Source organism: Cuculus canorus, chromosome 2 (genome assembly GCF_017976375.1).
Source record: "Cuculus canorus isolate bCucCan1 chromosome 2, bCucCan1.pri, whole genome shotgun sequence".
Lineage (NCBI taxonomy): Eukaryota > Metazoa > Chordata > Aves > Cuculiformes > Cuculidae > Cuculus > Cuculus canorus.
The window spans coordinates 142,728,129-142,958,740 of record NC_071402.1 but is presented as its reverse complement, the minus strand read 5'-3'; the positions used below and the strand labels follow the sequence as shown (position 1 = coordinate 142,958,740).

The window sequence follows — 230,612 nt, the reverse complement described above, 5'->3', positions numbered from 1 at the left end:
CACACATACACGGTGTACTAAGCCAAATATTTGTTTGTTTGTTTGTTTGTTTGTTTATGGGAAAACATTGCTTTGGGATTTGAAGACTTTTAATGATAAAGAATCCAGTTTTGTACACAGCTAGCTTCAGATTTTCTAGGGGTTTGGGGTTTTTTTGCTTAGGTTTTCTGAATGAAATCCTGACACTATTTATAGGTCTGGGTGCTTTACCATTGACTTTAGTGGACCCAGGAGCTTTTCCTAATTTTTCACTCATAGTAGCTTTCAAAAATATTTTCTTTAACCACCATCTCTTTTCCCTCAGGGCACTTTGATGTTCCAAGAGTAGCTGGTACATTTTAGTCCAACCTATACTATACTTACATATGTTTATTTTTGCAGGGCCCATGGAGTTTTGATGGGTGGTAACCTGCCAGTGATTTATTTTATACCAAATATTTAACACATAAGCATACACAAACCCAAAGCTTTTATAAGGCTGCAAAATAAAACTTTTATGATTTAGGAAATGCCAGAATTAAGACTGCTCTTGTAAAATAATTTCTGTCACATTCTTTGCATACAGTATGGAGCTTTTTATATGGCCTCTATGCCTTTTTCTATAGACTGCAGTCAGAGATGAAACTCTACCTGAGTATGTGTTGGTCCAAACACTTTAAAACTGGCGTAAGTATAAAAACCTCAAACCAGATCTTATAGTGGGAAAATGTGAGACAGTTTTACTAGTATGTGATAATTTCTGCTACTCCTGTTATGAAAGAGAGACAACAAGTTAGATTTGAGATTGTCATCTAGCTGTTAGAAACAATATATGGAAGGATATTCAGCAGTTAATACGGAACAGGTAGGTAACTCTTGCACTAGATGACATTTATTTTAAAACATTATGTATGTCCAGCAGAGGACCCTGCTCCACTCTTCGTAGTAGCCCAAATGTACTGTAGTGTGATATACCTTAAGCACACCTTCTTCTCTTAGTAGAGGACATTCTGTATGAAGGCTTGTTAACTCTAGAGCTGCTCAAAAGAAATCTTTCCTCCTCACTTGCATGCTGTTCACATTACTATGAAATAAGGACCTTGTGGAACAAGACAGACTCTTTGTTAAGGTGCTTTGTTCAGGAGAATTTCTGGGCAGCCTGGTAATCTGTATTTGACTATAAGTCTTCAAACCAAAATATAAAAATCTCTGCCCAAGAGATCCTCTGCTGCACTTTTACTGCTCACATGTGGCATTGTTGAAGGAGTGCAATGAATGATTAGGAGAACAAAAGGTGGCCCCAAGGCTGTTACTTTAGGAGGCTGAGACTGGTGGTACTGAACTAATGCTGATCAGCTAGTGTAGCCAAGACTGAGATGCTTTTATCATTGTGTCATCCAGCTATGAATGCATCTCTTTGGAAGCACCATTCTGCTGGAATGTTTTCTGTCAAAAGTTGCTGGTTCATTGAGAGTGAAACATTTCATGAAAGCTTATCTCAGCAAGCCTAATAATGAAATGCAGATAACTTCTGATAGTTCTCTGCTAGGCGAGTCAGCTGCCAGTTTTCCATGCAGTCAGATCTATCTACTCCTGTATTGCAGCCTTTCCTTTGTCTCAGGGATCCAGGGAATTCAAGGACCTCCTGGGATTCAGGGCTCCACTGCTCTAGAATAAATTGTTGCTTTTTTAAATGCTGTGTGTCTTTGTTCCCCAAATGAAGTTGTTACTGGAATTTCCTAGAAAATGTTTTAACAGTTTTCATTCTAAATCGGGACAAATTAAGATTTCAAAGTGGTGAGATTTCTCAGAAAATATAAATTCTGAGCTGTGACCAATTCTAGCAATGAGCAACTTCTAAATATTTGTAGTATGCTCCTGCTATAAAATCCTAGAATGGGCAGAGTCCGAGAGCCTGAAGGCTTATCTACAGGGCAGATACAGCTCACTGGAGAAAGCAGTTGCAAGGCAGGCAGTGTCTGCAGAGCTGTGTGCAGTCCTGTGAGCCAATGCAGAGCAAATTAGCACAGTGATATGACACAGCTCGCTGCTGTGCAGAGAAACCACATTGCCTTCTGGAAACAGTGAAATGGTATCAGTAACCTTTCTAGCTGTGGTGTGTACATTCTCCTGCTCATCTGTAGTACAATTAAGAACTACATTGTGAAAAGGACCTAGTTTTCTCTCGGTGTATTTCCTGTCTTTGTACTATTTTAGTGATAGAAGTACAGCTTCCAAAGACTAAACTTGTACTACCTGCCTAATTTGATGTGCTTTCCTAATCAATTTATAAAATAAAATTATTTTAGGTGATTCTTTAAAATTGTTCAGATAATCAGATCGTTCCCAAACTTAGAAAAGTGCACTCCTCCTTTGTAGCTACATTGAAAATTGTTGCTGTTGCTCCCGTGCAGGTGGGGGTTGGCAATATGGGTCATAAGAGATCTATTGCATTGATCATCTCTTAGTACCCATATGCCAAGGTAACGACTTCTTCTTCCGTGCAACATAGCAACAATAAAGTATATACTTTGAATTAAATCGTTTCCCTTTTTTACTATTTGCATTCAACCCAAGTATTTCTTTGGGACTGATGTTTTGTCATTATTCAGATGGGTTTCTACATCTTCTCCCTTTGGACAGCAGTGAGTTCACATTTCTTTCCCAACAGCAGCTATTAATAGATGGTAAACGGTTACCTCTAAAGGGATGACAATCTAGACATCTATGGGAGGTTTGCTGTCTTATAAGATTCAATATCACTTCTTTATTGATGACATAGAGGAGAGAAGTACCGCTTCAGTGATAAGGCTCTCTCCTCTGTTTCTCTAGTTGTTCACGTCTCTAAAGTATAGCTACAGGAAAATTAGTCATCGTTGCATGCTATTTTGCATGACAAAAAAAATCATTCAAGGAGAGAAGAAATAGATTTGAGGTCTATCTACTCTTTGTATCAGCAACTGTGGATGATGGCTCCTTTAGGAGAAATTTGTCGATCCCTAAGCATGTATGCTTAATCAGTTCATCTGTATTTGATTAGGAATATTTTTACGATGTACAGAAAAAATTGCTTGACAGTCAGTCAAGAAATAAAGACTGAACTTTAGTAGACATTTAAAAGAATTTCTAATCAGGAAACTCAGCAGTTCTGAAAATAGTGAAAACACCTTGGAATTTAATTTTGATAATGTTTTGAAAACAGTGAAGGATACAAGGTGTTTAGCAAAATTAGGGTGTTTCAAATGCTGGCTGAGGGTGAGTTTGATATATTATAGCAGGATTTATTTTATTTTATTTTGCTTTATTTCTTGGTGAATGATCATGCAAAAATCCCAATAGCTTCAATGATCAACCTCAAAACTATTCCCTGGTTCACAATTATTTTTTTATTTAACTATCACTCTTCTTTGGAAAACATTTACTAAAAATGACAGCAATGCGCAGAATAAAATGCCTGAAAAATAAAAACTATTTATTTTGTTCTGATTTGGGTTTTGATTAAAGAAAAATGCATATCTTGAAATGTATGCACTGTAAGCAGTCCTGCTGGATGTAATAGAAATTCAGACTGCTAAGTTAAGCATGTCTGTAAAGCCTGTAGGATTAAATAATTTTAGTACATTGCTGCTGTAAAAGATTGGGAAAGGCAGGGAAACAAAATGGGATTTAGAAGGCACCTGGCATGGAATTTGTCCAAAACGGCTGCACAGTTAAACGGCTGCACGGTTAAACTAGAGATTTAAGAAAAATTAGTTACATAGAGCAATCCCGTTTATGTACAACTGCTTTGGATGGGGTTTGTTATCTCTCTTGCAAAATGCCGTCCAACTTCAGCCATTCTAAATATAGATTGTCTGGGCTTCTGCAAAATACTGGCTCATGCAGAGAACACACAAATAAGAACATTTTACAGCATCCAGCTGCCTCAACTGGTTAGAAACAAGGAAAGAAGCAGAAAAGATGTGCTTGCTCAGGTTTTGACAAAATAAATGGACTTCAAGGAAGCGGTGTCTCCTCTCGGTTTCCCGAGGAAGGAGACCTGGTCCGTCCCTGGAGGAGACCCCCCATCAGGGCGCCGTGCCGGGGTCTAGGCTTCGCTGTACGGCCTCGAGAGACCCCAATCCACCGTCCCCGGGGACCGGAATCGGAGAGGAAAGGGCGAGGGGTGCGGGGCAACCGACTCGCACGCTGGCGGCGGGGCCGGGGCGGGCGGGCAGGCGCGGGGTCCTGCTGCCCTCTGCTGGCTGCCGCCTCCCCTCAGCCCCTCGACGGGCTCCGGCAAGCCTTGAGGAGGGAAAGGGTCCCCTCGGCCCCGGGCAGATGGATGTCGAGGCGGCCCAAGCCCACGCCCGCCGCACGCCACGCGCTAGAGCTGCCGCGTCCACCTGGCGCTAAGGCAGCCGATTTGTGGTTCTCTCCGGATTTGCGTGCCGGTTCGGAGCAGCAGGGCAGTTCTGAAGCAATTATCCCAGTCTCCTTTGCATATTGCATTCAGTTTTGGTGCTTGCAGAGAGTGTTCCTTTTGGAGGAACCTAACACGTGCTCTTTTCTGGACAACCACCAAACTGATTTGAGATCATAGAATCATAGGATGGTTTGGGTTGGAAGGGACCGTAAAGATCATCCAGTTCCAACCCCCCTACCATGGGCAAGGACATCTCCCACTAGATCAGGCTGCCCAAGGCCCTGTCCAACCTGGCCTTGAACACCTCCAGGGATGGGGCAGCCAGAGCTTCCCTGGGCAGCCTGTGCCAGTGCCTCACCACTCTCATAGTGAAGAAATTCTTCGTAATGTCTTGTCTAAATCTGCCCCTCTCCAGTTTGTACCCATTGCCTCTAGTCCTATCATTACAAGGCTCTGTAAACAGTCCCTCCCCAGCTTTCTTGTAGCCCCCTTGAAGTACTGGAAGGTCGCTATAAGGTCTCCTTGGAGCCTTCTCTTCTTCAGGCTGAAAAACCCCAGCTCTCTCAACCTGTCCTCGTATAGGAGGTGCTCCAGCCCCCTGATCATCTTTGTAGACCTCCTCTGGACCCATTCCAACAGCTCCAGATCTTTCTTATGTTGAGGATTCCAGAACTAGACACAATACTCCAGGTGAGGTGTCACAAGAGAGGAATAGGGGGGCAGAATCACCTCCCTCAACCTGCTGGCCACGCTCCTTTTTATCTAGCCCAGGATACGGTTGGCCTTCTGGGCTGCGAGCGCACATTGCCATATATAGGGGTCCAGACCAATTCTGTATGAATTTTAATCGTTGCAAAGTCTGAATTACCCTCACCAAACTGCGCATAGTGTAAATGTAGGGAACTCCTTACCTATTTGTATGATCTGAGCCTCTCCTGCTGTGCTAGTGAGCATAGCCAATATGAAAAATGCCATGAACAGGGAAAAAAAAAATGCCTTGCACCAAACCATCTTGCAAACAGGTGAAGTATGGACTTTCCCTGCTTATGCAGAGCCTGTGCAGTGGAGGAAAGAAAGAGTGGGACAGGTACTGCTTTGTGTGTATTGACATTCAAGTCACTGACTTCAGTTTGGATATTTGACAGGTTTGCTGGGTGGTTGTGGCACCTATGCACCAGAAGACAGTACCTACAAATAGTGTCATATAGCTTACATGCTACTTGCTAGACATCAGCAGGACATCTTCCCCCACCCCCTTAGCTGATGCATAGTTTTTCAATCATATAGGATAGCACAGATAGCATACACGTTTCTGCTGCTTGTCAAATGGATGGCAGCATTTCACACTGTTGCATTCTGCAGAATAGGCACCTCCACAGTCAAAATGCATGAATCAGTGCTCTCATTTGCACTATCACTGATGTGATGTTTTCCTATCCAAAGGCTTTTTTTCTTTTCTGCAAAAATATTGTTATTAAGATTCAGGTTTGAAGTTAAATTTTGTTGTTTTCCCCAGCAGTATACAAACACTTTGATTTCAGTAGAGTTGTTCTTGATTTGTGCTGTGACTGAGAACATCACTTGCCTCATATCATTCCATGAATTGTTAGCCTGCAGGTGTAGCTATTCTGGGAATCATTCCCAACTCTGTAGCTTTTCTATTTCATTTCTGAAAATGATCCAAAGATGAATTGGCATCTTAGGTAGCTTTGTACGCACTGACAAGGGTCTCCAAAATAGTACAGCTGTGGTAGCAATGTAGTGGCTGCAAAACCTGTCAAGGAAGCTGAGAAAAATACAGAGGCATTAATTCAAGAGAAAATCTTAACTCATGCAGAGCTCCACTCTACCACAGATGGGCTGTGGATACCCTGGAGAGACAGATTCTGGAGTTTTATCTCCATTTATTGACTTTGGAGTCCTGCCTCAGTTGAAGGTCAGGGCAGAGTCTGGGAACTGTTGAGCATTTCAAGTAGGACTCGGGTCTGACAGGGCTTCTAGGTTTCCCTGACCTGCTCAGGAGACCTGCAACCTTGCAGGTCACCAGCCCTGCAGAATTTGTCAGGGGGAACCAGCCCTCTGCATCTGGAGCCACTGCTACTGCTGACAAGCTAATAATAATAATAATAATAATAATAATAATAATAATAATTAGTTCTGACAAGCTAATATTTTCAAAAGAAATAATGCTTAGTCAAAAAATGGAGGGAAAGACAACGTGCTGTTTCTCCTCTTTCCTGAGTGATAGCAAAGGGACAGTGTGAGAGCATTGCAAAGATACTGTGCAAGGGGGTTTACATGTGTGTGAGCCCATGAATGGAAGGCAGCTGAAGGTAATGAATCAACAAATAGTATTTTATGTAATTGTTCTCCTGTCCATAGCTATTTTATTGGTGCTCACCAGCTTCCCAAAGACCACTGCTGGAGTGGACACATACTTGGTCTCCCTTTCCGCTAGGAGCATGTGGAAGAGATTAGATAAGCGAGGTGGCTCCTGCTGCGGGGAGTTATTCACGCTTCGGAGCACTTGAAAGGTATGCTGCTTCTCACACGTCGGTGTGAGCCGGACCAGGAAGGGGCTGGGAAAGCCGCTTTATCAAAAAGCAGCGCACATCGCCACAGCAGCACGTGAAGTCAACACCAAGCTGCGGCTACAGGTAGCCTCAGAGAAACCGGCAGCTGCCGATCGTGGTTATCTTTGAATCTCCCGACTATCAAAGTGAGAACGAAGAATTCCAAACTAACTTTTTCCAGTCGCGTGACATTTTTTTTGTATTGGAAACAGCATCGCGCATCGTGTACTTCATTCCTGTTGTTTTGGGGGTCTTTTTGGTTTGGTTTTTTTTTCAGGCGAAATAAACCCACTCGGGATGAAAGTCGACCTTTCAAGATCTGCGCGTATCCCTGCCGGGCGCTTCGGGATAACACAGCGCCGCAACGGGAGCCGTGGGGCAGCCGGGAGGGGCTGGAGGAGCGAAGGAGTTAAAGGGAGGCGCTTGGGAAATCTGATGCTAACGAAGCCCCAGGAATGTTGCACGTTTCCATTCCCCTCCAGCTTTCGGAGGTGGTCGGTCCCCGCTGCGGGCAGCCGCTCCGAGGAGCCCCGCCCCGAGGCCGCACTTGCTCCGGCAACTGCCCCGCACCTTCCCGCAGGTCACGCCGGGAGACGCCGGGGAGGGGCGGGAGAGCGGCGCGTGGGCGGCATGGAGAAGCTTTTCCTGCGTTTGGGATGCTCTGGCGGGACCCGCAAAACTGAGGGAGAGAAGGATGGGGACGCGGGCAGCTGTAAAGTTCTTTCTGCATTTGGGCTGCAGACCCGACGGGGGGCGGGCTGGGGGCGCGGGCGGCTCCGCGGGCGGCGGGCTCCGGGCGGCTCCCGTGACCCGCCGCCGCCTCTCTTCTCTTGCAGATGCCGGGCAGAGGGCCGTGGCGGGCGCGCTGCTGGCTCGGGCTGTGCCTGTGGCTGCTGGGCTCGCCCTGCGCCGCCGGCGATGCGCCCCCGCCGCCCTGCCGCGCCGCCCGCTGCGCCGCCCGAGCCGCCCCGCAGCCCTGCCCCGGCGGGGGCTGCGCCGCCAACGGCACCCGACGCGACTGCCAGGGCCTGGAGTGCCGCCTGCCGCCCCGCCTGCGCCCACGACCCCGCGGCCAGGGCTGCCCCGCCGAGGGCTGCCCCGAGCCCGCCCCGCCGCGCGCCGCCGACAGAGCCGCGCGCTTCGCGGGGGACGACGTCGCCTTCGCCGGCCCCGAGCTGGGCGGCGGCGCCCCGGGGGTGCAGCTCGCCTGCGACGTCAAGCCAGGTGCGGGGGGTCCCGGGTGCGGGAGGGTCGCCCCGGGGGCGCAGCTCGCCCGCGACGTCAAGCCAGGTGCGGCGGGTCCGGGGGTGCGGGGCTGCAGGTCGCGGTCCCGGCGCGCTGGGGCTCCTGGCGGGGCGTGCTGAGCTCCAGCGCCTCGGGGAAGCCCGGCCGCGAGGGCGGCTGTGCGGGTGCATCGCGCCTCCGCCTGCTGGGAGAACGGGAGCAAATCTGGCCCTGGTCTGGCTGAGGCGTGGAGGAATTGCTGCCCCGCTCCCCTTTCTCCTGCCCTTCTGATCCCCTCCACACACATTGAGACCCACAGCAGATGAAACTGGGCAAAACGTGCTTTAGTGCTCTTTTTAAACAAGTGTAAGGCCTCTAACTGTCTTTTTCTCTACAGTCTGCTATATATGGGGGGTTTAATTTATGGAAACGTCACACTGGGCTTCAGTGTGTACATTGCACACCCAGGATGAACAAACTGGTGCCATTGGTAAGAAACTTGCTGCTGACAAATTGTTGTGCTGTAACAGTCAGCGCAAACAAAAAAATTGCAGAGCTTCTTTCACTGCACATCATTCAGAGCACTTGTCTGTCAGCTGAGAAGAGCACAACTCTGGTCAATTCGATACCCCTGTAGGAAGCCAGGTGTACTCAGAGGTCACCAGAAGGTGTGATGTAGCTGCCTGGGATTTGTGGATTTATGCACATGAAAAACACCAGCAGCCCCTTAATGACCACAAAGCAGTTTGGGTTCTGGTTTAATGCCTTATCTCAAAAATATGAAATGTATCTGGAGGGGTGATATATCTTGTTCCCTACTGATGCTAAAAACTAATGGAAAGCATGAAGAAGGTAATTCAAACATTGTCACACCTGTGTGGCTAATCTGAGGGCACTGGCTGCTTCAAACACCAGAGCGCATGCCAGGCCTTGTTACCAATATCTGCTTTGTTAAGTGACATCTCCTCCAAAGCAGATGCCAGCACTTAGTGGCATTCCAGTCTCAGGGCTGAGATTTAATACCCCCTGTGCCTAGTGCAATGACATTGTCTACCTGTATCTTGCCTGATGCTGGAACCAGATAGCAGTGTGCTTTGTGTGCTCTGTGTGCTTCATAATCAAAGGTGGATAGAAAACAGCCTAAGTCGGCACGGTTAGCTTCTGTTTTCTCTGCTTCTGTGCATACTTTTTGTACTATGATCATAGCTGCCATGCCTCTTTTTTGCAAAAGGACCTAGGATATTTGCATTTCTTTGTCCTTACCAAAATCCATCTCTGTGTAATAGAAGCCCTCGGAAATAATAAGGGCATTCTGCACAGACAGAAAAGACTCATACTCCTTGGATGGTGCTGAAAGCAGACATGCTGTATCTCCATGAAAGTCTTATGAAGAGCATTCAGCTTGGCATGACCTCTTTCTCCAAACATCCTCTTATTCTTTGGCCATCTTTAGAGGATCTGGATCAGTCTGTGCTGCCCAGTCTCCAGTACCATCAACACTTCCAGCTAGCATGGTGAGTTATGTGCACCCCTCATCTCATAGGCCTTAGGGTTAAGTCCTCTGTTCCCTCTGACATGGGTCAGAGTTAAAAAAAAAGGGGGAAATTAAAGCTAAAGGGTCAAGAGTGAAGATGCTGGGGGTTTTGAAGACGAGACAGAGTTCACTGTACTTTTCCAATTTTATGCTTTTGCAGGCCTGGTGTTGGGTGAAGTCTTGGAGGAACAGAAGCGTAGTTAAAGGTTTCCTGTAAAAATATCTTTGAACACATCAAGAATGGATTATACCTTCTGGCCAGTGGCAGTTGGGGATTTATGCATTTGTCTCCTTGCGGCAGAGAGAAGCACCCTATGTGTTGGAGGGAAACCAGTGTACAGCACTACCCACTAAACCACATAATCTCATGGAAGGCACTGTCAGCATGGAAGCACACAGTGAGAAAACCTGTGATAACATATGAGCTTGTGTATGTTAGACAGAGTTTTCAGATGAGGACAACTGTACCCTTGAAAGTTCTTACCTCACACTGTTTTTGCCTCGTGGTCAGCGAGTAACACTGGCTGGCACCAGCTCACACCCAGGCCTGCTGCAGCAATTGTGGCAGTTGGCGTGCATGAGACCTTATATAGACATACTTCTATCCAAACTGGAGAAAGGGCATGTATTCGTGTTTTGCATATCCCAAAGACTAGACCTGGGCCTAGTCTAGCAGCTTTCTCTCCTAGGAGTGGAAGAATAGCATACTGGATTAATCAACATCTAGCAGAAATTCCATGTGCTTGGCGTCAGGAACAAAACGGTAAACCATGTTGACAGTCTGTGGTTTCCTTCAAGTCAGTGTACAGGCAAGCATCTGATATTTTGCTCTGCTTGCAACCTCTAACATTCTCTGCATTTGTCTGAGACCTCCGTTTGGACATAGGTCAGTGGGTTTCTTGCATTGGTGCAGAGGATACATTGTTCAGTCTTGAGTCCTCATTTGTGGTTGGACTGGTGAGTCTTGCAAATGAGCATGGTTCTGCATAGCAATAACAACATGGCTTGTCTGCTAGGACAAACAAATCAACAAAATGTGGTAATCAGACATCCAAGTAGTGGAAGTGCACTTATGGTTGCCTGAGGAGAGCTACTCAAACGCAATGCAGTGAACGTGACAGCGCAAATCCAGGTAAGGATCATGAAGAACATACTACAGTTGTAGTCTTCTGAAGAGCCCTGCTAGGGCTAGACTGAGAGCTCACTTGAGAGCTGTGCCCACTCTCTGAGATAACGACTGTGTCTAGTGGAGATGGTGGCTTTTCTGCCATGAAATTTTAATCTCATTAAGCAGGTGTGGCAGGAGCCTGCTTACAGATGTACAGTACTAATGTAGCTTCATGAAGAAGAACCAGATTTAAGGGAAACTGCCTGTGGTGGTCAGTGGCATGTGGAGACCAGTAAGAGTCCCTCTGAATGAAATCTAGGGACTTCTTGAGTGCCGCAGTGAACATGCTGTGGACAGGTTTGGCAGAGCTCTAGGAGTTTAGGGTTAGTCAGAGTGCACAGACTAATAGAGCGGCTGCTGTATGTTTCTGGTCTTCTTTGTGGTGTTTTGTGATGTGACGCTGTTCCACGTACTCAATTTGTGACTTAAGTGAGCAGGAGGCAAAGAAAACACCACAGTACTTTTTTTTTTCCTGTGCACATTACATATTTTTCATGAGTGCAGGATGATGTCTGTGCATTTTATGGACAACGCAGGTATCTGCCTGCACCTCGGGCAATCATACTTTTATTTTAGCTTCCAGGAACTTGTCACACAGTTTGAAAGAACACAAGTTTATGACATCATATGCCACCTCTACATCCTCACGCATCATCCTAATTCTTCCTCAGTTAATCACCCAAAAAAGAGAAGGTTTCTCTGGCTACTGTGTGCAGAGAATTCATCTTGGGGATTTCTAGTGGTTTTAAATCAAAGGTAAAGGTACGGTTAGTTCTGAATGGAAGAAAGAAACAGAAGACTGTCCAGCCTTCAGTTTCATGTCTAAGGCGCTGTAGCTGAAAACAGAGGAAACTATCTATACAAGAAGAACAGGTCAGTGACTGTTCCTGTCTTCCTCTTGTTTTTGGGGAAACATTTCTGTCTGGTTACCATTCAGCACGTCATTCTAAGGTTAGCCATGTGGGTTGTTTCTTTGCTATTGCCCTGTCTTCCAACAGCAGGGGACCTGGAATACACTGTCTTGGTGACCCTAAGGCTGTTTTCCTGCCTGTATTAATTCACCATCTACAGGTGGAGATGTGGTGGCCCAAGCCGGCCTATGACTACCAGCTCTGTGACAGTGTACGAGTAGATTTGCAGTGTTTCTTCAGTTACTAAGAGGCAGCTGCACTCCAGTTTACTTGGCAGAGAAGCCTGTGTTTTGGTAAGCAGAATAATTTTCTCTGACCTATTGTGTAGCCCCATTCATGTGAGGTGCAATCTGCTTGGATACCTGTAAAAGACCACATGTGATATCAGCTGTCCAAGTTACTGGCCAGTACCAGGGGCTCTCACTGATTCCCAGCACTGTGTCTGTGACTGCAGGCTCATCTGCATGAGGCAGGTAACTATTACTCTCCACCAGCTACTCGCTAGAACCAGCACAGCCCTTCTGTGAGGATGACACAAATATCATCATTTTTTCAGCTAGTATCACCAGCACCACAGCTACTGTCTGGAAAGCTCCTGCCAGCTGCAGCTGAACCACTGCTTCTGTTGGCCAGGTGGAGATGCTGGAGTGCAGACTTGTACTCCTTTTCAAATCAGATGAGCGCATTCCTCTGTGAGATTGTGACTGCTATTTCTCTGCAGCGTGTGTGCACCTTACTTCAGATGGAAGACTGGCATCCCAAAAGAAGGAGTGCACAGGACATGGTTTTGTTGTCTTATCATTTTGTATTCCTCTGTGTTTCTCTCCTCACTCGTTAATTGGCATTAAATTCCTCATTTTCCTATCAGATCCATCTTTCTGTTGTTTTCTTTTGGGCAGACTTCCCTGAACCTGCAAACACCTACATTTGGAAAATGACATGCAGCTGCCATATCTCATACCTACCAGACTTGGTGATCAATGTTGTAGGTTCTCATGCTGTTGGTATTTGCGCACTGAGCAGTGACTGCAGCCCACTGCTCTCATCTCCTATTGTTACCAGGAATGACTGGCACAATCAGATGGCCCTGTGCTCTCTGGTCCAAATCAAGATCTCATTTTCCCTTCTGCACAGTGGGGTGACTGCCTGCTTTTGGCCTTTACCCCTTCTGCAGTGACAGATTGTTCCTGAGGGCTACCTTCTCCATGCAGAATGCCCTAAGGGTGACGTGTCCTTTCCAGGCATACTAGGGAAGTGTAGCAGCTGTTTGTATGTGACGTGGTGTTTTCACCATGGATTGATCCTGAAAATGTGGAGACCTTGCCATGACTGTGTGTGTTGTGTGATGGACACATCTGTTTTGCTGCTGGGTATACCTGTTTGATACTTGTCTGGGCAATGTTGAAAGGTGCTTAAGTGGATCATTGGAGTCTACTAATGTGTAAACATCACTTGCAGTGGATCGCTCTTAATTTTAGACATCTGTGATAGTCATCCCCATTTGACATGTTCACTGGGCCTTACCTTTGTACAGCTAATGAATAAAAACAAGGCCACGTTTAGGGCACTCTGCATCTGAGCTTTTATAGAGTTCTCCTTCAGTTCTTTTGGCAAATAAGATACCCCTGCTGCTTAATTGAATGTAGTTTATTTTCAATAGAGTCTTCTCTTTCATGCCAGAGCTCTATTATTGTGAACTGCCAGTAGCACTGACTGTACTGCAGTGAAGGGCCTCTTGTGCTGTTATCTATAAGTTTAGTCATAGTATTACAAAAAGGATAGAAATGAGGGAAAAAAACAGCCACAAAGGATTTTTTTAGGCCTCATATTCTCACCAGCTGAGCTTTAGACAACCGGAAGAAGCAAAGCTAAATTGACTGACTGGAATGTACCTGTTGTTACAAAGTTCTGTAAAGCTGTTCAGGGCACAGATAATAGAAAGCTGGTCTGTCATATGGGAAAGCTTTACTGCAGTCAGTACTTAAAATTATAGCTGTCATTACTGCCAGCAAGTCCGACAGTTGCTCGTTGAAGACAGTGCTCCTTAAGTATTTGCTTGAAAAGAAGCTCTACTTCATGTGTGTTACTGAATTGGGGCTTTAGTTAGCCTTTCTTTGCTCTCATGGTTTTGCTCATGTGTGTGTGAAAAGCCCAGATTCCCAGGATGGGAAGACCTCAGTAACCCTGTCTTAGAAGGGTCTGTATTCTTCCTGTCTATCAATTTGTGATGTCTGGAATAATTCAAAATGTTACTGTTATTGGACCCTGAATCTCAGCCACTGAGAACTGGAGGACAAGTGGTTTTGGAAAAAGTGATTTGGTAGTATATCCTTGACCATAGGATTCAATCCTTCTTGCAGTTCCCCAGAGACAGTTGTCTAGGCTGACTTTTAAGTGATGCAGTTGGACTTTTCTTCACCTCTGTGAAGGTTATTTGTTTTTCCCTTTGTCGTTGAGAAAGAGGACCAAAAGGCCTAGAAAAGAGGAGTTTAATGCTGTTACTTTCATTACTATTTGTACTTTAGAAACCTGGATTTTTTAACATTTCAAGCTTAAAGTCAAGATCATCTCTTTCTGAAGTTATTGATAAAGCCAGATGCATACGCAGCTCATTCAGCAGTAAATACAATGGCTCTTACTACTATGTAGCAGTTTCCTAGGTGAATGCATTTAGATTTTAGTTGTTCTGGTGTTATAAGAATATTGTGCTCATTACTTACTACATTTATATTATTTTTATAGATAACTGACTTGCAGTACTAGTATGGAACCCTATTCTCACATGTGATCTCAGTGTGTAAGAAATCATACTAATGCAGGACAAGAGGATGAAGTTTCTCTCATGAAAGTTACAGGGTGTTCTACCAAAAAACAATTAAGTAGCAGTTGTCAACATGGTAGGCAAAGCCTCAATATGCCAGATTTCATCAGGTATTTTTCTAGGGACATGTGCTTTATTTAGCTCGGTAAGGGTTGCCCTTTTCATCACAGACATCAAATCCATCAGATTTGAATACATAACTCTTGCTTGTATATGGCATGGTCCTTTTGCACTGTGTTGTCACTTGTACAGCCAAAACTCTTGGCAAAGATGTGCTCTTCTGTCTCTGTTCTTAGTTGTAAACCAAGTTGTAAGTTTGTGAAAAGGAATTTGTTAATGTCTTTCCAGGCTCAGGCACAAGTGAAGCCAAGTAGGTTGATGAAAAATCTTGATAGGCAATCACAGTGTGCTTGTAACTGTCTTGCTGCCCCCCGTCTGACAAGTATATGGACTGATTTCAGTAAAATTTGACAACAGGCAGAGTTAGTAAAAGTAGACAAGGTTGTATAAACTTTGTAAGAGGTGATAAAAGAGAGAAGAGTGGAATATAAGCATTTGAAAATTTGCCTCTATCTGTTAATCGTTTCAGCTGGTAGGACAAAAGCGTCTTGGTTGTTGCTCTGCATTCTGGAGATAGGTAGTGAAGGTAGTGCTATGGATTTGGCCAGTCAAACGGAACACAAAAATCCACAGAAAATATGATGACATTGGTTCTGCTCTTCACAGAACTACTTGTTCTTGTTAGAAGGAAGTTTGGGGATGTAATTTACCAGGTATTTCAAAATCTGGAATTTCTAACTTGAATGGGGAGTGTGGCCTTTCCTGGATCTTGGTCTTTACTTTCTCTGCAAACTACCTTAATAATTAAGTAAATGCTAAAAAGTGAAAATTAACGTGTACCTTATGCCATGAATAAAAGTAATTGAAGAGCAAAACATTTTAGGAACTGTAAACAGGAACTGGCCACAGTCTTTTTGTTGTTTCATCCTTGATGTTCTGCAATTAAAAGAAGAAATTTCAGTGCTGCATAAGAACAGGAGAGTGACTGTTATGGATTCTGGATTCTCTATCAGGTGGTCTCCAGCAGTGGAGATGGTGGAAAGTGTGGTGTGATATTTGCCTAGATTTTTTTCACAGCTTTGTTGCTCCAATTTCCTGAACCCAATTGGTGTCTGTGTATTTTTTAGTCCCAAGCTGATTTTATTTGATATATTGTGCCAGCAGCTTTCTGGATCTGGTTGAGTATTGAAACGGCTGCCTTTATTTAATGTCCTCTAATTCTTGTATTGGAAGAAAGAATGAAGAGTTTTTCCATATCTACTTGCTTTAGGGTGCCTGTGGTATAGCACAGTGTTTGGTTTCTTTTTAAATTCCAGTCCTGAAAACCTACCTAGGTTATCATATTGTAGTAGTATCGTATGTTAGATTTTCCTTTCTGTCCTTTTGTGAACTTTTTGACTTCTTCTGTGCTCTTTTTTGAAATGGGGAACCAGGACAGCATACTGTATTAAAGATGTTCTATTGATTAATATGTCATAATGATACATTCTCTTCTGTTATGTATTCCTCTCCTAGTTAGTCCTAGCATTTTATTTGCCTTTGTGACCTCTGTAGGGCACTGAACTGGTAATTACATTGCTCTGTAGTCTAGTGTCTATATTTAGATATATTACCTCAAAATCGTTTCCAAGTGGTAATAATAGCCTACAAGTATAACATTTAATATAAAAAACTTAATTTTTTTTTGAGTGGGTGCCTCATTTCACCTTCATCTGCTTTGAGATTCTTTTTGCCATTTTTTTGCTGCTACTCAGTGTCATAGTCTCCTCTTGCAGTTCCTTGCAATTGACCCTTACTTTTACTACGCTTAACAGTTTAATATTCTCTGCAAGTGTTATCGCCTCATTTTATCACCTCTACAGTGAAAACCAATCATTTACTCTTTACTGTATTTGAACATATATGAAGGAATGATTAATCTGTTATGAGACCTATGGTCTCATGAAATAGCTACAAAGATAGTAAAGGAACTGGCTTTATAAACTTGACTTGAATTTAGTGAGATTTTTCATTAACTTATTAAAATTTGAATGCCTTTGAAGGGATAATACTACAAGCTGGAAAATTGCTTTTAATGGACTATAATTGATTATTTGTGTTTTAGGAGAAAATGAAGTTCCATCTGAAGATGCCCTAATACTACAGCTGCACCTTGCAAAAGGGCATGAGAAATTTACTGAAATGCTAAAAAGCCAACAGCAGATCATTGTTGATTTGCAGCAAAAACTGGCAGAACAGCAGCACATATTGATTAGCCAGCAACAGGAGATTATTGAACAGCAAAGAAAGATGTATGAGCAAATGGATCTGATCAAAGTCCAGTATGGCATGCTTTTTGATACAGTGAAACAAATGTCATTTCAGAGTTTGCAAGAAGATATTCAAAATTATTTTGAAAGTCATCTTCAAGGACTTCAGAACCAGGTCAGAAATCATCTCCAGAAGTCATACTCTGTGCATAAAGTAGACGTGCATGCAAAAGTCATTAATACTGGGGAGTCTTTGCAGGACTGTGGCCTTTGTGAAAGTGATGAATTTTGCAATTTCCAGAAGACACCTTCACAATGTGAAAAATGCACATTGTGTCCTGCTGGTTTCTTTCAAATGACTGAGTGTTCAACGAACTCTGATCGGATTTGCCAGGTAATACATATTCTGTACATTTCAGTTATTGCTTATAAAGTACAGTGTTGGACATACTGGGATAACGTTCTGGAACTAACTGCTTGGAGAGCTAGAGAGATTCAGTTTGAAGCATGTGCTTAACCAAATGGATCTAAGGTACTTCAAAGTCTGCCTGCAGGGTTTTTTTCTGTGTTTTCTCTTTAGCTTTTATCTACTCTAGACGAGGCACTAGTTTGTGTCTGTTGGGTGTGATGCTTTCCTAAACCTGACAGCTGGCAGGACTTCTATTCTTTTTGTGAAAAGGAAAAGACATCCTAAAACATGTATACATAGGCATGCTAAATTTGTTTATTTAATCCCAGTCTACTCTACAGAAACTTCTAGACATCTCTGAAAAGCAGAGGAAAGCTTTACTAAGCAAAACTAGAGGTCAGATATTTATTTATATGTTTGGAAACAGAAGTTGTCAGTTAAAAGTGAAAACTACATCCAGCTTAAACATAATATACAAACGTATAAAAATAAAGGACATGGATGATTTTATTCCCAAATACATCACAGTATATGTTTTATTATACTATACAAAACCAGCATATAAGCGAAATAAGACGATTCTTTGGTCACTTTCTCTCATTTAGGAGTCTTAAGATATATGGGAAACTTGATATTTAAAGCAGTGTCTTGTTTGCCAAATGTTGCCCCTAGTTCTCGGCTTAACAAGAGCCTGAATGGCCCAAGGTACTGAGAAGAGAACCAGAAAGTGTATGGTTCACTCTCTGCTGGTCTCAATTTTCTCTAATGCTAGCATTAAAATACAAGTGTAGCCTGTTCTTCCCCCTGTGCCTGCTGTAGGGTTAAAGGAAGGTTTGTTGACAGAAATACTACTTTATCATTTACTTTTCTTGTGTGTTTTTCAATTAGCACCTTCTTTCCAAACTAAATGTCTTTTAAGAGCCTTTCCTAGCACTGTCTCTACTCTTCAGTGTCATTAAGACCAATGGAGTGATGCATTGGTCTTGTGGTTGTGGTGCTGTCTTACAGATCATGCATCGTAGCAAGAGTCAGTTGTACAGTCGATCCATTTATCTCGTCATCTGCACACTACTAGCTTTCTGTGGCCATCACACAGTCTTTTTTGATATCTTGTTTAAACAGGTGACAAGTCCAAAACAAGTTGTCATGCTCCAACGTGCTTATGTGTTCAGCCCCCTCTCCATCTCCACATATGCCTTTTACTGGCAGATGGGTGTCAAAAAGCCTGTTTCACATTTAAGTTATTGTGTTAAAATATTTCAATATGATTCTTGTGCTTTACAGGACAGAGATGAGTGCACTGAATCTCCAAGCATTTGTGGTGAGAAGATAAAATGCCTGAATACTCCAGGTAAGGTATATTCCCTGATAATTGAAGAGCAAAGATCATTAGATCTTTAGGAACAGGCCAAAGAGGTAGATAAGGACTCAGGCATGTATGTGTGAGGAATGGCATGCTCAGCTTGCTGGAATCAAGGGGGTTGAAAAACACTCAGCTCTAAGTTGATAGCAGCTCTTGTGGACAATAGGCTGTTTAGGACATAATATCTACTAGGAGCATGGTCTCTTTTACCTTATTTTTTGTGGGACTTTATGTGCTTTTGTTTTAATTTTCACATATGACCTGACTTTATTCTTGTTTATACTGGTGCATATGAGGTCAAAATAAAAAATATTATTCCTAATAGAGAAAAATATTTGTAATTTTCCTTCTGCTAGGCTGGGGTAGATACTTGATTTGATCTAATGGAGGTTCTTATAAGACCTCTCTCCATCAATCTTATTCCCCTTTAGCAACAGTATTGTCAAATACTGAGGAATGATCAACAGCTTCTGTCATTTGTAGGGGCTTGGAGGAATTTTTCAAACATTTAAGAGCAGATTTGACTGGAGTTCTGCACTACAGACTTTGCCTTCATTACTTCTCATGACAGTCAGACACAAAAGAGGAAAATTAACAGGCATACTGAGCAAATTAAATCCAGATACTAGATTTCTTTCTACCTGTTTACTTTTTGATCAGCCAAAAACTCTTGAAAGGACTCTATGATGAAATAGAGCATTTCAGCAATTGGGACCTCTACCTGAAGGGTCCCAGTCAAATAACCGAGGCAAGGCTTTATTAGGTTTTGTGGTTTTCCTCCTTTAGACTTACTTTTAAAAAGACGGTGGCCTGTCTGAGGGGCCAGGGCTGTTTTCAGTTGATCATGAATGATTTTGCACTATTTCTGTTCTGCTACTGGTGGAGAAAAACGTGGGAGGGATCTGATCCTTGAAAAGGGCTGGAAGAGGACATGGGCTTAATTGTAGTGTTCTTACTTCCTCTGGGCAGTAACTGTGGTGGGTTGGATGGTGTAACTGTTGCTTAAGTAAATGAAACATAAATAGGCAGGGATACCAGGGTAAATATATGAAGCCTGTATAAATTAATACAGTGTCTGGTGTTCCCTGCTGAATCATGTAATATCAGAAGTGAATTTTAGCCAATATTCTGACCTCCCTTATGGGGCAGATGCATGTGTACTGCTCCGTCTTGCAGTTTCCGGGGTGTGTGATGTGCTTTTCTGCCTGCATCAGCAGTCTGCATAACCAGCTCCACCGTGGCGTTAGCAGTGGAGAATAATGGCTTGGGATCTTTGTCAAGTGCTCATAATTCCATTCTCAGAGCAAATCCCAGCCCAGATACAGCAACTTTCCAGCTAAGGATTAAATCAAATGTGTAACACAGTATTTAGATAGTAAAGGATATTTAAGAAGAACTATAAAAAAGGTGATTATTGAATTTTGACTACGGTAGTAGATAAAGCAGAAGCGAGTGCACTAGTGATTAAGCTTTGAGGCACAAACTGCAAGTGGTTATTCTTCAGGGTGACTCAAATCTTGTGTGTTGATTTAGATCCTGAAGACTTCCTGCATGAAGGTTTTGTGCGTTGGTTGCTGCAGCTGTAGGCATTGGCAGGTGGCAGTGCTGTTGGAAGATTGCCATAGGAAATTACAGGCTGTTTTTAAAACCTGCTCTTTGGGTGTGCATTCTGTGATTGACTGAGGTCATGGTGTACCATTGAACAGCACCTCAAGATATTCTCTTTACTGTTTGCAGCAGTGTTTTGTTTTAACTTTAGACTATCACAGTTGCTGCTGTGTCCTTTCTTAGGGCAGTGCTTTCCCATCTTTTGAATGTGTGGACTTCTTCATAGTCATTTTAAGCCTGCTGTTTTTCCTACTTGCCTCTTGGAGGTTCTTTAAAAACTGTACACAGAATGCCCAGGGTCCATGTCCCTTGTGTTGAAAAGTGCTGTTTTAGCAATCACAGCTACAGCAGTACTACCCTATAACACAGCTGGGCAGACAGCACGTATTTATCCTTACATAGGGGAATTCTCCATTAGCTTAAAATGTCTTCGCTGCACGGTGCGCCAGTTAAGTCACCATGCCTTTCTCCTAGAGGAAGGGAGAGAGGGTGCCCTTCCAGCAAAATACTTGTATCTGATCCATTACAGGGTTTGGTTAGAATTGCCTTTATGCAACCCTAGCTTCCGCCTTTCCCCCTCTAAACCACTGGATTTGAAACGGACAAGGTATGTTACTGCTAGTATTTCCTCTGTTTGCTATCAACAGCACAAAGTGTTCTAACATCATAATTGTGTTCTGATTTCTTTCTTACGATTAGATGTGTTATTGAAGACACTTGATATGTTGAGCTATAAAGTTCTTAGATTTCGTGTTTTAAAGGTATGACCATAAAAATTGTCTGTTTTCTGTGAACAGGTGGTTTCCGGTGCCTTGGAATTGCTGAGAAAGATGCAGCTTTGGGACTGTGTGGACAGGAGTATTTCTTTAATAAGGAAATGCAGGAATGCCAGGCATGTTTAAAATGTGAGGATGGAATGATGGACATTCCTTGTTCCGCTGTCAGTGATACAGTTTGTTCAGCAACCAGTGAAAACAAGCTCTCGGAGTCTTGGGCTGCAAACATCGTTCTACCCTCTGTGAAGTCTGGCATCTTGCAGGTTTACTCTGGCTTGAACTTGAAGATAAAGGGAAAGCTTCCCTGTGAAATCTTGTCTGTTGAAGATAACAGTCTGGTATTCAGGCAACATGGTCTGTTGTGGACTGACCTAAATTTTGCAGTAAAGCATAACTGCAGGAATTTTTTGCAGCTTTCCTTAAGGCTAAATGGCAGTGAGGAAGGCTATGAACTGAGTGGTGTTCGCATTGAACAGCCAGAAGGAAAGTATTTCCAGAGCACTAGTTTAAGCAGCGCTGCTGAAGTGGAGCCCAGCCAAACTCTTTCTGTGTATCTGAGGAGCCCAAATCAATTCTGCAATCAAAGCAAAGACTTAAATATTTATGATCTTAATACCCCGCTCAGTTTGTTTTGGTTGTCCCATGACACTGGTGCTGTGGCACTCAGTGCACAGATGTCAACGGCAATGCATTACCAAACCAACTATCGACCTACCTTTAAAATAATATCTGTTTCTGACCCTTACATGCTAAGTTTATCTCTTGATGGCAGAGCTATAAAGTTCACCGAAAGTGGTGTTGTCAAATTTGTGTTCCACCAAGCGTTGTATTCCATGGGTCATACATGTGTTCGGGAGGGCTTCTCCTTAATTTCTTATATCAGCAGGAATGGTACCAACAGAGAATTAATGAATGTATTTAAATCTGGGGTAAATTACAGAGACACCTCAATATCTGCTTCTGGAGCCACAAAAGTTGGTGCTGGAGATCTGATGAGCTTTGAGATACTTTCTCCTGCACAGTGTAATGTTCGGTATTTTGGAGATAGTTCTGGAATTAGTATGTTTAGCCTCATCTGGATGCCTTCAGCAGTTTCTAGTGCCATCTCAGCCACAGTTTCTGTTACAGGTCTGCCTACTGGAGCTGTGAGAAACAAATTACTAGATTTCACCCAGGTCTCATCCAATGAGAAGCAAATACAGCTGGTTTCTTCTGGACTGCTTGCTAAGAAGTATTTCATTTTTACTGAAAAGGGAGTTGCCAGCCTTGCATTTAATTTAAAGCTAATCCACTCGTGCAATGTGCTCAAAATGACTCTCAATCAGTTGACCATGGATCAGATGCAACCCACAGCAATTGCTCAGCAGATTGGAGGTCAGATGCCAGAGGGAAGCATATGGACCAGTGTGTCCCTCTGTGCATCTTTTGAAGTACATAATGGGACACTGATATCAGTTTCTCTTGACTGTGTGCGTGGAAGGATCAATCAGATCACTCATGAACACGGAACCAGTATATCTATTTTATGGATTTCATCTTAATTTCTGTATAGTAAAGGCTGAGGTTTAAATCGCATTTGGATTCTACTCTGACTCTGTACATATTTGACACTTTTGGCTGTGTCAACATGAGCAGATTGTCCCTCTAAAATGCTCTCGATTTTAGGAATATTTAAATATAAGCTTAATTGAATGATCAGTATTTAAAGAAAAGAGAGTTTTCAGTGTTCCAAATGTTCTTTTAATGTCTTCAGGCACAAGAACTTTGAATTCAGGTCAAACTCTCTTGTTTTTGGTAAAGCAGTCTCTTAAAATGAGTTATTTCTAGACCACAAGAAATGGCAGGTGAGGGTAAATACATACCTTTTAGTATGGCAACTGAAAGCAGCGCAGACAAATAATGGAAACCTGCTTTCAGCTTCTTCACTGCAGCAGACTAGTAGTGAGACTAAGTGCACTTTGAGGCTAATTTGTCTACATCTTATAAAGTGCTTTTCTTTCTGTAAATGAAGAGAACGTGCCTCAAATTAGAGGTCATTCTATGGTGACACTGGAATATGCATGCTTAATATTATAGAAATGGATATGGGTCAAAAATGGAACATAGCTTTTACAAAATATAATAATTGCAAAATATAATAATTGCTCTCAACAAAAACATTAGAACTAATTACTGTTGTAATTTCATTTGGAAATAATATGCATTTAAGTAATTTGGGAAGGTTCTTTCCTGATTTTAGGTTTTGCCACTGAAAAATTGCAGGATGATGAAAGACTTCTCTTCTAAAAAATAAGAGTGTATAGCAGAAGAGAAACAAATATTAAAGAATGTCTTGAAAATAAAACTATTGGAAATTAAGCAAATTTTTATTCAGTTTCTTATAAATGACAAAATATTTCTCTGACCAAAAAGGAACACCATTCACAAACATGCTTATTTTGCTGAGCAGATATTTAATTTTAAAAGTTTTTTTCTTTTTGTTAGATCACAGTTAATTCTAAGAAGGAATGATGTATTCAGTGATGCAGATTTTGTCTTCTTCCAACTCTTCCGTCAAATTATTCTTTCTTATGCTAATCTATGTTGAGTGTTTTCTCTCATTTTCTCCTTTCTCCTTCACCAATGCTGCTTTTTGCTCTCCTTTCTCATTTCTTTTGTTAGGACTACATGGCATGCTCTGTCACATAGCTCAACTCTTTCCAGCCTTCTTTCACCATCCCTACTAAAGAACAGATGTATGTATGTCACATCTGTCCCAGAAGAGGGACATTAATAAGGCACTCACAGGCTGCCTTACATCAATCTTACTGAAGGAAGGAATATTGTGCACGATATAATTTTATTGTATCTAAAATATATGCACTTTCCTGCACTCTTCAACTGGTTTAGAGTTTGTCACACTGCTTTTGCTGTTATAGTCTCCTCCTATAAATTTCTGTGGAAGCATGAACCCAAATGCAAGACTTGTATCTGGTGATTTTATTTTCACTTGCCATTTTAGAACTCTGTCCTTACACTTCCAATTGTCTTTCCCTCATCCTTTTTTCTTCAGGTTTATACTCAAAGATGTGCAGACTTCCGACAAATTGCTCCCATGCTTCAAACAGAGCAGTCCATCAAAAGATTCCTTGTGTTGAAGCCAGTATGAGTCTGCAGACCAGAGTAAGCCTAGTCCTGGTGTCCCTGAAGTCTGTGACAGAGGTCTTGGTGCCTTCATGTAGGCAGGCACATTCATTCTGTCAAGGACACAAGGAAGGACAAGAGTAAAGCCAATATTAAAACAATATTTGCAAATACTGTTATTGTTACAGCGTATATTTTGTAGTGGTAGAGGAAGACTTCTGGAATGAGAGGATGTGTATCTATTATATCCAGAAGAGCTGTATTACCTAGAACCAGAGCAGTATTTCTGGGTACTTCACTCTGGAAGTCTGTTGAGACTGAATAAATGCCACAAGAGTTAAACTTTTCTGACGTGTCCATGTGTTTAATAGGCAAAGTAGTGAAATGAATAGGAATCTAGGTGATATCAAGGCTGTCATATCTTCTTGAACAAACTCCTCTCTACGAAGAGGTCATTTTGCAGGGAGGGGTCGATGAGCAGGTAGCTCACATGAGTGCATGTGACAAAATAGAAGCTCTGCAGAGAGCAGATTTGTGTAGTTCTTCTTCAGGGGAAGACAAAGTCACTTTCTCACAGATAAACCACCTTGTTTTTCCTTGCTAATTTGTGCTATGCAGTGTGTTAAAGACTGCCACCCCCTTCCCCCAGTATAATGGCATCTTAAGAGGCATTTTAGATTTAAACCTCTGTAGTGGAGAGCAGAATCCAATATTGGACATAATCTACTACATCTTTAGCATAGTGCAGATGTTACTTAGTAATAAGCATTGGCAGATGTTACTTGAATATAATAAGTATTTGCCTATATACAGCATATAGCAAATCTAATGGCTTGATTTGGATGGGTATGCTTTATTTGAATGAGACTGTGATATCAGTGGAATTCCTTGATTACGGAAGAGACTGATGCTCAAACCCTATATTACACATATGGTGGTGATTCTTGCATTTAAATGCACCAGTATTAAAGGATGCAGAAACTACCAGGGAGGTACAAATAAACATTACTACAGCGAAGAGAGATTTCACACCATGAATTCTTCAGCATAGTTAGTGTTGTCTGAGGATTCTAGGGGGAATGCCCATAATTGCCCTTAAATTCAGAGTAGATTTTCAGATGCACAGGGGCAGAAGTGCAGGATCTTGCACTGATCTGGTGTCAGTAATGCATATGATACTCATTTGCTAATGCAATCTGTGATAAGGTACTCACATGATGGGCGAAAAAATCTTATTAAATGCGTAGTATTAATTGTAACTTGCAGCAAGCTTAGCGTTACTCCAAGCAAGAAAAGGGTGATAAATTGAGCCTCTGTTGCATCTCTCCCTTTAAAAAAAAAACCAAAACAAAAAAACCCCCCTCCTGACTCCATAGTTTAGACCACTCACTGACTTTGGTTATAGTAACAGGAGTTTGGAGTGTCTTGATCAGTGTGGACTTGTGATACCCTTAATTGATGGCACAGTACATAGCCTTTGCATTTATGAAAATGATATATACTGTCTCATACCATGCAGCACTAAGTGGTGTGCCATGATCCTAAAAAGTTCAAGAGGAACTGGATGATATTTAATGAATGCTAATTTTATGGCACTTATCCCATTTGTTGTAATAAACTGCATGTTTTATTAACAGGTATATCTTCTTAATTGTATTTACAGCTTTTGAACTTTTTAATTATTTTTTCACACAGCTTTTTTTTCATTAGTAGCAAGATATAATACTATGAAGTACAGAATAATTTTAGGTTTTTTCCTTCTGCATCTTTGGTACTACATTCATTAAAATAACTGGAGACAGTCTCTCCATTCCTGCCTGCCAAAGAGCATTTCCAATAGAGGCATTCATAAAGTAATAGAGTAAGAACGAGGCTGGCAGAATCTAGCTGTATAGAAAGAATTGAAGTTAATACATCCAGGAAGGCAGGTGGTTATTTTATTTATGTCATGCAGATAATGGGCAACATTAGGTTGTTATAGAAAACATGACCATTACAGGAGGAAAATAATTTAGGTTGTATAGTGGTGCTAAATGTAAGAGGAAAAAGGATTTGCCTTACAAAGACCTGCATAATTTTGTTTTGTGAAACATTTTGAAAATTCAAAGATTTTACCCTAATATATTTTATTACCTATAAAATTTTTTTATGCTTTATATGAAGTCAAAACTGGGAAGAGTATGTTAAGTCTATTTTAATATTATGGGTGCTTCCTCTGTTATGCGGTCTCTGCAGATTGCAGTACATTGTGAAATCTATACTAGTTTCAAGTGGTGCTTTTTAATGGAATTTCCTACTTTGAAATATTACGTTGTTTTAAAAGTACTTTCGAGAGAATTGCCTCTTTTCATATTGTATTGTGATAATTGTGTTTTAAGATAACTTTACTGAAATAAATAAAACAGTAAGGCTTCATTGGTGTTTTACGTTCTTTTTTGAGGAAGGCTAATTGCAGTTATTGTGATCTTTACCAGTGGCTATTCTGGGGCTAAGATTTCACAGATGTTATCTGAATTATTTACCTATATTTGCGGAAGTGGCATTAAACAATAGTACAATAGAAACAGTAGAATAGAAATAGTTCACATCTCTAGAGATTATCTGGTCTACCTGTTTTCTGTTGCCGCTGTCATTACCATGGAACTGAGAAGAAGAAAATTGCATTTGACACTACTAATAAATACTTGTGTCAGAAAAGCAGTACAGTTTATCTTGGTCATTGGCATGGTCACCATAGTAATGTTGAGCTGAAAAATGAGAATACTTTTTTTTTTAAAGAACAAATGCATACTGCCTTGGTGTTTCATAAGCTTTCGGTTGTATGTGGAAGCTTTGACACTGGTGGTGGTGATTATCCTGGTCAGACCTTTGCAGTAGCCCAGCTAGGCTTTTGTTTAGAGTCTGTGCAAGTTAAACTTGTGTTCTCAGTAGAGACTTTTAACAATTGTGTCAAATTGTATTCTTTTTGGAGATGTTACTCTTTGTTAGAGCTGAATAAAAGAGGGGTGCTACCAAAGGACCTCAATTTAGGAACGATTTTGAAACAGATTCCTCAAAAAAAGTTGAGACTAGCAGGTATTTCTTTCAGTCTTTTCCACTAAAAGCGAAAAAGAGAAATTTTACATCATATACTTTTCACCAACTGGATTTGTGCTCATTTGAAGGTCTTGAAGAAATAATTACTGTAAGAAGGGGATTACAGACATCATTAACATAGCCTAAATTGGCCAAGGATGAAATTCAGAGGAAGAAGTATTTGTGAAATACTGGTGAAAAGAGAACCATCCTCCACCAGTCTGGATCCAAAACTGCCCCTTTTGGCCTTCAGCAGCTGATATGGTTTATGCCCTTTCAATAACAGCCCAAACCACCTTGGTTCTTGACCATTAGGTAAAATGGCTGTCTCAGATTCACGTATATGTCTCTCTTCAGGAGTCTGATCTTCACTTCTACAACACACACGTGTCTAGAAACACACTGCACAGCCAGTCATGGTGTCCTATCCTCTGCTTGGAGGTGTTTGCCTTAAAATAAGGCTCAGAAGATATTAAATGTGGTCGTGGCAGTGTCTGTGCTGCTTGAGAAAACAGGTAGTAAGCAGACCTCAAAACAGCTATGTTGCCAATTTGCTGAACTTCGGCACCTCTATATCTATACATGCGTACGTGTCTCACATGGCTCTTGATGCCTGAAAGCCAAATGACTTGTACTGGGGCATCCAAGAAGCTCTTGTTTGCATTAAATAATAGAATCATTACTGCTAAAACAGTTTCTTGGCCATTTGCAGTTTATATCGCTTTCTTCAGTCTTTCTTTGGGAGCTCTGCAGGCATGTTGGGGCCTGCATGATTGCATCTTTTATTTATAGGTTCTTCAGAAGAGAAGCTAACAGCACTCCAGACAGTCTAGTGCAATCCTCTTAAATGGCATCTCTTGAAAGTAGCCTTAAACGACTGGATGTCATTTCCTTGCTAGAAGGGTGTTAATGGCTGGCTTTAGCAGAAGCTTGAAGTAAAAGCCTGCCATGTTAAAATACATCTATAACCCTGGGTTAAACAGCATTTTCTCTAAAAGAAGAAGTGTGGGAAAAGGATTTTCAGAAGTTTCTATATCTTACAAAAACAATTTCTCTGACTTTGCCCTTTGCCTTTTTTTCCACTGGAAGGTTAGAGGGGAAAAAAAAGAAAATAAGAAAGGTAAAGGTGAGGGGAATGGAGAAAAGTGGGAGATGGAAAAAGCAATCTCCAGTGTTTAGGTAGTTTAATGTATGAGAATTTAAACTAGTTTTCTTCAGAACTTTCTGAAATAAAATCTTGCTTTCTCAACCAGTTGTAATTGAAAATTTGTTCAACTTTTACTTCATTTCTGCCTGTTTTCATTAAAGCACTTCCCATCCACCAGCTACTGTAAACTTCAGTGATGTTAGAGTATTCTAAATATGCTTAAGTAATTTGCTGAGCTGGAACATTAAGTTGGGTAATTGGGTTAATGAAGTGCTGACTTTTATTAGGAAACCTGTGGATATACTTGTGGGTTTTGGCATGCAAATCTTTGTTTTAATCATTACCTCTTAACTATGTTTCTATCGGGAACTGCGTCTCATTAGACAGATGAGCCTCCTCTGAGCTCCATGTTATCATCCCTTGAATGCCAATGGTACCTAACGTTGCTCATTTAAATCTCCTTTGGGTATTTTTCTATTATACTGCAGTCAATAATGTAGACATGTACTAAGTGTCTTCAGGACCTGTGCACATGTGGGATGTTGACAGAGTGTTCTTGTCAGAGTTATTTCTTCCTGACTTGTTTAATTGTTTTAAATCATAAGTTGAAACCGATTTAGAAATCTATATGATAGATAGGGGCTTTCAGAGCAAATATGACCTGGAGAGTGATTTGACAGGTAATCACATCTGAATTGCATGATTTCAGCCTTCTCTTGCAGAGTGTAAAAAAACTTCTGAAATATTCTTAGATTAAATGCAAGTATCTTGACTAAAGAGCTGGAGGTACTTTGCATCAAACTCAAATAAAAGCCTCATACTCTACTCAGAAGTTGAAAAAAGTAAAAAGATTTAGTGTATACTGTAAAGGATGCTGTTTGTTGAAGGAGAAGTACATTTGTTGGTTTTATTAGGAGAGGAGAATGAAAACGTGTGCTTTATGCCAAGAAGATAAGACAAGTTGCTTAAGATGCCTTAATGCCTGAAAGTGCATAGTACTTCACTTTTTCTCGAACATATACCTAGATTTGTTTAAGCCTTTACTTCAAACTACTGCCATATGTATGATTTAATACCGGCTTGATTCCTGCTAAAATCTCTTTGAAGATATTTTTCTACCTGTTTGCCAGATAAATACAGTATTTTTCAAAACCATCTGATCTGTCCATGGAAAATAGTGCCCAATACTGCATGTCTCACCAAAGATGTGAGCCCTGTGATTCTGGCTGAGGAGGCAGTAGTTGTTATCCTTGGCTGCTTAAGCCTCCTGAAGCTCTCATTCTGAGGTGGTCAAGACTTCCTCCACCTTTTGGCATTGCTAAAGGTGTGCAGTGACAGCTGTCTTGCCTGGGAAGCTGCGAATATTTGTTTCGGATTAGCCATGAATGTTTTTATTCACTCTGATTTCAGCCATTCTGCCTTCCATCCTTCTTTTGTGGTTAGCCATGAGGCTGAAAATCCACTGCTCTCACATCTCCAACCCTGACATGCACCTTTACTTCTCCTTTCTCATGTTTCTGTGAGTGATTGTAGTTTGAATCATTTTGTTGGCTGTAGGTTTCCTTCTCGTAATTACTTGTGAAGCAGCACATACACTTAAGCACCACATACCTCTGAGAGTCTTAGATATGTGCATAACGAGACATCATAGAATCACAAAATGGTTTGGGTTGGAAAGGACCTTAGAGTCCATCTGGTTCCACCCCCACTACCATGGACATGGACTGTTTCCACTGGACCAGGTTGCTCAAAGCCTGATCCAACCTGGTCTTGAATACCTCCAGGACTGGAACAGCCATGACTTCTCTGGAAAACCTGTGCCAGTGCCTCATCGTCCTCAGAGTAAAAAATTTCTTCCTAATATCTAATCCAAGTCTCACTTCTTTCAGCTTAAAAAAAACACTACCCCTTGTCCTATCCCTGAACTCCCTGATAAGAGCCCCTTCCCAGCTTTCCTGTAGATGTAGCTTTCCTGTAGAAGTTTTGTCCTGTTTGGACCTGCCAATACCTTTGGGACACCAGGGTATTGGCATTCTGCAGGAATGGTGGGAGTCATAATAGAGCATTTGTGAAGAGCACAAGGTAGTTAAAGCATGCAACTCCCTCCTCTGATCAAGATTGGGTTTTGATACTCTGTTTTAACTGTTCTCAGGTGTTCCTTTCCTTGGTTAGAAAATAAGGTAAAACCGCTTATAATGCTGAGAACAAAAATATTTTTTTTCTCTGCTCAGCTTTGTTCCCTGTTGCTTGTGTATCTCAAGTTATGCCAGCCAACAGCCTTCTTTCCTTTTGTACAGTGTCACTGTGCTCCATGCTGCAAGTTTTGACTTACTTTTCTCCTTACTATGCCTTTGAATCTCTGTTTTTTTACTGTTCTGTAAGGTGTTTTTCCAAGAGATGCTAATGCCTCGGGCACAGCAACCAGTGTAGTGTGCTAAACTATGCAAGTATCCAGTCTGAAGTCTGTTTTAGGGCTGGGGGTAATCTTGGGGGTATGGTCCTCAATCGATAAATAAAAACTGGTTCTGGCATGACTCAATGAAGACAATTCATTCTCTGTGTGCTGCAGCTGTCCACATCTGTAGTATGTGCTACATGCCATAGTTCATCAAAGGAAACCAGTAGATACACGAGTGGGACCTTGCAAGAAATAACCACCCCACTCTGAAATGTCCCCATTCAAAAGCAGACATGACACCAACCGTTTCCCTGGCAGAGCGACTCCAGCCCATGCACAGGAACATTTCCTCGGGTTGCATGTCCTTGCAGCCAGCAAGATGGAGGGGAAAGCCAAGCCAGGCATTGCCGGTAGCACCTGCAGCACATGGCCACTCACTGCAGTTCCCCTTGTCTAGGGAAAGCTATGGATATAGGGGTTGCAGCTGCCTATTGAGAATCAGGGACAGGAAAGAAGTTTTTTGATTTCAGGGCTGTTAAGTACTGAGTGCTTTTGCTTTGCCTCAGAGGTGTTTCATGCCCACCGAGGCTACCAGTATCCGATTTGACTCCCAGAGAGGATTTTTATCATTCTAGTGAGAAGCTCCGAGCAGGGGAAGGTCTTATTTATCACTGCCTCAGCTTAGCTCTCGTAAAAGTGGCAATAATAGTCCACTGATAAGGGCAGTAAAAAGGCAGATCTCCAACTCTGGGAAAGGTTTTGACAAATGGCTGCTCACTTAGATTGGAGGTGTTACTGGCTTGGAGACAGATGGGCTCATCAGATGAATGTAGGTGATGCTACAGGTAAATGATAGACAAATTACTGTAGGCATAGTTGTGGTAGTTACAACAATATCTTCACCTACTGTTGACATATTTTGCCTTCATAGTTAACTCATTTTTCTTTTAAAAAGACCTTTAATGAACAGAGAGAGAGAGATGAGTGAGTCATTTGGGCACAAAGAAAAAGGGTGTCTCTTGATTTTCGTGCCATACATTAAATAGCTGTGTTTGTGACAAGTCTTTGCCTCAGACTGTTTTGTTGTAAGTTAAATTGATTTCTGATTTGCAATCAGTTCACGATAGATTTTCTTTTTAGTCCTCGCTCTTACAAATGTTTGTCTTTTCTGTTCCCTTGAGCATATCACAACATGAATCAGCTGATAGTCACTGTAAAAATTTGTTATATTTTTCTGTACAGAATTAGATGAGTGATAATTGAATGTTAAATCTGCATATGCACTCATTTTCAAATGGAAAGGAGTAGAGAGTCTGTAGTTTGCCTTGCATAATGTTTTGAGCAATACATATTTTGCTGTATTTATCCTCTCATATTTATAATGATCAATTGATTGTTAAAATAAATGCTATGTTTCAGGTAGCTTTTGTCTTTGGTTTGAGTCTACTTCTAAATGTGAATATCCATACTGACTTGCCTTCAGTACCTTGAGGTCAAGACTGAATCTAACATAAGAAAATACTGCAAATATGGAAACTATAAGAATGAAACCAGAAGAGGTCACAGTCACTCTGTTCCCTCGATTTCTGTGACGTTCACCTAAACCCTTAACCTCATTTGATACAATATGTATTGATCTGCTTTATTAGAAAGAACAAGTGTGTGTTGAGGGGGAAGAAATCTGGGAATTTCTACATCACAGGCCTTGAAAATATTTTGGCACTTAAACTTTCATGGCAGAATTATTTAGGAGTGTTTCTAAAGGCAAATTGGATGGAATCCTTGTAATCTTGATCCTTATTTACTTTTATTTATCTTTTTCTTTGCAGCTTGTTCATGTTTTAAATTTGAGAAAAATCTGAGAAAAATATTTCTTATGGGCAGATGAAGAAGTTCCTTAAATGAAAATAGATCAAGTTTTTCAAGGATGCTTTTAGAACACAAGTATTTTCCCTTTTTGAGGACTATTGAAGTCAAGTCTGTATTAACAATGGCAAAAGCGTTGTATTCAACCATCGAAGTGAATTAATGCTCAGTTACATATTTGCCCAGACGAGACAGTCTAAAAGGGAACCAAACTTTTGACAAATGAATGAAAGACTCACAGAATATGACATGCCTGTCCTCCTTTCCATAGCTCATGTTGTGCGATTGAGCCACAGCTTAGAAAACTCCCGTATTTTAAAGAAAGGATGTTGCCAGCTTTTGAAACATGTTTTCAGAATGGGCTTTGACACACACAGATCATAACAGTGTCTCTGAATCCATTGTAAATCCTGAAATCACTACGGACTCCTCTATTCAGCATAGACCATTGTATAGCTTTTTCTGGTGCTCTTGCTACTTATCTTCAGATTTCTTAAAGGGATTGAAAGCCTTTCACCATGGTCTATGTTTTCAGTGTATTGCCTGTCACCCATAGCTTACTCTAAGAGCTCTGCATTGTTTCTTCTTCACTAGGGATCTAGAAACGCATGTTTTAGCATAGCAACTTCTGCTATAAAAATAATAGAGAAAAAAGGGTTGTTATAATAAGAACAAAATTACTGGGCTTATGATACATTAGAAAAGCCAATGAAAATGAAGGGTAAGGAAAACATAAGCTGTGCATTGGGTAGCACATCAGATGGTCCATTTGCCTGTAACTGGGCCATTCCTTCATCTTCCTTCAACAGAGAAGACCTCCCACCTTCACTTCTCTTCCAAGCTGACAGAGAGCTGTGCTGGTTTAAAGGCAGAAGTGAATGGAGCATGACTAAAAGTTGTGTTTTGATGGGTCATGTCTGCTCATTTCCTTATCTCTACATTTCCATTGAATTCTTAATGAAGTTCCCAGTACATCAAGGACAAGAGATTTTGTCTATATCTTTACTTGATTCTGTAGTATGAAGCCTCAAACGACATCTATGGTTCTCAGGGAAAAAATGCCACATACCCTTGGAAATTAACCTGGCACCATTCCCTGGCAATCATCCGGTGGCCAGTACTAGGAGCAGGAGATTTGTTATCTTTATGCTCTTCCCTAGCCTGTATTTTGACCTGTATCAAAGTCAGGACATTGGCTGGATGACAGGCACAACTGCTGTGTTCTTGTTCAGATTTCAGGGATCTGACCACAGAGCACTGGTGTGACTGGGCAGGTGGCTCAATCTATTTGCTTTCAATTCCTTCAAAATGAGATAAAGTGCCATTGTACTACAGGGGTGTTGGGAGGGTAAAATTGATTATTAATGCCTGTGAGGTATTCAGATGCAGTGGTAATGAGGCAATAAGGATGTCTGGAGTATGTGCTTCACTGCACATCTGAAGCAAAACACGTCTGTTTCCTTGACAACCCCTTTGCATTTGTACCATTGTAACTGCTCTCTACCGTAATGTGGAAATAGCAAGCATCATTAGTGAAGCTTGCTCACATTTTGCTCCATTCTAATTCTGCTATTGAAAAATGGTTTGTTGCATCGGCAGTATGGTTCTCTGTATGGTGCCAGCATACATCTCCTTCCTTCCTCTTCTCCTTCCTCTCCCTCCACAGGGCTGCAGTCCCCACCTTTTCCTCTACCATCAGGATTTTCATCAGGCTCACCTCTTCATGAGGTCAATTCGTTTCAGTTGATTGGTAGCAAACTAACCTTGTGCAAAGATGGAATAAAGGAGTTATTTTCTTCTGAGCTGCCTTTCAGAGAGGTCAGACTAGCATTTGATGCTGTGGGGGGAACAAGGGCAAAGCAAGAGCGAAGAGAGGCAGGAGAGATGGGAGCCATGGAGGCGCAGCTCAGACTAACTCTCTTCCTATAGAAGAAGCCTCAGGGCCAACCCACCAAAGGTGGGAAGAGACAGCACTTCTTTAAGCAGTGCACAAATGTGGTAATATGGGAACATATCATGTCTATGTCCGTTTCCATGCATTGCCCTTGAGGAAATTAAAACAACATGAACTTCATGAACAAAAATGAATGCTGCCATCTGTTACTGTCAGCAGACGTACACGATAACCTTGTGTTCCCTCCTTGAGAGACCTGTGTGTATTTCACTTATGTTACCCATAAATATCTTCCTTTTAGCAATGTAGAAATATGCAATACTACCTAACAGCTGTATCTTGATACATGTCATGGTTGTATGAATACTTTTATATAAAACAAACAGTAAAGAGATCCGTAGTTTTGAGCTGCATGTGGTCCTTGTTTCTAGATAAGTGAAAGTTTATAGCCTATGAAAGCCCAATGACTGCTCATGTGAAAAAGCGCACACCACAGCATGGAAACTAGGCAGCCTCATCCTCCTAGTGCAACCAGTGCCTCTGTTGTCCTTTGAACTTCCATGTGTTAAGATGATTCATGGCTGCCAAAGATCCAAATCTTACACATGGAAAGAGCATGTTTAAACAGTTGTCACCAACTTCAAATTAAAAACTTAAGGTTTCAAGAAGTCATTTTCTCACTCTAGTCTGATTACCATGTAGTTATAAGGGGAATTTAGGCAACAAAGTGGTGGAAAGGCACCTGAGTTCAGATTTTGAAACTTTGCTTGTTACCATGACCCATGTCTCTGCAGCTCAATTCTCTGGGGGGTGGTTGCATTCACCAGTACTTCATTTGCTTGTTTGTCTGTTTATGAACAGGTTTGCAGCGCTGTGCATTTGCACTGGGTGATGTCACAGGGAAAAGTGCTGAACAGGAGTGCTAAGGTGTTCAAAACTGAACAAGAAAATCAATTGATGATTAAGAAACATTTTATGATTAAAAGAAAAGAGGAAGCACAGAATGCAGGCTACAAAGTCTGTCCTGTATATCTATCCATTCATCCAGTGTTTATGTGACCATGGTATTACCACAATCATATCTAGTGCCAATGAGTCATATTTCCATTTTATAAAAGCTGGAATGTGAATAGCTGCAATGAAAAAAGATCTTTGCTTATTTTTTGTAAAAACTGAAGGCAGATCAAGGAGACTTTCTCTGAGATCTAAGAAGATTATCCTAACAGTTCTTCCTTATAGTGGATGTTCTGCCTCTTCCAAGTTTACGCATCTCCTTTTGTGCAACAGAGGGTGGTCCCTACTGAAATCTGTTTCTTGGAGGAGTATTTGTTGCAAATGAAGACATAAGGAATTACTCTACAGTATCCTGAAAGACCATTTTCCATTTTAAAGTTAAGTGTATGTATTTAATGTAAACATAAATCAGTTCCAAATTTACATGCCATCAATACCTTACAAAATGTAATTTCCCTTGACTCTAATGAGATCTTCCCTAAGTGTGTTTTACGTAAGTTAATTTATTAAGTGACTTTGTTTTTACATAAACATACACAAAACCACATAGCAGCTACACTCAAAGTAGAGGGAAAGCCAATGCGGATTTAGCTCGTTTGGGCAGATGTGGGTTGAAATTGCTGTTAGGTATAGGACTCCACTGAAACCAAATCTAAAACGTTTTAAGTATGTTGTTGCAAAAAATCATGTTGCTACTATTTCAAAACTCCTTATGTGTGTTTGTGAGAAAGCACTGACATAGATGAGCGAGGACAGGGCTCAGAATTGCTCACCAAACTGAAAATAGTAACTTTCTACAGTTTTCATGTGGGAACTAAAATTCCTGGAAGAGATAGAAATTCTCCCTATTTCTCACTGACTGTTTCATGCAAATCCTCAGTCTCCAGGCATACTGACTTTTTTTAGTGACTTTCAATTTCTCTGAAAATTATGGAGACACTTGAGCATTTTCATGCCCAGCAGGTATTTTAAGTTGCTGAGCATGGGCACAGCAGCAGAGCTGCTCTGCAGGAAGAGCACAGAGAACAACGGAATGTTCTGTGCATTTGACGTAGGTATTAAGAAAACATTGGCTATGTGACAAAGAGATCTTACGGTATACATGCTTACTTTAATGAAGGACAGGGTAAGAGAACACACGTATATATATATCTACAGACAAAAATATACTTCAGAAATATGGTAGCCATATGGGGACACACAGCAATTCCCTGTACTTGGAACCTCAGTAAAAATAACTTCAGGATTCAGTAGACACTTCTGCAAGGGATTAGTGAAGCAAATATGGACTTGCCTCTAACAAGAAACAGAACTCTAAATTCCACACAAATCTATTAGACCACTATATTTGGGTCATGGTAAAACTGTGAGAAGCAGAGAAGCCACCCCTTTGCATTGCGGTTTGCTATAGCTGTGCACCATGTTTCACACTCTCTGGACTTCTAGATTGCCTCTGATCAATAAGATGTCCAGGATTCTCCACCTTGCAGTGCCTCATGGGACTGCATTTCTGTAGGGAATCAAATCAAGCCTGTCTGCAGTGGGAAAACCTGGATTAGGAAACTCCTTCCTTTCTTCATACCGGCAATGAGCAAGTGTTTCAGTGCTTGCTGGAGTTTACTGCCTCTAAGTTTTGAAGTTATGTCTGGTTTTGAGTTCATGCTGCAAACTGGGTTGTTGAAATGTTTAAAGCAGTCATCAGAGACTCCAGAGCAGACACTTTTGAAGTCAGCTTTGCCATCACATCCAGCACTGCTTAACTGCACAATAAACATTGTAGGTGAGTGTAAGTCTGTGAAAGAAACATGGAAATCCATGAAAGAATAAGCACTGATGAAGAATGCTGCCTACCTGTGCCTTCTGGCTACTAGCCACAGCTGCAGCGAGGAAATGGAGCAGCAAACAGACCTCAGTTTTGTTATTGACAGCACATCTGATCACACCATATTATTGCCAGCTACAGACTTGTTAACAATCTGCAGTAGTTTTGCAATTTCATCTTGACTTGCAGAACTGTTGGAGGGATGGTGCTATGTGATTATCCTCAGGATGCTGGTTTTTTTGGCTATTCTGAATAATATGTTTCTATTTTATTAAAAAGTATTATTTCAATTTATTTAAAATCAAGAAGAATCAGCAACCTTAAAAAGCCCTTACATCTAAAAAGGTGTTTCATTTCATTCTAGCTCATCCCCATCCTTCTGCTGATAGACTTTGGCAAGTGTTTGGAGAAGAGGGTGTTAAAAACTATTGCAAAATCCCCCTTGAATGGAGATCAATGATCCGTATTTCAGAAAATGGCCTTCTTGCAAATCCAGCAGTGATCTTTAATACATCGACTGGTATTTGTGACCTATGATTTCAGAATCTTCTAAATAATAATATGGAATAGCAGTATTCCTTTTGGCGGACCTCAAATGCTTCTCTAGGATTAAGGAATGCAGTCATAGCTTCCAGATCTCTGATTTTGTAAGCAACTCTGCCAGCCTCCTGGAAGCATACACGGAAAGCAGCTCTGGGTCACTCTCACTTGAGTCCCTGACTCTACAAGAAGGTATGGAGGAGCATTGGAGTAAAAAATGTCTATCATTCTTCCAGGCATGAATCACTTAGTACAAATAAAGGGGGGTGATACTGTACAATCTCCATGTATGGACATTTTGCTGAACTAGAACTGATACTACAAACATGGGGACTCAGTGTTGTTCAGCAGCAGTCCACAACACTCAGCATCTCAGAGGACTCTTGGCAAACTTTAATTCAGAGGAACTATACAGTCTATGATAGCTCGGTATTAGAAGGTTGCAAAGGTGACATATCTCATACTTCCGTTGTGCTTCACAGTATTTTCCCCCTTTCATGCCTGCTGTGCTTGATAGTTAATGTTTATAATTACTTTTAGTAGGTGAAATCATGTAGTGATAACACAAGTTCTTTGCTGTTCCAGGGGCTACAATACTTTTCCTGTCTCAAAGAGATTTCAGTGGGCACAGTGAAGGCAAGGTATGAGCTGTTTAGTTCGCTCTCCATGACTGTGCCCAATTACAATGTTGGGTTACCAGAGGTGCATGAGAATGGAAATTTAATCACGTACCAGGAGGTATTGCCTTCAGGCTGTATTTTCCTGAAGTTTCTATGCTTTTTAAGTGGCTGTCAAGGTTTATAATACATCAATTTGAAAAATATTACTCCTTTAAGTCTATCCTTAGGGAGGATTCATCCGTTCCAGCAGGCTGAGAGAGTTTAACATCATCAGTTTCTCTATTCCTGGATCACCACGTGTGTGTAATTGCCTGGAATCCCAGGCTTTCCCATATGCTTTCACTGAAGGACACTGCTTTTCTGCCTCAAAAAGATTAGAAACAGACCTTGTACATTTTTGGGCTGTGACCATCAGGCATCAGAAAGAGGGGACACTAAAAATTTATTTGAAACAAATTAAATATAACAGGAGTTTCTTGGGCAGAGTTGCAGTGTCTGTGTGTATTTAACACATAAGTAATGCTTTATGCTTCATCAGAGCCAAAAGCCAAAAATAGTATGGCACTGTTTGAAAGTGTCTCTGAGGAGGGACCCAAAGAACTTGTTGGGGGGCTAAATCTTCATTTTCTGGTTTAAGGATAAAGACTGATCTTTCCCGGGGACAAGTCTAAAAATATACAGTCATGAAGAATTTCTTTTAGGGTGCTCGTTCAATTCTATCTGTTATACTCCAAGGGGAGACATGGGTAAGAAAATTTGAGAAGGCTTTCAATACATTTATATATTCCGTATAGTGCAAGCTGTATGTGCAAGTGTGTAAAAATGTATAACATATGGGAGGGACATATATTTACATTAAAATAACATATGAATGAAAAGACTTAATTTTTATAAGCATGTGTTAATTATTTATAGGAAATGTGCACAGTCATACTAGCCACTCTGAGCTAGAAAAAAGATTTATCCTCTCACCCCAGGATAAATACACTTCTTTTAAAATGAGGTCCACCTCTTACTCAAAACCCCTAATTTTTCTCAGGTGCAAAAAAAAAAGGAAATCTCCAACAATAATCACATGAAAAAAAATCTTGAGGTGTTGTGTACTTGAGGTATGAGATTAAACCCATTGAAGCAGAGTAGAGAATGAAATGTCATTGCCCCATCTCAAACCATACCTGCCTGAATAAAGGGCAGAGCAGCGTCTCCATGGGTTTGTGTTGAACTTCATCTGAGTTTTGTACACAAGGGAAATCTGCACGAGGAGACTATGGGGTGAGATTGTCAGAAATCCATTTTTTAGTCCCAGAAGGACTATATTGAGCTAAACACTCACCTGATTAGCTACACCGATATGTAGATCTTTCAAGGCATGGCTGGAATGACACCCAGTAGGATCCTACGGGCCAGACATAGCAAGGACATGTGTACCTCAAAATTTCCTATGTTTCAAGGTGGGGCTGCAGGTTTTGTGAGGATTTATTGGTCTTTAGAACATTGTTTCATCTAATTATGTTTGTCCTGTGTTTCAGTCTGAAATAAGCTTCAAGCCTGCAGTGCTGAATTTACGACAGAAGTATTTCTGTTAACCCATCTGCAAATAAGGGATCATGCTGGTGTTTTGAGATACATGGATTTCAAATGCCAGTTATTATTATGGCCATTAGGTGTACAAATATCACTACTACTACAAAAAAAAAAGCACTGCTTAGTGTTCATATCATGTAATAAATATTTGGGTATGAGAGTTTTTGTTTTATAAAGGGGAAGAGTAATATGTCTGTGCCGTGGTGAACCAGGATGTTTTCTTGAAGGAAATCACTGGTCAAGCGGCTGTTGTTGGCAGCCTTGAGACTACCTTGTGGACACGTAGAGCCCCTGGAGGATCACTTGAATAAAGGCATCTTAATACACCTTCTGATGAGAAAGCAGAGATTTTTATATTGCTCTTTATCACAACTTTTTCCTACCCTCCATACTTTTCATGGGTGAGCATTTCTTGGTGTCCCTCTGACTCCATCTGGCTATTGAAGAAGGATTGGAATGCAAGCAGGAATGCCTTCCTTACATGCACAAACAGCAACTTACAAGAGGAAAAAGTCTCAGCCCAAAATATGATTTCCATAATGATGTAATTAAGAAGGAACAATCACCTTGGAGTTTTGTACAGTTTTGGATTATTCTTTTACTGAAGCGACTACTTCCTCTGTTTTCCAAAACAAAACACATCAGTTTTTCCTCACCTAATTCTTCCTGTTTGTAGAAATGTATGATTACCAGTGGCAGAGCCTGAGTGTGTTCACACCTTCCTTTGAAAAGCTGCTTGAGCTTTCTGCAGCAGTAGCAGGTAAGATGAGGGTCAGTAACCAGAAATTGGGGTCAGTTTTCCAGGTATCACATTACATATCTCAGTCACTAGCTCTTTCTGGAATGTTTCATCTAAACCCACTAAATTTAGCTGCCTTTTAAAGCAAGGTTGCTCAGTTTCTCCAGATTCAAACATCATCCTGTGGCTTTTTTACACAAAGACCCAAATAAGATTTGCTTGCAGAAATTTCTTAGCATATGAGTGGGCTTAATTTGCTGGGAGGTGATTTGAATATTGACAGAAAGCTGAAACAACGCTGGAGTAGTGCTCCAGTCCTGCACCTTCTTGATTTAAAGGAGAGGGACTTGAGCCTGAAAAAAGCAACAGTATCGCAGCACTTATAACTACTGTGGGAATCTGGCATACAAGTCGCAATAAAAGTGTGCAATTCCAAAAGCAGCATTCCCTGCTGTTGAAGGGGAGGGAGCAACATGTTTAGTAATTGGATTATGAATAGAGCAATAGCAATGAAATACTTGTTTGCAGTGTGTGAAGCCACAGGGCAAAACAGAGCTTTCCATGCTGTGCTGTAATGCTTGACTTTCCCCCTAGGGAAATCTGGAGCCCTGGCCCCCGGTCCCTTTGGGGAAGCGCAGAAGGCTCTATAGGGAACCACTTCATAAGGACCTGCTACAACCAGCCAGGAGTGAAGGACACAGGCAAAGACAGGGACAAAATATCTGTCTGATGTGACTCAGAGAAGGCCTGTGTAGCCAGCTCCTGTTTATTTGCATGCTAGTCCTCAAACTAGTAGGTATTTTTCACAAAAGTTATATGGTGGCCAAGCTTTGAAATATAGTCATTTGGGGCCATTAGAGTGGTGAGACATGGTTCCTTGCCATTGCTGTCCAAATGATTTGTGCTTTTCATTACAGCAATATGATAATAAAATCAGAGTCCGGAGAAGGAAAATGATAGACAAAAGCAGACACTTGCCAGTAGTGCGGTATAACAAAGTTCCTTGCACTGTCTGGAAATGTAAGCCTTATACATCAGTAGAAAGCTATTTAGTTCATTCTTATTAAATTTATTGGTAGGATGACTTTATATAGGTTTGACACAGTGATTTGTTAAAGCTGGCCACTGTATTTTTCTAAGTATTTTTCAAACACTGAAATGGCCTGTAGAGCAGTAAACCTGGCTATAGTGGTCAACTTTAGTAGTTAGAGGGAGAAAATGTCCAGAAGATGCTGAGGTGTGCAAAGTAATTCCTTTGTCTGTTTTTAATCACACCTTTCTGGAAAGACACTGAAAATTTGAGAGTTGCTACAAGGGAATTCAAGCTGCAGCACTTTTCTCTGTATGTGTTAGGACCTATACTAAGGAAAAAAGAAACAAAAGTAAAAAGTATTGCATAATTAAATGGCCTGGGTAGAGTGAAGAGACTTGACTTTGTTTTGAAGTAGAGTAGTAAAAAATCAAAATTAGAAAAGGATGATTTTTTTTCTAGTGGAAAAATGCTAATGTCCAGTTCTCAGCAATTTGTCACATTCATTTGTAGGAAAGATATAGGAGTAAGAACCATAGTAGGGGTAATACTGCAAGAAGCATCAGATAGCACTTGGGAGAGCTATTTAGTTCAATGAGGTATCTTTGGAGGTAGAAACAGAAGATAAGCTCCTTGGGTAAACATTTGCAAAGCGATAATGTGTTAACGAGGACTCAAGAGTCTGCCAGAGGCAGAATGCCCATGGTTTTAGATTGTATTTAGTGGAAAAACATCTTAGTATGGCTTCAGTGTGAGTAGGAGGGTGGAGGTGTCTGCCTTTTTTTGCTAAATCTCCCATGGGACGGTAGCAGTTTCTTCCCCTCCCAGGAGAGGACAGCGCTCCAAATCTTTGGCACAGAGGATAAAACAAGACCATGCCTTGCAGCAATATGCAATCCTGTGGTGCTCCAGCTGCTAGCAGGATTATGCTCCGGGAAGCAGCGAGATAGTCCTCACTCTAGCCCTTGACTCTCCCTACATACTGCTTTTCTTGCCTACCAGTCCATGTCTGTGCCAGACCCTGGGGGACTGAGCCTGCAATGCATCTCTCAGTAGGGTTTGACTTTAACAAAAATTGTCCAGCTGGTATTTATATCTCTGCATCTGTCACTCTGGTATTTCAGCTGGCATGGGATTTTTCAGACTGATTTCAGTAGCTTTGAAACTGTTGGCATTTGTTTCAACAGGAAAGCCTGTACTTGTGAGGGAAACTAACTCTTCTGACTAGTGTCCTGAACAGGGCAACAGTGCTGACAACCGTGCTGCCAAGAGAGGAAACCTCCACCTGGGCATGGACCACAGCAAAATCTTCTAGTTCTCCCAGAGATACTGCAGCACTACTCAGAAGAACCTCCAGGATACTCAGAAGTACCTCCAGGATACTCAGAAGCAATAAGGGAGCTGAGTTAATGCTGGACAATTTCTTGCTGAATATTAAAGTGTTCTGCTTAATTTATGTTAAGTACACTGCCATTTTAGGGCTTGGCGAAGGAAAGCTGGGAAAAGCATCAGCAGCGTTGTGCTGCAAGGTGGGGTATGTTACTGATTTCATTTAAACAGCTGTTTGCACCTTAAAGAAAACAGAATTATCTGCTTCCTATTTGAGGAAGAATACTAAAGACTATGTAGTACCAGGGAGAAAATGAGAACAGGTGAGTGTTCCTAACACATGAAGCATTAGAGAGTAAATTGCTATATAGAGAGAGCTTGCACATTTTCTGTAGGGGTTAATTACATGCACAGAATATCTGTTCTTATTAGACAACTGTGTTTAGTAAGTGTCCATCTGAATACATTAATGGCCACATATTACCTAAGTGTTGAGTTTTGCAAGCAGATTTTTCTTCTGACTCTTTATCCAAATAAGAAAGATGGAAAAAACTATATACAGGAGACATTCCTTGTAAAATAGGAATGATTCTGAGAATAAATATTTCTCATACACCGTTTCTGAATGGTTTATGAAGCAGATTAAACAACCTGAAATCTATTACAAAAAAAACCTCCACCAACTTATGTCTGAGAAAGTAATTTCCCATACCAGAATCAGACTAACACAATAGTTTCCATTTACAACTACATATGCAGCCAAATCTTTCTAATTTTCTTAAAATTCTGCAAGCTAATTCATGAGTACTTCAGAACTATCTTAATCTTCACTGGCTTTACAGAAGACTGCAGTGAGGTTAAAATCACCGTTTAAAAACTGAACCACATTTTTTTTTTTGAATTTTAGAACTGAGAGTTTGTTAAAAATACAGTTGGTTGAGTTTGGTAGTTCTTTTTTTTCATTGCACCTCTGTGTAGTAACATCTCTTACTTATTAAACATTATGACTAAATGCAGCTGTCTTTCTTTTTTTAAACTACACTTCTCACAGTAGTAGCTAGACTGAGAACACGTAAGACCCTTACCCCTTTCATTACACAAAAAAGTCCTTATTCTTCCTTAAATGAGTCTTAGAAAATGTACCAATTTATTTGTAGTCTTGGTAGCTTATAGAGAAGAAGAAACCTGTAGCTTACTTTTAAGTATTTTCCAAATTATTTATATAAAAATATAGAAAAAGTAGCAGATTAATCTCTAGCCATGAAATGCAGCTGACTGAATGGAGTTTGTGTAAATGCTAACAATCATTTGTGCCTGTTGAACAACAGAGCATACATGTGTAGTCCACTTTTTTGTGTTCAGAAAGGCACAAGTTAACACGACATAGGCTAATGCATACTTCAAGGTTTTCATCATCCTAGTTAATCTTGTCTTGATCCCTGTTTTTCTGCTTAAAAGGTCCCAGGCACATTCCACCTAAAGCTCTTCTAATAGAAAACATCAGCTTGGGATAGTGAATGAAAGACAATGTCTCATGGACCGTGGCAGGGTTACTTTGTTTTCATTTTTTTAGCAAATACTTGATTTCCACATATATTTTGTATATATATCTGAGACTCTGAGCAAAGCCAAAACCTATTCATGATGCATTTTCGAAACACTTCTGTTAATCTTGCATTATGGAATTTTTCAGAAAATAAATCGCGCTGCAGAATTAACAGAGAATGCAATCGCTGCCACAGGGGCCTATAGGACACCTCAAAAAACACAGGCAGGATGGTGCACTCTTACTTTCAATGTTCCAGTTTCTATTTATTGATACAGAAATGCAGCGCTGTTGTATACTGTATTTGTTGAGTTTACCAAATAGTTTTTAAAAACATTATAAAGTCACTGAATACATTTCTGCTCATATTCAGATGAAACACAAACTCCTCGCTTAATTTTTGGCAAAGAATTGTTTTTCCATGCCACAATCCACTCAAAGTAAGGGGCAACAACACACTGTGGTGTCTAGGAGTTGGACAAACTTACACAATTTAAGTTTTTCTTTCTCTTTGACTTTCTTGATGAGTAAATCAGCACACATCTTTTTGAAGAGTGACTGGCACCCCTTTCTTACCCTTAGTCTTGGAGGATGGGCCCCCAGCCTGTACTAGCCTGTCCATCACTCTGCCTGGAAGCAGCGCATTGGAAGCAGCTGATTTTACAACGTCAGGTCCTTTCCCACCACTGTGCATGCCCAGGATGACTTTACAGATTAGCTCTAAAACCACCAAATTGTCAATCTGTGTCGCGCTTGTTCTCTTAAGAAATGCAGGATCTGGACAGACTATCACCGTACCTGCTGTCAAAATGGAGCCGCTCTGTCACTGCAGCTTGTCAGCACCCAAAGAAGCACCATCAAACACACCCCAGGCCTGGTGAGAGCAAGAGGCAAAGATGCCCAGTGGATGCTTGGGACCTCTGGAGTCAGCAACGCTTTCATCCCTGACTTCAGAATGGTCAACATTTCATCCACCAACTGAATGAGACAGGTTATAGGAACCAGAGTTAGCTCCGATGCAGCTCTAACACCTGCAACTTTTTTTTTGCTAACATCATCTCCTGACATACACTCTTTTAATTTGGAGGAAAGCATTACTCCGACAGCCAGCTCTGTGGTGTGCCCAGGCGCTCGGCCCATGCTGCAGCTCAACCTTGCTTTGCTGTACTCGGTACTTGCAGCAGAAGGCTCAGCTGGAGGTGGTAAGATTGCAAGCAGACATCATCTCCTCGTGCCAGAGCAGTGCCCTCACATTTGCTTGCCTTGACTTTAAAAGAAACCTCAGAGCCTTAATTTGTATGGAAGCAAGACTGAGAAATAAAAGTATCAGGAAGTTATTTGCTCTTTGATAATACCCACCAAAATGAACTCTCCTACTATGCTTCAGTCATTCCTTCTCAGTGGGCAATTAATGCCTGAAAAATGAAAGCTTGACTTCACGCCCTGCCATGATCCCTCTGACTCATTCCTCCTCAAAACAGCCTGGGTATCTTAAGCTACCTTATGTAATATGTCCTCTACAGAAAAGTGAATGTTCCTAGGCATAAAGTTAACTACAAAGTACAACTAAGGATTCTTTTATTCACAGCTTAGTAGATTTAATTCTACTTTGATATTCATCTCTGATGTGTGTCTCATTGATAAAAACATTATCTTTATAGACACATGGCAGTAAAATTGGATGAAGATAAAGTATGGCAAATGTATAAATATGAGAGGAAAATATATAAACATGAGAGGAAAAAGGAATAAAAGAAATGGAGTACTGAGGAAAGACAGATTCATGCATTAGAAACACAAGATGATAAGATGAGAGGAACACTTTTATCTAATGATTTATAAAATCTCGTTATTAAGATGCTTAGATGAAAATATATGGCTTGGAAAAAAAATAGGAATCACTGTATTAGTATAAAAAATGCTGGTTAATTGTGTCAGCAGCTTTCTCCAGCTACCCAGTGATGAAGGGCAAAGTATATCTCAACTGCTAACAAAGCGTTATTAGTCTCTTTACTAATTAAACAATTTAATTGCACAGCCCTAGTCTCTTTTTAAAAATAATGACATCCAAGGTGAGAATGAAACGAAACATTTCAGGTTGTTAAATTAGCAGCTGGGGGCAAAATTATAAGGTCTCCCAAACACAACTGAGGTACAGAGAAATTACAGGAAAGACTAACAAAGAAATCCATCTTCTTAATGATGGCAGTCACTTTCACATTTAGTGGCCTCCCTGCATGGGTACCAGTGTGTCCGGTAAACTCTTCCGCTACTCTAGGTAAGTGGAGCTCCGCATTATTGATGTCCAACATTTACAGCAGCTTTCTGTCCCTTCCTCTGTCAAATTCAGGGTTCTAGTAAGTAGTTAAACCTGCCACTCACTGAAGGTCTGATTTGTGTATGAACAACTTTAACAAGCCAGCAGTACCTGTGCGAGCATCTGCCATCCTCTGTCACCCTGTATCGTGCCAGTGGTTGTGGCTGCGCTGTACATTTCAGCTTTTTCCCCCCATCTCTGTCCGATGAGAAGCTTTGACGTGAATCAATGGCATTTGGTTAGTTTTCTCTCATTTCCTGTCCACTCTAAGGAGCCGGGACCAGTTCCCAGTGGTCTGAGAGGAGGGAAGGCCGTGTCATCACATGATTCTTCGTGGGTTCATAAAATCCACCATTTTATGTGGGGTGGCTGCCAGGCTGCTTCTGCCTGCTAAACACTGATGCATCTTCAGCATAATTGTGACAAGAAGTGAGAAAGATATTTCTGACTTAATGAGACTGAAATGAGTGAGTTTGCACATGCGGTAACTCTGCTTTGGTGGAAGATTTTACTGAAGCCCCATATTTCCATGTGGAGGGTGTGCACGAGGAAAAGGCACATCCGTCACAGAGTAGTCTGGAATCATGTCTCATCACCTTGCAACAGTTATGTTTAAACTGCTTTTCCCCACACCTTTGCCTTGCTCTCACTACTCTGGCATAGGAAGAATGATACAGAAAGAGAGAGAGAGATGACACACTTTTCTTGCACAACTGTGGTTTCATCAGGAGACAGTGTGAGGTCGCCTCACTCTTCAGCTACCTCATGGCCCACTGTCATGGATTCTTTCCCAAGAGCTTGGATAGTGTGTGAGGTGAAGGAAAAACTCCTTGAGAAAAGAAATGAGGTCCAGGGCCAGAAAAAGGCCAGAGGGGCTCCAAATGCAACTTGGATCAAACCAACTTTGATCATCTAGTTATGTTGGACAGAAGCATAGTTATAATGCAAACATGTTTGAGGAAAATAATTTCTGCATTTTTAAACCAAAGACATGGGATTAATTTTGAAATATTTTTTTTGTTGGAAAATTTACCCAACTCAAAATAAACCCAAAACACAAAACCCCAAAGAAAACTCGACATTAGTTCCAACAATAGAAACCGGTTAAACAGAATTTAAACTCAGGGAACACAGACACATACTTTTGTTTCTGCAATAAAAATTCATTTCAGGTCAACTTAAATGTTTTAAAAAATCCTTTCCTTACAATTGAACTGAAAATTTCATTACTCTTTTTCCGAGTCTCTTAATTTTTGATTTCTTGATTTTCCCTCTTCATATTTTAAGGTAAACAAAAACCTTCTCAGTTGGACTGCCAGAGTATAGTAGCTGTTAATCAGTTTCTGGTGCCTATTTGAATACCTACATGCATACAAACTGGACATTTACCTCTAAAATTTTGTGCAGGTCAGGAACTAATTTTTTACGTTGTAGACCGTTGTCATGGTTTGGCAAAACCTTGCTTGTCTAGAAAGCAGACAAATTCTCACTGCCAGCTACTGCCTGCCAAGGACAACGAGGACCTGGCGGGGTGACTTGAAGATGGACACTCAGCTGCTTCCCCCGACTCCAGCTGACCCTAAAGGCATTCTGCTGCTCAAGAAACCCTGGGCTGTGAGATGAAGAGCAAGGGCACAAGTGCTGCTCTGGGGAAGGCTCCGTGAGAAATGGCTGTGTCCAAAATGCTGTTTTGCAGCAGCAGTGACAGTCTCGGTTTCTATTTGGCATTTGCCTGTCAAGCCCTGCCTCGCCTCTGAGTTCAATCGATTTGTTAGGTGCCATAGATGGCATTGAAACAGATGGACATTAGTTCAGGCAGCCAAGACATCCTGTAAATTATGTGGCTCATAAACTCGGTCTAAGTCTATTTGCAGTCAGTGGGAATTTTGCCACAGACTTTGGCAGGGGCTGGATCATACTCAGCTCGAGTGGGTGTAGAGGAGCAGGATTTACAGCTACCTTCTTTCAACACATATCTGTCAGTAACTAAGGCTACAGAGTATTTTATCACCTATTCACCACTGCACTGGATTAATTTTCAAGGCAAGTCGGAGTGAGAGAGAGCATCCAAGATCACCGGACTGGAAAGATGAATTCAAGAGGATTCACCATCAGCTGGATCTGGCTTCTGTGTTTCATCAGGCACTAGACCAGGACTGTCCTGTGATATGCAGCATCAGCTCCTGTCTGCCTTCCACAGTCCCAAGGGAAACCATAGCCTCTGTCCAACCGCTTTGCTCCTGCACCCATTCCTCCCTTCTCCCTCCTCCCTCCTCGTGCCCTAAAGGCACAGCCCAGTGTATGTGGGCTGTCAGCTCCATGTCCTGTTTTATGTATTTAAAATCTAGCAATGTCTATATAAAGGAAAAATTAATGTGCCAACATGAGAGAGAGAATACATAGGCAAAACAAGCTGATAAATTTGAAGCGAACATGAGATTGAATTTGCTTCCTTCAGTCCTGATTTTAAGGGATTAGGACAAGCGTCCAAGCTGCTCCTCCAGAGCAGAGCTGGTAGGAGCAAGTCCAAACTCACCCCTTTCTCTCTCTCTTCCTGTTTTTTCTGCATTACCATCAAAATCCAGTCACAAGTGTAATCGGTATTTCTTGTTCAGATTTCTCTCACAGAACTTAGGTTTGAGAATAATTTTTAGGAATTTTCATCTGGTTTGAAACATTTATTGACATAAGAGGAGACAATTAACTATGGTTGACATAGGATATCAGCTGCCTGGGGGCAGTGACCTTTGAGGTCACTGTCTTTGCCAAAGGACTCTCATCAATACCGTTCCTTACATTTGCTATCACACTGATTGCCTGAGATCTCTATAGCTGTCTTGCTACATTGGATTTCCTAGAAATTAACTTCATCTTAATCCACAGCAATGAAACAGTCCTTAAAAGTGTCATTGAAAGAAGTTACAGACAGTCACAAATTAAACCAGGGCTGCTGCCTTGGGTCTCAGAAAAATACAGCAGGAAGGACTCCAGGAGGGTCCCTGGTCCATCCCTCTGCTCAAAGCAGGTTTATCTGTTCACTACTTAACATTCACTCATCCCCTTCCAAAGACCTCCAACACTCCATGGTCTCCCTAGTTAAGATGTTCTGAGGGTTTATGACCTTTACCACTGGAAAGCTATTTATCATATTGAATTGAATGTTTTCTGCTGAACTTCTAACACATCATTTGTTTTCTGAGCCTTCATGACCACTGAGAAAACAAAAGTCCTTTCCTCTCTATAGTAAACTTCCATATATTAGAAGGCTTTAGTCATAATTTTTGACCTGTTTTTTAGGCAGACAGTTCAACTTTCAGTATTTCCTTGCAGATCGTATGCAGATTGCTAATAATAATCATTGCTGTCATCTTAAGGACTTCCTGGAAATGTGGTGCCTAAAACGCAGTATTATGTCCCTGTTCAGGCTGTACTAGTCATCACTGGTGACAGTGCAAGCCATTTTGCCACTCATATTCCAGAATGACTACATCCTTTTTCTCTCTGATAGAACATTGCTGACTAATAATTGAGCTCCTTTTTTTTTGAAAGGCTGCTGCATAACCCACCTTCCCAGTCTATGACTGTGATTAGTCCTACTTGAAGTGACACCCTTTACTTGCCTTTACTGAGCTTTAACCTATATTTTAGACTATTTTTCCAGTTTGTCAAGATGGATTTGAATTTATCTGTCCCCCATCACCTGTTCTTCACAGACTTCTGCCCCTCCTTGCACTGTACCATCTAGGTACTTGATAAATATCTTCTGTATTTCACTGTCCAAGCTATTAGTGAGAAGCTGAACAAAATCAAGCCTGGGACAGGCCCTGCAGAGCCACTCTCTGTGTGACCTACAGAAAACTCTCTGAGCACATTTATTAACCAGTTTTGTACCAAGTGCATCTTAGCTTCATCCAAACCATATATCAGCAGAAGGGATGAAGAGCATATAAGCACCAATGAGCTCTTTATTGCAGTGTGCTGTTTTGGATTCAGGTTTCATTAACTAAAATTGGGGTTTAGATGTGAGAGGTCATGTTGGTTTTGAAGGTCTCAATCACCAAACCACAGAATGGGAGGGGGAGATCTCCCCCTCCGTGAGTGTTTCTTGATCTTCAGCCTATTTTGTCAGTTGTTTGTAGCTCTTCCTCTGGCAATCCTTAATGGTAATCCACTTGGAGGTAGTTCGCATTCAATGACTATGTAGTAACACAGCAAAGAATGATGGACAGCAACATCCATGGTCCTGGGCACTGAAACTAGGGATGGGTGGCCAGAAAAAAGGATTCACCCTTATCTAAATTATAAATATTATTATTAACTATAATATAAAGTCCTGAGGCATAATTATTAATTTTTCAGCACTTCTTGAAAGGTGTGTTGTTGTGGCACTTGAGAACGTGGTCTAGTGGTGGAGTTGGCAGTGTTAGATTTATGGTTGGTCCTGATCTTAAATGTCTTTTTCAACCAAAATGATTCTGTGATTCTAGTTCTGAGCTGTGAGAGGGTTCTGTCACAGCCTGCAGAATTCTATCTTTATTTACGACAGTAGAATATTTTTTTGAGTACCAGAGAGAGTAGGAGTATTTTTGGAATTACAACATCCCCTGCGATGCAGAAGTCAAACTTGGTGCGGTCTGCATCTCTGCTGTCTGCTTGGATCAGACTCTGTGGTGACCTATCCTGTCAAATGCACCCTGTTTCCCATAGAAGAGGATTAGTTGGTTCACTCCAAAAACAAGCCTGGGAGCAAGCGAGGCTGCCTAGAATGTGGGCAAAGAAACAGACTTTCTATGTGGGAAATATGAAGGCTAGTGATCAATAGCTACAATTTATTTGAGATTCCTACCAGAGTTACTGCAAGAAAATTGCTTTCAGGAACTGTAATATATCAGTAATTTCAGCTGCATTGCAATTGAGGCATCTACACTCAGATCCAATCACTGGAAGGTTTTTTGAGTTTGATTATTTTTATCTCTTTTTTTTCATAATGACTGTAGCTGAACTAGCTGAAGAAAAGGGGAAAAGTGATTGCAAACTGTCATCTGTAGAAGACAAAGTCTATCCCAGTGGTAAATAAAAGGCAGTCTATTTTAGAAGCAATGGCAAAGTAGCGAGATGATGTGTGCGTACCTCTTGGGTTGCCAGTGTCATATCAACAATACGTGCTTTGCTTGTAGATTTTCCTGCAGCGCCAGCTCATAAAAACATGACACAGTGAATTAAGAGAAATGGCAAAGGCAGAAATGAATCAACGCAAATTGAACTATATTATGCACAAACGAGGCACTAAGTAAAGTGCGTGCACCAACTGACATTTTTGATCACTACTGTTAATCATATGTGTTTTGTATTTCCCTTTAATGTAATCATTTCTTTCAACTGCTGACATCTACTGAAATTTTAGTAAATGTGAGGTACAAATAGACAAACCTCTGTTTGATTAAGCATGGAAAACATCTCTTTGTATTGAAGGTAAAAGGACAGAGTGAGATATGGAGGCACTCATGCTATTTCGTAACCCTGCCATTTATCATTTGCCTACTGGATACTAATTCCTAAGGCAGCTTATTGGATGTGTACACTGCAAACAGAAAAGGATTGTATTTTTATCCAAAGTTATTACAGACAATAGCCCAATGATAATCTTGCAGTCTAAAAATTTCTGTTGAAGTGTCTATTGAGAACTGCCACGAATCTCACTGAGTAGTAAGAGTTTACCTAAGGCACTGCATTTTATTAATATCATCCTTGCCAACTCTCATTAGTATCACGATTAATACAGTTTAATTCTCAGCCTCCCAGATTTCATATAGACAGGCTTGTCTGCAGCAGCTGCCCAAACTGTTGGTGCAAAAGCCACAGCTATAGACTAAAGGATGGGGAAATAAATGTGTTGCAGCTGATCCATAACTCATCTAGATCAGTTTTGCTCTCAGGTGGGAACTCAGTTTCCACTGCAGGAAGAAGGTGCACTATCCCACCTCCCTGAGGAAGGACAGCTTTATTGTCCAGGTGTCCGGGAATCGTCTTCACAGGCACTATGCAGAGGTGTTGCTCTGGTTTCTCTGAGCTTTCTGCATCCAGGAGGATTTATCACACATGCAGGTTGAAGTCACGCATCTGGCAACTGGTGAAAGAAAACAGAGAGGCTTTGAATTCTCTGTGTCCAAAAGTAATGTTCATTGAAAGATCAACCCAATCATAGAATTGCCTGAAAGCTTCATATTTTATTTCCAGATTCTCTTTTGATCAGAAGAAAAGGTTGGTGAATGAGAAAAATCATCGTGTGAGACAAAGAACTGAGACAAGCTCTGTGTACCAGGTCTTTTCCATGTTTTCAGATCTCAATCTGACAGCGTTATGGCTTTTACTGCTAAAAGGCTTGGGCTTCAGCTTGTTGCCAATGTAATACAAACAGAAGAGGTTCATTTGAATGGGGAAATTAGCTGGATTAGCTTTAGCAGCTCAAGCTGTTTGGCAGGGACTGTTGTGGAGTCACGATCTACAGTGGGTATTGCCTCTCGCACCTGGGTAGCTCTGCCAGGCAGTCCCAGCGCGTGTGCAGTCCTCAACCACAGTGCCTCATCTCTCTTTATAGACTGTCTTTAAAAAGCTGCAGTCTACAGCTCTCTATTTTAACACAAGCCATTTCCTTTTAGTTTCTCAGAGCAGCAAATGCTTGCTTACATCAAGTCCCAAACACCTGTTCTTTCTTCCAGAACCACTTTCATTACCAGGACAGAGGAGGATGGCTAGGAAAACAGAATTTCACTATGCAGGCAGAGCAGAAGTGTGAGAAAATGGAGATTTACTGATTTACTGATAGGATCACATGAAATAATAAACAAATCTAGGGCAGTGGAGCAAGTTATGTGCATGTCAGTTTAATGCTTGTTGTGCAGAGTGTATCTTTCAACTGCTGTATAATTAAAACCTTATATGATTGTAGGACCCAGTGCAGGTCAGGTGCCAGTAGCACTCTAGACTCTGTTACATGTAATGCAAAATGAAGTGTTCTAGAAAGAAAGGTTGCCTAGCTGTGTGGTTTTCAAGTTCATTTGAGTTGTGAGCCTCTAAAATCTTCCTGTGGAAGGTGAGGACGCCTTTAGAAATTTCAAATGCTGCAGAGCGTGAACTTGTTCTTCCTGGGTATTTGTCATAGACCTCTGGGGAATTATCCATAGGGACTTGTGGGTCACAGGCTGAGAGTGAGTAGTCTAGAGGGCTGGGATTAAACAGCCCGGGTTTGCAGTATGGAAGTTAGGTATCTGAATGCCTTTGGAACACTTGATGCCAGGCATCAACTGGAGTGAGACCATGCACAGTGGCAGGTGTTGCAGAGTAGTGGCAGCACTGGAGGTTTACACTGCTACTTGGCTTGTGACTTTTCTGTGTCCTAAGGAAAGAGCCCTTGCTGTGTTTGTGCAATGTGAATTTATAGGACAGATTTTTTTTCTTCTTTCTTTGTAATGCAAGAATTTCAGAAGCAACATACATAGGTTTGTATTCTAATACAAAAAGAGAAATGTATCCTTTTCCTCTGACTCTAATCTCAGATCCAATTTTTTCTCCGAAGTACGGTGTAAAATCCATACACCTGCATCCTACAGTGCTGTAATGAACAGTGCCATGACCTGTAGCCATTCTGTCTTCTCAGTGAAGAGCAAAGTCAGGTCTGTAATTCTGCTGGCTGCAGCACTTGCCTTTCCCTTAATGTCTGAACTAATCCCTTTAGTTAGGCTGGTCAGATAGAAAGCTGTTAGTTCAGACATTATAAGTCTAAGACATTAGCACATTAAAGACAGTATTCTGTGGCTTTTTATGGTGCTTGCTTTCTACCTAAAACGATTTTCTACTTGGCAGTTAGCCTGGTTAAGCCAGATAAAAGATATACATTTCATTGAGGTCTGTCTTGCTTTGTTCCTTCCTTAACCATGCTGAAACATATGTTTAATACAACTAACTTGATATTTAAACTTGCCTCCCTTGGAGCCAGGGGGCTATAGGGTAGATGATGGCTTCTCTCTGTGTCCCTCCTGGAGGACATTTGCAGAAGCCCATGCAGCATTTATGAGCAACCAAAATTGTTGAGACCAAATCACCTCATCAGCCATGTCTTTGTGTGGTCCATCATGTTGTCAGGCCAGCTGGGCTAAGAAATTCTCCTGCCTCTTTTCTTCCCCTCAGCCACTCCCATGCTCGGATCAACATGGCCCTGGGACTGAGGATTTGCAAAAAGCTGCAGGAGAGCCCACCTATACTGTTGTTTCTGCATCACTCCCCCCTCCCCCCCAAGCTATTAACTGCAGAGTATCAAGGCAAGTATCATGTCAAGAAATCACTTTTACATGCTGTTTTGGTGTTCTTTTTAGCTATGGTCTTCAGAATCATGCACCAGTGTTTGTGCCCTGCTCCTTCCCAAACAATAACAATCAAAAAATCCCAACAGGGTTTATGAGACGTGGCTTTCTTTGGTGCAGACACAGTTCTCTGCAGTTCTGCTGACACTGGATGGTGCCTGTAACAGCTGTTTTGACAGCTGAATTTGTTTTCTAGTTCCTCATAGCATATAGGCATCATCAGTAAAACATTCTGCAGTATTTTATGGACACAATACAGTTGTGCACTCCGTCCATTCCCAGTATGGCATCCATTTGGGCAAGAATGGCTATCTTCAACAGTGGGAAGACTGTTTTTCTGGATGAAATCATGTACTCCACAGTAAAATCTCAGAGGATACCACATACCAGTAAGTCAAAGCTGCACAAGACCATGTACAGGAACCATTAGGTTTGCTCATTCAGCCAATCTCTGCTTCACAGAACCTGGTTTATCTAAGCTTTACTAAACCATACTTTATTAAACACAGCTGTAAGACACTAAGTAAAAAACAATCAAGAGCACTAAACACGGTCAGTGGACTGTGGTTGTGAGTCAATTGGGATGGCTCCAGGCAGATTTTGAGGCCTCCCTGTGAGGCTCTTCCTTGGTGCTCTGCCTCCTTTTGCAGCAGACCAGCTCCAGGATGGAATCACCCATTGATACTGTGCTTCTTGTGGAGTTAGCTTGTACCAGAAATACCCCATGAAAATGGAATGTACAGCTACTTCTTGGACTGAGGACCCCAGTCTTGTTGTGGGGGGGTTTAATTGAATTTGTAGGCTGAATCTCAAGGGAACCTAAGCCTCTTTAGGAACACAAAAAAGGTCCCATCAAGTTATGAAGATGGTTAAGATGCTCACATAGATACATGTTGTGGGAAAGGGGCAAGAGAGAAGAGAGGTATGAAAACATGGGGCAGGGGATGATTTGGAGAGGCAGAGCCAGCACAGTGGGGAGGTAGAAGAGGCAGTACCCTGTCAGGGAAACAGCTCTTGGGATCTTTATGGGTCTCTACTGCAGCACAGGAACCTGCCATCCACAGATATGAGATTGTGATGCCAGCACGCTGCTGCTACAAATTAGGTCATCTCCTCTTCTAGATCCACAACTGTCTCTGTGCAGGGTGGTCTTTTGGGGGTTTCATGATAAGGAGCAGGAAACCAGAACTTTTGTTCTCCTTCGAGACCACTAAAAGAACTATCAGCCACTTCAGCTGCCCTGTGAATTCCCTCTTGCTCTGGCAACTGGTGAAAGGAAACAGAGTAGCACTGAATTCCCAGTGTCCGGAAGTCAAGTTCACTGAAAGAGTAATCAGAGAATTGCCTGAAAGCTTATCTTACTTCCACAGTTTCTCCTGATTAGAAGTAAGGCAATTTTATTTTGCCTTGAGCACAGCCAGGACTCAACGCTCACTTAGGAAAATCCATTCCAGGCCCTCATCTCTCAGGGAGACTCCATGCAGCTCTGGGTGCAACAGTTTTATAGAAAAGTCCAAGCTTCATGCCCTCCCACTGGGGTAGTACTCAAAACCACTAAACCAGTTCTTCCTCTCCCAGCACTAAAGGAAGAGCTCCATTGTGGTAAGGATATCTTATAACCACATCCCCCTCTCTGCATTTTCCTTAGAGCACCTGCCTGGGCTCTGAGCAGGTACTCGGTGCAGGCATTCATCTCAAGTTCTGCTGCAGACTTAAAGAAATTATACAGAAAAATCCCATTTCAGGCATAAGCTTTCTGATTGCTGCTGCTTTCACAGCATTGTTTGTTTTCTTTCTCTGCTGCTGGCATCAAGCCAGGCAGTACTTCAGAGGGTGGAAGGAAAATAAGAGCAGACAGGTGGTAGATTGTGGAGGAATGAGGCCCTTGGCCAGAGGAGACATGAGGATTAAAAATCTTAATTTTTGTATGGGTTGTTTTATCTTTTTTTACTTCACGGCCTTTTTAAATTGTTGCCATCATATAGTCTGTGCCTTGGAAGGTGCCCTGACTGCTTTCACTGCTCTGCTGCAGCCTTATTAGAGTCTATGGTTAATTTGGTGATAAGCACTCATGGAATAAAACAGACAAAACAAAACATAAAAAACCGTCGAGCCTGTTGGAGGAGAATAAAGCAGCTAAATCCATCTTGTAAAGATAAGGTAAAGGAATACCAGGTGGCAGGTTTACACTTGTATGCTGGTGCTGAGTATCACCTCAAATAGTGTCTGGTGATGGAATTTGGTTTTTTTATGTTACAATAATTAACACAATGCAACTTGTTGCGAAAAAAAAATCCAGCAGGAGACACATAAAGTTACAATTAAACATTCTCTTTATTGGGACCTTGCTCTGAAATGGCACAAGTGATAAATGCTCAGAGTGCCCATCGGTGCTGCTAATGAAAAGACCCAGATTCACGTTTTACACTTTTATTTGGATTTAGATCAACACCACAGATAAGATACTTTGGTCAAACACAAGAACAGGTTGCTATGCCACTCTTTCCTGGCTGCAATAAGTACAATAATGTGGAAAAAAATGCTGGTTCTCCTGGAACACTGGATGTAAATCTTGTATCGGCACATACAGCTAATAAATACATTGTTTGCACTCAGCACTTTAAAACGGAATTGCACATGCAAGATGTAACCAGGCTACTGATCACCTTCAGCATTGTCCCTGTACTATTTTTACTTTTTCAGCTCTTTGCTTGTGTTTTCCCAGCAAGAAAAAAAGAAGATAATTTGCTGCTCTACTCAGTATTTCAGTGATACGTCTGCTGCTTTTGACACACGTAGCAAAGATCACATTGAAGCCCTTCCTGACAGAATTGGTATCTGCACTGCAGCTGGACTTGCCACACGATATGCATCGCAGGTAGCAATGGAAATCCACCAAAGTGAGGTGAGAGGTCTGCCCAAAAGCTGACGAGAAGAGTTAATACCAAGCAAAGATACAGTAGAGGGACTGGCGTGAATGCAGTTCTTACACTATCAAGAGTCAGTACCACTACCACACAAATAATGACAGCTCAATAATATATTGTACAAGCTTACACAGCAACACATGTTGATTTGCAACATTGTACAGTTTAAATCTAAAGTGCACAGCCTCAATCTGAGGTGACAAAACAGTACTATCAATATAATAAAGGCAACACAATTACAGACACAATTTATTTCCTCTTACTTCATGTCCTCATGATATCACATTGAATCAATACCCCATGTACCTATTTTAGATTAATTTAAAACCACATTGCACTTTTTTACTCTTCAAGTATTTTAGAGACAGCAAAACAATATTGCTTTACAAAGAAAAGTTGGCCTTTCAGGCAAAGTTAAAAACAAAACTTTAGTAGGGTTATAAGTAGACAGGCCTGAGCTGCAGAACTCTTACCAACACTTCCAGATGCTGAGGGGAAAGAGGCTAAAATTCAGTTTCCATGCCAGAGTCACCTCTGATGTTAAGGAATGATGCAGCACACAAATTCTGCAAGAGCAGTGCCCGTGGTTTCTAAAAAGGCTCTGAGGCTTCACGAGGGCTGTTTTAGGCAGATTTAGTCTGCAATTTCGAAAGCTGTTGCAGATAAGGATGGAGTCCAGCACTGGGAGAAACCTTTGACAAAGCAGCTTGTTACTTAGACCCCATCCCTGCATTCAGATACAGTCACATTTACGTTAGGCCTTGTCTTGCAGACCTGTCATCAGTCTTTACCCTCTTAATGTAGCTGTGAGGTTTCATGCTTTTTCTTTAGTAAGAATTTCAGTCACTTTTAATTTTCGGTGTAGTTTTGGACTGCTTATAGCAGAAATGTTTTTGATTTAAGCCTTTATTCAGACATGTGACTTTTTTTGATAGACTTTTTACCACAGAACACAGAAACCATTCAAATACAACCTTACTTCAGTCTTGGTTAGCACTGTATAGTGTCCATCTGCTCAGTTAGGCCAAGTGGGAAACATAATTAGGAGTAACAGCATCCTATTGTTGCACTGTAATTGATCTTATTAAGTGGTTTTAAGAGCTGCAGTACTCTTGAGGTTTTTCAGTTATCATCCCTGGAGATCTACAATCCATATGACATGGAGAAATGAGGTATTGGTACCTCTTAAGAATGTAGTATGTGGGCTCATATTTTAAAATAAGCAGTAGTAAATATTCGAGGCACCTCCATCAAAAGAAAAAGAATCTTAGCTAATTTTCAGCTTCTGTCCTTGCAGTTTTATAACCCATATAAAATAAAAATATATAGTTTACAAAATAGGATTTCTTTATATATATATTTTCCCTTTTCTAAAACTATACCTATTTAAATACATTTCAAATGCTATAGGTAAATTAGATATTCTGTTCTAATACTACGAAAAAGGCAAAACACTTTCACTTTTAAGCATATAGCTTGTATACTCTGCTTTTCACCACCCCCTCCCAATTCCCCCAATTTGATTTTGACATCATTTTGGGCAAATCTGGCATCATTCAGTCTGACTGCCTTTAATTTAAAGTAGTTGCTGTGTTAAAGCTGGGGATAAAATTTTAGGCATTTTCTGTTCTTCCTTATTTATTTTAATGAAGCCTTTTGTGCAGCTTATTATTAAGGAGGTATTCTAAAACTCAGGAAAGGACTTTAAAGGAGCCATTTTTCTTGATTTTAAACTGTACTCTACTCCAACGCCACAATATAGAAATAGATTTACTTTGGAACAAACTACAAATACATTCGCACAGTTCGTGACAACTTAATTGCCTACTTAGAGGTCCAGGAACAGACTTCACACCTGATTTATTATAAATCTTGTCCAAGGCGCTCTATTTCATCAATCAGGAAATCAATGTCTTGGTGAGTTGCTGCAGGGTTTGAGATGACCATCCGGAAGAAGTTCACTTTGTCTCCTAGGGGCTGGTAGCTCACCATGGTTGTTCCGTACTCCATCATCCTAGCTTTTATCACTGGTGCCACCTGAAATGTAACAAAAAGCAGGGAATGACAATGATGATTATTATAATAATTATTTTCATTATTAGCATCATCATTATTGCTATTATAACAAAACACAGAGTATATTTTCTTTTTTTAAAAAAAGAGGCAGAGCTACAAGAAGCAGTTAAAATGAAATCACATCCAATATTGGTAAAAAAGTTAACTTCCATTAAGGAATAAATGGCTCATTGAAAAGACACTGCATTTATTCAGTTTCGTTGTCATGCTCTTAAAATCACTTGGGAATCTTCCCCTCCTTCTTTCTCAATATTGCTGACAGCCACACAGTAGCTATCTTTTGTAGTGCTCAGAACATCTTGTAACAATTATTTTCCAGCTTCTTTTTGTATATTGGAGTGCTATGCCAAGCTGTACTTGCTGAATTTAGCAACTGCAGTCTATGTAACTTTGGTAAATATATACAAGAGTTCATATGAATACCCTAGAGACCAGTCAAACCAGGGAATTCCAAACCTGGAGACCAGAGTAAGGGGGTGCCATCCTCACCGCAGTAGAATGATCACAGAGGTGTCATTTGCCAGAATATTGTGAGGTGACCTTGCCCTGTGCCATTCTGATGAATGCCTGCCTGCAAGAATTTCATTGTTCACTACATGATGTCCTGGAGGATACTGCTTACCTTCATAAGGCGGCTCATTCTTTCTTCGTTGTCTTCCATACTCCTCAAGCTAGGAGGTATATACCAGAAGCAGACGTTTGTGTGCTGAGGCTGAATACAGAATAATAATGGCTTACAATATAAGAACTGCTCATAGTATCTCAGTTGCAATTAAGTTCATGCCTTTCCCACCTCTCATGCATCATATTGTGACAGCAGTCAACGGTTTTCATTATTTTAGACAATTTATTCCCAAGGTGCCAAATGCAGAAACATAATTCAGCTGTGCAAAGGTATTTATCCCCTACCGAGAGGCATTTCGACTTTGTAGGTGCTGTTCCCTCCAGAGGCTGAAGGGACTGTGTGGCTAAAGTAAGAGACTACTACAGATAATTTAGAGGCGAGGATCATGCCATTTACTTTCACTACATGATAGAACAATATATATACTGGTTCTGTAAACAGGTGTCACAGGTGGTACATAAGACAGTATGTGATTTTCTTACATTTAGTGATATTTATTACTTCTTAGCTTGATCCAGCTAGCTGCTGTATTAATAAGCATGCATCATAGTGTCTTAGCTAGTTTAACTTATATGGAAGCACCAAGTAGAAAGGCATAAAGTAAGATCCAGTTAATATTTAGTGTATTTTTGCAATCTCCCAACAGCTCAACGTTCCTCTTTCCTGGATGCAAAATGTATGAGTTACAGCAACTCCTACTGCTTCTGATTCCTTTACTCATCATCAGATCAAATAGACCAAATTCAGCGATGATGTGTGAGGTGCAGGAAATAAATCACGCGGTGGCATGCAGGTATGAGTCTGTGATCTCCATTCGAAGAAATACAGTGACATTTATCCTTGTGCTGTAGAGAGCTTAGGCACACACTAAGTGCTCACTAGGCAGGGAGGAATATTCTGAGAGGAAACCTTCCAGGGCACGTACAGAGAGCAAAACCCAGGACAAGTAGGAGGAAAAAAGCCACGTGATCTTTTTTTTCTCTTTCACACCAGTCAACTGCCTGTCCCTGGCCATTACAGCTGGAGAGGGTTGCCCACAAAGAGCCAGTCAAACACGGGAAAGTCTGGTGCTGTTCAGAGGTACAGCCACACAACCCAGGCTGTGCTACCTTTCCCTGGGCACTGTGCTCCAGCTGAGCACCTGGCACCCAGGGGTCCCATCTCAGCTGGACTCATTTGATGGAAACAACATACCTTGAGATATTTGCACCCACACAGTGGTGCCACCTCTGCAACAAGAGCCGGGTGGGCTCCTGCGCAACACCAGCCCCTGCCCTGCTGTACTGCACCTCATTGCAGCAGAGGCTGCAGTGCCAAAGGCCTCACTGGGTTACCTCAGCATCCCCTGTCTGTCTGCCTTGAGGAAGCCGATAAAAGTGCTTTGCACAACTGCCTTTTCACAGTTGTGTGGGGCACTGTAATCCCTCACATGTAACAGACTCTGAAATTAGGAAACTGCAATTTGTTTTTATTACTTAAAAGCTGTTTCTGATTGCGTTTATGATGTGTTAGCCTGAGATGCCAGTATTTCGTTTTAGTGGAGTGGAACTGTGCAAACTGAAATATTATGCAGAGCTACCCCATCTCCTTTGTCCCTGAATCCCACGAGGAAGAGAGATATTGGCACAACAGGTTTTGCTACAATGGATGCTGCTCCCTGTCATATTCTGTTTGGTAGCATCCCAAACTTGACTTAGGCAAGTACTGTTGACCAACTGGGAAAAAGATGTTGCAATACATACCTTTCCATCAAACACCATTTCATACCCTTCTCTGTTCTTTATTTTATTGTATAGGTATTCTGCAAGTTCCAAGCACTTATCAATTTGTGCTTCAAACCCTGTGGTTCCCTTTAGAGACAGAGGAAGAAAAAAGTTAGGTAACTATCTGTTCTGTGAACCAAAACAGTGGAAGGGCCATGCATCACTCGCCAAAGCAACAGCACAAGTCATGTCTCAGAAGTTTCTGTAGGACACAATAAGGAATGTGATTCTACAAGACAAAGGACACTTCAGTAAGCAGTGCTCGTTTGTCTCTAGCTCTTGCCACTAACGCCCTTATAGCCACCTCTGCAAAATAAATGCTGGTTATTACCTTGGTTCTCAGCAAAATATTGCTAGCAGCTACCCTGAAGGGTGCCCTCGTTGTCCAATTTTGCAGAGACTGAACACAGTTTTGGACAGCCTGGGCTGGCATAGAGGAAGGTGTCTAGAAGGTTCCAGACATGAGGAGTCTCCAGTTATTTTCAGAATAGGGGTTTTTAACCTTAATAGAGGTGATTTGCTGAAGGTTTTTCCAAGAATAATTTTTCTATTTTTTTTTTTTAAACACAGAATGGGCAGATGTGCTTTTAGAACCCAGCCTGATGCCTTTGAAAATACATGTTTTGTTTAGATACTGCCCTGCATCTGTAGTGTTTTTTTTTCTCTTCTTTTATAATTGACACCATATCAACTCAGAAGCTGTGTTTTTAAGAACTGCAGCAAATCTCGCTTTTTCTTCTCTGGCAGAAGTCATAATCCTCTCTCTGTGACATCATAATTGCTCCTGCAATCACCAGCTGTGATGCCACGAACAAAGGATCCAGCTTTATGAGGCAGGAGGGTGAATAAACAGCTGGAATAGCTAAACTGTTTAAGAAACGCACATCCTATTTTGTAACATTAATATTACAAGTGGAGTGTGAGAAGAGAAAAAGCAGCACAAGGCATACTGAAAAAAATTGGGTTTAGAAGAAGAAATGTCTCTGACTAATGGATGCATGTTCCTGTTAAATCTGTTCTGGCAGTGCAGAACTGACTTAAAAGCTGCTGTCATTCTTCTGTGTACAGAGATTTCAAAACAGGGTAGAACTAGCACAACCCTGGGAGAAAGGCTTCGAGTTAAAGAGACGTGGCTAAAATTGCCTGCAACTCTGGAGACTCCACTTAGCTCAACAGCTATTGCGACCACAGAAACTTGTATCTTCCTTCACAGACTCCCACACCTCTAGCTACAGTTGATGTCTGTCTCAAAATTGTTTTCAGAGTTTTAATGAAGCACACAAGGATCTTTAAGGCTTTTTGGAAAACAAAACACTGATGTTATCTCCTCTGAATACACCTGAGGCAACTTGACATAACAGATTGTATAAATATATGGAAGAACTTATTTAGCAACATTGTACAAATGCAGATGAATTAATCATTAGAGTTGGTGTTTTCAGATTACCAAGAAAACAGATTTTTAGGAGTTTTCCTCTACTCCTTCAAAAGATTACTTCATATCTACTGCAAGCAATGAAACTACATATTCCAGTCTTGATTTGACATGTTTAATTTCTCAATGTAATTAAAACATCTTTTTGTTTCCGGAAATCTTTGTAACTACATTCTTAGGTATATGAGTTAGGCTATCAGATTGCTACAGTTACACAAAACAAATGCTATGCAAACCCTTGGAGTTCAAGTTTCAAATCATGTGTGCTGCTTTGAAGCTGAATTGTTAAAAGTATAAAAAAAAAAGAAAATCATAATAATGTTCTTTCTTTCATCTTATATATGGGAAATTCAGGTCAGATAGTCTCTAAAATGATGATTACAGAAAAAAAACCCCTGTATCTGGTGTGTGTTATTTTAATGCAAATAAATATAGTGCAGGCTGTCCTACCTTTGCCCTCCACATCAGCCACAGCTTGAAGACATCAACATGCCGTCCACATTGTAAAGCCTTGTCTCCTGTGTCATAAGACAGGTCGTAGTGCTTGTCTTGTTGAAAGAGGTAGGAAGCATGCATTTGATTGCAACTTTGCATCAATCCCTTACAGAAACAAAGACACAAAGAAGTGATGTTGGCACAGATGTGACTACTGTTTTGAGGGTTGCTTTGGGTGAAAAATTACTAATGTCCTAATTCAGTGGAATACATGTCCAAATGCAAAAGGAAGATCAAAGGAAGGACAAGACCAGATTTACTTCTTCAGTGGACTGTTTTTCATATTCTGCTCAGTGCCCAGGACACTCTGATACCTGAACCAGCAATGTGTAGCCCACCCCCAGAGCCAAGGCATTTTTTAAAGAAAGGGGGACATTGTGCTTCTTAGCATCACTTAGCATAAGTTCATTTTTGGATCTTGTTTTTTATTCCTTGTTCTGGTTTTTTTTCCCCTACGTTACTTGGAAGGCTTTTTTTCTGCTTGAGTCAGACCAAGCAAATTTGATGACTAATGTAAGTAAGATCACACCACTTTTCTAATCGCTTTGGCCTATAAAATTCTGATTTTCATTGTTTTCTTTCTTTGTAGGCACAGTTCTCTCCTGCAAAGCTCTCAGCTGCAGGTTGGAGGCTTAAGTGGTACAGAAAGCTTTGAACAGGCAGAAGAGCATATGGTCTTAAACAGCTAGCTAGGGATATTTCTGAGTTGCGAGATAACCATTTTGAGAGGCAGCTTTGTGGAGGACCAGAAGCCAACAAGGTGAAGAAAACTGGCTTTCTTTTTAGCTTTCTAACAGAAACGCAGAGTCACATTCTGACTCTAGTTACGTCCTCAACCAAGTTTAAGGTTAATCTTAGGGCTGTTGCCTAAAACTGCAATTTCCAGTCCAAGAAGAATCAAAACTTGGCTGTTTATCATCAAGTCTAATCTTTATCTATAACTCAAAACTGAGATAGTAAAATGAGAGGATAAAAAATTGGCTTGCTCTTAATCTGAGCCATATGTTCTCACTAGAGGTCAAGGATGGTACTGACTCCAACCAGGGAGGATTTGTCTCACAGAACTGACCCAAAGGGCAAATAAAAGCCAGCTTCTCTTCTCCTAAGTGCAATCACTTTGTATGCAATCTGTTGTACAGCTGTTAGCAAAACAGCAATCAACTTTATGATAGCTGGTCTAGTAAGTGGCGGTTGTACAGCAGCTGTCCCAGTAACTGATCCTAGTACTAAATGAAATGTCTTTTTATTGCAAGTGACTTTCCTTTTTATTTTCATCTGCCCTGAAGTGGATATATGGATCAGAGCTGGGATGAAATCTCCATCATAAAAGTCTAGAAACTGCAATGATATCTAGACTCTGGACAAAATGTCATGCTGCATGTATACCATACCACTCATCCTAAGAGGACATTGCATTAACTGGATCTATCGCTTCTGCTAGACAACTGCTTTAATTCCTTTTGCAGTCACAGTCTGTGCATGTAATCAGAGGTCAACTTCTCAGTTTCTTTTACACATTATCACATTAGCGAATATTAGCTATGGCAGTTTATGAAGAAAAATCCCAGGATTTTCAGAAGCAGAATTTCAGAAGTGAGGACACTGGGACATACCTCTTCTCTTACTAGCAGGGCTGAACACTGCAGCGGGACGCCCATCATCTTGTGAGGGTTCCAGGTCACTGAATTGGCCCTGGGATAGCAAACCACATGAAACTCAGACATAGTGCTACAGTGCTATGGAGACACTTAGTAGTAATAATAATGAAGATGTAGTAATGTGCACATTTTTCTTTTTCTGAGCAAGCAAAGCTAAAAACAATCATGACAGATATTAGGAAAGCGATACCTTCATAATGGACCTAATCCACTCTACTTGGGTTCTGGATGACAATTCTGGCAACTTACCACAGAACAATTCTCTACCCACTAAACTTAATCACTGTTCAATTTTCTAGGGAGTCATCTACACTTCATAAACATAGGGCAAACTTCCCAAAACACGCACCTGACTGATGAACTTCCTAAAGTCACACAGCTGATTAAAGATGCAGATAGGAAGCTGGAAAACTAGCATATTCCCTCCCATCGAGTCCAAGTTCAGTAAGGTTTTAATAAGTAGCTCACATAGAAATTTTGGGAATTCCTCTAAATGCTTCTGGGGACCTCCAAATCTCTAAGAAACGTAGAAAACGTGGCCCAAAGTAATTTTTCTCATTGCTCTGTTGATGATAAATTTGATAGCTCCTTAAATTCTAGCTTAGCTTTGATAACTTATTCAACTGAAGGACTGGGTCCAAAATTACCATAGTAACAAACACAGAACTAATCCACCTGTCCACAAAAGAATCTGATCCTGCCTCCATTCCAGACATGCGCACTGCCAAAATGATATCGGCACAGATCTTGTGAACAAACAGGGTCCTGTCACAACACAGCTTAGAGAAGAGACATTTGAGACTGTGAAGCGGACTGAATGGAAGATGGTCCAGTTATTATTTTAATTTTGTGTTATGCTTGACTGGCTATTTGTTAATTACTATCATTACATATGCTGATTAGCTGATAGATGTATACATTTGTGTCTTATTTGGCAGGCCGTCAAGGATGCATAGTGCACAGGACTTCACGTAGTGCAGCGATTTGAGTTTTGATGGTATACATCAATCAACTAGGGTATGCAAAAAAGGACCCAGAACACACTTGTAGGTAACATTTATGGGAATAGAGCTGAGCATGTTGGAATCTGGCAATATTTTCCTTTCTAGGACTAGAGACAGCACTACGGGTTTATTCATTTCCTTATCAATTGCTGCCAAATTGCTTTTACTCCTTCAAAGCAAGCAACTCCAAAAATTTACATGGACACTGGGCACCACTTCTGTGCTTTCTTCTTTGCTATTTAAATGGAACTATGCAAGTGTCTGATGCAAAATCTGTAGGGAACAGTCTTCCACAGGCAACATCTGGCCACTTGGCTTGGCTTTTTGAGTATTTGGCAGCTTCTAATCAGCTCAGAGTCAGTCATCTGATTGCAACACTGAAGCTAATGATTCTGAACATGCATTCAGGTCTACGAATTTCCTTTGATATCATATATTTAAGTTTTTATCTGTGCCTATGCAGAATCAGGCAAAAATTCTATAAAGACTTCCAGGCAATAGTAGTGGTATGGATTTTCTCAAGCAAAAGGCTTATTTCCTGACCACAGCCAGATGTTAATTATCTACCCAAACCGATTAATTTAGTCTAAGATCATTTATTTCCCCAATTGCATCCCAATTGCATACAGCAAAAATTAATTATGGAAAATAAAAATTCACCATTTTTCCTTTATTATCAGTCATTCTGGGCTTCCTTCATCAGTATGCGCTTGAAGAAATCGCTGACTGAGATAAGCAGCGAAGGAAAAAAGCTACATGGATCCACACTTTTTTTTTAAGACATCACACATTTACTTCAATAATGAAGCATCAAGCACCCATGGAATTTTTTGGCTGTGGGTCACAGCCAGAAAAAAAAAAAACAAGAGAAGTTTTCCTTTAGAGTTTTCAAACGGATTACAGTAGATACTCGGGACTGGCAGAATTTGAACCTCACCCATCATTAAAAACAGACTGAGGTGCATCCACTGACCAGCTACAGACCTGGGAATGATGCCCAGACCCTTTATGGGAGCACTCATTCAGCTGCCAGCATGCTTTTCTCACGTAGCTGTCAACTCTCTGCTCAAGCCTCTGGGAGAGGGACACCAGACTGAAACTACCGACGGTGGCCAGACTGATCTGCTCCACACACCAGGCAATGTGCTTACTCCAGGGTGCCTTGCAGCAGTTTGAAATCTGCTGTGTGTGGATGGTCTTGCACCTCCTCCTGCCACTGACAGGAGAATTTTTGCTGGATTATCTGCTACCAGAAAGATGAGAGTACTCAGAGCACACAGTGCTCCACTTAATGCTCCCTTCTTGTCCCTTTCTCTTCTACAAAACATAACAGCTCCTGTTCTATCCAGACCTGTAATGACTGGGTTGCACTCTAGTATCTAACGTGAAAACAGAAATGTTCATGCAATTCTACCAAGTCTCCTCTAAGGGTACACAATTGAAATCTGGACAAACTGCAATGAGTCGCTGTGTCCATCAAGCAGAGGAACCGCATTGGAAATGACAATTTTTATTAATTCACTGCCAAACATATGGAGATGTTGCTTATCAAAGCACTAGATAAAATCCACTGGAGATCTGGTTCTAAAGCGTATTATTTGGAAAATTCTCCAGTATAGATTCAATCTAAACTTCTCATTCCAGCAGAATTTGGACAGCAATTTGGGAGACAAACTCATTTTTTTATACTCTGTCCTCATAGGCAACTGGGTGGATTTTTACAACTTGCTGGATATTTGGATGTATATCCTTTTAAATGCACAATATTTAACTTCAGAGTGCTGGAGGCAGTCTTTAACCAAATTGAATTCATAGAACCATTGGCTGCTTTCCAAATTTTGCATGTGAGACTTAGGAGAAAGGAACCGAATCATCAAGGCATCCTCCTGATCTTCAGGAACAGGATGGGGAAGTTGTTTGTAATTTTAATTGGCAAGGAACAGCAATTCAATTTAGAGATAAAAAAGGTGAATTGGAGTAATAATTTACTACCCAACAGCATGAGCTTCAGAAAATACACACATGTGAAAGTGACTCCATCTAGCCCAGTATACTGTCTCTAGCAAGTGGCCTAAATACGTCTGGGAAGAATACAAAGCAAGGCAAGCATACACGACCTTCCTCCAAATATTTTCTAAGCCTCTAATCATTTGTAGCTCATAGAAGTCCCAAATGGTTTTCGTCTTCCATTGAACACAGGCAAATCTTAACATACTATGGCAAGAAGTTCCACAGCTTAACTGAAAGTTTCTGAATAAGCAGCTGTTTGAAAGTTTAAGTTCAGTCTTTCCAGACTCTGAACTGGATTAGCATCACTCATATTTATTTGTGTGTATATGCAATGTTCGTGATCTCAGGACTGCTACTATGCCTATCCAGGCACAGATTTAGTAAGAAGATGTCATTCACACAGCCCAGAGGGGGACATTCTCTCCAGAAGTGACAAAGCAGTGGTCAGTAACTGCCAGGTCACTTGTCCAAACTGCAGATGCATCTACCTTTTATAATTAGGCTTCAGCATGCAAGACTTCCAAGATTCATTTCTTAGGTGAATGCAACTGCTAATTCATGTTTGGCCCTGAATCAGTGGATGCTGCAGAAACCGCTCTGGGGCTGCACATGTGTGCTGGAAGGAATGAAAATGCAAACAAGAAATGTCTGCTGTTTATACTACAAAACCAAGTGCTACACTAGTGTAGCACTGAGCAAAGACACTTAGCAATGCTACTTCAACTGGAAGGACACTTTGCATAATTTCTCCATGCAGTATCTTGGAGATAACAAATATTTTTATTTATAAACATTGCTATGGTAATCATAAGTGTGTTAAAACATATTTAATAAATGTGCTTAATTAATATTAACAACTCATACCTTTCAACACCATTTAATTTCCATTTGTGTTTTCTTGACATCAGGAGCCCGCCACCCCATGCTCCCTGCAAGGCAAAACAAATTTTCTTAATGAGAAAAGAACTCTGTGTTTCTCTGTGATGACATCTGTGTATTCACACCAGTTTGTGTCTCTTTCTTTCTATTTCCTGATGTGGCACGTTCTGAAATGACCAGGCAAATGTAGCCTGAGACACTAGCTGTAGTAACTATTTTCTTCGACAAGCTTGAAAGCACTGGTTTATAGCCTGTAATCCAAATGTCAATCCCTACTGTCTGCTGACCCATCCCTGCCAACTCCCCTGACACACTGGGCTGCCCCACGCTGTAATTAATTACTTTGCAGAGCTGCTCCTGGGTAAATTGCCTTTTGTCTTTTAGTAACTAAGTAACAATAACAAACCAGACCAGGATCTCAGCTCCTCTGGTGAGCTTTCATCATATTTCAGATCACTACTTCCTGCCCCTACTCATCTACTTTTGCTGACAGAGATCTGGGACAAGCAGGTGTTTCATTTGACTGAAAAGTATTTTAAGGTAAGTACAAACCCTTCCTCTGAATTAGTGATTTTGGCTGACACAGTAATCCAAAAGCAAGATACCCAGCCCTGTGGAAATAAAACTACCAAGCCTTCTTGGAGAAAGGATTTGCAAAAATGACACAAAAGCCATTCTAGGGCTAAAAGATGATCCTTCAGAAAGATTGATTGGCAAGAGCCCAGACAAAGTTAAGTAGTCAATCTGATACATTTCTCTAGCATTTTTATTAACCTGTTCAGCAATTTGCAGTACTTTATTCCAGAAAAAAAATAGCTTTTTTCTTATGTATTTATTTTGCTGCTGATGCAGAAGCTCAGCTAGTGCTCAGGATGGTTCTTACGTATTCCTTGCACACCAGCATTCTGAGATAAAACTGAAAGCCAAAAGCACTCAAACTAGGCCACCATAAGTGTCCCAGCTTCTAAAAGAACCACATAATCACAGCTTCTAAAACGTCCCCCTGACTGGAGTCTTTTAGAGGAGTGGCGTGTCAGCGCTTGGATGTTAGACTTAATTACATGAAGCAAATACAACAGGTTTTGTACAAGATGACACTGTCCAATTAGAGGTAATTAATGTTAATATGCCTTGTAATCCAGCTTTGCATCTAAGACGATACTCACATCCACGTGCATCCAAATTTTGTATTTCTTGCAGATGTCTGCAATAGCTATGAGAGGATCAAACGCCCCATACACTGTTGTCCCAGCTGTGGCACTCACCAGAAAAGGAACAAATCCCTGCAAGAAAGCACAGAGAAAGTATTCGGCAAGGTCAGAGTGCTGCAGCATCCTCAGACTTCATCAGCCACGACTCCTCTTGTGCTGCTTCCACAGTAAACTAACAAGTGTCTCCTAGATGACAGCCCTGCCACATCACACTGGTTTTCATAGCTTTAGATGCTGATGATGTTATAGCTTCTACCTTAAGGTGGCAGCAAACTTCCAAACCAGCATCCTCCATTTATTAGGATGGATGAGAAAGGTAAGGACTCGGAACAATCCTACCCCATGACACCTGCCTGAAAGAAGGTGGTCTGCTCCACACGATGTTGGGTAAAACAAACCTCACCCGGGTTCCACGGCGCATGAAATATCCGTGGTGGTCTGTGCCCTGGGCTATATCACAGTTATTGCAGGGAGTGTCTGAACGTGTGCTGCCCCAGTCCTGTCAGTGGGTGCCCCTTCTCTGGGGATGTCCCCTGGGGACAATGTGTAAGAGGAGGTGTGGGGCTCACCTCCATCCTGTCCGTTCAGAGCAGGGCAACTGTAACCTCCACGGAGGCCAGAGACCACCTCTTGGATTCCCCTTGCTAAATGCTGTGACTTGCATAGGAGCATTCACTGTCTGTCACGTCATAATTTATATCAGTGTTTAAAATTAATTTGTAGTTCTGTTGATTTAATAAGCAGTACAACACACAGCAACAAAGGTAAAGAGTGGCTACGTGTTTTGCAGAGCTTGGGCATAAGCGATCAAAAATGTCTAAACTTCCCTCTGCAAGGTGAAATCCATGGTCAGTAGGTTTGGGTGGTACTCCACTGCCATGCTGCCTTTCATTTTCACCAACTATATTGCTTTTCTGCAACAACGTAAGCTTTTCATGAAGATTTGTGTTATTAATGACCTTTGAATGCTGTGTTTCTAATGATTATTTACACATATATTGTTGAAGGCATGGGGCTAAGCTGATTTTATGCTTTAATCTGTTGTTTTAACTGTAATGAACATGTACAAAAGTAGTGCATTTTTAGACACGTGTGGATTTTTGTTTCTCTTTTGTTGTTTTGATGACTAGGAGGAACACTTTCAACATGTTAAAATATATACAAATTACCCAAATGATTACTCTGTTTTTGCCACTATTCAGTGAGAAACTGCATCATAGGCTGGTAATATCAAAAAGGAGGATGTTATGCAGAGGAGTAGATCAAAAAAGCCAAATAGCTCAAGGAGATTATAAAGTAACTCTAAACATATCTTCTCAGCAACTCTTGTCTCAGTAATTGCCAGTCTACATTTCTGAGAAATAAATCAGAAGTTAATGGGCAAGCCTCTGTTGTTTTATCACGGAAAGCAGAACTAGCTGTATCATTCTTGGGTTTTTTCTTTTTTTGAAGCAGCAAAGCTAGTAAACTTACTTTTTGTTTGGCTTCAAGAATTCTTCTTTCAAGGTCTGATGGGATCATTTTCCCTCTGGAGCAAAAGAAAGTTATATTAGAAATTTGATCTTGAAATCAGCTCTTGCTATTACTTCCTCACTTAATAGGAAACCCAAATAGGGAACAAAATGACTTTTTTTCTCCAAGCCTTACACAGCACCAAAGAGCACAGAAAGACTCTGAACATTAATCTGAGTTTTTACCCTAATTATTTTGTCAATCAATTTGCATCAATGTGGTGATGGTAACTGACGGAAGTTATCTCATGGCCACCCTCATTAAAGACTGATGCTGCTGCATGGAGCCTCCTGGTCCTTTTTGACATTACAGCTTGGGAATATCTTCCAGGGTCCCAGGGACAGGCTCAGCCCAGAGTCCCAAGAAGCTCGCTGGGTGCCAAATCCCAGGGTTCCCTTTCAGCAGGCACAAAAACTTCTGGTTGAGCTGCATGTCCCTGAACAGTGCGACTCAGCTCTGATGTAAGCAGACATTTCCATGTCTCCATCCAAGGGATGAAACCATTTCAGGGTGACTACTCCTCACTTTGGTGCTTTACTTGTTTGCATTTGCTTGAAACAGGGTAAGAGAAGCAGCTACCAGTCTGGATTATTTAAATTTATGAAATCCTGTAAATGCAATAAACGCAAGGCAGAACAGTACTGATACTGAGTAGTGAAGTTAAGTTTCTTCTTTACTTTACACAAGCAAAACTATCTGAGAAGAGAGTATGCATAACAGCAATAAAAACATAACAACTCCCCACATTACCGGAACAAATTCTTCACTGGATTTCAGTGTTGTCCATTTAGATTTTTATGTGTGTATGTTTTCCAGTTTTACGTAGAGATGAATGCATTTTTTTCTATCACTAAAACACCATTTCCTGTTGCTATTAAAAGAAACCACAACCCTTTACTGAAGCACAAACCAGAAGTTTTAGGAAAACAAATAAAACCATGAGCTAAGACCCTAAAGTGCTTTCATGACACTTGGATGGGTGTAAATTTAAAAAATACTTATTTCTCATAAGAAAATACTGCTAGTCTTTATAAGTTTTCATTCTTAGACAGTTCACAATAAGTCAGTAATTATTTCAGTAGAAATATGTTTTCACTGCTTTGTTCTCACAATAATTAGCCCCTAATTTTTCTAAAAATTAGCCCTGATTTTTCTCATATAAGAATAATTGGTCTAAAAATTAGCCCTGATTTTTCTAATAGAAGTTCGAAGTTTAAAGACTATGCAAGTGATTGTGCATTCTCCCAGTTACATGAACTGTTCAGGGAAAAGCAGTAGTTGTCTTATATTCTAAAACTGTTTCCGGCATCATCAGATCTAAAAAAAGTATGCCAAAGGAAGACAATGTTCCTCCTCCTAATATAGTTTAGGTATTGACCTAAGTTATTGAACCCGTGAATACATACACACACACAGAGTTAGGCAGAATCCTTCATTACCATGTTTTTTTAGCATGACAGTGATTACCCAGCCTCTGGTCATGCTGAATATGACAAGTTTTACCAAACAGCAAGCAGCAGGCTAGCTTTGGGAGAGGAGGAAGAGATTCAGCAAGAAAAAGACACCAAGGATAGAATAAGCGTTAGTGTCAAAGTCTTTTCAGATTACCCATATCTGTACACAACCTTCACTTGCTACCGCACAGTACACAGTACTAGTTTGACCCCAACCTGCAGGTCATATGCTACTGCTACTAAGATGTCTGCATGGTAGTAAAAGAGGCAACAGAAATATATGGTTGTCCAGTCCGGGGTATGAGCAAGAACATGATTTTCTGCATGTTCTCCTGATTTGAAATTCACCACGCTTACATAGTTCCATGCTAGAGCAAATCAAGGAACACTTGGTGGGTGTGGGTCAGGGTGGGGAACAGCCACCAAAAAGTGTCCTTCATCATGCTGGAAACATCAAAAAGATCTTGTGGTGCTCCTTCACCCTCCCACAGGTCCACATCTTCACAGAGGATCCTCTCCACTGCACAAACCCACATCCTGTGCAGAGAGCCTGCTTTGTCCTTGTGGCATGTGTTGGGATTTGGTAGGCACACAGTAATCCTCCTGTATACTTCAGGGTGGGCAGGGCAAGCATTGTGGTCCTCACAGAAAACCATCACACTGAATTTGCACGAGAAGAAAAGACAACATGAATTCATTGATCCACGACTGTGTTCAGTGAATAGAAACAATTGGAGGTTTATTTTGATGTGTTGGTTGTGTTGCTGTTGTCATTAATTCCTCTTCAAGGTGTGCTCAGTCTTTTGTTAACAAGCTGTAAGTCAATATGCAGGCACTGTGATTAGCACTGTAAATTGCTTAGTTGATGCTCTTCTTTTAGTGTAGAAGCAGAGTATTTTGATAGCAGTGAAAACTCCTATTTATGCTAGAGCAATAAATAAGTCCGTATCTTATAACAATGATAATTGGGACACATGGTAAGCTATTGAAAAGCTTCTCAGCAGAATTGATAAGGACTATTCTATTAATTTTTGTCCCACAGAAAGCACATTTTCCCTAAAACTGAAAATCTTCATCAGACCATGTTGATTTTGTTACTATTCCTTTGCTTTCTCAAATGAGATTTCACAGAGAAGCAAAATCCTTAGTTGGATGAGTTAAACAATAAGATACCATCTACCGCTGGGTTTGTTACTGCTGATGGGACCTGTAGGTGCTTGCTGTGCTACTCCCCTCCATGGGCCATGCCTCTCCTTGGCCTACGCTGCCCACTATGCTGCCATGACCCTTGTTTCCACATCTCATCACAGGGGTGTTCCCATCAAGGGCACTGGGGAAATGTAGTCCAGCTGAGAAGGATGGTGAGAGCGTGAAGTAATAGAATTACATCAGCAAATGCACTCCAATATTTTACTGCTTTAAAAGGCCCGTTTCAGTTCATTTTAATGGATCAAAATGTGAGTGTCTAAATGCTCAGTTTTGAACAAACCAAGCTGCTTCTTCATTTCATAGCATAATGTGTAAAGAATGTGTAAAGAATGATTGTTAGTTGGACTTTTTGTTTCACTTCAGGATGAAAAAAAAGAAATATCAGAAATCCCTCAGGAAGAGAACTTTTGAAGTTTTTTATGAGCTTCAAAATCTGACTCATAATGAAGCTACTGGCAATGCCAGTTCCTCAAGCAGGACAAATCACTGTAAGATTGCTAAAGATAATAGCGCTATGAAGAATCATACCAACTGTTAACTGCATCCTATGTGCTCTCTCTAAGCGGAGCATCTCAAGATTTTCTACCTACTGATAAAAAAGAGCTGTATTTGGTGTCTTTACTTACCTTTCATCACATCTAATCAGAATCACACTATCTGTACCAATACCCAAGGCCGCAGCTCCTTTCTTCACAGAAAAGTGACTCTGAGGAAATATATTTATTGTGATTTATTATTATTTTTATTATTATTAATTTTTTGCATCCAATTTAGCATAAAACACTACACTCTTGCAAACCATTTGGCAAATAGTCCCACATAAGCAGCAATTCCATTCATGAACTTTTTGGAAACCAATCATTGTAATTTGAGGCTTCATACCCAGTCAGTACAGTCAATTAGAGAAACAGCAATCACTCTAATCTGAATTTATCTCCGTAATATTAAACACACAACTATGGCTGATGATGGACCCAAATTCTATCCTTGATGCATACCTGCAGATTCTATTGTTTGTACAGATTCAGCTATAAACTTGATTCACTGTAACAAAAAAATTCTCCCCCTGAGAATTCATTTAGTTCATAGCATCCAGACTGATGTGCACCTGCAACATAACTTCTGGCCAAATAATATAGTGAGAGAAATTTAGATAGGAAGCCTAATTCTGATCTCATGCCAGTGGAAGCTAGTAATAACTTCCATTAATAAACAGAGCTTTAAACAGGTTTAAATCCAAACTAGTCTGTTAGTAGGACTATTAGTTAAGCTGGATGTACAGAATAAAAAGTGTAAAGTGCATATTGGAGTGCAAGTTAGCTTAATTTTCTCTGGCTCATATGACTTAACAACTGAGCCAGTGCTGGTTTATAATTCTAATTTAAACCCTAGTGATTATGATAATGAAATAGCATAGTACAGTTTTATACCAAATTATAACACCAAAAATCTGATGATGATTAACGCAAACGTAATTTTAACAATATTGTCCAACGTAATTTTAACATCAGGTAGTTAAACTTTAAAACAATGGAAATTCTTTGCATATACTATGGTACCACTACCAGGTTGTAACACGATAAAAGAGATCAAGGAGATAGATGAAAACTAACAGTGTTTTTTAAGTGTCTGAGAAGTTAAAGAAGGAAGACATACAATCTGCGTGAGCAGAGAAGCAGACCACAAAGCAGCACCAGTTATCACCATTGGTTTGTCAAGTGAGTATTTGACTTCAACTGTAATGAGAGTATTAGAGAGTTATAAGGGAAGAGATCGACACGATGGTTACACATCTACTTCACTGAAAGGCCATGAAGTCAATGGGATTTCACTTAATGCTTAAGGGCCTCATTCATAATGAATACTTTAAGAAAGAAAAATCAACTTTATGAAACAGAGAGGAAGAAGAGTGGAACTGCAACCCGTACTTTCAATTTAGTAAGTAAAAAAATCCTCCTGCATTTTAGAAATCACTCATGGGGTAATTATTAACAGGCCTGACTATTGTGGTTAAGGCTGCTTAAGAGTCTCCACCCCAAACTCCTTCTTTCATATGTCTGTATCCCATTGTTTTGGCTGAAGTGCATCAAGTTTTCATGATGCCCATTTTTTTCTGTGTTCAGACATTTTGAAGAAGTTCAGATTATTCTTGAGCCCATGATTCACTGATGATACATGGACAATTTGAAAATACTCTTCAAGAGAAAGATATTTTTCATAGTATGTTAATTTTTTAATGCAGAGGGTTGGTTTAGCTTTCCCCCATGGACATGGCTGCAGTATATTAACAAGATATACTGAACAGACCACCTTGTCTAGACCCAAAATCAGTTTTTAAGGCTCTAGCAAAATAAACCATCCCAGCCCCTGAATGTAGGACTGGCTGATGGTTGAATGAAATGCATACCCATGTGATTAGATGAGCAACAATGGATTTGTGCCTGTGCTTCAGTGTTTTGCTGAATTAAAACAGATTCATTTTAGCTAGCCTAATCAGGCTTAAGACATCATGCAGGTCCCCTCTACACCCTGCGGAAGAGACAAGCATCATCTCCAGGGAAGGACTAATCCATAGAATCACAGAATCATAGAAAGGCTTTGATTGGAAGGGATCTTTAAAGGTCATCTAGTCCAACCCCCGTGCAGTGAGCAGGGACATCTTCAACTTTATCAGGCTGCTCACAGCCCTGTTCAATCTGACCTTGAATGTTTCCAGGCATTAGCCATCCATCACTACTCTGGGCAACCTGTTCCTCATTGTAAAAAAGTTTCTTCCTTTATCTAGTCTAAATGTACCCTCTTTTTGTTTAAAACCACTAACCCCATGTCCTGCTGCAACAAGCCCTGCTAAAAGGTCTGTCCTCACCTTTCTTGTTAGCCCCTTTTAAGTACTGGAAGGCTGCTATAAGGTGTCCAAGCCTTCTCTTCTCCACACTTAACAAGCCCTGCTCTCTCAGCCTTTCCTCACAGGAGAGGTGTTCCATCTCTCTGATCATGTTTGTCGCCTTCCTCTGGGTCCTATCCAGCAGGTCCATGCCTGTCCTGTGCTCAGGGCTCCAGGTGGGGTCTAATCAGAATAGAGTTGAGGGGCAGAATCACCTCCCTCGACCTGCTGCTGTTTTGGAATAGTTGCCGAATGACATCAGGTGAGGAGATTCCCACCCCTTCCCTGTGACATCTGCTGTCTGTGAGAATGGAAAGTGTATAGCACCTGCAGGTAACAGTAGTCTAGAAATTGGTAGACAGTTGATTTTAACACACTGTGATTGTCTAGCTGCTTAAAACCACTAGTTAGTGATATGCTTAGATTAGCTAAGGGGTTTGCCCTGCTGTGTTTCTAGCTGGAGCCCCAAAAGGCTAGTGACACAATTTACACATCGAACTTCATGGGCCTGCTCAGCATCACACCGATATTTTCCATGGCATATTTCAGGAAACTGAGTTTTTGAACAAACACATTTCCATGAGCTTCACCAGCTTCACTAAAATCAGTGGACTTTTCCCACATACAAATGCACTGTAGGTTAAGGCTTGGACTGGGACCCATCCACAAACCTCTATATGTGGAAGATAATGAAGTCTCTTTGCAGACCTGGGTGTCTCCCTGAGCCCCATAGTGAGAGCTCAGGAGGAGGAGAGGCCACGAGGAGGCTACTGGCATCAGGAGGCTTATAAAAAAAATTCCCAAGTTTAGGAAGATATTTTTGGACTTTGCAAAAATTGAAACAGAGACAGAATATTGCCAACATCGTGTCAGTTCACTGATATGCTATGTGAAGACAGAATTGAATTTACATATTTAAAAAAAGATATCTTTTTTCTTCATGTGTTACACAGACTAATGTGCACATACTGGGTAGTATAATATATAAATACAGGCAGAGGTATAAAAAGAAGAGTCACAGATCTATTTCACTGGGTTCTGAGTCAAATTATTCCATACCAGTTAAAATACTTTTACTACCGTAATTTGTTTTTCTACTAGAAAACAGAACGATTCAAAAACCCTTAAACAACAAGATATGGATTTGAATGGTTCACTATGATGAAGACAATTAAGACCAGGTGCTCAAAGACATCCACTGGAATACGGCCAAGCTGAGCCACCTCATTGATAAGTCTCACGGCACTGCTAAAACAACATTGGGGAAAAAAATGCATGTAGTGCTGATAGCTTGGCTGCCTGAAGGCTTGTTACAGACTGAAGGGAATTCAGCATTCAGGAACCAAAAAAGCTTTAGGGATAAATTGGGAAGAAATACAGAAGTCTGTGCACAGAAGGGCAAATGCAATTGCAATTTCTAAACAAACTCAGATTATGAAATTGCTCAATCTGTGTATATAGTCACAGCTATATGACTACCGTTACATTTTTATGTCTCAGGGCAACATCACGGGAATTACTCCAGCTGCCTGAGAAGCTCCAAGAGCCAGGATGAAAATGAGAATGGAAAAAAATATAGTTTTAAGAGAAAAGAAAACTTCTCTAATGATGATGAATACTACACTTGGTTTTAATATTCTTGGGATGGTGCTGAAAAATTGGTTGCCTGTGTAATATAAAGGTAAACACAGAGAACTATAAAGGTCAAAGAGAAGGAAAGGCTTGCTGCACTGCAAAAGGGTGCATGGAAGACTACAAATACATCCCCAATAGAGAGGAATCTCTACTTGCCTCCGAAAGGAAATGTGGTTAAAATTAAACGGTGAAAGAGAAGATATAGAGTATTAGTCAATATTAGTGACAAAAGCATATTATTAGTCAGAGGGGAAAAAAAAAAAAAAGATGATCTTGAGGCAGCAGCATCTTCCTGTTATCTAAAATTTCAAATACTGTTACAAATAAGTCTGTTTGCCTGCTAGCCATTTTTTCTTAGTTAGCTTTATAAAGTAAGAAAAACCTTGTAAATTTATTACAGGTGCAGTAATAAATAGGGCTTTTGGAAAAAGGAAGAATTAGAATAATTAAAAATATGATGCTGAAAAGTATGGTATTGTTATCTTAAATGAACAGTGCTTCAATACATAGATGCTTCCATTTTTATAGCTTGCTGAATTAATTGCTTGTAATCGTTGAAGCTGTCAGGAAGAACCATTCTAATGCCGTGAGGCCCAGAGGCCACGGCTGTTTTTTCAGACTGCAGATTTTCCCTGCCCACATCAATCCAGAGCGGCACAAGCTTTGCAGAGGGAGCTTATCAGCAGTGAGCTGCCAAATGCTGAACTAGTTGAGCCATCCAGCAGCCGAAACCTCTCTGAGATCCACAGGTTTGGTCGCTGTCATCCCAGTGCTCTGCAGACCTGGACCTGCAGCCTCACACCTTCAGCCACACACCAGCAAAGGTGGTTCATATGCTTTCTTCTCTACCTCCCCTGGGCTTTAAACAATATGGGAACCCTAAATGTGTAGGTTAAGCCACTTCTCTTAATCATGTGAAATGCGTATCTGGTCTAGGATTGCAATCTGGGTTCCCTTGATAGTGGGGAAGAAAAGGTACCTTCAGAAGGGCACCTCAACCTCGAGGCTTTGCACCCATTTTAGACCAGGATGAGCTGCCTTCTGTAGGTGTCGCTCTCTTTTTATTAGCTGTAACAAGTGCATAGACTAACTCAGATTGCATGTTTACACTTCAGGTGATTAAAGTTAAGTGATCTGAATCCTATCATTAACATCTCACTGTAAACTATGGCTTCTCCTTCAATTATCTACAAAAGGAGTATACTGTGTCCCACCGTGTTTTTAAATACACCGTAATGCCATATATGTTTGCTACTGTTTCCTTTAGCTACTGCTATTCAGTTTTAAAAGTTATTTGTTAATGTCAGAGGACAAATGAGTGTATTCATGTTTCTGCACAACATGCTAATATTTCCATCTTTCACATTTTTTAAATATGTAACTTCCTACCCCTTTTCTAATCCAGCAAGACTCACAACTTGGTTTTTTTTTCCAATTTTACAGCATTATCTGTGGATAAGAAATGTTGCACTGAGTTCAGGAGGAACCTGTGGCAACATAAAAGTCATAAGACATGATAAAGGATTAAACCCAAATGATTAATGTCTCCTTTGGGACAGGCTGCCTTAGAGCACTGCTGGAAAAAAGTTTTGCTTTAATTTGAATGGAGCTAGTTGAATTAAATTGCTCTTCAAATAAGACCAACTTTTCCAGTTACTAGTTTTTGCGTCTAGTAGTGCAAAGAAAGAATGTGTGAATCTGTGATTTTTAGTTTCCTTAGCCGAAAACGAAAACACTCTCTACTCACTCTGTATGCTCAGAAGTGTAATTTACGACTTCATAATTTAGGCCACCAAATGGAAAGCGTGATCTCCAGGCTCTTCAAATCTTTCCCTGGAAGTCTCACCACACTGGTCACTCCTTGGACAGCTTCTTGCAGATGCCAGTCCTGGAAACTGCCTCCTAAGCAGCCTGGCTAGAAAGCAATCCTATGGGCCACGAGGTGGTGGGACTGGAGATCAGCTTTTCATTCTGCACAGAAACCAAACTAAAATCTTCCACAGGCTGTGTGAAAGGGAAGTCTGTCAAGCTGTCTGCTTTGAGTCAGAAGTAACTTTTTTATTTCCTTATGTATCAGAGCCAAGAACTGCTGTTTTAGACTTCAGAAACTGTTCAGACAAAAACTTTCCCAAAGCCACTCCTCCCACAACTAACGGTGTAGTTTCCTGTATTCCCCTGTGAGTAACGGGGCTACTGCAAGAGGGGAAATCAAGAGTGCAAGAAGCTGAAGAAGTGATTTATTGCAAACTGCCTCCTCTGATCTAACTGATGTGTGAATGCTGTGCATGCTATGGCTGTGAGAGTGCTCCCCTACCACCACAGAAAAGCCACCTCTCACAGATGCTCCCAGTGCTCCTCCAGAGAACAAGGCTCCTCTGAGTATATCTGGCTGTTTATAGAGCTGGCACCTTATAACTGAGCTGCCAACAGATCCTCCCTTCACAGTCAGTGGCTGCCCAAACCATACTTCCAACAAAGCCTCGGGCAGTTTCACCTCAAGAGCAGTGCAGATGCGGGGATGCCAGAGGCAGAGACACCCTCTCTGTCCTCCGCTGGCTCTCTAACTGTGTGAACTGCCAGTTCTTACTCTCTGGTTTCTCTTCTGAAACTAAGACAGGAGTTATGTTGCTATATCCCTAGTGGGCATCTGACAAGGTGTTTGTCCTTGCAGTGGCTGCTAGAGGGGGTGGGAAATGAGGAAAGCTGATCTGGGTTACATGAGTACAGTCTTGCTGGGTTGGAGAACAGCAGAGGTGAAGAAATCTCTGTTTTTCCAACTATGCCCAGCTTTTTTTCATTCCCTGGACTGTGGATTAAGTCTGTATAGCCCCCAAATAAACACCAAGCCCATGTAAAATCTGCAAATCTCTTCAGCTATTTTTATACTATGAAATAAAATGGCCAAAGACTGTTTTGAAACCTCGACCCAACTTGTTCTCTACTGCTGAACTTCTCCTCTCTGCACTCCTTTCCTCCTCAGAGTACGACTGTACTTCTCACCTGCTAGAGGTGATCCCTGCTCCACGCTATTCCCAGCTACTGCTGGATGCTGTGAAAGAGAGTGCTAGCCAAGTCAAAATTACAACAGGCACTGGGTTAAAATTCAATACGACCTGCCTTATAGATAAATGGATCATTGAATATACTCTGAGGGGGCAGCTTTCTCTTTCAGACGCTTTCTCCACGCTGAAGAAGGCATGTGCTCAGCTGAACACTCACAGCAGCCTAAACCTGATGCACTGGGACACAGGAGGAGGCCTTCACTTCAGATTTTTCATTGTGTTTGAAACAATAAACTAAAGTAAGTTTTTGTAACTGGCATCCATCACTTTCACGCTCAGAGGCAAGGTCTCCTGCATCACACGCAGTCCAGAACAGCTGCCCCGAAGGACATCACTCTGCTCCTGCACTAGTGCGGGTGAAAGAACCACTGATGATACACCAGGGAACACAGTGGATTGAATTGAGTCCTGAGCAAGCACATCTCAGTGAAATTATACCTGGGCCAAGAGAAACCTGAGCAGTTATAGTGTACTTCACCATCACTGGTGAAACATAAACAAATAAAAGCAGAGTGAGAGATAAGTCACAGTTCTACTGAACAGCTCAGGGAAGATCTGCTTTCTGGGAACACACACGGTTGGAACAGACACAGGACCTATTTTAGGCATCTAATGTAGGAGGCATCTAATGTGTATGTCAGGAGGATGCTCTCTGTGTTAAGTTCAAAGCACAAAAGTAGGTGAAACCCTCCCAAAGGTTATTTAGAACACCTAAATTAAGGAATATTTAGGTTTCTAATTTGAATGCTCCAAGTTTGCCTCCAGAGGTGCCTCCCTTCACTGACTGCGCAGAGCGTGAGGCTCCTAATTGAGGAACATGAAGCACTCCTAAATTAGGTGGGGAATTACTTAGGAAATGTGAATCACTCCTCCTTTCCCCTCTCCCTCATTGGCAACTGAACCTATCATGGCATCAGACCGAGTCCAGATTCTGATTGCAATAATATTGGTGGCAATTGTGGAGTAACTTTATTCATTTACAGTAATGGAAGCTTTAGATAAGTAGAAATGAAAATAGCCTGGTCTGTGATGCTGAAATCCTTGTCTAAGAATTGCTGATATTGGAATCTTTGACTGAAAACTTTGAGACAAAAACCTCCAAGTTATAAACACATACAATAACTTTAAGCTTTATTTACTATCACGCCACTCAGTGCAGAGTATGAGCAAATGACAGTATCCTATTAATGGACTGCTCCACAGCTGCTATCTTACCAGAACATCCAACTGTTGCAGAGAGAAACCAGAATCAGACTAGGGAGGCTAAAAGTAAGTATAAGATCAGCATTATCTACCAAATGAGACAGATGACATTCTTGTACCTTAGTGTCTATTCAGGTTCTACATGACGTCTTCAATCTGAAAAGGGATTGTACTTCTATGCCTCTGCAATTCTTGCAACAGCTTCTGCTCTTTTGAGGGTATAACCCTGCTCCCACATCCTTTGGGCAATTAAGCATTAACGGGTCCTACCTTCACACAGTGTAGCATCATTCCTTAACCACCATAGAAGATGTGCTATTACATGCTTTTAAAAAAACTTGACTGAGGAAGAGACAAAACTGCAGTTCAAGGTATTTTTAAAATGTAATGGATTTCAGATTTTGTTCTATGGTTTTTGCTAGTATATTTGATTTTGGAACGTTTCGTTTGCTAAGGGAACCGCTTCTTCCCTGGCATGAAAACACAATTATTAAGGCTCACTTCATTATTTTACGACTGATAGTACAATTTGGTTCATTGTTTAACATTCCATTGCTATGAATACAATGAAATTCTCTAATGATTAATAGGATCTTTTATTTTAAATAATCATGTTTAACCTTATTTGTAAGATGTATTAGGTCTCTAACTTACACATGAATAATACATTTCTAGATGTACAGCCAACTTTGGAGAGTTGCTACTCATTTGTTGACTATCCTTCTCTCTGACTGATTTGGGGACAATTATTTTGCAAAGCAGAGACCACAGTCGTGTATCGCATCTCATCCTATTGCCATGAATGGCATCCTCAGAGGGATTTCCTCAAAGCCAAGTCTGATCAGTTTTTAGGACAATTTACTCTCCACACATAAACATGCTCTCTTACAAGTCAAAAAAAGTAGCCAGGAAGATGTTGTCACCTAATGTGGCATCTTGCTGAGCCCCAGCCATGAAAGAGTAATTTCTGACCAAGCCCAAATAGCTGAAGAGAAATTTAGAAGGGGACCACGAAACATGAAGAGAGTTCACAGTCCCCCCTGGCTATAACCCTTTCTCTTCCTCTTCTTCCTGCACGGGCATTCTTCTTTATAATATGCAAGGAGGTTTAAATGACCATAAACCCCAAACAACCCCACAATACAGACAGAAACTTCTGCACAGTTGTTCAAAGAGCAGAACACTGCATTTCTCCCATGACGACCACTCTGATTTCTCCCATGCCCACCTCCCCTCCCCTCTTGCACTGCCAGATCCTGCCAGTGCCTACGACAAACCCTGGTGTGCTGAAGCATTTACTCACAGACAGAAAACCCACAGCAAAGTCCAGTTCCCCACGGTACTGCTGCTCTGCTGTACCCACACAGAGGTGTCTTCACCTATGTTATCACCCTCATTTAATTCTGCTCATTAAATAACAGCAGAAGTCATTTCAGCTAGAAACATTTTGATTCACGGTGATTTTCTGTACTCTTCAGAGTAACCTGAACAAAAGACACTCCTGGCAGGAAGTGCAGAAGCCAGATGCTAAGCTCCCACTATTTGATGCAGTCCTTACCATTAACATCAACAATTATATACACACAAGCGAGCGCAAAAAAAAATAGCAGTGGCATCGAGATTGTGCTCTCCCTTACTTTCAGCCCAAGAAAAAAAGCTGTTTTACAGCACAGCTCATCTTTGTATGTATCAAAAAGCCAGTCTCTCCCCATTTTTTTATTCCCAGTGAAGAAATAACACAAATGAAGACAGCTACAAATTCCCATTCACATATTTTCTTCATCATACAATCATACAAGCAAAAGTAACAGATAGGAAAAAACAGAAACACATACATGTTCTGATGTGAAGGCAACCAGTCTGGGAATAGCTGCCATTCCTTTTTCTTTAACTTCTGGGAACATCTTGAAACGTGCAATCAACATAGCATACATGTTAGATATGGCACCACCTGGAGTCCACAGTAATATACTGTTACTTTTTCTATGCATTGTAATATTATTGCAGAACAAATGACAAGTCTTGCTACATTTTTTTCTTACAGTTTTTCTAACTATCATGTTAATGTTTCTGCCTAAGGGCAGACTCTTCTTCCTGATACTCCTCATGGTTCGGTTGCATAATAACAGGATCTACTACACCTAACAATTTATGCCAGAAGTACTGCTGAAAAAAAATATGGGGGTTGCCTTTCATCCTCACTTTTGTTACAATTTCTCCTTTAGTCCCCCATATTATCTTTCCATCTACCATCAACACATAATCCCCTCTCTGTTTCACCTTCCAAGCCAAAGCCACCACAAGGCAACTTCCTAAGTGGCTTCTGACTCCAACCTAAACTGTGCTCTCCCCTCCCAGATTAGGGTGGTGTTTCATACTCTGGCCCTGAGGAAACCCACATAGCATTTCTCAATAATCTCCTGAATAACTGGTGTGAGGGCAGGGAAGAGAAAGGAAAAATGATCATACTAACAAATCTTTTCACTTGTCCTCTAATGGTAGCAAGGGGAAATACCCTTAAAACCACTGACTCATTGACTTCAAATACCCATTTCAAGATGGACATTTTATCCACTTCAAGATGAGTACAAAACAACAGTTCTGCAGTACGCTATTCCAATATTTCAATTATCAATGCATAAATTAAAAACAAGCACTTTATTTTTCCCTGCTGAGATTTTTACCAAATGGGCCTCTCCATCTACAGTTGAACATTTGGTTATACATTAATGCTGCATGAGCACTGTGGGACTATAATGCAGAACCTGAGGCAGAGTCTGAGTACTTTTACATATGTATGCACATAAACACACACAGACACGTATGCATAAATTCCATCACTTTTATCCTGTATATATATTCTCTCTATATATACAGATTGAGTATATGCTGATTTTTTTATGCATACATATTTATATAAAGCAAAGGTGTATGTTGATCCTGGTTTTAGGCTTTTAAACAAACAGATCAGAGTGCAGCTGAGGTAGAGTTCAGCTAATCCAACTTTGATCCACCTGCAAATGAAGAGCACAAGACATGCACTTCCAGGAGACGGTTCAGCTCATTCTATGGTAGCTGCTTTTGGTTGGTGGGATGACTTACTCTGCAAGCACATCCACCCCTTTCCTTTGTATATATGGGAGCTCCTGTGACTACCCCAGGGTAGATACCCAATACTTGGACAGCCAAAGTGAGACAAAATAAAATATATCCTTTAAGCAGATCAAGGTAGCTCTGCTGAAAGCAGCAACATTACATCATGTTACACCAGCACAGTATACGTGCTGGTAAATTTAACATAGTTCTGACTTTTGTAAGACTTGTATTTATGCCACAGGGGATATATATACTGTTCCACAGCACACAGAAACTGTGCCCTTAATTTATACTCAGTGTCCTAGCTTTGCTTTTGCAGTGAGACTGCCTCTGCTCTGGGCTTTCCCTGACACTACTGGTCCTCCTGTGAATCCAAGGGAAAAAACCACAGAGGGATAGCATCACCGGCATGGGACTCAGTGAAGATCAGGCTTTTTCTTTCACTTTCAGCTATCTTGAGAAGTATGACCATATTTCTACACCTCTTGTCACATATGACAAAACAAGAAATGGAGAGATTAAGAAGAAATGAGTGGGTACCTTTCCCTAAAAAATGCAGATGTCATGTATTGGCTGCTGTTGATGATTTAGGTGACTGAAATAAGATGGTCAAGTTGAAGAAATTTGGCTCATCTTGTCCAAAGTCATAGGCTCAGTGTCAATCAAGACTGAAACATTAAGTTTCTTCAATATCAGGCTTTCCTATTAGTATTTATTACCAGCCACTTAACCTTAATCTTATTAATAAGTCTGCATTCTGCCTTTAATTTTGCAGCTGTGTTTACATCCACAGTTAACTGCAGGTAACTAAACACACCTACAGAATTTGGAGAATCTAATCAGGCCTCTATGCTTTGCATATATTGATACTGTATATGTAATTCCAGCAAACGCAGAAAGAAAATTTTTTTTTCACAAGAGTAAGGTCTTCAGCTGAAACCATGATGGTTTGAAATGAGAAGACAGCATAAAGACTATTTTGATTACTGCCTAAAAGAGCAGAACCCTCACAGTGGGCATTGCTGCCTTAAGAGACTGAATTAGAAAGATGCAGTCTGCAGAAAACAGAAATTGCAGAGACAGAAAGGATGAGAGAGCACTGCAAATGGCCAGCACAGGTACATGTGTGTCAAAGAGCCCTTCCCCATGCACGTTTCAGCTGCAGCAGGTGACACATAACACAGCAGCAACACCCATGCCAGCCAGGAACCTCTCACTGACATGGGAGAGAGGGTAATTCCTCCTGAGACATTCATCTTTCCTGACTCACATCACCTCAACCATAGTGTGCCAGTTTCAGGCAGATCTGGTACACTCACTGAGCCTTTCGCCCTCAGCTGCTGCCTGCACCCAGGCTCTGCCCACCAGATCTGGCTGAGCAGCATTGCTATTGCTCTTCTCTCCCCTTTCAGGCCCCGGGTTATTGCAGCTCAAGCTTTCAAGGTGAGGAATCAATGCCCACGTTGTACTGAGTCAGGCCAGTAATCAACCACTGCCCAGTTTGCAAATCATTTGCTTGGGTCCTGAGCTTGTGACACACGTTTAGAAGCTGCTCTGTGTGACGGAGGTCATGACCTCTAAGCACTGAAGTAAAAGCTGTCGGTACTTTTGCTCAGTGGTTTTAAATAAGAACACAACAAGAAGTAATGTAAATTCTTCTCATCTTTTTCTCCACCTGTGTGGAAAGGCCCAGGACAAGACTCCTGCACCACCTCCTCCATGTGCTTCGAGATGTGAGAAGCTGAAGACGAGCCTTGCCTCATCTGCACAGCATGAACAGCATGAACTTCACCATTCATGCACTCAGAGAGCTCACCACCCTCGGCTGTTATCACTGAGGGGTTTCCTTTGCTCAACAGTTCAAAATCTCTTTCCCTCTCCAGTAGGGAGAACTTTCTTTCCAGGAGGGCTTCCTCCCACCAGCTATCAGTCTGTTCTCTTTTGACAGGCCAAAATGCTATGCTCAAAGTAAACTCTTGATCTTTTTGCTGTTTGGTGAAATTGATATGCGACAGTTTCTAGCAGTGAAATTCCAGAGGTGACAGTAAGACAGGAGGTGACACAAAATATAAACCAAAAAACTAAGTGGAATGATAAAAAAAAGAAGTCTCAACAATGTAGTGTTTGTCAGAGTCAATGATTTCTCTACAGTTAACCACACTCATTTTTTGCCTTATTGACTTGCCCTGAAGGAACCAGGTTTCTGAGCCTTTAAGCACTCAGATTAAGCAGACACCCAAGCACCCCCAGTGAGCTCAACAGGCCAGCTTGCACAAGGAAAGCTAACTGCGTATTGTAATGTTGGCAGGATCATACTGGCTCCCCTGAAATTACTTAAAGCGATGCTACATCTTTCCCTTTTTGCTCTAATTTCCCCTGCAGTGATGGAGAGCATTGCTGTGTTTCTTCCCTACATTATTAATACAACAATCTTTGTATTTCATGTAATCCATAAAAAGTGAAGGCAAAGCAAAACTACAAGGCAAATGTCTCCTCTGATTACGTTTCCCATGTGCCATTACAGCCGCTCATAATACAGCGCAATTTATGCAAACAGACCCTCATAATTACATCCCTAAAATTCATAAACATGCAACACTTTATCTCAAAGAGGTCACTGGTGGTTATAAGCAAGCGTCCTCTTGAACATGCACATTTAATTATGTTTACTCTTTAACTACAGGTGATGTCATATAGCATAGTCTGAAAAATAAAGAAAGCATGAAATATCATGTACCAGGTGAAAATATCCCATCGCCACAGCCCCCTGGCCAGCCAATCATCTCTCTCATTTTCCTTAGTGTGACATATTCCAAAAGTACAAACACTGGAGCAATTTCATAGGTGAACCTGAAATGTAGTAATGTCCATATTTAATGCTTTCATCTACAACACTAACACATCTTTTTCCAATATTACAATACATTATAGCCACAATATATTCTATCTTGCACTGGGTAGAGTTCTGTTTTACAAAACTTTTGATAGTCTTCCCTCTGATTTGATGTAAAATGTCTGGAAAGAGAAATACTGAGAGCACTTGGTACTATTTCCACCCATTTTAGTGAAACAAATTTCACCCACCTCTTCTAGGCACAAAGCTTTGCCCTGTATTCAAGAGCTGCTTTTTCCCTTGCAAAAACCTATATGCATGTCTAGAGCACACGTTAGCTGTCCCATCCTAGGTGAGAAGAAAGTGCACAAGCTAAGCAAGTGCACAAAAATGCTTCCCAGTCCCGAAGTAAAAAAAAAACAAACCACACTTGAAATTCTGTGTCTCTTTCAGAAAACAATGGCTCTAACTGCTCTGAGTATGGATTGTACATAACCCCTCTAAATGAATGCAACCGTTCACTTAGCACACCTTTCATTTTACACATTTACGCATGCAAAACGCTAAAATATTTTTCTGTATATTTTTTGGAGGGGTAACAAAACCAACACCATATTAGTATAATGAAATCTTATAAAACACAGTCTACAGGACAAATGTTGAAAGCCTTCATGTAAAAAGCTGTAGCAACCATTTAAAAATCAGACAATTTTTTTCCCAACAACCTTAATAGAGAAGGATTTCTTTTCAGCTACAACAGCTAATATTTGAGACTATAACTGTAAAATCCTATTAAATACTAGAAAAACCCCTGCTACTTACATATTAGTATTTGCTGCTGACGTCAGCCAGTCTGCTGCCAATCCAACCATGTCCAATCCAGTTGAAAGTTGATTAAAATATCTAGGGTGCCCTGCATAAGATGGAAAATGTTATCAATAGGCTGATGACTCTCAATGAAACTATTCAGCACTGAACTGTATATTTACCTCTCTATTCCTATAGAGAAGGAAGTGCTTTCAAGGTATGAAACAATGCAAACAGCAATAAATACACGCCTTGGAAAAGGCAGGATTTCTCTTCTTTCTCATTTCAAATTCAGTAAAATCAGAGTAATTACACTGAACGCAGAATAATGAATTCCAACATTGCCTATTATTCTCTCAATACGCCTCGAAAACCAGCACATTGCTACTTTACAAAAATAGCTGTTTGCTCCCGTTAGTGTGTCACATGTTGTTACTGGATGTGTTTTTGCCTGGCTAGGTTTGAAAGGCAGGCACAAGACACCATCTGAAGAGCTCGCCGGTACACAGAACATCAGTGATGAATGGCTAATGATTATAATAGACAGGGTGAAATGAGAAAATGGAACATTTTGGTGACTGCTCTGCACATGACTCAAAAGCTCATGATTGTATGAAGATGGCAGGGAAGGTGGCGGTCCTTGTCATTTCTTCCCCGTCACAGTGCCATTACAAATAGCCTGGTGGCTCGCAATTGTGATTTTAAACAAACCTCATGAAAACCAGCACTGCTGTCCTAGCAGAACAATGCACAAGAATATACTCTGTGAGCTCAGAGTCCATTTACCTGGATAAACTAATTGGCTCATAATTTTTTCTAAAATCCTGTCAGACATTTTTCTCAAAAACGTGCCTGGAGCCATTAAACCCAAGAACCATTAAAACTCATTTTTTACTAGTTGTTCCCCGCAAGCCCCTGTTAATTGGCATAATTACTGATACAAATTACAGACGGTCTACAATTACTTAAACGCCGTCGACTCAAAGGACAGCAGTCTCTGCTTGGAAAACACCTGTCCTGACCTGCAGATGACGTGCTGTTATTGCCATCATAGGAAACAAAAGATAAAGCAAGATGATGGAAGAAATGCAGACCCAGCACCACAAGAAAGCTTATCTTCTGTCTCCAGAGGTCTCTTATCAGGCACGGACACACTGCTGGCAGAATAACATAGGGAACTGCTCCCTAGCTCCCACCTTGCACACACAAAGGCACAGTAATCAGGCTGTGCAGGCAGACCAAATCAGGGGACAAGGAGCTGGGGGACACACACACGCAAAATCCAGCTCCCTGCACCCTAACCTGAGACAAGCCCCATGCTACTGCCATCCAGCCTGATCGCGTTTATGATCTCCTCATGAGATAGGAACTGCCACTTTCCCCTGGTCTGCACACTGCCCAAGACAGGTGGCCAAAGCCCCTCAGCCATTGAGAGACTGAGATCCAGCAGGATGAGCAGGATCCGGCCCCATCCCTGCACACACCAAAGCAGGGTAGGTGGGCCTGGAGCATGCATCCTACCACCACTGCTAAAGCCACGGCGATCCCACGCCAGAAGCTCTGCCTTCAGAGGACTGCACCTCCTCTGACAGTGGGTTTTACAGAGAGATTTCAGTATTTATGGTTTGGGTTCAATCGCACAGCCAGGCTCTGAGTGGGTTCCCAAATTCAGCTGGGAAGCAACAGAAAATCAGAAGCAGAAAGCATTTGGTAAATCTGGGCCATAGGAAGGCTTGAAAAAGCCAGATAAATTCCCACTTTGGAAATAAATCCACACTGAAAAGCTGGGGAACAGCAGAATACGTATTTGCAGCTGCAGTGTCTTGGCGGCTCTCCGTCAGCCCCATACCCAGCCCCAGGCAACAGCCCTGTTGTCACTGCTTGTTTCTTCAAGGAAACCTCACAGCACGCCTCTTGCTTTGCGAATCGCTGCAAGACGGGGCTGGCTGCATGCAGGGGTCATGGCAGCTGTAGAGCCGAGAAGCGAGGCGAGAAAACAATGTTGTGCTTCTACGGGGATCTTAATACAGAGGGAAAGCAGGGGCAGTTGCAGCTGGCAGAGCATCAGCGCCCACACCTCTAAAACAGCCCCCTCCACTCAGTGCCCTTCTCTACTGCAATGGGGCTTCAACATGCAACTGTGATGGTGGCAAATGTCATGCCCCATTCTGATCTCAGCCTCAGCCGCAAGGGTTTATCTATCCATGCGACACCCTAATACGTAAGTGAGCTCTCCCTCAGCTAGATGGCCAAGAAAACTGTGGCTTTGCTTTAAAATACAGGTGCCACCAGCCATGTAAGAAGAGTTTGCAAAAGATGCTCAAAAATCACTACCCAGGGAGCGTCTGTCTGAAACACACATCCTCTGTCATGGTTGTCACCGAACAAAGAGGTGACTGGAGTGACAGGGTGCAAGGAAAGGGGAAATATGAAAACAGATTACGGCTTTCTGGTTGGTTTAGCAATATACAACATGTTTATGCACATTCTGGAGTGATTCAGGAGATGATGGGCAAGAGCCAGAGCTGAGGCACTAGGACAGTCAGGGACAGGCTTTCCCCATGGAGGACATGCCTTCACCCCACACCTCCTCACAAACATACTCCTGCTTGCACTTGATTTCAGACACAGATATGCCCTAGCATTAACACGCAGCCTTCGCAGCCTCAACAGGGAAGCGAAGACAAGGGCCAGGCAAAGCCGGACAGCACAGATGAAGGTACACTCAGGGGCACCATGTTTGGCCTTTCTCACAGCATGTATAGCCTGCTATCTTCACCAGGACCTGTGAGGAACAAGGCTGGACCAGTGCCACCTCCTCGCACCCTTCCTGGGGTTTGCAAGCCATTTTTTTCCCACGTCACTTCTCTGCTCACATCTCAATTTTCCCTGCGAGAATTTCACATCTATCTTTCCTTACATTTGCAAATGCTGCCTTTTATATTCTCTGAGATGAAATTCTCACTGGGGTGGATGCTTGGAGCTGGTAAGAGGGCAGAAAGCAAAGTGCGGCTCTGCCCGGCACCCCAGAGAGCTGCAGCACATGGGCAACAGCTGGGAGCATCCCACACCCACCCCTCAGCCATAAAATCAGACATTCGGCTCCTCGAATCTCAACTGGAAATCAGTGCTGGGACTCGGGGATCCAGCTGTGAGGCTAATCTAAGCAATACAATTTATTTTCCAGTCTGCCTCTCTGGCCCCTGCAGTCAAACTCAGCCCAGCCCCCCACTCTCCCAGCCGAGGAAGGTCCGTGTCTGAAGGGCTCCTGCAGCAGGAGCAGAGGCAGACCCCTCCCCACCAGAAACCTCGCCCCATTGTCCTTTCTCTCGGGGTAATTCAAGTGTTTTGCTCTGAAACACATGCCAAAGGGCTCCGGGGGTAAATCCCACATGTTTCGTGAGCCCTTCAGGCTGGGGAGGCCTCCTGGGATGCTGAGGAGCGGTGGCAGCCGAGCGAGGCACCTCCGCAACCCCCAGTCCCCTGGACGAACCCCACCATGCCGCTACATCTCACACAACCCCCAGCACCAGTCCTCGGACTATTAAAACATGACTTTCATGGAAACAAATAAGAAATGCCAAGACGGGAAAGCTTGACATATTTATGGAGATAAAGACAAACGGCAACATTGTTTTATAAGGTCATTTTTAGATACACAAAATGAAATACGTCTATTATGTGAAACAAGCTATAAGAAAAAAAAATTAACAATTAAGAAGCCCTATTTTTTAATTTCCTAGATTGGTAGATCCTGTGTTTCATAGCATTCAGTGAAAATGCGTTCCCTATGCCCTACCCAGGCACATCACATGCATCACTGGACTCATCGACTTTTCTCCCGTGGACATCGTTTATCTAAGTATTTATTCCAATATTTAACAGGCGTTTTGACAGCACTCGACTCGCGCGCTAAAACCATTCAGCCGGCCATTTCCACCTCGGAACGAGGATTACGCAGATCCCCCACAAGCTTTACTGCGATCACTCTGTTTTGCTCCCAAAAGGTGACAAACCCCGTTTTCCTTCCACCTCCAGCCACAAACCAGCCTTTGTCTTCTTCAGTAATTGCCACGCATTTATTTTTAAGCAATTTCTCGGCAATTTAAATTCCCACTAAGAGCTCCCCGCACTCCACATTATTTCTCCAGCCCAGCCGTAATTGCAGCTCCGCTTTTTGTCCGCCGCCGTTTATTTAAGGTACCTCCCCTCCTCCTCCTTCCCCCCCCTTCCTCCCCACCCCGGCAACTCGTCCCTGCCCTGCTTGTGACAAACAACAACAAAAGGCTATCAAAACAATTCGGGCTTTGTTTTCACTGCCTAAAGTCGGGAAAAACCCTCAACGCTCCCATGGGCAGTTCTGTTAAATTCTCCTATTTTTACGCCCTGCAGGTGAGCGCAGAGGCACGGCAAACACCAGCTCAGAGGCCCGCGTACAGGAGGTTTATTGCGATTTCGGCTGTTAACCGGGCTGGTGCCTCTGCCCCTCTGCAGGGCCGCCCTCCTGCTGCCTCCCAGCCCGAGCCCGGCGCGCCCCGCTCCGCAGGGAGCGACCCCCGGGCCGCCGCCTGGGAACGGCTGGAAACGAGGGCAGGAAAGTCGCAAGGTGCGGAAAAGGCTGCTTAGCGGCACACTCGGCAACTCCGACCCCGAGAAGCGTTACTTTTACATCGAAAAGGGCGTGCGACGCTGCACTGCCAGCCGCGGAGACGGGGCTGCTGGAGTATTTTATCATTTAGAAAAACGGCTTCTGTCTTGGCTAGAAATTGCTTGGAACTGACAAAGCACAGCCACTGCTCCAAGCTTTAACGTTTCAAGATAAAATGAAATGACACCTTTAATCAATGGATGAGACCATACAGGGTAGAAAATGAGCATTTCTATTACCTGTTTTAATTGCATACTTCAGAGTTGTTCTGCAGTTCAATAAAATTTCTTCCAAGGTCTGTGGCTGCTCTGCCAGTTCCCAGTTATATTCCTGGAGCAACTCATTTGGGTAATGGAAATCAATAACTTTCGTAGACCTATCAAAACTTTTCACCACATACTGAAGTAAAATGTCCACAACGTCTTGTAGGAAAGACATGGTTGTTATTTCTCCGTTGCATGCCGGCAGAAGATCTAGGAATGGAGAAATTAGAAGTTAACTTCGTTTTATGACCCTATACACAGATTTTGGACAAAGGCTTCTCCCACTTACATTCAGAAAATCTTTTCATTGTGTTCAATAAGAATAGATTTTGTTTTCATTTAATAAGCATAATGGTAAGACTGTATTTTACGGAATGTTCTGAGAGCTACAGTGACGTTTTAATTTCCCACCTAAACCAGCAAATTTTGCCCATGGTGTATTTCAGATCAATGTTTAAGACAATGAAGGGGAGCAGGGAAACAAGAAAAAATAAACGAATCTCATGAACAAGAAAGACTGGGAACCAAACGCTACAAGAAGCACCCTAAAACTCCCATTCGCCTTGGAACTAAATACCTCCATTGTGACTATCAACTGCAAGTAACTTGTTGATGATTTTATGCCTTTTTCCGCGGCGGTGCTGCGCGGTGTCTCAGCGCACGCACTGACCCCTTTTGTTTAAATCGGAGCGCGATGGCTCGGGCAGAGCCGAGCCGCAGCGGACCCCCCCTAACTCGGGGTAACCCGGGATAGTTCAGACGGGGAGCAGCGGGGCTCTGCGCCCCTCGCCCCACTCCAACGGAAGCGTTTCTGGGCAGCGCCTTTCTCGGGGGGCTCTTCAGTTGCGGAGCCGCTACCTCCAAGGTCAGAAAAGATGAAGTGCGTAAATACCTTGAATTAAAAGAAACCAGTAAGAGAACGCTCTTTCTCCCTCCTCCCCTCAAACCTCAACTACATCGCAGGGACTTCAACGAGAAGGTCGCTGCTGTCAGTATTCCTCGGGAAGAGCAACCTGCAGGCTCCAGCGCGTCGGCGTTTTATTGCTTTTTTTTTTTTTTTCCTCTCCGCGGTCTCGATTTTCGTTCGGGGTTGGGGTTGGACCCTTCTGAGCAGAGGGCAGGAGGTGGGGGTGGGAGTCCCGCGGAGCCCCCGCACCGCAGCGCCCATTCCCACCGAACCCCCGGTTTTTGCTGTTTTTAGGGATGCGGCGCGGTCTGGGAGCGCCGTTACCTGTTGAGTGCAGAAAGGCGTAATTCACCTCCGCTTTCTGGCATCCGCAAGGCTTTTTGTCGCAGGTGCAGGCCGGCCGCGGCTCCGCTGCCCCCGGGGCTGCCCTGGCGCCGGGGTCCACGGGCTTCTCGGCATCTCCGTAGAGCAGGGCTTGACAGGGACACACGGTCTCAGCACCGCGGCATCAGCCCCCGTCCCACCGCCCCCCGCCCCGCGGCAGCGCCCGCGGCCGCCTCTGCCCTTACCGCACAGTTTGTTTCCGATCCCTCCCGTGAACTTCTGGGCAACCTGGCACCAGGCTCTGGCTGTAAGAGAAAACGGAGCTGAGGGTCCGTGGGGACGGGCCAGGGCCGGGAGCGCCTCGTCCGACCCCCGGCAGCGCTTCCCGGGAGCCGCCGTCGGTCCCGCCAAGGGGGCTCCGGCGCCCCGGCAGCGCCGCCGCGGCTCCGCGCCCCTTCCCTACCTGTGCCGGGGCTCTCGGCGGCCGCCGAGCCCTCCTCGGCCCCGAAGGGCCAGAAGCCGGAGCCGGGGCTTGCCATGGCGGGGCGGGCGAGGAGCGGCGAGCTGCAGCCCGGGCGGCCGGAGCGAGTGTGCGTGAGTGTGAGTGTGCGGGTGTGCAAGTGCGCGCGGCTGCGCCAGGCGGCGGCAGGCGAGGGGGCGGGGGCGCCCCGGGCACGCGTGGGTGGGAGCCGCTGCCGTGGGCGCCCCCGGGGCGCGTGTCCTGCGCTGTGCACCGAAGAGGCGGCGGGGGGGCAGGTCTCGGGGAAGACACGAGCAGTAGGGGCGGCGGGCGCTGGGGGGTGAAGACGAGCGAGGTGCCCCGCGCCTCCTCCACTCCACGGACGGCAGCCGAGAGCCGAGAGGACGGAAAGGATTTTTTTCCGAGCCTCGGTGCAGCCGTGCCCGGCGGGGGTGGGGGGGGGGTGGGGGTGGGGGCTGGGACACCGGTCCCTGGATCTAGGGGAAAGCGCCCCCAGCCCAGCGGAACGCGAAGAGCCGAGAAACTCCCCGCCGAGGCGCGGGGAAGGGACGGCCCTGCCGAGCCCCCGGTGCCCCCCGGCCCCGCACAGCTCGCGGCCACCGGCGGGGGCCCCGTCGGGCCGGGCCGTACGGAGACAGCGCCGGTGCCGGGGCGGCGCCTGCTGCTCCCGCCGCCCCCGGGCTCGGCAGAGGGGTCCCGGGGGGCGCCCCCGGGATGCTCCCCGCAACCCCCGGGTCGGAGAGCCCGCGGAGCCGCGCTGCCAGCCCCGGGGAAGTCAGCAGGTCCCGGAGGCGAAACTGGGACAGGAGGAAAACAACCGCTCCATTTCCCCTCCCAACGTGGATTTAGAATGCAATCTAAACTCCCCCTTGCACCCAGCGGGTTCCCCGTAGGAACACGGAGTCTTATCGAAGTACCCGACGTGTCCGCCTCTCCTGCAGCCCAGGTGGGATTGCAAGCTCTAAAAGGGAGGAGGGAGGCAGGCGAGACCCCGCCGGGCCGGGGTCTGTCCCTGGTTGCCCAGTCGGGGGGCTCCGAGGCCACCTCGCCCCGCTCCGTCCATTCACCCGCCCGGTCACCGGCACTGCCGTCCCCCACCCCGACATCTCAGAGTAACAGCTTGATGTATTTCAACGCCGCTCTGGTGGGAAGTAAAAGGCAACCAGCCCAGGTATAGCTGAAATGCCACATCTCTACCAGTTTCCCGATCACGCCGGCTTTCAGGAAACGCGGGCGGTAGTCCCGGCTCGCCCCGCTCGCTGGCGCCCAGCGCACCGGCTCCCCGCACCGGTTCCGTTAGCTCAGGCACCGGCAGCCGTATCGCTGCCTTGCGCGGGTTTTATTTACTTAACCATTTTAATACTACACGAGAAAGCAACTTCAAAACAGATTGCAAAATTTAAACAATTCATAGCAAATTTTGCATTGCAGCAAATTTTAATCCGTCGCACAGCCTTGTGAGTAGTTACAGATCAGGGAGCAGTGGTTACCTGTCTCTGGGGAAAGGGCCAAGTGTGCGGGAGAGGGGGGAACAGGCAGAAACCCAAGTCCTGTGGCTCATTGCTGCCACCAATCGTAGTATTTCGGGCAGGGAGCAGGATCAGGCCTTCATACTGGCATCAGGAAATCTGCCTTCTCTTGCTTTGCAGCTGGGAACATGCAATTATGAATCCTGAAAGGAAGCGCAATTATCTGTGTGGTTTCCGTGAAATAACATCTTTTCAATAAAAAATAGGAGGAAAAATTGAACACGGTAGCTATTGCTTTTATTTCCACTTAATTTCTAGTGGAACTGATTAAGAGTGATCATTACATTTAGTCATCAATCAGCCAGAGAGCCTATTTCTATTACTTTCTTGGCACCCCAGAAATTAAGATTCCTAAAAACCTAATGCAAAGGAGAACAAAGCAAACACGATTTACAAGTTCATCACTTAGTCACAAAGCTCAGAGGCAGAGGAGAGGGTTGGATACACTTCCCATGAACGTATATCTCCAACACAAAGCTTATACACGCAATACTGACCCTTAAAACTAGCTTTACAGTAAAGTCAGTCATGAAATACACTGTCATAGCATGCTATCCAATTAATCTTTTCTTTTTTTTTTTGTTAGAGGGACACTTGCCACAAATAGTTCATCCCAAAATTTAGGCATTGTAAACCCAAAATGAGCAGAAATTCCCCAATGGTGTTCTTGTAATTTTTTTTTCCTGTACAACAATTAATTAGAAATAATAACTAAGGTTTTCTGAAGGTGCCTGTCGGAATCTGAAAGCTTAACTAGGGAACTATAAACTAAATGATCTATTTTAATTGGATGAGTGATAAAAGCAAAATAGCAAAAACTATGCATTGAGGAAAGTGAACTAGATTTAAGCTGCTTAATGTCTAATAATTTTAAGATGTAGCAGTGGTATCCAAAAAAACCCTGATTTTTATATTAAGTTTTTTAAAGTATATGGTATGTGACTGACAGTGTCCCTTTGCAACGGTGTTGGGCTGTAAACCACAGTAATTCATAGTCATATGAACACACTCGTTGTAAACTTGAAACATTGGAGATTTTAAAAACCAAAAAGGAAGCACATGGTATAAAATGATAAAAAAGATTATGCTAATAAAAGCCAAATGGCAGCAGGAACAGCAGCAGCAGCTAAAACTGCTGGATAAGGCGCCTTCGCTGTGAGGTCTTCCGCAGCAGTCGTCTGTAGTCATAGGGATTATCTTCGGTTTTACTCTCTTCCAGGGGGCTTTCTACAAGCCTCGACCTAGGGATTAAGCAGAACTGTTTTAGAAATTAAAGGAAAAACATTTACTTTGGCAAACACTCCTAACTGACTGCTTAACCTACACCCTCGAGGGAAAAAATAAAAGGAGAAAGAAAAAAAGTCAACTGACTTTGCTGGGCCTCTTCCTGTGCTACATAAAGCAGGCACCTCCGAACAAACACATATACTAAAAGCAGATGAACACTGAAGAACAACATGTTCTTCTACAAAGCGGACATAATAAGAGGACATATAAATGTTGAGAACAGGGGGTGCTTTGCAGTAGCATTTGCCTGATGGCTATTGAACCAGATTTTCTGTTGGCCTAAATTTGTTTGCTCTGTTTTTAACCCGCCTGCGGAGCTCACTCTAAGTGTCCGTCTAATTTTGGTTTTTTTCTGATGGCAAGATACATTTTAGAAGTGACCTCTGACAGGCTGGAATGGTGACCTGGCACCAGGTGTTACCATGGAGCAAAACTGAAAATAAAACTCAATCCCCCCCCCCTATTTAAATAGTATATTACTCTGAAATAATTACAGACATTTGTCTGGACTCAGGGTGTACCCCACCAGGGGTCCAACACCTGCGTTGAAGGTGAACTGCCATGTAAAAAGTACTCAGTGCTTCATTCAGTAGATTGAAATGACTGTGCAGTCTTTAGATCCAGGTGACCCCACAATTAAGTGCAAAGATGTTTATTAATTGCATTCATCTGCCCTCAGAGATAATAGCATAAATTTATAAGTTACATGGATATTTTTTCACTGTGGCAAACTAGGATGCAACCAAAGCAGCACACACCAAAACGTGAGAAATTCCTTTTAGTAAGCTCAGTGGCAAAATTCTTATTCATCTAAACCAGACCTCAGGGTGACAGATTTGGTGTAATTTACTACCTTAGAGATGCAACATTTTCCAAGGGATGTAAACTATATGGTAATTCCCCGAGACTATAATTTTCAATTTCAAGCCTTCACAACACCTTTCTAAAACTATTTTAGATCCCACCTGAAAAATGCCCCAAAATAAAATACGTAAGGATCACAAAACGATTTCTCTGTTAGAATGGATACATTTTGAAATTCAGTGATCATCCTAGACATAATGTTTCCATTAAGCCTTTGACCTAGCTATTTTCCAAATTTTCTTACATAGATAAAGACACAAGAAAATACAAATACACAAAGAAACTTAAATATTTAAGTATTTACACCTGCAATGTGTGTGGGTGCATTGGCAAGAGTGAGAGTATCAGTTTCCTTAGCCCAGCAGAGGTCACCCTCCATGAAGTCTATGTGGGAACCCCCTTCAGGGTTTTTCTCCTGGCTATCCACCTTGGTGGAGTCCACCACAGGCTATAAACACACATGGTGACACAGGACAGCAGAAAAAGGAGGCAGTCACGCTCGTGCCTCATCTGCAGAAAGCAGGCTGAAAGTTCTGTACGCATCCATCCTACTTAAAGACAAACTGAGTCAGAAATACAATTTTAGGTTCTGCTTTAGTGCAATTTGATTTTAGATCAGAGATTTACAGCAGATGTCTGTCCATCTCATCTGGCACTTGGGAAACCAAAAACTAGCAGGCAGGCTGAACACCCATCATGCTAACATTTGTCCCTGCTGCATAAAGATGGGAAATTCTCAGCTATACGTTTTACAAGTTAATTTGGCAAGATTTCAGGAATAAAAAATTAGATTTATGTCTAATTTGAAAACATATCCTTCTTCTTATGAATCTTTTGAATATCTCAACAAGGATATACAACATTTCTTTTCATATTATTATTTTGTATGAATTACCGCTCAGTAGCTCTTAAAATTGAAGTCCTGCGCTCAGCTGGGTGTCTCTTCTTTCTGGTGGTAGAACTGCTGTCCTTTGTGGAGGAATCAGTAGATGAAATTTCTTGGTAGTAGAAATCTAAATCTAGCACTTTGCTCAGACTGTCAATAAATAAGTACAATTAGTTAACAAAATACCATAATTAAGTGGTGCTTATGAGCTGAGGATCAAAGGAAAAATATATATAAGCACAAGATGTCAGTCTGAAATGTGACTTCTGTACAGTGCGGATGTTGAGAATTTTGAAATGCCTTTACAGGTTCATAAAACAGACATATATGAAATTGTTCAGGTTTGCCATTATACTCAATGGAGAGATATTTTTATGGTATAATGCATCTGACCTATTTTAGATATGTCTTTAAAGAAAAGATGAATAATTTTCTGAAAAGTGAGGTTTTTTTTTTTTTCTCCTGAGTAAAAGAAGAGAGTTTAAAGCAACTAGTCCAAGATACTGGTGTCAATAATGCAATTATCTGTTATTTTGTTAAATGAATGGTATCCAGGGTATCATATGTACAGAAAAAAACATCCCAACATCCAGTTTGGAATGTCTAGGGAAAAAATAATATCCTAAAGCAACCTGGAAAAAAAAACCCTTTCAGAATTGAAATCTCACATTCGTAGAAACCAGAAATAACTCTTTGATTTCAGTTGCTATGTTCTACTAACAGAGTCAGCACGTGAAAGAAGATGCAGCCATGGAACTGGTTAACTAGATGTAAGATGAGTGAAACCCAACTGAGGCCAAATGAGAGAAAACTCTAGATTTGGATTTTTTTTTTTTTTCTGGCTAAACAGGAGATAACAATAGGTGTGGTTTTTTTTTCATCTAAATGACATCAGAAGAAGAGCTGTAACAGACCAAGCACAGAGGAGATGGGCTTTAAGTGAATCCTTTAAACAGTGGCATAATCAAGTGCAATTTAAATTGCGTGTGAATGAAGCTAGATGCTGTGAGCACGTATTTTGTGCATATAATGTCATGTAACTTCCTCTAAAATAGATGTTTTAGATGCACAGTTTGTATTCTGCAACCTCAGCCAAGGAGAGTGCTGAACGTCCATCCATACTACATCTACGACCAGGCTACCATAGCACGCATGTCATAGTGCCATAGCAATGTCACTCAGGAGCCGCAAAAAAGCTTAAATATAGAAACACAGTTAAAATAAAGCTATGATGTATATTAGGAGCTGTGAATCAGGTCTACAGCACACCTAAGGATCTAAGACACAGGAGGGCAGAATTTATCTATTGTTTCCTTTACTTCCGCAGAGATCCATCAAAATAGGTTAGTTACACCATGAAGAAAAGACTGCTGGTTGAAATATCAGTAGCTGCTCTTCTTCACCTGTTAGTAATAATTTTTGTTTTAATTTTTCTATGATCTATTTCCAAACAATCATATATTTTAGGAGAGAATTTTAGCAGTCTTTGTATTTTTTCTAACAAAAAGTAGTTGTTCATTGGCTTTGACTGGAATTTTAAGCACCTTCAATTATTTTCTGTGTCAGAACTATCTTTGATGTGGACCTTATCTTAACTTATTATTGCGCTCGTGTTGCCATGGTAAAGGGCCATGCCATAGTAAAACTGAATGACTGAATTCTATAATGGATTTTTGTCATTGAAAACTGCATATTTTAACTTTGTATATGGTGCCCTCCATGTGAATCTCCAAATTACCATGGTTTTGTAACACTTTATTCTTCTGGTTGAAGTACAGCTAGGAACTATTTCTAGAGTAATAAAATGACAATAGTGAGATAATGAAAATAATTACCTTTCTTTTCTTGGTTTCCGTTTTTCGTCTTGTATTGATTTCTAAGAAAATACAGAATAATTTAAAAAATACTAAAAGGAAAGCTTATGCAAAGATACAATTCACCAATACATTACGTAGGAGAGTGTTGTATATTTTTCACAAAAGAAAATACAGAGAATCTAATTTGCTGGGCAACTGTTCCCATAAAATATCTTTTCAGAATTTTTGAAACCAAGAATGGGATTAACATTGTTACTCCCAAATTTCAGTTGCCGCACTGTGAAAAAAACTAAAGCAATCACAATCAGGACAAAAAAAAAAAAAAAAAAAAAAAAAAGAGATGTAAAACTTTCAGATATCTATAGTTGTTTTAATGAAGTTGACAACACTGTCACTGAGGCATATTTGTGATGCTATGAGAATTTCCATGAATACAGGCATGACAGTGGGAGCAGGCATAATCCTCTTCCCATTACTGTCAATGCAGTCTTGCTGCAGGTTTTAGTAGAACAAAGCAGACATTTAAAAAGCAGTATACTAGATGGCAAAAGCACCTTTAGGATACAAAACATGCAGAAATGCAGAGGGGAGATATTTATAGTGAATGTGAATAATTTCTTATCTCCAACAGATTTCTGTCCCTACAGCCAAAACAATGCTAATCTGCAGCATCTAAAGCATCACACTTCAAAAGCACTACTTTAAAGTGCTTAAATTTTGGTCTTCATTGTGTTTCTTGCAAACAAGTGAAGAATTACTAGAATTAATGAATGGTACCACTGCACAGTCATTGAGAACCAAAAATCCTGATGGACAGACACTTCTTGTGCAGGTAAATGCACAAGACAATTTCAACATGATAGGCTGATCTAAAGAAATAAACCCCCAAATAAACTTTTAGTGCCTTCTATGAATGTAGGGCTATTTATGATTCTATTATTTATATTTGTTTACCACTTTAGCTCATTTGATATGCAAGAAGATAAGTGAGAATGGAAGGTGTCTATATAGTATGTGTAACATGCTGTGAGAAAAATATGTTTTTGCAGAAGACAGAGGAAATATTTAAAAACATGCACTCATATTGCGTGCCTTCATTTTCAGGAGATATAAGCTTAATAATCATCTACTAATACCTGCAAGTCACAGAGATTTTTAATAAGGTAGAAAATTCATGATAGCTGGAAAAGCTGGCTATCCTCAAGTTAGAGCTCAATGACTTGCCCCAGGTCTAAGAATTCAAGAACTAGCAGGTCTCCTTTCTAAGCTTTGGTGTATAGATATTTATACAGAACCTTTCCCTCACCAGTGTTAGGAAGAAGGGCTGCTTTTTCATGGCCTCTTGAAAAATACAATTAATTGAAGGTAATATTGACTAATTGAAAAACTGCTGATAAAGATTTGTTTTAAAATTCCCCAACATTACTGCAGGTTTTGTTTGCACTGATGTGATGGCTGTTTTCTGATACAGAGCTGGATTAGCTTTCAGAAAATACTATATTCCTGACCGTCTAGTCTCGGCTTTCTAAATACGCATTTACTTCAGAATTACACTTCACCTCAGAAATTTCCTGATACAGAATTCAGTGTCATGCCTTTCATGTCAGTCCTTCACCAATTCCCACCAATTTTGCTTTCAGAAAACAAATCTTATTCTTACATGCCAATTTATTTTTAAGAATGTAATTTCTTTTCAGCATATCACTGTTCCAAGGCTGAGCTATTTCAAAGCCCCCCTAATAAAACATAGCTGTATTTGTCTTTTTTGGTATGCCAGACACAACTCTCCCTTAAGGCCCCGGTGACACCTTCTGCTGAAAGGAGAAGCAATTGCTACGCTTAGTTTATTAGCTGGGCTCTCACTGGCTGTTGAAATAGGTCACTGAGATACAGGCACCTCGAGCAAATGAGTTTAATTGCTTTTTTTTTTTTTTTTGTTGGAACTGCTTTCTTAGCTTCTTTTACATTTTTTTCTCTTTCTGCTACTTTCTTGCCTGTTTTCCTATATTTAAGGGCGCCAAAGTCAAGAGTGGAAAGCAGCCTTTGGCATCTGAACTTGGACCAAAGCCTATATATAGAGACACTCAAATCTGTTAGTCTCCTGAGCTGTTGGTAGTTGCCAATTCCTTCATAATCACAATCTGACACATTTGTAAAGGAAGTAACAGTGTGCATACTAATACAGTTTATTTTAATATTTGCTCTTTCTGCAAGATCAAGCACTAATTTATACACTCAAAATAGCTCTCCAAATGAACATATTTCTCTCTCGTGACTGACAAAGAAACTACAGAGACCAGGCACTTAATTTAGGTATTGAAAGTGCAAATGCTGCTATGAATGTACTGAATGTACGTGTGTTTAGGTACCAAACTAAAAATTAGCCTGACCTACGTACCCAATCAGGGTAACTCTGAACCTTAATAATTTCAAATCTAGTTTGAAATATGAAGTTTGTGGCCTGCCTCCTTTCAGCAGGGCACATCTTTTATATTTTATTAGAAAGGAATACAGGGAATCAGGCAATTAGAAAGAACGTTTAGTGGGAATTATCTGGCAGACTTAACCCAGAAAAGCTTGCTAAACTCACATGTATTAGAGTGTAGTAGCTGGAGTCTTCTGGATTATTTAAGGTCTTAGGCTTCCGTGGCCTCCTTGGGGGTCTCTGCATTGGCCGAGAGTCCTCAACTTTGGCTGCAACTGTGAAAAATCAAAAGATAGCAATATTTATTTCTTCATAGAAAAGGAAGTTTTAACAAAATCAGGAGAGAATTTCACCAAAAGGAGCAAAAAAAAATCCATGTAGCCACCCTCACTGCTTGTAGTAACTCAAGAAAGCAACTGTTTGGGACACTTCTATGACTGGACTGGAAAGGGGAATGGTTTTATTCATTTGAGTCCTGACACATGCCACGTATTGAGCGTCAGGCTGGAACAGCCCAGCACTCTGCCTGGCATAGGCTTCTCTTTCTGAAAAGGGCTGATGCTCCACATTCAGAAAAAGACTCTGAAGGGTAATAGCCATGGAAGGCTACAGGCACCTGTAGACATGATGAAGAAGGAGGGTGTTGCAGGGCAGCAGAACACCTATGATGGTGGAGATGGGTCATAGGGACACATATAGAGAGCAATGAATGAAGCCACAGCATAAGGTCTAGGCACAGTGAACTGTATGTCCAGGTATATTCCATTATCCAGTGAGGATTTAAATTGCCCTTGTCCCATCACAGAAGTATCCAGAGGACAGCCCATGAGAAAAAGCATCTCCTTACTTATTAGTGAATATAGTGTGAGGGTGGAATGAGAATCTACTTCCAATGAATTACTGAAATGTGTTCTGCTGATCTAGTCATCTTTCACACAAACTGAGTTCAACTCTATAAGCCCCATGTGCTAACTACATTTGATTGAGACTTAGGAGGAAGAATGTATTTTGTCTCTAATGACCATCAGAAACCCTTTAACATGATAAAAACATACATCAGACACCTTTTTAATCAAGAAGGTGGTGCAATCATTTAAAATGAGAAATGATCACTAATACATCCATGTTGACTCCTGCAAAATCAGCTGTGTAAGTTTTTTGTTATATGTGATAAATAAAGGCTTGTAAAGGTCATGGATAAGAGGGCAGAATGAATAATGTTGATTTAAATTGTAGTTGGATAATGATTATGTTTATTGTTTTAGTTTCTTATCTGAAATGCAGACTGGTTCTCATGTAATGAATGAGCAAATATCTTTTAACATTTTGCACTTCAGAGAACAATGGTGTTTTTCTAAGTCATGGTACAGATAATTCATGTTAAACAATGAAATTTAGATGAAATAAATCCATTTCACTAACCTGTGTTAAATACAAATAATATTCTTTAATTTGAATAGGTACAGCAGGCCTGACTGTGCTCTTACATGGACTGTTGTTGCCCTGCTGCATTTCAAATGGGCCACCTGGAGTTATCTGACTTTCCATTTGTGAAAGAGTAGAGGCATATCTTCCCTATCTTATTTTCAAGCACAACAGGAGCCTAAACTGGAAAAAATAACTTTAAAAAACCTTAAAATTCAGTGTAGTTGAATAGAAACACCTAACCCCTCATCTGTAGGGGATATTAAAAATTTGTGTCAAAGATCATGACCGCACGAAAATCTGGGAAAGGAAAATGAAGTCACATTTGAGGCTTTAGGAAAATCTCAAGGAAAATACCTAAATATTTTTTTATTGTCCCCTAAGAATTCATCACTATGCATGCTGTTATATTATTTAATTAATCACTGTCAAACACATAAAGCATTATCGTATTCTAGATTACAATTATTGCAACTGAAATTTCTTATATACTACCTGCATATGTGTTCTGCAAAGAAGACTCCTCTTGCATTCAAAAAACATTACTGTGATAATGATAAGGTACAAAATAGCTTTTCGTCTTAGCTCCTGCATTGTACCCTTGCATGAACTATGCAAAAGAACTGAGGGACAGAAATACCATGCTGGGGTAGGCAGCTGTCTAAGCTTGGATCTCCATTGTTCCTTTTTAAAATTACACACAGGGCTAAAAATGCAATTCTGATCTTTGTCTCCAAATTACACAGTAAGTAAAAAATAGCTGGATGTTTTTTTAGCTTTCTTTGTTTCATCAGAATGTGAACCTGTGATTTCCTTCTGCACCTTAGATTTGTGTGTTCATTGCTACTGAAACAAAGCTGATATGGTAGTTGCTTGTATTGGATAACTCACTGCACAAAGTAAAATTTGCCTTTTCATTAGTTTCTCATAATTCCAGAAATCATTTACTTACTAGAGTTAAAGGTAGAAGGCAAATTAGATACCAAAGGCACATAAATGGTGAGTTTGATGTGCTTGATTTCCAGATGGCCTATGCCTTTCTGCAGTACACAATGAAGCAGAAAGGAGGAGTAAAATAATTCACTTATTAATAGGCCAAGTACGTTGCTTCTAGAGTCCATTACAAAGAAAATGGTTTTATTGAAGCTCAGTCTCTCCATAGTAAAGTGTCTTATACCCTATTTTCCCTTAAGACTTCAGGTATCTCTATCAAGATCTGGCTATGCGCTTTTTATGTAAAAGGAAAACATGCTTTCTATCTAACAAACATTTAAATAGATATGTTGCAACATTGATATGAAACCCATTCACAACATTAGCTGTCAAAGCACTTTGAAAATGTCAGGTTGGAACTATTATCCCTATCCAATAACAGGGTAAATGAGATGCACAAAGCAAGACACACCGGGACTTACTTAAGGTTATGTGCCAGTCAGTCATGCTCACAGCTAAGCAGCTGGACTGGAGGACTGTGCTCTGACTTGTGGCTTTGCAGCCAGCCCACGCCCTACAGCTACATCTGCCTGCACAGGTGCCGTCAGTGTTGTGACTATTCCTGTGCCTTAGAAGCAATGCGTGAGAGAAACTGGAAACAAAGACATTTGATGGCACACAAACATTCCTTTTTAAAGGTTTTACCAAAAGGAAGATGAGTTGAATAAGTTAAAAAGGAGAAGGATTTTCCTTGAACTGCTTAAGTGCATGCAGTCAGTACTCAATTAGTAAAAAGAAAGAGGCTTTGCTTTTGTGACATGGATGTTTTGCTTTTGGACCTTAACAGCGAATGTCAGCCACGCTGCAGCCTATGCCTAGGATGTTGTACCTCTCTTCTGCCCGAACCTGAAGCATACGTTTGATCAAGTGATGATGGAAAGTTTAATAAATATTAAGGTCATTTTCCATGAGAATGAATGAATTACAGAGTTAAGAGTCAGCAAAGGTGTGCGAACAGTGTGGCTGCCAGGTAACAGTAAAGAAAGTTTAGAAAATCTGTGGAAAATTCCTTATTCCTGTTAGTACCTTGTCTAGCTTGTTTAACACTATCTGAAAGGTTTCTACTTAAGTTGCACACATATTCTTCAGCTTTACGGTGTTCACTTACAGGGTATTACTACTTAGTCCTCACTGAAAGCTCCAAATATATTGAAAAAATAAGAAAAGGGACAATGAAATTTTGGATGAGCTCATTTAACGTATGTGGACCCTGAACACCACCACAAACTACAGAAACTGGATAGCTGTATGTGCTTGAAATATTAAAGTATGAGCAAGAAATCCTTGAATAAAGATAAGCCAGTATCAACAGCCCTTTAGGTTGAACTGTGTCTGCACATCGTGACATACAATGATAAGGTTGGAAGACAACAATCTTGAGGAATCAACATCCATGGATGCTAATGTAAATCAACATACGACTTTCAATAGATCTTATACTCAAGATTGGAGAAGTAGTGTGTTTCAAGCTGTGATAAGCATCTAAGTGATGAAAGGTCTTTATTTATTAGGCCACCCAGAGAAAAAGATAAACATGTCTTCAGGTCATTTAAGTGAAATGTTACATATTTGATTCAGTGCTGTTCCACATCTTAGTGGGACAGAAAGTATAAAGGCAGGCTCAGAATACAGCAGGAAGAAAAACAAGAGTAAGAGCAGTAATTGTACGGGGTTTTAGAGGGGCTTGGAAGTAATCAGAAAAATGCACATAGACAAGAACTACTCTTTAATATTCTGGTTAGTAATTTTTAGGCATTGTTCATTCATAGGACATCTCCCACAGTCAGATTTAGAAATTACAGTTGATGGGTGCCAATGCTGAGCAGTCTGGAGAAAACAGAGGGATTATTCTGGCATAGACCTATAACTAGGAACTGCAAGAGACTGAGAACTTTCCGACTGCATTCAGCAAGAGTTGAGAGTGTTCGATTTTTTGTGCCTAAGTTCTGCTAGCCCCACTAAGGGAAGTGTTTTCATTCTCTGGCTGACACCAATACTCGCATTTTGGAGAGTCTTGTGACCTGGGATTATTGCTATTTAGGAGAGGTTGTTTAAGGAAAATGGCTGCATTCCTCTTCTGTGACCTCCCAACTCTTATGCTCTGCATGGATCTGACAAGATCCCAGCACAGATCTTCTGTGTCCCAGCTACATGGTGTCCAAAGGGCCACTCCAGTAGCAGAGAACAACCAAAGAGAAGTACTTGACTACCTGCTTTCCTCTGGCCCCATGCCTCTGTGCTCCCTGACTGGCCACTCACTTACAAAGAAGAAAGACCACTCAGTGAATACTGGTCTCCCCAGTCCATGCGACATGGGCTCCCTTTTCCTTGCAAAAGCTGCTCACAAAACCCATTCAAATAGTGCTGCGGCAGTCTGCAGCAGGAGGAATCCTGGATGAAAACCCCATCTCGGTGTTTGTGTAGATGAAAAAATCCTCAGCTGAACTGGAGTTCCTTGTACCACGTGAATTTCATTCTAAATATAGAAAATTATGTTCCTGAGATTTTGTACTTGAACTGTCATTTAGTACTTATAAGGATGGGCACCATTATTCATCTGGAGAAAAAAGAAAAAAAAATTGCTCCCATAATGATCAAATTCCCCTTACTTCAGGCTTTGACCTCAAAAAACTTGACAGTGGCTATTTGTCCACCTATTCTGACACCACCACAGCCCAAGGCTCATTAACAGTCCAAAGGTCCAGTCCTGGGATGCAGCCATTATGTTTAGCTGAATACATTTAGCAAGCAAATATAACCTGCTCAGAAATTCATGCCACAGGGAATACTGTTTATTCCTGGAACATTGTGCAGTTTGCTTTATGCATTTTTATAATTACAAATAAATTAATTTAAGAACAACTTAGCTTGTGGATTTAAGGTTCATTTAACCTTTTTGCCCTTATGTTCTTTAAGCTGCAGGCTTTGCATTTTTATTAAAATAAACGGTTTTGAAAATTTCAACATTTATCACAGTTTGCCATCCAGCTGCCTCACAGTTCCTCCTCTTTTGTAGGTAGCAATGCAATAAAATATTTTATCAGAGGAGCCAGTAAATTCTCAAATTGAACAATAGCCACTACCCACAGATGAAGGTGGATAAGTATTACTATCTTGCATAGAGCTGTGCAATACAATTCACATGATATAGCTGTAAAATGATATATAAAACTAGTGAAGCTGAGGAAGAAGTGTAAATAAATGTAAATGAACAGAGTAATTACAAACAGGTAAATACTACATGACTTAAAGAACAGCTAAAGCTCAGCAATCATTACTTTCATAAGGGTAGGACAGCAAAGGTAGCCCTAGAGGGAAACCTGCAGTAAAAGCATATGCTGTAAATGTGTGTGCATAAATTGTACTGTAACACATAGTGTAGGGAAGAATACAGGAAGGTTCCTCCCTGTTTAATAGACAATGGATCACTCACCATGTCTACCTGCTTCACTTTAGCATGACAGTCTGCAGTGCATTACCTCAAGTCTTTGTTTTATGTACTTATATGTAGTCCTGTCTTGCAGACAGTATAACCCAAATGAGCTGAACACAGGCCTCTTTTTACTTAACTATTCTCTACATCTAGTTAGATCATGTTTGCTATGATAAATATTTACTTAAGAAGACGCAGCTTTGTGATTGAGCTCTGTGTGCTTAGGCTCCAACCAGCTCAGCTCACAGGCAAGCTGGGGAACTACTGCATCATTTTCTCTTCCTTCAGTACCCTGTGCACTGGTCGTAGCTAGAAAAGAAAGTTTTCCTGTCATGTGAATTACATTTGAATGTAGAAAAATAAAGTTCGCATTCTACATCAAGAAAGGTCTTTCAGTCGACTGCTTAGCAGTTATAAATATGGTTGTGTGGATGTGAGGAATCAGGGCTTGTGTCCCTGCTGCCATCACTCCATATCCTAAGTGAGCAGTTCAGCCTGGTACCCACTGTCAAACTGTGTTACAGAGAGTGAAGCTTCACATAATGGCCAAGAAGGCTGGAAGAATGCAGTGTTTGATTAGAGTGCAGTCGACCTTCCTTCTTGCTTTTTGAAAGTTCAATGTGTAGCCAAAGTTACCTTCGTTAATTTATCACAAGTAGCTACACAAGTTGTGTGAGGCACTTGGGTCAATAACAAAACACAGCAAACCCAAACTATGGCTGCCCAACCCAGCTACGAAAGAAGGGCCAAGGAGCCTGAACCAGCTCGAAGCGTAATATTGTCTGTTGTGTCAAGGAAAGGTTGGCTACAGAAAGACTGCAAACATGAGTTCCAGTGAGAACTGAATGAGGACTGGTTTTGGGGTGGTTTAATTCACTGGCATAGGGCATTCAAGTGAGTGACTAGCTAGACAGCAGTAAATAGGCTGGAAAGGCTAGTTTGGTTTGAGACAGAAAGGGTCAACTCATGCTTTGCAGCATTTAAGAGCTGGTAGGACTACTTTAGGTGGCCTGTGCTTTAGTGGCACATTTCTCTGTAGTCAGTTCAGGCATAGCTTCTTAGTCAAATAGCACCCATTGTTCCATTTAAAATGCATTCACTTTTGAAAAAGTAACTTCTGAGCTCCGTACTCACCTTGCCTGCACGCCAACTTACATCAATTCAATCAAAACCAAAGCATGTGTCCACTATATTTATTTTTAAAAACCCACAAATTTTTGCAAAAATTCTGCATAAGCCATCTTGAAATGAGCATGCTTTGACTACAAAGTATTTTTAATGTATATGAAAATGAGCATTTAGGACTCCCTTTTTGATGCTTCCTACTATTTGAAAGTTATGATTGCTATTGCTGATGTTTTTTTGCAAACATCCATTGCAAAATAGCAAACATCCATTTTTTGCATCCATAAAAGGAAAGAAGGGGGATTTGTAAGTCATCAGAATTTCTGTAAAGATTTTGCCTGAGGCATAAAAGAGCTAAGTACTGTCATGTCACATATACAGACATTTGTTGGGAGAAAACAAAGAAAATAAATCCTTCTTTTGTTAAGACCACACAACATTATCATGTAAAAAAAATCTTATTTTCATCTGCTTACTAAAATGAGGCCAAAGACTCAGTCTCCTATGCAACTGAATAACAGTTTCAGTGTTGTCTTAAAAAGCATTTTGACATGGTTCAAATGTATGACATTTTTCATGTTTTTGTTCAAAAGGATACAACAGAGCACTTTCACACACTTTACCATTGGAAAAACATTGTATTATGACATGACAGAGGTTTAAAGCATTGGGATATTTTCAGAGATAAAGGGAAGTGGCTGACTGGTCGCCACTTTAAGCAGGGTTGCACACACAGATGACAAACTCTGGTGTCCTTTTGTCTCCTGTAGAGCTACTTAAATTTACAGCAATGTGAACTGTATACTTTACTCTCTTTTTTCACATGGCATGAACATACTGATATATTTTCACTTGTTTCATTTGTGTAAGTTCTTTAACTTATAAAATAGGTGTTTGTGTATTCCCTTTCCCTTTATCTACCTCTCTTCTCTGGCTTCTGCAGAAAAATACGTAAGAACCAAGAATTATTTCCCACAGCATAAATTTTTAATTCCTCGTGTTTACCTTGTAAAAAATCAGTTCTTACTAAAGAACTCAGTACAAACCCACTACTGACAACGACAAGCATTGCTCTGTCTTTAATGAAAGATTATGGCACCTAGTTTTCCATCTGACATCTGTCTTCTCTTGCAGTCTTCGGTACTGGGAACTGGTTGAACTACATAGATTATCTACTAGCAGACAGCTTACACTTAGAGGTTTAGATTTTGTAAAAGCATTAATTTTTGCACTCTGCTCACTTGAAAGGACTACAAAATAGGGGTGAAGTACTCTTAGGATCTCTGCAGCATAGGTGTGGGAACAGAAGGATGTCTCAGCATACATGACAAGTGAATCAACAATGTTATAGAGAAAATAGTACAGTTAGCTCTGGGCAGTCCTGGATCTGATCAAATCTGTGCAGGGATGAGCAGAGATCTTCCACAAAGGCAGTGCAGTGGCATGGATTGGCACAACCCACCCTGTAGAAATGGAGACCTACCCAGTCATCTGCCACATTTGCCCTCATCTTCCACCTCAGCTATGGCCCAAGAGACAGACTGAGGAAATCCCCTCTTCTGTCTATTCCTATTGAAGAGTCCTGAGCAGCTCAGTTGTCTCTTTGTGGATCTCTCCATAGGGCACAGGTCTCAATGATCTGCATGCTCTGAATCTCATGTCTTCCACTTTATTTTCCCAGCACTCCCTCCTGCTGGCACCTAACCTGCTCCAAGCACGCTTGCATTTTGGGAACCCCTACTGTCTATATTTACTGGAATATAAATACCTTTGGAGCATATTTTCACACCTAATGTCCTCTTAAGTATATGAGTTAAAGTATATGAGATGCCAATTATTAATAAAACTTGTAATTTTAGGACATGACCACCAACATGGGTAGGATTTATGTTTTGATAGCCATGGTAGATAGCTAAAACCTTACTCAGCATAAATGTAACAAACTTTGGTAAATGGTTTGACATAGTACCTAAAAAAATATTTTGTCTTTAAAACACAGTCCCATATAGCACAGACATCAACAGCACAGACAGTTTAGCAACGTATGAGTATAAAAGAGACAATGTGGAATTTTTACCAAATAGAATTATTTTCTAGAGATACTATGTGTGTATCTCACAATGATTCCTTCACCAGTCTTAAGCAGCACTGAGACAAAATACTAGAAAAACAGCAAATATGTAAATCCCAACCAAGCTGGATATTTCATTGGAACCTATGTTCCAGATGTACTAATATAGGGTTCAGTATAAAAATGAACAGTCTGAATTACATGAGAAGTCAGAGTTAACTCATCTACTAGTTCCCTGGCCTTTGAAAATGTGACTAGGAGTGGCTTCTTGACAGTCCTGCGTGAAAATGAAAATTCTGCCAACAGTAAGGTCAACGTTACCTGACTGACAAACATGAGAAGAAAGTCGACCATTAGCTTGTTTATCTTTGGACAGCATCACAGGTCTCAGCTGGTGTGACAAGATCATTTCATTCAATTTTTGCTGCAATGCTAAGTAGTCCTCAGATAATTTTGATATCTGAAAAATATAATATAAAATTCTACTTGTATAAATAAGCACCTATGTTCCAATGTAATGAAAGGTAAAATAGTGGATTAGAGAAAGAACTTAAAAAGTATTGCTCCACCTACTGTGCTTTAGTCCTCTACTACACTTACGTCCCTATCCCCCTTAAAAAAAGAAAGAAGAAAAAAAAAAGAGAAAAAAGACACATAGGAAACTCCATGATGCAGCCCAGTCCTGCAGCAACTTCATGTCGCTTCACAAATGTAAGCAGAAGGTTGCCTTGCTGGTGCAGAATAGCTTCTATAGCTGTAGGCATACTTCTCTGCACATGTGAGTCTGACGTTGACACAACAACTTTTAGTTTTATTAACAGAGATATTTCCCAAGTTTACTGAATTAAGGGCCTTGCCTGTTTTTCAAACAAAAGCAACGCTTCTGCATTTAACCTAAACCAGGTTAAAACTATCATAATACTTTTCCAGTGCTCTAAATTTGTATTTCTCTTCTTTCTTAAAAGGTATTTTGTCTTGCAGCCCAAAATATGAATATTTATGGAACTCTCATTACAAACATCTCAGTCTCAATTTAGAGAGTAACTCCCTGGTACCACTGAGGCCAGTAAAATAACTTTGCTATTCTGACACTGTTCAGAGTATCACGCTCAACATACGTAGCATATAAGCTTCTTACCTGCCGTGAAAAGGCTGCCAAATCACAAGCATCTTTCTCTGACTCCCCCTTCGGTGTCTTCGGGTCTTCAGCCTCCGCACTGGTGCCTTCCCTATCTTTTGTTGTTTGGGGATCATTATTTTGAATGTGTACTGATTCTGCGGACACCTTTATAGCTTTCTCTTGACTTTTGCAAGGCAGTTTCCCTTCTTTTCTGAGTTGCCCTCTCCTTCTGTAAACCCGGTAATTGCTCTGAATAACCACTGCTGCCTTCTCTTTGTCTTCTGAACTTCGTTTTTCTGCCTCAACTCGCTTCCATGAGCCTTTTAGTGACTCTCTTCTTCTAATTCCTTTACATCCTGTAGGCATCACCGCTTCGTGTTTCAGGTGATTTCTTTCCACACCCTTGTCCGTCCTGGGCTGGACCACAGCAGATTCTCGATTTTGCCCATCTGCACTGAGCATGTCTTGATTATCTTGCTCTTGTTGGAGATCAGGTTCAGCTGTGATTTTGACAGATTTTCTGGACAGCTTTTCCAAAGGGGTCTGTTCTTCACCTTTACCAACACATTCTGTTGCAGGGTTCTGCTCCACAGAAGCTCCCTCTCCTTCAGCAGATGCTTTCTGTTGCTCCTGTACATTCCCAGTGTCACTGTACCTACAGCACTCGCTGTCAGTCACAGCATTGGCTTCATCTTGAATCTCCTCATTTGCTACTTCTTCCAGTGTATCATTTTGAGCTGGCTGTAGTTGCGCTTCAAGGAATTCCACAGCAGATAATTCTTCCTCTGCTATTTTTCTGTCCTGTTCCTTTATTTTTTTACGGACTCTGTAGCCTCTGTAATGGCTCTGAACAATGACGGCTGCTTCTTCTTCTGTTTTAGGACAGGCACTCTTCACACCAGCTGCACTTTCATCATTATCTTGAAGTTCTTCATCCTTCTCCTTTTCATTAACAGATGCTGCATTTTCAGTATGTTTCTTTCTAAGTGATTCCCTGAATGTAATAGAGTTTTGGGCAAAAATTATAGCTGAAGGAGATGAAGGATAGTGACTACTTTAAAACTACCTTTGGTGGCGTTTCTGTACAAAAAGGCAATCTGATACATTGCTACATGGGAAAGATTTAGTGCATATAGCTGGAATTAAAGATGGCAAACCAATCTCTCTCTTTATGATGATTATTATTTCTTGAAGTGAAAAGGGACATCTCTGTCAAATTTTTCACAGAAAATCGCTAGGGGGACAATCTACACTTCACGAAAGCTGATAAAACAATAAGGAATTTATTTAAATGTTAAAAAAAAGGCAGAAACTTTTAGCACCTCAAATATGTTTAAATACACAAAATCCTAACTATATCCGTGAAAGAAACTGCCTCAAGTGACACTAGGAATAAAAAAGAATGATCCTGGACATAGGTCCAGGTCAAATTTAAAAGACCAAGTCCCCAAACTGTCCCTGTTACCATCAATAAAACCTCAGATGAAATCTGACAACCTGTTTCTTCCCTCGAAAGACTCTGGGCTTCCTCACAGCTGTTTTTCACCTATCTGGATTGATCTCCACCTACTTAAATGCTATCACCAAAAAAACCAACGGTGATGAGGAAAGTGCTAGGAGCTCCATTCCAGAGACTTGACTACAACCACATTGCAGAGATATTCAGAATGTGATTGACCTCACCTAACTTTTAGCTGTTCGATCTGAGCAAGCCATCTGGGTTCCTGCTCTCATCACCCATGCTTATCTCAAGCAGTGACTTAAGAGAAGAACAGTTCCTTGCAGATGCCTATTTCTTGAGCAATTTTTATGTTGAGCTGGTTCCAAAATGAGACTAATCTACAGATTACATTAACATTACAGGTAAACACAATATTGTTGATCAATATCTTTCTTCTCTGGGCTTAAAAATATAAGAAAATTTTCTACTGAGGTTAAAAACCTCCACATAAATGCACATTACCTCTGCATACATATCTAGAATAATCCTAATTTGCTCTACTTTTAGCTTATTTTGCTGTTCTTCATCAGTACAGTTACTGAAATGGGACATATTTGAGTGACATGAGACAGGAAATAACACTACCTCCTCCTCCTGAAGATCCTCCTCTCCTTATATCCCCTGTAGTGAGACTGAATTGTTATTGCTGCTTTGTTTCTCGTGTCAGCTAGTTCTTTTCTCTTCTTCCTGAGTAAGTATCCTCTGGCAACTGATACAAAGCGTAATACAAAACAACCTTAGGCAACAAGCAATGGGTGTCCCACACATTTCAGAGTCAAATGATAACAGCATTAAACAAAATCAATAAGGAAATACAGACTGGGGTGGCTATGATGATTATGTTTCATCCGAAATTATTCTGTCACACAAATTCTGAGATTTCAGAAAGCTGTATCCATTCTACATATAGACAAGCTCTTTCTTCATATTTTACTGGACTAAAGAAAATACAGGAAGATGCAGAACAAAGCAGAAGCATAGTGCTATAAGAAGAGCCTCTAGAACACAGTGTGCTTAGTTTCGTATACCTGCTTGGCCTGATTCAGGCAATTGATTTGATTCAGTCTTTCATTTCCCTTGGAAACCCTTGATTATCAGGCTATAGAGATTACCAGGCTCTCTTCTGGCACAGGCTTGGAATTAGCTGAACATCCACTAGATCAGAGGGAAACTGAAAATTTTATAGCTCAGCAGCTACAGAAGACTTAGCTCAAGCTCTTTTTGCAAAGACTTATTATTCAAAATGAAAAAGCTAAGCATGAAAGATGTGTTAAGCTCCACAGTAACCAGGTGCACTGGAGCAAGGGTACTCGCTACTTATGATTTGTGGGGGGCACCAGTTCAGGTTTCTGCTCTGAACCAGGATGAATAAGGACTCAAATATGGTTCTCTCCTGAGACTTGTAGGTGCTGACTAGTCACTAGGGGCTTCATGCTGGCACATAGTGATTCAAGTGTCATCTTGAAGTGCTCTAGGATGGCCAAGGCATCTACAGGGAACTGGCAGGAAGTACAAGACAAGACAGGACTTTTTGGAGAAAAAATACAGCTGGAGGCCAGACAAGGTAACCTAGATCATCTCGAATGATACTAGACACCAATATGGGGGCAGATAAGCTGAGCATTTGGAGGCTTTGAATAAAATGAATCGAACTCTAGGCTCTGCTGACTATAAGATGAGTTTAGACACTTAGGTCACTTTCAGACATCTACACTGAAGTGTCTTAACCAGAAACTGAATCACACTCAGAATGTTTCTTCAAAAATTCCCCAAAATGCAAATAATTTCCTAATGAGAACTGGCACAGACTCCACAGTGCTGTGATTTGGACAAGTCTGCAGTTCCAGCAATTCTGTACAATTCCGCTAATCCCTGGCAAAATAAAAAGAATGTTTTGTCAAAATATTTCTGTGAATTGTAATTCCAAATGCCATGCAAAGACTATGGAAATAAAAGATTCAGGTGATTTATATACCCTGAGAAGATGGCAGATATGGGAGCTCTTACTCCAACTCTGCTGTGAGCGTTCTGCATCACAGGAAATGGTCAAGCACATTTAGGAATTGGAAGGGAGCATAAGCAGTCTATTCTATCACATTCATATAATGGTGCTATGTTTCATTTGCTCTAGCATTCCCTACTCACAACTTAGACCAACTTGGGCTCAACTAGATGCAGTGGTTCAGTGTAAGAAGCACTGCATAAAAGGGACATAAATTACATCTTGATAATTGGATATAGGGTAAAGGAACCCAAATATTTATTGGAAGTGGCATAACTGTTTTTTATACTGCAGTCTGACAGGGTCTTAGAAAAGTGCAAATTGTAAAGCACTTGGAATAATTCTAGAGTTTCTTGGACTTCTGAGACAATCCTTATTCCATTTTCATACAAAAGCATCTCATTGGGAGTTACTTCGAAACAAACCAAGCTGCGTTGCCAATGGACATGCCAATATAAGCTAAGTCTGTCCTTTATAGCCTTATTCTAGTTCACCTTTGAAATTTCCTGAGAATGTTGAGAATGTTGTTGTAGGACAGAGCTGTCTAAGCTTTGTTTTCAAACTGGAAGAGGAGTTTTGTATTGCTTTAGAGATAATTGGGGGTTACAAAAACTGCGAAAGCTAAGTAGAAAAGGACTTCCATTTTGTTCTGGTTTCTCATGCACAGAAAAATGTTGAAATGAAACTGCACATAGGACAGAGAAAATGAAGAAGAGATTGGGAAGTTCAACAAACAGACCAAAGTGGTAAATTCATACTTTTGCTTTTACTAAATATCCTAATAAGTTATAACTTTCAGTGGTGTAATTATTTTAGGTACATCACTAGATTTTATTTTGGTTTTAGATTGTTTTCTACACTGATAAAGTTCTACCAACTGCAGTGAAATGCTCTTTAGTACATGCTAATGTTGATTCAGTGCAATTAACAGATGCATCTGACAATGATTAAAACTGTGTCAGCACTGGTGTTAGTATATACTCGCGAAGGCATATCTGAGGTAGTTTGAATCCAGATAGCCTGGGTAATGGCAGCACTAACTTTTATTTGGAGTTGCCACCATTGTAATTACTGAAAGGGCTGTGCAGGTTTGTGCCAGCTGTTTTCAGACCTGTGCCTCTCTAGTTTTACTGCTGCTGATTTCAGAGCTGCCTTGACTACACCTGGCTCAGGGACATCTGTGCAAGGAGAGGAGAGATAGAGATATAAGGAGGAAAAAAGGATGTCACATAACATACATCTGGGCCTAAGGTGATAGCTGCTGCAGAAGAGAAGGAATATTTTGCTAGGTTGGATTGAGTGATGGCAAAAAATAACCAAAAACTACAGGCTGTATTTTTCTCAAACATAACTATTGTTGATACGTAGAAAATCCTATTCCTAACAGAATAGAACAGCACGCGCGTGCACACACACACACACACGTTATAGGCAGGCAGTGTCACCTGGGCTTCAACAATACCAGCTGTAATATTTAAACATATCAGACTAGGAGTGAAAAGCCTTGCTATGGCATTTAACTCACCCATGTCACAGCTATGGAAAGTGCCTCTAAGACACTTTGAGGTACAGGTAACAGACCTGTTTCAACCACTATATATAAATATATAATAGATAAATTATAACTCAGAATATGTAAATGAGCATAGTCAGTCAGTGTAGCCAGGTAGTTGCACAGAATTTGGATAAACATATTGTGTATGGATAGCACATTAAAAGCCACAAAAGCAAAAAATTCTTACTTGCTTGAAGTCTAGTAATATATTCTTCCACTTTTTTATTGCGTTTTGCAGTTGCGTATTCTTTACGAGCAACAAAACCTCTGTAAGCTGAAAAGAGTTGTTAAAAATTAAATAATCCATTTGGTACACAAAAGTCTGTAAAAATATAAAAAGTCTAGAAGGAATTACAGACCTCCATTAAAATATTCATAAATATTTTACAGGCTTTATCTTTCAAAAAAAACCAGCAAATAAGCACAAGCAGTAAATCTACCCAACAACTATGGTTTCTGGTGAGTAAAGTTATTATGAATGCAATGAATAAAAAATACAAGAGAATCAGAATGTAAAATAAGACATTTGAAATGTATTAATAATTTCAGTTAATGTCTCCATTAACAGTGTAATTTGCCTTATTATCTAGGACATTTAATACATTTTATTTTCATGATCATATTATAAAACCTTGTCAGAGCATGCCAGAATATTATTAATAACAGTATCATCTATGCAATCACATCCTACCATTGTTAAAATTGCCTTTTAAATATAACATTGATAAATGTAACTTCAGTAAAAAGATGGGCATAACTTGTTTATAATTTATTTTTCTTCATAAGAACAGATGTCACCAAGTATATTTGTCAAATGTAACAGCAGGAAAACAGCAAAATCCACATCCAGCATACAGATCTATCAACTGTACACATGCACTAGCTTTAAACAAAATGGTAAATGTTACCTGACTGTATTTTAATAGCACTTTGTTCCCTTTGTTCCTTTATCTTTTTGTATCTCCTTGAAACCAGCCACCCTCTGACACAAGACTGAATCAAAATAATCATGTCAACTGTCTCCTTCCGCATTAAATTTAGCTGCTCCACGTGATAGTATTTGAGAAATACCTTAAAAAGAGTAGGCAGAGAAGCAAAAGTTTTAGTTACCCTCCCAGGCTCTGTATTCACTCAATCCATTTAACATAACAAGAGTTACAGGTTGGTTTCAAATGATGAATGGACTCTTTAGTTGTAGCACCTAAAGGATCATTCTTGTTAAATATAGCATTTTGATTGCTTAGTTCACCTTTCTTCCCCCTTCAGCATCTTTTGTTAGTCCTTGCTTATTCATACTTTCATGGGAAGTTCTTCTGAAGTCCCAGTGCAAAACTTTAGTCTCTTAACTATAAATTTGCTTTCAAAACTATGAGGCAAACAGTTCTGCTAACCTCACAAGTCTGATGCATGTTGCATAAACATGATCCAAATCTGGAACCTTGAGCTTCTCTGCTTTCCAATTTTAAATCTAAGGCATTGTTTATCTACACAATGGCTTTTATCAAACATGAAGGTCATATAATCGCTGAAAAACTAGTCCAGCACAGGGGATACAAACACATTCCTGGTGTATATTAGGGTAAAATTAGAAGTGTAGAAAGAGCTTGTGTAATTAAGACAATAATTACGCTTATTTTGCACAATTCCCCCAATCTTTGATCACTCACTGGTACAGATGTGGGTTAGTCCTAATTAAAGGAAACATAAACTATAAATCTCGCATCTCAAGATATGCTTCCTTTGGCTGCATGTTGTCCATCAACCTCACTCAGACAGCAGAGGGAAATACAGTTTGAGGAGGAGGTAACTTCATGGCTTCTGTCCCACCTGTCCAAGGAGATGTCTCAGAAGAACAGTTGTTTCTTCTACACTGAGGTGATTTCAAATAGTTTAGGATCAACCTCTCTCTATCCATATCCTTTCCTGGGCACTTCTGTTACCACTAGCAAATAGGGAGATTTAATGGAGTACTTGTCTGATGCTTCTTTTATCTGTCAGACCTCCTGAGATCTGCCAGTTGGGGGTGAATGGGTGGATGTCCCTCTCTGGCACACTGGGAAGACTAGTGAGCTAAAACCAAAAGCAAGAATATATGAACAGATGTTTCTCTCATAGTAAAGTCTTCCATTCATACCACATAAATGGGATCATCCTGCTATCTCTCCCCCAGTGCTCAGCAAAGTCTGCCACAGATCCCTCTGACTGGAAAGCCAAAACCTTTTCCTGTCCTTTTGTGAGTCTGATTGTCTCAGGGAAAAAGTATAACTTCTTTTTCCTTAAGAAAAATTGGATGAAGCTCACTGGGATCCTTGCTACCACATTTTTTGAAAGAAAATGTAAGCAGTGTCATTGTCACATCCTGCCCTGCACTGTGGCCTCACTATAGCTGATCAGAATTTTAACACTTTACAGGGCCAGGATTTCAGCCAGGTATCATGGAACAGTACCCGGCAAAGGGTAGAGACCAAGAGCTACTCCAACCAAACAGATAAGAAATCAAATTGCTTAATAAGTTAACAATGACATACTGCAGTAATGCAGATACAGTATATTTAAAAATTACTTTAGTTTTTCCAAGAACCCAGTTGTCAAGGCGGGCTTTTTCCAAGATGGCAGCACAGGTTTCTGGGCTGACGGGAGGATCATCATTTGTTTTGTAACAGATGAGGTAATACCTGAAACAAATATACAATTCTTAATTCTATTAACATTTAAACCATTGATTAAAATAATAAAAACAGTTGCATGAAGGAAAACACAGAACTGGAAAAACCAAAACAGCATATGAAAGAAAGTACTGTGATTTATATGCAGTATTGAGAAACTCAATCAAAAGTGTATGAGTGACATATTGCACACCCTGGAGGGTTGTTTAATTCTATAACACCACCAGAAGGCTTTTATGAAGTGTGCAATCCAAGCAGAGTTGTGCACCAGTTCTTTACTTCTCTGTCTCCTTGCATTCTGTGATTTCAGTGGTGAAGTAAAAATATTTTTAAAGCTTTTCGGCCAAAATTAGCTTATTTTGTATCTAGAAATATCATGAAATTTTCCCGTCTTACCTCATGCACTAGACCATCTACCTCTGAGACAGTTAACACGATGTGAGATGCATTCCAGCTCTTGGTCTCATCTGCAAACTTACTGAGGGAGCACTTGATCTCCCCATACAGATCATTGATAAAGATATTAAACAGAACTGGCCCCAACACTAAGCCCTGGGGAACACTGCCAGTGGCCAGCTGCCAACTGGATTTAACTCCATTCACCACAACTCCTGGGGCATGGCCATCCAGCCATTTTTTTACCCTGTGAAAAGTACACCTGTCCAAGCCATGAGCAGCTAGGTTTTCCAGGAGAATGCATTTTTCCAGGAAAATGGTGTCAAAGTCTTTACTAAAGTCTAGGTAGTCTTTGATGAAAACTTGCAGATTTTAAGCTAGACAATTTCTACCCAAATGCGCAGGGAGCCTGAAATAATGACCCTGAGATGCATCATCCTCCCCTATCAATCCAAAATGGGTGACTAATCTTGTTTCTGAACAACTCTTTGTCATCCAGTTTTGTCATCATCTTTGCCACAGGAAACGTCTTTGTATTTTTTCTTTAAAGACCATACCAAAGACAATGCTGATGCTTGGAAAACACTAGGCAGCAAAGATAGGACAGAAAAAGGCTTCTTCAAATCAATGTTACCTTTTTATGAAGTTAGCAAACAGTATACGGTGTGAATAACCTTGTCTTCGAATTCTTGCTGTCTCAAGAATTCCTGTGTAACGCAGCTGAACCAACACTTTTTCTTTATCAAACTTGTTTGCCTGTCGGTCATTGTTTGGCTTGATGCACCTGACAAAATGAGGCTGGCCAACGACCATTTTGGACAACAAATCCATCAGAGAATACTGCAAGAGAGTAACAAGATATCTGTCACTGGGATACTTATAAAGCTTTTATACAGGTCTGTGTGTAGCTGAAATTTTATTTCATATGATCAGAATTATGTCTGAACCTATTTACATAGCTGGTACTTTAAAGGTAGATGAAGTAAATAAACCAACAGCAATTCTAGCTTTGATAAGATCTCTAAGTTACTAGCATATAATACTTGAGAGTAACATTGTTTCCAAACAGATGTACAAATTCCACGCAGAACATTCTCACAAAATGCCATTAATGTCTAACACACGACAGAAATTCTCCTTACACTTCTTTCATTCTCTCGGTAATTACCTGTTAGGTAATTACAGCCCACTTTTTCCTTTTATCACCTGTCTGAAGATCCTTATTTACCCAGAGTAAATCACCCACCTATAGATGGGAAGTGGAAGACCAGCAAGCCAGTAGACACTGCTACCCCTTCATTAGACTGGAGGAAACTAAGGCCATCCCAGAAGAGGACCTGCTTCAACAGGCCCTGTTCATGTCCTGTTCATTGTAAAGGCTGATGGTGATACTATGGCTGCTCTACCAGGAGGAAACTTCTAAGGAGGGCAAGACTTGAAGGACACAGAATCGTTAATGCTAAAGTTGCACTTTTCCCACCCCACTAGGGTATCAGGCTAGCAGAGGGGATGCAGTTTATAGCTCCTCATGCCAGCCGAGGTGAATCTGTCTGTAAATGGTTGTTTGTTAGTAACTGGCGTTTTGTAAAATTGCTTCATGGGAGGACCTTATTAAAACACAAATGAAGAGGCTTATTCCTCAGGATTCAACCTGACTCAACAGAAAGAGGCAGCCAGGAGGTAATGCAGTTCAGCAGTAGGTTGGATACATGAAACGAGTGTAGGACATCAAGAGACATATGTTTCCTATTAAAATGTGCAATTCTATTCTGGACAGATGCTGCACCATGCAGCAAAGTGCTTAATTAGCTTCATCACTAGTGTGCCAATCGAACACAAACAAGTAGGACACACTAACGGATAATTTCTTTTTCCACTCAGTCTGAGGTGGCAGATGCTCTTCTAAATGACCCACAGATTTCCACATATAAGTAAACCAGTGGCACTGAAACTGAATTTTCACTTAAGAGCATTAGCGAGCATGTCCTGAGCAGAGATTTCCAGTATAGAAAATAATAACAGAGAAGTGTAAATATAATTAAGTCATTTGCAGCCTGTGTTGCTAGATGTGCGGGTAAGACACTGAATCACAGATACTAGGTTTGGATGAGATTCAATAAATTTTTCCACATAAAATTTTAAAATACCATCCAACTTTGGACTACCATGATACCTATGCTGAAATTATCCTTCTCAATCCACAAAACTGTGCAATTGTATCTAATAAACAGAGATCTTGATCCTCACTGTTCTTTGTCATAGATATAAATGAACTCTTCCAGGTCATGAACAGCACCTCAGCCATCTCTATGCTTTTGCTGGGAGATATTACTAAATAAGAGCTCAAAATTCATAGCTGAGCCCAAGTGAACTAACTCTGTACACCACTTTGGAGGAAAGAAGGATCCTCACAGCTATTTTCTGTTGCAGGACAAGCAGCACAGCCAGTGCTTGGGAAGGTCAAGAGCACTGCTGAAGGAGTCACAAGGATTGGCTCAGGACAGTCTCTGCACAGTGACCATCAAGAGCTGTCTCTGAAGCTCCTGCTCCAAATTAATTTTGCCCTCCTGCTTCTTAAACTCTTACAGAAATGCTGCAGCACTAATGTCCAATCACCCTTTATCTCCCTCAGTGAAAGAACAAGCAAGTGAAAGATTAATATTGATCATCATACATCATCATGACTGAAATGTGGCTGTGTAATCAAGTACAATTAAAGATGAAACATCATAATCTCCTCTAGATATTTGTACTGCACAGACTGCTGCACCATATATGCAGCTCACAAACTCTAAATGGATCACTATTGACTCTAAGATGAAAGAATAAACATTCACTCTATTTAGAACAAGTTATTAAAAGATTTGGTATCTTACTCTAAAATAGGAAGCTACTGTCTGTGTTTTCATGCTAGTTGTCTCTCTTGGATGATGCCCGGTATCTCCTGCTTCATTCTATAAAGATGAAGAAAGAAATGACATTTTTTATCTCTGTTGAGCCTGCAGTGGCCTTTCCAATGCCGAAACAAAGCACCCCTCAGAGAATATAATTAATTAAAAAGAAAAAGGGTCCTAAGCAGAAAAAGTTATAGCATGATCACTAGCACAAATCAGTTGCACCAGTACAATACATTACTTTGCTATGCAATACACAAACATTCACACACAGAGGACACAATTTGATAACGAAGCATCTAAATAAACTGCCACAAATAACCTAACAATGTCTGAGATCCTGTCTGTTATTTCACCATCACTGTTATTTTGGTAGTTCTCTAAGGAACTTGACTATACACCAATATTTTTATTTCTCTTTTTATTACAATACAGCTAGGATATAATATATTTTTTCCCCTGAAGTTGTTATAAACTATAGCCAGAAAGAAGGGAAATGTTAGGTTTTTACCTCACGGAAGGAATATGAATTGCACAACACAAAGATATCCAGCTAAACAGAAAAGAAAATAGGAAAGGGAAAAAAACCAAGGAAGGGGTTACTTGCTTACTTTTAGTAACAGTAATAGTATTGCCTTTCTAGTTTAAATTAGGGCTCAATGCAAAATAATGAAATCAGTTTTCTTACCTTTGTACGACTGATGGATTTCTGGGGGGTCCACATTTGGTAACTGATTGTAGTTTTACTTTTGGTGTGTGCCAAGTTACCTGTGGGAAGATGAAAGAAAGCAACCCACCAAAATGTTTACATCTCATCTAAGCTAAAAACTATGCTGAACCACCCTATTCATGCCCCCCATATAATCATAGGATTATAAAGCTCATTGGCTGTTTCAGAGTATGTCCTCATTTCCCCTTTCACCCTTGGTATGGAACAAGCTATGAAGAAGATGCAGGAAGATGGAACATGGGCTGAATTTCCCTCCTTCAGCACTTATGTCACCTATTAGAGCCAAAAAAATTAGCAAACAAACTGCTGCACCAGGTAAGAAAGATACATCTTAAGAGCATCCATGTGATTTTACCCTAAGGATGTTATTGTACTGTTCTAGTTCTAAGGTTACATATATATTTGTTAAAAAATATGTGCTAGCACTCTTCTCTGGCCCAGATGGCAAGTGACATAGCATGACTCAAGTCTTTACAGCTAAACTGTACACTTCACTACCCTTTTAACCTCCTGGTAAAAATAAGGTTGTATCTCTCCACAGACCTTGTTGGAAACCATTGTTGGCCTGTGCCTTCTTTTGAAGTGTGCCTGGGTACTTCTTTCTGGGAGACTGCTAGCTGACCCGGTACAAAACTGTCCCAGGGAGACATGCTAGCAATTTTTCAGAATGGACAATCCTATGGGAGTGTTTCAGCTGCTGTTCACTGTTCACTGGCCCTGTTTGGTTTACTAGCATAGACATACTCTTAAGACTCTAACCTTGGAATTCTTGATCAAGTAATACCTTTATTAGGACGACTTGAAGGACTCGGTGTATTGGAGTGGTTTACAGAAACAATTGTCTTCTAAAGAGATAATGAAAATTCTGCTGAGCTTTTCATTGTGTCACTCTATGTTGATAAACCCCAACCACTGCTGCACTCTGTCACTGCTTCTGCTAATAACATAACACCTCTGGAGTCCCACTCTCCTCTGGGGGAGCCTGTTATCTCTCTGTGCTCAGCTACTATCAGTAAGAGGTGGATAAGTCTTGGATAAACAGCTGCAAATACACGACATATTGAGCTAATGTGTCATATGTTATGTGATGATATCAACTGCTAAACTTTGCTTGGGTTCAGCTGAATACCACAGGGTGGGAAGGACAGAGAAAGGATCACTCACACCTAACTTAAGCTATCTGAAAGTGAAAAGTCTACAGGATTCCCACTCTATTCAGTGGAGACAGCCACCTTCAGAGAAGATTTATCGCATCCTAAGAGAAACACCTGAGATAGGCATGATAGTTGAACTCTGGGTAAACCTCTACATTTCTACTCTTTCCAGATGAATAAGTTAGATCAGAAATCCAACTTTTTGTAGGCTATGGTTGGATGGTTCGGGTCGGCTTTGGAAGGCTACACACAGTGTTTCACAATATTTAACACGAAGACTGAAACCTTCAGAGTTATCTTGCAAAACATTACATAAGACTTGGGTTTGGTGCTTACAACAATATGAGCCCTGACTTTGGCTCTACAGAAATCATAGTTTAGTATCTTAGCAGATATCAACAAGTCAAAAAGTTCAGGCAAGGATGTTGAGCTGAGTGTTTTCCCAGGAACAGTGATTTAGAATAGACCTTCAAGACCAAATGTTGCATTCCACCAGCAAAGCTCTCTTTACGAAGAATAGGAGCCCTGCCAACCTCAGTTTCTGTAAACTACAGTAACATTTTAGAGAAATTTCCATTACTCTCTTCCAATTTAGCTTTTCTCTTCTACTGCAATACATCCCCCACATAGTTGTACAAGAAAGTAATGTTGTAAAGTACTTACTGCATGGCATCAATGTCATCACACGGGGTGTAATACAACACAACAGCAAACTGGCTGTAAGGAGACTTACCCATCATCCTAAAATGGCAGGCAGGACGCTATACAAGGACCTGGTCCAACTAAAGTGTATTTTAGGGGTAGTTTCTGTAGAGCCAGTCATATTGCTCCAACTCATGAACACTCTGAGGAAGGGATCACTACTAGGACTCCATCAATTACCAACTGTAAAGGACTAAAATACTGGGGAAATAGAGGAGTGTCTCCTCACTCTTTGCAGCAGATATTAGGAGCCTCAACCTTGGTTCTCTACTACCTTAGAGAAAAAATGCACTGAGACAATACAGGCAATTTATACATGCCCTACCCAAAAAAGGCTAGTGACTTACCTGATCCTTTCTGTTCAGTCCTCAACTCAAGGGATGCACTCCACTGCCTGTCTTGCTCCCCTACCCTGAAGAGAGGACCCTGAAAGAAGCCTCTACCACTTCCTTGGCACTTGACCAGACCAATCCCTCCCCTGCAGCTTGAGATGGCTGGGGCTCCATTCTGTATAGATTCTAGGGTTGGAAAGTTAAGCCACAAAGTGTATAATGTCATCAACGAATGGTCATATGAAACCTAGCAGTGGTCATCATGAAAGCTAAAGAAGAATAAGAAGGTTACCACAACAGCAATACCTGTTTTTGTAAGCGGATGGGTTACCAGCTGTCGCGTCAGATTGTTTTCAGATGATCGCAGTAGCAGCACAATATCAGCTGGCAGAGTATCTCTATTTTTGGCTAGGAATCCACTTGCATTATATAGAACCTGTTTAAAAAGTGCATTTATGCATCTTCTGGGCTTTTGAAAAGTAATTGTAAATTTAAGCTGTCTGGCATGTGGCTTTTAATATATCAAGATACAGAAATAGTTTTTCAGCCATCAGGTTCATTCTTGCTTACAGTCTTTCTTTCGATCACTGAAAGTTTTAACTTCTCAATACCAAGAACCATTATGATGGAGATCACTAAAAGCAAATGCATCATTCCAAAGTAGCTTGAGATATTTATTTTTTCCAAAGCAGTTATGCTAATATTAGTTTTAGCCAGTGTGGATTTATCACTAGGACAAGTGCATCACAATCCTCTTTTACACCAGTACATGTGTAAACGCACAATTAACAATGCACTTCATTTCAACCGTATCACCATATGATTGTACAATCTTTCTGTCCCATTCATACCATGCTGTTTGGGACCCAGGACTCACCACTGCTTCTAGAGGTCTCTGTATTAATTGAAGAGGAAGTTTGCAAAATCACAAAATGCATATTGGCAACTGAAATCTCTAAAAATTCCAGGAATGGTGTACCTAACTCAAAATGTACCTCCAGGGCTCTGTCTCAATGATGCTCTAAAGGATACAAAATAAAATCTGACTGTGAAGAAGGATAGGAGATACTGGCATATTTAATTTAGAAAAACAACCCAGTAAGAGTCTTAAATTACAAAAAAGGTTTGTAAAGGAAGAGGAAATAAATTGTTCCCCTATTCCACTGTAAACAGGATTAGGAATAATGAACTTACATCACATCAATGGAGATGTAAGTTAGACAGTAGGAGAAACTACCCAATTAAAAAGCTTGCTGCATGCTGGAAAGGGCTGATGGGGCACTGCAAGATTCCCCATCTTCAGTGGCTTGTATCAGGAATGGTACAAGGAGAGGCTGGTTCTCTGCTCCCTAACAGTGAGACGTGCTATGCTAATGAAGTGTAACTCAGCTAGAGATGAGGTTCAGAGGAGTTACTGCAGGTCTTTTGTAACTGGCTGTCTTATATAAGGACAAAATCTTTTCTGTCAGCTGATGAGCACTGTTGCCTCTTTCTACGCCAGGTGCTCCTGCACTGCACAGACCCAACATAGTTTCCTATGTGAGACACCAATGTCCACTCCATAACCTTTAAATGGGCTGAAAAGGAGGTGAGAGCTCCTGCTTGCACAAGGCATGGTTCAGGTGACCAGTGGCATCTTGCTGCAGAGCGTCAACAAGTCATCCTGAGTTTGAAAGGCTTGTGCAGTGAGTCACCTTATACAGGAGGGGAAGGTGCTGCTCATCAAATGAAGCAGAAAGCAGGGCCTGCACTATCTATCTCATTGATTACAAAGTATTAAGTAAGGCTGACGGAGTGTAGGAGGCATTAGGAAGAATGGAGCTGGATCCTGCTTTGAAGCAGTGGGAACAAGCATGGCACAGGACTTACTTGTGCATTACATAATGCTTATGGTTTGGTTCTTCTATAATACAGTCACTTCACTTCCCTGGTGACATTTAAGATAAATACACTCTTACTATCGGTTGTTTTTTTTTTTTAATGAGGGAAAACAACTTTTAAATTTACTTTTGATATGTAAGGCACTGCCAACTTTTCCATGTCAGGCCTGAAGAAATGAAGGCTGAGAACCAATCTAGCTGACCTCTTATATTTCCTTCCAGCCCTATCATTCCACAATCCCCAACCAATATAATTAGGTCTCTTACCTTTCCTGCATAATGATAAATCCCAAAGGTTAGATCTACTCTTTTGGGTCTCCAAAAATATTTAGATTTCAAGTTATCTTCAAATTTTTCTGGAAGGAAACACATAGCTTATCTTACTGCAGTTACTGTACAATAATTGTCTTGTGTAGCTGTATCTCTCTAAGGATACTGCCTGACTTCTCAGACAATGCAGAGCCACAAAATGGACCCTGATGTTTTTAAGGACAAAGATACCATAATGGTCTTATAACAAAAGGCACTGGATAGAGAATATGGGAGCTCTTGGATCAGTTACTTACTTTGTACAATTGCTCAGAAAATTGCTTGCCTTTCTAAACTTCTGATCTTCACACATGCAATAGTACTTCCTAAGGATTCCTTAAGGAATTATGAGGAAATATTTACCAATTGTAAATGGGACTCTGCACTGTAGACTAAAAAACTATGAGGATAGAAAGACAACAAGCTCATAGAACTGCTTTAGCGTGGGCATTGTTACTCGATGTTACTAGGTTTTGTGATTGGGAGTTGGTTAAAACTCTTATCTGACATTTTGCATATTCAAAAATTAGTAAAACAAGGACTTATCTGCACAGAAACCCCACTGGAATAACTAAATCAGCAGTCACTGAAACTGCTCAGCAGCACTACAATATTTAGGATCTGAATTACAACATTTTTTAGGTGTTTTAATCTCTGGATAGAAACACCCAGGAAGCATAACTTGCTGAAAGGCGCCGAAGCAAATTTGCAGCTATTACCCTTAAAAAGTACTGAAATTCTTGTTCAGATACGGCTCATCAAAAGTCTCAGAACTGAACACGACTCCACTTCGAAAACAGCATTCTTGGCATATGAATGTAGAGTTTAAACTCAGTTTGTCCTTTAACTTTCAAGCCCTGCAGCTAAAAATTCCTGAAGGCAGAATTCAAAACCTGGATCAGCAACTCCGGTTCTTTTGTATTCTTTTTTTTTTTTCTATCAACTTCAAAGACATAGTCATCCCTGCATTCATGCCTCCTTCAGGCACAGAGTGACCCTGGAACATGGGTTTGCTAAACACATAACTAGCATATAGCCTAAACTGGACATGCCGAACAGAACTCTAACAAAGGAGACATCCTGCAAAACTGTGAAATAAACCATATACTTACCTACAAGCGTCTGATCTGTTGCTTGTGGGAATCGACTTTCCTCATCCAGCAGGGACAATAAACCCATTGGTTTCTGCAGGAACATATCTAAGAGGGGCCTGTTGTCGTCATATTCTATAACTCTTGCATCAACACCTTCATACAGGTATTCATTCTGTAACAAGCAACAGAAGGCGTGTTTTGTCTATGTATACAGAAGCATTTCAGAAAATAATTCACAAACTCTCAATTGTAGCAAACTAAAACTCCATTGAAAATGTATGCCCCCAGGGTAAAGACATCAAGGTTTTGCAGGAACAAATGTCAGCTGGGATGTATCACACTGTCAGGCTATAGATTTTAATTTGCCTTTGGCTATGTAAGTGCTTCCTATAGCATATTTGGTAAAATAAGATGCTTTCCAGGAATATACAAGGATTAAAGAAATGGAGTTGAAGAAGATAATGTATAGTGTTTGCAGATGGGGATCTCAGTGTCTATTAGCTTCCCTGGTCTGCAATGTAAGAATTATTTCTTAATACTTTAGACCTACATTTACATTTCCAATTCATTGCTCAGATCTACGTGATGTACAGTGGTCATGATTTACAAAAATGAGTATAGATTACAGAGTCCTCACTTGTTTGATTCTCCTCCTCAAACACCTGGAAAAGTTCTTAAGTGGAGAAGAATGGTGCACACGCTTTCTAATAACTGAAGGAAGGTGTTTCTAAAAATTAAATTAATTGTTTCAGGTTGGCCTCTAACATTTTCACTTCTTTTAAGGAACTAGGGAATGGTATTCAGCAAGATTAAAAAAAAACCAATAGAAATGCTGTTGGATTTTTTTTTTCTCCTAAAGACTGCAAATATATTTGGATTCCTATCAGAATAAGAGAACTCCGCTAACAAGTGTCCACAGTGTGTTCTGATAGCTTCATTTTGCAAAGAACTTAAATTATAGCTGACGACCACAAGAATTAATTTCTTTAATGCTTCGGCAAGGCAGAGAAAAGCCTTAGATTTCCCATGAGAAGGATGTTCTAGGGACTGCCCTCCTCCACTATTTTCACCTGCCTTATGTAATGCAATAGCAAGAAAACACCAAACACTCCAGTCCTGTGCAGGCTGCTCCCTACACCATGAAATGCATACTTAAGCCTTTTGATCTATTTTAAAAATCATCTCTGTTTCAAAGGATAGGATTTTATAAAAGTGTTGTATTAATGTATGGCATCAACACCACAGTTTGGCTATCCTGAATTCATTGTGGAAAGAGTGCCACAAACATGAACGATGGCTAATATTAATGAGTTCAAAGACCTCTAACCCTCTCCTTACATGTCATTCACTTGAGTCTGAATGATAGCCAAGAGTGAGTGAAAAATGCAATACATTGAGTGTTTTGAAAAGCAGTTAACTGCCATTTAAACAGAAAAGCAAACGTTATTAGACTTCATCTCTAAGCCAGAAAGAAAGAGCTAAATTAATGATATCAGTAACATTGTCCTTGAAATACAAGCTCATATAAATAAATCTGTTGATCCTTTTGAAAGAGAACACAGAATATATACCTAAACCCTTCCACTGTCCAGATTGATCCAATTTCCCAGGACACTATTCACTCTAAGGATAGATTGTGGCTCAGTTTATATGCTCATATAAGGGTGTAAGCATTACGAATCTCTCCTACAGCCTCATGGAGGCTCCTCATCCCAGGCGCTTAACATTAACTTCACTCACAACTTCCTTGGAGCAGTGGACAGGTGGTGTGTTACTTTTTATTTTAATCAATAACCTGAGTAGCAACACAAGACAGGAGAGTAATAAATGTATCATTGATATAGGCAAGAAGCTAATTATATGCCTGTAGGAACTAGTGGCAGGAAAGGAATGAGTCCGTATTATCTCCCAAGGATAACATCAGAGTAGTGGCAGCTTAACCAAAGGCTGCAGCTGTACTGAGACACAGATGTTACCTTCATGAAACCAGCTCTTACTGCTTAGGAGTACACTTATCAAGGGGGAAAAGGAAGAGATTGCTCAGATGAATCTTTCAGAGGAGAGTGTTTCCCTGACACTCAGACATCCTCAAGCAAGCTCTCTCAGACAACCTGTCTAATGATTAACTTTTTCCAACTTCAAATGCTTGCAAGAGAGGCTTCTTTAGAGAGCTGATACAAGAGTTCTCCTCAAAACTGAAAGGAAGTCTATAATAGTTGTACTACTACATCGAAAACAGCAACAGCTGCTCCCTTCTCTGCCCAGCCAGTGCGCAGAGCTTGACCTCCCAGCCTGGAGCCTCTGTGACCATTCGGCCTTTTGTGTCTGCACCTCAACAACGGAATGTGTGTCAGAGCTGATGGTTTCGGTAACGCTGCTGTCTGCCCAGCAGGATATGGAAGGCATTCACTCCATCACTTCCCTTGGGCTTCTGGAGGTTGGCTGATGACCAAGTCTTCCAGGCACCAGTGTGACAGATGGCTCAGAAATAAGATACCATATTACATTTCAACCATATTATTAGGAAACAAATAGCAAGAATAAAAGCCTTAACGATGCACATCATAAAACTGTAATGAAATAGATCTTATTTGGATTAATAAACTGAATCAGCTACAGGATTCTGTAATCTCCCATGATGTTTCATGACAAGAAGGCTCCTTAAAATAGCAGTTGCTCATTGAAATTCTCAATCATAATCCACCAGAAGTATTCCTATAGACGGGATGTCAAAAGGAATGACTGAATTACACTAATACTTGGGCTCCTATCTTATCTCAGTATTGCATGGTACCTTTTCTGTGATCAGGTAATATTAGCTATGATAATATTAGCTACTAGGTAATATTAGCTTATGCAACCTGGTTTCACGTAATAAATTAGGAAATAGTCTTCATGATTAATAAAAAAAATGTAATGGCATATTGCTGAGAACGTGGTCTGACAGTGCTTTGGTTTAAATGGTGTCATGGTTTAACTAACTTTCGGCAGCTAAAAACCAGGCAGCTGAGCTTCCAAAACCCTTTCCCCCCTCAACCCCTTGATGAAAAGGGAGAGGGAAATGAGAGGAAAAAGAATTTACAGGAAACTGAAACTATAGTTTTAACGAAATGATAACAATAATGATAATGAAAACAATTAGAAATTAATAAAATATATACAAATATTTGAGATCACTCCCCCATCCCTTGATGACTATATGTCACCACAAATGCTACAGAGCAGACATGAGGGAATGGGTCCGTGGCTAGGAGGGAGCTGAGCTCAGGCAGGGGATTGAGGAAAACATGGATCTGGGATCAGGAACAACCAGACAGATGAAGTCCTCACTGGTTGTTGGCCATTGCAGAAGAGAGCAAGACCATCATGATCTCTCAAGTTCATACCAAGTGATGTATATGGGAAGGAATACTCTGTTGGTCATTTTAGGGTCACCTGTCCTATTTGCCCCTCCCCACAGATGTGGCCCATTGGCATCACCGTATGGGCTAATGAAAAGTCAACGCAAAGGTCTCAGTTACCGTTGGCAGCAGCCTTCTAAACACAACTCCTGTCTTTTAGTATTAACAACACAAACCCTTATATGTGAAGTCAGACAGACACATCAGTGAAGGGCAGGGGTCATCCTTGGCTTTCATATAAGTGATACTTTGTATCATTAACAACAACAATGATCTGCTATACTTTGCACCTCAGCCATATGATTTTCTACTTTTCCATGTGCAGAAAACTTGGCAAATATATTTTGTATTTTCCTACAAACAGCTTCCTCTTATCTGTCTGCAGGGAAGGCCTGTATTTACAATTAAAGTGCATTACTGGTGCTAACACAAGAGAGTCCTTACAGAGAACAGAAAAGATTCTGAAGCCACCTGCTTTCTCCAAGACCGTTCTTGTGATGTAAAGCTGCAACAACCACATTATAGTTAAGTGATAAGTGATGTCTTATAACGATTATGAATCATACTGCAAATCATCCGGTCCCATTGGGTTGTAATGCAGAATAACAAATTTGTCATTTCCTGGCTCTGGGAGTGGGTGGATTTACACCAACACCTGCGTGAACTTAATACATACGGCTCATTCTGCACTGTAGTAATATCTTCAGAGACTGCTACAAGATAATATAATGAAGTTTGATATAATCTTGTGTAGTAGTGTCATGTAAATTAAACATCTTTGTCAGTATTATAGGCAGGATGTGGACACTTGTAGTGAGAATATTAGGAGTGGTATAAATGAAATGCATGTATAAGCACCAGAAGAAAGAATCTTAGAGGAATAGCCTGTGTTTTGAATGAAGAACATTTGTTCACAGCAATAAAATTAAGAAAAGTGTTGTTTACACCAAGACCAGAAGGCCTTCACTTGCATAAAAACACAGCACAGACAGGTAGCAAGTGGAAAACACTATAAATCTGACAACAGAATGACTGCAAGATTACTGCACATCACATTTACCTTTCCTTTTCCTATGAGCTCGTCAAGGAAACAGACCGTAGGCATTAAGAGGTACATACTCCAAAACAGCAAAACCAGATACTGACCTTACCTAATAATTAAAGAGGCTGAAATAAGTAAGGTTCTGAGGCAAAGAACTGCCCTGTAACAACTCCTGATGGCTAAAGGGTGTAAGAGATCTGTTCAAAAACTCTTTCGGCAAGAAGAACCCAAGAGACATGATGAAGACTTTTTAGCTGGCGTCCCTTATTCTCTGTGTTATTCACAAATCAACCTGGCCAGACCACTTGAACACACATTTTTATGCTTTCCAAGCAGGTGCGAGTCAATGAAATCTATCAGAGAATGTGTGGGAGTGGGTAAAATCAACATACGTAGAGATTCTGTAATTAAAGATCACTTTCCCATTTCATAAGGTCTGTAATTGTATACTAATTTCCTTTAAGGAGAAATGAGTAAACTGTATGTTGTCAAAATCAGAAGCTAATTTTCCCCCTCATCTCAGTAGTAAAATAACCACCCTGGCCTCTCCGCAGTGGTGTGTGTGCAGGAAAACAAATCTTTCCTACTGAATGGTGACACGACAAACTCTGCATTAATGCAGGACTGGCCAGAATGCCCTCCTTAGGGATATCTAGAAATGAGTAAAGGCAGATCACACTGAACAGGACCCAAGTCTCCTTAAAAAAAATAAAGGACATATTAAGATAATATTCAGGCATACAGGGATAGAGTTAGGTCCATCAACAGCAAACACGCAACTAGGAGAAATGTAGGCTGGCTGCTGAATGAGCATGGATGACAGAAAAGGCTGAGATACTTGATGCCTTCTTTTCCTTGCCCTTGACTGAAAATCCCAGGTCCCTGAGATGACAGTGAAAGCCTGGAGCAAGGCAGACTTACTCTCAGTGGCGGAGAATCAAGTTAGGGAACTTTTGAGCAAAGTGAAAAGATGCAAATCCATGGAACCTGGTCAGTACCTGGATTTGACTGCATTAAGTAACAGCCCTTCAGTCTGCGCTACTTCTATCTTCCAGCTATTAAACAGCAGTTGCCAAGTGCTCTTTTTGTGTGAATTTATGCACTTTGGGAAGAAGACACCTAAATAATTACAGTAGGCTAACTTCTCTCTGACTTTTAGATGGTATTAAAGACAAGGAAACAGTTGTGACCGAGAATCTCTCACATTAATTTACAAAAACAAATTCAAGGTCTACACTGCAAGACAGCATTGCCTGAGATAACTGGAAACAGGATAAAACATTGACCCTTATATAAAACAAATCCATTTTACATACATATATATATATATATATATATACACACACACACCCCCCCCCCTGGATTGACACATGCATGTACATATTGCACACTTGTATCTGTCTCATCCTTAAAACAAGCAGTAATTAAAACTGACAAAATATAATTTTTCTACTAATAATTAAAATTAGTATTCAGGAGGATTTTTGTCCAATAATTTCAATAAAACAGAGAAAGTATTATTTCACCTAAAACTGAAATTTTGACTGTCCTGCTCACACCCAATTCTGAAATATTTTTATTTTCAGCAAGATTAATATTGTTTCCCAGACATGCTATTTCTTTAAACAACAACATTGAATAATTAATTAAAGGTGGTTAATTTAATTCTCATGGAATTATTTACAAAGTTGAGATGATATTTTTGAGGTTTTTCACTCTCTTCTATTTCAGAAGCTTTTATAATTAAAATTCTATTACTTTTTTTGTTTATTTATTTATTTATTTATTATTCAGATAAAATCCATCAGCATTTAGCTTCAATGATCTGGTTCCTGAATAAGATCAAAATAATTGCAAGATTTTCAATTTTTAATAATTGAATTTCAGTGTTCGTTAAGCTTATTAGTAAGCTATTACGAACACTGCACTTTAAAAATTGTTAACACTCAATTTTTTTTACTGTAGTATCGTACCTTACATCACCCATTATTCCTCAAGAAAACAACATTCTATTTGCATCAAACTGATTATCACTGTGTTATGTTGCTTAGATACTGTAAATTTAAGTTTAATGCATTTTATGCAGGCATTTTACTTGCAAATAGCAAGCACTGCTTCACATAATACATATTCAGAAAACATTTGTCATAACCGGCAATTTACAACTTATTATGGAGAAAGAAGAATGTAGTTTCTTGAAACAAGGTTTTATACTTCCATCATCATTAAAGTTTTATGAAATTATTCCACACATACCTGTTCCCAGGCAAAGACATGTTGATTGAAGTAGAACTGAATTTGCTCATTGGCAATGTTGATACAGAGTTGTTCAAAAGAATTTTTTTTGAAATTTTCAAAGCCAAAGATATCAAGAATTCCAATGTTCAAACCATCATCGTTTCCACTGCAAAGATTAAATAAACTTTCTATTGTCGTATATTTATTTTACAGTGACTAGGTTGATTAGTATTTTACAAAAGGAAATAATGAGCCAAATCTATGTGCCAGTTAAACTGGATAATTTTTGCTAAACCAAATATGTCTTAAATTAACAAAAAAATTGTGTTTGAAATACAATAAATGCGCATCAATTCAAAGACGACTGCATTTGCAGATACGCTGAATCACATAATGACCAAGTCAATTGTTCAGCATGTTACACTCGTAACAACAGCAACAGAAGCAACAGCATCAGTGCAAATAAGAGCAGAATTTGACCTATGTAATCAACAGATGAATGTCAAAAGTTGACCTTGAAAAAGTATTCCTTTATAGTAGTTTGTATGTAATTTATAAGCTGTTAAATAAGCAAAGGTTAAAAAGGAAAACACCAGACAGGTGTGCTATCTGGATACATTGTATTTTCACCACATACTATGAATAGAATAAAGCCTTCTGTTTTGAACATGGTGGTGTCATAAACAAAAAGGTAGTACAGAAAAAGTAGACGACAACAGTAAACGCTCTAGTGTAGGTTGATATTATTCTCACAGAAAATCTCCCTCCGTTCTGGAAAAGCTTCTTTTACCTTAATTGCTTGTCAGGTTTTAATAAGGTGTTGATGCGATTCACTATCCAGCTAAAGAGGCGTCCGTACAGAGCTTTAGCCATGGCATCTCTGACATCAGTGGCTTTTTCCACAGTGTTGGGACGAATAATTGTTTCTCCTCGAGTCACTACACAGTGAGAGGTGAGGGCCTCCTGCAGTTCATCTGCCTGAATACACAGCAAGGATGCACCTAGGAAGGAAGGTAACAGAGCTCAGAGTTAGATTATGGAAGGAAAAATACATATTTTTTGCAATCAAAGCTGCAAGTGCAATCTATTATGAACAAAGGCCAAATCAAAGTATCATAGTATCATAGTATAGTTAGGGTTGGAGGAGACCTTAAAGATCACCTAGTTCCAACCCCTCTACCATGGGCAGGGACATCCCACTAGATCAGGCTGCCCAAGTCCCCATCCAACCTGGCCATCCAACACCTCCAGGGATGGGGCAGCCACAACTTCCCTGGGCAACATGTTCCAGTGTCTCACCACTCTCAAGGTGAAGAAATTCTTCCTAATGTCCAGTCTAAATCTGCCCTTCTCCATTTTATACCCATTCGCCCAGTCCTATCCCCACAAGCCTTTACGAATAGCCCCTCTCCAGCTTTCCTGTAGGCCCCCTTGAGGTACTGGAAGGTCTTGAACTATGACTAATGAGGGTGTTCACACCAAACAACTGTTAGTATCTAATTTAGTCACCAGCCTTCCACAGCAGTCAATGACTAAGTGATTCAAAGCAGAGGCCTTTAGGTTCTGAACTGCTTTATCAAGGAGGCTATTTCTCCAAATCGCCTATGGAGAACGCGAAGGAATCTAGGTGACTATGTCAGGAGTATGTAAGTTGTGAGGTATGAATATCCCTCTCAGTTATAATCCATCCACGTAAGCCACTGCTGTCCTCCTTTTGTTCCAAAAAGAGAGTGCTTCTTTCCCAATCCCATAGTATTTTTCTATCTATTGCAAGAAAAACATGTAAGGAGATAGCATGAAAACTTCATTATCTTACCACCTGCAATTACTGAGAAAGACTAGCAACTTTCTTGAGAATCTTTGCCCCCTCCCCTCCTCTGCATCCTGGCAGCCTAAAATGTAAAGTATCCCTTCTAAAGAATTAGTGAGCCATATTTCAGCACTTATGAGAAACAAGTAATGTTTTCATATTCAGCAGGCACTTATGAGAAACAAGTAATGAGTATTGGAGAAAGAAACTGGGAGAAACCCCACTATTTGAGGTCTTAAGGAGGTTCTCCATCAACCGTTCAAATAACAGTGGAAAAATTCCAAAGATTTTCTTTTCAGACATCTGCAATATTAGTCATGTTACCTGAATGCCAGTGAACTGATTAGTCAAATAAGGTGCATAGCATGGAAAATTTTTCTTTTTGCATTCGAATTTGGGTGGGCTTGGAATTAATCTATCTTCAGCATTTACTTATTCTAGCAAAATTTCCATGTGAATACAGTTTTCATTGATAACTCCCTTGCAAAATAAATTTGCTATCTAAACACTAAAGGAAAACAATCTTAAATCAAGAAAAAACACTCACAATTCTCAAGGGCTACTGGATTGGAAATGTTGCTCTTGTCAATCATATGTTCAGATACCACTGCAGAAAATTCTATGTTACCCACATTTAAAATGGCAGCCAGGACACTATAAACACTTCCAAGTTCCTGAAAAGAATATTAAAAGAGATGCAATACTTAATAGCCAGATAGATTTGTCAGTTTGGTTTGTTCGATGGGCATGTGCAAATGTTGCTCTTAAGCCTGGAACCATCACTGTCTCTCTCTTGTCTGCCACATGCCCATGACTTTTAGGAACACTTTTCTTAGCACAGTCTTTCAAGCATTAGACACCTAGAGAGGGCGAGACAAACTGTAGCTCAGTCTCTCTTCTACATTTGTCTACAGGACAGGACTGACATGGAGTAGGGGAAGCACAAAATAGTGGTGAGCATAATCCTCTTACACAGAAAGAATTCAGAGGTTACTTTATACCCAGCCTTCACTGTGTCTGCAGGCATAACTGTGTCTAAAAATGTAATACCTAGATCAACAAAAATATAAAAAAATTCTACATCTATGTTTCTGGGAACATAGAAACAAAGGTACTTTGAATAATAGGTCTGCAACATCTCCTAAGAACATAATCAGAAAAAGTTACTCTGGGAAAAGAATGAGACCTCAAATATCTGATTTGGAAAAGCACTTTACCCTTTGAAATGCCACTTAGGAACTGTGTACTCACTAAAACACTTTGGTATGGACTTTACATAAACATATGTAAATTTCAGATTATTTACTAGGTTCTGAAGAAGTATTCTGCCTTGAAAAAGGGCTAACACTAGTCTTGACAGAGAAAGGATATATACAGTAAATGATTTTAAGTACTTATATATGACAAAATATTTTTTTCAGTTAATGAAACAATGCTTTCATTGCAGGTTTGACTTCAGATTTGAACTGTGAATCTTCTTCTGAACTGTGAATGTTTGTCAGTATGCTCGATGATCTCTGAGTGTTTTGCACTCAGAAATACTGAGGTGTTCCTGTAAAGCAGGTTTTAAGCTAAGAATCTGAGATAAAATATATCAAGGCAAGCAATAACAGTATTTAATGTTGTATAAGTTTTATAGTAGTTTTATAAGAACCAGTTTTGTAAATTTGATTGGTATTTTCTAATAACAGACTTTTCATAACTGCACAGCATTTTATCTCTACTATTCAATAGTTTGCTCGTACCATGTCAGGCATCATTTAGTCAAACTCCTTAATTACTCTAGAATACCTGATCTTGTTTTCAACACTTTCAGAAGTTAATCTAGCAGTTAATAAATTAATTATTCCAGTGACAGCCAGACAAACTAGGTAAATTCAAGCTAAAAAATTATGCTCAGGATAACTGGTGCACAGTTTACCCAAGTTTTAAGCAATTATTTTCATTATAAGCTTAAGGACATGGATGAAATGCAATGAAATGGATAGCTTCATTTCTGCCATAGTGTTGTACAGTATGTATACAGCTGACTTTTTTGTGCCCTTTTACAGTATGTTTGAAATCTGGCTAGATCTATTTCATACAGCATGGTTACTATTCACCTCAGGCAGTTCCTTCCTATTCATTTTGCCATGAAGTCTGAAATGAGACAGTGTTGTTTTAAGACAGGGAGTACTGACAGTAATTACTATTAAAGCCTGCCTGTCAGTTACAAACAAATTTAAAAGAAAGAAAGCCCTCTTTAGGTCTCAGTTTTAATTGGAGTGGAGAAGCTATTATGTGCAAGGTTTTCTGGTAACAAAACATGGAACAAGCTTATATAGAATCTCCTCTGTGCACTGGGATGTCAAAGCTTAAGGCTGCATTACTAAAACGTGAACTTGGGAAAGGAACCCATTGTCTTAGCACTGTTTATTTCTCACTGAAAATAAATTGTCTCTGCATGTGTCTTTTATATCAGAATGTCAGCCAGGGAAGAAGACTTCTCTGTTTGTTCACTTGTGCAAACACAGCCTCAGACAGGCTAATTCGTCCTGTGGAGAATGTAAGACAGACCAATGCGGATGGGGCTTACATGTAACCACAGTTAGATTGCCTATGGCACTGAACCTCCCTCTGAAACTGTGGGGATTCTACAGGTAGACAATTCTTTACAGATTCAGCTCACAGTGGCTTGCTGAGTTAATCAAGTGAAGATCCATGCTAGAACTGCACAATGCGTCCAGTGACCTAGTTCTAACTGGGATCTTCAATATATAAGGAAGGTCTTCTCTTTTGGATAATCAGGATTATTGTTTCCATCCATCAAAGTGAACAAAAGAACTGGGAACAAAAGCAGACTTGCTGGTTTTCATGGTATAAATCAGGACTTATCAAGGTCTCTGGTGCTGAGACAAAACTGCTATCAGTGCTGAAAAGTGCACATCCTTCCATGCTGCATCTGGAAAGGTCAAAGTACATGTGTGAAAAGCTGTGTGACATTACAGGTGTGATAATACTAACTGCAGTTGTGAATAAGCATGTAGAGGAGAAAGAGACTGTGAACTCTATTGCTATTGTGGCTAAATGGAAAATGACTATGGTGGAACAGAATAGGTGAATAAATCTGTTCTGCTAGCTATTCAAAAATTTACAGGGAAGCGACAAATATTCAACTGAAGTGAGTAGTTCACTTCACTAGTAGTTTCACTGTAGTGAAAAGCCCCTTATATCATGCAGTTTTGTCAAAGAAATTAAAACATACACCCATTCTGCAGCATTAGTGCAATATTTCACAGATACTCTATGGATCATGCTCCTGCTATCATTTGTGTTAAAGTCAGTGGTAAACTACAGCTGTGACGCACCACTTCTAAGAAGAACGAACTAGGCTGCAGGACAAGGTTTCTTTCCCTTGCATCCTAATTTATAAATCCAGAGGACTGTTTTTTTTTAATTGTAATTACACCAAATACAGCCTGAGGAGAGGGGTTTAATGGCCAGCAGAGCAATAATATGAGATCATAAAAAAAGAATGGGTTCAGTTAATGTTCAGTGATGAGATTCACTCCAAAGGGATGTAAAAACTTCATCTGACTTCGCCCCTGGAGTGGTGGAAATGTATTGAGTTCATCTAAACCAACTCAATGAAGTTTTAGAACTCTCAGCATGAACTTCATCTTAGAACAGAGATGAGGCTTATATTCATAGGCCTAAAATTATAGGCTAATAAATAGTTACAACATAATTTTCTATGCATTTAATTTGCAAAAACCTTTTTCCCCAAGTACTCAGCTGTGCAATATTCACTGATTTCAAACTCTTGTTGACCAATATAATTTTATTAGTTTATCAATGCCCTGAAACCTTAAAAATTTACATGTGGTAATATAACAGTAAATTGACCATGCAGTATCCTAAACCATAAAAACACTGCTGCTGAAGGAAGAAAATAGCAAGAGAGATTATTTGAATGCTTATATAAGTTTTTTTCTGATTAAGGTACCCATTAAAGTTCACCAAACAAAAAGAGGGTTACCAGCACTCACCTCCAGTGTAAAACCTATGACTTTGAAGCACTGTTCAATTAATTCAAACTGAGACTTATAAAAGCTATTGTTCATGAAATCTTGCACTATTCTGAAATGATCGTTTTGCAGATATCTGAAAGAGTTGACAGATACGGAGTTAGAATATAAATGAGGTGAGAATTCAACAAACCTATTAATCAATTTATGTAAAAATAAACTGCATTACCTGGGAGGTCTGTATTCTGGCAGTTTATAATGTGCCAGTTTTTTCTTTTCTGCCAGACCAGCATAAATATAATAAAAAATATGGAAATTTTTCTCTCCTCTGAAACAATAGAAACAACAAAATGATTTAGTGTTACACTTACTGATGACATATGCGGTATTATTAAATGTTATTTTAATAACAGACAAGGCTCATGCAATCTGACTGAGGACTCTGAAAGAAGCTTTATTATACAAACTCTTGTGAACTGAACACCCTTTCTGTACCACTGTGTGTTTTTTCTGAAGCTGCCAGGATAGCTGCTTGGTGCTATAAGCAGCTAAATGCTTTGCCTTTGATGCAATTGGTCAGTGCTGTTTGAGATCTTGCACAGTGCTCACTCACCTGCATTAAACGGGCTGCTTAACATCCAGATTCTAAAAATATCTTCTGACCATGGGTGAGCTGTACACTCCTGATTCACTTAACCCAGTATGTTTTCTGTGTCCTCTAGTCCACAACCAAGAAAGCATATAAGCAGACATTCAGCAAAGGGCCTTACGCCTTGCCATGCTTTGCCTAAATTTATGTGCTCAAACCTGGGACAGAAGGCTTATTTATACATCCAAGTGTCCTGTGCACCTTATGAGGAAGAACTGGATGTTTAGGTGGAAATTTCATACTGGACCCCGAGATGGTCATGTCAATCACTATGAAATGACAAAAAGGAATTGTGTTCAAATCCCTGGCTTCTGCATGAGCTGAGCACCATTTCAACCTTCAAATGTTTCAGGAGCACCATTTCAACCTTCTGTGAAATGGGATCAAAGCCCAGTGCACTCCTCTCTGCACAGGGGTGCCTAGATCAGAGTTCAGTGCCATCTTAATTTGCCTATGTTACTATGGACAGTCAGTAGTAGAAAACAAGATCATTTCAAGGAGCAGGAGCAGATCCCTATATCTTCCCCCTCAGTGTCTTAACCACTAGGTGGTATACCCACGCTTTGCATGCCCACTAAAACCTCTCCATGTCCCGATGGATTGAGTATTCTCTTGAAAGGTAAGGAAACCTGTACGTTCAGTATCTTTTGGCTTGAAGTGGGTTCGGAACTTGGGTATCCCATTCTCTGGGTAGTCAGTCACTGGTTTTCTTCAAAAAGTCATTCCTGGCTCTCTGAGTTTGGGAGTCATGTTCTACCAGAAGAGCAGAACAGACTGTCCTTGTAATGCAGGTACCTGACTGCCAGTTCTCTGACCTGGCATGGCTGTATGGACCAGCCACAAAAAGATCTCAGTGAAGTGGCACACTTGAAACAAGGAGCTTCAGCCACCCTTGGAAGTTCATGCCTCAAAATTTAACCTCCAGTGGCTCTCACGATAAACAGTTTGGTGGCATTTTCTTGTGAATGCAGACACCTAAATGCTTATCTAAATAGCATTTGAGGCATGTAAATGGTTTGCTGACTTTCTGTTTCAGTATGTGTCTAAACAGAAATACAAACTGACAACCGCAAAACAAACTCATGAAAAGTTATGAGAAAAAAATTTGAATTTTAAGGAAAAAACTGATTTTACTCTGAAAAAGTGGTTTCTGTGCTTATGTTCAACTGAGGAAATAATCAACATTTCATAAAATTGCCTCTAGCTTTAATTGCTTATTGAAACTTTCCAAGGAATACTTAGATGTTCTTCATGTCACAAATCTACAGCAGGCAACAAGGTTGTGCAGAACTACAAAAAGCACAAAAAACTTGTAAGATATCAGCAAGGGGAAAAACGTAAGTCAGTGACAACATTCCTTGTCTCAAACTCTGTTTTCCTATTGTTATTATGGTAGAAATAGAGTTGCCAAAATATTTTCAATCTGGATGTGCTATATAGTAGGATAGAAGATACTTGTCAATAATTAATTGGAAATGTAATTTAATTTTCCTGACATTTAATATTATGAGCTACACATATGACAGAGATGGATCTGTTTTGCATTTGATTCATAACTCTTTATAACCAAATCCGACTAGATGCACCTGAACGGAAACCAAGCACTTTGAAAAGAAACAAAGAAAGCTGCAATAGTAAAGGAAATGTAGAGGGATTAAATCCAAGCAATATACTTAACACAAAACTTCTACTTCAAACTTCCACAAAGAAATTTATAACTGAACTATTTGGGATTTTTTAATTCTCTGTACGTTCTGACATACTTTATGTATCACATGTGCATTTTAATGAGATTTGTTTAAATTACCCAGGAGGCAATGGGAAAAAAAAACCCAGTAGTTTTCAGCTAGCTTACAGATTTATAAACTATTCATATATAATTTATAAGAAAAGATCACAGTACCTTATTCATCTTCATGTTTTGATCCAAGTTATTTTCCTGCATTGTAGGCCTCCTCTGTAACCCGCAAATAAGGTCAAATATATTTTTTATACTTACACTGCCTGATGGACAACTCTGGATTTTTCAAGGAGATACTCTGAAATCTGAGCTCCTACTACAGTGCCACCACAAGTGAATTTCATTTCCAAATATTTTCCAAATCTGCTCGAGTTATCATTGATGATAGTTCCTGCATTCCCAAATGCTTCTACAAGGTTATTCACCTGGAGGATCTTCTCCTGTAAAGTCCTGTTATTAGCCTAGATATGAAAAAGATATTGCTTAAAATTATCAGTAATCATTCAAATACATTCATTCTTCGGTGTTTCTTTCCTCTTCTAGTTGTTATTGTGAAGTGTGACATTATCAGGGCAGCCATTCCCATGTGAATCATAGAGAAAGAAAAGCATGTATATCTCATGAAACCTGTCAGAATATCACAATCTGCAGAACTAATGGCTGGCTGGAAGAGAAAACACACAAAATAATAACACCACTAGAATCAATCAATTTCTTTGGTCCAGAACTCTTGAGATGGCTAGGCTGCTTTTTGGATCCTTGTTAGCATCTGCTTAGTGCTGTGCTGCACCACACCAGCAGATCAATTTCCCTGCATCTCACCTGGGACATGCAAAACCGGCATTTTATTTAGAGGATTATGGTGGTCATTTCCAGAATGACCATGTCCTGCTGACAGCAATCTAGTTGCAGAAGGAGGTGAAAAGCTAGAAGAGGATTCCATGTAGTACAGTTTGGGTGATTTGAAGACATTCAGTTAAACAAGGGATAGACTAAGTCACAGCCCTCACTGCGGTGGGTACTTCCTTCAGAATACCGAAAATATTTTTAAGTGAACCTAGTTCAGGGGAAAGGAAAAGTTACATAGATAAGCATAAAGTTCCAGACAGACCTTACGGTCTTGCTTCCCTCCCAGTGTCCTGCCATAGGTTCAGTCAATTAGGCCTAAGGCAGTGAAGTCTTACAGTGGAATCCCCTTTGAAACATACCTTGCCCAGAACAGTGAGCTGCTGAACCAGAAGATGGGCACTTTGTGTCTTGCCAGCTCCACTTTCTCCAGAAATAACAATGCACTGCAGAGAACAAGAGCATGACTCTGAGCTCATTACACGTCTCTCAGCCTAGCAAAGGATATAATTAAGACACCTCATCTTTACCTGATCTGAGTTGTATGTCACCATGGACTGATAACCTATGTCAGCAACAGCAAAAATATGAGGAGGGTTGGCAGTCCGTTTGGCTCCAATATACAGTTTAGAATGCTAAGTGTAAGAAAAATGAAAACATTATCAGTGACCATTGACAACTTTTTTAGCTATCAGAATTCAGTTTATTTTAAGATTAGCATACAGCATGCTGAGGTTACCAGCAGGGATATTTTCTGAGTAAGCTGTTGCTGTACTCACTATACTGCGAATCTATTTGGTTTTGGTACCATAAGAACTGCGAAAAAACTGAAGGACAATTTTGTGTGATGTCACCCCTGGCTATGCTATGAAACTCAAATAAGAAAATTTAGTGTTGCCAGACATAGAACACTGAATTAAAATTTCATTTTTTTTGCCTTTCACAGACTCTAGGATTCCTGCATGATATTAATGTAAAAAGCTATGACCTTGCTATACCTGACAGTAACTGATAATTAATAATAGCAAAAATCCTATTTTCATCCATTGATTAAACGGAGTAACTTGCCAATACATTGCTATCTGCACTTCAAACATGACATAGAAATGATCTACACCATAGACATCAAGATATCAGAGATTAAATTTTTTGGAGTTTCTCATTTCTGTGCTGAAATTCAGTACAAGATAAGGATGTGTGTCAACATCCACTTGAAGGGATAATTGTATTGGTAATTCTGTTTATCAGAGTGAACTTACGTAAATGTCAAAAATGGTCTTACTTTATACCTGACATGAATATTTATATTTTAATGGAGATCAGTGCTAGCTGAAAAAGACCAAACCTAGATTTTCACACCTGTGAAGAATAAATGTCTATGTTCCGAAATGGATTGACAGCGATGAGAATGTCCCCAACATAGGTGTAAATCTGATCCTTGGCATAACTCTTTTGCAACTGCTCTGTTACTGTATTCTGATGGAGAAAAAATAGAAACATTGAGTCACGGGGGAAAAAATAATACTGGGAAAATGTATAAAATATTTATAGGGTTACCATGAGTGAGGAAGAGAGAGAGGAAAGGTATTAATGTTTAGGAATACAACTGATCTTGATCAAAAGTGAGTAATACTTTCAAGCACACAAGCATTCATAATTTCCTGTGTCTAAACTCACTTTGAACAACTTACAATTACAGATCCCCAAGTGGCTGTAGAAAAATGAGTTAATAAGTATCACCGTAATGCAATTAATCAAAGGTTTCCATGAGACAGTCCTATCTTAATTTCTAACACTACACCTTCATGTAACTCATCAAGGAAGAGCCATATGCTTGAATTCATAACTGCCATTACAGCTGCTCTAACATTATTCTGGACGCAGATGTCCATCTGGTTGCATCCAATTGATAAACAATCGGGCATCTTTCTATATTAACAACCAGTCTCTGCTGTGATTGTTCATTGCTGCTGCAGAGCCAGTTCTCCCTGAACCAAGAAAAAAGAAGGGCTCATTAGTGGCATACCCAACTTCTTGGCATCATTTCCCCCTGCATACTTAGCTTGGTATGAAAGTGCCTGGTTACGTTTCCAGTCAAAATAGCACATATTGCTGGATGAAGACGTTCAAACCAGCCTTGAGACTATTCTGAGGTACATGCGAAAATATTTAGGCCCTATTCTCACTGGAACAGAACAACTAGCAGCAGAGGACTACAGAAGGAATTGCTTTCCCTCCACATCCATCTGTTCACAGTATTCAGCTAAAGAGGTTACACTTCCTTCACAAGAAAACATTAGGAGAAACCCTCTGTTTTCCATTGCCTTGATAAGCTCTTTCCTTTCTGGTTTTGAACTCTACCTTGCCTTTGGCCTTAATCAGAGTCACATTAACAGAATTTTTAGAGGAACTTATGCACTTTTTGAAATTATTTATTGCACTGGTAGAAGGTCTTCTGTTCTGCCCTTCTGATGGAGCTATCTAAAATGGAAGAAAAAATTGAATAGAAGAAAGCAAGCAGTTCTGAGAAGCTGCCATTCATATTTGAAAGAGGTTTAAAACTGGATTTGATTTAGTAAAATATAACATAGTCAAATGATGCCTTTGGGTGGAGGCTTCCTAAGGACTTCCCTGAGAATGCTCCACCTTTGTGGAGAAGGGGTACATTTCTGGCTCATTGGGTTTTTTGTGTGTCTTCTGTTTAGCTCATGTTGTTTATATGCCTCATGGCAAAAGACAAAAAACAGTCTTGCTAACATATGCCTATTCCCAATATTTAAAAAACATTTAAATCTGTGCTTTGGGCAGTAGATGAAGATTGGATTAGCTCAAGTAGCATTAACTAAACATTAAGCTACCATAACCAAGCTCTTGGATGATGGAAGATATTCAAAGGGCTGTTCACTTTATTTAGTTTACCAGCTAAAAAGCCACACTTAATATTCTGGACTTACAAAGATACACTACATCAAAAAATTTTTGTAGATAAGAGGAAGTGAATTATAGCCTATGCACAGTCTGGAGGAGGAAGAATGACTGTTTGTTTACAACCACTGATGGCCTCTAAGACCTGCAGATAATGTGCTGTGTCCCAATTCTTCTTTTTGGTTTTGAAGCTTAAAACATAAACACAACAGACTTCCCCTCTCCCTTATGCATGCTCCCCTGCTTCTACTGGACTAATTTTTAAACTCTGACAAACCAGTGAGATTTGTATCAGTAATTTTGTCAAAAGTTCACCAGAAGGCATGGACGGTCAGAACTTCAGCTGACATAAATTGATCTCAATGCATTTCCACACCAAAGTATGTCCACAAGAACCTGGCCTAGGAGAGAACGGTAAGCTGGTTTAAGACAACACTAGCTGTCCAAGCAACAGGGGAGAAGGTGCTTGTTCTCAGACTGATTTCAGGTTAACACATCACTGCAAATTAGGTATTTAGCTGTAATATAATCCAGCAATATAAATCTGGTTAAGCAAATGATGCTACAATACTGCTCATTCTAAGACTGCAAGTGCAGAGGAGGGCATTTAAGCTTTGAGTTGGAACCATTCCTAACACAGCAAATCTCATCTAAAATATTCGTGATAAACTGGTAAAATGCCATTCTACACTTAAACAATTGAAATGTGACAATATAGTTGAACTTGAAAATCAACAGCACACCCTTGTGTTTTAATACATGATAATCCCTCCTCAGGAACATATGAAAAAGAAGTTTCTTACCTCATCCAGTACCTCCAAAGTTGCTAAATCATCTACCTCTTCCTGGTTTGAAACTAGTGACTTACTGTAGTTCCCTTTCTTTGTATGAATACGTTCAAATCTAGAAAAGAAAGACAGGCAATTTCCTGATGTAAGGAAACACAGAGCAGATCTTACCTCTGTAAACATCTTAAAGGAAATTCAGTCAAAACATTCCAGCTTTCCATTGTTCTGAATTTAAACACATGAATGTTTGAATAACAGGACAGGATATAACTTCTTAGTGCAGCAAAACTGTACTTGACAATTAAAAAATCTATGGTTCGATCCCACAACTGATACCATAATGAACTTTTGCACTGCACAGATCCCTGCTTCATCACTCCCTTACATCAGCTGCAAGACTGGAACTATGCAGTACAGGGAAAAAAAGAACATATTTATAAAGTCTGTAACAGTCCAACTCCAGCACCCACCTACGAAAAGAAAAATTACCCAGATAAAAATTATGGATAGGACAAAGCCAGGAGTGTATGACGACATAGTATGGTAAGGACGATGCAGACAAAGTATTCAGGACGGAAACATTTCTAGATTAGTAATGACAATGTGATAAAGCATGGCTGAAATGCCACACTGTAGAACAAAGTGCCACAGAACCACTGTGGGTATGCGAAATACATCCTGACCAATACGAATTTTATTGGACTGTATGGGAAAAAAATAGTAGAAAATAAGGAAACAAAATTTCATTTCTTTTTTTAATCAGGGTTAAAATTAAATTTGTCTTAAAGTGAAATTTCTTTTCTCTTCTAGTGAAACCAAAGCAAATGTTATGCAATCTTACAGAAATTAGCAAGAAAATTCAAGACACTTGGATCATTCTCTATCAAAGAGTAAAGGCATTGCTGAACAAAGCAAAAGCAGCAGAAAATGCAAGGTTTACAATTCACATTATTATACTTGCTTTATGAGATAAGGGAAACCAGGAAAAGGGAAATTGGATAAGTAACAGCAGAGTTCACCAACTAAATCAAGTTCAGGTGTGTAATACAATACAGGCATAGAAAGACTACCAAGTAAATCTGATCTCCTGATATGACCTCACTCCCCTCAACGTACTACAGGTAGGAAGGAATCTCTCAAACACAGAACATATACCTTAGAAAACCGAGAGAGCAGAGAAATTGCGTTGTGTGAAACACACTTGCTCTTTACCTTGATCCCAGACAAGACCAGGGAAATCTTTTAATTTTGACATTTGGGTATGTGGCACGGGTAAAAGCAGACTGGCATCTATCCAAGCAAGAACTTTAACGTACAAAGGACAGGAAAAAAGAGGGCAGTTGCACCAAGATGGAACATTAGAATGAATGAGCATTGCACAGACAGGGCAAGCTAAGAGAATTCTGAACTCCCACAGCAAGGTTTATTGCAGAGTTTAGGCCGTACCTGTTCCACACAAATCACCTACTTCATGGGTGCTATTTTAGATCACACAGGCAGTGCACCGATATGGGATGCAGGTGCAGAAAGCCAAACAGGCACTCACTTGCCATCAGTTACTGATTGCCAGGACTGAAAAGAGGCTGGAAGAAATGGGCAAATGATGCCCTCCCAAACTGTGAGTGCAATCAAGATCTGAATGATGGAACTGTAGGCATGAGAGCACTTCATCTAGTGCTTCTTTAGATTTCTTGTCTCTAGCTATTGTTCTCTGAGGGTGACAGAATGGCACCCAAAAATGGAGCAGTTTCTTGCCCCCTTAGGCAGGTGCCAGCTACCACTGGCGTCTTTCCCTTGTCCATAGGGCAAAGGGAGGTGTTTGACAACAACCATAGCTGACTAATTCTGCAACCTTAATATCAAGACACAAACATGGAAGTGTCTGCATAGTTTCATGGTCTCTGTGTCAATATCGCAGCCTAGTACTCAGCGTGGAGGCTAAGTGACAAGGAAGCAAAATGAATCAACAGGATCTACATTGCCCTGATGGAAGTGAAGGACCAAGTTTTCCCAGTTTTACCTCCAGACAGTTTGCAGAGTACTCTCAAACTGCTGTTAGGACCCTGGAGCAGCACAGGAAAGCAACCAGCTTCCAAAAGTTTTCTTTCTTTCAATATTTACTACAGGCCAAAAAAGACTTCTGTAGGTACAGTTGTAAGGATAATGGTGAGGCTGAATTACATGGAGGTGAAAAGCAATGGGAAGACTACCTAGTGCAGTACAAGAGCCCTATTAATGTCATGCAACACAGAACACACAACACTATTTCAACATGAGCAGCGCAAACTGACAAAAAGAGATGCAGGAGGAGAGCATGTCTGTGTGTGTGGAACAAAGGTCACTTTTGCTGCAATAAATCTATAACTGGACTGTAATGTACCTAAATGTGTTGAAGCAGAAAATACTCAGGAACACTGGCAGGCAGTATCAAAAGGAACGGGTCTGCTGTAAAGCAATCACATCTCTCTTAGGTCTGATCTCTTCTTCCGTTTCCTTTGAAACCCATTTATACTATGAGAGCTGTCCTGGTAGTACTGTCCTTGCAATAATGCTTTGAGACAATTTTTGGTTGTGCATACCCCCGGGGTTGTAATAAAAAGGATGCAATATTAAGATTACAGCCTTGAGTGGTCTGCTGCTGCTTGATTTGCATTTACCAGCTAAGGGATATTAACGCATTCAAAGCCAGACATGCAGGCAAAACCCTACCCCTTCAATAGAAATCTGCCCTATCTATAAGCCATGTGCCTATTTATACTCCTTTTTAACAGTTTCAGTTGAAAATATAAATTTGCACAGGTGAAACAATTTCTCTTTTGTTCCTGCCTGAAGTCTTTTTGTGTCCAGAGGATGCATCTAACATCAGCATGACTTTGAGAAAGACCTATCAGTATGCACAAGAGGAAAACATACAGAAACTAGAGGACTATGTCAAGCTTTGCTATTTTTTCCATTGCTGAAGGACAAGTCAAAACAAAACATTGTCAAGTTATGCATTCCATTTCTGATGGGACAGTTACACACTAAATACATTTATTTGTTTTTTACTGTTAGTGCATATCAGTGAGAGAGTGATATTTCCTAAGATTTGTTACAATTACCATTTTTCATTTAATGTAAGAACTTAACAAGTGCCTTCCAGGAAGGGAGGGGAATGCTCCAGTCATGGAGACTTCTCTATTACTTTTTTTTCTTTTAAGGAAATGATTTCTATTTATGCCACAGAAGTTTAATGACATAAGATTGATTCTCTTGTAATCCTCTTCAGCTGACATTATGAGAACACTACTGCTTGTTAAACCATATTATATTCTCCATTCTCAAGAGCACACCAGAGCGGCAGATTTGCAGAATACAATATTTTTCTGCTTTGCTGTCAAAGGCCACAGACCCCTCAAGGGCAGTTATACTGCTTCACTTGCTAAAACTCCAGCCACTTAAAAACCCCACATCAGTGCTGTTGACATCAATGCTGAAATTTCATTATTGTCATGCACACAGACATTGTGAATGGAAATAACCATGTTTCTCTGTTCTGTTCAGAAATTATTTGTTGGAGGCATTTGATCTTACAGCCATGCTTGACAAGCAATTCAAGCAGCTAAGGGCCAGAAACATCAACCCAGTATGGATAGGAAAAGGAGTCAAGGCAGCATTGTTTCTGTGCATTCTGTGCATTCTCCATTACAACCCCCCTGCTTACCTTTCAAGTTCCAATTAAATCAAAATGAGACAACTGCAGCTTTTTCTTCTTCAAATTGTCAAAATGTATTTAGGAGATTTCTAATAGTTCTAAAAATACCATGAAAAGAGAAAAGTGTGACTCATGATGCCGTGTTGAACTCTGTCTAAACTGCTTGGAGAATCATCTACAGACTAAGAAGTGACAGGAAAAGGGCTGGCTTTAGCCTGCGTTTAAAGAAGAGGTGTAAGGTGAAGGTGGGACAGCTGTATTCCTTGCAGCAGTTACAAATAGCATTACAAGTGACAAATGGAAAAGAAGCAACACCGAGTGATCTGTGCAGGATCTGTCATTGCTGGTGATCCTGTTTCTTTTGGAGGCTGCACAGAACAATACTAATTCACACTTAGAAGAAATTTTTTTCTTCAACAGATGTACCTGGAGAAATACGCTTAAATAAAACCATAGCCTTATATCTATGCAAACTCTGTACCTGTTTCTGCACAATGCTTTGCTGACAAACCTGTGCTCCCTCTATGTTAAAATGATTGTACAGTACCTGCTGCAGTATCAGAGAGCTGCTCAAGCTTAAGCAATATTGCTGAGACCACAGTGCTGCCCAGCAGAGCTATGGGGCTTTTGGTTCAGAGGTGGCCCGTGTCCAGTTTGGCCATGTCCATGTCCTGGTCTGCATAATCTGTTTGCCAAAGTCTGCGCTAGTTTACCATGCCTTGCAAAAATGCAAATTATTAGACCTTTCTGCAGTCAAGAAGTGACTGCACAAATTTCAGGTAAAAATATATGTTTTTAAATGAACAAACAAGACACCTCTAAAAGAATTCTTCGGGATTAGTTCTTTATTGCCTTCATGAGGCAGGCCCTCACTCTACAGTCAGAACCGCACTGAGAAAACAAAGGGGAAGTTCCAAAAGTGAGCAATACCTTGTTAGGTATCCCACCTCCAGAAGAAATGAACTGCTGAGCAAGCGGACTGATGTGACAGTAAAATAGCAGTTGCAGAGCATTAATCTCAGGGAGTCCTAAGGGAAGGAGGTACTTCTTCCTCCTGTTTTGCTTCAGAAGATAAACTATTCTCCATTCAGGCATTGCTGCTGCCCATTGTATTGTACAGAAGGACACTAGAACCACATTCTTACTCTGCTATAAAGATGAGTCTTAGCTAGAAGCATGGGACTGAAGATCTGTTTACTATAATACCTGTATTGCCAGAAACTCTTTATTGCTTCTACAGAGCAGTTTGCAACATAGCCATCCTACATAGGAGTGTCCTCAATACAAGAATACATGCTCCTTGTTGGTTCAACAAAGCCCACACTGAGTTACAGGAGAGGAAGAAGTAGCCTGAAGTGCTTAAGGACTGGTCTGGAACTCCAGAGCCTTGGGATTAAGCTCCTACTTTGACACAGATTTCACCTGGAGACCTTGACTAATGCAGTACTGAATGCTGTCTGAGCTATCTTATGCTACCCCTCATACTTCCTCTGTCAAGCTAGTGTGATGACCTACTCTCCACTACAGTCTGTACTGCAGAGCTGAGCTTGAAGGATTACTATCAGCTGCTTTCAACTGGCAGGATGAGTCAGAGGGAGAAAGAGAGAATAACCAGAAAATAAGTGATGTAATTCTGGGCAATCAGGGAAAGTAATAGAAGAAAACTATGCAGTATTCCCTGCTTGTAATACTGATGAATCAATTAACAACCACCTTTTTGCATGCTGTTCATGAACTGCTATGAACCTTCCTTCCTTAAGTTTTCAAATAGTTAAATAGAGCAACTGTTTAGCACACTGTCAGTGGATTTCAATGTTATCCCTACATGGACAACACAAAAGGACAAACTCAGATAATTCAGCTCACCCAAAAGCCCTTGCTCTGCATCACTTTGCAGCAGAATGGGTCTCTTTCCCATATTTATTTAGAGGGCATATGAAGAAGAGGCTTTTAACCTGGGGACCAGAGTCAGTTGCTGAAATCTAGGTGCAGTAAATATCCCTCTCATATGCAGCTCACTCTGGAATGAGTCATAATTCTCAGGAAATACACGTTGTAGTAATCATTGCCTATTTCTGAAGAGATTATTGTAAAAGTAGTCAAGATTAAGACAGCCAAACAATTCAAGATAAAAGTCTTAGAAGCCTGACTGTCAGGTGTAAATGCGACAGTTCTGAAGGCCATTTCAAAGACAGCTATTTCTGTTGCAAAGTAAAACTCTTTACAATGCAGTTTTCCTCCCTCATTTGGCCTACCAAGAAGTGTATTTTTAGAACAATTTTTGGCTATATACTGCAGCACTCATTTCTAATAATTATTTTCACCACTAATTATAAATTTTAACAGCTATAATGAGACTTACGAGAATGTAAGTATTGTGATTGAGTGATCGGCTAACAGTGAGGGGAAACTTAAGCAGTGCCCAGACGTGAACGATCAGCCTCAAATAAGGTTATTGTTACTTCATTAGAGGACTTGTCTCATTTTCATTAAAGATTGTGCAACACAATAAATAATTGAAATGCTGCATTTAAAGAGCTAAGTGGTCCTAAGGACTGGAGTAACAGATACATGATGAAGTTTATTGTATAATACCTTGGAACCATACTACTAGGATGTAACAGAATGATTACTGCTAGTTCTAAGTTCATCAATTTGAAAGCACCGAGAGAAAAGACTTATCAAGATAATTATGAGCCATAAACCACCCTGAAAAGAGGCACATACCACCATATGAAGTCACACAATGACATAGTCTTTTCTTGCTGAAGCCATGATAAAGCAACTCCTGCAGAAGCCCTGAAAATGACCCTGCTCACCAGGAATACACAGTTCAGTGAGAACCCAAATGATAAACAACAAAGCCACAAATTAAATACACTTAGTATGCAACCTGGCCTGCTTCACCTCCTCAACATGAATTTATCTGCCACAGCTTAGCTCGTCATTCCAAAAAGCAGATTTTAGAGACATTTATTTCAGTCAAGATGCCATGGGAAAATATTAATCCCTCAAGGGACATTTTCTCATGCTCTTCCATATTCATTTTTCCAATGTGAGATCGGAACTAGGAAAGTTTAAGTTGCAAACAGAATTTTTTAGCACACCAAAGTGATGACTTGAAAGAAAAATGTATTGCAGTTGCTCTATCAAAAAGCAGAATCTAATGAAGCTCAAGGCTAGGATTCATGCTTTCTAAAGCCTTGAGTAAGGCAAGACATGCTTGTAAGCTTGAGTAAGCTTGAGTAAGACAGCCTCAGAGGCTACTGAGAAACAAGTACAATCTTCCAGCACCTTCTTAAGTCTGGAGCAGATCTATGGCATATTGCTGCTTAAAGGTCTGCCAGCATAAGCAGAGATTTCTCTATTTGCTTGGAGGTTGGTGGGCTCTGTTTCTCTTGCTAGATGTTTGGAAAGGATGCAGCACAATGATCTAAAGCTAGGTTCTTCACTAGAAGAGCAATAATGGGAAGGTTCAGAGCTCACTGCAATGCCTTAATGACTCAGTGACTCATAAATCAAATGTTAGCAAAAATCTCTGGAATGATGCTGCTAATGGGAGCGACTATAGGGTGGCTCTACTCTTTCACCAGAAAGCACATACCCTTCCAGATGAGACAGGGTACACAGGTACACAAAGATTAGATCTGAGGACCTGGCCTTCTGCAGAAACCTATGAGAATGTGACATAACCTAACACGATCTCTTCCTTCTCAACATTACCAACTGCACACTTGGCAAATAAGATGACCAGATCACAACTGGAACAAGGCAACTACCGCTGCGGAAGGCAGTCAGAGCCAAATTACACCTCAGCACAGTGGACAAAGAGGGGATTTGATATGGAGTGAACACAAGAATAACGCACATAAGAAGACCCAGTGGCCAGATATCAGCTACTAACTTTCAGACGTTTTAACTTTCTTCTTTTGAAATACAAAGTATTTAATAATAACTTGGAAGAGGAGAGGAAACACATACTGAGAAAATAACTGGATTCCTTACTTTCCACTTTAAGTTGTTACCAAATTTCTTCAGCTCATATGACGTGCCCATTTATACAACACAACACAGGTAGCACGATTCCTTCTCTTAGTGGAAGCAATGGCTCTTTAGACCCTTAAACTACCTGCATCCCAGTGACAGCAAACAAGGAAACTATGCCTTCAGATTGTGGACAAAGAGAATATGAGCTGCAGATCAGGAGGGAGCTTTACAAGGAAAGCTTTACCAGCAACTGGTGAGAATTCAGGAATTACACAGTAGGGCCCTAACACACCAATATAAAAACAGTGCCAGAACAGGATAATCAAGAAAAGAAATCCAAGGGATTTTAAGATGATACTCATCCAGATGACTTGGCCCTACACAGCCTATGCCTTGACTCTGAAGCAGATTTACATGGTACTTCTGTACAGACTTCTGTTGACACTATTTGCTTTGCGCAGATTGAAGGTCAGCAGATACATATTATTAGTATTGAAAGACTTTTTAAAAAAAGCATGAGTACTGAATTCAAAGATCTGTGCATAATCTTTTCATCATTCAACAGAAGAAAAAACAAATGCTATTCTGTAGTAATGTGCTTGACAGGTCTGGAATTCTAATTTCTTCTAAAGAGAAATGCTGTACATACTTTACTACAATTTCAGCTACTGGAAAATAATGTCTGCTTTTCTTGCTTGTACAGAGATAGCACTAGATATTAAGATGGGTATTCTTACTGTTTCTAGGAGAAGGCTAATCTTTTTATGCATTCACTTCTGTGAAACACAATCTTCCAGCAAATGTAGTCAATAAATGTGTTAAAGCTGAAGTGATTATACGTACAGTGTCTGTAAAATGTGGTTTTTACTTGCAGTCTTTCATACAGTTACACCAATTGCAGGTATGAAAAAACTTGGTTACATCAATTCAAATGAGATTTAAATAAGTATCAGCTTACTTGTTAGTATTTTAGACTGCCAAACTGAAATATGGACTCTACACACCAAGTTACTACATTAACCATGCCATTTAAATTATACTCTTAGTTAAATAAGCAATTTTTTTTTGCACAGATCCAAATAAATGATTATTTTAAGAGAGGAAATTTGATCTTCCTTTGGGAACATTTATGTAGAAATTATACTTGATCAACTGTAAAAGCATAAGTAATGTCATCGCATAGTAATCCCTTCCCTTAAGCTAATGTTCATATGAAGAGTGATCAGTTAATAAAACGCAGTCTAAACAGAAAGGAAAGAGTGCCAAAAGATCATCCTGTTCTTGTGCCATTTGACTGCTCAGTGCACATGCAAATAGGGCCACTTTCTTTATGTTTTTATTGTAGAGGAAAAGAAAGTTCATTTAGTTTCCTTTATGTTTGTATTGTACAGGAAAACAATGAGAGGATTTTGAAAAACATAAGAGGAAACGAGTTCTACAAAATGGGTAAAAATGCTTGTGATAATTGACTTATTTGACTTGCAAAACTGATTTTCAAAAATTATTTAGGTTTTGAAAGTACCGTTGTCACAAGTGTTATTAGAATTTAAATTAATATAATTTAGTGGTTTAGACTTATTTTATACATCGAAGGGGGAGGAATTTCTGAAGATTGTTTCACCCCACAAACGAATCATGATGCCTCTCTCTTTCCACTGGCTCTATAGGAAACCCCAAATATTAAGCTCTCTGCTTTCTGACCAGCTAAAGTTATGAAAGGTGAATCTTTCTCTGAGTGCTAACCATTCTGAAACAGTGAAAGTATCAAAAATGTCCCAACTGTTCTATTTTTTAGCTACTTTTACCTCGCTTTTTCAGTGATTCCCATTTGCTGGTGAACATCAATAAATTCCATGAGTTGCCTTTGTAGCACGTTTTCTTTTCCTTCAATTTGCTTAATAAAATCATGCTGCAAAAGACTAGATACTGTCGGACGTTTCTCATAATCTTTAGTCAAGCACCTGTGCTGGCAGAAAAAGCACACGATCATTGAGGAATAGGTGTTAAGTTTTGAAATACTTGTCTGTACTTCATTCATTACTCCATAATAAATACATACATCTTAATCACAAGAGCTCTGTAATGAAAATTGTTAAGATTTCACAGAATCGATGAGTCCAAGAAGTTAAATAATCGCATTTAAAAATGAAATAGTCTTTAAACTAAGAAAAAAGAAACATCAAGTGTGTTAAAATGTTGTTATTCCATGTTTTAAATCTGGAGTGTCACTTGGAAGTCAAACTGGATTTACAAACCAGGTTTTTAAGGAAAAGTAGTGTCAGATTTCCACAGAGAATACAGAGATATTTTACACATGACATTTATCCATGTTCCAAATCAGCTACAGTGGTCTCAGTTGTTACTCACTTGTTAATGAAGTCATTGAATTCAGGTGACCACAGTTCAGGCTGCTGCAGTGTTGGAGGAGGATTCCTGCAAAGGTCAGCATGATGATAAGTTAATAAACTACTCCCTTGACAAGAACTATGTGTGAAGGCAAGCTGAGTAATGAGCTCTAGAAGGCCACTGAAAAAAAATATTGATTTCCACAGGTAAAAGGAGCCTGGATAGATGATACAATGCCTCACTGCTTCTCCCGCTTTACATAACTAACAAGGAGAAATAGCATGGAGATGATCTACCAGGAGTAGTTAAGAATTGCTACTTTTTTTTTCAATCAAATCAATAAACGGAAACCAAACTAACAACTAACAAACTAACAAGAGAATTTTTTAAAAGAAATTATATTTTAATTTTTGCCAGAACAACTGAATTAATAAACTTGATGAACAAAGTGTCAGATGGAACTAGCTCTTTATTACCTGTTTCTCATTCATCAGAAGATAATCACAAGTCAAGTGAAGGACTAAATACAGACCTATTGTAAATAAATACTACTATTTTCTTTTTCTTTTCTGTTGTTAAAGCTGTTTATTCTAGGTGTTAATTTGGTTCATATTATTTTAGGAGTTTTGTTCCATTCAAATAGAAGTGCTATTTCACTGACTATGGTCATGAATGACCTATAGATGAGCTAATTTTTCTGTCTATTTTCAATGAAACATCATATCTGCTTTTCTTTAAGTGCTGGTTAATGTTTATTCTATCACTTCCAGGTTTTACTTAATGGAATGAAAGGATATTGATCTTATATTTGTCCAAAGCAGAAAGGTGCCCAGTATTTGTAAGGATATAAGCCACATGTTTTTTTGAAGGCCTATTGAAATGACTGGCCACAGCACTGTAACTGCTTTTCCCACAGCAAGTAAGGGTGAGAGGAGCACTCATGCTCTGCTTCAGTGCCAAGTCAGACAAGATTTCTTAAATTTGAAGGTAATTTACACTAATTTGGGTGACTTGACTGAAAAGGACATGAAGCACTCATATATACTATGTGGTCTCAACTGTTGTGGTACCACTCCAACTGCTGAGAGTGATATCCACAAACTGCCCTGTGATCATTCCCTACGTTCTTTGAGACTGATGTTCTCTGAAACACTCTAAGTGGCTTTTCGGTACTTTTATCTTGAGCTTCAAAGAAAACACAAAAGAAGTTGCTATTTGCACTGCCTGAGGACATCAACACTGGAACTGCCAGGAGCGACACAAGGTAATGAAAACCAGCAGCTTAAATGTATGTGAGTGGTGGAACAACACTTTTCTTCAAAGGACATGAGACAACTCTTGAGGGTAGGTATGATGCCTGTTTACCACAGTGGCATACTCAGACTCCGTATTTCTATCCTAAGTCATTCTTTGCAACAGAAAATACAGGACTCAGCTTAGTCCTGCACTTATGTATACTGGGCAGCAGTCCACCCATGAGAAGAACCTATAGCTTTTAAGTGTAGCCACAGTCAGCTCTGAACTTCTCAATGTGTGCACATGGTTGAAGCAGAGCCTGCAGAAAATAGACCTGGACAAAGTCTTTCTAACAGCTTGTTAATATAAATAATATGAAGAAACTCCACATACTTATAAAGTCAAAGCTGTACACTTGAAGAAAGTAAGAGTGAAAGAAAAAGTTCTGTCTGACCCAGCAAGAAATAAACACATCAAGATATTACCTTGGTATTTTGAACAGTGCCCTCATAGGGTGCAAATCAGCAAGGGGTGGATCTCCATCTCCCAGCTCTATTGCAGTAATACCCAGTGACCATGCATCGCATCTGGCGTCATAGGAGCTATCTAGCTGCTGCTCACAGGCAATCACCTGTTGGAGTAAAAGACTGGGATGGTCACTGGATGGTCAAATGTCCAAAATTAAGAGGATAGTCACAGTTTGGAGAATCTCCCATGGGATGTAGATACTGGCTTGCACACATTTAGCAACATAAAGCATCCTGTTACTGAAAAAAAATAATGCTTAAACTGGAGAAAGCAGGTGTCTGTGAACACCAGGTTCTCTGAGCAGATGTTCCCTGATGTGACAAAAGGGTGCAAATCCTTGGCTTTTTCAGCAGAAGGTAGTAACCTACATTCCATGGCTGAGGGAAGTAGCAGGAAAATCAGCAACCTTAAATCTTTTTTCCATGGATTATATTTGCAAAATAACTAATTGAGCTGCACTGCTTTCTCTATGTGAAACAAACAGGAAAGCAAGAAGTTTCATTCACTGTCCTCTACTGGGTCCTTATTCAACCAAATCAGCCAATTTCAGGATCAAGCTATTTTCTCAACAATGTGTTTGCCACTGGAACACAGCAAATGTATTTAATTTCATATACATTTCAGTTCATCCACAATGCCAGATGAATCTAGAATTTTTCATCCCATTAGCTACAGGTCTAACACAGTGTATTCTGTCAGTTACATGGCTAGACCAAGGCATATGAACAGAGTATGTTTATAACATGCATGTGTATAAACAACGTAGTTTCATGTCCTATAAACAGATATATATGCATGTGTTTGTGTGCACTCAGATAGTGTGAGTACACAGACTTACTTATAACAAAATATTTTTCCTGTATCAGCTTAAAGTATATCTTTATAGGCTTCAATTTCAGTTCAAAAAATCTCCAAAGTTACACAGTATATCTTCTTTATTCATAATAACCTCTTCCATTTCTTGCTGTCAGCTATGGATATATAGTATTAAAAACTTCCCAGGTGTAGAAATCCAAAAATAAAAGCTATAATGTATCACAATACCACCCTGGGCTCCTTCCATGGGTGGGCAAATTTACCTATAGTTTCAGAGCTTGGAAGGCTTGAAAGGATAAATAGTAGTACTCTCTTCTCATTAACATTTTAATACGAAATTCAACATCTTGCTCTCTAGCTCTAACCCTTAAAAGAAACCCCATTTTAAGATAATCTTTGCAATCATGTAAGAAAAAAGGTTTCTAAATGTTTTTTTAAAGAACATTGCCATTTCACTTAGTGAAAAGTCCAGTGGTGAGGAAGAAAAAGAAAGAGTATAAAAGCAGAATACAGCAGCTTGAATACCACTAAGAAAATGTTTTGAAAGATGAATCTAACCTCTGGAGCCATCCAGAATGGGGTGCCCACGGAGGTGTTCCGACGGAGACGAGTGCTGGTCAGCTGAGCAGACACACCTGGAAGAATGAAGGGAAGCTATAACCAGAGCAACTCCTATTTCCATCCAAGACAGTTGTTCTGAATAGTGCCATCTCTGTCTTGCCATGCTATGACTTCCTCTGCAGGTGAACCTCAAATAAGTCTTTCCAGTTCTCTGGAAAGAGAGGCCCAGTCTTCAAAGGTACTCAGCACTTCAGCTGAAGTTCTCCGCATCCTTTGTTTCCAGTATCTTCAGCAGGACCAGGATTTAGTCCAAAACGAGCATTTCATTAGTAATCCGACTCTATATATTTTGACTAGCTAATTACAATTCTTCTACATCCTATTTTAGGAGAGCAGTAAAGCACTTTAGGGGGAGAAGAAAAAAAAAAGTACTGTACTTTCCACAAATTCTTTTTTTCTTTTAATGCTCATTACTGACGCTAGACCTCAATATTGTTTCAATATTTACCTATTGCAGGTTGAACACTATAAAACACGCCTATCCTCATCTCTTAGCTGTTATACCATAAAAACAAAACAACAGAACAGTGAAACCTCAAAAATTCTTACAAAACCAGAAGGCTCTCCATGCTCAAAGCACATTCTCAAAGCAACATCAAATGCCTGCAAATCAGCTTTGTAACAGGAGTTGTAGTTTAAGGAATTAACTATTTCAGTCCAAGAGCTGGAAAGCGAACTCTGAAGTCTAAAGATTCCTTATGGTTTAAATTAAGAGACACTGAAATATTAGGAATTTGAGTGGGCTGCAGCACACCTCTGACCAGTCTGCCACCAATTTCCTGCCTTATAAGAGTGTATTGATTGGAAATATCTCCAGTGTGTGCAAAGGGGAAGAGTACAACACATGAAGGAAAAAAGCTATTATGTCTGCAACTATTATGGATTTGTGACTCATAATCAACTGTGAGGTCCACACATGGACAAAAATAGCCTCTTTGGTAGCAAGTCCTGAACTATTATGGATTTATGAGTCATAGCCAACTGAGAGGTCCACCAGAGGCATATTCTGATGTGCAGATATCACAGATGGCAAGAAAGATCCTGTGTTCTACTCCTGTTCCAACCCTAGTGTATAAGTGACACTGAAGCTCATTTATTTTGCCTCCATACATAAGTCTGCTTTCACTTTAAAAAAAGTAAAAAGCCTCAGCTTCACTCTGTGTGTGTCATTTCATTATTCTGAAATATACAAAGATCCATTGAGCACCACTGGCCAGTTTCAACCCTGTACCATTTGGTTTGATCACAACTGACCTTACAATCTTCCTGAAAACCCTGCAGATGGTTTGTAACAGGAACAACTCACATTAACTGCCCAGTGGAAACATTAACTACAGCTTTGTATAGACCGAATTTGATTATTTTGGTTTTGTCAGTGGAGGTCAAGAAACCATACATGGCTCAATCTGTTTTTTTTACTCTACAGCTACGTGTTCAACTCAAAACATACACAAAACATCTGCACTTGTCCGTGACAGAAATGTATATAGATTCTGAAAATCAGCAGCAAGAAAGATTCTGCCTGTTCCTTTGAGACAAACATAACCACTGCTTTTGTGGCTGTCCCCCTCTAGTCTGTTCCAGGCTTGAGAAAGCTGAATCTCTGTGTCTCTCTGTGCATGCAGGAAGTTCAATACACAGTGTTTACATCATGGAATGCAGGACAATGTGAGTCTTAGCACAAAGTCCATCAATCCTGCTTCAGCTCAGCTAAGCAGAGGCTTTGTTTTTGCTACTTCAAGGAGTTGTCTGAGGTCCAGCTTCCGGCTCATGGAGTCTGTGGCTGCTCTGAGCCCTCAGCAAAACATGTCATTCAGAAAGCATGGAGTATGCACACGTGACCACAGGTCTGTCACTGTTGCAGTGATGCTAACAGACATCGTAATGTGATCCTTTCTACATGTTGTCAGAGTTCCCTGTGCTAAGCTCTTTTTTGTAGTCTTGGATGACGAAACAGGATTCAGATTTGCCGGGCAAAGAAAGGCACTAAGTAAATTTTTATGATTTCAATGTCAGATTTTATAAATAATCATAACTTTCTGCAGAGACAAGGAACAAAATATAAAAGGAACATTACTGTACAAAATCTGCTCTGTCTATGCACTGTTGCTTTTTTTCTCCTTGAACTATAATTATTAAATAAACTACAAGATGTTTTCCTCCTTCCTCTTTTTTTACTTAAGTAAAAAGCTGATTTAATTTGAATTGTTCACTACTGCTTTCTTTGGGCTCTTGGGGGTTTTGTGTGCTTTTTGTTTGTTTGTTTTTTCATCCTTTTGCTTTCAGCAGTAAAGTGGCATTTCAGATTACAGACTGTAGGTCTTATGACAAATGATATTTCCTTGGGCTTTTTCTGTGCATAGAGGAAAGATGATGTAATTCCACACTTAGTAACATTTCTTCTAGCATTTCAGTAATCAGTCAAGCATACAGCTAGCCAGCCTTTTTAACTTCACAGTGATTCTGTGATTCTGTAACTTGAATATTTTCTAAGAAAATATCTTGGTCCTTGCCTTTCACCTTTACCACTGCATTGTTGAAAGATGAATCAAATATTCTCCTAAGGAATCTAAAACCAAGTCATAAAATAGTGTTTTATTACATCCAAATAATAAATCTTATGAAAGCAAAGAGATTAATAAATAAGTGCATTAACAATACCAATGTACACCATACCCAAAGGAAACTGTTGTGCATATAATTAGAAAAAAGGGGTTTTTTTTTCAGGCATTAGTTTACTACTAAAACTTACACTATGAGTATTATTCAAGTTTTTCATTCCAAAAATGGGCATATTGGAATAACATTGAAAGTAAAGCCATCTACATTTGACCTCAGCACTCAATAAAAATAAAACAGTACAAAAATAAGCTCCTTATTATTAGGAAAGATTTGTCTCATAGTAGCACTCAATCTTAGCAGACACTGTTCTGATCTAAATTGGGAAGCTGTACAACATCATTTTATGATTCTGTCCTGTTACAGAACTACGCACATTCTACTGGTTGATGCTAATGGGGGAATGGTGAGTCCTAGCAAATTCTACTATGTTCACACTCATCACACAGCAAGGAGACTGTATTCCCAACATGCTAGCCAATGTATTCACATAAAAAAACCACAGACCCTACCCAAATAGCTTACACTCTAGTATTGCTCCCCGAGTCTCCAAGACCTTCCAAAAATTATCAACAGTGGCCTTGCAATGACATTGGCCATATCCCTCATCACTCTAGGATGCATCCCATCAGGCCTCATGGACTTGGATATATTCAATTCATTTAAATGCTCCCTAACCTGATCCTTCTCTACTGAGGGTAAGTTTTCCTTACTCCAGACTTTCCCACTGGTCTCAGGGATCTGAGATTCCTGAAGGCCAGTCTTACAAGTAAAGACTGTGGCAAAGAAGACATTGAGTGCCTCAGCCTCTTCCATGTTCTCTCTTGCCACATACCCTGTCTTTAAGTATTATTTTAATATATATAGTGTTTTAATGATGAAAACTAGAGTTTCCCAAACACTTAGGAGAACTTGCATTGGGGATGCAAATCTTTAGCTGAAATAGGGCATATCCAAAAGATAACCTAATAGCCCTTTACGGTTCCAGAAAGGTCAAAAACTTAGTATCTGAGAACACTATGTATATAAACTGCCTGGGAGATGAAAAATCCACAATGTTTACTACAAAACCAACAGGCATGGAGTAAAAGGAGGGTAAAAAAACTGAATCTGTACTATAAAATATAAGGTGATATAAATGAAAGCTAAAGGAATCAAAGTACACCGGCTTTCACAGTATACTCGTAACAAGGATTAAAGGCAAAGAAAATTAAAGGAAAAAACGCATTTTTAAGCACATCAGTAAAATGAGTTATTGGGTTAAATTAAAATCCTAAGTTAGATACAGTACATATTTATAATAACACACCAGTGACTTAAAAAAACCCAGAACTTTCACTACACCCACGAAATACATAATCATTTTTAAATAAAAAATTTTAATACAGCTTCTTTTATGAGTAAATCCAAGAACTTTTGTATTACAGGAGATTGGGCAGGACAGTGTGGCAACATACTCTAGCTTCCCTTAGACTGTGACTCTGATTGCACCCTTTCTCCATGGCCCCCAGTAAAGCAGGCAACAACAGGCTGCCCTCCGCGTGCTCCCAACAGTTCAGTGCAGCACGAGGCCAATGATTCTACTCAAATCTCATGCTTCAGGGCTTCAGCTGGTTTCCTGAAAGGGATGAACAGGAACATTAGTTTTCCTGATGCACAATTGGCCAGATGTATTTAGATAGGAGAGCTACTCTTCTCTGGAGCCTCAGGGATTTGTGTAGCTCTACACAATCTGGTGCAGTATGCTGGTCAGGAAAGTCTTCCCTTTTAGATGCTTCCTTACTTACATATTAGATTTCAAACTGACTACCACGTTTGAGATCAAAAAAGGATTTTTTCCCCCTGTACGACTGAGAAATCCCTGGAGATTTTTATCCTTGTGACATCACATATTTTTCCTGTTAAGATTATCTGAGTTAGAGGCAAGATCCACGCTGATTCTATAGAATATTTAAAATACCTAAGAACTGGAATACTTCAGTACAAATGAGTTATTGGGTTAAATTTTCAGGTAAAAATGAATGGGTTTTAGTTAAGGCAGGTGAGACCAGAGGTTTTCTAATAACCTCAAGAGAGGGCTATTTTGTGACCCATGAGAAAACCACCAGAAAGGGCTGACCAGAAAGGGCTTTCTTCTTGTTTTGTGTGTCTCTGGCATATGACACAAATTTTCTGTGTCAAGCTTCTTTAATGTTTAAGCCATCAGTGACATCTTTATGTGAATTAGTAGAACTAAATACTTAAAAGACCAAGTGAACAGCTTATCCTGGATACAGCATTTGGCCACATGATTGCTTTTTGTTGTTACTGGAGAGCACAAAGGTTTTCATTCACACATGGCCCATAAAATAAGTTTGTAAGGACTAAGACTGCAACAAAGAATTAAACATTCAACAACGAAAATGTTCCACAGCTCAAGTCAATGCAATCCATCTTATCCTTGCTAACCCTGATTTGAAAAATTTGGAATTATTACTTTGATTGGGTTCAAGGCAGTTTGACAAGCTGCTCATGAAGAAAGCTTTCTTCAAAGTCTTTTACTTTTATTGGCTTCTGACATAGTCCTCTAGTAAATGCTTTTTAGAAGCAACATGTGAATGTCATGCTATATGGTATGCAGAAATGACAACATAATAATAGTCTGAGTTTGATCCGAACCAGTGAAGCAGACAGCTTTATTATAGATGTATGCTAGAATGACTAAGGCAAATACAAGTCTTGCTATGATTCATTGCTTAAAGTAAGCTAAGGGCAGAAAGAATTATTTTATTTTTGAATACTTTCAAATTAAATTATTTTAATTAATTGTTTCATTTTTGCAGAATGATTCAGACAGCATTTATAGCTAATGCAGGGCAAGAAGAAAGACGCAATAGGCTATTCTGACTGCTCCAGAATAAGTAACCTACAAAAGATTGGAAAACTACTCAAGGTCATGTTTAGCCCCTCTTCAACGTCAGCAGGACATGCAAGGCAGAGAACTGTGATAAATATTAAAAGGGACAGAGATGTCATGGGAAGTGTCCTTCCCCAAAATGCTCAAGCTTAGATCACTCACAACTGACTTCCCAACCCATTCACTGAGCACAAGGTGGCTCTAGACTCACAGTTCACTGCAGCCCAACCTACACACTTCTAGCACAGTGCTGTGAGCCTTCTCTTCCTCTGCAGTGCCGTGTGCCATACAAGGATGCTAGACTGGTCTGTGATCAGCCAACGAACTGCATCTATCAAGTCTGTTCATGGTAGGGAGAGGCTACAGCACTGTGTCACAGTAAAGGAACATGAGAGTTGATGAGGTGTCACAACGAAAGGATGAAGTTCAATGCTGTGGTTCCCTCCCCTATCTCTGACTCAAGATTTCAGATGCTTTTTCCACAAGATCAGCAGAAAGCTTCCACATGCATCAGAAAAACAGGCAAGGTGACCAATTAAGCAGATGGAACTGTTAATGTTAAGATGGAGTCTACCATAGACTCATTAATTACTTTGAGATTGTCCCTATTATTTTGGACATGCTGTACAGTGTAACTGATTTTACTACTCTTGCTCTGTCATTACAGCAGCTGCTGGCTCATCTACTCTTCACAACCTCAACCTGTTTAGTATACTCACAGAACTTTAAATATTTTGGCTTGTATTTCTGTATCAGAAGAGGTACAGACATCATGCAATAAAACACAGCAAAATCACCTATGCATTCTAACTTAGACTCATCACTTGTTACTGATCATTAGTAGAGGTAAAGCATTACTAACATTCCATAATTTATAAGGAAGAACTAGCACACCACTACTGCATCACAACAGAGAATGTTGGCAGAATTACTACACACTCTTTCTAAGGAAAAATCCCAAGAAATCCATTTTAGGAACTTGATTGAATTACAAAATTAACTCAATACTTTCACGTAGTATTGTTTAAATTAAATTATGCATGCATTTTAACGCAGAAGTAGAGGTAATATAAAAATACACTACCAAAAAGAGTGGCTTACAATTGGCTTGTTTCATCAAATTTCAATTTTGAATAATACAAAGGCCATCCAGAAATGCCAGCATTAAGATATTCTTGGCTCTTAACTTTGGAAGACTTCAAATAGCTTTAAAAGAAGAATGATCCTTCTCTTTGTAACAAAATAATAACCTGTTACATTCTAAATGTAAAAGCTGACCTCTGTCTACCTGCAGTTTTTAAACTACATGGAAGAAACAGTTCAAGTATTAAACAAAGTAATGTCACCTTCCAGTATGTCTAAATAAAGCAATACAGTACCCTCTCCTCCAGTCTGCTTATTCCCTAGTGAGGTTAAGTCTCTAGTTGAGTCAGACCTGGTCCAGCACAGAACATTTCTCACTGGATACCAGACTGTTTGAGAACTTACAACAAAGAGCAAGTGCCTTTCTTTGTGTAGGATACATGATAAAACTGTGCTAGTTACATGCAAACTAAGACATCTGAAACTGCATTTGGAATGCCAGGACAACATTCAGCCACAACATTTAAATCCAACACTTCTAACACTTGAAACAAAAGAAGAAAAATGCAAACTAAGTATGTTTCAAGTACAAAAGTCACCTTACCTTCGCTATATATTCCATTAATGTTACAACATGTTTTAATTATGCTATCTCTTTATCCACAGTACCAGAGGAGCCCTTGAAGTCATTACTCTATTAACTGCACGCAAAACAGCTTGTAATTTTCCACCATCTGCCAGCAGCAGTGAGATTACATTATCTTCTTTCCATGCCTTCCACTGGAACTTATTTTTTACCTATAAAAAAACCTTAGATCTTTCCTATGTATTGTTTGTCCAGAGACTCTTAATGATGGAGAGTTTTAGATGTCATTAATGAAATGCCTACAAAGAAACTGAAAATGGACAGTGTCAATTCTTTCCAGTATACCCATTCCCACAGTGACAGTACTAAGCAAACTGGAGGGAGGTGAGGGAGAAAATCATGGGATTTCTTGGAGTTAGAAATAGGCTTGAATTCCAAAGATTTAATGAGTCCTCCAACATTTTGTTTTCATTATGGGGACATGAATATTTCTAATATCCATCTAGATGTCTGACTCCTATTTTCTTCCCCAACAATCTTTCATGGTAACAATGTCAACAGTCTAATTACATTTGGTACGAAAGTATTTTTTCATTTGATGCACAGAAGAAAAAGGCCTTCAAGCAAGGAACAGTGCTCTGGAAAATTAGGCATTTCCTTAAGTGGTGGAGTACAATTTTTACTTACATCTTTTCTGGACATTTCCAAGGCAACAACTGCTCATCCTGAGGTATTTCTAGTCTGTGACAGCAGGCTTCAGCAGTCCCAGAGAAGCATCGGCTACCTGCGCTCTTGTTCGAGACTATCAGCCTATAAGGTCAACACTCAAAAACACAGCTGAAGAGGAATTTTCCATCAGCATTACACTCTCCTCTTTTTATCTAAAATAATCACCTGCCACATGACTGTAGATGTTTCAAAAGTTTTAGTTGGAAAATGGTTCTTTCTTCCATGACTCTCTCATAACTCAACCTCTCTAGTTTGTTAATGGCGAGTTGTGTCCGCTGCGATCCTCTTCCCTCAATACCATATAAGCATGAAAAGCTCTGGCTTTCAAGCTCCCAGACTCACCAGTCTGGTCCAGCACAGAACATTTCTCACTGGATACCAGACTGCTTGAGAACTTATGGCAAAGAGCAAGTCCCCTTCTGTGAGTAGGATACATGATAAAACTGTGCTAGTCACATGCAAACTAAGACATCTGAAACTGCATTTGGAATGCCAGGACAACATTCAGCCACAACATTTAAATCCAATACTTCGAACATTTGAAACAAAAGTAGAAAAATGCAAATTAAGACTCACCAAAATAGCAAGGGATTTCAGAATCACATAAAATCTTTCAAAATGAAATGTCACTTGGACTTTTTCAGACCAGTGTTAAAATAACAATAATAATACAGCTAAGTTTCTTTTCTCCCATTTCAGAACAACACATATTTGACATCTCACCATTTCCAAACAGGAATTGCGTCTTAGACTAATATTATTTAATACATGAAAGGCCCTATGCAGCATCCCAATTTGAAGAAAAGAAATCTAATTGAGAAGGACTATTCAAAGAAGTACTTGCCAGCACAAGCAGATGTTATACACTCAGGTCCCTATGAAAACCGTTACACGTTGTAAGACACAGATGAATATATGAATTTTTATTACGGATGAGGCGTGCTATGTGTCCAAGTAACTTCAGGCCAGTTTTTTAACTGACGAAACAAGGTCAGACACTGAAAGATATTTATGCAGTAAAAGCTGCAGATATATTTGTCACAAGACTTTCAAAATGTATCTAGCATTAAATTAATCTGGATTTGCACGCTAGAAGTCTTTGAAAATTTTACTAGGTGTTTTTCTGCATTTTTAGTGGATAAAATTTCTTTCAAAATCTGTCTCTTTAAGATCAATCCACTGCATAGAACTAGAAATTTAAGAAACAGATATAAAATATTTCCTTCCCAAAACACTAATAAGCAACTGTGAATATAACTAAGAATATTTATAAAGGAAATTTGGTCCACACCCCGCTTGTCTCCAACTCTTTTTATACAATATACCACATAGCGGTCACACTTTAAAGTGTTGCAGGGCATTTACTTCAATGTAAATTTATATTTTTTATCAAATCTCTGTCCTATACTGAAAACATAGCAGCTACACTTGAAAATATTTCAGCTATTTATTATTTGCATTGATGCGGTAGAGTTCCTTGCTTGGAGCGTAATTGCTACAGTTCTCAGGTGTAGCATCCCTCCCCAAAGGTTTTCCACCAGAACAGCTTAACAGCTAATTCCCACAAATGTTGAGGTAGCAAAACTGCCTTCAGTTAATATTCTTCTCTACAATGAAAATATGGGCTTTGTAATGTATCTAGAAGTTTAATGAATTCAGGGACTCAATCTGACATCATGGGATGTGCACAGAGTAGATCCCCTTGGCTGCTCCTCATTACCTGTAGTAAAAAAAGAACAATTTTTTTTATCTCTGCTGATCTATATTATCATACCAGATGGATGCAAGGAGAGAATGCTTCCCTGGTTACAGTATTTCAAACTTTTCGCTTGAATAGTTTAAACTAAAACTTCTATCTGGCAGGTCCTTGATAAGCAATTGAGCTTCAGAAGCATTGGTGTGGAGATGCTATAAACTCATTTACTTCATGTGATCATTAATGTATCAACTGGGATTGGGATTTCTTAGATATGAGACTATTACTGGGGTGATTAAGAAATATTACAGCATAATTTTAAGGAAAAGCAAAAAATTCACTCCTCAAAGCAATCCTGGTAAGGCACTGCTATGGTAGTTTTACAGTCTTTCTCATCTCTTTAAATATCAATACCTCTATGAAAGGCAAAGAGTTCATACTGCTAGCATAGATTTTGGGAGAGCTTTTCCAAAAACTTTTTGTGCACCTCAAGCAACTCAGTCTCTGATTCCCCACTGTTAACTGGAAATTATAGTAATTTACTTCCTATTAAAGCATTGTGAAGGTCTTCTGTTGAAGACTGTGCAGTGTTCAGAAACCATAGTCACAGCATACATAAGTACCTATGACACAACAACCATAAAGCAATGTGTACAAATTGCATCACAAATGAAGCTTCTGGAAAATCAGTACTGTTGTCCAAGAAAAGGCTTACAATGGTGGTACGCTACACACCAAGTTCAGAGTACAAAAAGAACAAAGGAAAGAAAAGCCCTTCTCAAAGGTGATTTATTTCACTGAAGGTAAACTGTTTTTTCACCTATGACTCTTATAAAGTTCCTAACTATACTTTCATCTTTTAAAAAAAAGACATAAGTTCAAGTTATGTGACCACATGACACATCTAGACTGAAAATCAGTCCTTTTCTAGTATTGTGCTCCATAGGGCACTTCACAGCTCCACTTTTCAGACACAGGTTTTATGCACCTGTTAAAATGAAAACCATGATATAGATTATAAGGGAAGGAGAGCAAAGGGTTCTTCAGGAACATGTCACCATCAACCAGCATGCAAGAAAATGGTGCATATAAAATTATCTTGGGAAGGACTTCCTTCCTTTGTCAAAAGTGTTCAATGGGAGAAGGAGCCCTTGATCCACTGTTTCTGCTCCCCTCTCCACAATGGAAAAGCTGTGAGCATGCTAGAAAGGGCTGTGTGATTATTTGGGTTGGTTTTGTTTGTTTGTTTGGCCTCTTTGGTTTGTTTGGTTCAATCTAAATGAGAAATCTTGCTTCCACTGAATATTTACTGGAAAAAAGGAGACTTTGCCTGTGTGTCTGTATGATTCTGTGGCCTGCAGATTCACAGGCTTATACAGTAAAAAGACGGCTATGAGTTTCAGTCCTGATCCAATAAATGTTTCTGTCCAACAGTCTGTAGCAGTGTCAACATGAGAGATTTTGATCAACTCACATTCCTGGCTAAAAAATACTCCTGGAATCTGATTAATGTAGGCTTAAATCCTCTTAAGTAGAAGACACAAATCTCCAAAATCCCAGCTGAATACCTTAAACATCAGCCTGAAAGGTGAACGGTATGTCTTCCAAGATGATTTTGTGAAGACTGTACACATTTTTCCCGTTTGAAACTACTCGTTATTGGCTTCAGATTGGTTTGGGGCAGGGGGAGATGGGGAAAAAAAAAAAAAAAAGCAAGAAAAAATTTCTATCTATTCCCAAGTTAAGGTGCAGTTCTTATAATCCTTTGAGAGGAAGGACTGCAGATATTCTAAGCTCCTTTTCAAACCACTTAAACGTCTGTGTATGTATGTTTGTTTCTTGCACACGTTCTCATCTGTGCTTTGGCATCACAATTTTTTCCACAAGATTTTACGATTATTTTTCAATTACAGCTGTAGCAGTACACTGCAGTAACCGGGGAATAAAGAATTCAGGTCCTTATGCCTGCAGCTTGTATGCTTTGACATCTGCATAAGTGAATTAATTTTCAGGAGCATCGATCCTCCACACCTCTAATTGCCTCCAGCACCTTAAAAAAATTAGTATCCATAACACATTAAAAATTCTGTGAGAAAAAATATTGATATTGCCTCACATTAAACTTTCAGACTATCAGAAAATAATAGTAATTTAGGAAGTCTGAAGCCTTTTCAGCTCAAGATTTTATCTGAGGAATAAAATAATTAACATAAACATATGAATCTTCAGAAGAATTAGTAACCCTAATAGTTGTGGGGCTTTCATGTGTGAACCAATGAGAGTTGCATAAATATAATCTACTGGCAGGAAGACACTACACTAATGGGATTTAAAATCCCATGATTAGTTTAAACAATTGTTATGTATCAATTGAATAAATCTCATTAACAAAATAGGAAGGTAAAGGAAAAATTAAGATTTCCTATCTGCAGAATGGAATCATGATATTTAAAACATTTAAAATCAGCTGCTATGCTGTGAGTAGTGACTGATAACTTGAAATTAAACATTAGGAGACAGTATATTACCAGAGAATAAGAGTTCATAATAACAATCATTGCAAATGTTCACACCCACCTTAAATAAAACAACTGTCAATATGCTTTTGAGGCAAATCACTGTAGAATAGCCAATAAATAACAGATTGAATGTACTTAGCTGTGTTTCTGCTTTTGCCTTCTGGCGGTAAAACTGCCAGCATTCTAGAGTCACTTTAAGCCTAACAGACTTAAACAGAACTTTTTCATTAAATGAAAACTAAGACTTGCCAGAAAGTGAGGATTACCTATGTAACATGTCCCCTCTATCGCCTTCAGGTAGTATCTCTTGTTTTGCTTCAAATCAAATGATTGTATATACATGGCTGAGGCGGAGCACTCCCATTCTTCACAATATCTATTAACTCTCCTATCTCTGTCCTCTCATATATAACATCAAGCTTTTGCTGATCAGCTCATAATTGCACTGAACCAGTGCATGGTCCTGGAGGAACTAAATACCAACCTTACGCTGAACCTATTAACTTGCTTTGCCACTTCACTTACTGTGCCTGCCCCAAAGCATTTGGCACTTATACCATATTACAACTTCTACTTGTTAGCTATGCTATCTAAACAGTAGTAGCAAAAATGGACAGAAAACTCAAAGATGTAAAAAACACCCGAGTCTGAATATTTTACTTGCTTATCCAAGTGATTTTTTAATGAAAAATTCAAAATCTTAATAGGTTAATGCAATTAATCTTTTCTGACTTGCTTCCTCTAATTTATTTTCCATGCATCAGATGTACAACACAAGTTATATATATAAGTAAATATAACATACCAAAATCCACAAGCTTGACTCCTCCTTCAGTGGTCAAAAGGATATTATTTCCCTTAATATCACGATGGATAGTTTTGTTTTCATGCAAATGCTGAAGCCCCTAGAAGGTGACATGAAAAATGCACTATAAATTTATATTATATATTAAATCTTTAGAGTATAAGCTCAAAGAAAACTGACTGCAAAGGCCTAAATTCCAAGGCAGAAAGTCAAATTCGAGTTAAAATGAAAAAGAAAACCACTTGATACTGATCAGCAAAAGAAAATTTTCTTGTAGGAGTGTTTGAATGTACTAGGTACGTTGATCATTTTGCTACAAAAATATCCTGGATCCAGACAAGAATTTGAACAGTATTTTGCGTATATTTCTGCTATTTCTCAAAAGAAAAGTTATTTTGACACAGAACTGTACTTACTAAGAAAGGAATCAATGGTCAGAAATCAATTTTCATTCTCTTAATAATGAAACAAACAGATGAATTTTATCTTGCTTCTTTAAAAAGAACCATCTGAATTAGACGTTACCTTGATTTCATTAAACACTGCTATAATACAAGATAGTGTGTTGGGTTAGTGGGGACATAATCTTCATTCGTTCCAAGGAAAAATTATGAGCTGAATATTGATTATTCTTTCTCTGAGAGCTTATCTTACCATCAGAGCTTCACGCAAAATGTAAGCAATTATCAGTTCATTCATCCTTTCGCCTCTCTTCAGGAATCCTTTCACAAGATCAGTCACAGATCCACCATTACACAGCTGCAAAATATCAGGAGAATATAAAAAGGAGTTAAGAAGTGTTGGAGTAGCCACCTGGTTTTAGTTATCAGCAGTTTACAAATTTGTAGTCAAATAAGCTTCTATTAAACTGGCAAACCACAAATTTGTCCTCATGTCTACTGCTTACACAAACAACACTTTTGCCAATTTTTTTCACTACTTTCTGCATTTATTTCTTCTTGCCCAAACACAAGTACAGCAGTCTAGCTCTTTGTTTTCCTGTATATATGATTGCTTTTTATTGAAACAGAGGTAGCTTATAGTGCAATAAATGTGCTGTGCGGGCATGTTCTGTAGAGCATACTAATTGATTCTTATATTCATCATGTGGAAGTCACCAGCAATGCAGATTATTACAGCTTCAATTCTCAGGTACAAAAGCTACATACAACATGAAATGGATTTAAGGCCAGAAGAAGAGAGGCAGCAGAGAAATTCCCCCAACAACATCTTCCAAGAAGAAAACTGCCCTCTTTGCCAAGTAACAATTAATTCCTAGTGTAGAGGGACATTATACACAAGGGATGGGCATCATGGGAGATGATGAAAGCTCTGTGGAAAGAAAGGTCTCCTCCTGAAACAAGGCAGACCACAGGTATAACAATAATTATAGGCCTTAGCTTCTTGTTCGAGACGCAGAGCCACAATCCATTCTGGACAATCCTTTCTCCTGTCAGACTCCAGCAAACCCCTGTCCTGTCCCTATGTACATGGGAAGCAGAGGTTTGGCTTTGCTCCCTAAAAAGACTACTCAGCACAAATTAACAGATTAGTTCAGACCTGCAATGTTTCATATGTTCCTTTTTATTACTTACTATTTTTCCACAGGAAGAAGCAACGCTGTAAATTTAGCGACTCACTGTAGCAGTTACAGACCCCCAAAGGCGAAATTACCACTTCAGCCCTTAAATTATCCATAATGCACCTAACAATACTCATTGATTGAAGAGGCATTGCCTCTCTAAAGGAGCAGCTGCTTCCAATGAAACAGTGAAACCAACTGTAAGTTTTATACTGCATCATCCAGTAGTTTTTCATATGAAAATACCCACTTAAGACATTTTACCAATGTAGCACATAACAGTAATTCCTTTTGACTACAGATTTTGAGGTCTATTCAAATCAAAATCATAATTTTCAATAAAACCTTTCAACTGCAGAACTCCAGACATCAGACACTTTTGTACATGATTTTTTTAAAATCTGTTCTTCTATACCTTTACATTTTTTTCTGTGCTGCAATTACAAAAAGACTTGCATTTTACAGCATAAAACATTTGATAGCCCTTTGTACCCAAACATAACAATACTTTTCTGACTACCTATGGAACCCCTGGGTTGCACTGAACTTGCACCATGTGAATGCCTACACAAACACCATTTGATACATAAGTCTTGTTGCAAGATGAGTCCTCCAAGAGGTCAATGAAGGCTCTGGTCTGAGGTCTATGGCAACAATCTTGGAACTCACTTAATCTCACCTTTACTTCAGCAGGACAATATGCGTGTTTATAGAGGGAAGAACTCACATGCTTAAATGATGAGATTAAGCGCTTTGCTGGATCAGGGTCAGAGCCTCTAGCAGGATTTTATTTACTGTCTTTAGCCATGCTGGTCTGCCTTCCCCATCAACTTTTTCTAGTTACTTGGTTGCTTGTGGTTTTTTTACAACGACATTATCTTTCCAGGATCTCTATTGTTTTAACTTTGCCAAATCACAACATGTTTAATCAAACCAAATGGATGATGATAATTCTGGTTAACTTACAGCACTTGCATTTCAGGACACTGAAACTGTGTGACAAGTGATAAACCAGTTGTGAAACAGATTACACATATTATGTTCTTCAAACTATTTTTCTTCATCTAGTATTAAAATTTTGCTTCTTATAGAAGTATCATCTTTTGGGTTTGTTACAAAGTTGGATGTCTGTTAGTCTTTCTGTTCAATGTAAAGAAAACTAATCCAGAAAGGAATATATTCTTTCTGTAGCTGGGAGAAGGAAGACACTATATAGCTCAGAAATCACCTTCTTCAATGTTTAGGCAGTAGAGCCAAGATTGAATTTATTTTCCTGAGTCCACAATGTTAATTTTTACTTTCTTAAACATATTGCTTTAACAAATTTTTCTAACCCTCTCATAAGATATAAATCACTATCACAAGATAAATATCTGTATTATAAGATAAAACTTACCTAAAATTTCAGCTAATGTAAGACACTAAAACTGCTTTAGACCAAATCAAAACTGAATCTGAGTATATATAATAAAAGGTCAGCTGAGCAGGTCTTTTCTCAAAGAAAAAAACACAAGTCACCCATGCCACCACAGAAATCCCCCCGACTTCCAAAGCAGGGCAGCTGCTTTGGCAGAGATCAGCTGAGAATCTCATAGACAAAGGTCTTGCATGCACAGGGTAACTCTTCTTTTGTTACTTCTGTCTCAGTGAGCTGTACTTTTATTTACATCAGACAATTTGTTTTTTTTGGAGACCACCAGCATAAGAGGAAGAGGAGAAAAAAGGCTAGGTATTAGAATGCAAGCAGCTATAAGGAGTAAAAGGGATTACTGGAATACAACTACAATTAGAAAAGGAGATTATGGCAGGCACTCTGTATGTGTGCTCTGAGCTGTGTGGGGCGGGAGACGATGACGACAATGATGACACAGCTTGGTATTAACCTTGTTCTATTTTTCTACAGGCCAAACAAGTTCTCATGTTGCATCCAGTCTCATTTCATACTTCTACTCTGTATTTTTTGCAGATGAAGTTGCCACATGTCCCTGTAACCACACACATAACTAAAGTTCAAACGGTGATTCTTTATCCTGACTCAGGCCATCAAACTGCATGTGTGTTCCATGCAAGTTTATCTTAAGTACATCAATAAGTCCCTCTCGTAATGCGTCAGACTCTTCCCTCTAAAAAGAAGATACAGAAAACAACACTACTCCTGCCTGATGCAGTGCGGGACCATGCTTACTTGGGAATCTGAGTAGACAGGGAGCTGAATTATGCTTAGGAATGTTGATCAGGATCTAGTACATGACAAAAAACTTAAAGGGTAAAAAACCCTAAACAATAAACACCTCCACCTCCACACCCCTTTCCTTAAATTATATAGTCCTTCAATAAGAGATTATGCGATAACCATTATTTAACAGTTCTGCTGGACTGGAGGTTTCCTGGGGTGTTGCTAAATATTGCAGTTTATAACTATGATCTTGGCTGTTTCTTAGTAGCATGCTGTCCACATTAAAACCTGTGCAGCCTCTAACCAAAGCTGCTGTGTTTGTGTTCAGCTGACTGCAATGCTTGGATGACAAGAAAACCTGACAGCAACAGAGAGGATTTTTAAAAAAGATCTTTCTAGTGTCCAGTGAAGCATTTAGAGAATGGAGATGCTGGTAGCTATTATTTCATTACAGGCATTGTGAAACCACATGGTCAAACAGTTAATTAGTCTGTGTCATTACTCCATATCATTTGTCAAAATTGCCTCAGAATACCTTGATGACGGGCACTATAAACATAAAAGAAGATGTGCACAGAGAGCTCAGGACAGAGTAGAAGCTACTTGTCTATCTGAGCTGTGCCACCTCCATCTTACCTAAAGGTCAAAGTAACTCATCAAACGCAAATGTCCTTCAACCTGTCAGGAGGTCAGGAGGCTTAAGCTCTTCTGGGAAGAGACAGTAATACTTCTAATTCTTTCTTCTACACTCTCAAAAACGCACATATGCACATATATTTTCTTGCACATAGACACATTTCTAGTGGTTCATACCAGTTTTATAATACCTACCTTAATCAACCAGTAATCCCAGAAGGAAAATTGGGTATAGTAGAAGTGGTGGTGGCATCTGTAAACTCAGGTTTGGCAGCACAAGTAGTAGAAAAATGTAAACTGAAAGGATTTTCTCAGTTTGGTTGTCAGATACCACCTACTCCGGTATGTGAAATGCACGAATAAGCAAAGCCCTTCACTGTTTTTTAAGAAGTCCCCAAAGGCTGTATTTTCCCAAGGAAGGATAGAAGTCCCCTTTTAAGCTTTGAATAAACTCAATATGAAGAGAGAGGCTCTTATAAGCATCCAGCCTATGAGACATGGTAAGGGAAGATTTTAATGATCCTCCCACAAGGATTTTATTTACAAATGTCATCTTGATAACTATGTACATGAGCATTTTTCAACAATTTAATGTCAGTCATGTCTTCTACTGTTCCTTTCTGATTTACAGGTATTTTCTTTACTGGCAGTATTTTCAGTGCCTCTACTGACAGAATTGAAACATTACCTGCAAGCGTAAGCAACTAAAAGGGGGTAAACAGAACCCTCTGGGCTACCTAAAATGGGGTGGAGAAGACAGACAGATGCTTCCCAGATACACAAAGGATGAGAGGCAACAATCCCCACCTGCAAGTCAGTAGATTCCTACTGGATATAAAAAATTTCCCACCAAGAGTAGTTAAGCACTGGAACAGATTACTTAGCAAGTCTGTGTTATCTCTGTCCTTGGAGATACTCAAAACTTGAATGGAGCAGACCCTATGCAAACCTGTAACATTGAAATGAATCATCTTTGAGCTGGGGGCTGGACCAAAGAACCTCCAAGGGTCCCTTCCAAGCTATAATTTTCCATGATTCATAATATTTGGGTTTAAAAGTATTCAGTCCCTAGTCTGTATATTTAGATAGCAGAAACAGGGGAAAAGGACTACGGAAATCTTGCATACTCACACCAAGAGAAAAAATAAATTGATAAAAGGCTTGATCCACATGAAAACCTGCCTGGAAGGACTGTAGCTCTGATGGCCATACATAACTTCATCAGAAGAGGTACTTATGACTCTTGTACAGTGGTAGCGAAGGGCTCCTCCCTTATGATTTTCTGGCATTCAAAAGGCAAAGACTTATAATGTGATAACTTACAGTCCTCCACCCACCCATCTGCCACAACCCTGTGCTACTGTAATTGGGCTATTAGTATGCAAATCTACCTTCAGCAATAGATTTATAAAATAGCATGATCCTAACACATGAAATGTCAGTTAAAATTGCCATCACATCACAGTCATGCAGGTGTTCTCTGTAGGTCTTACTCACCCTTCATCTCACCCACCTGCTACATTTCTGTCTGCTCAGCTCTTCTCAGTTCTGACGCCCATTGAATAAGGATTCAGTATCAGCTTCGCTTTTAAGAAAACTATCAGTTGCACTTTTATTAGGGCTATTACAGCCTTTAATCACCAACCGCTCCTGATTTATTCATCTGTACTAAGCCGGCAGGTGACATTTGCTTGCATCCTGCAGTTGTCAAGTTGCTTTCATCTTATTTCAGTAGCTGAGACACAAACAGCAGGGCAACTACAATTACTACAATTACTACCTTTCCTGTCCTTACGGGCTGCACAGACACAAAGACATAACTTTTGGCATACAGGAATGAGAGTTATCAAAAAGTTGCATAGTGCAGACTTGCTTTAATGTTATCATATATATGAATGCTAAAAGCATCTCAGGAACTAATCTCTATTTTCTTCTGTTTTTAGAACATATCAATAACTTGACTGTTCCAGTGAGCATGCAGTACAGCAGCAATGCCAGCCTCTGAACTGACTGTACCTTCCATTTAATATCAACTGTTGTAAGAACAAAAGATTCCGATTCGTTGCTGTTTGGTTGTCATAAAATGACAGAAACAGGAGTAAAAGGGACCTCAAGAAATAATTTAGTCCACTGCATTTGCACTGTGCAGAGATCTGGTACTTTCAGATTGTCTTTGACAGATATTTGCCTAACCTGCTTCTAAAAATTTCCCCCGAGGGAGACCCCAATCTTTCTAAATAGCCTGTTTCTCTGTTTCACTAGCCTGATATTTAGAGTATTTTTCCTACTATCCAACCTGAATCTTCTTGGCTTCCAATAAAATTGATGTATTTCCTTCCAGTAGTCTTTGAAAACATACGATAATTATTTTCTATTTAATATCATTTCTGTCAGACTACTGTCACGATATGTCACTATTCTCTCTTCTACGCTGTACAAAGTTAGTTGGTGTAACCTTTTGAAATCATCTATGTTTTCTAAATTTAGACTGACTGCCATTTGCCACTGATGTTCATGACACATTTTGCCCCAAACTGCATACAGAATTCCCTTGGAAGTCTTGTCATAGCTGTGGAAAGATGAACAGAACAGAATAACATTTACTTTGCAGAGAATCTTTTTCTTCGGTCCCACTGCCTAGTCAGCTATGTCTCATTTCTTCTTCCTAGAGACAGCAGTACTTTGCATGTGTCTAATGAATTTTTTTCCTGTGATTGAAAAAAGTTCCTCTGGTATTCACAATTGTGAATCCAATGCCGTTTTCCAACACGCCTGTAATTAAACTAGGTGTTCACTCCAGACTTTTTATGTGGACTTAGTTTCATCACCTAAGTTATTAATGAACAGAAAGAGATCAAAACCAAATGCCCACTCAAGGTTCTCCCAGCTCCAAAGTGAACTGATGATCACTATTCTTTGAGTCCAGATTTATGAGAATGAGGTCATTTGCTTTGTGACGTGAAGTGTCTGCATTTCTGCATTTTTCTCACAAAAGCTTCATACAGAACTATAATGATCTCTACTGAAGACACAATCACATCTATTGCTTTCCCCTTCCTACACCAGTTATCCTGTTAAAAGAAGATATTTTTATTAATAAGATTTGTTCTGGTGCAATCAAAGTTGACCACTTTTATCACAGTACTGGGTTCTGAGTACTTCTAAACTTTCTGTTTAGAAACTTTTCTGGTTTCTGTTGATTTGTTCTACAATCATTGTGGGTATCAAAGTTAAAGAGACTTTTTGTATTTCACTCGGTCACTATTTTTTCTCACTTTGTATAGACATATATACAATATTCTTCTATCTAATTTCTCTCTCTTCTTAGTAATGTAATCTTGTCTTTACCACTCCACAATAGGTTTTCTGAGCTTATCCTTAAAAGCCTGTACCTTAACTGTGCGTTTTTGTTTCTCCTATTCGAAGGCATTCTGAAACATTAAAAGAAGCAAACCCTGATGCATTGTTACTCGTCTCTTACTGTGATTTATCTTTTCTCTGTGCCAGCTGATTTGCTATTGTGTGTTTAACGTCTTTTAATAATTGCCAGCTATCCTGCTTTCCTTCATTTTTACACTATTTTTCCTAAGCACAGTCATCTACCTGTTCCCTGAGTTGAGTGAAGCGTAGTCTCCTAAAGCTCCTTACCTTGCTGCTCAACTGTCCTTCCTTTCCTCAGGAAAGTGAACACAATTATTTTGAGGCCTTTTTCACTCAAATTTTGCTTCATCTTCAATTTTTCAAAACCAATCTTCTCTATTAGATCAGAACCAACCTGATACAGCCATTTCCAGAGTCACTTCCTTTGCCTTCTGCCTCCAAGACAGAACCTGATGGGCTGTGTGTCTCACAGTCCTGGCTGTCACCCAAGGTAAGCTGTGACATGATTATTTCCTATTCTTTGCCTGCAGTGTGTCATGTCTTCACAACTATTACTGCCAAAGAGCACATTCCACTGACAGCACCTAGAGCTCACCACAAATACTTCAAGGTCCTTGTGAAGACTCACAGGGAACTGAAGAAGTTTCTGCAATGGGCCAAGTGGTTCAATACACAGCTCCTGTCTGTACTGAGTAGTTTTAATTTCACCTCAAATGGGAGAAAGATGTGCACAGTGGCTGCTATTTTTTCTTAACAACAGTACAACAAAACCCATAACCAAAACAAACCACAACAGTGCTCTATGCTTTTAGGTAAAGTTGATTGCTTTCAATTTAGCATGAATGAAACTATCACTAAAACAGATATCTTTCCTGAGTTATTTAGCTTCAGTGATCACAAAGCACATGGCATTTACAATTTTGCGCTCTTACATCATCTAGCACCTCCAGGGCTGTGTTAGTCACAGACTCGCGGGTGTTTGTTTGATGCTTCTGATTTCTTCACTTTCAGTTTGGCTTTTAACTACTTATTTGCTTTGTCATGTGCATGCACTGACAAGACAGCCAGAGGAAAAGTTTGCCTATTCTATTTTATGTGATGCCGGCCTTCCCAGCCTCTTATCTTTCTCATTCAGGATACAGATATATCTACCTCAGATTGTGACCAAAATGGAAAAGGCCACATTTATGCCAATATAGTTTTTTTCCGGATTTCTTATTTCAAACTCAGCGTAATTGAATGAGGTGACCAGGCTTTACATACGTGAGAAGAAAAAAAGTAATCCCCTCAAAGGAGGACTTTTTTCTCTTCTAAAATATCTTTAAGATTATTTTGTCTCTAACAGAATGAAAAAAGCAAGTAGGTGACAGTGCTGTACAAAGGTTTACTGGGCACAGCCCAGCTGATTTCCCCTTCTAGCTCTTCATGATGCAAACTTTATACAGCATCATCCTGTAAATCACTTTCTTTATGTTACGATATAATACATTTACATCCCCATGAAGTTGCTAATGAATAAATTAATGGATAACCTGTCCACATCTCCTTCCCAAAAGACTATATGGCTGAAGTGGCATCAAGCTATGATTTGGAATAGTGCTGAGCAAAGCAACAGAGATCAAAATCACTGGATAATATACTTACAACAGGAATTCTGACAGAGCTTCAATTATAGCTTCAGAGCCTGGCAATAGCATAACACAGCTGTAATTCTTCAAAAATCAGAAAAACAGAAAGATTATTTTGCAAAATCAGACCTAAACTAACTACAAAGCCAAAAGGCATTGGTCAGTAAAGAGCTCAGGACTTCCTGAGCAAATGACCAAGACAGAACATTTTGATATAGAAAACTTAGTGCAGTTCATCATTTTATTATACACAAGGAACACTGTTAATATTTAGAGTGCAAAACCATTCACTTGGTGAGGGAGGAAAAAGTGGGGTCTAAGCTTGAGATCAGTAATGTTAACAGAATTTCTACTGAATTCTGCAAATTTAGCTGAAGTTCTGGAAAACACACAAAATCTTGTAAGCAAATAGGGCAGCCTGCAGTAACAGTAATCACTGCACACCTTTCATTGCCTGCTCAGAACCACGCTGCTTTTGTTCATTCTTCACTAACTGGGAAATGTTTCCAAGCAGCTTCCTATTTTGTAGCATCATTTCTACACAATTCAAGATTCAGACAGTAGTTCCAAGTAGCACTATGTCCACATTACCCATAATTCATTTTATGTCTGTGTTCCTACATGAAGACAATAATTTAGTATAATTCACTGTAATCTAAATGACTACAATAGAAATCTTCCCTATTGAGTTTGAAAGCACGGCTGGAGAAGCACAGATCCAAACAATGGGGCTTTTCTAAAGGCTCCTTTTACAAGAGGAGCAAAGCTGAAACAGAGTCAGCCACAACGCAATTCCTCTCCTTTCAGAAGTGTGCAGGACAGGTCAGCCTAAGTCCTCTAGGAGTTGCCTGCTTCCCTCTGGTGACTACAAAAAAAAGCTACTGCCAGTCAGTAACTGTCACGGGATGCTAAGCAGCAAGAACCTCTTGAAGGACATACCAAGACATTCTTACAGACAAGTTTGTAAGAACCAAAAGGACGTTAAAGTCAAAATGCCCTTTCTAATTTTTTTTTCTTCTTTAAATAAACTACTGGAATAATTAACTCAGAGAGACTAGATCAGACAGAACCGAAATGAAAATGCTCTGTAAACCAGTCTCTCGCTGCTCATTGTGTTAGTGCAAGGCAGTTTCTTGCTTCCAGAATTTGGTTTCAGCAATGTCAGCAGCTTTCTGAACTGCAACAAACACTGATATCCTTTCTGGAGCCCAGGCAACTTTTCTTTTTGTTAAAACTGACAGCTGGTTGTCTGCTTTCTGCATGTTCCAGCTCCTTGCTATAGTACTCTTCTCCCATAGCCTTCAGCCCTCTCTGGCCAACAGAGCAAGGACAAGGAGACTCCCTACAGACAAGTTCATTTGCTCCAGTCAGTCCCTTTATAAAGGGAACCAACATATAAACTGAGAACAAACACAGCAAAATTATATTGTCTATGACACCTGAATCACAGTATTTAACCCTCAGGTGTCTAAAGCAAAAGGAGACAAGCTTCAGTCCAAACATTCTTACAACGATTGATGTCATCCCCCAATAAAGCTAAAGGAGGCCTGGTAAAGTGAGAGTTAAACAAAAGCTATACAAATGTGGGGTTTGTTTTTTGTTGTTTTTTTTTTTTTTAATAATATCACAGCTTTAGTAAAGATGTGATCAAATCCAAAATATACAGAAAGCAACGTAATGTTAAATATTTGAATGCGAGAAGCATAGTATTAATATCCTATTTAATTACATAGTGGAATGGTAAAACTCCACGATTTTTTTCTGGGCTTTTGCTTTACTCCATGGTCGCAAAAATTGTTAGAGGTTATTCAGAACTAGCTTTTTGTATGTGCAGTATTCTCTGGCAAGGTGGGCCATAACATATGCTTACCAGCTGTTTAAAAGATGTGGACTGTGCAAACAAGAATATAATATGAAATACTCACAGAAGATATGCAGGGAAATCACAAGTATTTACTAAAACTTCTTAGCATCAAATGATAGCTGTAGCCATACATCTTTGATCTTGAAAAATAGGACATAATTCAAGAGAGAAAAATTGCTATAATTGAGAATCAAAGAGGGGCACATAAGAAACGGAGAAATTGAGGCTGATTCAGAAATGTAATGGATCAAATTATTCAGTGTTCATCTGAATGGAGCAATTATAACCAAAGACATTAGTGAAAAATGACCCATGTTGAGAAATATGGAAAAGCAGTTGTCGGTTGTTTAATTTTTCTTATATATACATCATCTGGAAATATGTGATACTACTTAGACAAATTACAACACCACCTCCAAAAAAATCCAAATGGACTAGCTATTTTCCACTATGCTAACATCCTGAAATTCAAATGGAGTTCAACAACTGAAGTCCCAACAGCTTTAATGACATGAAATTGCCTGCTAAACATTATATACAGTAGTCTAAGTTACTCCCACCGTGAAACATCCCAAAAGGAGATCGCATGATCAACATCTCCCCAGGCTCTGAGCCTTTCCGCAGTCTGGGGGCTTTGTAGCAAGGGGGAACCGGTCTCTCTCAAGTGACAGGTGATAGGACAAAAGGAAATGGCCTCAGTTGTACCAGGGGAGGTTCAGATTAGACATTAGGAAAAAATTCTTCACAAAAAGGGTTATCAAGCACTGGAACAGTCTTCCCGGGGCGGTGGTTAAGTCATCGTCCCTGGAGGTGTCTAAAAGATGGGTAGATGAAGTGCTCAGAGATAGGTTTAGTAGTGGGTATGGCTGGACTCGATGAACTCAATGGTCTTTTCCAACCAATCTATGATTCTACGATTTTTTCAGCCAAATGTCTTTCTACATCAAGAACAAATATTAGCTGCTTTGCAACACTGATAGCAGCTCCTTTCTCCTTGTTCCAAACACAGAGAAATGCCATAAAGAGTGACAACGCCATTAGCTGAAGAAGGAAAGAGATTAAACTAACGGAGAGAAAAATGCTTTACTGTTGGCCATCAAGACTCTTACAAGCCTTTGGAAAGCTCAGCAAGAGACAAGGACAGAAGTACTTGCCTTGCTCTGAGCTTTCCTTTTCCATGCCTGGCCTGCTTTAGCACAAACAGCACTTGGAAATGGTAGCCTATGCCTGCATGCAGAACAGCAAGGAAGATTAGCAGAATTTTAAAGATATTATTTACCTAGTACACATAACTTATCAGTCTCCCTCCAGAGCTCATAAAATCAAAACCAGTGAGACAGAAGTAAATATATTGTCACTTACTGCAAAATTTGAGATGAGGCTAAAAGTTGAAGAAACTCTCTCAGTTGTTTGGGTTTTTTTTGTGGGGAGGGAGGTTTGAGTTTGTTTTGGGTTTTTTTTAACAGTTTCTTGTCTCTCTTCATGTTTTACATCACCCAGTCTCCAGCTCTAAAACAGCTGCAGCCCATCCATGTTAAGGCACACAACAGCAGCAAAAATATTTGGATGATGTTATCTCTGACTTTGTGTGCGTGGGCAGGAAAGTGACCTGAATATCACAATGCATTGTTATGGTTGTCCTGATCCTGGAAGTTCATATTATGCTTCTGGCTATTTTAGACTCAGTTTTTTAAAAATACCAGTAGCTAGATCTTACTTTGGACAGAGCTTGCTCCTCTTTTCTAGCCAAGCAGACTGCAACCTCAAATTACACTGTTAGCATCCCAGCTGCCCACCTGAAAAAAGAAAATCTACCTTCCCCAATGCAATTGGACCTGCTGAAACTGATATTTCTTGTAGATGCATAGCTATACTTCACAGATAGCACATTACATAACAGAGCACAGGATTTCTCCTGTGAAAAGAAAAGAAAAGAAAAGAAAAGAAAAGAAAAGAAAAGAAAAGAAAAGAAAAGAAAAGAAAAGAAAAGAAAAGAAAAGAATCATTTCAGTGAGTTTCACCATATACAAGATTCACAAGTGATGTCAAAAATGCAACATGATCAGAAACTCTTCCATGTATAGCAGGCCAGTGAGGGATCCAAAACTATTAGCCACGCAAGATTTGGGCATTAATTACTCTCATTTATCTCTATCTGACACATATGTAAATTGTGCTGTCATTGTTCGTTTATGAATCTGTGAGGAAAATCCATACATATTTCATGAATTCTAGGGCTTTCTTTGTGAGTATGGCTATCATCTGCAAACATCTGTAAGCATCTGATTTGCTAAACTTCTCTCTTCAAACAGCAGATACAACAGTGCAACAACACAGCAGACTCACTCTAGATCAGATGCAGCAGTACAGATATACTGTTCAGCATTCTTCATTTTACCCAGGTGTTACTGCAACACTTTCCTCTTTTGGCCTTAGCGAGTGTTATCCCTAACCAGCCACATCTGACTATGCCATTCTTCCCTCGGACCCTCAGGCTGGTTGTCCCTTCTCAATCACACCAAACATGAGCTAGTTGCTTTTACTGTCGACCTGTAGCAGTCATAATACCTTTGTCCAGGTAGCAACAGATCTACTCCCATCCTTGATAAACTCACCATGCTGGCATCTGTCACTGGGTAGCTGTATGCATAACATGTTTTCCTTTCTGCTTTGAAGGAGCCACCAAAACAAACAGAAATCCACTATTTTCCTTCAAATCCTCCTTAATAACTCTCCTGAGATGCAATGCTGACAAATGCTTGCAGCTGCTCAAGATTACAACTGCCTGACATCACAAGTGACTTCTGTTATCCTCTTGGTTCTCCATTTTCAAATCCACTTGTTTTATTTTGCTTAAAGCTTTGATGTAAGCTCATTTTTAGGGTTGGAAAGGAGAGAGTAACTGATGTGCTACACATTGGGCTGGAGAGAGTAACTGATGTGCTACACAATCTCTGGACAAATTCAAGAATGGTTATTCTTCTAAAGGACCTGCACAAAACCAGAAAGGACTTGTACCAAGGGATCTCAGCTTGTTATAAATTCAGTATAAGTAAGCAACTGACTAGATAACTGCAACTGCTCTTATAACTGGTAACCGAGTAGAGACAACACTGGTTTGCTACTTTATGTTTATCATACAGCAACAGTCTGTCAGACAGGTTCTCTCACAGTTCTTGCCTGTTACACGTATTTTGGATAGATGTGCAAGCTTTCCCAGGACATGCAAGCCACTAAAAACAATCTAGACTGCCATTACTATCGTAGAGCAGGCTGGCAGTTTGGCACTTTATTCCTTTTTTCCATACAGGACTACAGTGTGCTTACTCAGATTAAACAGAACCCATACCATGGGTCTGTATTTTGTCTTTGCTTGCAAAAAGAGGGCCAGGTAAACTGAAGCACTACAATTTCCTCATGTTCTAGTTTGATTCAAATTCCTGAGTGCTTTAATTTACTGGGTTTAACATCTTTGCTCTTTCTGAAAAAAAATCAACACAAGTAGAAGCGTCCCAAGGATTTTAAAAGATAATATAATTTTTTCCTATTGATCTTAACTTTAAAAGATCAAACTTTAGTAACAATCACTTCAGGCAAAGATAGCTGCCAACTGGATCACAATAATACTTCATGATAATCTTTCCATAAGTCTTTTGAATTACCAGTGTCTGGTTAGCACGTTAAATTAATAACAAGAAACATTGAGAAGATTGAACTCGAAGTATAACACTTTGCCTGCAACAATGTAGAATGATACAAGATACCAACTTATTTAATGCATTTGTTTTCCCACCTCATAAGGTTAAGGGAATGGAAAAGGCTAACATACCACTTCTCTAGAGAAATAGGTTCCAAGTACAAGCTATTCTACCCTTCCCCATGACTTCTCTGATGATGATTACACTTGAAAATGTTTTATGTGAGAATGAAGGTGAATCAGGTTCATTTCAGTCTGGACTGTGCATTACCAGCACCTGTACAAACTGCACTAGCTACTCAAATATTGTTTGTAAAGGCAGCACCTGGCCAGAAAACAGAGCCTGCAGTCCACTGGAAATTGTAACACATACCTTATTTTCATATTAACAGGAACCTTAATTTCTTAGCACACATTGGAAAATATTTTGATTTGGAAATGTTTTCATAGTGTTGAAAATACATTCTAGTGCATGGAATATTATATGTGGCAATAAGCATATAATAATTACACAAAAATTAAAATTGCCTCTCTAAGAGGAGATTATATAGCATGATAGTATCAGCATCAGGTTTACTGTTTCCATAAATAGATGCTAAATAGAATAGTCTGAGACATCCTTAATACAACAATCATGGTTGCTGGAGAGCGTTAAAGAATATTAACTGTTTTAGTCTGAAATATAATGAGTCCAACCTTCAGAGTCAACTGCTTAGCATTAGGCCATAAAAATGAACTACAGATGAAGCGTCTTGAAACTGCAAAGAAGGAGGACATAGCAGAACTTGCTTAGCTTTAGTAGCTGAATTTGTCAAGCTTTAGGTTGCAAGCTGTGAACTTTTTACCTATATGATGAACTTACTGAGCTTTTACTGAGTTACACAAAAAAAGCCTCAGAGATGGTTCAAGACGGAAGATAAGGATGCTACAATCAGCTCCAGACCTTGAAAATAAGAAAACAGACAGCCTGCCTACAAATAAGAAAAGAACCCAATGAAGAATGAAAAGACCTCAGCCCCTAAAACACCATTAGACACACTGCTGGGTGGATAGCACGTGAAGAGCGTATCACGGGCGGGAATTTGGATTGGGAGAGTATAATCGCCCACAGATTTCTTTGTTTGGGATGCTTCTTCAGGGGCACACTGCTCAAGCTATCGTCTCATGCTCCACCAACAATAAATTAGCCTCTAGTATTTAGTGCCTGAGACTGCCGCGGGAAACCTAGGGTCAAGCCAACCAGAAAATATGACAGAGAGAGAGAGTGAATGGGTAAGAGAGTCAAAAGGGGCACCTAGCTGGAGTCATCTGCTGTGTATGGTCCTTGATCCTAGTAGCTGAAGTCTCAGATGGAGTGATTGCAACTCTCAGTGTGTGTATGCTCTGGAGAGATTTTTTTCCTGCAACAAGAACATGAAGGAAATGGACTGCAAAAACCGGATAGACTCTTCCTGAATAGCATCTGCTAGCACCACCACAGGAGACAGAATGCTGTGCTACATGGACCACTGGTCTAACTCAGCAGGGCATTGCAAATGTTCTTTAAATGTTCATGTACGCACTAGGAGAACCAAAACACCTGAAAAGAATGCTTTGACAGTCTTCCTGGTACTCAGCATAAAGGGATTTATTTCTCTAACTTGCTGGTGATTCCCTCAGCCTCTCCAGAAATGCACATACACCCCTCCAGAAATCAAAAGGCACCTACAAAATGCTTTGATATTACAAAACTGTGTTTTTCTATGTGAAGTTGTTCCACCCAAACGTTTTTTCCCTATCAAGCTAAGTTTTATCTCATGAAAGCAAAATCTCTTTTTTTTTTACCATAAAAATAATTGATGTTTCTCCTGTTGTTTCCCAAGCATAAGAATATATTAAGAGTGGTAAAAAAAAGTCGCTTACTTAAGCGACTCTCAAACCCAAACCCATCTCAAATATGGCAAGCATAACTATGTGTCTTTCAAAAATGGACTGAGATGCTTCATGAAGTTCTACCTTATCTGTGCAGGAAATGAACTACTGAGATATGATGCATTTTTGGCCTCTGGCTTACAGTAGCAAGTAAAAGCTGTGTAAGACCTTCCATTTACCCTGTTTCAGCCTTCACTCAGTCTTGACTAGGTTGTTCTCTGCACCAGACCTCAGACAAGAGTTGTGCCATTTGTTCTCCCCACCTGCCCTTGATCTACATGCTCATCTGTATGTCCTGATATGATTTTCCTCTTTGCTCCACCTTCCATCAGCTGATTTCCAACTACCTCGTATCTATTCCCCTCTGAAAGAACATCCAGAACAGAAAGAAGTGGGCTATAGCAAACTCTGCCTTAGCAGTGTCATCATGCTGATGTGCTGGCATGAAACTGTTAAGCTGCTTCATTCCAATTATAATACTCAAGTGGATTCTTTTTAGCACAGACTCAATAGGCCAATTTCTTCTGCCTATACCTCTGGACACACCTGACAAGACTTAATACACCTGGCAAGAATCCTCCCTCCAGCGATATTCTTTATTACAAATGTGGTTCGAAGACCATCCACACAGGGGCAGATGGTATCTGAATGCAGCCTACAGAGAGAAGTGCATTTCTGAACTGAGAGACAAGAGTACTGCTATTCCATACAGATGTATTCCTGTTTCACATTAATTCCTACAGGTGTTTTTCTTAAAAATGCTGAACTGAGAAAGTTAGGTTACTTTATTACCAAAAACTACTACTGATTCTAAAAGCTCTCATATTATTAGTTTTCCTTATTTTTTAATTATTTCTTAAAAGCCATATTCTGTACTAGTCTCAGATTTAGGTTCCCATGTGTTAAGATGAAGACAACAGAATAACTTTATGCTCTTCCTATAAGCACTGTGCTAGTGTCACACACAGAAGTGTGTTATGCAGAAAGGTTGTTTATTTTTCCAAGTAATCATTATGCACATTTTTTTTTACTGATTAGATCTACACTGAGAAGTTAAATCAAAGTACAAGATTGTCTACAATCAATACTTTACTACAGAAAAAAATGTATTTATTTATTTTAATAGAGAAAAAAACCTAACGAGCAACAGCTTCCTCTCTTTCAGAAGCTCACAACACTGCAACTTCAAAATGCTTTACAAGATCAGTTAGGTAATGTGCACATTAGCACAGAAACAGAGAAATATCACAAAGAAAAAAGAAATCCAAATGTTCAAGAGAAATTTCACTTCAAATTAGAAAGATTTTCTATGAAGGCACATGTTATCAGGCAATTATTAAGTTGGGAGATTTGGAAGAAATGTCATGTTTGCCCAGAATTATTCTGTACCAGATAATTTCCAACATTCTGAAGAACTGTTTTGGGCTTCTACAGACATAGAAACTATCAGATGACACACACCAACAGGCTAGCTCCAAATTCCATTCAGTTGTGATAGATATTTCCTGATAGTCATCTAGTTTAATGATTTCCAGTCAGAGGACAATACCTTTAAGCTGGATTGTGAACGTGCAGTACCTCACTGCTACCATATACCTTAGAGGGAGCAGCAAATAAAATGTCAGTTCTAGTTAAAAATGGAATGTTTAACTATCTTATCCAAGAATTTGAGCGTACAAATCACATAAGAATAGATTTGTTTTGTAAATCAGAGACGGAAGGTGGGGTGGAGTATTTCACATCAAGACTGCATTATCTCATCATAAACCCATCCAAGGTTTTTTCCCAGTATTCAGAATGGGTGATAACTTATGAGGCCTGACAATTTTATAACAATTCAAGTAATCAGGACTAAAATCTCTCAAGAATAACATTGTAGGATAGTATTTCTAGGTACTTTTTCAGTTTTGGCCTCAAAACTGTACCTTAGCCACTTACCCTAGCGTTGCTCGAACCCGATTAGTCTCTTTTGCCCAAAACCCGAACATGATCAAGTACAATACAAAACAGCTACCAAATACTATGGGATATGTAAAAAATCACACTGTATATATTAAAAAAGCTGTAAGAATTGAACAGGACAGTCCATATAACCAATGCTGAAGATCGAATTAGGACAAAAGAAACCAGGCAACCATCTTTCTTTCCAGACTGGCTTGCTGTTGATACGTTGCACTGACATGTCTGTCTTAAAGAGCTGAAGATATTTTTCCTCTAGGAAAAAAATGTTTAATAACATTTACATATATGGCTTCAAACACTCCACAGAGTAATTTTGTTGGTAAATTACAGTGGCGGCTTCAAGCCCATTACTAAATGCTAGAGTTTTGCCATCTACCACAACGCATTCCCAGTAGATTTTGAGAAACATTCCCTCCCAAACCTCCTGCTCACAAATCCCTTCATGGAACACAAAAGCAGAGCAGAGCAACAAGCTCTGCTTTGAATACCCTGCTGCTCATGTAAGCTCTTCCTGGCAGCACATTGCACAGTAGTATGGATTTGATTCTCTAATTTTCCTCCTTGACATCATCTTGCATCAGCTACTATGGGAGCTGTTTCAGGTTATGCACACTGCAGTGGCCTATACTGTCTGCCTTTCCAGTATTTGGAACATATCTCCCGGCTAGGTGCTGACTGCAAAAGGTCTATCTTCATTTCAGATGATCACACAGAATTTGCAGGGATCAATTGATTGCTTTTTTGAGCTATCAACTCTGCAAATCTAAATTTCAAGACTAGCTTCTCTCTTCAGGGGAAGCAACAGTTTTGGAGTTAAAATGTTCTTTTACGCAAAATAAATAACAATTACAAAAAATCCAAATCAATAGAAACAAAGGTCTCTGAGCTAAATTAAAGACTAATCACCACTTTCATTGATTCAGACACAAATATATTGTGAAAAACAAAAGAGACTGGAGATGATGAAGATACCTTCATTCTTACACACTGGAGGACACCTAAATAGCTACCACGAAAAACAAACAGCCTATAAAGCTGTGTGCATGCTGAAAGGAAGGTGATACTTCAACAGAGGAATCTGTTTCACAACAGTCTTCTTTCACAGATCCTTTTACTAAAAGGATAGTTTCACCAAAGTCACCTCTGGAATTCATTTTTCTATTTATGCATATCTATGCATACACACTCCAACTCCCATCCGTCACATTCATGGATCTACATGTGCAGTGACACAAAGCATCTGGGACTATCCCACACACTCCATACTAACACTTGCAAATGTACAGCTTGACATACAAAGAGTAAATACAAAACATTCTCCAGATGTAGGTTTGCGTTTTTCACATTAAGAAAATAAATTCATGTGAAATATAAAAGTTAAAATATAAACACTTGACTGTTTCCTCTCAGTCTGTTCCATCCTGGCTCTTTGTCATCCATCCTTTACAGGCCAGCAGTTTCACAGATGGGAGTTTCAAATGCCCAGCAGACACAACAGAAGCTAGATTTTCAAAGATGCTCACTGCACAAAGAGCTGACATCTTTTGATGTCAGTCTAACCTAGTCATTCGTTATGATTTCCAATGCAAACTATTATTGAAAACATCTTCCCAATGCAAGTCAGAAGAATCTGGAAAAGCTTTTAGAACTTAAAGCATTTTTTAGAGCCTATTTCCAGGACTAGATACCATTGTATCACTGAGATATTTGGCATGAGATTTGTATTCACTTATTTGACAAACAATAAAATATAATCAATTCTTCAATCTCAGCCTTATCAAACAGGGATTCAACATCAGTAAGAGCCTTGATTGCTATAAAAGGCACCCTATTCCTGTTAGAGACATGCTTCTTCATTTTCCCCTGGGGAGAGGAGGAAGTTTTTGCAGAGTAGGTTATAGTGAATCTATGAGAACAGTGACAGTTGAGCTCTTTGCTCCTAGGTTAGTCAAAACTAAAGACTGAAACACACAAATTACAGACCTTACCTTGCTCTGATTCCACTTAGGGAAACCCCACTGATTTGAGCAGTAGCCTATTTTAATCTACTCGCACAAAAAAGGCAATTAAATTAATTAATTCTTATAATTTTTTTTTTTAAATCCTTGTAGTGGTTTCTTTAACTGTTATGCCATATCTTGGTCATATTTAAAGAAAGGCTACCCATTATTCCTATGACAAGCCTCTCACCAAAGAAAGATTTTAGGTAGCAAATCCTATGAAGTCCTATCAGAATTCACATCCTAATTCTGAAAGGCGCAGCACTATCAGTATAATAGCAAGATAAGAATAGTGAACTCAGAGCAGACCATTAATTCATAACACTGAAAAGACTAAACAACAGCATCTACCACTTCACATGCAACTACTGTAAAGAAAAAGAAGAAATGACTTGCATCTAATTAATTGAGTTTATATGCAACATAGGAGTGCCAACTGGAAGAAAAGTCTTATTTTTCCAAATTATTTACCTCAAGAACTAGCCAAAGCTGGTCTCCATTTTTCACATCTTTCTTATAGTACATGCCGTAGAATTTGACTACATTGGGATGATCGGACAGAGCTTTCAAAATGTTGTACTCGGCTTCAATTTCTTCATCAATATCCTAGTGTCACAAATGAGAAATACATAGTGGTTAAGGAATTAAAAAAACCCCCAACACAGCATTTTCTGGCTATTCAAATGTAGTTTCTAGTAATGCAAAGAAAAAACCAAAGAGAACATGAACGTACCACTTGCAGGGCTACAGAGCTTAGTTCTGTTTACTCAATACAAAACAACGATCTGTTTTTCTACTTGGTCTTTATCAATTTCAACCAATGAACACACAGAGTATGACAAAGCAGCCCTCAGGAGAATGGAGAAGTCGCATTTCAAGACAAAGCCAGTGCAACCCACAAGTGGGTAGGTATGCTGAATTCTTGCACTGGGAAGGTATTGTGAAGTCTCAAGAGCTAGAGATGGTGCATCTGGAATTATCTCTCTACCCAAATAAATGGTAGGCACTGGATGACTCATTTAACCCCTTCAACCTATGGACTGGTATTAATCATTGAGGGACACTATCAGACTACGTTTCAGTTACATTGAGAAAATATTCAATCCATCCTGGACACGGGTAAAGTCAGAATAGCTACAGCCTTTCCTCCTCATTGTTTAGATCTCAAAAAAAGTTAATATACTTGTTTCCAGATTTAAAATATTTTGAATACAATTTACTATTTGCCAATCAAATTATTTGAAAAATAAGTTCTAGAGGAAGGTTACCCAGGAATTCACCTATCCATATATGCTGAAAACCTGTCTCACCACTGTCAAACAGAAGTGACCATGGCAGAGAAAAGGGATGCTTTGTATTCCCCATGAAGGAAAAGGAAAGAGCGTAAGACAAGAAGAGATGAAGAGAGAAAATGCATCTGGCAAAAACAAAAGGACATATCATAAACCAGAACAAAACCACAAAACCCAAAAAACCCAGAGTCGAAAGCCAAAAACTACAGACAAAAGATACAATAGCCCTGGCTGCCCTACGGACACTGGAAGAGAATTAGCTCAATGTCCTACTGTGATTTAATAGAGGTTTCTGCCTCCTGAGGGACACTCAGATTTGATGTGATTTTTACTATTATAGAGAGAAATGAAAAGAGAATCAAATGAATAGAATATTCATTCTGTGCATACTAAAAAGAAAAAGAATCTTCCTCTGCATTTGTGAAGGAAGAAAACTTGAAATATTTGGTTGAATTTAACATATATACCCAGATAAAAGTAACTCTGATAGAAACAGTAGAAGGAATATTTTCATGTGAACTTAAGATGTAGGATAATTTGTCTAAGAGCCCTAAATGGTATTTACTTATAGTCCTGAGGACAACACTAAAAGCACTGTCAGTTCCTTCTTCATATATTGTCATTTCAACACCATCACTTTTCTGTTCCTGTTTCAAAAAGCTGAGCTGTTAATTCAACACAAAGAATCTGAGAGCTTTATAGGTTTAAACACAAAATGCATATTTCAGTCTCACATTGCCCACGAACGTAGTTTCCCAGTTTAATTTGGAAATATCAGTTAAATGAACTACTTGAACTACATGACTACTGCTTGTTTTTCCAGTCCATCTCTTGACTGGCACCATTCTGAAGACATCTTCAAAGAAAAAAAATGTAAAATTTAAAGAAGAAATACAGAAAGTATCTTTTTCTTCATTGCAATGGCTCCCTCTGCAGCCATTAATAACACTTTCAGTTTAACAAAAAAGAACTAGTTTATTGCTTTCACTCTATTTCTAATAAAGGATTGCCATTTTAACAGTAACATGGAGGTACAGCAGCTACTCCAGACATCCTGTAAATAGAAGGGGGGAAAGAACAGTATTTTTAGAATAAAAAGGAGAATATATTTAGTTAAAAGATAGAAATCTCGAAGTGTGATGTTGCCTCTGTTACTGACTTCCATTTTGCCATTACGATAAGGAATCCGTTTCCATCAGTTATACCTTTTCCCTTCTTCAATTTCTTATGTTGCATCTTTTTACATTGTTTCTTCTTCTTTACATTCTGCTCCCTTATCTCCTACTTAATTTAGTTCTCTTTCCTCTAGCATCAGCTTTACTACTTCTCTCTTCCTGTCATCATCACTTATCCTTTTCCTAAAACTTGCAGAGAAAACACAACATTGAAAGCTTCCCTGATGCCTTCAATAATCCCTGCCATCGCCAGATGCCACTTAACAATCATTCCCAAACACCTGCGAAACAGGTGAAAGCAGAAACTTTTCCTGATACGCAGGAATTTAGAACAACAACTGCAAGAAAGTCCTACCTATTCATTGTAAGCACAAGAATCTTGCTTACAGAAAGCAAGAGTCAAAAGTAGAGTTTCCAATGCATTTGAATTCATCAAGATCCTAATCGCTTGGCTGCGAATCAGGTTCACTTTGCGAGAGGTATGTGACACTGAATTGAGATGAGCCTCCTTTTGTTGCTTTGAAAGCAGATCAACAAGAAACACAGCAGAGATAGTGCAAGACGCTCTGTTTTCACAAGCACATTTCATAGGCTTATGGGCCATAGGATTACAATTTCACACAGTGATATGCTGAGGTAGACAAAGCCCTGTGTGGCCATGCAGTTCCAGACCTGGAGCGTTTGACAAAACATGATGTGCTCTTCCCTTCCTGCTTAGAGGTCATGCAACGGAACCACATGCCTCACAACCCTATACTGGAACTACAAAAGATGAGCTCAAAGGGGCCATAGGAAACAGGAACAGCTCCTTGTCCATGATTTGCAGGTTACTGCTCTCAGGAAAAATCTCAAGCCACATGTAGCACCACTGAAGTCAATAGGGTCTGTCTTTACAAACCAAACTTGTATTTTTCCTTACTCTTTAAGCATTAATCAGCTACTCAATAAATGTCGGTTACTGAGAACAAAAATATACTCTACAACATAATAACTCCACCTCTCATTCACCTGGTGCTTTGCATGTAGGCACTAATGCCTTTGAATTATCCATTTGAAAAGATGGACCCCTCTGTGATATCTATGTACTTTGGCACATTCTAAAAATGCAGAACCAAAAATAACAATAAAGTATGCTATTTTATTTTTAAAGTATCACTCATAGTGTGTAATTCAGCTAAAAGCACATACTCAAAATACATACTTGAAGGTACATCTAAGACACTTAAGAGTATGTAACTTGCTTTCTGGCTAGCATGTAAAAGTAACGAAAGGGAACGACAGTAAAAATAGAAGCAACTAGGACTCCTGGCACTGAAAAAGAAAATGATCAGATCTGCCTATGAAAGCAAGAGACAAACAAGGGAGAATCAAAAGTAAAAGTAACAAAGTTTAGGTATATTTCTGACTTCTACCATGTGCAACCACTTCCAAGATCACTTACGATACAAAAACTGCACTGACATTCAGCAAACTGCCTGATACTTAGGAGTTTGAAGCAGTTTTTCACTATCACTTCTAACGCAAATGATGTTTAAAAGAAAAAAACATAACACAAAAAAACTACATAACTCACAATTAAATAAGCACAGACCAAGTAATTTAAACAGCTTACGTGAACAGGATCCAAAATTTTGACGGCTGCTTTGCTGCCATTTTTCTTATTTAACACCTTGAAAACTTTTCCATATGTTCCTTTGCCAATAGTCTCAATTATTTCCCAGGTATCTGAAGGATCAGGAAAGCTATCAAATATTATTGTTTTCCCAGCCAATGGAAGCATCTCAAATGATGGCTCCTAGGAAAAAGATATTTCAATACTCACTCAACAAATGGTTAACAGCAACTGGCTTTCTACAAATGCAAAGAGAAATACACATTCCAGTCTCAAACACCACAGATATTTTTCCATGTAGTATGCATGCCCTGAAAGCATAATGAGCAAGAAGTGCTGCCCTTGATATAGGTATGTGCATTCAACACAATATTAAATGAAGGGAAACTCAAATAATAATTTGAACTAATTTCAGGCTTGAGTGAAGTCAGTAGAAGCTTTCCCATACACTTCTATGAAACTGTAATGTCACTCTGGTTGTTTTTACGCGGCAGGAGAATGACAATCAAGTTAATAAAATACAAAAGAATTTGGCACCACTACCAAGAATCAGGCGAGAAGGAAAAGAAACCCCAAAATCTACAAAACAAAACATATTAAGTAGTAACCTTAAGTTCATAAGTTCATTCAAACTTCTACAGCTAATGCTCAGTTCTATAACCCTATTCTTACCAGCTGAATTTTTATATAGATTTCGTAAGGGCAAGCAGACCAAAGCCACAGATCTTTTCACAGTATTATCGTCTTCCAACAGCCAAGCACTCATAGTCATGGAAAATGTGTTTACTGATGTACATTCATTAACAACTGTTTTACATAGCGTAAAGGAAACACCTTTTGCAATGATGTAATTGTACCCATCAATGACAGGGTTACACCTATACCCTGGTCATGATGGATATAATTCACTTATATATAACTTCATAGTGACTAACTATCCAACAGCTGCAGCAGAAACAAACAAGGCACAGACTACCCGCAGACAGCAAAAAAACCCAGGAACTCCACCTTTATCTGTTGGTAAGAACAGCCAAAAACTCAGTAGAAATTTGTCACAAATTACATTTCATATTCTTAATTTCAGAGCCAAGACTGAAAAAGAGAAGAGGCAGGGAACAAGACAGACTCAAGCCCTCAGTAAGTAAGCTGGCAATAAGTAAGTGAGCCAGCTACTGAGTGCTTTAGTCCTTCCCAAGCACAATATGCAGTAAATGAGCCAGGTTTGGAGAGTCATTTTCATACACCCATTTTTTAAATCTTTACATAAAGCTTTATAAACAGACTACAATGTAATTATTCTTGGATTTTTTTATGTCAACAGAACAAATCTACATACATCAAACATTTTATATGATATTACTCCAGGGACAGGAATTGCACCATGATACCATACGACTGGTTTTCACAGAATCACAGAATCACTAGGCTGGAAAAGACCTCTAGGATCATCGAGTCCAACCATTCCTCTCAACCACTAAACCATGCCCCTGAGCATCTCATCCACTCATCTTTTAAACACCTCCAGGGATGGTGACTCAAACACTTCCCTGGGCAGCCTCTGCCAGAACCCGATGACCCTTTCTGTGGATTTTTTTTTTCTGACGTCCAGCCTGAACCTCCCCTGGTGGAGCTTGAGGCCATCCCCCTTGTCTTGTCCCCTGACACCTGGGAGAAGAGGCCAGCTCCCTCCTCTCCACAACCTCCTTTCAGGTAGCTGTAGAGAGCAATGAGGTCTCCCCTCAGCCTCCTCTTCTCAAGGCTAAACAACTCCAGTTCCCTCAGCTGCTCCTTGTAAGACTTGTTCTCCAGCCCCCTCATCAGCTTTATTGCTCTTCTCTGGACATGCTCCGGAGCCTCAACATCCTTCTTGTAGCGAGGAGCCCAGAAATGAACAGAGTATTCGAGGTGCGGTCTCACCAGTGCTGAGTACAGGAGCAGAATAACCTCCCTGGACCTGCTGGCCACATCATTTCTGATACAAGTCAAGATACCACTGTCCTTCTTGGCCACCTGGGCACCCTGCTGGCTCATGTTCAAACGGCTGTCAACCAAGACCCCCAGGTCCATCTCTGGGCAGCTTTCTAGCCACTCTCCCCCTACTCTATAGCTGCACGGGGTTCTTGTGCCCCAAGTGCAGGACCCGGCATTTCACCTTGTTAAACCTCATGCCATTGGTCTCGGCCCAGCTGTCCAGTCTGTTCAGATCCCTTTGGAGAGGGACATGAAGAGAATGGCTTCAATTTCAGTTTCATCCCTGGCTTCCAGCATACTAGCCATACTTTCTCTGTTCATCTGCATATTCATATAACCATGTATACACCACTACACACGCAGCATTTATATCCACTATATGTACAGTATGTATACAACCAGAAACAACTGCTATGGACGGCTATGCAAATAAGTTGTACCAACTCTTCCAATTATCTGATATGCCTACTGGCACATCACGAATATACAGACTAATCTTCTATTGGATAACACAAGCTTGCCCAGGGAACATCAGGCTCAGGATTCTCCCCATCATTCTGTTGTTGACTGATTATCTCACTGATAAGTGAGAAGACAGGGTTTTCCTCTCTCTCTCCCCCACTCCACTCCCCTTTTTTAAAAATATATAGACGACTATTACCAACTTCAATACCTGCTCATGCAGCAAAGTGGTGAAATATCCTTTTAACGTGAGGAATCCTGCAGCAGTCTGTTGTGTACTGAGGACTGCGACCAGTACTGGGCTAGCACCTTGATTTCAAGGGCTGTGGGACCCAGTTCTACCTGCTATGATTAAGTCTTCTTTGATAGAAATCCAGGTTAAAATCAAAGTAAGGATAGATGATCAAGATCTGGAGACATGTAGCGATAATATGAAAATCCTCAAATTTTCATTCTAGATTCAAAATTTGCTTTTCCTTCTGTGCAACCCTCTGGCAAAATTTTATAGGCACAATTTCATAGGCACAATTCAGCCAGTACACTGACTGCAATCTCTTCCTGAAGCATTACCTTGCCACCTCATGCCCAGTATTTATGCATGCCTGGGAGCTTCAACACCTCCAGACAAAGCCATCTCTTCCCCAGAAAATGAACATATAAGTTACAGATTTTTTTTGGAACTTCCTTTTTCTTTTGCCTGTAAAATAGTACTCAAATACAGCTGTTCTTTTTGATTTGGGAGTTTTTGGGATTTTTTAAAAATAATTTTATATGTATATATAAATGCTTCATAATTACCTCATAATTGGAACTAAACAAAAGAATAACCAAATTGAGGGTGATAAAGAGATTAGGATTCATAATCCCAAACACTTGTTTTGAGGGATTCAACGATGATGGAATTCTATTTCTCTATCTGACCTTGAGTCTTTAGAATTGAGATTAACTATTTGTTTAAAGTTTTACTGCGTACCAAATCCATAACTAGCGAATTTTTGGGAGAAAAAAAATAGAGAGCTATCAATAGACACCTTCCTTAGAAATGAGATGTCCAAATCATACTGGAGCCTGTCTACACATGAATTATTTTCTAGAGAATATGTGGTTTTCCAATAAAATCTAGGGACCGCTATAATCCACTTTACAAAAATACACAGTAAGAGCCTCTGACCTGCTTACAGGAGGAGATACACAGATGTTGAAGAAGACTAATTTCCTCCCCTTCAAAGACAAGTACTTAAAAGGCAAGAATGCAAAGACCAGCCTCACATATTTACCCTATGCCAGAGACAAGCAGGAACTCTGATACCTTGAATCTCCAAATATACCCTTAAGCAAAGGCTCACCTCTCTGTGCAGAGATTTTTTAGCAAGTACAACATTCTAAGAAAAAAAATGACAGTGAAAACTGCAGCTTCAGACAGCTTCCCAGGCATCATTGAGTTCCTATACATTAACAGAATGCAGTTGGAATTAATTGACTCCCAGTATCAATTGCTTATTTGTCTGCAGAGAATGGAACAAGGAGAAGTGTTAAAAGGCGGAGGAAACATGATCCTGCAGGTGCTATCTGACTACCAGAGAAGAGTGCTGGAGACAAATATGCTTGTATTTCCTCTGCAAATCACACCAGTTGCACATCATCTTGTCTTAAGAAAAGTCACCACATACTTAACAATAATGCATTCAATAGTTGTCATACTTAGTTCAATAATTTGAGTGCTGTTCCAGAAAGAATTATTCACCCTAATGCTTTGTCTTTTGATTTACAGCTTCAAAATCATAACTTGAATAAGTTATATTGCACTTCATATTTCCTCACTTCCACTACGTTTAAGAACAAACCCCTGCAGATAAATTTTTTAGCTTCCACTTCTATTATTAAAAATATATTAAATAGAATGATTTCAAGTGTTCTGTTCTGGGTGATGAATAATATTTTATTGCATGTCAGAGAGGCCAAGAAAGCTGATAATGACTTAGCCTCATATTTCAGCAATAAATTGGACTGTCTCTGGAATACGTCTGGATGCCCAAACAACTGGGTAATTTATCATACCTCTCACCATTAAAAATCTGCTTTAATAAAACACAACTTACAACTTGATCCAAACTTCTGAGCAAGGAATGTACCCTTGAACCTCTATAAAAACCCTTTAAAATACTTCTGGTGTGCTCAGCATGACAGGTCACTCAGCTTCTCATAAGATTTTGGCTAACCTGGCTCTGCTAAGGCCTGATGTGCACCGGGAGCAGTCAGGTCAAAGAAGAGCACCATGGAGGCAGGACAGGCAGCCAGAAAGAGCCAAAGGGCCATTACACTCCACTATCATCCGCAAATCGCTCTCTCCTGCAGCCAGTATATTTTGTCCAGCAGTTTCCTGAGAATCTGCTAACCTAGAGAAACAATACAGGCCAAACCTCCAAGCTGGAAGGTATTAAGCATCAGCTTACCCAAAAGGTTTTTCAAGTAGATCCAACAGGAGATGGCCTGCTGAAGCTTTCTTGCTTCCCAGTGTGATACAGGGGATGCCTGCACCGTGACTGGGGAGGAAGGATGGAAGGGCTCTCACACCAGGCTAGGTAAACAAGTATTTTTTTTTTCCCTGATTTGAATGGTGAATAAGTGAATTTGATAGACTAGTCAGGGCAAAAGGGGACTGAGCCCCTGTTTGTTGTATTTCTTAATTAGGTCATGAAATAAAGCTAATATCACAGAGTATATTGTCCTGTAAATTTGAGAGATCCAAAGGGACTGTGGCATGTACAGTGATTATATCTGGGTTATTTGGGGCAGGAAAAAAATAGTTTTGGAGTTCCAAGATAACAAGGCAATGTGGCTGGGTTTCTTGGATTGTATGTTTTTAACTCTAAGAGTGGGATCTGGCTGTCAGTGATGTGACTCTCACAGTTCTAAGAATAAAGTGAATGAGAATTCTTCTGAGCCAGCCTTATATGACCTTTCACACCCTAGGTCACTCGAAATATACCCACCCTATACGCAGCAGAACTCAGGTTATATATTAAAGATACTCAGAAATGCCCTGTTCAGCATTAATGCTGTCAGATCATTGTGTTCTCCATAATTTTCATTATCTAGCTAGTTTGCAAAGGGAAGGGGTAGCCTCATGAAGAACATAGTGTATCTCCTGTGGACTATCTGATTGCTGCAAAGGCAATTCAATGAAGCCCATTTATCACACCCAAAACTAAATACACATACCAATTGCGCTGTTGAGGGCTTTATATTCAAGGCTACAGAGCATCACAGTCAATAGACTCAAGTGGGAATAGGTTTTGCTTTTGCAGGCTAGGTTACAAGCACAATGGAGCCTGAATTTCACATAATATTACATGTTAATCCAATATTTTTACTAGTGTTTCATACCACCTAAGTTTGCAAATTCTTTCTAAATCTTCACCCCTACAGCAGTTTCTGAATGGACTTCCATCTCACTTGGATGAAAGCATAACCATTTCCTCCATAAGGAGCTGCTAAAACAACAGGCACCTTGCCTCATGCCATCCATTCTTCTCCATGAAGGAAGTGAGTCTACATAAGTAGCAAAGCAGATCCTTATTTGTGTATGACTAAAATGAATCCAGCCTTTGGGTTCCCATCCACATCTTGTCTCGTGGTTAACACAATCTTCTGGTCTTGAAAACTAGAACTAGAACCTCTTTGATTCAGTTAAAACACACCTACTGAGGTCTTCTTTGATCTCTTTTGATTTACTTGTCCACATCACTCCCCTCTTCCCACTGCAAACACTACCTGTGTTTAACCAGAATCACAGACTGGTTGGGGTTGGAAGGGACCTCTGGAGATCATCTAGTGCAACCCCCCTGCTAATGCAGTTTCACCTACAGCAGGTTCCACAGGAATGCATTCAGGCGGGTTTTGAATATCTCCAGAGAAGGAGACTCCACAACCTCCGTGGGCAGCCTCCTCCTGTGCTCTGTCACCCTCAAAGTAAAGAAGTTTTCCCTCATGTTCAAGTGGAACTGCCCATGTTCCAGTTTGTGTCTATTGCCCCTTGTGTTGTTGCTGGACACCGCTGAGAAGAGTCTGGCCTCATTCTCCCAACACCAACGCTGTAGATATTTGTAAGCATTGATAAAATCCCCTCTCAGTCTTATCTTCTGCAGGCTAAACAGACCCAGGTCTCTCAGCCTTTCTTCATAAGAGAGATGCTCCAGTCCCCTAATCATCTTTGTAGACAGCTCTTGCATTTATGCTGTCCTGTAATTTGCCATACACCTTCACCTGTATCACGGCAGGTGGATGTCAAAAGCCAGCAGCGCTAGCTTACATTGCCTATTGGTTACCTCTGTGGAGGTGACACTTGCACTCCTTCAAATACTGAAACTTAAATCTCTTGTCTAATACATGCAAGAAAAATAATCACCTTCAAAAAAAGGAAAAGAAAAAAAGAAATTACAGGCAATGTTCATGTAGAGGCTGCTGAGGCTTGTTACATCAAAGAAAAAAATCCCTTCTCATCTCACTTTCTCACCAACTGATGCCTTTATCCAAAATCTAGTTTCTACTGAACACAAGGCACAGTGGGCCTTGAAATACTTAATGCAATAGCACAATAAAATTCCACAACACATTTCCTCTTATTTCATGAGTTTATGCCACACTGACAAGTACTTAATAAGAAAATTAAAGGCTGCTGCATGGAATTCTTAAGAGTAGCCAGGAGTACAAGGCTACAATATGCCATTCATCATACTAAAATCTAGCACCTTCTGGACAAATGCCCAAATAATTTGATCGTTCAACCATGAACATGGATTGCAACTGATCCTGAGCTAGTATAAATGTAGCTGCAATGAGCAATTTATGCAGCATACCATCTCATTCATGGCTCAAAGAATAAGTTTTGTCCTGGAAATTCCAATACCATCTCCGCTTAATTCTGAGGGATATTTGGCCTCTAATTTTGATGATGATACAACCTATATCTGAATGGGAAATACAATGTAGCACGAAAATTAGTCAAAATCAAGCATCTAGAAGATAATTTTTTTTTTACTTTGATTGTCAAAAGCTAAATCCACTAAAAACTATAATTTCACTAAAAACCAACAAAAAATAATCTTGTATGATCATATAATTGTTGTACTATCCATACATCTACCTGAATTATCTTCTCTGATTGTACATCAGTTTGCCTACTACTTTCCACCCTATACAACCCCCAGTGTTTTCCCAAATCTGAACAATTGTCTTTCCCATCTGCAAGAAACTTCCTGGAGATAATAAAAGCTCTTCAGCCCCAGCTATAATGAAGAATAAAACTCAACAAGCGTCTCTAACAGTGAGTCTACTTCTTTCACTGTGTTGTGCTTACACTAGTACGGCACAACAGCTGGGATTTACTTAACTTGGTATGTGTACAATATACCTGTTGGAATCTAAGCTAGCTATTATAATCCCATTTTAGATGTCAAAGCGATAAAAGAATTGATTTACCTGACCTGGTTAGTACCTACCTTTGCATAACAAGACCTGTTCTCCAGGTGGTATTACTAGCTAAGTTTCCATTGACAACAACTGAAACCTAGTTATACAGCTTCGGATGCAGATATGTTAAGTGAAATAAATCCTATCACACCTAACTGATGGAAATAAAGAGTTATAGCTTGACAACTGACAAAATGAGTATCAGCTTCACGCTACAGTCAGAGGAACTGCAAGGCAAGCACATCTCATCACTTGAAAGTTGGCAGGCAACTTGGACATTGTTTGATGATGCACAGAGAAGGTAAGAACCATGCAATGACACTGCCAAGCAAACTTTGACTCCCACAACCAAACCCTAAACTAATGTAAAAGCAAAAATAATTACTTACGTCAAAGCATTCAGAGCCAAGGAGTGGTGATAAATTTAGCTTAATCTCAGACAATGTATTTCCTGGGTGCAATTTAAAATCAGTAGGTTAATCTTAGAGCTTCTCAAGGAAAAAAGTGATTAATTTTTTAGGGTATTTATTAGTGTTCACTCTCTGAAGAGTTAGGTAAGTGCTTCTTCTGTTTCTAAAAACACTTCCACTTTACTGACTGTTATTCAGCAATAACTTTCCCAAGAAAACAAGACAGGTTTCAGAGAAACTTGATGCCCTTGGGCTCCTTGACCTCCTTGACCTTTGTAAAACTTCTATACTCAGTAGAGAAACAGTACTGTCTGGTATCACTACCTGATCCCCTTCTATTGATAAATGCATATTGGGTGTCCACACTGACATTTCATCTGCTGATTATTATTCAGCTGATCTTGACATTTCGACTTGCTGCAGAGTGAACTGGCCAGCCCTGCTCATGGGAGCCTCTAGCTCCTCACTCTCTAAATGTTCTCAGTAGGCACTGCTGGAAGAGATCTACAGCAGTATCAGGTTCCACCCTGGGTTTCTTCCATTCTCTCCCCATGCCCCATAACAGTAAAGGTCCTACTGTATGCTGAGGTTTACAGTTTTCAGGAAACTCTGTCGGAGGAGGGGCTTTTTTAAACAACAGGTTAAAGAATTATCATGGGCTGTTAAGCATTCAATCTAATCTCACATGGGGGCTGCCCAGTGAATGACAATCCTTCGGACCTCAAACATATCAGTAGAGAATTCCCATTTTTTTTAAGCAAACCTTTAATTATAGGAAGAGTGAAAATAACATGGGAACAAAATGCTGTATTTAATTACTGTAATCAATTCTAAAAGCTCCGATATTTGAAAACAAACCAGAGCTAAAGTTTTTTGAAGAAACTGTCATACACCAGCAAATATTTATGCAGGAGCATTAAAATAATAAAAACAAGATTAATAACAGAGAGGGGAATGGTGTCATTATCAAATCGTATCTGGACCTTATGGCACCAGAAATAATGAAATGACATTAGCAATCCATGAACTGAATCACATCCAGCTCATTTTGTGGCTCCCAGAAGAGACACACTACAAGTGATGAGAATAATTTTTCAATTACTACAATAGATCAATATACTATATTAGATCAATATATTAGCAAAGAACTTAGTTTACAAAGTTAAAGCATCATTTAGTTTTCCTATTTTAACACCGTAAAACTTTATAAAGCCACAGAATCAGAATAGTGAGATCTCACTCCCTATTTCTCAGGACTTCTAAGAGTGGTGAAGTGGCAACTCAAAATTAGCTCAGCAGCTATATCAACAAGCTTTGGCAGGCTTAAAGTTAAGGTGATATAGGCATAGAATGGTTTGGGTTGGAAGGGACCTTAAACACCATCCAGTTCTATGCCCCCGCTCACCAATACGGACACCTTCCACTAGGTCTGGTTGCTCAAAGCCTCTTGAACACCCCCAGGGACAGGGCATCCGTGACTTTTCTGGGCAACCTGTTCCAGTGCCTCATCACCCTCAGAAAAAAATTTCTTCCTACTATCTAACCAAAATCTCCCCTCTTTCAGCTTAAAATCGTTACCCCTTGTCCTATCCCTGCATCCCCTGATAGAGAGCCCCTCCTCAGCTTTCCTGTAGGCCCCCTTTAAGTACTAGAAGGCTTTTGATAGCGAGATAGCGGAGGCATTAGAGACAAGCAGCAAATTTGGCAGCTCCTAACATCACCAGTCAAGAAGCTGCGGGTATCGGGGTGCGCTGTGACACCGCGGGCACCGGGGGCTCCGCGTGGGTCCCGCCGGCGCCACCCCCGGGCACACACAGAGAGACCCTCTGACCCAGGCAGCCTGCAGGAGGAGATGGGCAGAAGCCGAAGGAAAGAAGACTGATTTCCTCCTCTTAGAAAAGTACTTCTAACGCAAGACCGCGAAGGCCAGCCCGTGCCAGAGCCAAGCGCGGAGCTCGGAGCGCTCGCACCCCGCGGGCTCCCACCCGGGCAGGCACCTGTCCTGAGAACTACACGCTGCTCTCGCCCAGAAACCCATCCACGGGAAAAAGAACCTCAGTAGAAACAACTACGCAGGACTCGCGCAGCAGACGGAACGACAGAGCCCCGCGGGCAGCGCCCCCTGCACCGCGATGGCCCCGTCCCGCCCGCAGCCCCTCGTCGGGGCGGAGCCGCCCCGCAGTCACCGCCCCGGGACCCCCCGCTCCGGGCCGGGCATTACCCGCAGCGGCCCCGCCGCTCCCCGCAGCGCCTCGGGTTCGCCCTCGTCCTCCGCGCAGCCCGCCGCGGGGTCAGGGCGGAGGAGCGCTCTGCCCCGCTAATCCCCCGCAAAGCCCGCCCCGGGCGGCCTGACTGCTCTCCGCAGCTCCTAAAAGGGGTGTCGCGAGGGGGGTGCGGGTCTCGTCTGCTGGGCAACAGGTGATGGGACGAGAGGAAGCGGCCTCAAGTTGCACCAGGGAGGGTTTAGACTCGATATTGGGAAAAAATTATTTACTGAGAGAGTGGTGAAACATTGGCACAGACTGCCCAAGGAAGTGGTGGAGTTGCCATCCCTCAGGTGTTAAAAACCAAACGTGTCAACGTGGCAATTAATGACGTGGTTTCGTAGGTACAGTGGTGTTGGGCTGACAGTTGGACTGGATGATCTTAGAGGTCTCTTCCAGCCTTAACGATTCTGTGATTCTCCAGGGCTGGATCCACCCAACAAAGGATTGATGGTCCTGGAGGTCTTTTCCAACCTCAGCGATTCTACGATTCTCCAGGGCTGAATCCACCCAACAAGGGATTACGCTGCACCTCTCGGCCACCGAGCAGCCAGGGAGACTGTGGACTTCTTATGGAGAGCTACAAATTGCAGTCCTGGGGCTGCTGATGGCTACACTGTCCTGCAGAAACCTAATGGACTTACCTGGTCTGCTAAAAGTAATTGGGATCTACTACCCAGTACTACCCACTGCAGAGGGGTCACTACACAGCAGCAGCACAACATCAGTGTAATACATGATAGCAGCATTAAATTGCAAGGCAAAGTACTCAAAAGCTGGGAAATGGATGAATTTTATCAGTAGAGCTCCAATGTGATATACAAGCCAGTCTGTAATTATTCTTCTAAGGTTTTCTTTGAAGGACCTCTGCCACGTCCACTACAAAGAAGCAGCCAAACTTAATCAGCAGCAGGGAATGTGTGCTGATTGAGAAGAGGCTTCTGCTGTTGTGTTGAGTTTGACTCCTTCCGTTTTTCTAATAACATTTGAACCTGTTTTTTGTTTTTAGACAGGTCTGATAGTAGGGGTGTTGTTTCAGAGCCATCTATGTTCTTTCACAAAAGCAGAGCAGAGATCAGGTAGAGACCAGGCCTTTCCATGTGAATATATCCACAGTGGGAAAGATTGATTATCCCATCCCAGACATCAAAGAAATTACATAAAAAAGAAGCATTATAAAATTCCACAGTCTGGGAAAATCATCAGTGGAAACTGCTGCATTCTTAAACCCTGGGTCTAAACAGCCATGATCCAGATATTCGTAAAGACAAGAGGCCTCCTTAATTCCCTTTATCAAATCACTATTTTACTGTATAAAAACTGTTAACATTTTTAGGCTCTGTGCGGCATTATGCACATAGGAATTTATGAGGGAACAGTTAAGGTTCCATATAGTCTTTATTAGCACTTTTCATTGCTGGCTGTTCTGTCCTTTTATACCCTTTCCTCCCTCCTTGTTGAGACCCTATGAAAATACAAAATAAGCTTCTGGGTTTTATAATTCCATTTTAATAACTGGGGTTGGAAGCACTGGCAGAACAGGGCCTCAGTTGCAAAAACATCCATATCTTTTAAGTTTGAATCGCCATACAAGCAGAATTTCTGAAAGCTTCCCCCTCCTTGAGCAAAGCTCTCATTGATTTTAGTTATGCTTATGAGTACCTAGAACCCACTGCCTTTAGCCTGCATGTCTGGCAAGTCATGTGCAAAAGCATGACAGTCTAATCCTCCAGTCATGCAGAAGCTTGAAAAGAGTGCACCATGAAAAAAGGCTAAAAGCCTCTCAGTGGAAACCGAGGTACAAAAAGGGGATGGTGCACATTCAAACTTCTCCTCCCAGAGCTGATGTGCATCTGAGGCCTGGAGCAAGTTGCCGAGAAGTGCTTAGGAACAGTCTTAGGAGCCAGAAAAGAGAATAAATTCAGTAATCAGTTCATATGTCCCCTTCTACTCCTAGCACTGCTGTCTGAAAACAAAACCACTGCTACCCAACTTGCCTGCTTCTCGGTATCTGTTGTTCCAAAGTCATTGTCCCTTACCTATGAAGACCTGAGATTCCCCTTTAGCACTCCCTCTTCTGTCAAAGGGGCCTCAAAGGCAAAAATCCACGATGGGGCTCAGCTAATGGAGTGTTGTACACAGTTTAGTCTTCTGCAATAGTTAGTCATTCAGGTGAACTGGTCTGTGAAACTCACCGAAACAAGTACCTGTTTCATTTAGATGATCCTGGATGATGTGTAAGTAATGACAGCCCACTGCTGCAGGAAGGATCCTAGTTTAAACCAGTAAAAATCACAACCAACCTCTGAAGCCTTTAAAGGTAGGTACTGTTGAAACAAACAGGGAGCTTCATCCCTTATTGAATGACAATTTATGTGTCAAATAGACACTGTGCTAGAAAACTTAGGCATGAGGTGATGAAGTGACATGCAGTGTTATGCAGCCTGGCCACACTTCTCCTTTCCCTTTCTGTTCTTCATTCTCCATCTCAACATACCTTGGCTTTTGCCCCTCTTTTTCCCAAACATTTATGGCTTTGCTTTTCTCTAGGAAGCCTTCCAAAGAGATTTCAAAGTTCCCGAGTGAATGCGAGTATATGGTCTCTCTCCCACAAAATAAAATTAAAATAATTAAGGATGAGTAATATGTATCCAACCATTGTCAACACATAATAACAGATAAATTGTGATCATGTCCAGCTGTAGCTTGTATGAGGTTAGGCTGTGCTTAATGCCATGAGACAGCATCTGTACTACACTATCTTTTTAACAGATTGTGATTAGATTGGTTTCAGGCTCTCTCCTTGCCTTTCAACATAGTTTTAAATTTCATTAGATAATATGAGAATTAAGTCTGAAAACTATTTCTAACTTATGTGAGAAATGTGAAAGCAGTATGAACAGACATCCTTTCAGAGCATCTTCTACATTAGGTCACACTAGACAATTTCTTACAGAGTACATCATCTTATTCATTGTAATAGAATGGAACAGAAGCATATATAAGTAGAATGGACTTGTTTTAATTCAGAACTGATAGACTTAAGACTTTTATGTTCCTAGAAGCTTCTAACGACAAAAAGAAATAAAGATGAACTTGTAATTCAAGTCACCAAGTTAAGATTATAATTCATCTGATAAACTGTTTCCTGTATTGAGAAAGTCCTTGCTGCATTCAAAGAAAGTCAGGATCCTACTATGCTGGACACCATGAACCCCCTGCAAGAGGAGATCCTCCTGCTGTTGAGCACAGCTCAGCCATGGAGGTCTTCTGGGATCTAGGGCACATGCTACCTCTTTTCATCTATTTTCTTGTATTTATAATTGGGCTCTTAATATGATTCTGCCCATGAGGAGGTGTTTTGATGGGTAATTATGTACATATGCAAATAATAAGTGACACACAGAAAGATCAGCAGATACATAAATCATAACATAAGAAAACAAACAAGCATTTTTAAATAGAAGAAGAGAGACTACCGCTATAAGAATCAAAGGACTTACCTCTCTGGGGAACTCCTTTTTAACCTCTCTAGCTGCTTAACTGAGCACAGCCTGGAGCAAATATGAGGAACTCCTCCCCTTTTGGTGTTTATTACAGAGAAACAATACTTCCTGTGACACCTGAGTAAATATCCTCTAGGAAAATCACCACATAATTTGTCTACAGCTAGCTTGTTATTCCTTTGATCATAAATACCATCCACCATAATGAATTGCCACGCATACCCAAAAACATGAGTTAGTTATTGAACCCATAGATTTCTCTGAAGTAACCCTGCGCTTTACCAGATATTTTGTTTAGTTGATCAAAAGAGCTCTGTAACCCCTTTTGAAGGTCTTATATGCGTGATCCTTGTAATCACATTTAAGGGGCTGGTTAGCTCAGGAAATTGTTAATAGGATACAAAACCTTTCGCATCCAACCCAGATCAGCACAGATGTAAAGTTGTGACAGCTTTAACAGCTCTTTTATGTCCACTGACCTGACACAGTGCCTGTAGGAGAAATGTTTGTATCACTTTGAATGTACGGCACGTTGTTTCCAGGCTTTTTTAACTCTATGTATAATACAGAACATTTGGCAAACAGGCAAATAGTTAAAAAGCACAGTGGTAATTAATGAATCAAATTAAAATTGCAATCAAAAGAATTTTGAAAATTCCTGCCTCAAGAATATCTCCACCATCTCAAGAGAGCCATAGGCACAGGTGAGGGTTATAGTAATCAAAAAGCAGGAATTGCTGGAAAGTAGAAGTGATTTGGAAAACTGACAGTTCTTCACTATAATTTCCTTGTATCAGCCCATGTCATTAGAACCAGGAGCTGCCCATCTAGCACAGAAGTATTGCCTTTGAGTGGCCATAGCCTAAATCACACTGGATTCATATCCAGTAGGGGAAAAAACAATACAAGCAAACATATGCAAGACATTATGTTGAAATTTCATAGCTGTTTCTACTTGGCAGGGTTTGACGCAGTGAAGTTTTAGGCTTTTGCAGGTATTGTTTTCCATCTAAGAAAGTTCTAAATGCAACCCAATTGGAACTCATGTCTCAAACTCAATTTAAAAAAAAAAAAAAAAACAAAACCCAAACCAAACCTCTTTTTTTTTTTTTTTTTTTAATAAAGTTTGAGGAAAAGATGTATTGGAAAATTTGGAATATAAAACCTTCCACAGTTTTTCTAAAAAATCACCGGAGAGAAGCCCCAAATAACTGCAGAGAAGATTTGTGCTACAAAATGGCTTCTAGTTTCAGCAATTACTTAAAGAGTACACTTATCTCTTCCTTGGAACACACTGATTACCAAAATAACTTTAAAGGATTTTGCGTATGTGCAGTGATGTGAACTAGTAAGAAGGGGCGGGACATCTGGGGATTGCTGCTTTCTGCATGGCTGGGTATAACGTGAAGTGCCAGTGTTGAAAACGTGCAGGTAAAGATTTGGGGTCATAGTTCTGCCATTTCCAAGTATGCACAACAGATCCCTCAGAGTCATGATGTTGGCTTGAAAATTGTGGGTTTAAAAAACTAAACTAATCAATAAACATCAGTTGTGTTACCATATTGGTCATCTTGCTAAAAAAACAATTCCCCTACTAACTGCTTAGAGATTTCAAGTTCAGCACTTTATAATGTTTTTTGAAAAATATTTTTGAATCAGTTGTACAGAGTGTCTCGTTTATGTCCTGGAGCAGCAGTGCCTATTTTGTACATAATCCAAGTGAATAAAAATATATAATATATAAACTGTGTTGTTCTTTACAGCTGTTTCTCCATAGCCCCTGAAGGTTTAGGTAATAAGTACACTAGCAGTAAGTAATATACCCATTAAACAAATACCACCATTAACATTACTAGACATAAATGTACTTTGTTATACAAATACAGCTGTGAACTAATTAAGTATAAGCATCAATATATTGATAATTCAAGCAGTTAAATTTATGTGTGTTATGTACATCTAATTATCATCTGTGCTGTTCATGTATGTACTTACAGGAGAGTTGAAAAGACCTTTAACTAAAAAGAACCCAGTAGAATATTTCTACAATATTATTTATTATTATTTATACTTTTTTTCTACCCTGAATCAAAATAATATCTAAACACAGAAGTTGTTCAGTATAGACGCTCCTACATAATATATACCTGTACAGCATCCAGCCTCTGTGTTTACTGTGTTCTAAGTGCTGCCGTTTAACCGTGTTTATTAATGTGGCAAATAGAGGGCTTTTCAGATCAGATGATAAAAGAAGTTTCAGTGTTGAGCAAGTGTGTCTTTTCTTCTTCCTCTAAAGGGGCCATAGTGCACAAATGGAAGTGTCAGCCAGGAATGATAGATGGCATTGTGTATGAGTGAAAAGGAGAGGGAATAAGTTTTGTTTAGTAGCCAGAGCACATAACAGTTCTGAACTGAAAGTGGCATCTGGGATCTGCCTGAGTAGTTGGTCTCCAAATCACTTGATAACAACATGATTTTTTTCAATCATCCTTGGCTAGTGACAAAAAATTCTCCACATTCACAGTTGCCACAAACACCCATCACAATTATGCAAAGTTAAATTTCAGGCACTAAAAACATTATGGTTTACCTAAGACCAACTTCTCTCAAGACTGAATCAATTCCAGTCTCCCTGGCAAGAGTCACAGGGTACCAGCTCCTTAGTCTGTGGATTAATTGGATGTTGAAGTTACTGTTTGGAAAAATTAAGCTTCTAATCTTTGTAATGTGTAAGGAACTGTAAAATTTACTGTAAATACTCAGGAACAAGCTGGAAAAGAACAATAACCTAAGAAATGTTATTTATTTTATTTTACTATGCCTTCTTTTTTACTGTATTTTTTTAAAGTTGTTACCATGACTTTGAGGGGATATGACTTGTAAGCTTTGCAAATTTGAGGCTGGAAGTACTCAAATTACTGTTCTTGGACAATTTCAAATTTGGAATATCACATAATATGGAGAATACCTCAGGCATTCTTTGTTCTGCTCATTTTTTTTTTCCTATTTCACTGTTTCAGACATACCAGGAGCTTGCTGTCAGGCTAAATCTTCCTCCTCTTAAAGCCAGAGGTGTCAAGCACGTTGCTGGACTTCACACACTTCACAAATCCACACTTCACTAATCCCAAACAGTTGCAAAATAACAAACAAATAAACTCTAGAAGATTATCTTTTTCTTTCAGGCACAATAAAGAAGAGACAGGTTATTTGTATCACACTAGCCCCAAATTAAGAATGACAACACAATCTGAGAAGAACTTGAAAAGTTTGTTCTGAAGGTTTTCTCCATAATTCTCCTGGTACTGTTACGAATTCCTCAGCCTCCTAATCCAGAGGCACTCCACAAATGAGTCTGATAAACAGTTTCCTATTTGTGAGCCTGTCATTAATCTCTGAGGATGTTCCAAAGATAGCCCTCAGAGGATTTGGATTTGTCATCTTCTTTTTCTTTTAATCCAGTTAGGGAGTATAGCAAACAGTGACACAAACAGGATTTACGTTTGAAGGGGCCCATGCTTGGTTATGTGAGCAGCACACAGACGTGCTTGGCTCCAGTTTCCTGCCCTGGAGTTTGATCTTTTGCTGACTGCTCCTCCTTGTTGTTTGATTGTAAACATGTTTGAAAAAAACTTATTTATTTAAAAATGCAGATTCAAAAAGGAAGGAAGGAAAGGAAGGAAGGAAGGAAGGAAGGAAGGAAGGAAGGAAGGAAGGAAGGAAGGAAGGAAGGAAGGAAGAAGGGAGGGAAGGAGGGAGGGAAGGAGGGAGGGAAGGAAGGAAGGAAGGAAGGAAGGAAGGAAGGAAGGAAGGAAGGAAGGAAGGAAGGAAGGAAGGAAGGAAGGAAGGAAGGAAGGAAGGATTTTAATCTTCTTCTTGTTCTTTATTTCCATACTTGTGTCTCAGTGCTCTGACAGTTAAGAATTTCCAACACTTAATCCTTTTGAATGATGAGACAGCCTTGTCATCTCAGTTGCTAGCAGGACTAGAGGCAATCCTTCTCTGCTTCCACAGAGTGCTTCCAGCATTTCTGTGGTGACAGTTTCTTTAGACCCAAATTGTTATTAAGACTTTTCTAGCAACAAGCACTTTTTGAAATAAAACCACTGACTTTTAAGCGCTGAAGGTATTTTAAACACAAAAGTGAAGTATGAAAGCCGCGAGTATGTTATCCAGCTCATACCTTAAAATCCTTAAAATAAAGGCAAAGAATTTAGAACAATAAAAGTCTGTTAAAACATCAAGATTTTTGTGTTCCTGGAAGTATTAATTGCATATTGATTATGGCAACTGGTATTCTAAGTGGTCCTAATTGCTCAGTTCATGACCATCTCTCTCCATTATTTGTAACTCCTCCAATTTCTCCCATTAGCTGCAAACTTCATGAGAAAATATTTTTGCTTCCCAGCTATTGTCAGGACAAAATTTCTTTACAACCAAGACTGACTGATACAGACTTCCACTAGAAATAAACCTACTTTAGAATGATTTTTAATTTCATATTAGATTTTGCGACCTACAAGTAGCCAGTTTCCATTTTCTCCAATGGTGACTGACTGATTTTATAGACTCTTAGGACAATATAAGAATGACTAGCTTTAGTATTTCATATAAGCTTGAAAAATTAACAAGGGTCCACATTTAAGAAGATGTCTGATAATATATGAGGTCCAACAAAAAAAAAAAAAAAAAAACACAACCCAAGACTTATAGGCTGGGAACCAGGAGTGGAAAGGAGAGAGAAAGAGATGATTGTAGAACATGTTCTAACCTGTCACGAGACAAGGCTAAATACAATCGCTTCACTCACTATGAGTGGACACTTGTTCAAGTATAGATGCTTTCTTACCCTCAGTTGGAGTGTGGCAGCCCAGAACGCTTTGTCTGTGGAACAGTTTTTTAGCTAATTACATCACTGTGCTTGAGCACTCACCCTATTTGCTAAACCTGGCTCCTCTTCCCAAAGATCAGTTGGTGTCCAAAGGAACCCATTTATTGTCAGTAGAATATGTGAAAGCAAAAATAGTGGAGATTCTCAACAACCTCTGAGAAAATTATCTCTGGAATTGCTTTGAACATTGGCACTATCGTATTCATCTGTGTGTCAACAAAGAAAAGAACTATTTTGAAGGAAAATTTCTTTATTTATTAAATAAAAAGAATTACAGGCACAGTCTTGGGGTTGGGTTTTTTTTTGACTGGAGTCTCATGTTTTTTGACTGGAGTCCCACTTCTCAAATGCATCTTATCTGTGCTATGTTATGGTGGGCATGACAAAAAAATAAAACAAAGGTCACAGAATGCATTTTGTAGGCTTATATATAATTCCCACATGAGGTGGTACTGTTTTTGTGGCTCGTATAGAGTTATGCCTCAGATGGTATCTGACATGATTCAATATGATCTGTAAGTCACAACAACATGGCAATGTAAATTGTCTGGAGTAAAGAAAATTATTGAATAAGCTCTGAAGGTTTCAGTAAATAGGGTTTAAATTAAATCAAAAAGCTAACTTTCAAAATCCCAAAACTAGCGGTCAAAAAAGCTTATTTTCTCCTTTACATTGTCTAGATAGCAAAGAAAACTGTGCTGTGTGTGTTTATTAAATAATATACCTTTGCAAAGCTGAGGTAAGCTTATCTGGCTGTTCTTTAAAACATTTACATTGCAATTAGTGTAATGGTCCAGAAGGTACTGTGGCTAAGTGCTCTTAAGTGACAGAATTAGATTTTTAGTTTGCCTCTTAAAATTGCTTTTTTGAAAGGATTGCCAAGCAAAACTGCAGAGGAGTCATAATGGGTCTAACTGTGTAGATGTTTCCAGTCCGGGAGATGAAAGTGGTCATTATGAAGGTGCTCTAAGGTACAGGTTTAGTGACATAAACTTTGCTTCTCAAACTCAGCAGCCTTTACAGCTGCTAATGCTGAACTGTATTCAAGGAACAGACCATACAAAGCAATATTTAACTGCAGTCCACCTTAAATTATGAGCATCATGTACATGACAGGTTTTCCCTTACAGGGTCCTGTGCGAACTGGACTTCGACTTACTTTTCACACCAGAGCACAGCATCTCAAATAATAAGAGAATGGACGTGGCAATGTGTTGCTGGAAGTAGAGGTAGGGCTGTTTCACCACTGCTGCTAAGCTAGGCACTGAGAATGGCTTTTCCCAAGATGTGATCTGGCCTCACTCCTGGGCAATCTTAAGCACAGTCTGTCCTAATGACTGTTCTTACTTGGCAATTATAATAAAGTTCCCTTCATCTAAGCTGTATGTACCATATATAATCATATATAACTAATGATATTTTTTACCTCCCTTACCTGTACTTACACAACTGTGAGCCTGCAAACACACTGTTTGGAAAGACCACAGCGATTCTCATTTCAGAAGTCATGCCAGTCCCAAACTGAGAATTAGGATGAAGTAATTTATGTGGGGTTGGCTTCTCTCACCCTTGCCTGCTGCAGTGCTTCCTGTATCTTTCCTTATTAGAGCTGAAATTGCTCACTGCTGGACACCCAGTGCTGGACTGGGTAGCCCACGGGTTTGATTCACAGCTGTGGAAATTTGGTGTTCCCACTGCAGCCACTTGACTTCAGGATCAGTGTGTTTTCCAACTCTGATGTTGTTGCCTGCCATGATCACCTGCAGAGGACATTCTCAGCACAAGCCAAGACTGTGTCCTTTTTCTCTTTTTGCTAAAACACACTAGTTAATCATTGCTTTCACATACAGTTGAGGCAACAATGCAATTTTTTATTGTTTTCTAAGCCATGTGGAAGTCAGGGCTGCTGCTGTTATCCTGTGAGCGCTGCCATCCTCAATCAGCCTGTCTAGTTCAGAAAAGGTTCATTTTTCCTGCAGATGGCTTTGTGTCCTGAGGTTCTAGCTTTGATTGTGGCAACTGCCTTACTTAGCAGGCACCACAGGACACAGAGGGAAAGAGAAATGAGAACAGCAGGGGGAAGCTGACACTCACTGAAGAGGCACAGCAAAGAGCAGGCCCACCTACCGTCTCCCCTGCTTGCATCTGACAACTGAGCTCGGATTTCTATCTTCAGTTCTGCTTGAATCCAGAGAAAGGAATTGTGTGTAGCAAGCAGAAAATTGCCTACAAACTTTCCACAAATACAAACAAATTATTATTTTTTTTTACAGAAGGGACTGCAGCTGATAAAAGATTCAAAATCTTATCCCCATGTCTTGCACTCAATGCAGACCTCCTGCCTGCTTTGTTTGTAAATGTTCCAAGGAGAGTGAGCGTGATTCTCTAATTCCACTCCCTGTCTGACTCAAGAAGGAACTTCCAAATCCATTATGTGAAAGCTATCTCATCTGGCTTTAATGTTCAGAGTGCTACTGCATGCAAGTAACAAACAGCTAATTACTATATTTGTATGAGGCAGTTTCATATGGCACTATTTTCTAGTTGGAAAGCAGATGTGAGTTTCTGATTACCAGATGCATCTATTAAGATTTACATTCCTAACTCTGATCTTGTTCAAGGTAACCGTAAAACTTGTGTTGGCTTGGAATGGGCTGAGCACTCACATTTTGCAAGTGATATTTTTAAATGAAATTTGGTTACTTCCCTTACTACCTGTGTAGATACATGACAACAATAAGGAGCAATACATTACATTTTCTGGCAGTTTTTATTTCTAGGATTCTTGAATATGCCACAGTCTACATGCATATCATCAGCTTGTCAACAAAGATATTGCAGTAAGCAGTGGAGATCTCCATGCTCATAGACAGCAGGCAAGATTTCAGTTTTGAAATCTGATACAGGAGACTTGCTACACAGAAAGCAACAGGGTACTTCACATAGCTGTCTCAGAAGGAGCAAGGCACAGGATATGGTGTGTTTTGCACCTGTTATGCAACACAGAACAATTTGCCAATTAATTCAGGTAGTGTTAGAGAGAAGAGATAACATGTCTTGGATTTCCTGCTCTTAATTTATTGAACAGCTGGGCCCTTGGGACTAATAAGAACTATTTCATCAGCCTGCAGGAGGTCTACTGTTTCTGATATAATAGAAAAATACCAGCTTTCAGAATGGTAAAGTATCATTAACAGACACAGACCTTGCATAAAGAGCATCTCTGATGGACTATCGAATATATGTTCCACCTTACCTTTAAACTGGACTCCCTGATGGGCAAAATGGTAAACAGCAAGGTACATGGGGTGAGTATTTACACATTTCTTAGCTTTCTGTTTCTATACAGTGACCAGCCACGAGAAAACAAGGTAGGGAAAAACCTTCCCATGACTTCCTCCTGGCACATAGGTGGCAGGAGACTTTCAGTTCCTAGGCATTTCTTGCATGGATCCTAGAACCTAGGTGACAACCTCAAGTGACTTAGGCCCTACTGAGGGAACACGGATGTAGAGAACTTAATGTGTTTATTTAGGAAATAACTGAGGAAATAACTCATAGGAGACTAACTCAGCTGTTAGTTTCTTTCTCTCTGAAGCTTCATTAATACAAATAGGAAGAACAGGTAATACAATAGAAAGTCTTTGGACTCGACAACAAATTCCCAGAATCTTCTCACTTTCAAACTAATAAATAAATCAAATGTTCCTTATTCATGAAGATGACAGTACCATCTTACAATGCCTGCTCTGTTGCCAGATGCAGTTCAACTAAGACAGAGGGTCTTATTTTTTTTTTCACTTTGAGAAAGAGGGCTTATTGAAGTACCAGCTGCTCTAAAAGTTATAACATTTTTTTCTGCAAAAGGACATTTAAAAATTAATCAATGCTAAGTTAATACTCTTCGAACTACTGTTTCTGCAATTAGTTCTAGTTAATACCATATTTGTTGAGCCTGTCAGTTGGAAAGCCTGTACCTAAGCTCAGGTGATTATATATTTCCTGATTCTTGGTCTTCTTGTGCAGGTATGCTAAAATGGATTTATCAAGGAACCAGTGGAGTTATGATCGGTTAGAACAATAAACCAATGTCCTGCCTCTTCATTGTAGATGCATTATCTCATTTCTTCTCTTTTCAAAATAGGCAGCTTTGTCTTCACTAGTTTAGGGACACATCCCCAGTCTGTAAATATTGTTTCACAATGTGCTGAAGTTCCATCTGAGTTTCATCATGAGATTCACAACCTAAAGCTTCAAATCAAACTGCAGACAGGTTATGTGTTTTCTATTTAAAGTAGTCATGCTTTCTTCCACAGATTGGAGGTTTTCTCCTCTGAGATGAGAGATGTGTAATTCATAATACAGAAAAATAAGAACTAAGCAACACTTGTTTACTTTGCTAAGTGGATGATGTGACAGTCTTTAAAAGCCTTTGATGCTGAAGCACCCAATGGTGAAGCCCTCTAACACAGACTGAAGTGCTTACAGTCAAAGATGCGTTCACAAATTACGTGCAACCTCCAGCCTTCAAATATCTTCTAGAAAGAGAACAAAATTCACGTGGCTTCCAGGCAAACATCCCTAGGTGGCTTTCTTAAGATTCTGTCTGGAGCTGTTCAAAACATGAACTCCAGCTTCTGTTAGTCCTCTGTGAGTCTCCTTCACATTTGTCCTCCAGGATCAAAGTCTCAGGTTTGTTGCAATCTAGGTTGTTGCTTTGAATTTCCTTGCCAGTACTTCATAGAGTGCTAGAAGGATCAGGGCCTGTGCTTTTGTTCTTTTCTCATGTATCATATGTTCTGCAGTTTCCAAATCCAACTAGGTAGTGGGATGATCAAGGACATTGATTATAGTTTATAGATAGCTTTGCCTCTACAACTTGAGCAGCTTCTTATTGAAGAAGAGAAGCAAGAAAGTTACATAAGATAGGCAGCAGAAACCTTTGTCTAGTGATATAGAACCTTGATTTTTTTTTATTTTATTTTGCAGTCTTTTTATGTTCCATGAAATCTTTCTCAAAGAAGAAAGTTTCATTAAAGTGGTAGTGGAACATCTTTATTTACTATTTTATCTATAGTTACTATTTACTAATTCTCCGTATTTACTATTTTTACATATCTCTGAGCTGGGGTTCTTTTTTTGCTTTAGCACCAGTAGCATGAAGACAAAAATGTGGAAGACAAAGATCAGGGTTCGTTATTTTAGAGAACCCTCCTCAATGCCAAGATTGCTTCATTCTCAGTTCTTCAAGAGAATGACTTGCAAAGAGTGTGACACAGCACACCGAGTCCACAACACCAATTTTATTCATTTTACACAGGTCTGCAGACAGTGTAAATCTGCATTTGGTGCAGAATTAGGTCTGCATCACTATTGAATGACCTGGCTCAGAGTTGTCAAGAGATTTTTGCAAATAGCTCATATTAATGCTAATCGGAATGTGACAAATTAATCTCTCATGTGCAGATGAGAGAACAAATCCATTCAGCTGCAGAATGAAAATACCGTCAGTGTTTGAGGAACTGCAGAAACCTAAACCATATAGAGGCAACAGCAATCACCAACAGAATACTTCTATCTTGTTAGCACCATGCAGTCTAAAATCAGTACAGATAGAGAGATAATGCAGTCTGTCCTCCGTTCTTCCACCTCTGCTGGGACTTTTGTATCTTTGTTGTATTATATTGGTAAATTGCAACAACATTATTGCATCTTCTAAGAAAACCTGGAAGAGAGTAACCTAACTATTTAGCCTGAAATCCACCCTGAGATGAACTGAAAAGAAGACAATATTAAGCAAAAATATCCAACCAACCCCCCAAAAAATAAAAATCAAGGCATATGCTGCAAGGATAGAAGAGATTCTGAGTCATGGATGCTTAAAAGTTTCATATCTGCCCTTAAAAGGCAAAAGGTTTATTGCTGTTTTGCCACTTGTGTATTCATGAGTAAATTACCAGATTATGAGAATATGTCTGGTGCATGATGTGAGCCAACACAAACGTGTCTGAGATGCAGCATGTGCAGTGGTGCTGGATGGCTTCAGGAAGGTCATCCTCTCCTGGATGTATCTGCTCACTGAAAGGGACCAGGGTGTCCTGCCAGGAGTGTCCCAGGCAGCGCCTTGCTGTTTTACTGATGGGGTGTGGGGTTGAACAGACTCCCAGAGGGGGTGAGCTTGCTGAGGGCACTGCAAGGACCAGCTGCTGTTCAAGTTTCTCCATACCGGTGCAGTGGGAGAGCTTTTAAGACATCTCAGAGAAAGACCTACTGCCTAGAGAGTAGGAATTGGTAATGCCCCTTAAGGGCCCTGTTTGGGTTGCTCTGACAGAACAGCTTCCCTGAAGCCAGAGGTGGCCTCCCAGTGGACGTGCAACCTTGCCTGACTGATAGACTGGCAACACTTCTCATTTGAAATGGGGAGTGAACCAACTGAGCTGATTTTGCCACATACATTTAAATGTCAAAAATAGTCTTGATGCATCAGCATTTGCTAAATATATGAATGACTTAGTGCTTTAGCCTGTTTCAAAGCCTATCAAAAAGACACTACAAAAGACACCAGCTAGGATAAAACCTCCTGTGGTGCATTGAAATAAAAGTCACCCCTGTGGAAATCAGTGGATGCCTTGGTGGTCTGCTTTGATGCAGATGTTGTGTTGAGTCATGAAGTGCATCTAAACAGTTCTGTCCTGCTGTCTGAACTGAGAATGATGCCAAAGGGGGTGAAAATAAGAGAGGTTCCTCCATGTTTGAGGACCTACCTCACACAGTGTGTGGTTGCTTTGGAAGTGTTTTGAAATGCTGAGGATCCCAGAGAACAAAGTTAAGGCATTTCTTGAGGACATAAAAGCAGAGATGACATAGAAAGGAAAAGCTGGCCAACTGCACTTGAAGAAGCTCTTTAGGCACTAGAATAAGCTAGCAATCATCTATCTCTTGTCACTGCCACATGTGCATGAAATGTATTTCTTTTTAAACATTTTAACAAACAACCCCCCAAAAGTTCGGTCTGGCCTTATGGAAGGAACTGGAAA

General features: G+C 40.0%; 3 protein-coding genes across 10 annotated transcripts; 1 reads left to right on the top strand and 2 right to left on the bottom strand.

Annotated features, from left to right (window-relative positions):
- The first annotated feature begins 8,097 nt into the window (after positions 1-8,097).
- LOC128851496 (uncharacterized) lies at positions 8,098-26,530 on the top strand. The gene is made up of 4 exons (XM_054060684.1): positions 8,098-8,181; positions 16,780-17,318; positions 18,618-18,684; positions 21,102-26,530. The coding sequence occupies exons 2-4, from the start codon at positions 16,857-16,859 to the stop codon at positions 22,619-22,621; spliced, it is 2,049 nt and encodes a 682-aa protein (XP_053916659.1). The 5' UTR covers positions 8,098-8,181; positions 16,780-16,856; the 3' UTR covers positions 22,622-26,530.
- Positions 26,531-57,819: 31,289 nt separating this feature from the next.
- Positions 57,820-98,175, bottom strand: GAD2 (glutamate decarboxylase 2). 2 transcript variants are annotated; one of them, XM_054059994.1, is made up of 16 exons: positions 97,868-98,175; positions 97,650-97,709; positions 97,405-97,554; positions 96,150-96,383; positions 91,278-91,368; positions 90,360-90,472; positions 86,362-86,477; positions 76,369-76,448; positions 73,041-73,095; positions 71,523-71,639; positions 70,342-70,406; positions 66,419-66,497; positions 64,761-64,910; positions 62,855-62,962; positions 61,110-61,199; positions 57,820-60,448 (listed from the first exon to the last, which is right to left on the bottom strand). In XM_054059994.1, exons 1-16 carry the CDS (start codon positions 97,941-97,943, stop codon positions 60,275-60,277), a joined length of 1,758 nt encoding a protein of 585 aa, XP_053915969.1. In that variant the 5' UTR covers positions 97,944-98,175; the 3' UTR covers positions 57,820-60,274. The 2 variants fall into 2 exon arrangements, with proteins under 2 accessions (XP_053915969.1, XP_053915971.1); XM_054059996.1 differs by lacking the exons at positions 97,405-97,554; positions 97,650-97,709; positions 97,868-98,175 and adding an exon at positions 97,066-97,208.
- A 1,146-nt stretch (positions 98,176-99,321) lies between these two features.
- On the bottom strand, positions 99,322-218,975 carry MYO3A (myosin IIIA). 7 transcript variants are annotated; one of them, XM_054060104.1, is made up of 36 exons: positions 218,682-218,975; positions 204,600-204,782; positions 200,992-201,126; positions 180,338-180,442; positions 179,684-179,783; positions 166,688-166,764; positions 165,271-165,416; positions 163,571-163,636; positions 163,009-163,164; positions 153,538-153,637; positions 151,169-151,285; positions 150,340-150,444; positions 150,172-150,255; positions 149,222-149,424; positions 146,803-146,901; positions 146,595-146,709; positions 143,114-143,240; positions 141,547-141,757; positions 140,775-140,922; positions 134,094-134,247; positions 132,940-133,028; positions 131,099-131,228; positions 128,563-128,642; positions 128,386-128,427; positions 127,857-127,934; positions 125,615-125,820; positions 124,482-124,593; positions 122,827-122,989; positions 122,106-122,192; positions 118,947-119,070; positions 116,879-117,854; positions 116,062-116,200; positions 106,859-106,968; positions 104,287-104,327; positions 102,461-102,601; positions 99,322-100,655 (listed from the first exon to the last, which is right to left on the bottom strand). In XM_054060104.1, the coding sequence occupies exons 2-36, from the start codon at positions 204,765-204,767 to the stop codon at positions 100,541-100,543; spliced, it is 5,049 nt and encodes a 1,682-aa protein (XP_053916079.1). In that variant the 5' UTR covers positions 204,768-204,782; positions 218,682-218,975; the 3' UTR covers positions 99,322-100,540. The 7 variants fall into 7 exon arrangements, 4 of the variants coding, with proteins under 4 accessions (XP_053916079.1, XP_053916077.1, XP_053916080.1 ...); XM_054060102.1 differs by lacking the exon at positions 218,682-218,975 and adding an exon at positions 215,136-215,253; XM_054060105.1 differs by lacking the exons at positions 128,386-128,427; positions 218,682-218,975 and adding an exon at positions 215,136-215,253.
- Between the last annotated feature and the right edge of the window lie 11,637 nt (positions 218,976-230,612).

Bases quoted from the DNA above. Each gene is read 5' to 3' on its own strand.
- LOC128851496 (XM_054060684.1), top strand. From the start codon at position 16,857: ATGCTAAAAAGCCAACAGCAGATCATTGTTGATTTGCAGCAAAAACTG. The intron at 17,319-18,617 runs GTAATACATATT...TGTGCTTTACAG, and splicing joins ACTCTGATCGGATTTGCCAG to GACAGAGATGAGTGCACTGA. The intron at 18,685-21,101 runs GTAAGGTATATT...TTCTGTGAACAG, and splicing joins AAAATGCCTGAATACTCCAG to GTGGTTTCCGGTGCCTTGGA.
- GAD2 (XM_054059994.1), bottom strand. From the start codon at position 97,943: ATGGCAAGCCCCGGCTCCGGCTTCTGGCCCTTCGGGGCCGAGGAGGGC. The intron at 73,096-76,368 runs GTAAGTAAAGAC...CTTTTGCTCCAG, and splicing joins CTGATTAGATGTGATGAAAG to AGGGAAAATGATCCCATCAG. The intron at 62,963-64,760 runs GTAGGACAGCCT...CTGTCTCTAAAG, and splicing joins GGCTGATGTGGAGGGCAAAG to GGAACCACAGGGTTTGAAGC.
- MYO3A (XM_054060104.1), bottom strand. From the start codon at position 204,767: ATGCTTCCATTGGCTGGGAAAACAATAATATTTGATAGCTTTCCTGAT. The intron at 165,417-166,687 runs GTTAGATTCATC...TTACTCCAACAG, and splicing joins CATTCTGGATGGCTCCAGAG to GTGATTGCCTGTGAGCAGCA. The intron at 124,594-125,614 runs GTAACATTGATT...TATTTGTTTCAG, and splicing joins TTTGCTAACTTCATAAAAAG to GTATTACCTCATCTGTTACA.